At 40.5% G+C, this 288,358-nt stretch overlaps 4 protein-coding genes across 6 annotated transcripts; 2 read left to right on the top strand and 2 right to left on the bottom strand.

Moving 5' to 3' along the window:
* The first annotated feature begins 50,162 nt into the window (after positions 1–50,162).
* Positions 50,163–68,650, top strand: REST (RE1 silencing transcription factor). 3 transcript variants are annotated; one of them, XM_049886213.1, is made up of 5 exons: positions 50,615–51,304; positions 52,869–53,779; positions 57,249–57,332; positions 62,737–63,963; positions 64,000–68,650. In XM_049886213.1, exons 2-5 carry the CDS (start codon positions 52,882–52,884, stop codon positions 64,977–64,979), a joined length of 3,189 nt encoding a protein of 1,062 aa, XP_049742170.1. In that variant the 5' UTR covers positions 50,615–51,304; positions 52,869–52,881; the 3' UTR covers positions 64,980–68,650. The 3 variants fall into 3 exon arrangements, with proteins under 3 accessions (XP_049742171.1, XP_049742170.1, XP_049742169.1); XM_049886214.1 differs by lacking the exon at positions 50,615–51,304 and adding an exon at positions 50,163–50,486 and having other exon boundaries at positions 62,737–68,650; XM_049886212.1 differs by having other exon boundaries at positions 50,616–51,304; positions 62,737–68,650.
* A 22,087-nt stretch (positions 68,651–90,737) lies between these two features.
* NOA1 (nitric oxide associated 1) lies at positions 90,738–102,483 on the bottom strand. Its single transcript, XM_049886215.1, has 7 exons — positions 101,246–102,483; positions 99,305–99,469; positions 97,609–97,817; positions 94,983–95,114; positions 93,877–93,993; positions 92,322–92,442; positions 90,738–92,074 (listed from the first exon to the last, which is right to left on the bottom strand). Exons 1-7 carry the CDS (start codon positions 102,393–102,395, stop codon positions 91,866–91,868), a joined length of 2,103 nt encoding a protein of 700 aa, XP_049742172.1. The 5' UTR covers positions 102,396–102,483; the 3' UTR covers positions 90,738–91,865.
* A 604-nt stretch (positions 102,484–103,087) lies between these two features.
* Positions 103,088–154,989, top strand: POLR2B (RNA polymerase II subunit B). Its single transcript, XM_049886211.1, has 25 exons — positions 103,088–103,208; positions 110,372–110,444; positions 115,477–115,627; positions 118,082–118,194; positions 118,340–118,559; positions 118,932–119,090; positions 126,303–126,467; positions 129,323–129,519; positions 129,698–129,817; positions 130,634–130,820; positions 133,532–133,675; positions 133,880–134,019; positions 134,139–134,250; positions 137,854–138,008; positions 138,732–138,930; positions 139,251–139,419; positions 145,051–145,147; positions 146,117–146,211; positions 148,558–148,808; positions 148,890–148,979; positions 149,227–149,334; positions 150,062–150,175; positions 150,538–150,698; positions 153,812–154,007; positions 154,806–154,989. Exons 1-25 carry the CDS (start codon positions 103,190–103,192, stop codon positions 154,893–154,895), a joined length of 3,525 nt encoding a protein of 1,174 aa, XP_049742168.1. The 5' UTR covers positions 103,088–103,189; the 3' UTR covers positions 154,896–154,989.
* Positions 154,990–155,051: 62 nt separating this feature from the next.
* On the bottom strand, positions 155,052–239,312 carry IGFBP7 (insulin like growth factor binding protein 7). The gene is made up of 5 exons (XM_049886217.1): positions 238,766–239,312; positions 164,359–164,468; positions 157,194–157,310; positions 156,498–156,624; positions 155,052–155,259 (listed from the first exon to the last, which is right to left on the bottom strand). Exons 1-5 carry the CDS (start codon positions 239,238–239,240, stop codon positions 155,240–155,242), a joined length of 849 nt encoding a protein of 282 aa, XP_049742174.1. The 5' UTR covers positions 239,241–239,312; the 3' UTR covers positions 155,052–155,239.
* Between the last annotated feature and the right edge of the window lie 49,046 nt (positions 239,313–288,358).

Here is a 288,358-nt window from a genome sequence, read left to right as displayed (position 1 = left end):
ATCAGACTGCTCTGCCTTCTTGGACCACCTCCTTGTTATCAGTATCTTTATAAATCCAATCTCTGTCTCTGGGGTTTTGAAACATACATAAATATTAAAAAAAAAAACTTGAATCATAAAAATTTACTCCAATGATGAAGAAGAGTTGGACAACTTTGGCATTTTGTCAGTTGTGGTAATAACTCCATTTGTGGAAAGTTCTGGATCATCCCTGGGAATGGGAATGGTGTTTCTAGTCAGAAAATTAGTAAGAGTGTCTATATGGGCCTTTTTTTTTTTAGTTTGTATGTTTCTTGGTAACATCTCACTGCTTTCTGAGTCTATTTCTCAACAGTAACAAATGATCAGTGTTTAGGTCCATGTTTTCAAGCAACTGAACCCCCTGATTTAATTTAGAAAGAATTCCAGCCAATCCTTTTACTAATGAGCCCTGGTGGAGCAGTGGTTAAGTGCTCGGCAGCTAGCCAAAAGGTGGGCGGTTTGAACCCACCGGCCACTCTGCCGGCGAAAAATATGGCAATCTGCTTCTGTAAAGGTTTATAGCCTTGGAAACCCTAGGGGACAGTTCTACTCTGTCATGTAGAATCTGTATAAGTTGGAATTGACTAGACAGCAAAAGATTTTTTGTTTTTAATCCTTTCACTGTAAAATTTTTTGACAACTTCTCTCCATCCTCTTCCTCATTATTTCTTCTCCGAAAGCCATTAAGTTCTGATCTGTCGATTCCCTTTCTTCGTGATCTATGAGCTGTTCCACATCAACAATGTCAAGCTGTAAATTCAGCATTCTTACCATATGAACAACTTTTCCACTGATCTCTTCCATCATTTATCCCGATCAGATGCTTGGAGTGTGTGCACGTAACTCAGCAGTTTTTTCCATATCCTTTGCATGCATTTTCCTATAATTCCCTCCCAGGAAGATGTACAGAAAAAAAGAAAGAAAGAAAGAAAAAAAACTGGACAATTGTAAGTGCGGTTTATAACTTAAATACATTAATAAGTTGGGGACTACCTATATCCTTAATCTGACTTTAGAAGCGCCTGGGTGGCGCAATCAGTTAAGGGCTACCTAAAGATTGGAAGTTTGAGTCCAGCCAGAGACACCTCAGAAGAAAGGCCTAGCAATCTGCTTCCAAAAGATCAACCGCTGAAAACTCTATGGAGCACAGTTCTACTCTGCCACACATGGGGTCGCCATGAGTCAGAGTCAACTCACGGAGGCAACTGCTTTAACCTGACTTTACCCTTGGCCAGGAATCATTAGCATCACTGAGAAGCACTTCCTTCCATTTTTGGCTGATTTATTCATACTTTTCATTCCCTCACATTAAAGCTTATCCATTTATTAAGGCGGTACTATATGTCAAGCTCTATGCCCAGACATTTATCAAACACTATCTAAATGAAACTACCTGTGGAAACTTCATTTGGTTGGTTATTTAATCTCTCCAATCCTTAAGTTTCTCACCTCTAAAATGGGGACAGTCACAGCAACTCAGTTACTTCATAGGTTTATTCTGTTGATCAGATGAGATTGTGCCTGTAAAAATGTCAGTACATAATAAATGCTCAAGAAACACTGCTATTTTTATTAAGGTTAAATTAACCTATTGCACTCCATTTACAGTCCAAGTCTCTGAAATACCTGAATCCATGTTCTTTTTTTTAGTACATATAATTTATTTTATTTTCGTTGTTGTTGAGAATATATACAGCAAAACATACACCAATTCAGCACTTTCTACATGTACAATTTAGTAACATTGATTACATTCTTTGAGTTTTGCAAACATTCTCACCCTCATTTTGTGAGTTGTTCCTCCTCTATTAACATAAAAGCTCACTGTCTCCTAAGATTTCTGTCTAATCTTCGGAGTTGCTGGTTTCAATTTGATCCACATAGATAGATCTGAAAAGAGCATAATCCCTAAGGCATGAGTCCATGTTAGCAACCAAGATACTTCTGGTCTCTTTTGGGACAAACTCCAGTTCTGACTGGAAGGAAAAAGTATAGTCCTCCTAATAGGCCAGTGTATTTATGGCTTTTTAGGTAGGGCAGAGAGGAGCCATGGTGGCGCAACTGATAAGCACTTGGCTGCTAACTGAAAGGTTGGCAGTTTGAAACCACCCAGCAGCTCCATGGGAGAAAGACCTAGCAATCTGCTTTCATGAAGATTGCAGACTAGAAAACCCTATGGGGCAGTTCTTCTCTGTCACGTGGGGTCGCTATCAGTTGAATATTGACTCCATGACACCTAACAACAACAATAGATGGGACAGGGAACCAGCTGGCTCTGGAATGCAGAAGGCTTTGTATTAGGGATGCTTATTCAGGAGCAGCTGACCTGAGATACTGATCCGGTTGTCTGAGACATGTTCCCCACTGGGTGGCTGAACTGCAAACTCCAGAGGGCACCATTCACATAGAACTCTGGGTTGTCATCTATTTGTGGGGTGGGAAATCAATGCGTGGATCACGGCTAGCGTCTTTTAAAACTTTTATTGACATGTAACGAAGAAGCAGAAAAGTGTACACATCGAAAGCATACAACCCAATTAATTTTTATGGAACGAACACAACCAGCCTGATGTGAATAAACAGAACGTTGTTAGCATCTCAGAAATCCCCCTTGTTACTTACCTTCCTCCAAAACTAACCACTGTCCTGATTCCTAGCACTAACGTTATGTTTTGTCTTTTTAGAGCTTCATATAAATAAAATTACATGTCAGGTGTCGCCGTGGTACAGAAAGCAAGTCTGTTTAAGATAAAATTACAGAGGTTTATTCCAAGCAAAGATTACAGTTAGAACTGTGAACAGTACTGCTCACTGAGACGAGACAGTAGTGTCTGAAGAGGGGGTCTGAATCCGGGATAATTATATTGCTACAGCAGGCATCAGCCACAGGTTATTCTTGATGGGTGCATCTCCGATTAGGGAAGTGGGCGGTAGAATCTTGCGAAGCAGGGGAAAGGTACCTTATTGGTTCAGATACTATAGCTGCAAAACACTGATTGGTTACTGATTACTGATAGCTGTAATCAAAGATTATGGATAGTTTGACAGGATGCTTAGATAGCGATGCTTACATGTATTGTCTTTGTCTATCTTGCAAAAATACCTTGCTGGCAACAGCAACCAGACAACACTCTTCCTGAGTATGTGTATTTTGAGGGGTGCAGATGGTCTTTTGGTCGAGACCCCTTAGGGCATATGGTTTCACATCCTGGTTTTGACCACTGAGAAAAAACATGTTTTTCTGAAAAACATAGCTGTTAGACTAGAAGTCCTCATTAAAATTAGACAGCATGATCAGCTTATGATGCCATTATGCGTCTGTCTTACTGACAGCACTGCAAGTTTGTTTTTTTTTTTTCTCTCTCTCTCTGAGACACATGTATTCTTTTGTATTTGGCTTCTTTTGCTCAGCATTATATTTGTGAAATTCATCCGTGTAGTGATACTTCTCATTGCCATAGATTACTCCATTCGTAATGGAGTATATGAATATACAGCAACTTATCTATTCTATTTTTTAGTGGACACTTAGGTTGTTTCCAGTTTTTGGCCACCACAGATGGTGGTATAAAAGAACAACCTTTTTCTCCTGTTCACGGATTCTGAGTCAGGAATTCGGAAAGGAAACAGTGGAGATGGCTTATTTCTGCTGTAAGCATGTCTGAGCCCCAGCTGAAAAGACATGAAGGCTGGTGGTGTCTTGAGGGAGTACGGGGCAACCATGTTGGGCACCTGGGCTAGGAGGACTCAAGACTAAGGACTGTAATTTAGAGCACCTACATATGGCCACTCCAGGTAGCTGGGCTTCCTCACGTTATGGTGCCCTTACGACAGTTGCACTTCTCACATGGTGGCTCAGAGTTCCAAGCCTGAGTGACTCCAGGAACAAGGCAGCTTTGAAAATCAGTCAGCACCATTTCCACAGAATTTTACTGGCTACAGATGAGTCACAAGCCTGCATAGTTTTAAAGGGAGGGGCAGAGACCCGTCTCTCCTAGTAAGGAATATCAAAGTTACATTCTAGAAAAACATATGAGCCGGGAGAGATTGTTACAGTCCCCAATGAAAAATACAATCTGCCACAGCTGCTTTGACATTTTTAGTGTACATATGTATATTTCTTTTGGGTATGTGCCCAGGACTACAATTGCCAGGTCAAAGGGTATGTGTATGCTAAGATTTAGTAAATAACACCAAATGGTTTTTAAAGTACTTGTACCAATTGATACTCCCCTAAGTAATGTATGAGAGTTCGATTGCTTCATATCCTTGCCAACAATGGTTTTTTTTTTTTTTTTTTTAGCCATTCCGATGGGTGTGTAGTGGCATTGCATCGTGGCTTAACTTGCCTTTCCATGATGGCTAATGAAGTTGAGAACTTTTCATATGTTTACTGCTCATTTGAATATTTTTCTGAAGTGACCATTCAGGTGGGCAACTTTTTTTAATGTAAAAAATAGAAAATATCAGAGGCCATCATGTATAGCAAGAGGTAGTTTTATGTATTGCAATAGATGCTATGTTGTACTATCCAGATTCCCTTCTTCAGGATGAAGGCACAAAGTCCCCAGCTTCTGGTAATCTTGCTTTCTGACTGAGTTCCTTCTCAGGAAATGCCCTTAGTTTAAGGGAGCTGAATCACCGGGTTAAGGCCCTTTCCCAAGAAAAGCCCACATCCAGTTTGGTGGGAAGGTTCAAAGGCATAGCCCTCCTATGATAACTAACTCTTCCTAGTTTGTCGGGGTTGCAAGTGCATCACAGCTCAACTTCTCCCTCTGCTCAGTCCTGCTCTCCTTACTTCCTTACAAGTGTTGTTCCTAGAATGCTCCCCAAAAAACAAACTAAAAAGTTCCTGTCAATTAGATTCTGACTCGTGGATACCCATGTGTGTCAGAATAGAACTTCATTCCATAAGGTTTTCAGTGGCTGATATTTCAGAAATAGGTTGCCAGGTCTTTCTTTCGAGGTGCCTCTGGGTGGATTCAAACATCCAGCCTTTCAGTTAGCAGCCAAGCATGTTAACCATTTGCAACACCCAGAGACTCTCCTTAATAAACAAGCTGCATGCAATTCTTCATTTCAGAATCTGTACCCCAGGGAACTCAGTCTACTATGTATAGTAAGTCCTGGTGATAAAATGCATTTTTCATGTTCCGTTACATACATATTGACCACAATTTTTTTTCTTTTTTTAATTTCTATTGTGCTGTAAGTGAAAGTTTACAAATCAAGTCAGTCCCTCACACAAAAGCTTATATACACGTTGCTACATACTCCTAATTGCCCTCCCCCTAATGAGACAGACTGCTCCCCTCTCCGCTCTCTGTTTTCATGTCCATTTCTCCAGCTTCTAGCCCCCTCTACTCTCTCATCTCCCCTCTGGGCAGAAGATGCCAGCATAGTCTCAATTGTCCACCTGATCCAAGAAGCTCACTCCTCACCAGCATCCCTCTCTAACCCATTGTCCAGTCCAATCCCTGTATATTGGCCACGATTTTTTAAAAATACATTTCTTCCTGGATATCAAGCTCAAAAAGATTTGAAAGTCACTAGTATGGTAGACATTGCCATTTTGTCCACCTTTCTCTTCCACCAATGACAGTATCCTGTTTCTTATATGAAAGGAATAGTCCCCTGACTCCAATCAGAGGTTCTTGTGGGGGCCTCCAATTTAAGTGCCCCATCCCTGATCCTCAACCACCATCACAGGAGTGGGCCTGTGTCTCAATCCAGACATTTCAGAATCTTTTCCTATAATTTTTTATTTGGAATTAAAGAAAAAGAGTTCTTTCCTCTCAGATGTGCCAGGAAGGGTGAGCCTGGGGCCATCCAGAGACTATGGAGCCCATGCTGAGTCAGAGGAGCAGGGGAAAGATGGAGAAAATGATGGGACAGACATGAGATTCACTTGCACCTCCACCCTTGCCTGGTTCTCCTGGTTGGGCTTCTGCCATATGCATCCCAAAGGATCCTGGCTAGTGCTGAAGACTTTTAAGAAAAGTAGATTATGGGTGGTCATGGCCCCCAGAAATTCTGTTGGCCCAGGACAGGAACCATTCCCAAAGCCAACTCTTCAGACGTGGATTGGACTGGACAATGTGTTGGAAAGGGAGGCTGGTGAGGAGTGAGCTTCTTGGATCAGGTGGACACTTGAGACTATGTTGGCATCTCCTGCCTAGAAGGGAGATGAGAGGGTGGAGGGCATTAGAAGCTGGCGAAATGGACACGAAAAGAGAGAGTGGAGGGAGAGAGCAGTCTGTTTCATTAGGGGGAGAGCAATTGGGAGTATGTAGCAAGGTGTATACGGGTTTTTGTGTGAGAGACTGACTTGATTTGTAAACTTTCACCTAAAGCACAGTAAAAACTATATTAAAAAAAAAAGTAGATTATAAATCAAAAGATTTTAGATGGGAAACTTAGGGGGCAATGAGTTTATGTTAGTGGGGGAGGAACAACTTGGAAAAGGAGGGTGAGAATGGTTACACAACTTGAAGAATGTAATCAATGTCACTGAATTGCACATGTAGAAATTGGTGAATTGGAGTATGTTCTGTTCTCAAAAACAAAAATAAAATAAATTATATATATAACAAAAAAGAAAAAAACAGATTATGATAATTTATCAGGAAAACAATCCACAGATGTACTGCTGCCTTTCTAATGCTTTTTCTTTTTCTTTCCTCTTTTTATCCTTTGCCTTCTTTTCCCTGCATAATCAAGTCTACCCCTCCTTCAAGACCTATTCAAATGCCCCCTGCTCAGGGAAGGCTAGCTTTCCTGACACTCCCAGTCAGATAACATTTATGCAGTCAACAGACATTTATTGAGTGCTCAGTACCATTATGCTTGTGGCTGCTGCTGTGCTAGCACCGAAGATCCCAAATTGAACAGTGCACCAAAGACCAAGCCTCTAGGTGCTTTAATATCTTAGTGGGAGAGGCCAGCACATAAACAGATGATTTATAAATTCAGTGATAGAGATATTAGGGAGCCCCTAAACCAAAACCAAACCCATTGCTGTCAAGTTGATTCCGACTCATAGTGACCCTGTCAGACAGAGTAGAACTGCCCCATAGGATTTCCAAGGAGTGGCTGGTGGATTCGAACTACCAACCTTTTGGTTAGCAGCCGAAGGCTTAACCACTGTGCTACCAGGGCTCCAGAGAGGGCAAGTCATCCAAGAAGCTGGACTATATGAAGAAGCACACAGCATCAGGATTGGAGGAAGACTCATTAACAACCTGAGATATGCAGATGACACAACCTTGCCTGCTGAAAGTGAAGAGGACCAAAAGCACTTACTAATGAAACACAAAGACCACAGCCTTCAGTATGGATTACACCTCAACATAAAGAAAACAAAAGTCTTCACAACTGGACCAATAAGCAACGTCATGATGAACGGAGAAAAGATTGAAGTTGTCAGGGATTTCATTTTACTTGGATGCTATGAGTCGGAACCGACTTGACAGCACCTAACAACAACAAGAGGAGGGGACACGTGTGGCAGCCAACTTCCAAGATGCCCCCCAATGAGCCCCACCTCCTAGTATTCCTCCCTTTGTGTAGTTCCCTCCCGCATTGTATCAAGGTTCCTCTATGTGACTTATAGAATACCACAGAAGTAATGGTGTATGATTTTCAAGGTTGGCTTAGGGGCTGGCAAGCTTTTTTTCTGTGAAAGTCCAGATGGTAAATATATTAAGCTTTGCACACTGTCTTAGTTATCTAATTCTGCTATAACAGAAATACCACAAGTGGATGGTGTTAACGAGGAGAAATTTATTCTCTCATGGTCTAGTAGGTTGCAAGTCCAAATTCAGGGTACTGGCTCCAGGGGAAGACTTTCTCTTTCTGTTGGCTGTGGAGGAAGATCCTTGTCATCAGTCTTCCCTTGGTCTGGGAGCATCTCAGAGCAGGAAGCTCAGGTCCAAAGGACACTTTCTGCTCCTGGCACTGCTTTCTTGATGGTATTAGTTTCCCCTGTCTCTCCGCTTGCTTCACTTTTATATCTCAAAAGAGATTGGTTTAAAACACTACCTTATCTTGCAGATCTCATCAATATAAATGACAATGATCCATCTTATTACATCACGTTGTTGGTTGTTGTTAGGTGCCATTGAGTCGGTTCCAACTCATAGAGACCCCTATGCACAACAGAATGGAACACTGCCTGGTCCTGAGCCGTCCTTACGATCGTTGTTATGCTTGAGCTCATTGTTGTAGCCACTGTGTCAATCCACCTCGTTGCTGACCCTGTACTCTGCCAAGCATGATGTCCTTCTCCAGGGACTGATCCCTCCTGACAACATGTCCAAAGTATGTAAGAAGCAGTTTTGCCATCCTTGCCTTTAAGGAGCATTCTGGCTGTCCCTCTTCTAAGACAGATTTCTTTGTTCTTTTGGCAGTCCATGATATATTCAATCTTCTTCCCCAACACCACAATTCAAAGGTGTCAATTCTTCTTCAGTCTTCCTTATTCACTGTCCAGCTTTCACATGGGTGTGATGTGATTGAAAATACCATGGGTTGAGTTAGGCGCAGTTTAGTCTTCAAGGTGACATCTTTGCTCTTCAACAGTTTGAAGAGGCCCTTTGCAGCAGATTTACCCAATGCAATCCATCTTTTGATTTCTTGACTGGGCTTCCATGGCTGTCGATTGTGGATCCAAGTAAAATGAAATCCTGGACAACTTCAATCTTTTCTCCCTTTATCATGATGTTGCTCACTGGTCCACTTGTGAGGATTTTGTTTTCTTTATGTTGAGGTGCAATCCATACTGAAAGCTGTGGTCTTTGATCTTCATTAGTAAGGGCTTCAATTCCTCTTCACTTTCAGCAAGCAAGGTTGTGTCATCTGCGTAACACAGGCTGGTAATGAGTCTTCCTCCAATCCTGATGCCCCATTCTTCTTCATATAGTCCAGCTTCTTGAATTATTTGCTCAGCATACAGATTGAATAGGTATGGTGAAAGAATACAACTCTGACGCACACCTTTCCTGGCTTTAAACCAATCAGTATCCCCTTGTTCTGTCTGAGCAACTGCCTCTTGATCTATGTAAAGGTTCCTCATGAGCACAATTAAGTGTTCTGGAATTCTCATTCTTCCCAATGTTATCCACAGTTTGTTAAGATCCACACAATCGGATGCCTTTGCATAGTCAATAAAACACAGGTAAACATCCTTCTGGTATTCTCTGCTTTCAGCCAGGATCCATCTGACATCAGCAATGATATCCCTGGTTCCACGTCCTCTTCTGAAACTGGCCTGAATTTCTGGCAGTTCCCTGTCGATATACTGCTGCAGCCGTTTTTGAATGATCTTCAGCAAAATTTTTCTTGCATGTGATATTAATGATATTGTTCTATAATTTCCACATTTGGTTGGATCACCATTCTTGGGAATAGGCATAAATATGGATCTCTTCCAGTCAGTTGGCCAGGAAGCTGTCTTCCATATTTCTTGGCATAGACGAGTGAGCACCTCCAGTGCTGCATCTGTTTGTTGAAACATCTCAATTGATATCCTATCATTTCCTGGAGCCTTGTTTTTCGTCAATGCCTTCAGTGCAGCTTAGACTTCTTCCCTCAGTACCATCAGTTCCTGATCATATGCCACCCCTTGAAATGGTTGAACAACGACTAATTCTTTTTGGTATAATGACTCTGTGTATTTCTTCCATCTTCTTTTGATGCTTCCTGCATCGTTTAATATTTTCCCCATGGCATCCTTCACTATTGCAACTCAAGGCTTGAATTTTTTTCTTCAGTTCTTTCAGCTTGAGAAACACCAAGCATGTTTTTCCCTTTTGGTTTTCCATTTCAAGCTCTTTGCACATGTCATTACAATACTTTTTCTTCTTGAGAAGCCCTTTGAAATCTTCTGTTTAGTTCTTTTACTTCATCAATTCTTCCTTTTGCTTTAGCTGGTCGATGCTCAAGAACAAGTTTCAGAGTCTCCTCTGACATCCATCTTGGTCTTTTCTTTCTTTTCAGTGACGTCTTGCTTTCTTCATGTATGATGTCCTTCATGTCATTCCACAACTCATCTGGTCTGTGGTCACTAGTGTTCAATGCATCAAATCTATTCTTCAGATGATCTTTAAATTCAGGTGGGATATTCTCAAGGTCATATTTTGGCTGTCATGGACTTGCTCTGATTTTCTTCAGTTTCAGCTTGAACTTGCATAGGAGCAATTGATAGTCTGTTCCATAGTTGGTCCCTGGCCTTGTTCTGACTGAAGATAATGAGCTTTTCCATCGTCTCTTTCCTTTTTTTTTTTTTTTTTTCTTTCCACGATGTAGTCAATTTGATTTCTGTGTGTTCCATCTGGCGAGGTCCAAGTGTATAGTCACTGTTTATGTTGGTGAAAGAAGGTATTTGCAATAAAGAAGTCATTGGTCTTGCAAAATTCTATCATTCGATCTCTGGCATTGTTTCTATCACCAAGGCCACATTTTCCAACTACTGATCCTTCTTCTTTTTTTCCAACTTTCACATTCCAATTGCCAGTAATTATCAATGCATCTTGACTGCATGTTCAATCAATTTCAGACTGCAGTGGCTGATAAAAATCTTCTATTTCTTCATCTTTGGCCTTAGTGGTTGGTGCATAAATTTGAATAGTAGTCATATTAACTGGTCTTCCTTGTAGGTTTTGTATGGATATTATCCTATCACTGACAGCGTTGTACTTCAGTATACATCTTGAAACGTTCTTTTTGACGATGAATGCAACACCATTCCTCTTCAAGTTGTCATTCCCAGCATAGTAGACTATATGATTGTCTGATTCAAAATGGCAAATACCAGTCCATTTCAGCTCACTAACGCCTAGGATATTGATGTTTATGCATTCCATTTCATTTTTGATGATTTCCAATTTTCCTAGATTCATACTTCATACATTCCAGGTTCCGATTATTAATGGATGTTTGCAGCTGTTTCTTCTCATTTCAAGTCATGCCACATCAGCAAATGAAGGTCCCGAAAGCTTTACTCCATCCATGTCATTAAGGTTGACTCTACTTTGAGGAGGCAGCTCTTCCCTAGTCATCTTTTGAGTGCCTTCCAACTTGGGGGGCTCATCTTCCAGCACTATATCAGACAGTGTTCTGCTGCTATTCATAAGGTTTTCACTGGCTAATGCTTTTCGGAAGTAGACTGCTGGGTCCTTCTTCCTAGCCTGTCTTAGTCTGGAAGCTCAGCTGAAACCTGTTTGCCATGGGTGACCCTGCTGGTATCTGCATGCCGGGGGCATAGCTTCCAGCATCAGAGCAACATGCAAGCCCCCACAGTACGACAAACTGACAGACATGTGGGGGTATTACATCATAATGATAGGATTTACAACATGTAGGAACATCAAGTCAGATGATAAAATGGTAGACAATCATACAAAACTGGGAATCATGACCTAGCCAAGTTGACAGATATTTTGGGGGGGACACAATTCAATCCATGACACACACTCTACAGGAGTGCCTGAGTAGTGCAAACAATTACTATGCTCAGCTGCTAATGAAAATGTTGGAGGTTTGAGTCTACCCAAAAAATACGCCACTGAAAAGCCTATGGAGCACAGCTCTACTCTGACACACAGGGGGTCGCCATGAGTCGGAGTGGATGGCAACTGGTTTTTGGCATACTATACAGTGTCTGGCACAACTACTGAACTCTGCTGTTGTAGCACAAAAACAGCCAATAAGGAGACTAATGAGCTTGGCTATGTTCCAATAAAACTTTATTTTTACAAAAACAAGTAGCAGAAATGTCGCCAAACTGTGCTTGTAAAAAGCATTCAACTGGCATATGTTTTGTTACATATATTTTTACCACAGTAAAAGAGTTTTTTTTTTTTTTTAAAGGTGGTGGACTGGCATTGGCTGCTGGCTATAGTTTGTCAATCTCTGCTCTATGTCATAAGAGACATCACAGTTTTTTTTATGATTTTTATTGTGCTTTAAGTGAAAGTTTACAAATCAGGTCAGTCTCTCACACAAAAACCCATATACACCTTGCTACACACTCCCAATTACTCTCTCCCTCCACGCTCTCTTTTTGTGTCCATTTTGCCAGCTTCTAACTCCCTCCACCCTCCTATCTCCCCTCCAGGCAAGAGATGCCAACATAGTCTCAAGTGTCCACCTGATCCAAGAAGCTCACTCCTCACCAGCCTCCCTCTCCAACCCATTGTCCAGTCCAATCCATGTCTGAAGAGTTGGCTTTGGGAATGGCTCCTGTCCTGGGGCAACAGAAGGTCTGGGGGCCATGACCACTGAGGTCCTTCTAGTCTCAGTCAGACCATTAAGTCTGGTCTTATGAGAATTTGGGGTCTATATCCCATTGCTCTCCTGCTCCCTCAGGGGTTCTCTGTTGTGTTCTCTGTCAGGGCAGTCATAGGTTGTAGCCGGACACCATCTAGTTCTTCTGGCTCAGCATGATGTAGCCTCTGGTTCATGTGGCCCTTTCTGTCTTTTGGGCTCGTAATCGCCTTGTGTCCTTGGTGTTCTTCATTCTCCTTTGATCCAGATAGTTCGAGACCAATTAATGCATCTTAGATGGCTGCTTGTTAGCATTTAAGACCCCAGAAGCCACTGTTCAAAGTGGGATGCAGAATGTTTTGTTAATAGATTTTATTACGCCAGTTGACTTAGAAGACATCACAGTTTTTAACTTGCTCTTTTGGGTCACTTACTCTGGGGGAAGTCAACCTCCCAGTTATAAGGACACTCAAGGAATCCTACAGAGAGGTGCACACGGGAAGGAACGAAGGCCTCTGCCAACAGCCAGCGCTAACTTGACAGCCATGTGACTGAGCCATCTTGTAAATGGATCATCTAGCCCTAGCCAAGCTTTCAGACGAGACTGCAGCCCAACTGACATCTTGATTGCCACCTTATGAGAGACCCACGGCCAGAAGCACCCAGATAAGCTGTTCCCAAATTCCTGACCCACAGAAATCTTGTGAATCAATACATGTTTTTTGGTCTTATAAGTCACTAAATGTTAAAGCGTGTGTTTTATGCAGAAATAGATAAGTAATACAGAAGGTTTGACTTCCTCCTGACGCCTGAGATAAGAATTAAAGGAGTAGTAGACTCTAGCGTTGGTTCTTTGGTGAGTTATTTGCTTGAATTACAAATACATACAGACTCATTGCAAATATGTAAACACTACAGAAGCATAGAGAGCAAACAAGAAAATTCCCCTGTAGCTACACTTCGCCAGCCCTCTCAGTCCCACTTCCGCTGCTCTTGCATGAGGTAATCACTATTAACATTTTTGTGTATAATCTTGTAGTCCCTTTTCCATAGCCAAACCAAACTAGCTGCTGTTGCCCCTACATGTGTCAGAATGGAACTCTGCTCCATAGAGTTTTCAATGGCTGTGATGGCTTAGAAGCAGATCTCCAGGCCTTTCTTCAGAGCTGCCTCTGGGTTGATTTGAGCCCCCAACCTTTCAATTAGTGGCCGACCATTTAACCATTTGTGTCACCCTAGCATAGGTGACTAATTGCTTTTCCCTTTGTTAATTTCCTCAGCACTTTCTGTTTTTCTCTAACATCTATTTCATTCTATTTTGTCTTAATGGTGGTTTTCATCAGGGCCAGCTTCACAGATGTACAACCTGTGCAGTTCCAGGGGGCCCCATACTTAGAAAGGCCCTGTGCTTGGTAATGCTCTATAATCACTGTCTTGAAATTCTTTTTTAAAAAAATTTAACTAAGGACCTTGCATTTTCATTTTGCCCTGGGCCTCGTTTTCATATTTATCCTCCCAAAATTTAAATGCTGGAATCCAAGGCATGGATCCTGTTAGGGGCATCTTTGAATTCTCCGCAGCACCTTGGGAATGCCCTCAGTAAAGACTCGTTTTTATGAGGGAAACACTTATCCCTGAAGCCTTTTGTTGCTGTTGTTTGTTTTGTTTTTGTTTTGATTTATGAAGTCATATACAGGTATCTTTAATGATGATCGACTAACACTCACAGAAGAATCCAGAATTATTATTATGGTTGAGTCCCATTTCCCTCAGATCTTTGCATGTTACTCTGAGCTTCATGTGTTCCATATATGGGACAAAGGAAGAATGCTGTTCTCTGTTTGTCGTTTAGAGAAATCTATAAACACATTCTCAAGAAGCAACAACTTCAGCCCCTTGCAGCCTCTGAGCTCCATTTTTCAATAATATCTGCATTCAAAGAGGGATTGTGAGCCATGCACAAAGAAGCTCATGTTTTCAGGCAAGCGGTTGGAGTAAGTGAATATATAATGGAGCATATGACTATGAGATGTAAATATTCTCTTCTATCCATACTTCAATCATTCTTTTGGGTATTTTCAGGTGTTCAAAATTCCTTGAATTTCAGTCATAGAAAGATTTATCATGATTTCTTGGAAAGAATATTTAGATTTCAGATCATTCTGAATATTTTTTTTTTAGAACAACTTTTCAAAAATGAAACTGTCTGCTTTTCCAAATTTATACTTGGAAACAGTTCAGGCCTTTTTTTCAGCCATATCCCCAAAATGTTAAAAGAACTTTTTCTGAAGCTTTATATTACTTCCTAAAGTTTCTTTTTCTTTTCTATTTTTTTTTTTTTTTTGCTTTCTAAAGTTTTAAACACTTTTAAGTCTATACTATACCAAACCAAAAAAAACCCTGTTGCTGTCCAGTCTATTGCAACTCATAGTGACCCTATAGGACATAGTAGAATTGTCCCACAGGGTTTCCAAAGAGCAGCTGGTGGATTAGAACTACTGACCTTTTGGCTAGCACCTGAGCTTTTAACCTCTAAGCCATCAGGGTTCCTTTAAGTCTATAAAAAAAGAAAAGAAAAGAAAAGAAACCTGTTGCTATAGTCTATGGTAAATTTAAAAGGTATAGACCGATTTAAAATGGTTCAGAAAAGTCAAACAGTAAAAATTTAATAAAATGGTAGTTATATGTTAACATCAAAAGTAAAAATTTTTTGCCACTCATTAGATCATTCATTATACCTTAACATAAAAAAAAAAAAACCTCACAGCTGGACCAATAAGCAACACCATGATAAACAGAAAATACTGAAGTTGTCAAAGATTTCATTTTACTTAGATCAACAATCAATGCCCATGGAAGCAGCAGTCAAGAAATCAAATGACATGTTACATTGGGAAAATCTGCCTCAAAAGACTGCTTTAAGATATTAAAAAACAACGATGTCACTTTGATAACTAAGGTGCATCTGACCCAAATTATGGTATTTTCAGTGACTTCGTATATGTATGAAAGCTGCACAATAAAAAAGAATGAAGAAGAATAGATGTACTTGAATTACGTGTTGGCAAAGATTATTGAATATACCATGGCCTTCCAGAAGAATGAACAAATCTATCTTGGAGGAAGCACAGCCAGAATGCTCCTTAGAAGTGAGGATGTCTTGCTTACTTCAGGCATGTTATTAGGAGGGACCAGTCCTTGGAGAAGGACATCATGAGTGGTATAGCTCTAGAAAACTAAAACCAAACCCACTGATGTCAAGTCAATTCCAACTCATAGCGACCCCCATAGAACAGAGTAGAATTGCCGCATATGGTTTCCAAGGAGCAACTGGTAGATTTGAACTGCCAATCATTTTGGTTAGCAGCCATAGCTCTTAACTACCACACCAACAGGGCTCCAGAAAAGGGGAAGGCCCTCAGTGAAATGAATTGACACCGTGGCTGCATCAATGGGCTCAAACATACCTACAATTGTAAGGATGGCGCAGGACTGAGCGATGTTTCCTTTGGTTACACACAGGGTTGCTATGAATTGGAACTGGCTTGAAAGCACCTAACAAAATAAGTGAAGCTCCCACTATGTGCCAGACACTGTTGCAGACACAGGAAACACAGCAGATGAAGTCTCTGCATTCTGGAACTTGCATTATGGTGGGAGAACCCGACAATAAACACATGTGAAGACAGGACAGTTAAGTAATATAAAGCTTATTTTCAGCTAGCAATATGCAGCATGGAAAAAAAAGCACAAATTTGGGTATTTATGGACGTTTTAAAGATCTTTAGAGTGTGTTGTAAATGAAATTGCAAAATAATGAGGTATACTGATTTCATTTTTATGAATATATATGAATATTACAGGAAAAAGTTGAGAACTATATACACTAAAATGCTAAAAAAAAAAATAAGACTGTTCAAACTTGGAATCTATTTCCCAAAATTAAGAGTGAGAAAAATAGGGGAAGCTTAATTCTCTGGGGCTGCCAAAACTTTGGTTCTATTTGATTTTATGACCAGCTGGAGAGGAATTTTTCCTAATGGCCTGGAGCCAATACTGACAAAAATAATTTACAGGGTGATAATGAAAGCAAGAACGCTGGCTTGCGTTCGTGTACTTCCTCTGCCCACCTCTACGGTCAAATTTTCATATTGTCTGACACAGTGCTTTGCACGTAGTAGGTGCTGCATAACTGTTTACTGAAAGCTGGCAGGAAGGATTGTATGAACATTCTGTGGAACGGAAAACATGCGTGACCACTTCGGAAATGTAATCAAACAGTCTTTGCGGTACTAGTCAGGAGCGTATTTACAAACCAGGAAATACCCAACCTCAGGAAGCAGATGCTGGTATGCTTTTGGTGAAAACATCTTTTTCATAGAAAGCTCTAGCGTCGTTTACTTGATAATAATGCATTAATATGGGTTCATTAAATGTAACAAATATACCTTACTAATGTAAGGTGTTAATAATGGGGGGAAGTATATGTATCCGTGGTGTGGGGTAATATGGGAGCTCTGTACTGCAAACTCAATTCTTCTCTAAATCTAAAATTATTCTAGAAAATAAACTGTAGTAAAAAAAAAATAAATGCTTTCACTGGTGGGAGAGAGAGGAAGAAGTGTCAAGAAAAGACTCCTGAAGAGATAACATATGAGCTGACACTTGAAGTTTAAAAAAGGAGTTGGCCAAGAAAAGAGAAGTCAAGGTCCTTCTAGGCAGAGGTCACAGGGCATTCTAACTAAATCTGAGAACTTTAAGAGCAAATTTGAGGTGGCTACAGCAAGATCCCTAGAGGAAAATGATAAGATAAGGCTGTGACCTTCCCATGGTAGGCCTTGGATACCAAGTTAAGAACTTCTGAATTTGTCCCAAAGAACCCAAAGAACCATTCATTCAACAACCAATGTTATCAGCAGTATCAGGTGAACTAGTCCTAACTACTGGCCTCCGGCAATGAACAAAACAGTAACACCCCTGCTCTCTTTGGGCTGGGTTGGGCTGGGCTGGGCTGGGTAGGAGGAGATAAGAGAGAGAGAGACACTACACGAGGGACTTTGATTTTCATCTGAGATGAGAGGTTTTGAGCAGAGGAATGACCTAACCTTTATGCATTTTTAAAACCTCACTCAGGTTGCTGATCTCCACTATAATCCATCCCTCCACAGCAGCTAAATTGACCTTGGTGACCAGGACATAATTAGACCTAGTTGTTCCCCTGCTTTAAAAACTCTCGTATTGCTTCTCCTGGCATGGAGACTAAAATTCAAACTCCTCACTGTGACCTCAAGGGCCTAACATGCTCTGGCCCTAGCTTACTTCTTGATCTCTTTTCTGGCTTTTCTTCCTCCTTTTCTGCTTGAGAGCTCTTTTCCAGCCATGCCAATCCACTTCCCATCCTCTGAATAAACCCGTTGATGTTGAGTCAATTCCAACTCATAGCGACCATACAGGACAGAGAAGAACTCCCCATAGGGTTTTCAAGGCTGTAATCTTTTTTTTTTTTTAATAATTTTTATTGTGCTTTAAGTGAAAGTTTACAAATCAAGTCAGTCTCTCACACAAAAACCCATATACACCTTGCTACACACTCTCAATTACTCTCCCCCTGATGAGACAGCCTGCTCTCTCCCTCTACTCTCTTTTTTCATGTCCTTTTCACCAGCTTCTAACCCCCCCACACTCTCATCTCGCCTCCAGGCTGTAGATGCCAACATAGTCTCAAGTGTCCACCTGATCCAAGAAGCTCACTCCTCACCAGCATCCCTCTCCAACCCATTGTCTAGTCCAATCCATGTCTGAAGAGTTGGCTTTGGGAATGGTTCCTGTCCTGGGGCAACAGAAGGTCTGGGGGCCATGACCACCGGGGTCCTTCCAGTCTCAGTCAGACCATTAAGTCTGGTCTCATGAGAATTTGGGGTCTTCATCCCATTGCTGTCCTGCTCCCTCAGGGGTTCTCTGTTGTGTTCCTGTTAGGGCAGTCATCGGTTGTAGCCGGACATCATCTAGTTCTTCTGGCTCAGCATGATGTAGTCTCTGGTTCATGTGGCCCTTTCTGTCTTTTGGGCTCGTAATCGCCTTGTGTCCTTGGTGTTCTTCATTCTCCTTTGATCCAGGTGGGTTGAGACCAGTTGATGCATCTTAGATGGCTCCTTGCTAGCATTTAAGACCCCAGATGCCACTGTTCAAAGTGGGATGCAGAATGTTTTGTTAATAGATTTTATTATGCCAACTGACTTAGGTGTCCCCTGAAACCATGGTCCCCAGACCCCCGCCCCTGCTATGCTGGCCTTCGAAGCATTCAGTTTATTCAGGAAACTTCTTTGCTTTTGGTTTAGTCCAATTGTGCTGACCTCCCCTGTATTGTGTGCTGTCTTTCCCTTCACCTAAAGTAGCTGTTATCTACTATCTAATTAGTGAATACCCCTCTCCTACCCTCCTTCCCTCCCACCTCTCGTAACCACAAAAGGATGTTTTCTTCTCAGTTTAAACTATTTCCCAAGGGCTTATAATAGTGGTCTTATACAATATCTGTCCTTTTGCAACTGACTAATTTCACTCAGCATAATGCCTTCCAGGTTCCTCCATGTTATGAAATGTTTCACAGATTCCTCACTGTTCTTTAGCAATGCATAGTATTCCATTGTTTGAATATACCACAATTTATTTACCCATTCATCTGTTGATGGGCACCTTGGTTGCTTCCATGTTTTTGCTATTGTTAACAGTGCTGCAATAAACATGGGTGTGCATGTATCTGTTCATGTAAAGGCTCTTATTTCTCTAGGATATATTTCAAGGAGTGGGATTACTGGATCTTATGGTAGTTCTATTTCTAACTTTTTAAGTAAGCGCCAAATTGATTTCCAAAGTGATTGTATCATTTGACATTCTCACCAGCAGTGTAGAAGTGTTCCAATCTTTCCACAGCCTCTCCAACATTTATTATTTTGTGTTTTTTGGATTAATGCCGGCCTTGTTGGAGTGAGATGAAATCTCATTGTAGTTTTGCTCTGCATTTCTCTAATGGCTAGTGATCGTGAACATTTCCTCATATATCTGTTAGCTACCTTAATGTCTCCTTTAGTGAAGTGTCTATTCATATCTTTTGCCCATTTTTTAATTGGGTTATTTGTCTTTTTGCAGTTGAGTTTTTGCAGTATCATGTAGATTTTAGAGACCGGGTGCTGATCAGAAATGTCATAACTAAAAACTTTTTCCCAGTCTGTAGGTTCCAGGCCGTAATCTTGATGGAAATGGACTGCCACATCTTTCTGGGTTCGAATTGCTGACCTTTCGGTTAGCAGCTGCAAGCTTAACCATTGAACCACCAGGGCTCCCTGTCCTCTGAATAGGCCAAGCTCATTCCTGCTCTAGGACCCCCAGGCCTCTGCACAGCTGCCTCCTTCTAGCTATTTAGACTGATATTCAAATGTCACCTCTCCAATGAGGTCTTCCCTGATTACCCATTCTTAACTATCCCAGGGCCCCCATCAGACTATTACCTTTTCTTCATAGACTGAGTCATCATTCTAGCATAATTGCATACTGTATTGCTGGTGTGCTACATTAGAAAACAGGCTCCAAGGGAACAGGACCTTGTCTTTTTCACTGCTGTGGGAAGCAATGGAGAATTCCAGGCAGAGAAGACTAGGGCTTAATTAAGGTTGAGCATTGAGAAAAACCCAAAACCTACTGCCGTGGAGTTGATTCTGGCTCATAATGACCCTATAAGAGAGTAGAACTGCCGCATAGGGTTTCCAAGGAGCAGCTGGTAGATTCAAGCTTGCTGACCTTTTGGTTAGCAGCCGAGCTCTTAACCAAGAACTGACAGAAGAAGATAAATGTCTAGAGGTAGAGGTATTTAGAGGGTAGAATTTACAGGATTTGGCCATTAATTAGATATTGGAGTCCTTGGGTGGGGCAAATGGCTTTGCTGCTAATCAAAAGTTTGGTGGCTCCAATCCACGCAGAAGTACCTCAGAAGAAAGGCCTGGCAATCTACTTTCAAAAAATCAGCCATTGAAAACCTTGTGAAGCACAGTTTTACTCTGATACACATGGAGTCCCATGAGTTGGAATAGACTGGATGGCAGCTGACCCTTGGATCCCAAAGATCTGATCCACAACAAATCACAGGGATGATGCAGGACAGGAGAGTGTTTTGTTCCATTGTGCATGGGGGTCACCATAAGTTGATGGCCATTGCCATAGAGTTCATTCTGAATCATAACCACCCTGTAAGACAGAGTAGAACTGCCCCATAGAAATTCCAAAGCTGTAAATCTGCAAATCATTGTCGACAATTTCATTTCACTTGGATCCACAATTAACGCCCATGGAAGCAGCAGTAAAGAAATCAAAGGGTGTATTGCATTGGAAAATCTGTGGCAAAAGATCTCTTTAAAGTGTTAAAAAGCAGAGATGTCACTTTGAAGACTAAGGTGCCCTTACCCAAGCCACGGTCTTTTCAACTGCATCACCTGCATGCGAAAGCTGGACAATGAATATGGAAGACTGAAGACGAATCTACATTATGGTGTTGGTGAAGAACCTTGGATATACCATGGACTGCCAGAAGAGCAAACAAGTGCTCCTTAGAAGCAAAGAGGGCGAGACTTCGTCTCAAGTACTTTAGACATGTTATTAGGTGCGACCAGTCCCTCGAGAAGGACACCATGCTTGGTAAAATAGAGGGTTGGTGAAAAAGAGGAAGACTCTTAAGGAGATGGACTGAAACAGTGGCCACAACAATGGGTTCGAACATCGCAGCGATTGTGAGGACGGCACAGGAACAGGGAGTGTTTTATTCTGTTGTGTATAGGGCCACTATGAGTCAGAACCAACTTGATGACGCCTAACAACAACAACAACAAATCTTTATAGAAGCAGACAGCCACATATTTCTCTCATGGAACAGCTGGTAGCTTTGAAACACTGACCTTTCAGTTAGCAAGGGAACGCTTAACCACTGCACCACCAGGACTCCCTTCCATAAAGATTACAGCCTAGAAAACCCTGTGGAGCAGTTCTACTCCTTTGCATGGAGTCACTATGAGTCAAAATCAACAACAGCACTAATTAGTTGCTCCCGCAGGGAACTTGGGCTTGCCCGACTTCGGGGCCCATGATTTTTCCTCTACATGCCACGTCATTTTTACAGTAAGATATATAACACTTTTTTATGTTTACGGACACTAATAAAAAAGAAGGAAATTATAATACTATCCAAAAAATAATGATAGCAGTGAATGGACTAATGAACACATAAACTCTGAGTGTGAATGGCCCATTTTATTTGGATTTTCAGTTCAAGATGACCTTATATTTGCTGACAAATTTTCCATGACTTTTCTCCAGTCAAAAACAAGTTACGTTGCTATTTTGTAGCTTAATTCCATTAGGGATAAGCTTGCTTCCTTGATTATAGTTCCCATTCCCTTCTTTAAAAAAAAAAAAAAAAACCTACCCAGTTCTTACCAACCCAACCCAACACTGACCAATAGTTGCTTTGCTCACAGTCCACTGTATAAGTAGGGAAGGATGTGTGGTGCTTGACTACAGGCCAAATATGCCTAGGTGAGAATCGATAGGAAATCTCACCATCAGCATTCCAAAAGGTCTCCAGAAGTACTTCTCCTCAACCCACCCCTCCTCAAATACAACTCTGTCTGATGCTTGTTGAACGGATTTTCTCTGGTTAAATGAGTCCCTGCCTCCTCTAGCCTATCCTGACCAAGACTGGGTTGTTGTTGTCTTTCCCACTAATAGTGACCTTAGGTATAATAGAAGGAAAACTTTGCTAGGTCCTGTGCCATCCTCACAATAGTAGGTATGTTTGAACCTATTGTTGCAACCATTGTGTCAATCCATTTTGTTGAGGGTCTTCCTCTTTTTCTCTGATCCTCTACTTTACCAAGCAAGGAGCCCTCATGGCTCAGTGGTTAAGAGCTTGGTTACTCACCAAAAGGTTGTCAGCTCGAATCCACCAGCCACTCCTCGGAAACCCTACCGGGCAGTTCTACTGGAAACCCTGGTGGTGTAGTAGTTAAGTGCTACAGCAGCTAACCAAAAGGTCAGCAGTTCAAATCCACCAGACACTCCTTGGAAACTCTATGGGGCAGTTCTACTCTGTCCTCTAGGTTCACTATGAGTCAGAATCGACTCAACGGCAATGAGTTTTTTTGGTTTTGGGTGCCCTTCTCCAGGGATTGATTCCTCCTAGGGGCAGATTAACCAATAAGCAAGGTACACAGGGCTTAATTGTGTTTATTCACTAATACATAGTGCAGAGTTTCACATAGGTTTCATCATATCTTTGATGTGGTGAAATTTGGACTGTAGATTAACAAGTACGCACAAATTAAGCCTGTGTGTACCTTGCTTATTGGGTAATCCACCCCTGAGTCCCATCTGACAACAAGTACAAAGTAAGCAAGCCAAAATCTTGCCATCCTTGCTTCTAAAGAGTGTTCTGGCTATACAACACTTCCAAGGCGGATTCATTTGTTTTCCTGGCAGTCCTGGTATATTCAGTAATCTTCGCCAACATCATAATTCAAATGCATCAATTCTTTTATCTTCCTTTTTCATTATGCAGCTTTAGCATGCATATGAGGCAATTGGAAAGACCATGGTCTGGGTCAGGCACACACTTTAGTCATCGAAGTGACAGATTCAGATGTCTTTTTTTTTTTTTTAAATTGTGTTTTAAGTGAAAGTTTACAAATTGAGTCAGTCTCTCATACAAAAATTTATATACACCTTGCTATATACTCCTAATTGTTCTCCCTCTAATAAGACAGCACACTCCTTCCCTCCACTCTCTATTTTCGTGTCCATTCAGCCAGCTTCTGACCCCCTCTACCCTCTCACCTCCCCTCCAGATGGGAGATGCCTGCATCGTCTCATGTGTCTACTTGATCCAGGAAGCTTACTCTTCACCAGTATCATTTTCTATCTCATGGTCCAGTCCAAGCCCTGTCTGAAGAGTTGGCTTTGGGAATGGCTCCTGTCTTGGGCTAACAAGGCTGAGGCCAAGTCAGGTAGCTCATAGGTTTTATTAAGAAGCTTAAAAACAGAAAACCAAACCAGTTGCTGTTGAGTTGACTCATGGCAATTCCATGTGTTTGAAAAGTAGAACTGTGCTCCATAGGGTTTTCAAGGCTGTGACCTTTGGGAAGTAGATAATTAGGCCTTTCTTCTGAGGTGTTTCTGGGTGGGTTTGAACCACCAGCCTTTAGGCTAGAAGTCAAGCGCTTATTCGTGCCACCCAGGGAGTCCAAGCAGCTTGAACATCTCCCTTAAAGAAAAGGCAGTAGGGGATTTCAATAGAGGAATGATGTGATCAGATGATCAGATTTGCACTTTTAAAAGTTAGCTTTTATAAGCTGGTGGATGAAGAATGGAATGAAAAGGAGCAGGAATGGGAGACTAGCTAAGGCAAGACTGGTGGCTTAACGAGTGTGCAGTGAATGACTGAACCTTAAAATCAAAGAAGTACAGGAGTACTGGAAAAAAAAAAACAAAAACAGAAAACCATCCAGGTTTTATACCTCAGTTAACGAGGAAACTGAATTCCAGAGTAGTAGCACCATGAATTATTCAATGCTACACAGCTTATTCAAAGCCAAGCTGGGACTACAAACCAGTTGTGTGTTTTGTTTCTTTCCATCTTTTTTTCATGGACCTTCTTTGCTCACGTGATTCGGCAAGGTTTCGAATTAAAAAAAAAGGTGGTGTTTTACTAGGTGATAGGCATATGAGGTTGATGACACAATTCTTGCTACTTTGATATGTTCGAAAATTCTGATAATAAGGAATTTTAGAAGAAGCAAAATTTTAAAACTGTTGTAGCATAAGTACAAAGTTAAGCCTGCTGAAACAGTTTGGCTTCCTTACACTCCCAACTTCTATGATACGCTCTGATTCCCACCCTAATAGACTCTTTGACAGCTGGAACGTATTTGGACTGATTGCCATAGTCACAGACAATGCCAGGCTGCTGGACTTCATGGTGCTTGCCCAGGGCAAGATGCATTACCTCTTTTAGGCTCTTCTGGAAAATGGGAGTCAACACCTATTACAAGAGGAGGCCTGGTGGCTCAGTTTTTAAGCATTCTGAAAGGTCCATGGTTCGAAAACCACCAGCTGCTACGAAGGAGAAAGATGTGGCAATCTGCTTCTGTAAAGATTACAGCCTTGGAAGCTGTGGGGCAGTTCTACTCTGTCCTATAGGGTCCTATGAGTGGGAATAAATTCAACGGCAATGGGTTTGCTTTTGGTTTGGCTACCTATTAAAGGAGCCCTGGTGGCACAATGGTTAAGCACTTGGCTGCTGACCAAAAAGTCGGCAGTTCGAACTCACCAAACACTCTGAGGGAAAAAGATGTTGCGGTCTGCTTCCACAAAGATTTATAGCCTCAGGAACTCTGTGGGGCAGTTCTACTTTGTCCTATAGTGTCACTATGAGTCAGGATTGACTCAACAGCAATAGGTATACCTATTACACTGGAGGTGTTGTGAGACGATTCATGGACCTCACTCCCAGATCCGTGAATGTTTGTTTTTCACTTTCTCTTGAAACTGAGTAATCAGTCTTACCACAGGTGTCTGCATAAACCACCAAGAGTGACCAACCAGTTGTCCATTTATGGTTTATGTCAGGGGTAGATTAACCAGTAAGCGAGGTATGCAAGGGTTTACAGTAAGCAAGGTATGTCCGAGTTTAATTGTGTTTACTTACTAATCTGTAGTGCCCAATTTCACATGGGTTTCACAGCGCTGATGCAGTGAAAAACAGGTGAAATTGTGCACCACAGATTAGTAAATAAGCACAAGTAAGCCCATTCGAATCTTGCTTATTAGGTAATCTGCCCCTGTTATGTCATACGTTAAGATAAACTTGAAGAGGGTCTGGGTCCTTCTTGTTTCATTTAGGCCGTGGATCGTTACTCATTTAATAGACTTATCATAATGAAATCAAAATAACAGTTTATATTCACTGAAACAATGATATAGAAGGCAGGCGAGTGGTGGGGTATTTGCTTTCAATCTGAAATTGATGGGTCTCGGAGTGTGGTGGTTGACAGTTAAAAGAATTAACTTTAGTTATCAGTACCCACCCCACCCCGCTCCATGGCTGGTGTGATGGGTCTTCCTTAGAAGGTGTACTCAATGAACTCTTCAAATAGCATTCTCCATTTTCTTTTCTTCCTAATAGATTGAATGTTACACCTTTTACACCTAATAGACTGAACATTAACCTAAAAGTTGATGTTTCAAATGCACTCAGGGGCTCCACTGAATGAAGTCCTGGTAAACTGCTTCCATAAAGATTACAGCCAAGAAAACACTGTGGAACAGTTCTTCTCTGTAACACATGGGGTTACCATGAGTTGGAGGCTGACTTGAGGACAGGTAACAACAATAGACTCTTAGAAATAATTAGTCATTTCCCCAATTCCCTCCTCTTCTTAAAATTTTCTTTCCTTTCCTCAGTCATACATTGGTGAGGGCATATTCAAAGGGGCAAACAGAACTACTTGGTACATTCTACTACCCACTTAATATTGAGTGAACGAAGCAATTAATGAACAAAAGGATGAGTGGATGAAGCAATGAATGAACAAAAGGTTGTATAAGCAAATTTGAGCACTGTAATTTAAATATAACACTATAGGAAGCCATATGGTATAAAGTCCAAGTACTTCTGTAACTTCATTCCCCAAAATAACCCTGGCCAACATTTTGATCACCTGCTTGCCTAAAACAAACATTGGAATGAATATTCTTATATGACCTCTATATGTTATAGGAGGTTACGTGGGCCAAAAGGGGGGCGTGCGTATGTATGTTTTTATTTTGACTGCACCAAATTGTTCTCCAAAAAAGTTCTGATAATTTTACTCCCTCAACCACAGTATTGTGAGATGGCCCATGATTCTTTTTATTTTGCTTTAAAAATTCTTACTTTCTAAATTATAAAAGTAATACACTCTTTTATTGAAATCCATTGCCTTCAAGTTGATTCCAACACGTAGGATCCTACAGGACAGAGTAGAACTGCCCACACGTTTTGCAAGGCTGTAATCTTTATGGAAGCAGGCTGCCTCATCTTTCTTCCTAGGAGCGGCTGGTGGATTTGAACCACCGGCCTTTCAATTAGCAGGTTAGCAGCTGAGCACTGAACCACTGCGCCACTAGAGCTCTTTTTTTATCGAAAAGAGTTGGAATAATTTGGAAGCAAAGTAGAAAATTAAATGTTCTTCCTACCCTCGATCCAATTTTTGGGATTATTTTCAGAACTATGAGAAAATAATTGTCGATATAGTAAACTCCCAAAATCAGTTTTACTTCATTTTTTCTTCTCCCTCCATCTGCCCCCCAGCATAGGTAACCAACCTGTATCACTGCTAGGAAATTCTGGGAGAGAGTTGCTTAGGATGAGTTGTAAGATTCTTCTAGGCCTCAGTCATTTCTACCTACAAGGCTCTACCTTAACATCCCACCCTCTACAAATGTACCCACATTAAATAAATATGTAGTGGATAAAAGGTAATAATTTAATTTTTTCCCCTTAAAAAAAAATTTGGTTATTAGTAAGTTACTTAATTTCCCAGCTGTGATTTCCCAATAATGGTTCTGCATACTCAGAATTTCTTAGGAAGTAAGAAAATCAATCATGGAAGTTTTTTTTTTTTTTTTTAATGTAACAACATTTTTATAAATACTAAATGTATGAATTAAGTAAGTTGACCTACTGTATTTTATAGGGACTGAATTAAACCTTTATCAATTTTTGTCTTACAATTTTCTTTTCAAAGTTTGGAACCAGTAAAATAAGCATTCTTCAGGTCTCAACATTTTCATAAACTCTTGTAAACTGGTAGATGTGCAGGTAAGAGATGATCATACCAGAGCAAAAGGTCATGTTGATATTTTCTTTGAAAAACTGTCAGAAGATTCTTTCAGAAAAATATGATGGAGTTCAGTCAGATCAGTCCCAGTGAAGGAATTTTCTGGAAAATACCATTGATTGCTTGGTGTCAGACAGGGCAAGCAATAGAAAGGGAAAACAATTTGGAGTTGCTTTTTACTGGCCAGCAATCTGCCTATCGTCCATACCTATTTCATAGTGAAGAGATTGACAAAGAAGTGGAGCTTCTGTACAAAAATTAAGCCTCTGAAAAGGCAAAGCACTGAAACGGTGTAACATCTAGGCCAGTGTCAGGTAGGGTTGCCATATTTAGCAAATAAAATACAGGATGGAACATACAAAAAATAAAAGTACAGGATGGGACACACTTATGCTAAAAAAAATTATTTGTTGTTTATCTGAAACCCAAATTGAATTGGTATCAGGTATCTTATCTGGCAACCCGACACCCAGGCCACAGTAGTCAATGTCTGGAGAGAGTTTTGGTTGTTACAACTTAGGGAGGGGAACGTGCTACTGGCTTCTAGTGGGTAGTGGCCAGGATGCTGCTAAATATCCTACAATGCACAGGATAGTCTCCCACTACAAAGAATTACAGAGTCCAAAACATCAGCGCAGAGGTTGAGAAATTCTGACCTAGGTTAACTGAAGTGTAAGGTGTTTGCTGGATTGAATGTGTGTTTCAGGTTATAGAATAATACCCATTAAAATAAAAATTCAAGCACTGAGGAAAAGTATTATTTGAGAGCAGAAGTCTACTGTCACCCTACTTCCCAAATCACAATAAACAGTTTGAAATGCTATTCCAGATATTTTTTTCATACCAATGTATATCCTGTTTGTTTATTTTTAAAAATAAAGACAGGCTTATATGATATGTTCTGTTCTGAAACCTGCATTTTTAAATTTAACAATGCTCCTTAGATGTCTTCTAATACCAAGACACACAGTTCTATTTTGTGTCTTTTAGAAGCTATATAATATCTCATTGAATGACTAGGCCCCAAACCAATTCCCTATTGACGTTTTCCAATTTTTTTTTTTTTTAAAAAATGAGATTCTTGGTTCCAGCCATGCTTATTTTATGTCTAATTAAAAAAGAAAAGAACCGAAAATGTTACTGGTCGTCCAGGTCTCGCTCGGTGCAACGCTGAGACACGAGTCGGGTGAAAGCGCGATAAAAGAAAACCTTATTTGGTTGGCCAAGCAAAGGAGCATACCAGGATGTGTGTCACCAAGATGACTCCCCAATCTGCACAGGGGTTTATATGGGGTGGGGGGTAAACAGAGTAGGGGCTCTTCTTCAGGGCATGTTCAGGAATGTGATCCAACAAGATTGGTAGACAACCTCTATGATGATGTCATTGCCATTGGGTCAATGCAGTCCCATTGGGGTTCAGGATTCACAAGATGGCAGTGGCGATGGGCAAATGGTGACTTATCTCCTCCCAGCACCCCCTCCCCACAATCGACACCTCTGTGATATGTCACCAAGAGGACAAGTGGAGATTCTCTGCTCTTGCTTGCATTGTTCTGTGCCTGGACGGGTACCTCAGACTGATTCTGTCCAGCACTCACCCCAGTCCTTATTTTTCACTCTTGAGGTTTTATCTTAACCTTACCTGGCCACTGTCTAGCTGTTGGCCATTTTGGCTGCCCATCTCACTCCCTCCTTTTCTTTTCAGAATTTGGATCCCACATAAGGTCCAAATTGTGGGCCAGATGGGGACATGGGCCGGAGGTCATTCTTCTGTAAATATTTCATTCAGACTAAGGGTGCTGGTGTAGAACTGGTCTCTGGCTGTAACCAGTTTGGGGGAGATGGGGCAATATCCTTGTTTTAACATCACCTGCAGATGGAACTTCTGGAGCCTAGAAGACACAAACTTTACTAAAAGGTTAAACAGACAAGGCCTGAATACAAGCAGCAGGATGACAGCAATCAAGGATCCTAGAAGGGGAAGAAACCATGTTAAGCTCGGGATTGCAGCCTTTACTGCATTCCAGATAGCCTGTGAAGTTGGACCTTGGTTGAACTTGTGTAGCCGTTTGGCTTTTTCATAAATCTTTTTCACACTTATTTCCACCTCTCCTGAGGTGTTGAAGTAAGTGCAGCAAGAGGTGTTGGCTACTTCACAAATGCCTCCTTGTTCAGCTAGCAAGTAGTCCAGAGTGATACGATCATCTAAGACCACCCTCACCACAGTCAAGGCTCTTTTGTTGAGCTTCAATGGTTCAAGCAGCAGATTGTGTAATATTTTCTGTGGACAAAGTCAGATTATGGAGGGTGGCTTCATGATAGGCAAATCCTCCCTAAGGGACCAGGAGCCCTATTACTGCACTTGCCCCAGCCAGAATTAAATCTAGTGCTCTCTGTTGTCTATAACTTGAGCTTTGGTTGGAGGCCTGGTCTATTTGGACACTGGTGCCTCATAGGAACAAAAATTCTAGGGAGAATTCACCTGTGGTAGTGACAGGGTCAATGTAAGGATTTGCCCATCCATAGCTTGGATAGTGATAAACTGGGCTGCGGCTATTTGGGTATGAGCTAGATCCACATATCCAGACATATCCACTGGGGGCACACAAAGATTCAGTGATGGTGCAGTTATTGAGGGCGGTGAGTCAAGTGTTGCTCTGCAAGCTCAGCCATAAAGTTCAGGTTGGTATACTTGACATGCAGGGCTTTGGTATTCTCTCCTGTGGTATTGTAAATATGCTTTGGAGGTGATGAAGTGTGCTTAGGGCTGTAGGCCCCATGCGGTAGGGCAAGCAATAGTTAGAGAGCAAATAAAAAGTTCTTGGGAAATTCCTGGATATCTTCCCTCAGATGGTGCCCCTGTGCAGCAGATTTGGTTGGTCAGGTTAGTTTGGATACAAATTCTCTCATTCAGATTGTCCAGGGTTTTAGCATTGGAGTCAGCAAGACTTCGGATAGTCTGTTGGACAAAGTCCTTATTGTAATTAGAGGAATTAAACTCTTGGTCAATGAGTTGTGAACAGATGGAGTAGTTTCGGTTCTCAACCCAGGAAATGTTACTCCCGTATGTGGGAGTGAATGAAAGATGGGCCCAGAAGGAGACCCAAAGCATGGAGAATCTGACGGTGTTTTTAGTAGGTGGGGGTATTTGGGTGTAATTGATGACTGGGACTACTTCAACTACTTCTACATTGTCTTTAGTTCTGGTCCGGGGGAGGAGGTGAAGCAGATCCAGCACCTGGGCCAAATGGAGAGCATTTGAGGTACGTATGAGATAGTTATCTTGCCATTCTGGGGTTCTTGCCTCTCACCTAGAGAGACATAAGAGATAAACAAACAGGATGTCTAAGAGGTGAGGGAATAGGGTGGAAATTATATAAGGCCGCATGTGTGTAGCAGAGCACTTAGGAGGGCAAGAGCCCAAAGTGTGAACAGAGTTATGAACAGAGCTAGTTGACAGTCAGTCATTGAGCCCAGCAGGAAGCAACCACCAGGTGGTACAAAAACAGAAAATAACTACCAATAAGGCTAAAACAACATACACAGCCACCAGGGATGACAATCAAGTAGAACAACTGCCTATGTTGCCTGTTTCCTCTTAAACAACCACTTTAAACCCCTCTAAAGGCTGACTCTCCAAATCATCACTGTCTTGCCAGTTCTAACTGTTTTGCAGGGTTTGCCAGTTGATATCAGGAGTGGGAGCCAGTTTGATGCAAGAGTGGTGGATCCACTCTCCTCTTCCAGCAATCTTTAGGGCAGTGGGGATTGACATCAGCACTTCTAAAGGTCCCTTCCATTGTTCTGCCAGGTCTGCAGCATTCCAGGTCTTGACATATACCCAGGTATCAGGCTTCGAAATGTGGAGAGGAATTTTGGGTTGTGGAAGAATCTGCCACATCGCACACCTATGAAAAGAGTCAAGTGTCCCTGCCACAAAACACAAATACTGTTCAATAGCAAGCTGGCATTGCTCACGCATGTTTTCAAGATCCAAAGTATTTAAGCCTTCCGAAAAGTTACAGAGGAGAGGACACCCATACATAAGCTCAAAGGGGCTTACCTTAAATTTGGTTTGAGGTGCAACTCTAATCCTGGACAGAGCCAAGGGAAGGGCCTTAATCCAAGTAAATTTGGTCTCCTGGCAAAGTTTGGCCAAATGGGTTTTAACAGTCCAGTTCATTCTTTCTATTTTTCTGCTGGATTGGGGTTGCCACACACTGTGAAGATGCCACTTAGTCCCTAGCTGCCAGGCTGCAAGTTGTGCGACCTGAGCTGTAAAGTGTGTTCAGTTGTCACTCCTGATGGTCTGGGGGAGGCCAAACCTGGGGATGATGTCTTCCAGCAGTCTTTTGGCAACTTCTGTGGGCTTTTCAGTGCTGCAGGAGAATACTTCAACCCAATTGGAAAAGGTGTCTATAAACACTAGCAGATACCTGTAATTACCTGGAGGCTGGGGCACCTCAGTGAAGTCTATCTGCCAGTCTTCTCCTGGAACATATCCTTGGTACTGGGTCCCCTCTGGCACTGCCGAGAAGGTCTCGGGGTTGTTTTGCTGACAGGTGACATATTATCTAGTAACGTCTCTGATAATAGCCTACAAATTCTGGCTGACAAAATGTCTCTTTACCCAATCATACTTGGCTTTCGCCCATAGTGTGTGGTCTCGTGTAGATGCTTTAGGATGCAAGGAACCCTGTGTTGTAGAATGAATAGCCTCCCATTCCTTGTGCAGAACTACTGATCCTTTTTCTGGAGCTACCACTTATCAGCCACATAAAGGTTTTTTCAGTATGACAAGGTCTTCTGTGGCTGGTAGCAAGCTAGGTTGTGGAAAGAAGGCAGCAACTACCACTGGGGCCGTTGTTCTTGCCACCCGCTTCGGCTCTAAGCCAGCCCTTCGGTTGCCCTGGGCCACTGCTGTATCTCCCTGCTAATGTCCTTTGCAGTATACCACAGCCAGAGTGGCAGGGAGTAGTACCACCTCAAGGAGTAGTAAAATCTGTTGGCTGTGTTTGATTTCTTTACTGCCTGAATTCAAAAGCCCCCTCTGCTTCCACAAAGCCTCGTGCACATGCAAAACTGAAAATACATACCTCGAGTCCGTGTAAATTGTCACTCACTTGGACTTGGCCACCTGCAAAGCCTGGATCATTGCAACCAGCTTGGCCTTTTGAGCTGAGGTTCCATTGGGGAGAGCGTTTGCTTCAAGGACCTCGGTGAGGCTGACAATTGCATAGCCAGCCCCCCTGTTGGTCACCCTCTATGAAGCTACTCTCATCTCTAAGTCGGTGTCTGCTAGAGGATGCTCTTGTAGGTATGGGTGGCTGGCATAGACCAGGTCCACCATCTGGGCACAGTCACAGTGGATGGGGTCTCCTGGAGCAGAGTGGGGATAAGGGTGGCTGGATTTAGAGTAACAGCAGATTGGACCAACATGTTGGAATTGTCAACCAGAGAGGCCTGGTATTCAGTTATTTGACTCTGGGATAGCCAGTGACTTCCCCTTTGTTCCAGTATAGTGAGTAGCAAATAAGGAGCATGAACTTGAATAGTTTGGCCCAAGGTTAGCTTTTTAGCTGCCTTCAGGATCTATACAGTGGCTGCTACTGTTTTAAGGCACGCTGGCTACCCAGGGGTCCATAGTCTTGGAGAAGTAAGCTACCAGTCGCCTATAGGAGCCCAGATTTTCACTGAAGGACCCCTGCAACTAAGCCCTGATGCTCATGCACAAAAAGGTCAGAAGGTTTATGCAAATCCGGGAGTCCTAACACTGGGGCCTCTAGTAGGGCCCTTTTGACCCGTTCGAATGCTGTCTGTTCTTGTTGGCCCAAAGAAATAGGTCTGTCTATTTTTCTTCTAGGGGGGCATAGAGGGGCTTGGTAAGTAGCCCAAAATTAGGGATCCATATCCTGCAGAAGCCTGCCGTCCCCAGGAACCCTCAGAGCTATTTGCAGTTCTCTGGGGACACTAGTCTATGCATAGCTCCTTTCTTGTCTGGATGGAGCTCCCTCTTTCCCTCACTGATGATAAACTCCAAATACGTGACTTTCTGATGGACCATTTGGGCCTTTTCTTTTGACGCCCGATAACCAGCCTCTGCCAAAAAGTTTAGCACAGTCACAGTGTTCTCTGCACAGCTGAACTTGTCAGAGCTGGCAATCAATAAGTCATCTACATACTGCAACCAGGTGCCATCAATCAGTGTCAGCCTTCAGAGCTCTTGGCCCAGGGTGGTTCCAAACAGAGTAGGACTGTTTTTAAAGCCCTGAGGTAGAACCTGCCAGTAATATTTTATTATTGTTTGTTGAACCATTTGAAAGTACATTGCAGATATGACACTTTACTCCTAATATTCTAACATGAATCTTCTAGAAGCAAGGAAAATTCTTCCATATAACTACAATACCATTTTCACACTAAAACAATTTAACATTGGTGTAATATTATTACAATTTCCCCAACTTATTCCAATAATGTCGTTTATACATTAAAAAAAAAAAACAAAAAACCTGGGACCCAATCAGGATCACACCTTGAATTTAGTTGTCTTATTTCTTAGCCTCCTTTAGTTTAGGACAGCCCCCGCCCCCGACCCTTTTTTGTCTTTCATGATATTGACATTGTCTAAGAATCCAGAGGAGTTGTTTCTCAGAATGCCCCTCAATTTGGATTTGTCTAATCATTTCCTCTGTTTCCTCCTGATTAGATACAGGTTAAATGTTTTTGACAAAACACCACATAGGTAATGTCTGGAGGAGACTGACCCAGAGAAAAACCACTTTTTTTTTTTACCTACTTCCTTCCTCTTTCCTTTTTTTAACCATCGAGGACTAAGGTGATCTGAGAAGCTTAGAGGAGAAAGGAAAGAACTGACACTTACTAAGCATTCAATATGTGCTAGATACTCTGCTAGTATTCTCCATTTGTTGCTAGTATTCTCCATTTGTGATCTCATTTGGTCCTTACATTAGCCTTGTCAAGTTGGCATTACTAATTTGATTCTCCAAATGAAAAACCTGTGGTTGAGAGAAGTAGCCTAAGTGGCAAAGCCAGAACTCCACCCAGATCTGTCTGACTGTAAGCTTGTACTTTCCTTCCTATTTCGCTTTACTTCCCAGACTTATATTGTTTTTATTGCTATTGTAGAAGGTGAGGCTGAGATTTCAGGGCAGGAGGCTTCTCAGCTTCTTATATAGAACCACACAGGAAAAAATAATATTCTAGAGCTTTACTGACCAAATAGAAATATAATACAAGCCATATATGTAATTTTTAATTTTCTAGTTGTTGTTAGCCCCTGTTGAGTTGGCTCTAATTCATAAGAATCCGTGCATAATGGAAAGAAATGCTGCCTAGTCCTGCGCCATCCCCTTGATTCATTGCATTTGGAACTGTTGTGATCCATAGGGTTTTCAGATTTTTGGAATTAGATTCCCAAGCCTTTCTTCCAGGTCGATCTTAGTCTGGAAGCTCTGCTGAAACCTGTTCAATGACATAGCAACACTCAAGCCCCCGTTGACAGAACGGGTCGGCTGTGCATGGCTTGCATTGACTAGGAATTGAACCAGGGTCTCCCACATGGAAGATGAGAATTCTACCATAGAACCACCAATACCATAAATTTTCTATTACCTACATTGAAAATGATAAAAAGAAACAAGATAAATTAATAATTTAAACACTTAATTTAAAAATTATTATAGATTCACAGGAATTTGCAAATATAGCCCTGTGTACCTTTCTCTACTTTCCCCCAGCAGCTAACATCTTACATAATTACAGTATGTCAACAAGCAGAAAACTCAGACTCTGTTTGAAGAGGTTTATTATGGGAGAAAACAATTACCAAATTGGGAAACAGGATCAGAAGCTCTCAACTCAGTGTTTCCCCAGTTAGACGGCATCCAGGGCTCAAATATTAAAATGCAGGAACTAACAGTAAAAAATATTCTGATTGGCTAGCTAAAGTAAGTTCTTCTGATTGGCTATTTTCAGTAAATCATTAAAGACATGCCCAGGCAATTTCTTTATGTATAAAGTACATTTTCAGGGAAGTTCCATAGTTCTTTGTGTAAGAAGGACATACCTAGGCAAGTTCTTTGTAGAAGCATCTTTCTGCACACTAATTAATCTGCTTTCAACCACATTCTTCCTGAGGGCAAGCTCCCCTTCCTGAGCTTGCCAGACTTTATCTAAGCACAGCCTGGACTTGCCCAGATTTATGTAAGCATAGCCACATCGTTTAATGGTCAGTAAGCATTAGGGAAATAACTTAAAGAACTTAAAATGGAGACTGAACTTAAGTCAAGACTCGAAATGGAGTTCAGGCTCCAGCTGTAGACTGCAGCTTTCCACAAACCAAGTGTTTTAAATTTTAGGCTGTCATCCATTCTCTCTTCCTCTTGATCATGGATTTTATTTAAAATCCTTTGATCACACTTAGTTGGTGTGCTTTCTTCTGCATGGACTGGTTGATGGCTCCTTTAGATGGCTGCTTGTTTTAGGACAAGTTTTTAAGACCTCAGACACTATCCTTTTTTTTTTTTTTATTTTACTTTAGATGAAGGTGTACAGAACAAACTAGTTTCTCATTAAACAGTTAGTATACATATTGTTTTATGACATTGATTAACAACCCCACAACATGTCAATACTCTCTCTTTTCAATCTTGGGCTCTCTATTACCAGCTTTCCTGTCCCCTCCTGCCTTCTAGTCCTTCCCCCTGGGCTGCTGTGCCCCTTCAGTCTCATTTTGTTTTATGGGCCTGTCCAATCTTTGGCTGAAGAGTGAACCTCAGGGGTGACTTCCTTACTGAAAGGGTGTCCAGGGGCCATATCCTCAGGGTTTCTGCAGTCTCGTCAGGCCAGCAAGTTTGGTCTTTCTTTTTGAGTTAGAATTTTGTTCTACATTTTTCTCCAGCTCTGTCTGGGGCCATCTATTGTGATCCCTGTCAGAGCAGTCAGTGGTGGTAGCTGGGCACCATCTTGTTGTACTGGACTCAGTCTGGTGGAGGTCTATTACTCCTTTGGACTAATCTTTCCCTTATATCTTTAGTTTTCTTCATTCTTCCTTTCTCCCAAAGGGTGGGACCAGTGGAGTATCCTAGATGGCCACTCATGGGCTTTTAAAACCCCAGACACTACTCACCAAAGTAGCATGTAGAACTTTTTCTCTATAAACTATGTTATGCCAATTGAGCTAGATGTTCTCCGAGACCATGGACATCACAGCACTCAGCCCAGCAATTCAGTCTTTTAGGGTGTTTGGATGTGTTTATGGAGCTACCATGACCTTGCCTTGTGCAAGATGTGCTGGCTTCCCCAGTATTGTGTACTGTCTTACCCTTCACCAAAGTTACAACTTATCTATAGACTCTATCCTTTTTGGTAGCTGGGTACCATCTAATTTTTTTACTGTGCTTTATTGTTTTTTTTTTATTGTAGCACCCAGTCTTCAGTGTTTGTCCCCTTGAGGGTAAGTATGAAGCAGGGTCACAATGGAAGAACTACTTGGCCTTAAAGCAGGAGCTCGAGCACATCTGTGGAATATATACATGATTCCCTTCATAGGCAACATAATTAGCTTTCTGAGGAATCATGTTAGAAGTAACCTTCATACAACATTGGATAATTCCAATAACAATGAAAGTTACAATGAGCATCATTAATCCAATCAATAGTATAGATCTAAACCAAGAGCCTATTCCTTTTAGCAACTGGCTAAAGATATTAAGGAAGGGGTAGTCAGCTTGGGGAGGTATGTGGAGCCATGTAGCCATTTGACAAATTTGCTTAGTGTCTTGTTCCACTATACCAGAGGTGTTAATCCAAGTGCAACGAGAAGTATTAGCAATGGCACCAAGTCCACCTTGTTGAGCTAAAAGAAAATCTAAGACCATTTGATAGTCCAATATAACCTTGGTGAGGGAATTCAAAGATTTTACTTCATTTGATGTAGCATCTGTAACTTTTAATTGCCATACCTTCCACAGTGCAAGACAGGTTGCAGATAGCATGTTCTAAGTCTATAACTCCATATCAAGGCAGAAATGCTCAGAGGAGAGTATCTTAAGCCACAATTGGTATTCAAAGAGTTCATTGTTTCTTATTCATCTCTGGTGGACCTTTTTGTTTTCTTTTCACATAATTTTAAGTGACTGGTCCAATGTATACTTTCATTGTAGGAGTAAAGTACTAAAGGAATTGCCAAATGAACTAGAGTACATTCTGTAGTCATACTCCATCCATCTAGATAAGATAAAGCCCAAGCGAAAGGCTGGGGATAGGCCTGCAATATTCTCACACAAACCTTATACTAAGAACATACACATGAGAACATATATCCAGGTGGTGAGCATAATATTCCTGCTTCAGACTGATTATCTGGGGCAGGAATAGTCTTATTTGCATGTATAAGTCATTTTTCAATAAGGGAGTTATACAAAGCAATAAGACAAGTTCTAGGAAGGGTTTCATACCGAAGAAACACAATCTAAAAATAATACAGTAAAGCAAATAGCATAAACAAACCAGTTACTTTGTTGTTGTGGTTAGGTGCCGTTGAACCGGTTCCGACTCATAGCGACCCTATGCACAACAGAACGAAACACTGCCCGGTCCTGTGCCATCCTTACACTCGTTCTCATGCTTGAGCTCATTGTTGCAGCCACTGTGTCAATCTACCTCGTTGAGGATCTTTCTCTTTTCCGCTGACCCTGTACTCTGCCAAGCATGACGTCCTTCTCCAGGGACTGATCCATCCTGACAACATGTCCAAAGTATATAAGGCGCAGTCTTGCCATCCTTGGTTCTAAGGAGCATTCTGGTTGTACTTCTTCTAAGACAGATTTGTTCGTTCTTTTGGCAGTCCATGATATATTCAATACTCTTCAATTTAGGTAGCATTAAAAACAAAACAAAACAGGGGTCTAGGCTTATAAAAGAAATATGAAATATTAAAACAAGGAATGATACCACCAGTCTGCAATAGGCTATTATAAAAATACCAATCACCAGAAATCAAAGTCCAAAAAGTAAAAAAGAAAAAAAAAAAAATGCAGTAGGTTGCATGAGGTCTTTCTGATGGTTTGGGGATTAGCTTCTACTCAAGAAGTCATCTGCTTCTGGCCACAAGAGTGGTGGTGGGTAAGCTTTAAGTCTCTAGAGGGTTAATGGGTCCAGAACTGATGTTCTTTCCAGTTAATATTTTTCAGGCAAATTTTGGAATTTAAATTTTCAATCATCAAAGGCTTCTCTAATCTTGAAAATATTTTTTTAAAGCAAAATTAAGTGTAGATAGAGCATTTGAGGAAACTTTGGTGGCATAGTGGGTAAGTGCTACAGCTGGTAATCAAAAGGTCGGTAGTTTGAATCCACCAGGCACTCCTTGGAAACCCTACGGAGCAGTTCTACTCTGTCCTATAGGGTTGCTATCAGTTGGAATCGACTCAAAGGCAATGGGTTTAACAGGTAGAGCATTTTATAGTAATAGATGTAAGGATGTCTGGGGTACTCAGTTTTGAAGAACTCATTTCTGGGAGTCTATGGGTGAACTAATTTAGAACATTCTGAATATATTATCTTCTAATCTACAGGAGATTCTGCAGCCAACATAATGTGATTAGTTATTGAAATAGATGATCCTTACAAAAAGAGAAAAAGAAAAAAATGTTTCTTTTATATATATATAAAAAATAGAGCATTGAACATTAGCAATATTCTCACATAAACCTTATACTAAAATCCTTTTACTTTACCTGATTCTGTGTAATTTGGTTTCATGTAATTCTGGAAAATATCCATATTTGAAATATTATAGTCCTCTGATTGGTCTGATATATAGTCCAATTTTGTTGAAATATTTTGATAAGTAGTAAAGTAAAAAAAAAAAAAACAACAAAAAAACCTGATGGCCTTGTGGTTAACAGCTCAGCTGCTAAACAAAAGGTCTGAGGTTTGAATTCACCAGCTGATTTGGAAACCCTATGGGGCAGTTCTACTCTGACCTATAGGGTCGGTATGAGTCAGAATTGACTTGACAGCAACGGGTTTGGTTTTTTTGGTTTAGCGAAGTAAAATTTATCTGTAGAAAACAACTTAAAATGTTCATGTCAACTTATAACAATATTTCTCAAAAGTGAAAACTATATTCAAAAGAAGTAAAGTCAAGACCAAATTAGCAATTAAAAAATAATAAAATTATGATTTTTTTTATGATATAATGTGTCTGTTGTCTAATACCAGGCAAGACCTCACTGACACATAATTTTCAAAGTTGTCAAGAGCTTATTTTACGTCACTGAGAAACAATACTTAAGTTATTTAGCCAAAGAGTTTAAAGATAAAATTCTTAGCTTCCTTCAAAGCCATGTGGCCTGGTCCTCAACTCAGGAATTTTACTTTAATGAGAGGCTGAACCCTTGCCTTTTAGGGAGAGTACAGGAAGAATAAATTAACTCTTCAACCTAATAATTAAAGAAAATTTTCTTATTCTAACATCAAGAAATCTCTTCGTGAAGGGAGCGGGCTGGCTCATTAGGGCGAGAGTAAATGGGAGTATATAGTAAGGTGTATAAAAACTTCATATAAGCTTATATGTGACAGACTGACTTGATTTGTAAACTTTCACTTAAAGCACAATAAAAATTATTTTAAAAAAACAAATAAACAAACAAAAGAGCATAAAAAAAGAAATCTCTTCATTTCATATGCATATTAACATTAAAGCTCTTAAAATCTCATAAAGTAACCCAGCAAACAGATAGTTAAAAAAATACTTGGACCATATCAAATAAATTCCCTTTCTAATAAAGCTTTTAAACTTTGTCTTTGTTGCATATCTCTTATAGTTCATCCCTAAATGACAAAAATGAACACACTCATTCACAGACTCATATATATATATATACACATATATATGTATATGTATATTCCTTCTCTGTTGCATAAGAAGTAAAAGTATATAGAGTTAAATTATGAAGAATATCTAGCAACTCAATTTAATATCACTAAACCAAAAAGAAAAACCAAACCCACTGGTGTCAAGTCAATTCCAACTTAAAGCGACTCTATAGGACAGAGTAGAGTTGCCCCATAGGGTTTCCAAGGCTGTAAATATTCTACGGAAGCAGACTGCCACATCCTTCTCCCACAGAGCAGATGGTGAGTCCGAACTGCTGACTTTTTGGTTGGCAGCCAGGTGCTTTAACCACTGCATCACCAGGGCTCCCCCCCTAATATCAATAAGGTACTTAAACACCTTGGAAGTTATTTTAAACCTGTGTCCTGTAAAACATAATTACTGTTGAAATAAAGTTTGTTTAAATATTCGAAGTTTTCATTCAAACTTTTACCTGGGGGTGGAAAGGGAAATGAGGAGAGTGCTGACATATTGCGAGGATTACAATCAATGTCACAAAACAATTTGTGTATAAATTTTTGAATGAGAAACTAATTTGCACTGTAAGCTTTCACCAAAAACGCAGTTAAAAAAAAAAAAAAAGACACAGAACTCTTCTATCACCATAAAGATCTGCCTTGTGTTACCCTTTTATAGTCCCAAGCACCCACCCACCCAGCCCCATTCTTAAAACCTGGAATCTCTAATGTGTGCTCTATCTCTAACTTTTTAAAAATTAATTCTTTTTTTATCTTCTTTCTTTTCTCTCACTAATTTTCACCTCCTTTCCATTTTTAAATGAAATGAAGCCACTGTCTGTTTGACCTTAGGCAAGGGCCCTTGCGAAGCAAGCTGACTTTAATTTTTTTTCCCCCAAATTTTGGACTATTGTTTTTTTTTGTTTTTATTTTTTAAATTGTACTTTAGATGAAGGTTTACAGAGCAAACTAGCTTCTCATTAAACAGTTACTACACGTATTATTTTGTGACATTGGTTGCCAACACTCTTCCCTTCTCCACCTTGGGATCCCCATTACCAACTTTCCTGTCCTCTCCTGCCTTCTCGTCCTTGTCCCTGGGCTGGTGTGCTTATTTAGTCTCACTTTGTTTTATAGGCCTGCCTAATATTTGGCTGAGCCTCAGGAGTGATTTTATTACTGAGCTATAAGGGTCTCCAGAGGCCATACTCTTGGGGTTTCTCCAGTCTCTCTCAGGCCAGTAAGTCTGGTCTCCTCTGTATCTGCTTCACCTCTGTGTGTCTTATATGAATGCTTGTCATTGGATTTAGGGCCCACCAGGAGAATCCAGGATGATCTCCTCATTTCAAGATCCTTGACTTAGCTATCTCTGCAAAGATCCTTTTTTTTCCAAATCTAACATTTGGAGGTTCCATTTGACTCACTACATGCAGTATGCGAGTTTTTTAAAATAGTAGTTATATATGTATATCAAAACATTCACTAATTCAACAATTTTAACATGCAGTGTGTGACCTTTGGAGACCCTGATGGCGTAGTGGTTAAGTGCTACGGCTGCTAACCAAAGGGTTGGCAGTTCAAATCCACCAGGCGCTCCTTGGAAACTCTATGGGGCAGTTCTACTCTGTCCTATAGGGTTGCTACGAGTCGGATCGACTCGACAGCAGTGGGTTTGGTTTTTTTTTTTGGATGTGACCTTTTGAGATTCGTTTTTTTCTCAGCATCTAATGCCCTTCAGATCCTTCCAGGTTGTTGTACTCCCTTTTTGTTGCTGAATAATATTGCATGGTATGGTGAAAATAATTTTAATAATTATATATATTTTTTGTATTTACATATTTTGCATTCTTTGGTTGATACTAACTTTTTGGAATCCAGTGTGTATTTTACACCTACAGCACATCTTACTTTGGACAAAGCACATTTTAAGTGCTCAGTAGTCACCCATGGCTAGTGTCCACCACATCAGACAGCACAGCTCTAGAGTCTGAGCTTCAGCTTTATAAGATGCCTACAATTTGGTCCAGATAGACTGATCCATACTAGACAAACTCACCTGGATTGGTTCATCCATTCAAGAAAAAATTCAGTGAATATCTAGTCAGTTCCAGGGCTCAGGGGATAATCAGGAAACAAAACAGACATAATCCTTGCCTTCCTGGGCCACAGTGGTGTTGTAGAGGAAACTAACAATAAACAAAATAAATAAATAAGGTACCATATAGTATATTAGATGGTGATGAGCATTATGGAGAAAGAGAAAAGCAGAGAAGGGAGATAAGTAGAGGCAGGCTGTTGTTGTTGTTGTTGTTAGGTGCTGTCGAGTCAGTTCCGACTCATAGTGACCCTATGTGCAACAGAACGAAACGGTGCCCAGTCCCACACCATCCTTACAATAGTTGTTATGCTTGAGCCCATTGTTGTAGCCACTGTGTCAATCCATCTCACTGAGGGTCTCCCTCTTTTCTACTGACCCTGTGCTTTTTCAAGCATGGCTGTCCTTCTCCAGGGGCTGACCCCTCCCGCAGGAGCTGCAACTTAAAGTAGGGTTGCCAGGAAGGATTCATTGAGAAGACATTTGAGCAAAGCCCTGAGGTGAGAGAGGGAACCTTAAGGATAGCTGGGGAAAGAATGCAAGCAGAGCAGACAAGAAGTACAAAGGCCCTGAGGAAGAAATAAGCCTGGAAGGTGCAGCTATAGCTGAGTGAGTGAAGGCAAGAAAAGGAGTGATTTAGTAGGAGGCTTGATGGGGAAGAACCGTAGAGGATATGCATAAATTAAGATACCAATTGATAAATGACTTAAATGTGGCTTGAAATCAAAATGGGGAGGAGGGTTGGCTGGTGAGTATGGATGTGAAGTCAGGAGAGATAAATAATCTGGACTGTCAGATTACTGATTCTAGACCCTGGAACTACCTGTCCTAAACCTCCATTGTCTGCCAGATTCTGTTCTTAATCCCTTCTGGTCAGTGTAGGTGAACAGTGTCATTTTTTCTCTTTCATTTTCCTACTTTCTAGATTACATGCAGACTACCTTCTTATGGAAATACAGTCTTTCTTCTGAGCACAATACAAGTATTTAGATTTCATCCCCTTTCAAATAAATATACTTGATTAGGCTACGGTTTGATTGTGTAACAACCACAATTATAGCTGGATTGTAGTGCTATGATTATGCTTCTCCAAGAAACTTCTGTTTTCCTAATTCATTTAAGACCTCATTGCAACCCAGTCCAAACACAGAAGGAGTGCCCTTTACCTAGACTAATTTCGTACATGTCATTCTCAGTCCTGTTTTCTCCAGCATAGCTGGTTTGTCATCATGGTTTACCTGACTTGTCTGCAATCCCTTCTCTTTATTTTCGGACGTCAAGTCCTCCCCCACCCCCATCTTAGAATTTCACGGTAGGAATGACCTTAAGGTAACTGATCGCTGAACTTTGGACTGTCTTCATATAAACCGCTTCCATGAGCTGCTTAGTTCCAGCAATCAGACTCCATCTCCTACTTGAAGCTTGCTCATTGTCTGCCTTGTTGTTAGTTGCTTTTGGAATCAATTTTCATGGTGACCCCATGTGTGCAGAGTATCTCAATTGGTATCTTAATTTATGCATATCCTCTACGGTTCTTCCCCATCAAGCCTCCTACTAAATCACTCCTTTTCTTGCCTTCACTCACTCAGCTATATAGCTGCACCTTCGAGGTTTATTTCTTCCTCAGGGCCTTTGTACTTCTTGTCTGCTCTGCTTGCATTCTTTCCCCAGCTATCCTTAAGGTTCCCTCTCTTACCTCAGGGCTTTGCTACATAGCTGGAAGCAATTTCTCCTTCAAGTTCTGAAAGCTCTTACTGCCTGTACTTTAAAGCACAGTATGTTTTATTTCCCCAACTAGGTTGTAAACTGTTGAAGGTCAAAGCCCATATTTTATACTTCTTTATTTGCCTCCCACCCCACCCCACTCTTGTGCAGACAAAGGTACACAATAAATGCATGCTGAATAAAACAGCTTTAAGGATAGAAAATGACGTTCTTGGTAATAAATTGGCAGAGACTATATATTTTTTTTATATAAGGAGGAAAATATCATTCTCAAATATAACATTTTGTGAAAGGATTTTGAACGCTTGACCAAATAACCCAAACAACCATGTAAAGAAGAACTAGTTTCCATTGTTTACAATTAGAATTTTTTTAAGTCAGGCTTATTGAGGTTGTTATTGTGGGCTGTCTAATTTGGAAGTCAGACAAGAGCTCTGAAGACAAGCGAAAATGAACAAAGTTACATGGGCAAAGTGGTGTAAGAACAAGGAAGTAACACTGGGCAAAAGTGATTGGTTAGTTCTAAGTTATATTCCTCATATGGCATATTGGGAACTTTTGTAGCCAAACCGTGAACCACAGCTCAGGCAGCAAGCACAAATTGGTTGACTTATGTTTAGGCTCCTGGGAAGGTCAGGCATTATAGGAAATAGGAACTAAGCTAAGTTTTGATTTCCTGAAGTGGGGCTTAGCATAAGTGACTTCATCTTGGGTCTACTATTTTTTTTTTTTTACTACTGTAGTCAGGTTGACAAGGTAAAATTTGCATATAGTGAAATTCACCCTTTGAGTTGCTCAGTTCTACAAAATTTGACAAATGCACTCAATCATGTGACCACAGCAGAAATATAGATTATTTACATCAATCCTAAAAATTCCCTTCTGCCCTTTTGTAGGCAATCCCCTTCCTCAGCTCTAGCCCCTGGCAACCACTGATCTATGTCCCTGTAGCTTGCCTTTCCTAGAATACTATGTAAAGAAATCATACAGCATATGTCCTTTGTATCTGGCTTCTTTCAGTTGGCATAATACTTTCGCAGTTGATCCATGTACAGTAGTTGCATATATCAGTAGTTAGTCCTTTTATTGTTTATTATTATTCTATTGTATGGATGCATTAAAATATATATTCACCAGTTTGACATATAGATTGTTCCCAGTCATCACGCACTTCCCTACAGGTATTTGTGTTACTGGGTGGAAACCCCAGGGTACTTGAAGAAATTGTCTCCTGAGCCAAGTCCTCTTTCCCCAAAATTGGTAAGCTCAAAAGAGCTACACATGGGCAAAGGGCTGGAGGCTTTCGTTAAAATGTCAATACTGTGTCTTAAATATTTTAAATACAATGAAAGATCGTCAGGACTTCCCTAGTCGGAAGGTAGTTAATATGAAAATAGGCGTAAGAGTGAAGGAAATGTGGATCTGAGGAGTCCCTTTACCTCAAATACACACTGACTGTGGAGTCATTGAACAAAGCAGCCTTTCAAGCCCAGGAGAGTAAAAGATATTTTGGGGAAGGTGAACTGGTAGGGCCAGGAAAGAGCAGAGGGAAGATGGGAGAAAGAGCTTGAGAGACTTGGAAGGAGTACTAGACTGGTTAGAAATCTGAGCTCCTGGATCTTAATTCCATCTGTGCCCTAACAAAAACAAACCAAAAGCTCAGAGGCCAGTCTTCTCTCATCTGTAAAACAAGGACCAGGACTTCTAAGATCTTTTTTAGTTGCGCCATTTTGTGGTCAGTATAGTCGCTATGAGTCAGAATCGACTCTAGGGCAGCGGGTTTTGGTTTATAGCACATGGATCCGCCAGGTGGGTACTGAATTGCGGTACCTATGTGGGTAAGGAGGGTCCCCACTTTGAGAGATTGGGATACCAAGCTAGGATCCTATTAAACACGTTGCCATCAAGTGAATGCCAACTCATAGTGACCCTCTAGGACGGAGTAGAACTGCCCCATAGGGTTTCCAAGCAGTGGCTGGTGGATTCAAACTGCCGACATTTTGGTTAACAGCCATAGCTCTTCACCACTGTGCATCCAAGGCTCCAGGATCTTGTTACTATTAATTTAACAAATACTGTTGGGCAACTACCATGTTCTAGGCATTGGGGATAAAGTTGAATTTCTCTGCCCTTCTGGAGTTTGGAGCATAGTGGTTAAGAGTGGCACAGTGGTGAAGAGCTATGGCTGCTAACCAAAATGTTGAATCCACCAGCCTCTCCTTGGAAACCCTATGGGGCAGTTCTCTTCCGTCCTGTAGGGTCACTATGAGTTGGAATCGACTTGATAGCAACATTTTTTTTTTTTTTCCTGGAATTTAGGGTCTAGTGAGGGGAGATAATAAATAGGTTAAATAAATAAAATGCATGGAATGATAGTGATAAATATTAAAGAGAAAAAGCAGGGAAGGGGAATAGGATTAAGACAAAGAGAAGGGGGGGTTAATTTTAAACAGTGTGGCCACTGAGAGGGTGGTATTTGAATCACGGAGGGGAGGAAATGAGCTGCTTGGGCAGAGGGATATTTATTGTACAGACTTTCAGAAGAGGAACAGCAAGGGACCTGAGTTGGGTGAGTAGCCAGTGTTCAATGGGGCTGGTGTGGCTGAAGGGAAGGGAACCAGGGGGATTGTAGCTCAAAATGTGATCTGGGTTCCCAGAAGGTTAGAAGGAGCCCAGCTCATTCTCATGTTCCTTTCTTGCCTGCTTTCCTTCTCTCAGCATTTACAGAACACCTCTATAGCTCAGGCTGCAGACACTGTAGTGGATAAGACAGTGTGTTAAGCAGTCCTCAGAACCAGGTCAAAAGGTCAGGGTCCAACTGGCAGCAAGGATGAATGCTGCTGCATCAGACAGGACTAGACCAGAGCTTCTCACTTCCTTCTGCCTTTGGGAAGGATGACTCTTGAAGGTAGTGTGGCTACAGGCCTACAAGTGGGCCTTGAAGAGGGCAACAGAGAGCTACAGAGAGGAAACAAGGGGGGCCTCATATACTGAACTTAAAAAATATGTAATTGTGCTAGGAAATACATGTACATGATTCAAAATTTGAAACAGAGTAAAAAGCACCAGAAGTTGCTGAGAATTTTAAGTACCACTAGTTCAATCTCTTCATTTTACAGAGAAAACTCCAGAGAAGGGATTCTTAAAGGGTCAGATGAGAAATGGGTCTCTTGTGTCCCTGGCCAGTGTGCTTTCTATTATATTCCAATCTTTCTTACACCCCACCAGGACTTTCAAAATAAACTTATAAAGGAAACAAAGCAACATTTTAAATGGTGCTTTCAGTTCACTTTTAGTTAAATGCGTAATAGAAATTGTGCTGACTCAGATGTAAGAATGTAAGAGCCAGGTCAGTTACACCTGGAGGAGATTTCTGTGGGGGCAAAGAGGGTGCTGGGTACTGCTGGAAATGAAGGGAGGATGGAAGAAAGGCCCCAAATTTTGTTCCTTGACAGACCAATGTCTTCACTCTGACTTTTACAGCAGAAAGTGGAACTGAAACCTTTCAACATCAGGATACAGATGTTGCACCCAATTTTTAATCAACCCAAACCTTGAGTCAGATGTAACATTTAAAGCAGATTGTTGAACTTCAGTGTAACATTAATGTGGGTTCAGTCAAATTACACTCTTTTCTAAAGAAAACATTGAGACATGGTTAGGAATAAAAAGCACATGGAAGCTGAAAAACAATATTTTACCAAACTTTTGAAATAAATCTCAAGAGAAAATATTAAGAACATATGACAATTAAAGTTAAAAAAAAAAACTGCTGAATTAAATATGCAGGAAAGAACCCATATTCTCAAAATAACAAAACCAGAACTCATTCACATTTCAGTCTTTATCTTGCAAAAGATCTTAAAATTTGGATGCAACAAAGTAAAATACTGCCTCTTGAAAAACAATGAAGAATTTAACTTCATAGTACCAGCTTCCCCCAAGGTAATTTTCTATTGATTTATAATTTGGCCTTGAATTTGACCTGCGGCCTTCATGTCTTGATAATTTGGGTCATTCTGAATATGTCATCCCTTGAACAAGGGCCTTTGCTAATTTTAAGTGAATGCAGCTGCCCCATTTGCAATTCTTCTATTTGCATCACAATATGTGGGAATAAATTCACAATTAATAAAACATTTCCATTAAGCAGTCAGACCAAGGAAATGAAGAACATTCATCTAGTAGGTTTAAAAAGAGATTTCTCATTTTTTCCTTTTTGGACCTAAAAAGGGGCCCTGGTGGACAAAAAAAAGGGTAAGAAAATAGTTCATGTCTTTGACAACTTTCATAGAGGACAGAATTGGTCTCTGGGGTACAGCATTTAGAATAGCCATGTAACCTCAAATTAGATTTTAGTTTAAAAAGAAGGGGGGAAAAAAAGAATAAACATAGAAAAATTTTGTACCAAGCCTAAACATCTAGAAAAGTTGGCCTTGTTCCTTAGTTCTCTTTCTCTAAATGAAAATGAATACTTATCAAGTTTGATTCTTGGTGATGGTTGGGGTGGGGGGGGGGGGTTGTGTTTTAAATGAAGTCGCTGAAACTTTTAGCCGTCTTTAGGCTCTTCATTCTATCCCGCATCTAAAAAACAAACAAACTAACCAGTAGCCACGGAGTGGAATAGGACTTCTAGCAATCCTATAGGACAGAGTAGAACTGCCCTACAGGGTTTCCAAGGAGTCCCTGGTGGATTCAAACTGCGGGACTTTTTGATTAGCAGCCAAACGCTGCATTAATTAGTAATATGTTGTCTAGATATAGGAAAATAAGAGTCTTACTGAGGAGTGTACTAGAAAGCGTCAAGTCTGGAAGTCCTGCCTGAAGAGAAAGGAGTGAAGGAACTGAGGGAGCCAGAGGAAGAGCTAGGGGTATCTTAGGCGGCTTTGGGCTTTTGAACTGGTTTTTACAGTTTAAATGGTCCTTCACCCAGGGCTAAAGAGAATTCTACTTGTTGAATTCTCATTCTCCAAGGTCAGATTGAATGTTATCTATTGTGAGAAGTTTCTAGATCCTCCTAGTTAGGATTCAGCTCCCTATTTTGAATCCCCGTAGCCCTTGCTGCCATCTTTATTATGATGCTAGTGACAGGCCGACTAACCTAGATCAGGTTAGGCAGGGCCTTGAATGCCACACTAAAGAATTTAAGCTTTTAGTTTGTAGGCCATTGGGAGCTATTAAGTTTCTAAGGACAGGCCTGACACAAGACTCATGTTTTAAGAAGGTATCAAAGGCACTTCGGGTGGAAACAGAAGGTAAGGAGTGCATGAAACTACTTTTTAAGCATATTATCATATGCCAGGCATTTTGTGTAGTTATTCCAATTTACAGACAAAAAAAAAAAAAAAAACCAAAAACCTGTTCCGACTCATAGCGTCCCCATAGGACACACAACTGCACCACAGAGTTTCCAAGGAGCGCCTGGTGGATTCGAACTGCTAAACTTTTTGGTTAGCAGCCATAGCACCTTATCACTCAACCACCAGGGTTTGCATTTATAGACGCGGAAGCCAAATTTAACAACACGTGGACGCCGGCAGCTTCACCACCTCTTCAGTTCTTTACCCTCAGTAATGTGGTTTCTATTCTTCCACTGGAATCGCGTTTTCAAGGCTCAGCAATGAGCTGTTTACCTGACACGTCTAGGGAGTTGTCCGCTCAATCTTATTTTTACTAACTGTTCTGAGGCTTTTAACACCGCTGTTCATAACGTCCTTCCCCGAACATTTTCTTTTCACAACAAACACACTAATTACATTTTCCTCGCTTACTGTTTGAAATTTGGATTGCATTTTTACCAAAAAAGTTTAAAACGCAGTTTAATTAGTTACGGGTGGGGATGGGTGGAGACTTGAAGAGATTTTGAAAAGTACTTTCTAGCGCTTCAGATTTAAGAGCCCAGTGACAATAGTGCTAAACAGAACGGTCAAAGCCTGCAGACTTTTCTTTTAACAGCTCTATTCTGACGCATGCACGACAGGGTTGGGGATAACTTTTCTGTTGTTTGCTTTTAAGAGAACTAAAGGAGCGGGGCCCGCCTCTTTTTTGACCTAAGAGCAAGAGTGAGGGACCGCGCGGATTTAGGTACGGCCCCCTCTAGGCGCGACCCCAGTCCAGCGAGGGTGTGTAACTACCCCCTTCGCCGAGGGGCGGGGCGCGCCCAGCGGCCACGCGCGCGGGCGGTGGAGGGGGCGTGTCTCGCGAGGGCGCGCAGGCGGCGGAGGGGGCGTGTCTCGCGGGCGGCGGCGGCGGCGGCGGCGGCGGCGGCGCGGGCCGGATGCGCGGCGCAGCCTCCTGTGTTGGAATGTGCGGCTCCCGCGAGCTCACGGCGCAGCGGCAGAGCGAGCGCCGCCGAGGCCCCGGGCCCCAAACCCGGGCGGCGGCGGCAGCCAGGACGACAGGGCGAGGGCCAGCGGCCTGAGCACCCACAGCAGCCCTACTCCTGGACCTTCGCGGGCCTCGACGGCCCAATCGCCCAACTTTTCTACCCTGCACCTCCCCTCCCCCGAAACTCCAGCAACAAAGAAAAGTAGTCAGAGAAGGAGCGGCGACGCCGGGTCGCCAGCTCCTCGTCTCCTGGTTAGGTGGGTAAGCCGGGCGCGGGGCGGGGGGCTCGGTCGGCGTGGGGGAGGGCCGGCCCGGTAGTGGCCGGGCGGCGGGAGGGGGAGGGCGCGGAAGGACGCGGAGCGAGGCGCTGTCCAGGGCTGATTTGCAGATACTGTGGCTCCGCGGCGGCGGCCGTACCGGGCGGGGGCGGGCGGCCGAGCGGGATCGGGTTACACCGCCGCGGCCCGGGGGCTGGGCCGGGGGCGTCCTTGGGGAGCGGCGCGTCGTCGGGACCCCCTCCACGGGCGAGGCGGGGTCGTCCCCTCGGCGCGGGCCCGGCGCCCCTCGAATTCCGGTCCTGAGGCCGCGAAGCGGAGCTGCTCGGGGCCCCAGTCCTGAAACTTCCTCCTCCTCCTCCCATTCCCAGGTCCCGCCGCCCGCAGCAGCCCCGCGCCGGCCCGAGGCCCTCCCCTCCACCCTTCCCATCCCGGCCTCTCCCTTTTGCCGAAGGCGCCGTTGAGTGCGGCCGGGCGGGTTGAGTCAACCCCGTGGCCCGGGCGGGTCCGCCAATGGGGCTGGACAGCGATTTCTGCGCTCGGGCCGCCCCGGCGCCTCAGCCCTCCGCGCGCGGCCGCCGGCTTGTCCGACCTGGCGGACCCGGGGAGAGCGTCCTGCCGGGCGCCGTGGGGGAGTGAAGTTCGCAAACTTCCGGGGCGCGGGGGTGGCGGCCGGCGCGCGTGGGGGCCCCCTGCCTGCTCTGGGCCGACTCCTCCTGAGGGCGCCAGCGGAGGCTCTCCGGTCCTTGGCGGAGGGAGAGCCCCGGGGCGATCAGGAGAGCCGGGGCGCCGGAATTACGGTAACTTTCCTCTTTCCTCCCAGACCCGGGCCCGCGGGCCGGGAAAGGGACTGCCTGGACGTGGGAATGACTTGGTGTGGCCCCATGAGCCCCAAGTACCCATCCCCCTCGTTTTTAGTGTTGGGGGACACAGGAAAAACCTCGGGACGGTTGTTGGGGCAACTCGCGCGAGTTGGTGTGTAGATGTGTGCAGCGTGTAGGCCCGAGAGGAAGCGAGAGCGCCCGAGTTTGCAAAGAGCTGCTTTGTGTTTGGTATTTTGAGAAAATGGCCGAATGCCTATTTCAGTCAGGAATGCCGCCGCCGAGGCAGGCGCTGGTGGCAGCAGCACATAGGAATTTGTGCAACTCGTAGGGCTGTGCTTCGTCGGTCTTCCTCACAAATGTTAAAATTCCTTTAGGGATAGTAGGTAGTAGGATTTTGGAGGGATTAGAAAAGTTGATGTTTGGGTAAATACCGAGTAGTCTGTGCTGTTAGGCACTGGGAAACCTTTTACGGTTAGTTTGTTTTCTCTGTTGGTGTTTTGATTCCAACTTTTTCTTGGTACCTATTACTAAACCGGCTTGTGTTCATAAACTTGATTGAAATGATCTCCTTTTTGTATTTTAGGTTTAACTGTACTTTTTAGTGTAACTTGTCGCATATTTTGGCTTTTCTAATTTGGAAGAGAACAGCTAAAGTATTTGAAAAGCAACGTGATGGTCAAGACCATTTAAAAAGCCAACATGTTTTCAAGAAGGTGATCTTGTAATGGCTTCCATTAGGGCAAGTAGGCCAAGTCAAGCACAATGCACAAAAAGTTACTGGTTGTGGAATGTAGAGTTGTAGGTTTTTTTCATTAGAGGGGTTGAAAGATTAATTCTTAATCTTCGTTTGTGAAGTTTGGAGTAAGCTAAACTTCCCTTTTTCACAGGAAGAGGGTCCATGATTATTTTCCCCTTTGAAACCAGTGGAGTCATCAAAAAATTTAGACTGAGTGGTACTTTTTCCACAATAGCTTATTCTTCTGAAGTTAGTTGGGTTGATATGGAATTTAATTAGGTTGACCAATTATTACAGCCTTCCACTTTCCAGACGTGCTTGTGAATATAAGGCACAACAGTATGATTTTGGGGTTTTTCAGCTCAGATTTAGACCAGTGAATTGTTGGGAGAATAGGAGAACAACAATATGCTAATCATGTATTGAATTTTAAAATAATTTTAATTGATGTTGAAAATGAAGATTACTTGTTCTTTACCCACCAGAAAAATGAAGTTCTTGAGGGAAGACCTGCTAATCAAATATAAAATTAATCACCTAGTTGACCTAGTCGGTGCGTGAGTTATGTCAGTACTGTTGATAAAAATTTTTTAGGCGTAATAAAAGTTTTTCTGTTGACTGAAAAAAAGAAAATTGGTGATTACAAGAATATTTTGAAGGTTTGTTTTTAGTGGTTTATTAAGCTTCTGGAGTTTTAAAGATTATATTGGAAAAAATGTTTTTTTAGTTAGGAAGAATTACATTGATGCTTTCATTTCAGACTATTAAAAGTTGTGTTTTATTTTTTGTTTATTTTAACTTCAGACAGAATACAGTTATGGCCACCCAGGTAATGGGGCAGTCCTCTGGAGGAGGAGGAGGGCTGTTTACCAGCAGTGCCAACATTGGAATGGCCTTGTCTAACGACATGTATGACTTGCATGACCTCTCTAAAGCTGAACTGGCCGCACCGCAGCTTATTATGTTGGCAAATGTGGCTTTGACTGGGGAAGTAAATGGTAGCTGCTGTGATTACTTGGTTGGTGAAGAAAGACAGATGGCAGAATTGATGCCTGTTGGGGATAATAACTTTTCAGATAGTGATGCAGAAGTACTTGAAGAGTCTCCTGAAATAAAAGGTGAACCTAATGGACTGGAAAACATGGAACTGGAAAGTTTGGAACTCAGTGTTGTAGAACCTCAGCCTGTATTTGAGGTATCTGCTGCCCCAGAAATTTATAACACAAATAAAGATCTTCCTACCAAAACACCAGGAACAGAGGACAAGTGCAAGAACTTGAAGACCAAACCATTTCGCTGTAAGCCATGCCAGTATGAAGCAGAATCTGAAGAACAGTTTGTGCATCACATCAGAGTTCACAGTGCTAAGAAAGTTTTTGTGGAAGAAAGTGCAGAGAAGCAAGCAAAAGCCAGAGAATATGGCTCTTCTGCTGCTGAAGAGGGAGATTTCTCCAAGGGCCCCATTCGCTGTGACCGCTGTGGCTACAATACCAACCGATATGATCACTATACTGCGCATCTGAAACACCACACCAGAGCTGGGGATAACGAGCGAGTCTATAAGTGCATCATTTGCACGTATACCACAGTAAGCGAATATCACTGGAGGAAACACTTGAGAAACCATTTTCCTAGGAAAGTATACACATGTGGAAAGTGCAACTATTTTTCAGACAGAAAAAACAATTATGTTCAGCATGTTCGAACTCATACAGGTAAGGGCCTCTATCTAGTCCGTAAGTTCAGCTCTGTCAAAAAATTTAAATTTTCTTTATATGAATAATTTCAAACACCTCAGAAGTACTATAATACCACCATGATCCAGCTTATACCCATGGCCTGTACTTAACAGTTGCCAGTATTTTGTGACATTTGGTGTATTAACAATGGTTTTCTGGGTAATTGTTTCATAAATTTAATTTTTAAAAAGAACATTATCTAGATTTTTTCACATACCATGCAGTTCATCTATTTAAAGTATGTAATTTAATAATTTTTACTATTTCATGTATTCAGAGTTGTGCAGCCATCTCTACAATCAATCTTAGAACATTTTCATCACCCTGGAGAGAAACCTGTATCCATTAGCAGTCACTCCCCATTTCTCACCAGCATCCCTTACTTACTTTTAAAATTGTCTTTTAAACTTTTGTTAATTAAGGGATATCATTTTTCAAAGAAATATTTGTAACTGTTAGTAGTTAATATTCACATTTTTCATTTTCCTGGTGAGAATTGAGGCTGGATTACTGCCTGAACAAAATGGATAGTAAACTAGTGTACTGTACTCTTTGGATCACTAGTGAAAGGGGGCTGTAGAAGCTGTTTTGTTATCAGGTCCCCTTTCCAGGAGGTGGCACTCTGCAGGATTGAACCCTACAGGTAAAGTGGGACCCAGTGAAGGGGGGAGAGGGATTGATAATGCTTTGCTTATTAGGTAGATTTAAACAGTAAAACTTACAGGTGAAATTCCATTACAGGAAAGATTTGCAGCAAGATTTCTAGGCCCTGTGGTTGCAGATATCTCATTTCATGTTTTCGTGTTAAACTCGTGCTAAGCGTTTTCGTGTTAAACTTAATGCTTTGTTAAAAGATTTTTTTCCCTTGTTTTACCTGATTAATGTGATTTTTTTTTTTTAATTTTAAAAACAAAGTTTATGAAGGATAACATTTAAATGTAAATTTTAAGAGTATCTCTAGTGCTAAATGCATAGTTCTGAAAATTGAATTTCTGGAGAAATAAACTGATTTGGTGCTATAGAGCAGAGAACAGAAATGGTAGGGGTAGGAATCACTTGTTTCTCTTTTGCACTGTTAGTTTTCAGATTCATTTCATGGATTTATTTGTTCCTCATTAAGTACCTGGTGTTAGATGCTTTCTTCTGTTCTATGCTAATCTTCAGAAAAATCCATTGAGGAAAAACAGGGCAAATTACAGCAGTCTGTATTTCCAGAGAAGAAAACTAGATTTGAAAGCGTGAAGTGATGTGCCCATCATTCCCTAATGATACATACCACTGGGATTCAAAGTTCAGAATCTCTTTCTATAGGTAATTGTCATGGGAGGGGGGTGGAGCTAGAGATTACTTCTGAGTCAGCCTCTTTAATCAGAAGACTCAATTTTGTAGTTTTGATATATAACCTGTTCACAAATTCTTCTTAAAAAGATCGTTTTTGTCCATATGTGTGACTTCAAAATCACCACCTAACTAAACTTTCTAGAATAGGCCTATTTTGTGGAGTTTTACAGATAAGAGCAATTTATTTTGTTATAAAGAATTTAAGAGTAGACCTCAAATGACCTTTCATGCTAATCTAGAATAGTGTTTAATTTTTCTCCATTAACATTTTTATCAAATTAAATAAATATGTAACAAAACGTTTGCTGTTTTAGTATTTTTTTATATGTAAAATTCAAGGGCATTAATCGCTTTTATTATGTTGTTCAACCACGACCATTATCCATTTCCGAATTTTCCTGTCACCTTTAATAGAAGCTCAATGTCCCCTAAGCAATGACTCCTCTTTACTCCCTTCCCTATTCCAGATATACTTCCTATAAGTAGGGTCTTATAATATTTGTTCTTTTGTGACTGACTTATTTCAGTTAGCATGTCTTCAAGGGTCTTCAATTTCGTTAACGTTTTTTATAATTGCTTTAACCAAACCTAACCCGTTGCCGTGGAGACGACCCTGACTCAGAGCAACTATAGGACAGAGTAGAACTGCCCCATAGAGTTTCCAAGGAGTGCCTGGTAGATTCAAACTGCCAACCTTTTGGTTAGCAGATGCAACTCTTAACCATTATGCCACTACGGTTTATTGAGATATAATTCACCTAGCGTACAATTCACCCACTTAAAAATCTGTACAATTCAGTGGCTGGTAGTATATTCATAGAGTTGTGCGACCATTGCCATACATCTTTTTTTAGAAAATTTTCATCACCCCAGAATCCCATACCCATTAGTATTCACAACCCCATTTCCCCACAACTTCCCCAGTCCAGGAACCGCCAGTTTGTTTCCTGTCTCTGGATTGGCATGTGTTCTGGACATTTCGTATCTGCCAGGCGCTCCTTGGAAACTCTGTGGGGCAGTTCTACTCTGTCCTATAGGGTCGCTATGAGTCGGAATCGACTCGATGGCACTGGGTTGGTGTTTTGGGTCTCCAGTCCAGGAACCACCAATCTGTTTTCTGTCTCTGGATTGGCATGTGTTCTGGACATTTCATGTAAATGGACTCTCACAATTTGTGGTCCTTTGTGATTGGCTTTCACTTAGCATGTTTCGTTGTTTTTATATGTAGAGTTCTTATTTTTATTATTTGTTTTGCTGAATAATACTCCATTTTATAAGTAGAATTTTGTTCATCCATTTTTCAGGTGGACATTTGGTTTGTTTCCGCTTCTTGACTGTCATGAATAATGGTCCATAAATTCTTGGGTACAAGTTTTTGTGTGGACATACGTTTTCATTTTTCTTGGGTACATACATCTAGGAGTAGACTTGCTGGATCATAAAGTAACTCTAACATTTTGAGGAACTGCCAGACTGGTTTCCAAAGTGGCTGCACCATTTTACATCTCCACCAGATATATGAGGGTTCCAATTCCTTCACATCCTTGGCTAACACTTGGTATTATCTGATTACAACTATTCTGTTAGTTTCTGTCAGTCAATTCCAACTCGTGACAGCCCCATGTTTGCAGAGTAGAAATGCCCCCATAGGGTTTTCTTGTAGAAGCAGATCATCAGGCCTCTCTTCAGAGGCATCTCTGGGTGGGTTCACCAACCTTTCAGTTCACCCACAGCTTATTTAGTAGCGTTTATCCATCAGTTATTTTTTAATTATTAGTTACAATAGAAAGTTATTCCAATTGCACTTATACAGGAACCATACAGGTGGAAAGAAGAGCTAAGAAGTTAAATACTTCAATAATAACCTGCAGCATCATTTTGAAAATAAAAAGGGCTATGAGAATTCACAAAGCCAACCTGAATAATGTTATGGAAATTCTGAATTGAATTATGTACATTTCTATATAAATTGGTCATTTTGCTAGAAATAGGAAACATACCTTTTTAAAAAGAAAAATGCTCCGTGCCAAATATTGTGTATGTTAGTGAGATTTATATTTGGCTTATTTTGTTATATTTAAACACTATTACTGTATTTTTGCAGGAGAACGCCCGTATAAATGTGAACTTTGTCCTTACTCAAGTTCTCAGAAGACTCATCTAACTAGACACATGCGTACTCATTCAGGTTGGTATGAAATGGGAACTTTTTAAAGTCATTTTTAGTGAACTACCGTTAAGTTCTTCTAGATTTGGAACTGAGTATGATTTATTAACAAAGTATTTTAAACGGCTTGTTGGCAAAATTTAGAAATTAGAGCTAAAAATCAGTGCTGTGTTAGTGTGCAGAGGGAGATCCTTAGCCTGGAATTTAGATGAACTCCTGAAAACTGAGTGTAAATGTGAGTGTGTGCACGCTTTCTGGGAGGAAGGTCCTTAACTTAAATCAGATCTTCAAAGACAGAGAGCTCCATAACTACAATAAAATTTGATCAGCTATCATAGACCAAGGCTTTTTGAACAATCTCCACTTTCTCACAGTTCCCTAGGCATGTCATTATGTACACAGTATAATGTTGAATTTCTTAGTATGTGATTACGGTTACCAGGTTCTCGAGATTTCATCCTCAGGTCCTGAAATTTGGATTTGTTATTTTGAGTTGACAGGGGTTTTAAGAGCTGATTCACAAAAACTAAACACAAAAGAAAATGATAGATAATCCAGGGTACCAATTTGTTAACCTATAAAGTATAAGACTCTAGCAAGTGGAAAGTTAATCCGTTCCAGTGACTGAAATCATCATGATCACTGCATGGATTTGGTTCTCATTTTCAAGGTATGTAGATGGCAAGGTAAAAAAAAAAAAAAGAAAAAGAAATCTAACATAGGTGGTTATGAAAGGTAATTATTTCATTTGGCCATGAGGGCATGAGGGACCCTTAGTGAACTACTACTTCTGATCAGATTACTCTCCTTCCAGATTTGATGGGGAAAATATGCTAAAATCTTGCTATTTAGGAAAGTGTAGATTCATTTTCTTTAAATTAACAATTAGATCTGGCCTATGAAGAGGTCATATAGTATGCTAGCCTTGCTTGACCTCACATGCTTGTCATGTTAATGTACATTGAGTGTTCCTTCTAAATCTCTGAAGTTACTGAGTTGGGTTACTTACCTAGAAACTTTGGGAATAACTTGGCACAATCTCAGGCTTTGTTGAGGACAGGGCAGAGTCTTGTTGATAGATGTGCGCCAGGCCCTAAATAAAAACATTTAAGAGCCTTGCATGAGTTAACTTACTCGTTATAACTCCCTTATGACTTATTAAGTTCTATTGTTATCCTCATCTTTCAGATGGGGTAACTAAGGCATTGGAGAAATATGGCTATTTTTTCCTGTACAATGTCCCCCCTTCTGATTTGTCTACTTGCTTTTTTATGGTGCCATTTAGCTTTTTCCTGTGTCTTGTATTTCCTGTAAAGACTTGATATTTACTTTCTGATATGTGTCACTTGAATTGCATACTGATCAGTGATGCTTGGTCACTGGGTTAGGATGATTAATTCTTGTTTCATTGAACTGATACAACTTTGTCTATGGTGTTTTACAGTAGTTGATAATCTTCTGTGAAGCACTTTTATTTGGATTTGTCATACCTTGCCTTGGGTTTCATTTACTTTAAAGATGGTTTTCTATACTTGTTACAGTACAGGAAGTATTTTAAAAGTGTTAATAATGAGTAGTAGCTTTATATGAATATGTAAAACTTGTACAAATGTTAACTCTTTTGAATTGGACTTAAATTAATTTGGAAGACAGAAAAGGTGCCTAATCCCAGTTTATAGCTGAGGACACCGACTCAGAGGATAATAGTCATTTCTTGAAAGTAGAAGAGCTAGGATTTGGTCTCAGACCCCCTCCACTACTCTCCAACTTCTATCAACATAGTTAAAAAGAACATTATGGCTTAGAAAGTGGCTCAAGTAAAGAATTTACAGCATGTTGAAATTTGAACCACACTGTATTGAGAGAGCAGAACCATTGTCTTTTACTGGATGCCAACAGCTTGTGAGTCAAAAACTGGAAACAAAAATAGTCTGTTTCATGTTTGAGTGTGCTGAATTATTTTCAGCAGAGCCTATATTTTAATACTTTGAATGGAAATTGCTGATAGCACATAAAATGAGGCTAAGTCAGGTCAAATTGGATGGTCTTTTGCATGGAGTGAATATCTTGGTGGCTCTGTGGTCTCATTTTTATAGGTCACCTTGGGCATTTTGGTTCCTTGTTCATCTCAATGTCTTTAGAGGAGCAGTTTGTACTCTGACTTATTTCTGGGCGAGATTAGGCTTTGTTGAGTTAGTACATTTTAGCCAACCTGACAGTGGTTTATAAAGCAAAACCATATTGGTTGTTTACTTGGAGCACTTCTAACCAGGGTCTAATTTGATCTTAGGTCAAATTAGAGATCAGAATGTTAGTTTGGTGAAAAAGAAAATTGGATATTGGTGCAAATACAGCCACACTGAATTAATCTGGTGGTGGTGTGGGCTTCATTTTATTGGTGTTCCTACCTGATAAACCATTTGTGATCAAGTTGATTCTGACTCATAGTGACCCCATGTATGTCAGAGTAGTCCTGTGTGCTCCATAGGGTTTCATTGGTGGCAGAAGTAGATGGCCAGGCCCTCTTTCCAAAGTGCCTCTGGGTAGACTTGAACCATCAACCTTTGGGTTAGTAGCTAAGCATGTTAGCCTTTTGCATCACCCAGGGACTCCTACCTAATAGTATAATAGTATTCGGATAGCCTCTCCTGGGTAGGCCAAGAGACACTGATGTTTTCCTCAGCTCTCCCTTTCCTGCCCTCAGTGGAGGCCACTGGCCTGTTTATAATTGCCGTTATATTTTTTGTGCTCTTTATATTTACCTGTAATTATACTTCATGTATCACACTGACTAGTTATCCCATTCTGCTAGTATTGGACTTAATTTTGTCTATTTTCTTATTACGTGGGTATGGATGTTTGTTAAAGATAACAGAAAAGTAGCTTGCCAAATTCCACCGCCATTTATTACTTTTTTAAATTCACTGGTAAATTTATTTTCTTTTCAACAACTATTTGGTTATTATTATTATGTTGTTACTTGCGATTGAGCTGGTTGCTACTCATAGCAACCCCATGTATAACAGAACAGAAATTGCCCAGTTCTGTGCCATCTTCATGATCCATTGGTGTAATTATTTAATACCCTGGCTTATTTTAAAGACATTTTGGTTTGAGAGTCTTCATGAATTTTAGAGTGATTTTTTTAAGTAATAATTCTTTGTAGTATGGTTTATTTACATTAAATTGCACACATCTTAAGTATTCTTAGAGGGTACCTCAGTGGCTTTCTGGATCTTTTCACCTTTTTGACTACTGCCCAGATCAAGGCATAAAACTTTTCTGTCACCCTCAGAAAAGTTGCCTCCTGTCCCTTTCCCCATCAGTACCCTTCTGTCGATATTCTGACTTTTTATCAAAGAACAGTTTTGCCTTTTAAAAGTCATGTAAATGAATTAGACAGTATAGAATTCTTTCATCTAGTTTCTTTCACTTAGCTTAGTGTTTTGGAGGTTCATCCCCTTTTGTTGAATTATCAGAACTTCGTTTATATTGTTGAATGGTTGTAATCCATTGTATGTCCCTATTAAAATTTTTCTTAGCTGTTCTTTCTGAATTATTCTTTATATGAATGTGTAAATCTTGTACAAATCTTTCCTTTTTTGAATTTACCTTATACTTAAAATAGACAAAACTGGCACATTTATATGAAATGTGATGAAAAACATGGGTAAATAGCAGATTTGGAAAAGAGAGTAAAGTTAAAACTTGGTCCAGGGCAAAAAGACTTATTCAAATTAGGTACTTGTACATTAGAAAATCTTGATGAATATTCTTAATACAAGCCAGCTTTAATGTCATCAACAACAACTGGGAGAGAAAAATTAATCCAGCAGGTTAATTATGCCACCAAATTTTAAACATAAAATTCCTACATTACCACTTCCCTGGCCAGGCGGAGGCTAGGTGGGGGTGTACACCTCAGTACTTGCTGTTCAGATCGGGTACTAAATGGTGATATTTTAGTTACCATTCCCTTATTAGAGCAAATATTTTCATAAACAGATAAATTTCAATTGTTAGCTTTTTATTTACTCATAACCAAAAATTACCAGTTGATTCCAAAAGTGATTGGTTATAGATAATGCGTATTTAGTGCTTTGTCAGCCTTGAGCTAAGTGCTTTATGTGGATTAGATTATTTATATCTCACAAGGTTTAGAGAGTATTTTACAGGTGAGGAAATTGTACGTTGCCCAGGGCCTCACAGTAAGCAAGTAGCAGAGTCCATATTTGATCCCCTAGACTTTTAACTCTAGAACTTGAATTCTTAACCATTATGCCACCTGTCTTTCCCCAATTTATGTCTACATACGGTAAGCAGATATATTCTCCATTTAAGTCTTAGATTTGAAAGGACAAGAAAGGGGCAAATGGACAGTAATGAATCCATTAGTGGACCAGTGTGGAAAGTTGTTGTTCAGTTAGCTGCATATCCAATCTGACATACCTGGATAAGTTTTTATTTTGTGATATAGTATTTAAAGTTATCATCAGACATTTTCTAATCATGTAAAGCTTAGTGTCTAAATGGTTTTGCTTTTAATGTCTGAGTAGTTTTACATTATGAAAATTTAAAATAAGATATTACATGAATTTGATGTTTGAGAGATGAATTTTCATAAATGTCAATTTCCATTTTTTTACTATGCATTCCATTGGACCAGTGGGGTATGGATACCATTTGGTAATATTACTAGAATGTGATCTAGATGGGTATGTATTCAGGTAGAATGTGTTACTCTTATCCCTTTAATTTGGGGGTGGGAGTGGTTTTTCTGGTTTTGTATGTATCTGTGATTATGATGTTGTTGGCATATTTTATATACCATATCTATTTGTATGCCTCTTCTCACCTAACTTCCTTGGCCATTTTATAGAAGAAAGTGGAGGCGGGGATCAAGAAAAGTTTTCTGAATAACTACCTTGACTGTATTTTTGCTTTAAAATAGCAACTCTGGCATTTGTAAAGTTTGCTGAGCAAAACTTAGCACTTTCCACAATGGACAAAAGGGTTAAATTTGAAGAAAAAAGCCTTTTCTCCCTGAGCCTAGAGCAATGTTTACATAGTTTTCCCCTTGGGTCAGGGAGTATAGAGTATAAGAGATTTCTTCGAAGTTTTTAAGATTTATCTTAAAATTATATAGGAATTTTAGATTTTCTTTAATTAGTAGTGCTTGAGAGCCTCTTGATGAACTTTTCTGAAGATGATGGTAGACTGAGATAATTATTCCTCTCCTTGGTTTTAAATCAATATCAAGGGATAGAGAAAAGTTAAACAAATAAATATGGTAAACATAAGGTGCATGATACGATCTGTTAAATAGTCTGTGGTTTTTACACATATACTATTCTTTATATTTTAGCAGGTCTTGAATTCATTGCTTAATCTATGTCTTCTCTAAACATCTCTTATTTACCTTCAGGTGAGAAGCCATTTAAATGTGATCAGTGCAGTTATGTGGCCTCTAATCAACATGAAGTAACCCGCCATGCAAGACAAGTTCACAATGGGCCTAAACCTCTTAACTGCCCATACTGTGACTACAAAACAGCAGATAGAAGTAACTTCAAAAAACATGTAGAGCTACATGTTAATCCGCGGCAGTTCAATTGCCCTGTATGCGACTATGCAGCTTCCAAGAAATGTAATCTGCAATATCATTTCAAATCTAAGCATCCTACTTGTCCTAATAAAACAATGGATGTTTCAAAAGTGAAACTAAAAAAAACCAAAAAGAGGGAGGCTGACTTGCCTGATAACAATATAACTAATGAAAAAACAGAAACAGAGAAGACAAAAATAAAGGGAGATGTGGCTGGAAGGAAACATGAGAAGCCTGTAAAGGTAGAGAGAAAAGATAATGTTTCAAAAGAGAAAAAGTCATGTAATGCCTCAGTGGCCCAAGTGACTACCAGAACTCGCAAATCAGCAATGGAGACTAAAGAGATGGATGTGCCTGCAGGAAATAATTCAGAAAAATCCTGTAAAACCAAGAAAAGCAAAAGGAAGATGGGAGCTGAAGCCCATTCCTTAAATGATCCTGTGAATGATGAAGAACCTATGACAAAAAAGAAAAAAAAAGTAGAAAGCAAATCCAGAATCAGTCAGGAAGTGTCAAAGGATGACAGCAAAGTGGAGGAGAATAAAAAGCAAAACACATACACAAAAAAAAGTACAAAGAAGAAAACTCTGAAAAATAATAAATCAAGTAAAAAAAGCAGCAAGCCTCCTCAGGTCGAGTCTGCTCAGAAGGGGCCTTGCCAGAAGAAGCCTGCTCAGGTAGAGCCTCCTCAGACAGGAACAGCTCAGAAGCAGCCAGCTCAGGTGGGGCCTTCTCCCATTGATCCACTTCCTCCCACAGGCCCTCCTTCTGTGGATCCTCCTCCTCCCATGGAATCTCCTCACATGGAACTGCCTCCTTCCGTAGTGTCTCCTCCTCGGATGGAGCCTCTTCCTCAGACGGAGCTGCAGCCTCAGACGGAGCCGCCACCTCAGACAGAGCCGCCACCTCAGATGGAGCCTCCTCCTCAGACAGAGCCTCCTTCTCAGATGGAGCCTTCTCCCCTGATGGAGCCGCCTCCTCTGATGCAGCCCCCTCCTCTGACGGATCCCCCTTCTCAGACGGAGCCGCCTTCTCAGACGGAGCCGCCTTCTCAGACGGAGCCGCCTTCTCAGACGGAGCCGCTTCCTCAGACGGAGCCGCCTTCTCAGACGGAGCCGCTTCCTCAGACGGAGCCGCTTCTTCGGATGGAGCCTCCTCAGGTGGAGCCGCCTCAGATGGAGTCTCTTCAGATGGAGCTGATTCCCAAAAAGTCTCCTCCCCCAAAAGATGATAATAAGGAAATGTGTGACACACAGAGTGAAATGGCACGGAAGGAGCAAGTCCTTATTGAAGTTGGCTTAGTGCCTGTTAACAGAGATAGCCAGGCTCTAAAGGAAAGTACAAGCACACAGGAACTCCTACCATCACCACTGCCACCAAAGGAAGACTTAAAGGAAGAGGAATCAAAAGACCAAAAATCATTCTCTGAAGAGGAAGGAATTAAAGAAGCCTCTCTTCAGAAAGTAGGAGCAGAAGACGCAGACAAGAGTCTAGCTGGTCTTACTGCTACTACCGAGGAATCTACCAGTATTTCATCTTGTGAAAAAAACTTGAAAATGCCAGAGGGTGATATTTTAGATGATAAACATCAGGCTGACACTATGCTTTGTAAAATGGAAACGGATACTGATCAAAACACAACAGAGAGTCTCTCTGGTAAAGACTCAGTTAAACCAATTTTACCACTGCTTCTTCCCCCACCGATAGAAAAACGTGAAACAGTGTCCAAAACTGCTGTGACATCACCTCCTGTTACCACGGCAGTAAATGAGTCTCAGGAAATTGATGAAGACGAAGGCATTCACAGTCATGATGGAAGTGACCTAAGTGACAACATGTCTGAGGGTAGCGATGATTCTGGATTGAATGGAGCTCGGCTGGTTCCACAAGAAACTAGTAGAAAAAATGTAAAGGAAGCTTTGTCAGTCAAAGTGGCTGAGGGAGATTTTGTTTGCATTTTTTGTGATCGCTCTTTCAGAAAGGAGAAAGATTACAGCAAACACCTCAATCGCCATTTGGTTAACGTATACTTCCTTGAGAAAGCAGCTAAAGGGCAGGAGTAATTAACTTTGGACAAAGTTACAGGTCTATCATATTTTATAGTCATTTATAGTAGTAGGCAACCTTTTATTTTTAAGATTGCTTTAATTAGTGTCCAGTGTTGATTTTAAGTGACACTTATCCTTAAGACTTTTTTTATACTGATTGATATATAAATTGGCAAATCCAAGGGAGTTAGTACTAAATCAGCAGAAACCTAAATCTGTTAGCTTATGCATTTAATTGAAATGAGAAAGCCAAGACGATATAGAATTCTGTTGCTTTGTCCAGGTACAACGTGTCGGTTTTTTTCCATTTCACTGTATTCATAGTTTGTTATTTAGCTCTATAAAAATTGGCATACTCAACAGCAAATTACTTGAAGAATTTGCCTGCTTTATATAAAGTTAGCACTTTAAAATTTTTTTTAGAGATGAGAAAAGATACTTAAATTGAAGAAAAACTCTCCCAACAATGGACAGTGTATTGGTCCAGGTATTTACTTTCTGAGTTTTGATCATTGTTTCTTATTTGTGTATGTTACTGGTCATGAAAACAGTGATTTTGGTGTGCTTTGTGTGTGTGTGTGTGTGTGTGTGTGTGTAGGGGGGGTGCTTTAATGGCTTAAGATGTTGCACATTTTTTTTTTGTTTTTTTACCTATGCAGTTAATTTTTTAAAAAATAGCATTTGTGTTGAACAGGAACACTTTATACATATATATGCATGTTTATTTTGGCCTCTTTGGAGGGATGCTTTTAGGCTTGTTTGCAAAAGGACAGTTTTCTTTTTCTTTGCTGCGATTGTCTTTTTTGCAGAATATTAGCGTGCAAGTTTGTGAGCAAATGAAACATGCAGGCTCAATCTTTTTTTTTTTAAATTTCATATCTTTATATCTATGCTGTATTTCATGTAGGTTATTTATTTTGAATGGATGTAGTAAATTTGTAACTCTCAGCTTTGATTTTTGCAATAAACCACTAGGCGCTATTGAATGGATTTTTACATCAAATTACCAACCATCGGTAATTATATTTTGCCTGTTTTGGTACAGCTATGTCCTGACTGTACAGTGTTAAATAGTATGTTTGAGATAAACCTTCTTCCATAGGTGGCTGGCATCCATATGGCTACTCAACTGAGTAAAGAAGTGATATTTGAAAACTGCACATCTTGATTTAGGAGACAGACATATGTTCAAGTTATACTGAATATTGCTTGTGAGATTCCAAAGCCATAACTATTACAGCAAGCCTAGGGTAAGACAGCAGTAGTGTGAGTACTGGTAGACCAGCTGGAACTTCCTATGACTACAGTATAAAAGGCTGGTGAAATTTGAGTACAGTCCAGATTTTAAAATCACACTTTCTCAGGGTTTTCCACAAACTAGTGGGTGTCCTGGCTGTCCCTGTAACAGCCTCTTTCTATAGATGGGGCCTAAAATGAATTGCAACTGTCTTGTGTTCCAGTGGGGCACTTTGTATGAAAAAGGAAGTGTACTCTCAAACATTTTTGTAGGTTCTTTGGATAGTTGCCAAAGAATATGAAAGAATCCAACATAGGATTTTTGGCAGTTCTTGCTTACAACAATTATTCATTCAGTAAAATAAAATATCCCATTAGGGGATCCTGAACAATTCTGGCCTCCCATGACTTATTCTGAAATAATCAGCTTAATACTTCATTTATTTTTTTTTATCTGGTGATCTCTTTGAGGCAAGTTTCAGATTTTGGCAGTATAACTTAAAAGATTGGGGAAAAAAACATTGATAAAGTGTGGGTGGAAAACTGTTAAAAATCTTGAGTGAAGTTAAAAAATGTTTGGACTTGGAATTGACTGAGAGGCCAAAGATTTAAGGAAGCAGAAGATTCTCAAGACACGGAGTAAATTGCATGATGTGTGTTGTGTTTTGTGTGTGTGAATGGGAATTACTAAATGATGTTGAATTCTAGGCTCTGACAATCATTGTCAACAGAAGATCAAGTTACAAATATTTATGTTTTAAATTTAAATTATAAAGCTAGTAAAATCTTTCTAACAACTAGTTTTAATGCTCATGGGTACATTTTGCGTAAGTTACCTTTTGCAGTATGTATAGAAAGATTCACCTTGAGCGTAAATGGAAGATAGGGAATCACAGATTTTTGTGGATTCTTTCATACTTCTGGGGAATGCCGAAGAATTCAACTAATTTCTAATCTAGTTTTTAGGCTAGAATGCTAAAAAAGACAAAAATATGCAGGAAACTAATTGGTCTATAAGAACATTATTACTGGAAATTGAGTGGGAGTTTTGAGGCCTTTCTTCCAGAAAACAAGGACTTTTGATGGTCAGGCCTATATTAGGTTCTGAACCTTAATGCCATGTATTCGTACTTATTAAAAATTGTATCAATGGAAAGTATATTAGTAATATGAACTTCTAGTTCAGTTGGGAGTTCTTCCATTTAAAAATGTGATATTTGCATGAAACTGTTTGACTCTTTGTTTTCTCAGCCCTTACCCTCCTCCCACTGAATAGAGTTGAAACTACAATTTTCCCTTCTTGATAAAGGAACAAAAAATGAACATGTATTTGTAAATCGATGCTTAGTAACTAGTGATAAACTTGAAATACTAGAACACATTATAAGCCTAATCCTAGATAGTCTTATGAAAATGTATCTCTTTTAACTATCTTTTGAACCTATATTCACATTGGTTTTGAAGATATTTTAAATTATATTTTTTCCTCTTTTTTTTTCCAGAGCTGCTTCTTCCTTGGGGAGCTACATGTATTCTTTTTTTTTTTTTCTCTAATTGAGGTGAAATTCACAAGGAGCTAAGTGTTCTTGATAAGGCTTCTTATAACTGGGTGGATGTACTGCTCTAGTCTTCCAGGAAAGGGGCCCTTTTATTTTTTAGAGTCACTTCCAAAGTCACATGGTCTTTGAACTTTGGGGGCTATTTTGCTTATAGGTGCTGATAAAAGTCTCAACCCAAGTAGACCCCGTGGCATGTCGCCCTGTGAATGTTAATGATGGAAAGAATACCTTGCCTGTAGTACCTTATCAGTTCTGGACTGAAAAGTTGGGGGTGAAACTTAGTTTGTTTTTTTTTTTGGTCTTTATTATATAAATCAGAAAAACTTTACAGCCAGTGTACTGAATTTCGCTGTTGACCTCAGCAGGTGAACTGAGCTGATAGTGTTAATTCACAGTCCAGGAATTACCTGAATCTTGGTTTGTGTAGATTTACAATCTACATGCAATATTAACAAAACCAGGTAGCTTTTACAGTTTCGTGTGTGTATAGGTTCCTCTCAAATTACTCCCCCTCCCCCACATACACACTCAGTAGTTATTGAACTTTGTAAGCTGGCATTGAAACTATAACGAAATTGTATCATTTTTTAACTTTTACAGTGCAATACGTGTGTTTTTCTGAAGCAAACCAAAGGTAAATTTCTCATGGTTCTTGCTGCCTGCTTTAGCAGCATTTGAGGGAGGATCTTTTATACATTTGTATTTGTAATAGATGAAAAACCAGGTGTAAATCCTCTTTTTTTTTTTTTTTTTGAAATCTTAAACCACACACCAAGGTTTTGGTCCAAATTGTGTAGGATAAGTTGAACTTCAATTGAATTCTGTTAACCATTATGAGTGTATTTCTGTAAACATAGTTATGTTGAAATAAAGTTGGGAAAAAAAATACAATGATGGCTTTGTTTATTATTGGTACAGAAGTATCAAGGAAGTCAACTTAACTTTGTTGGTATTGCAAGTGTATCAGTGATTCCCAAAGTTATTTTCTTACATATCCTATAATAGGTGGAAAGGTTTTGGGTAATAATCCAGTGGGTGGTGCTCCAAAGCATCCTGATAATGAAAGATAAAACGCTTTCTTCAAGACAAAGGGTCTGGGGGAGAAACTGGACAATTCATTAAGGTTTTACATAGTAATTCCCTCTTAACCACAGATCCCTTTAAAAGTAGTAATAATAGGCCCTTTTCAATAGTAGAACTGAGATTAGGATTTAGATTTGTAATTAGAAATAAAAAGGGTCAAAGGGAAGATAGGTTGAAGTTCTTGCAATAGTTTTTAAATTGAGTGTTCACTGAGTGCCAGGGCACTATTTTTTATAGAGAACCAAATTCTTTATTCATGTGTTGCATTTGAAATATTGTTAGTTGACATCCTTGGCCTGTGATTCTTTTCCATAGTCCTTAACCAGACAACTGCAGCCAACAACTTTTCTACCTTTCCCAGAGATTTACCCATTTCCATAGTAGTCATCAACCTTATTTAGGTTGATTTAGTGTTTAGCACGGAGAGCCTCTGCCAACTTGGCATGTTCCTCACAGTTGCAAGCATGCAGAGATGAGTTTGTTACTTGTCTTTGTCAGCTTGGCAAATTGCACATGCTAGACCATCATGAATGAGGATAGTCTTAATTCATATAGAGCTGTATTAACTATAATGTCCTAGCCATGACAGTTGGTTATGGGTGAAGCCCCATTTTGAATGCCCCTGAAAGAGCTAGGGCACAAGTATGATCTTAAGGGTTTTATAGAGAAGTAAATGAAACCCAGGGGAAAGAGAAACCAGAATCTTAGGCTTTGCTTCCTCTGTTAATGGAAAGGAATAGGTTTCTATATTGTGGAGTTTAGAGTAAGTGGAGAAGGGGTTGGAGAAACCTCCCCAACTGTGTAAAGTGTCAAAGTAAATGGATGGTATTCAACTGTTCAGATGTAGCATGTGACCTGGAAGATAACCAGTTGCAAACCGGAAGGAATATTTGTGATTTTACCTGCCTCTCCCCCCGCCCCCAAGGCTTCTCATCAGCAACAAGGCGAATTAAATTTCTAAGCATTTCTGTGGCGTGGTAGAGTCATTGACAAGAGTTCATTGAAATTTTTACCTGACTGGGGTGTATGGAATTTAAATAAGATGTTATTGATAGTCTTATTTGGTATGCTATCTTTAATGAATGAAATAATTGTTACAAGTATCTTTCTCTAGTATATTCCTACCTCCTTCCCAAAAAATCCCTTATGATTTTTACATGTATCAAACATTTATACTTGACCTCCTTCCTCCACTCTTTTTTTCCCACTTGAAGGTTTCGTAGATTAATCCTAGTTTATAGGTAGAATTAACAGTATCATTATATGAGCTTCCTTCTAGGGTACTTTGCAGCTCTTATCCTCAGCTCTAAGACGGGTAAGTGAAAGTGCAAAAAATTTGCTAATGTTAATTAGGGAAAATTCAATGTTAAGGCTTTTCAAAAGATGTTGATGTTGACGCATGCTACATCAAGTGCTATATATAGGTCCTGGGGTCGGACCTGGGTTTGCACTGGACTTGTCTCGCTTACTGAGTACAGTTGGGAGATCATTCTAACTTTACTCAGCCTCTTTACTCATCTATCAAATGGGGATAAATAGTACTTCCACAGAATGGTTTTGACTATATTGCATGGTTAAGTGCCTAGATGTTAGTATTAAGACCTTTTGCACTGGGTCCAAGCCCAGTAAATATCCTTAAATATATAATGTGCCTCTCTATTTGGGAATGGTTAAGTTGTATAACTCCTGCTTGTGCAAGTTAGCATTTTAGTGCTGAAGTAGTATGAGCTTTCGTATCAGGCTAGATTGTAATTTTCATGAGAGGAAGAATGCTTTTATGTTTGCTATTGAAGCACCTGAAACAGTATCTGGCCCTTAGTAGGACAAATAATTGTTAATTGGCTAGCCCAAGAGTATGTGTGTCGGGATGGGGGGGGGGAGATTCCCCTTGGCTTCTAATGTAGTTCTACTGTAATTTTTTAATTCTGATAATCCAGAAATCTCTAAGTTTCTAGACAAACTGGGGTGTTTTTCTCTTGGATGATGTGAGGAGAATCAAGTAGCAGGAAATAGGAAGCCTTGAAAAACAATCTGTAAATGAGTATATTACACTAGAAGGTATATGTCAGTTTATCTCATTACCGATTATGTTAACTTTTATCATTTGGTTAAGATGTCCTTCAGGTATTTCCCTGTGAAGTTATTTTTTTCCTTTTATAAATTGTGTGTGGGGCAGGGGAAGGATACTTTGAGACTAAATATCCTGTTCTCAACATTCACCCAGTGATTTTAGCATCTGTTGATTCTTGCTGGAATCAATTATTACTATTACACCTCCACTTAAACTAGCTGGTATTCTGTCAAGAAGAGTTTTTCCTTCTCATGTCCTAATTTGTAACTCGATATTGGTGTGGATTCATGGTTTTTTGTTTCATTCGTGTGCCCCAATTCAGCGCCCTTTCCAGCTGACTAAATGAGAGTTAGTCTGCTAATATACTTATTGTGTTTGCCATGTTGTTTCCTATTCATGGCGACCCTATGTGTGCAGAATAGAACTGCTCCATGAGATTCTCAAGGCTGTGAACTTTTGGAAGTAGATCGCCAGACTTATCTTCTGAAGTGCCTCTGGGTAGGTTCGAACTGCTAACCTTCCAACCAGTAGTCAAGTGCTTAATCATTTGTGCTATCCTGTGACCCCTGCTAATATACTTTTGGGCTCCTAATTATGACCAAATACTTTGAAAAGTCAGATATATCAAATTTCTGCTTAAGTCATTAACAGTACTATAAAATTTATGAAAGCTTGATGGAATATGTTAAGGGATAAATTGTAAACGAAAGTTTGCAAGTAATCAAGATTGTATCACCAGAAGAGGCAATCTTTGAGAACAATAACCTAATTCCTTCTGAATGTCAGACTGCTGGTGTGCTTTTTATTGATTTTAGAGTATTACAACTTTCTTTTTCTGTGTACTCTAATTAGATCATCATTCTAAAAGATCATATAACATACACAACTGCATTCTCACAGAAATTTAAACAAGCGAAAATCTCTTTTGACAAACTTTGACCTTCATTTGTTTCTTTAGAGTTAACTACTGTTAACTGACTACTTCCATCTGTGTATGCACATTGAAATGTATAATTTGTGTATTTTACATAAATGAGATTGTTGATACTGTTCTGCACCTTGCAGAAGAAGTCTTTAATTTGAGGTCTCGGTCAGTAGTTAGAGACCTACCTCGTTCTTTTTAACTAAGGCATAGAGTGTTCTGTAGTATGGATGTGTCATGGTTTAGTTACCTTGTTGTTAGGTGCTGTCCAGTTGGTTCCAACTCATAGCAACACTACCTGCTCCTGCACTATCCTCAGAGTCGTTGATATGTTTGAGCCCGTTGTTGCAGCCACTGTGTCATTCCATCTCGTTGAGGGCCTTCCTCTTTTTTGATGACCCTTTACCAAGCATGGTGTCCTTCAGAAACAGCCCCTTTCTGATAACATTTCCAAAATACATGAGACAAGGTTTTGCCATCCTCCCTTCCAAGGAGCATTCTGGCTGTACTTTTTCCAAGATAGATTTGCTCATTCTGGTAGTCTATGATATATTCTGTATTCTTCGATAACACTGTAATTCAAATGTTGTTGTTGTTAGGTGCCATGGAGTTGGTTCCGACTCATAGTGACCCTGTGTACGACAGAACGGAACAGTGCCTGGTCCTGTGCCATCTTCACAATTGTTTTTATGCTTAAGCCCATTATTGCAGCCGCTGTGTCAATCCATCTTACTGAGAGTCTTCCTTTTTTCCACTGACCCTCTACTTTACCAAGCATGATGTCCTTCTCCAGGGACAGATCCCTTCTGATAACATGTCCAAAGTATGTGAGACGTAGTCTTGCCGTCCTTGCTTCTGGGGAACATTCTGGTTGTACTTCTTCCAAGACAGATTTGGTCATTCTTTTGGCATTGAGTATGCATTCAAATGCATATGCTTTAATATCTGTTATTTACCTGATACTCTTCCTGCCAAAACTGGTTGACAATTGAAGTGTTTTGAGAGTGAAGCCATGTGAAGTGAGTGGTTGAAAGTTCCTATACTTTTTCCAGTCTTATAAGTTATGTTTGTTTATGCTTGTGTGCTTGAAAATAGAGCTTGTTTCATATTTTTTCAATGATAACCAAGCCTTACAGTCTATGTTGAAGTTTTTTGACTTGAAAGATTTCTGTATATGGAATGTTCAATTTAGTGTGTTCCTGAAAACAACAAAAAATTATGAAAAATAGATGTCCAACATCAGTGTGCTAGGGGATAGTACCTAGGCACTCAGCTAACATTACCAGGGCGAATGATTGAATTATTCATATAATGGTATATTAAACATTTACAGTTTAATGAGGCAGGGTCCTTATTTGAGCATAAGCTACAACAGTAACTCGAATTCAGCCGTGTCTGGTGGATCGTTGTAGGGAGAACAGCAAGGAGTCTTATTTGCATCTTTCTGATGGAGATACAGTTCATCCTAAAGAATAAGCAGGCATGTTTCCCCAGTGGCAAGCATGGGTTCCTGGTATTAGTGGAGGTGACTAGGATGATGGCAGTACCCAGGGATCAGAAAGAGGCAAGGTCAGGAATCAGTGCCACCAGCAGAACTGGAAGCACTGAGATAGCCTCTCTGGTAGGGATATCAATGAACATGATTAGTCCCGTGGTGATTAGTGACAGCAGTGGAGTGGTAAGATACCTGCATGTGGCCTCCCTGTAAGCAGAGATGGGGAATTTCATCAAAGGGAGCTGATCCTGAAGAGGAAGAGAATGGTTGATTCTGTGTAAGCGGAGTTGTTAGCTGCCAGCTACCATGGAGTCAGACCCCAACCCATGGCGACCCCACGCACATGATGCAAAACACTGGTCCCGTGCCATCTCCATGATCAGCTGTGGTTTGGACTGTTGGGATCCATAGGGTTTTCTTTTTCCTTTTTAAACTGTTTTTTTATTGTTGCAGAGAATATACCCAGTAAAACATAACAATTCAACAGTTTCTACATGTACAGTTCAGTGACACTGATTACATTCTTTAAGTTTTACAACCATTTTCACCCTCGTTTTCTGAGTTTTTCCTCGTTAACATAAACTCACTGCCCCAAGCTTCTAGTTGATCTTTAGAGTTGCTTTTGTCTGTTTGATCCCATATAGATAGATCTTAGTTAAGCTAAACCATTGTTTGGTTTTAAGAAGACTTCAGGAGATATTTTTGGTTTAAAGTTTAAAGATTATTTCAGGGCAATAGTTTTGGGGATTCATTTAGCTTCCCATGACTCCAGAAAGTCTGATTTCCATGAGAATTTGAAATTCTGTTCTGCATTTTCCCCCTTTTGTGATCTGTAGGGTTTTCATTGGCTGATTTTTGGAAGTAGGTCAGCAGGCCTTTCTGCCTAGTATGTCTTAGTCTGGAAGCTCTGCTGAAACCTGTTCAGCATCATAGCAACACGCAAGCCCCCACTGACAAGAGAGGGTGGTGTCTGTGCATGAGGTATGTAGGCCAGGAATTGAACTCAGGCCTCTTGTATAGAAGGCATGTAAGAGTAGAGTAGGAAGGCCGTATTCATGATCCTATGTGAGCCTTCTCCAGGGACACTCAGAAATAATTGGGGGACATTTTGCATGGGACTAGACATCCTGTATTAAAACCCCAAAAAAGGACTAGACATCCTGCATTAGCAGCTAGTAATCCTTTTTAGGTGTCAAGCTAAGCACAAGACATTAACTCATTGAGCTGCTCTCAATATCCCTGAGAAGTAGGTTGTTATTTTCACCTACTTTCCTCAGAACTTAACTTGCCTGAGGTCACACAGGTAGTAAGTGGCAGGTGTGTGTTACCCTGCCTTTTCTGATTAAGTGAAGGATATTAAATCATGTGGGGAAATGGATGCTATAATATATAAAAGGAGGAAATAGGAGTGGTGGTCAAATCTACTAAATGTTCTAAGCCTAATCTGAGTGTTCTAAATTTACAAGAATATTAATGTGTTCTTTAATTATATTAACATGGTAAAGAGAGGACACTTATTTTAATGGGCCGTACGGGCTTCCCTCTATCATGGCAACCCTACGTATGCAGAGTAGAACTGTTCCATAGGGTTTTCAAAGCTGTGAGTTTTGGAAGCAGATTGCCAGGCCTACCTTCTGAGGTGACTCTGGGTGGGTTCGAACCCTTTTGGCTAGTAGTCAAGCACTTAACCATTTGTGCCATGCAGAGACCCTTATCATAATGTCAAACCAGTTTATGGTTACCAAAGACCACGAGAAGTTTACCAACAGTGGTCAGATTAATTCACCTGGAGAAAAAAAGTAGGGTAAAACAGATCTGGGACAGCATAAGCTGGCTGCCCCCCCCACCCCCATTTTGGGCCAAAAGATTCTCATCAAGAGAAAGATGGAACTTTGAATAAAAAAGTTTTAAATTTTGGTGCAAATATATACAACAAAACATTGATTAATTCAACAGTTTACAGGCACCATTCAATGGTATTGATTACACTCTCCATGTGCATAAGCCTTATCCTATCTTTTTCCAAATCTACTGCTATTATAAACTCAATGCCTCCCCCCAGGCAAAATTTTCCTCTCCCTCTCACGCAACTTGGCATTTTTAGATAAACCATTTCTAATTAAAATAAGTTCTGGATTTATTTGAATAAGTCCTTGGTTCTTGGGCCTTGGTGAACCTGCTGTATGGTAAGTCTTGACATTTGTCCCATCTGATCCACTTACTAGAATATCACTTCAGCTACAGTTTCAGTTGCATGCATCCCAGAATTAATAGGGAGTGATGAAAATGGACTATAACAGGTTATCCACTCTGGACAGCTGCCAGGAGATAGGCAGTGGAGAGAACAACAAATATCCCCAAAATGGGTTCTCATCTACTTGCTTGCTGTTCACTGGACACCATGTGATTATATTTTGCTTAATTGAAAAAAATTTTTTTTAATGTATTTTTTTATAGCTTTAATGTATGTCTGTGCTGTCTTCCCACAGGTTTCATTTCTCCTTGACTAACCATGGCAGCAATAGCACTGATAGCAGTAATAGTAATGGCAATAATAAGCATTTTCTTTCTTCCTGTACCTTTTTGATGTATCCCCACTCCCAGCACCACTCATATATGTGTACACACACCTCTAAACCTTGTATTGATAATGGGTAAAGTTCTGTCTCTGGTTAGCAGATGGCTCACTGGCAGGCAGCCCCAAGGTCAGCCCACCCCACGCAGATAAAGTCAGAGGGTGTAGAGTTATTTCAGGGCCTTGTCCTCTCAAGACAGTGAATCCAGAGGAAAGCGCCCTTCTGGAGATCCCCTGGGCTGTGCTTATATACATGGGTGTGTTGACCAATTCACATCAATTGTCAATTTTGTTCTCCTGTTCCATTTTTGTTCTGACGTCAGCTGCATATACACTTTTTCCTCTGACCCTAACCACACAGAGCTAGGTCAGACCTTACTGTTAAAGGTCACGGTCCTCCAGATTGCCAAGTCTACCCAAGACTTTGGACACCAGCCATAAGCTTGTAAGTCCCCATGACACCCTCATTTCTGACCTGTTGGCTACAAATTCAGGATTTTTCCACTACGCCTTCAGGATGACACCTGTGAGCTCGGGGACCCCCGAGTGCTCCCTTCACTTCTGACCTGGTGGCTGTGAATTTGGGGGTTCCTTCTAACCTCTCAGGATGCCAGCATAAGCTTGAGCCCTGCAAGCACTCCCCCTCACTTCTGACCTGCTGACTTCCACTACTCCCTTGGATTGAGTAGAATGACTCACAGAACTCATGGAAAGTGCTACATTTATGTTAGTTTTACTATAGCAGAAGTAATACAAATGAGTTTCCTTGGGGGTGTGGCTTGCATCCAATATATATGGATGTTTTGGCAAAGCTCATTCTCTTTCTTGATCTGACTCGTCATCCTCTGACCTTGGTTCTTGGGATGTAAGCCATCTGACCTACTGATTTTGGTTTGTCAGCCCCTGTAAACATATGAGTCAGGAGAAGGCTCCACCTGACGCTTGACCCACAGATTTGGGACTTGCCAGTCTCCACAACTGCATGAGCCATTTCCTTGAAATAAATCTATATATTTACATGAATATATTTCACTGGTTTTGCTTCTCTAGAGAACCCAGCCTAAGACAGGCATGATTGACTCATCACCCCCCACCCCCCAATATCATGAAGTGGGCCTTTCCAGCCTGGCCAACCCTGACCTGAGTCACTTTATTAGCATAACCTGTTAGGTAAGATGTGGTCTCGAGCCCTCATCAAAGACACTTCAATCACCAGGGAAATTCCAAGATTTTAGAGGTTATTGCCCAGGAACCAAGGATAAAGAACAAATTTGTTAGGTAAAGTTAACCCCACACTCAGAAATGTGCTTTACAGTAGAGTCTGGATATGCCCTGAGACCTTTGTAGTTCCCTGATCCCAAATCTTAGCAGATCATCTGATCACTTTCATTGTTAGTTGCCCTCTTAAAAAAACAACAAAAAAACCCCATTGCTGTCGAGTCTATTCCTACTCATAGGGGCCCTATAGGGGACAGTAGAACTGCCCCATATGGTTTCCAAGGAGCCATATAGGTGCTCCAAATCATGTACAGGTTATCCAGTCTAGACAGCTGTCTTCTATGTGACGTTATGTATAACAGAACAAAATATTGCCTGGTTGTCTTAGTCGTCTAGTGCTGCTATAACAGAAATACCACAAGTGGATGGCTTTAAAATACAAATTTATTTTCTCACAGTTTAGGAGGCTATAAGTCCAAATTCAGAGCGCCGGCTCTTGGGGAATGCTTTCTCTCTCTGTTGCCTCTGGAGGAAGGTCCTTGTCTATTTAGCTCCCTCTCCCTGGTTGCTTGGAAATTCCCATGTGTCGTGGCATCTATCTTACCCCATCTCTTTCAACTCGTATTTTACTATAAGTAGCAAGGAAAAACCACAAGCCCCCTTTAAGATCTTGCTTAGAAATCTCATCCACCATATATCCAAGTTGATCACTTACAAGTTCTACCTTCTACCAAACATTTGAACATAATTCAAACAAGTTTTCTGCCACTGCATAAAAAGCATTGCCCTTCCTTTGTTGTCCAGTCACAGGTTCATCATTTTGTTTCAAAGCCTCACCAGGAAGAAGCACATTTAATGTCTACATTTCTAGCCACATTCCCTTGCTGGCGCCGCATGTATTCTCTAAGACAATAGAGTCGCTATAGCTCCTCACTTCATTCTGAGCCCTCACCAGAATTGCCTTTGACGACCATGATTCTACCAACCGGCTCTTCAAGGCTTTTACTATTAGGTACCTTAAAAGTTTTTTAGCCTCTACCCATTACCCAATTCGAAAACTACTTCCACATTTTAGGTATCTGTTATAGCAGCACCCCCACTTCTTGGTGCCAAATTCTGTCTTAGATGTCTAGTGCTGCTATAATAGAAATACCACAAGTGGATGGCTTTAACAAACGGAAATTTAAATTTTAGGAGGCTAGAAGTTCAAATTCATAGTGGCTGCTCTAGGGGAAGGCTTTCTGTCTATGTTGGCTCCAGAGGAAGGTCCTTGTCTCTTTATCTTTTGCCTCATGGTTCCTTGGAGATCTCCATGTGTTTTGGCATCTATCTTACCCCATCTCTGCTTCTTTGGCTTGCTTGTTTAATCTCTTTTATATCTCAAAAGAGATTGACTTAAGACCCACTCTACACTAATCCTGTCTCAATAACCTTATAAAGACAGCCCATTCCCAAATGGGGTTATAACCACAGGCATAGAGGTTAGTATTTACAATGCATAATTTTGGGGGACACAATTCAATCTGTAACACTGGTCATGTGCTGTCTTCATGATTGTTGGTATTTTTGAGTCGTTTCAGTCAGTACATCAATCCATCTCACCAAGGGCTTCCCTTGCCTTTGCCCAATTCTCCACTTTACCAACCATGATGTCCTTTTCTAGAAATTAGTCTTTCTTGATGATGTGTCCAAAGTAAATGACCCAAAGTTTTGCCATCCTCACTTCTAAGGAGAATTTTGGTTGTATTTCTTCTAAGAATGAGTTCATTCTTTTGGCAGTCTACTGTATGTTTAGTATTCTTCACCAACATTACAGTTTGAATGCATCAGTTCTTCTGCTTTCCTTTTTCATTGTCCAACTTTCACATGCATATGTGGTGATAGAAAAGACCACGGCTTGAGTCAGATGCACCTTAGTCATCAAGTGACATCTTTGCTTTTTAAAACTTTGAAGAGGTCTTGAATCAGATTTGCCCAATATAATGTGTTATTTGATTTCTTGACTGCTGCTTCCATGGACATAGTTGCTCCAAATAGAATGAAATCACTGACAACTTTAATTTCTTCACTATTTATCATAATGTTGTTTATGGGCCTAGTCGTGAGGATTTTTGTTTTTTTCACACTCAGGTATAGTCCATACTGAAGGCTGTAGTCTTTGACTTTAATCACCACGTGCTTCATGTCATCTTCATTTTTGGCAAGCAAGGTTGTGTGATCTGCACACCGTGGGTTGTTAATGAGTGTTCCTCCAATCCTGATGCCACGCTCTTTTTCATATAGTTCAGCTTCTTGGATTATTGGTTCAATATACAGATTGAAAAGTATGCAACCCTGCTGCATACCTTTTTCAATTCAGAAACACGCATTTTCCCCTTGCTCTTTTTGAATGACTGTCTCTTGGTTCATGTACAGGTTCTACATGAGCACGGTTAAACTTTCTGGAATTCCCATCCCTTCCTAATGTTGTCCATAATTTGCTATGATCCACTCAGTCAAATGCCTTCATATACTTGATAAAACACAGGAAAACATCTTCCTGGCGTTCTCTGCTTTCAGCCTCAGCCAAGATCCATCTGACATCAGTGATATCTCTCATTTTATGTCCTCTTTTGAATCTGGCTTCAACTTCTGGCAATTCCCTGTTGATGTATAGCTACAGTCATTTTTGAATTATGTTCAGCAAAATTTTGCTAGCGTGTGATTTTAATGATATTGTTCTATAATTTCTGCAGTGCGTTTGATCACATTTTTTTTGAAATGGACACAGATACGGATCTCTTCCAGTCAGCTGACCAGGTAGCTGTTTTCTAAATTTCTTGATGCTTCCAGTGTTGTATTCGTTTGTTGAAGCATCTCAATTGGTATTCTGTGAATTCCTGGAGCCTTGTTATTTCACCAGTGCTTCCAATGCAGCTTGAACTTATTCCTTCAGTACCAGTGGTTCTTGATCATATGCTACCTCATGAAACGGTTGAATGCCTACCAGTTCTTTTAAGTACAGTGAATCGGTATATCCCATCTTCTTTTGATGCTTCCTGTGTCATTCAATTTATTCTTCATAGAATCCTGCAGTAATTCAACTGAAGGCTTGAATTTTCTATTCAGTTCTTTTAGCTTGGGAAATGCTGATCACTTTCTTCCCTTTTGGTTTCCTAACTCCAGCTCTTTGTGCATTTCATCATAATACTTTACCTTGTCTTCTTGAGCTGCCATTTACAATCTCATCTTCAGCTCTTTTACTTCACTTCTTCTGTTTACTTTAGCTACACTGTGCTCAAGAGGAAGTTTCATTGTCTCTTCTGACATTCATTTTGGTTTTTTCCTTCTTGCTTGTATTTTTAATGGCCTATCACTTTCTTTTTTTAAAATAATTTATTTTTGTTGAGAATATACACAACAGAACATATGCCAATTCGGCAGTTTCTATATGTAGAATTCAGGGATATTGATTACATTCTTTGAGTTGTGCAACTATTCTCTCCCTCGTTTTCTGAGTTTTTCCTCCCTCATTAACATAAACTTACTGCTCCCTAAGTTTCCTATCTAATCTTTCAAGTTGCTGTTTTCATTTTGATTCCATATACATAAATCTTAAAGGAGCTTAATGCTCAAGGCAGACATTCTTTACTAAGTTAAGCTAAACTATTGTTTGGTTTTGAGAAGGCTTCAGGGGATATTTTTGGTTTAAGGATTAAAGATTATCTCAGGGCAACAGTTTCAGGGGTTACCTAGCATCCATGGCTCTAAATGGTCTGGAGTCCATGAGAATTTGTAATTCTGCTCTGTAGTTTTCCCCTTTTGATCAGGATTCTTCTATAGAATCTTTGATCAAAACATTCAGTAATGGTAGCTGGGCACCATCCAGTTCTTCTGGTCTCGTGGCAGAGGGGACAGTTATTCATGGAGTCACGTAGCCTTACATTCCATTTCCTTCTCCTATTCCTGACTCTCCTTCTTTCTCTTGTCCAGGCAAATAGAGACCAATTATTGTATCTTGAATGACCACTTGTAAGCTTTTAAGACCCCAAGCACTATACAATGAACTAGAAGGTGGAAGAAAAATACTAAACAAGATATTAGGCCAGTTAACTGGGATGTCCCATGAAACCATGACTCTAAACCTCCCAACCAAGGAACCAAATCCTAAGAGGTGTTTGGTTGTATATAAGGAGCCTCAGCAGCCACTCTGTGTGTGTGTGTATCAGTGTGTGTGATTGTTGTAAATATGTCTGTCACACAACTTTTGTTGATTCAAATTTTTACAAGTGTACAACTTCCTTTCATTTTCTTCATGTATGATATGATATTCTTGATGTCTTCCCATAACTCTTCTTGTCTTTGTCATTAGTATTTAGCACATCAAATCTATTCTTGAGATCTTTAAATTCAGTTGCAATTTTCAAGGTTATACTTTGGCACTTGTGTACTTGCTTTCATTAGCTGTGTTAATCAAATGGCTTCTTCAAACTGTTAACAATTCTGTAAGTATACGGTGAAACTAATTCATAAAGCTTTTACATATCTTTAGGTTTCTGTCTTTTTACCTAATTCTTTTTTCCTTTATGATTTCCCTTTTGCACTAAGTGGTGGGAACAGTTGTTCAAATTCTTTTTTTTTTGTTGTTTCAACCATTTTAACCTGTGCCCTCTTTTGATGAACATAATCCCATTGTACTCCCACCACCCTCCAAGTTTGTGACACATTAGGTGGTAGGCCTCCCTCTCCCGTTAAGACTATTGAATAGGAGTTAAAGATGATTTTTAAAAAATATTTTGTTTTAGGTGAAAGCTTACACAGCAAACTAGGTTCTTATTTAACAATTTTTATACACCTTTACATGCATGTACATGTACTTTCGTATGCTTTCCTATATACATATTATTTACCTATGTAACCACAGACATATTTTTTGGTTGTTATCGTTGTTGCAAAATTGTATATGTGTAGCATTTACTGAAATTGTCCCTTTTTCTTGTGTACTTCTTAGTGTCTTTATTTACCCTTGGTGAAGGTGTGTAAGAATTCATCCGTATTTAGTATTGCCTTTCCCATGGCCAACAATAACAAGTGTCTACTATGTAGAAAATAATGCCCCCTCCCTCACCTCCCATGCCTGGTAATTTCAAAGAACATTGCTTTGTGTATATCTATTCTTGACTTTTTAAATAGTGAGACCATACAATATTTGGTTTTTTTGTGATTGACTTATTTCATTCTGCATAATGTCATTAAGATTCATCCATGTTGTTTCTTTATAGTTGTGTAATATTCCATTGTATGTAGGTACCACAGTTTGTTTATCCATTCATCCATTGATGGACACTTAGGTCGTTTCCACCTTTTTGCTATTGTGAATAATGCCTCAATGAACATAGGTGTGCATATGTCTATTTGTTTCACTGCTCTTATATCTCTTGGATATATTCCTAGGAGTGGGACTGTTGGATCATAAGGTATTTCTATTTCTAGCTTTTTGAGGAAGCACTGTACTGTTTTCCATGGTGATCTTACCATTATACAATCCCACCAGCAGTAAGAGTATGTATAAAATTGAAGTTGGTATTTAAATATCCCAAGCATTAGTGAAAAAGGTTCCTGGGTGGCACAACGCAGTTTGTGATCAGCTGCTAACCTAAAAGTTGGTTGTTCAAACCCACCCAGTATACCATGGAAGAAAGACCTGGTGATCTGCTTCTGTAAAGATTATAGCAAAGAAAACTCAATGGAGCAGTTCTACCCTATTACACGTGGCGTCCCCAGGAGTCAGAATTGACTCAACAGCAATGCACTTGGTTTTTGTTCTTTTTGGTTGTTGAGTGTTAGTGGCTTAAAATTGAAAGATTTTATTATTCTTTGATGGGATTTAAGGGACCTAGGAATGCCCAAATTTTGCCCTGCCAATAACAGTAACTCATGGGTTCCTGTGGGGAGCTATAGCAGGCTAGAAAATTAAATTTATCCTTTATCAAATCTCTAGAAACACCAGCATGAAATTCTAGTAAAACACTGAGTTGAAGACTGGATTACGAGTAAGTAAAAAACCAAACCTGTTGCTGTTCAGTCAATTCTGACTCAGTGACCCTAGAGGACAGAGTAGAACTGCCATCCAAAGAGTGGCTGGCGGATTTGAACTGCTGAGCTTTTGGTTAGCAGCCAAGCTCTTAACCACTGAGCCAGTAGGTCCCCCTATATGATTTACCCCTTTCCTGCCCTCTTAAGTCAGCCTGGGCTCAGTGTGCTCTGGCATGACTGGGAGTGGGTGGGGGAAGGCAAGGAAAGAGATTGAGAAATACTGGTAGATGGCCAATGCTAAAAGAAGGGCTCTGAAATCACTTCCAACCCCACGTCACCTCATCCTTCTCCCTGATTGTGGAGCCAGGAGGAGAAAGGAAGAGCTCATAGGGCTCTAGGGCCCTCAGCTTGGATTCTACCTCAAGCCTCCATCCTTTCTTTCTTCTTGGAGACTAATAGAATACTGGTAGTCCCCAACTTATGACGGGGTCCTGTTCTGATATAAGCCGGCTCTGATGTAAATCAAATACCTCATTTTTTCCCCATTATTATTGACTTTTAGTATCAGTATCTTTATAAATTTGATCTTTGTCTTTGGGGGTAAAACATTACATATAAACTTACAGATATGTTTTAACATTTTATGGAGGACATATTACTAATGAAAGATGTACCAAAAAAAAGGTATGGTTCATCATAACTCGAATATGTGCTAGGTTGGGGACTACCTGTACTATTTTGAGATATGAAGTTCCCTCATTTCTGTGTTCTTATTACCTTCCCTGTGATAGAGACTTCCAAGATAGCTGACTTCCTGAGAGAGCTTTCTGTTACTGTAGGTGCTGCCTCATGGAGGACAGGGTTGGGGTAGTGAAAACTTAGATTTGAATCTGAATGGAATTAATTTTTTTTTTCAATTCAGCAAAGGAATACATGCACACACTTAAAAACAGAAAATATTCCTGAAGGATTTATGATGAAATTGACAGTCAATAACCCCCATCCTCCCTTTTTCCAGTCAGATAGCTGCTTTATGTATCGGACTCCTGAGGTAAATTTAAATTAGAATCAAATTTCTTATTTGGTAGGTTTACATTGGATTTACTTTATATAGATCATTGGAATGGACTTGACGGCAATTAACAACAACAAAGGTTGTTGGAAGAGATAGCATGTTATGCTGCATTTTCCTCAAGGTGATCAAAGCAATGAAGCCTTGTAGTGAATTTAAATGGCCACAAATTATTTGCAGTCCTTCGTGTCAAGAGTTGCTGTCTATCTCTTTACCCCATGAATCTATGTTGCCATTGTGACTTGCTTTGACCAGCAGAATGCTAGAGACGTGACATGGTTTGACTCCTGAGTCTCGGCCCCCAGGGGCATTGCAGCTTCCAGCTTTGTGCTATATTTTTCAGAATACTTTTATGAATAAACCTGAATTGAGGATAATACCCTAGGTGGAGAGAGCAATCACATGGAGAGAGGCCCAGCTTTCCCAGCCCTTATAACCATCCCAACTGAGGCTCCTGACATGGAGTGAAGTTGGTCTGCCTGTCAACTGTCCGCACAAGCACGCACCCATAGAACAGAAGAACTACTGAGCAGAGCCCAGACTAAATTGCCAGTCCCAAGAATTGCGAGCAAATTAATGCTTGCTTAAAGTCACTAAGTTTTGGGGTTGTTACTCTGCAACAGATTCACAAATCAAATCATGTCCTCAAATTTAATCAATAAAAAATAAGCATTTCCAATTAACAAATGAGCAATTGTACCTAGGAGAGACACCCATGATGAATGGGGCAGGTTGGTGGGTAAATGAGACCGTTTATGCATTGTTCTCCTTTGTTGAACAGTCTCTTGTCCATGTTCCCATGTTGAAAAATTTCAACACATTTCTCAGAATTAGATTTGCATAATAGCATATTTATCCAGTGGAAAAAGACATTTTCTTTAGCTAGTGTTTCAATAAAATGCCTTTTTATCTGACATTTAAATAAAAGCAGTCCGCATTTCTCTGATTTGCCTTCCTTTTGAGTATTTAACCATAGAGATTAAAGTCAAAGACAAGAAAAAAATAACTTTTGTTAAGCCAGATGTTAAATGCTGAGAAAGAATGATGATAATAGAAAGCTCTTAATTGGTGAGGCTAATTGCCACTGTGAACAAGTGCCTCCTTTGCCATGAGTTAAGAAGAACTGCATGGTGCCCAGATACCATTTCTGAATATTTTGATCAAAGATTCTACAAACCCTGATTAAAAGGAGGAAAATGCTGAACAGATTTTCAAATTCTCATGAACTGTAGACTTTCTGGAGCCATGGGGGCTGGATGAACCCCTCCCTGAAACTATTGCCCTGAGATAGTCTTTAAAACTTAAACCAAAAATATCCCCTGATATTAAAACCATAGTTTAGCTTAACCTTTGGGAACAGCAAGTTTATGTTAATGAGGGGGGAATAAGCTAGAAAAGGAGGGTGAGAATGGTTGCACAACTCAAAGAATGTAATCAATGTTACCAAATTATATTTGTAGAAACGGCTAAATTGGTGTATGTTTTGCTGTGTATATTCTCAACAACAGCAAAATAAAATTAAAAAAAGAAAAAGCTTTTAGACAACCTAAAACCCCTTTTTTTGGAAAGTCAAGATGTAACAAGGAACAGGAAATAGTATGAGTGCTACACAAATAGAAAAGGCAGGTCCATTTAAACAAGTTCAGGATCAAAATAAAAATTTGGTCTTTGAAGCTATTTGATTTGTGAATAAAAATAGTGACCACTAATTATTGTAATTCTCACTAGTAGGGCTAGAATTAATAATTACAACCTCTTTTTTCATGATGGTTTAGTGGTGTAATTCTTTGGATGTTTGCATTCCAAATTTCTTGTGTATTTAATTTACTATTTTCTTAATCAGAATTGTGGGTCAGGATCTCCACGCATGCTGTGATCTGTCCGTGGTACTTGGCAAGCTCACTAACGATATGAAGTTTCCCAGCCGGCCCTGAAAGTACAGTCAATTTAAAGTTATCTGAGGTGGTAAAACGGCATGGAGATCACACTCGTACCTGTTTAGATCTGCACAGCACATCAGATATTTATAGACTGAAAAATACTTATGGTTTAACTGTATATGGTAAGATTCAAAGAAAGCCAAAAAGAATTAAGGGACAGTTATAGAGTTTCCAAGGAAATTGTGTGTCATTATCTTTTTTTTTTCTTATTTTGTTGTTGAGAATATACATAGCAAAGCATACACCAACTCAACCATTTCTACATACACAATTCAGTGACATAGATTACATTCTTTGAGTTGTGCAACCATTCTCACCCTCCCTTTTCCAGTTGTTCCACCTCCATTAACATAAATTCACTGCCCCCTAAGGTTCCTATCTAATCTTTTGAGCTGCAGTTGTCACTTTGATCCCATATAAATAATTCTTAAAAGAGCACAAAACTCAAGGCAATGGGTCATTACCTTTGAAGGCCTTCAACGTTTCCTTTCTTCTCTGAGATGGTTAACTTCCTTTCTAAGGTTGAATAGTTCTTGTCTTTAGACTTGTGATGAGTTCTTGTATATAAAGCAGTATGATGTAGTGATTAAAAACACAAATATTGATGGAACCATTCTATATCCTGATTATGGTGATGGTTAAATGAAATTATTCATGTATTAAAATCCATAGAAATCCCTCCCTCCTTCCCCACCCCCCAAAAAACTAAACCTAACTCACTACCATTGAGTCAATTTCGACTCATAGCGACCCATGACTCAGGGACAGAATAGGGTTTCCAAAGCTGTAAATCTTTATGGAAGTCAACTGCCATAACTTTGTCCCACAGAGTGGCTGGTAGGTTCAAACCACCAGCCTTTTGGTTAGCAGCCCAGCTCTTTAACCACTGTGCCATCTGAGCTCCTTCCATAGAACTGTACATCAAGAGGAAAAAAAAAATCAATTTAACTGTATAATTAAAAAAAAGTCATAGTGTGGAGCTAGATTGGTTGTGTTTGAATCACAGCTCACTTAATTGTGTGACCCTGGGTAAGTTAGTTTTACCTCAGTTTTCTTATCTAGGAAACACTAAATAAATTACACCCAATGTAGGGGGTAATAGCACCTACAGCATGAGGTTGTTATAAGGATTGAGTTAATATATATAAAGCACTTAAAACAGTGCCTGGACCATGTGCTACATAAGGGGTAGCTACTATGATTATTATAAGAATTATATAAGAATATAAAAGAATAAAAAGAAGGTATATGGGCTATGTTATGATTATAGTAACTATAAGTAGTCTGAAATACAACTTCCTGAATGCAAAGTGCTGTCTTTATGCAGGGAAGGAAGAAACTCTAGAATAAGTGTAAATGCTACTACACAGAATTTAAGTCTCCTCTTTTCCTATTTTCCAGGGAAGGCAAAAACCAGCTAGCCACACAGACAAAAACCCCTCACTCTCCTAATTCATTCATGCATTAAATGCCTACTATTTTCCAATGACTTAATGAAAAGTCAGGAAGAATCTTGGCAATCTTTTGCTTTCAAAGTCACCTGACACGTGATTCACTTATTTTTTTTTTTTTGTGGTCTTATTTTTCTCAGATTTACTGACAATGTCTGTGATTAAGTATCTACCTATTACTCCATCTTCCAGTGAGAATATCAATACCAAATAAACTCTTCTTCTAGCTGGACTATCCAGAAGGGAAATTCTGAGAATTACTTGGGAAGTAAAACGCTGCTTTTGGAAAACAGGAACCTGGAGATCTAAGCAGTGGGTGTTTTGAGGATGATGTAGATATACTTTGGAGTATTCAGGTCATGAAACCCGGGGAGCTATTCTCTACATGAGAGAATAAAGATGCCCTTTGACATGAAGGGAGAAGGTGAGGCATCATTCCGACATGGTGTTAAAATAGTAATCCTGAACCATTCCCCACCCCCACAGGGCATTACACCATGGAGAGACATTAAGAGTGGACAGAGGTACTATTTATTGGATTCACATGAATTTGAAGCCTTGCTTTTCATGTTTAAACATTACTCTTTGACAGTTGAGAGAAAACAATCCCCCTGGGAGGAGGAAAGCAGCCAAGAGAAAATGGAACAGTCGGAGAAAGAGTGGAAATGATTCTATTGCTCCACGACGCAGAGCCAAGTGGGAGGGAGGCCAGGGTAAATGATCAGAGGCTGTCTCCGAAACAGCCTGCCGCAGCTTGAGCACTGGGGGCCTGCTCGGTGAAGCAGTACACAGCTCTGCTGTGGCTGCCACAGCTGGGGCTCCAAGTTAGTCATCTGCAGAAACGAGGCTTGATCTCCATTTTGCAGGAAGTGTCCTAATGACCAAGAAACACAAGCACACAGGACGGCATCTGCCTTCCACTTCTCCTCGGTTGTCACGGGAAGTGAGTGTCGCAAGTAACATACACGAAGTTAAACACTGGGAAACTACCAGTAAAGCCCTGGAGATTCGTAGGGCTTGGCATTTATGGTGCTTAAAAATACAAAGTACATTACAACTTCAGTCTGTTTCAGTAACTTTGAAGAGGATGCTGTTACTCTAGCTTTATCAGAGGTAGGAAAGCAGAGATTACTTCTAAGTGCAAATTTTTAAAAACACAACTTTCAGCCTGTTGTATCATAGCAGTCATAAAGCCTTTGATGGCACGTTTCACTTCCTTTGACTGTCTTTAATACTAGAGAGGTGTGACATGCTTAACACCGCAAAGGCTGCAGAGCTTGGTAAACAATCTAGTATAAACTTGCTCAGTTGCTTTCAAAACAACCTCTATTCCGTGGAAGTGAGGGGGATGTCCTGACATTTTGCCATTAAAGGGCCCACTACCTCCAGAACCTCACCATAGTGTAAATGATTACTGATTCCAGGGAGGTCTCCATACTCAGATTAATGGATTAAGAGGTATCAACAAACTGGCTAATGCTCAAAAACCAAAACTGTTGTTAACAGAATTTTCTTAAAATCCACGGTGGAGCACAGAATAGTCCAGCAGTAACCCTGGGCTATATTAGTTTGGAAGAACATGGAGTAAGTTAATACCAGGTCATAGCAAAGGCCCTCAACTAAGTCTAGGCACAGGGTGTCTTTTCTGAGTTATTGTAACCACCCTTCCCTGGCTTGCTTTCCTGCCTGTTTTTAGTCAGAATTATAAACGAATAGAACTGGGAACCCTTCAACGTGAACTAGTTTCATAGGTGAGAAAATTAAGACCCAAAGAGATTAATATAACTAAAGAAACTTAAACTTAGCAAATTGAACTATTCAAAACTCCTAGAAAGGTACCTTGGAACATTTTTAGGTAGAGTCCAACTTTATGAAACAAAACTGTTGAATTTTAGAGGTAAACGAGACCTAAGAATATGATCTATGGACATTTAAAAATAGAATCTTTGCTAGTCAAGAGGCCTAAAAGCCTGGAGAGAAGAAGGAATGTTCTGCTTTCTAAGATACCCAAGTTGTCAGGGTAATAACCATGTTAGTTTTGAGGTTCTGTATTTCTCTAAAAATGCCAAATATACCATATTTTCTTCATTCTATGTATAGATTCAGGTATTAGCTCTAAATTAGGAACTCTTGTTCTCAACAGAAGATAGAAATATAATGGCCATACAAATGAGTGGTATTTTGTTCTCTACAAAATGAAACAAGCAAAATAACTAGAAATCAACTTCCAATCAGGTTTCTCAATTTGGGAAGCCACCATCCTCTAGAAGTACACTGGGAAATATTGAGGGTTCTTTTTGGGTGTCACAATGACTGGTGGGGGGGAGGGGAGAGGCAGTTGCTACAGGAAATCAGTGTCTGGGGACCTGGGATGCCAGGCACAAAGTTTTGCAGACAAAAAAAAATATTCTCTTTCCCAAGAAACCCAAAGTGCCCATTTTGAAAGACTATGAAAATGAGATATACAAAGTTATTACAGGTTGCATCTCAAAATTTTTTCCTTTATCTTTATTCTAAGAGGAGTTATTGAGAATAGCGGTAGAAGGAAAGGCAGGAAAGTGTGAAATATGTAGGGGCTCCCACACAACAACCCACAGACTGGCAGAAAATACGTATCTCTATTACCTTTATGTCAAACCTCAGAGTCTTCAAGAAGTTCATGCATCTGACTGCATTTCAGCCCAGCTTATTCATCTAGCATTTATTTCAACATTAGGATCTAGGACTTGACTTGCCAATTATTTGTTGTGAACAGCTGTAGTACTACTTACTCACCTAGGGATAACAAAAGGTTGACTTCCGATTGATGTATTTCTTAGGTTTAACTATAGTAAATGTTACCCAAGGTTTAACAGGTTAAATATAACACAGGCAAATGTAAACACAATGGTTCAAGTGCTCTTACAGTTGCAGAAAAGATATAGCTTGAATTCTTTTACCTAAGCTGTTAAGGCATTTTTAAATTGTATAAGGTGGCCTTCTAATTGTTGTCCAGAATCCACTCTCCCCTTCTTTCCTTAATAAAAACCTGAAATGATTCCTTTTTCCCAGTTTCCCTGTGGGTAAGTGTGGCCATGTGACTGTTGACCAACGAGCTGTGTGAGCTGAAGTGATATTTGCAACTTTTTTTTTTTTCTTTTTTCTCCTTCTTTTAAATAGGGAAGTTGCTTGCCTTCCATTCTGTCCCCATCTTCCCACTTCTTGGGAAATGATGACAATTTGAATGACCACCTTATACTTGGGGATGGAAGCCATGCAGTGTTCTACCAACGGAATCCTTGGATGACTATACGGAGCAGAGCCACGTACGCACTATTTCAGCCAATGTATTTAGAGAAACTGGTTTTCTGCCATTTTTTCATATGCCAACTGCTAAACTGTCAACTGTAGACTCCAAATAGGAAGAAATCACAACTGGTGTCAATTAAAAAAAAAAATGGTGGGAGAAACTTGAATGTAGCAGGTCTCTTTTTTTTTTTTTAAATAATTTTTATTGTGCTTTAAGTTTACAAATCAAGTCAGTCTCTCACATATAAGCTTATGTACACCTTACTGCATACTCCCATTTACTCTCCCCCTAATGAGTCAGCCCGCTCCCTCCTTCCAGTCTCTCCTTTCGTGACCATTTTGTCAGTTTCTAACCCTCTCTACGCTCCCATCTCCCCTCGACAGGAGATGCCAATAGTCTCAAGTGTCCACCTGATACAAGTAGCTCACTCTTCATCAGCATCTCTCTCCAACCCACTGTCCAGTCCCTTCCATGTCTGATGAGTTGTCTTCGGGAATGGTTCCTGCCCTGGGCCAACAGAAGGTTTGGGGACAATGACTGCCGGGATTCTTCTAGTCTCGGTCAGACCATTAAGTCTGGTCTTTTTATGAGATTATGGGGTCTGCATCCCACTGTTCTCCATCTCCCTCAGGGGTTCTCTGTTGTGATCCCTGTCAGGACGGTCACTGGTTGTAGCCGGGCACCATCTAGTTCTTCTGGTCTCAGGATGATATAAGTCTCTAGTTCATGTGGCCCTTTACAGGTCTCCTTTTTAAGGCGTATTTGGGTCACTGATACATACACAGCTTACAAAAAATCACATGTATTTATAAGCTCATTATATTACAGACAGGCACAGTCTAAGTAGTTTAAAAGGCCATCTGTTAAGATCTCTAAAGTTGGGAGGAGGGGGGCTTTATTATAAAAATAGTTGTATTTAATATAATCCAATGTACAGTTATGTTCGGTAAATATTCATTGTGAACAAGGTCAGCCTCATACACTTAACTGTTTTTTCTTCCGCAGGTTGTACACAAGGGAAGGAGGCTTCTTGGTTTTATAGGCCACACTTTTCTTGATGCGTTTTCCTTTGATGTTCACAATATATGGCAAGAGAGGGGGCCGGACCGTCAGAACCGTTCCTTGAGGTGTATAGCCTCGGAGATGCAGTCTGTCTTTAAATTGAGGTGTTACTGTAACCCAACCTATGCAGGCATGCAACAGAACACAAAATGGGGTTAGCAATCATTTATTGAAAACACCAAACCAAAGCTCAAAACGGAGCACAAAAGGAGGCTGTGCTCTTTCACTTTCTTTTTAAAACTTCTTATGTAGTCCTTAAAATACTCAGCTTATGCAAGATACACGTTTCTATAAAATTACACTATTGTACTATGTTAAGTCATAAGGTTACTTCATGTAACTTTTAAAACATGCTTGGTATAAACTTACCTGCGGAGGAAAACTTGATGTCAGCCACTGCTTCAGATTCCCCAAGTCCTTCTTCTAATGTGATGTCTTCAGCAACAAGAGGAGGAAATTCTGCCATTCGCTCTTCTCCACCCATTGGAACCTTTCATTGAAATAAAATGAAAATGCTTCGAAGTTCAAATAAAATCCCCTATAACTCTGATATTAAGTAAATCGCTAGTAAGATGATCTCTACAGGGATCAAGAAGAAAATCCTTTTAAGCATTCAACTGTTGAAAAAACTCCAAATCACTTCCAAGGTCAATTGAAAAGCATGGGAGCTCTGTGTCTATGATGAAAAGCATAAATTCCAGTGCCAAGGGCCACATGTTAGGCAGGCATATGGTGGTAACCTCTTGAGGGTAGAATTGGGTTTTATTAGTTTACTGTTTTCATAGCCCTCTATAGGACTTTATTACATAGAGTAGTGTTGGGCAATTAAGGCAATGTCCTTCCAAATACCTCGACTGTTACAGTCCTGGCCATGAAGATTAATTTCTGCCTCATGACTAGCCAATGGTACATGTATAACGGAGATGTTTCCATGAATTGGAAGGAACCTGATAATTATTTATCCATCCACTCATTAATAAATGAATGCTTATCATGAACACCTACTACGTCCCATGTTAGGCATGAGGGGCACAAAGGCAGATGTTCCAATATGGTCCCTGCCCTCAATATCAGATGGGGGAAATGATTTATAAACAAATACACGGTGAGAATGTGATATGAGAGACATATATAAAGTGCTATGGTTGTGGCAAGAGGTGTAGTTAATGTGTTTTGGGTCAAGGACATTAGTGAAGAAGTAATATGTGGGCAGTATTTTGAGGAATGAGTTGAAGTTACTCAGTAGAAAGGTATTCCGGGAAGAAGGATAAGCACACGTACAGATACAAAAAACTGGAAAAGGGTTGATGAGCTCAGGGATTTACAGTTTAGGCTTCTCTAAGTAATGTGGAACTACCAAAGAATTAAAAGTCGGAGAGAACAAAGATCAAAAAGGAATAATGCGACCTGGTTTGTATCGCTATTTTGGGCCAAATAATTCTTTGTTGTGAGGGGCTGTCCTGTGCATTGTAGGATGCTTAGCAGCATCTCTGGCCTCTACTCACTAGACCTGGGTAGTACCCCAAATTCCCACAATTGTGACAAAATCCATAATGTTCCCTCCTGTTATGAGCAGCATTGTCAAATGGAACTTTCTGCAGTGATGTGACTACTGGGCACTTGAAATGTGGTTAATATTTAAATTTAAACTAATTTTTAAAAATTTAAATAGCCACATGTGGCTAATGGCTACCGTACTGGGCAGTGCAGTCTAGAGAAGGCACAGCTCTGTAGCTATTCTAGGAGTAGGCCAAATCAACTCCTTTTTTCTTATGCAGTCCTTTCACTTTATAGGTGAGGGAGGAGCTGGCTAACAGTATAGCAAAGACTGCTCTATCCAATAAAGGTTTCTTTGCAGGGCTATGGGACTATCATGCTATATGTTCATATAACTATATGCAATCATCGAAGTGTGTCACCTTACCTTCAGTAAGGTATGACCTGCATGCTTCTGATACACAGCATCTGCCCTGTCCAAGGAAGTAATGTGTACAGGAAGGATGTTGGAAGCCACAACTGTAAACCAAGCTGAATGATTGCCCTTGAGAAAGGAAGAAAGAAGTTACTTTATACAATAAAATCTTGCAAAACCAGCACATTACACGGTAAAATCAATTACCAAAAAAAAAAAAAAAAAATCAAGCTCCTTCTATGAGTATTACTCTGATAGGGCAGCTGTAATCAAACGATAATGCCTAAAAAGATGGCACAATATGGAAACAGTGCCTTTTAGCAATCCATTGGAAAACTATGCTTCCACAGCTTTGTTTATATCATTTAAAAACAAACTACTATTATTAAAATCAAAGAGGAAATACTGTTCCCTTTAACTGTCTCTATGTAAAAACTGATATTCTGTGGATCTTAATGAGGTATATAAGGATTCTAAATGTGTAATGCTATACTTTCAATAAGTTATGACTATAAAACCCAAGAAACTTATTACTGCAATGTCCTGTAAATTTCATTTGGTATTGTTGAAGACACTCATATTTCATTTTCCTTTCCCCCCTTACTTTGGTAAAACAGGGAACAATTCTACAGACCTCCTAGATCCCCTAAATGATGGTATGCAGATTAATGCCAAACAAAAACATACATATAAAAGCATACATGCCATGATATAAAAAAAGCCTAGAATTTATTTAATGCATACCTACCCTGTACCTAAAGGTCTGACCTACGATTTCTACATGAAACACCACCATAGGAAAAGAACAGTACTATCTTGTCTAAACGCAAGCTGTATGGGACATTCAACATCCCATTGAAGATACAGTTTTTAAGGCCTAGTCCCTTTGTTTAGAGTGGGAAAGGCATTTTTTTTTTCCCCTTAAGTTTTTATTATGGGAATTTTCTAACATACAAAAAATAGTAAATCAAACCCCCACATACTCATCACCTACTTATCAACATTTTGCTGGTCTTATTCATATGACTGATTTCTTAGCCCCTTCCCCCATTTTTTCCTGGAATACTTAAGCCCCAACACTTAGTTTTTTTTTTTTAAATGGTACAGACTTTCCTTACCTGCAGGAAATCTATGCGGCCTATAGCACCCAGAAATAGAACCATTCCTGGTTTAAGCACAAAAGTTCTTGGAACAATAGAGTGTGTTGGCAAAACAACATTTACTTCTTTTTCTGTTAGAAGATTTAAAATCTGTGAAGCAAATAGCAGATTTTTAGAGAATTACTTTTACTGAAAATAAAATATGACTTACCTGGAAGGTAAAAAATAATGAAAAGTTACCATTCCAGACTATCCAATAAACCGTCAGAATTTGCTACACATAAATTTTATGTATTTTTTTCCTGTCTAAATTAATCTCAATTTACTGATGGTTCTATTCTTAGTACTTTCACAACTCAAACCTGAGGGAGGGCAAAATAATTTTTCAAGAGTATGGGACTTTCCAATGCTACCAGCAAATCCCTCCCCTCCCCTCAATGTCAAAATCAGTGTGAGCCTGAAAACACTGCTGATTTAATTGCAAATTGAATAGTATGCTCTCCCCTTCAAAGCTTCTAAGGAGCAGTGGTTTTCAGCTGAAGGTAACAGAATATGCTACCTTGCATCCCAGTGGTAACCATGTACGCATTAAATACAAAATGGTCATCAACTCAAGGAGCAGGTAGAGAGCCTGAAAAATCTCTAGATTCTGATTCTCAATTTCCTTCAAATATTCAGCAAAAAAAAAGAGAAGGTAATGAATCCTGTTGCTTCTAAGGATGAAGAGTTTCTAAACAGACTAGAAAAAATAGAAAAGGAAAACCAGGAAGTACAAAATTCTGTTAAGATGTAAAGAATCAAAATCTGGTTAAAAAAAATGAATAGAGAAGGTAAAAAAATGGATAAAGAAACCTTTTAGCCCTTTTAAGCTGAGGGCCTAATACTTCCACTTTACAATGGAGTTCCTTGGTTAGTTTGGGAAACTTTGGCTCACAGCCTCAAATGAGCGTAATGGCACAGAAGCAAACTACTAGTGCTGGGAGACTCTTCTAATAACCTGAGGGTCTCATTCTGCTGGCAAAAATATCCTGCAAATTCTTGCCTTTCTGATCTACTTCACAAGAGTGACTAAAAGTAACTGCTATCCCAGACCTAACTGGGTCTGAAAGGGAAGAATTAGTTGATGAAGTTAAGGTGAGAGGCCATAATTAGAAAGCAGTCCATTTACACTGAAGTTACAGATTGCTAAGAAAGGAAAGCCTGTGCACAAATAATTGTTCTTTTTGTTGTTGTTGCTGTTGAGTTGATTCCAACTCATGGCGACCCCATGTGTACAGAGCAGAACTGCTCCATAGGGTTTTCGAGGCTGTGACCTTTTGGGAGCAGATCCACAGGCCTATTTTCCAAGGTGGTGCATTTGGGTGGGGTTTGAACCACCAAAATTTGGCTAGTAGTGACTAGCTGTTGAGCGCTTATAACTGTTCGCTCCACCCAGACTACCTAACAATTACTCTAGGGAGACAAAGGAGTTAAAGATCTACATGATCCTATGACTTGGGCACCAGCTAGAATATAATTCTGAGAATGGAATAGTAAGCGATCCAGATGAGGCAAAGGAAGGAAAAGTACCTAAGAAACCACTGATTTCCTCCCCCCCCGCCCACCAGAGATACTTAGGTGACTCAGAAACTCCATAACCAGATTCAAAGGATGCTGGCTAATGGATGTTTCTTGCAAGGCTGTATCCTCGACACATACCGAAATCAATCAATGACTGGATGAAGATTAAAACTGCAAATGAATAAAAAGTTGTGAGATTTAATGAGTATATAACAGAGTAGGGTACAGACTGAATTTAACAAGATAAAATCAAAGTTGCCCATGATTCTGCAACTGGATTCCAAAGGCTTATGAGGGCAAGACAGGTGGAGTTAATCCTATCCTAAAGTATGCTCGTCTGAGGGCACTTATACAGGAAATTCAGTACTCAGTGTCATACTTTAAGAACAAAAACAAATAGAAAACATTCTGAAAAGAGGCTTGGGATGATGAACAGCCTGGATCCCGTCTCTTAGAGAGAACAGCTGTAGGACATGAAGACAAATAATCTGGATTATGAGTCAGCACAGTGTTTAGCTGGATAAACAAACGAAAGGGTAGCAACAGAGTGAGGAAGAGATAGGACAGTACATTCTAAAATATTTCAAGGTCTGGCAAAGGAAGTAGTCATTACATTGGTTCCGTATGGCTTTGACAAACAAACAGGTACAGGTTAAAGGGAGACTGTTCACCTCAACACAGAGAGGCCAAAGATCAAATGCGTCATGTTGGGAGGTAATGTGATACTGCTTCAGCTGATGGAGAGTCACTCCTTATTTCAAGTAGGATGACCTCTTGATGGATATTTTAAAGAGGTAACTCAAGCACGGAGTAAGGGGTAAAACTGCAGTGATATTTAATGTTTCTTTCAACCTCAAATCTAGGCTTCTATAAATATCTCCCTTTAAGGTGACACCCATAATGATAATACAAGAAGGCTGTCTGCAGTGATGGCTACCAAATGGAATATAGAATGTGATTCATCCCTGAACTGCCTTTGCACATGAATCATAACTGAGTCTAAAATGAAAATATACCTTCTGCCAATTAAGAAAGTACTTTTGCAACTGTCTGTCAATGTTTCTGAAAGAAACCAAATACATACACAGTTCTCTTTTGTAATTCCAGGGGTGTCATGAAACCAGTGGGCATCCTTCACATCTTGTGGTGTCAATTCTACTCCTTTGGTGGGTTTGTCTTCAACCACAATGGGGGGTTCATTTTCCATGTCAAAGGCAAGTGAATCAGCATCAAACGTAAAGGTAGCTTCACCTTTCTGTTTTTTTGAATACAGGAATGTTCTTCCAACTCTTCCTAAAACAAGTTATAGGGACATTATTATCGCTGCTTTAAAGATTTTGACTCCAGACAGGTAAAAAAAAATTTTTTTAATGGCTAAATTAGTTTTATTTTTATTTTACTCTGCTTTAGGTTAAAGTTTACAGCTTTAGTTTCTCACACAAAAATTTATACACACATTATGTGACCGTAGCTGCTATCCCTGTAATGTGACAGCACACCCCCCTTTCTACCCCAGATTTCTCATGTCCATTTAACTAGCTCCTATCCCTTTCTGCCCTCTCATCTCACCTCCAGACAGTAGCTACCCATTTAGTCTTGTGAACTAAGAAGCACACTTTTCACGAGTATCATTTTATGTCTCATAGTCCACTCTTTGTCTGAAGAGTTGGCTTCAGGAATGGTTTTAGTTCTGGGTTAACAGAGTCTGGGGGCCATGTCTTCTGGGGTTTCTCCAGTCTCAGTCAGACCATTAAGTCTGGTCTTTTTACAAGAATTTGAGTTCTGCACCCCACTTTTCTCCTACTCCATCAGGGACTCTGTGTTCCCTGTCAGGGTGGTCAGTGGCAGTAGGCAGGCACCATCTAGTTCTTCTCGTCTCAGGCTGATGGAGTCTCTGGTTTATGTGGCCCTTTCTGTCCCTTGGGCTAATATTTTCCATGTGCCTTTGGTGTTCTTCATTTGCTTTTGCTCCAGTTGGGTTGGGACCAATTGATACATCTTAGACGGCCACTTGCTAGCTTTTAAGACCCCAGATGCCACTCACCAAAGTGGGATGCAGAACATTTTCTTAATAAACTTTTTTAGGCCAAGTGACCTAGATGTCCCCCGAAATCATGGTCCCCAGACCCCTGCCCCTGCTATTCTGTCCCTTGAAGTATTTGGTTGTGTTCGGGAAACTTCTTAGCTTTTGGTTTAGTCCAGTTGTGCTGACTTCCCCTACACTGTGTGTCAGATAGGTAAATTTTATGTTTGCCTTAAAAAAGTTACTAATGTTAACTACAATCTATGGAAATAAGACCACGATACCAACTTTGCTTTTTTCCCCAAAGGCAGTGGGAGTCAGACTGTTGCAATGATCAAGTGTACAACTGGCTGTGTAGTGTTGGGGGTAGTGTGGTGTTGGAAATCAAACTGTTTTTATTAATGAAAGGCTGGAAACAGATACCAAGAAAAGGAGGACAGATTAATTTAAAGCTGCTGCAGGGAATCACCTTCACTACCTGTAATGGTCTGCATTGAATAGGGTGCCTCCTGAGGAAATGTTTCTACTGCTGACAATGGCTAGGGCAGCAGCTATTGCATGGTTTCTTTTCTGGACTCCTCCAAGTAACTATGGTCCCAGCGTACTAACCTCTGGGTTTCCAAAGAGAAGCTTTGCATCTGAAGGGCTTCTATTTTCTCCACAAAAACTAGCTAGCCCACGACAGCTGTATTTCAGGTGGCACTCCGAAGAATTTTAGCACAGAACCAACAACAGCTTTCCTACGGAAGATGCTTACCTACTACATAACCATGCTTTTTCAAGAGATTAAGTTGATTTTGTTCTTGCTCTGTAAGATCTTCTTCAGCTTTTCTTGCATCTTTTTTAAGCCTCTTTTGCCTTTCAAACATTCTATAAGGCGTTGGGTTGCAAATAGGAAACTTCAGAAGGTTTAATGTAGTACCTAAAATACCAAAGAATAAGTGGGCTTTTATAAATGCTGTACCAAAAAAAAAAAAAAGAAACGCGCGGGGCGGGGAACGACTAACATTTTTGAAGAGTTACACTGTGTTGGATACCGTGATTTATCTCACTTAAGCTTTGTGATAACCCTCTATAAAATTATTCCCATTTTACAGATGAAAAAACAGGCTCAGATTGGCTCAGGATTTGAATCCAAAATTTGCAGATCTGATTTCTTTCCATATTCACCATGCATAGAAGCACTTTCCTGTATAATTCAACCAAAGTTCAAAGCAGAAAGAAAACCAAAGACACAAAGAAAATATTAGCCCAAAAGATCAATGGACCAAATGAACCACACACAGCCTCCACTAGCCTGAGCTCAGAACTAGATGGTGCCGGGTTACCACCACCAGCCACTCTGACAGAGATCACAATAGCGTCCTGGACAGAGCAAGAGAAAAATGTAGGACAAAATTCAAGTTCACACAAAAAAGACCAGACTTACTGGTCTCACAGAGACTGGAGGAGCCCCCGAGACTATGGCCCCCAGAAACCCTGCTAACTCAGAACTGAAGCCACTTCCGAACTCCAACTTCCAGACAAAGATTAGACAGGCCTAAATAACAATTTTTTTTTTGTTCAATCAAGTATACCAGACCAAATGGGCAACTAGTGCCCAAAAGCAAGATGAGAAGGCAGAAAAGGATGGGAAAACTGGACAAATGGACACAGGGAACCCGGGGTGGAAAGGGGGAGTATGCTGTCACATTGTGGGGACTACAACCAACATTACAAAATGATTTGTGTATAAATTTTTGAATGAGAAATTAATTTGTGCTGTAAACCCTCACCTAAAGCACAATACAACAAAACAAAACCAAAACAATAAAGTTCAAGGCCGAGAAAGAAAAAAGCTTGCCAAAGCTCAATTCTAGTTTCAAAGGAAAAACTGGGACAGTTAGTACCCACAAAAGATTAAACCAAAAAAACAAACAAAAAAACTCCACCAAACCTGTTGCCTTTTCAGTCGATTCTGACTCATAGTGACCCTATTGCCAACTGTTAAATACTAACAGGGTCACGTTGTTGTTACGTGCCTTCAAGTAGGTTCCGACTCATAGCGACCCCACAGGAGAACTGCCCCATAGGGTTTCCAAGGAGCGGCTGGTAGATTTGAACTGCCAACCCTTCGACTAGTGGCCTAGCTCTTATCCATTGCGCCACGAGGCCTCCAACAGGCTCATAGAATGACCCATTTTTCGATTACAGAAACTTCTTAAAGCCACAAAATCGACATTTCTTCTAGACAGAGCCACACATCATATTGCTTCACTGAATTTTTCAAAATGTGAAATGTGTGTATAGCACACTTCACATTTGTATGAATAAACTCAAGATATGAGAAGTAGGACTGAAGGGTGTAAGTTCAGAGCATAAAAGGAAACATAACGTTTCAGAGAAACACACAAAGAAGTTACAAGGGAAACCTCCAAGACAGCAGGAACTTTGTATCTCCAGTGCCTAGAACAGTGACCGGCACATAGAAACGCTCCATAAATAGTTCTATTACAAAATTACTACAATGCATACAGATTGTCCAAGCACTAAGATGACTCAGAAAAGAGACCTGTGACCAAAGTTGGGAAAGAATTTCTAAAGGGAAAACTGTAAGCACCTCCTGGTGGACATTACAAATGCTGTACTAGACGCCTGGGGTCACGACCAGAAGTCCAACTTCTCAAAAACCGAAAGGGGCGAGCCTCGTACGGCTCACCTGGCCAGGTGGAGATGGTGGCCCTGTCGATGGCCTCGGCGCCCTTGGCGATGCAGTAGTCGGATTCTAGGAGTGTGTTGAAGAGAGTGGACTTGCCGGCGTTGGTGGCGCCCACCAGGTAGACGTCACCACGGTAGCGCCAGGAGCGCTGAAGCGCGGAGATCAACTCTTCGACCCCGTAACCGGTTTTGGCGCTTATCAGCCGCACGTCCCTGAGTACCGTGCGGGGCTTGGCCGACGGATTCGGATTTTCCTCCGGGTCCCCAGGGCCGTCTCCGCCGGGGCCCTGTGGCCCTCGGTACCTACGAGGCGGCAGGAGGCCGGCGCGGGCACAGTCGTTCCACAGCCGCTCCCGGAGCCGGCGCCGGTAGCCGGGGGCGTCCTGGGGCAGCAGGTCCACCTTGTTCCCCAGCACGATCAGTTGTTTGGGGCCCACCAGCGCCGGCAGGTCGGGCAGCAGGGCGTCGGGCAGGTCGAGCAGGTCCACCATGTAGAGCACCAGTGCGGGACCCGGCCGTCGGAGCGCGGAGCTCACGAGCTCCCGGTACTGCTCGCGGCTCACCTGCACGCGCAGAGCGCGCCGGTGGTGCACCAGCAGCCAGCAGCGCTGGCACACGGTCCGCGCCAGCCCGCCGTCGGCCTGCGCCGCGGCGCTGAGGAACTTCTCGCTGGGCAGGTAGCCGGGCACGTCGGGGTTCTGGCAGTGCAGCTCCGCCCCGCAGCCTGAGCAGTTCACGCCGCTGGGCGGCACCGCCGCGTCTGGGTGCCCTACGATCGGGTGCACCCGGCGGCTGACCCGTAGCTTCTGCTGGCGTCGCTCCTCCCGCCGCTGCTGCTTCTCTCGCTCCTCCTCCTCCTGCCGCTGCAGCTGCTGCTGCAGCTCCTCTTCGGGGGTCGGCGCGGGCTCCGGCTCCGCGACGTACTCAGGGAACAGAAATTGCTCCTCCATGTCAGTCCTTCCTCCGTAGCCCCCAGTCGCCGTCGGGCCATAAGAAAGCCCACGTCCCAGGCCGGAGGGGTGCTGGAAGGAGTAGGCGGCCGCGTATCCTCTCTCGAGCAGCGGCTCCCGGAGGCCATGGCGCACTACCACAGGAGCTGAGGCCCGCAACAACGAGAGGAACAACTCACGGGTTAGGCGTGCGGGCAGCATGAGAAACGCGGCACCTGGGCAAAAGGGCGGAGCCACCTCCGCACATGCGCACTCGGGACCGAGGCGCGAGGCAAACGCGAGTCGAAAACCCCGGGGTGTCTGGGAGCTATCATTCTGGCTCCTCCTCCCGTTTTGAATTCCGTGAGTTCTCGCGATTGGAAGGCTTTGAGGCCACGAATCTGGGACCTAAATACTCACTTAGCTGCCACAAGAGGATAGTGCATGCTTTGAACTATTCAGATTCCTTCAACGCTCCACCGCTAGCATACCCTGCTCTTAATAAATTACATTTTAAAAGCTTGCGTGTTTTTTGGTCTTCAGAAGTGCAGAAAATAAAACGAGTGTCGCAGAAGCAGGGCCGCAACGAAAGCCTTTTATTAATAACACTTTTTAAATTAATACACCTTGGCTAAAAAAAAAAATCATTATTTGCGCAACAACACTCAGAGTGTGCACACAATAAAAAAAAACCTGCACTGGCCGAATACCCTCAAACAGTACGAGGAGTTCTAGCGAACAGCCACTAGAGGCGTCGTGTCAGAATTTGCGCGTGCGTAAAGCCAACCCTAGCCAACATGCTCTATCATTTGCGCAAGCGCAGTTCTAATATTTGCTTCTTTGTGGGTGGCTTTTTTTGGTGTTTTTTTTTTTTTTTTTGGTGTAAGACGCACAGTATTCTGGGAACGCCGGAGACGGAAATTACTTCGACGCGCTCTCCGGGAGCTGGCGGCTGCTTCGCTCTTTTCTGTCTCTCTAGATTTCAAGAGCTAGGCGCTCCGGTACCTTTTGCCAATATGTATGACGCGGACGAGGGTAGGTGACCACTCAAATCTCACTCCGCGGCGACCCAGTTAGGGTGGGGAATTTGGGTAACTGGACGGATTGAGGATTTGTGGCCGACCCCCGCCAGCCGCACAAGTGTCCCCGGTTGTGGTCCTCGCATACTACAGGCCGAGAACGAAGCCAGGTTGCGAGAGGTGGAGGGTGCAGGGAACGTGACGTTGAAGTTCCTAGTCAAATGACTGTTATTCTCTTCTCCCTCTCTATTCTCTATCCTGTTAATTGTGCTATTTACCTGCGGTATTGCAAAAACGTACAGAACCGTAAGACAAATATGGTTGTTTTGACTTGATCTGAAGCAAAGTGCTCTTTTCTTGATTTCCCTTAGGGCCACAGTTAGTGGTTTTATCGACTAGTTCAATTAATGAGCGTCACCCTTGTGCCAGGCATTGTGCTGTTGTTGTCATTAGGTGCCGTGAGGGTCTTCCTCTTTTTTGCTGACCCTCTACCAAGCATGATGTACTTCAGGGACTGGTCCCTTGTTTTAACATGTCCAAGGTACATGAGGCGAAGTCTCACCATCCTCGTTTCTAAGGAGCATTCCGGCTGTACTTACTCCGAGTCAGATTTGTTCCAACTTCTGGCAGTCCGTGGTATATTCAGTATTCTTCGCCAATACCGTAGTTCAAAGGCATCAGTTCTTCTTGGGTCTTCATTCATTGTCGAGCTTTCACATGCATACTTGATGGAAAATACCGTGGCTTGGATCAGCCGCATCTTAGTCCTCAAGGTGACAGCTTTGCTTTTAAATACTTTAAAGAGGTCTTTTGCAGCAGATTAGTACAGTACGTCGTTTGATTTCTTGACTGCTGCTTCCATGTGCATTGATTCTGGATCCATGTAAAATGAACTCCGTGACTTCAGTATTTTTTCTGTTTATCATGATGTTGTTTATTGGTACAGTTGTGAGGATTTTTGTTTTCTTTGTATCGAGGTGTAATCTATACTGAAGGCTGTGGTCTTTGACCTTCACCAGTAAAGTGCTTCAAATCCTCTTCACTTTCAGAAAGCAAGGTTGTGTCATCCGCATATCGCAGCTTGTTAGTGAGTCTTCCACCAATCCTGATGCCACTTTCCTCTTCATATAATCCAGCGTTTCAGATTGTTTGCTCAGCATACATATTGAATGAGTATGATGAAAGGATACAACCCTGACGCACACCTTTCTTGACTTTAAACCACCCAGTATCCCCTTGTTCTGTTCTAACGACTGCCTCTTGGTCTAAGTACAGGTTCCTCATGAGCACAATAAAGCGTCCTGGAATTCCCATTCTTCACGGTGTTATCCATAATTTGTTATGATGCACACAGTCGAATACCTTTGCACAGTTAATAAAACACAGGTAAACATATTTCTGGTATTGTTTCTGTCAACCAAAATTCCTTTGACTTCAGCAATGGTATTCCTTGTTCCATGTCCTCTTCTGAATCTGGCTTGAATTTCTGACATCGTGCTAGGCCCTGGAAATACACTGGAGAAGGGGTTGATCTAGTTTGGCATTCCTCATGCTGTCTTAAGTCTAAGCAAATTGTCTTAAAAGATGGCTTTTAAACTTACTCTTCCCACAAGGAATTGTAGTAATTGTTCTTGCTTGATAATACGTTTTACTGAACAGGTGGAACGTATCCTTTTTCTTTTTGTATAAAGAATTTTTAATCATGTCTAGTGTATTTTCATGTTGTGTTTTTAAAGCTCCCTCTTCGATTGCCTACAGTTACTATTTCAAACTTCATTCTCCTCCAGCTCCTTATCCTATGGTCACTGCTTGCTTTTCTTGTCATTCTGTTAGCTACTTCACGGAGAAAATAGAAACGGAAAGTTAAAACTCTGCTGTAATGATTCTGTCTGATTCATATCTTTTGTCTAGAAGTTCATCAGCATCTTTACATTTCTTTTTCTTCTTAACTTTATCTCAGAAGAAAATTTTAAAGTTTTAAGTTTTTGAGTAGGTACTGTATTCTCATGGCTCACCAGCTAGAAATTACAAACACTTTAAAGTGCCTGTTCTCATTCTTGTTTACCATCTGTCTACTTTAATCCCTTCCACAAATGAGTAATCACTCTTTTTAGATTCTTACTTATTACTCCAGAATTTCTTTTATGCATATTTAAGCAAATACAAATGAGATTCTGTGGGGCAGCTTTGTTCAGTCCTGTAGGGTTGCAATGAGTCAGAATTGACTCAACATAACAGGTTTTTATTTTTCCCCCTTTTACAAATAGAAGCTAATATTCACACTTCTCTGCACTTTTATTTTTTGCTTAATAAATTTAGGAGATTTTCTATTAGTATATAGAAAGCCTCGTTTTTCTACCATAGTTAACCTAGTTTGTATGGATATCTGTAACTTAATTAGGTAGTGTCTTGTTGATGGACATTGGTTATTTCCAGTCTTTTTCTAGTTCAAACAGTGGTTCATAATCTTGTACATATGTTTTTTTTCCCACGTACAAGTATGTCTCGAATAAATTCCTGGGTATAGAATTGTTGGTTCAAATGTTAGACACATTTAACATTTTGATAGATGGTGCTAAGTGACCGCCAAGGTAATTGTACAATTTTACATTCTTATTAGCGATGTATAATAATAATGCCTGTGGAAAAAGAGTTAAAGTTATCATGTTCATGAATGCTCTAGGATTGAGTACATTCCATTCACGTCTGTGCCCTTTGAAATCTGTTAGACACCATCTTATCAGTTTTCAGACACTACTTTTCATCTGGTTTCTGTGTAAAATATTAGATGTCATTCACAGGATACACCATTCACAGTTAAACCCTCTTTTCACTGTTTTCTTTTTTTTTCTCCCGGTATTTTTGTCTTCCTCTTTCCATTCATAGCCACGCTTACTAAAAGGAACAGGCTCTGCATGTTTCCAATTCCTGTCTTTCAGTTTTTCCTCAACCCATTACAGTCTGATTCTGCTCACACCACTGCATTAAAACAGCTCTTACTAAGACTGTTGGTGACTTTTCAGTTAATAAATTAGATAGACATTCTTTAAACTTTGTCTTGAACCTTCTGTTATTTGACATCGTTGATGACTTCCTCCTGGAAGCTTACTCCACCTTTCTGCCATTTCACTTTTCACTTGATTCTTTTTACCTCTTCACTTTCTCTCGCATTTTCTCCCACTGATATTCTCATTGGATTATCTTATTCTTTCTTTATGACTACAGTCATCATTTATATATAGGTACTTCTGATTATGTATTTCCAGCCCAGATGTCTTGTTGCATATCTACCTACCAGTAGACAACTTCACTTGGATGTCTCCCAGGCCCCTCAAACTCATCACTGCCCAAACTCAGCTTACCATTTTCTTCTACCTAGGCCCCTTCCAAAGCTGCTTCCTCCTGTGTTCTCCATCTCGGTGGATGGTACCATCCTCCTCTGTTGTTCAAGCCTGAAGCCTGAGCATCGTTCTTGATTCCCCTCTTTGGCCCCTGATTGGTGGTTCTGTCTCCTAAATATGTCAAATTTGGTCACTTCTCTCTCTCTCCTCTGCCACAGTTCTAGTTCATGCCACCACCATCTCTTGCCTACATTCCTTCTCCAGGCTTGTAACTGATTTCCCCGCTTCCAGTCTTCCTGCCCCTACAGACCACTCTCCAGAGTGTACCATAATGATCTTTCTAAATGAAAATTTGAGCTAGGTACACCCATGCTAAAATCTTAGAATGGTTTTGTAAAATGCTTTTGGTAAAAAGTTGAAAACTCTTCTTACCACTTCCAGCTTCATACTCCTTGAGTCAGTTACATTGTCCTTATATTCTCTGAATATGCTTTACTATCTTTCATCATGGAGTCTTTGAACAAGTTGTTTTTTTCTGGTTGGAATACTCCTTTCTCAACTCCTCCCATTTTCACCCTCTCCTTTTGCCTGATTTGCCGTTGTTCATGCATCAAGTTGCAGCTCAGCTTTTGGGAAGTCTTTCCTGACCTCCACAGGCCCTGGTTAAGAGTGTCCGTATCACTTTGTCCTTCCCCTTAATTGACTTAGTCTTTTCTGTGTCTCTGAAACAGGTATAATCTCCCCGCTGGTGGTATCTCCAATGCCTGGGACATAGTAGACACTCACACTCAATAAATATTTTCTGAAAGCATGAATCAATAAATGAGTCTCCTTTTTCATGGCTTCATTTTCCTTCACATGACTCTCAAACAGCAGTGATATTTATTTCTTGTCTTTTGTCTTATTTCTTTACATAAACTCTTTTTATTCTTTTACCCATTTGTTAATGATTCCTAAATCTTTGTAATTTAGACTCCCTCATTTGAGCTTCATATTCAGTTGCATACTGGAAGTATTTAAAAGGGTAAGTATAAATTTACACACATGCCTAAAGTTGGCCTCATCATTTCATCTTCCCTAGTGCTGCAGTGGTGAAAGAACTTGACTGCTAACCCAAAAAGGTTGGCAGTTTGAACCCACCAGCCACTCTGTGGGAGACAGATGTGGCATTCTGCTCCCATAAAGGTTTACAGCCTTGGAAACCCTGTGGGCAGTTCTCCTCTGTCCTATAGGATTGCTATGAGTCAATTCAATGGGAGTGGGTTTCTCACCTTCCTACCTATTTTTCTATACCTATTGCCATCAAGTCGATTCTGACTCATAGTGACCCTGTAGGACAGGGTAGAACTGCCCTAGACGGTTTCCAAGGCTGAAAATGTTTACAGAAAGAGACTGCCACATCTTTCTCCTACAGAGGGGCTGGTAGGTTCAAACCACCAACCTTTCTGTTAGCAGCTGAGTTCTTAACCACTGTACCATCAGGCCTCCTTTGCCCACCAAAACAAAAAACCAAACCTGTTGCCATCGAGTCAATTCCAACTCATAATGACCTTATATGATAGAGTAGAACTGTCCCATAGAGTTGACAAGAAGCACCTGGTGGATTTGAACTGCCAGCATTTTGGTTAGCAGCCGTAGTTCTTAACCACTATGCTACCAGGCTTCCCGCTTTTCTTACAGGGCAGTGTTATAACCTCTAATCTGTCATCAAAGCTAGAAACCTCTGAGCTAGCTATCTTAGATACCTTAGTCTTTCCCCCTCTTCCTGCATATGCAGAGATTAGTAACTCCAGTTCATTTGAGAAGCATTTCTTAAAATTTGGCTATGTTTCACATATTGAATGGAAAGCCTTAAATTTTACAGACTACAGTTCAGAATATAAAACAAGTGAAAATACAGCACACAATCTTTCACATGAGAAGATAGAATAATTACTAGAGGGCCAGTGCACAGTGATTTTACAAATGCCGTACTCCGGTTACTACAGCTGCATGTTGTGTGCCATCAAGTGACCCCATGTGACAGTACAACTGCCCCGTAGGGTTTTCTTGACTATAATCCTTACGGAAGCAGAATGGTAGGTCTTTCTCCTGCAGAGTGGCTTGTGGGTTTGAACCGCCAAACTTTCAGTTAGCAGCCAAGCGAGTACTTAACCACTTGTGCCTCCAGGGCTCCTTCATAGCTGCACAACAACCCCAAAATTATCTGCTTAAAAAAATCATTTTGTTATGCTCATGGATTCTTCTATGAGTGTGGAATTTGGACAGGGCGTAGTAGGAATGGCTTGTCTATTATCCAATGTCTGAGGTTCAACTGCGAATACTGGATGTTGACTTGACAACTGGGCCTGGATGATCTGGAGTGTTTACTCACACCTGTTACCTAGTGTAGGAGGACTGAAGGATGGGGATTGCTGACTGGAGTGGCTTCTCCGAGTGGTTTGAGTTTCCTCACAGTGTAGCAGCCTCAGAGTAGTAGGACTTGTTACATAGCAGTTCAAAGCCAAAAAGCCAAACCCGTTGCTGTCGCGTCAATTCCGACTCATAGCGACTTTACAGGGCAGTGTAGAACTGCCCCATGGGGTTTCCAAGGAATGGCTGGTGGATTCAAGCTGCTGACCTTTTGGTTAGCAGCCGAGCTCTTAACCACTGCACTACCAGGGCTCCAGTTTAGGCTTCCAGAAGTAAGTGTTTCATTGAACGAGGTGGGTACATAGCTTTTTTTTTTTTTTTGACCTAGCGTCTGGGGTCATGCAGCGTCACTTCTGTTGCATTCTCTTACTGGGCGAGTCATCAAAAGCCGACCCCAACTCAAGGGAAGAGCATCTCTTGATGGTTTGGTAGGAGTGTCTAGGTCACATTATAGAAGAGCATATGGCTATGATTGTGGCCATCTGTCTTAGTTTCCTGGGGCTGCCATAACAATAGCTCAAAGTGGATGACTTTCAAGAACAGAAATTTATTCACAGTTCTGGAGGCCACAAGTCCAGATCAGGGTATGGGCCATACCAGTTCTTTCTGAGAACTTAGAGAGAACTGTTCCTGCCTCTCCTAGCTTCTGGTGCTAAGCCTTGGTGTTTGTTTGCTGCTTTCCTTTGCCACTTGTAGATATATCTTCACATGATGTCTTTGCCCTGTGTGTCGGTCCTTATCTCTGTGTTTGTTCTCTCATTTTATAAAACACCACTCAGAAGGGATAAGGATCAGGAGTATACCACCCTACTCTGGTATACTTTAACTGATAGTATCTTCAAAGAAAGATCCTATTTCCCCAAACACGATAACATTCACAGGTACAGGGTTTAGGACTTCTGCGTATCTTTTGGTGGACACAATTCTGTTCATAACACCATCTTTGGAAAATACAATCTGCCACACCTGTACGTGTTGGAAATGTTGCTGTGATAGCCCTCCCCACCTTTGGGTATTGCCCAGCTGTTGGAATTGTTTTTTAGCTTACCTCTATACCTTTACCTCTGGCTCAGGTCTCTGAGGAGCTTATTGATCAGAGGATTTTGAGCTTGCTCCCAATTATTATGGTCAGCTCTACATGAGAATTACATGGATTTGGACTTTCTGGACAAGCTGAGAAGTTTACCAATCCACACAGTTTATATTGAACCTTTGTAATAAAACTTCTTTGTAAATCAGAAGAATATCTATATGATATAGACATACACTGTTTCCTTAATATAATTGAAATTTCAGAAGTGTAGTAAAAGGATTGCTTTTTATTTAGATAGATGGGTAATTGCCATTGCAGAGAGTAAATATGTAAATCTCATCACTTAACTAGTGGTATTTTATTGCAGATGAAAACAAAATTTTGTTTTTGCAGATATGCAATATGATGAGGATGATGATGAAATCACCCCGGATTTGTGGCAAGAAGCATGCTGGATTGTAATCAGGTAACTTTTTAGACCAAACAAAAGGCGCTGTAACAAGTAAGGATTTCCTGATAATTCTCTCCTGGGAAAATCAGGTGTTTTACATGAATAAGCTACATGGGAGCCTGTTTTTCAACTTATTTGTATATTTCAACTTTTATTTTTAAAATGTTTCAGATTTATAGAAAGTTACACTGGAATTCCCTGAACATTCCCTGAATGTTTACCTTTTATCACATTTTCTTTCTTTTTCTCTGTGTTCGTATTATTTTTTTCCTGAAACATTTGAGAGAATGTTGCAGGTCTGTGCCTTTACCTCTAAATAGTTCAGTATGTAGTTCCTAAAAATAAGGACATTCTATTGAGTAATCACATTACAGTGATCAAGATGAGGAAATTAATACTGATGCAATACTGTTATTTAATCTACAGACCTTACCTGACTTTGCCAATTATGCCACTAATGTCATTTATAGCAAGAGAAAAAGAAGTTTTTTTTTTTCCTGATCCTGGATCCAATCTTGGTTCACATATTGCATTTACTTATCATGACTAATTTTTTAGACTTCATTAATCTGGAATAATTTCTCAGGTTTTTTTTTCTTTCTTTCATGACATTGACATTTTTGTAGAATGCCCCTCAGTTTGGGTTTGTCTGATGTTTTCTCATAAGTAGATTCACTTTTGGCAAAAGTGGTAGCCTATTCTGAGCACATTATATCAGGAGGGAAACGATGTCTATTTATCCTGTTACTGATGATGTTAATTTGATCCCTTGGTTTTCTCTTTATTTTTATTTTATTTTTTGGGTGGGAATATACACAGCAAAAACATACACTAATTCAATAGTTTCTGTATGTACCATTTAGTGACACTGAGTTGTGCAAACATTCTCATCCTCCTTTTCTGAGTTGTTCTCCTCCATTAACTAAATTCACTGCCCTCTAAGGTTCCTATCTAATCTTTCTAGTTGGCTGTTGTCAGTTTGGTCCCATACATCTAGATCTGAAGAGAGCATAATGCTCAAGGCAGATGTTCTTTACTAGTTAAGCTAAGTTTTCTCATTATTTTAAATGGATAAAGTTATTTGGTTGTATTTCAACCCAAATCCCCATCCAATTCTAAGTGTAACTCAGTAAAACTCAATAAGAAGCTTTATGTATAGGTAAGAAAAGTAACTTAAGTAACGAAGTAACATCCTGTTAAGCTAGAATATAAAATGCCAACAACTCTGCTCTCCGATCACCAAACTGAAAGTTACTTTAATTGCAGTAACATTCCAAGATACACATCCTTTGGTTTGACATCCTCTCCCCTTTTCAAAGAACACATGCTCCTGACATTCTGCCAGTTGTACTTGGAGTATAATTGAATTCTTTCTTGGACAGTGTTACGTTAAAAATGTATTGAGTTTTTGAGATGTGTATCCCCTTGGTGGGCTGTAATCACCCTGTCACATAGTCCCGCCTAGTCATTTGGGTGGAAGTTATAAGAGCATGGCTAGAAAGGCCACACAAAAGCAATCCATCACACTGCAGGATGTTAAGTATATGTTTTTCTTATTAAAAGACTAGAAAAACTTTGTATTGAGACACAAGTATGTTCTATGATGTTTGGGTGTTAAAAACCAAGAGACGTTTTACTAGGAAACAGCAACAGAGTAGATGTTCTGTGGGCTATGCCCGTATTCTATAGCTTCTAGGTAGAAAAGACATTTTTATTTTAGGCAAAAAAGAGTAGTTTTTAACATAAAAACTACTCTTGTTCAGGAATAATATACTCTATTGTGAGCAGTTACAACATTTATCTTTTGTTGAAAAGTAAATGTTTGATTTTTAAAAATTAACTCTTGGTGGGTACCTTAACTATTGTGAGGTGAAATTCTATTTTTTCATTTTTTAATGTCACATGATCATTACTGAGTAACATGAATGTGATATTATTTTATGTCATGAATAACACCAGTAAGTTGACCTCTGGCAAAATAATCATACTAGTAGATAACATAAATATGAAATAGTTGTGTGGTTTAGGAATTTGAAGGTTAGCATTCTACTGAAACATTGTTCTAATGGTTTTGGGGGAAGTAGCTTATGGCTCATTTTCTTTGTGTGATGATACTTGTCTAGAGTTTGAGAAGATTTTTTTGTTTTAAATTGCCCATAAAAGCCATTGCTATTTATGTTACAGACAGTATCTTCTATATGTTTCTGACATAGCAGTGGCTGAACCAGGTGGTTATATGAAATTTCTTTCCTGTTAGCCCACAACCTCTACTGAAGGAAATTGCCTGGCCACTCTTCAGGCTATACCTTCTGGATGGATGGTTGTGTGCTGTGTTCTCTATCGCAGAGCCTAACTTCTGGTACTGGTGGTCATGGTTGATTGGATCATGCAGGGGCCTTGACCAAACGCAATCTGTAGGCCTACCAGTGACCTTGAGATGACCTGATGATGCCAAAATAGGAGGCTGGTGATTAGCTGGGCTATGCATATTGTCTCAGAATATTGAAGTGAGCATGGAGGAGTCAGTAGTTACTGGGGTGAGGGGAACAGAAGCTAAGGCAGTCTCACGGATACAAGATGCAGTGGGTCACGAGGTGAAGGAGTTCAGACATGGGGTGGTGGTGGTGGGGCAATTCCTACTGCTGAGGGGTGATGATATAATCCACTCAGTACGGTTTTGTTAGATGTCAGAGCTCTTCTGGTCTCTATGAAACCCAGCTATAATACAGTTGTTCCTGGGTGGGGGTGGAGAATGATTTGTTGAGATTCCTCTTGCGCTTATGTCTACTTGTGTCTTTAGTATGTATCCTTTCCCCATCCCTCATCTGTGCGAGCATTCCTTGTAAACAATAAAGTCTGTGCTTTTAGATTGTCTGCCTTCTCTCACTCATGCTCCATTTTTTATCTGTATTTACTTGCTGAGTATTTTCACTTATGTGACTTGCTCTCATTTCACCCTCAATAAGTTCAAATAGAACTAATGATCTTTAAAAATTGATATTCTAATATATTTTCAACTTTAGTCATTGTTATAACCATTCTCCCTTTTGTTCAGATTATTGTTATTAGGTGCTGTCAAGTTGGCTCTGACTCATAATGACCTCTCTTAGTTATCTAGACCCCAAGTGGATGGCTTCAACAAACAGAAGTTTATTTTCTCACAGTTGAGGAGACTAGAAGTCAAAATTCAGAGTGTCAGCTCCAGGGGAAGGCATTCTGTCTCTGTTGGCTTTGGGGGAAGGTCCTTGTCATCAGTCTTCCCCTGGTCTAGCAGCTTCCCAGTGTAGGGACCTCAGATCCAAAGGATGCATTCTGCTCCTTGCTCTTCTTGCTTAGTGGTAATGAGGTCCCTCTACTCTATTCTCTTTTTTATCTCAAAAGAGATTGACTCAAGATAAAACCTAATACTTTATACTGAGTCCTGACTCATTAACATAACTGCCTCTAATCCTGCCACATGGAGGCTAGGATTTACAACACATGGATAATCATATCAGATCATAAAATAGTGGACAACTGCACAGTACTGAAAATCATGGCCTTGCCAAGTTGACACACATTTTTAGGAGGTAAAAATCAGTTCATAACATGACCCTGTGTACAACAGGACAATACACTGCCCGTTCCTCTGCCATCCTTATGGTGGTTGCCATGCCCGAGCCCATTGTTGCAGTCATTGTGTCAGTCTAGCTTGTTGAAGGTCTTCCTCTCTTTTGCTGACCCTCTGCTAAGCATGGTGTCCTTCACCAGGGACTGGTCCCTCCTAATAACATGTCCAAATAAGTGAGATGAAGTCTGATCATCCTTGCTTCTAAGGAACCTTCTGGCTTTACTTCTTCCAAGACAGATTTGTTCATTCTTCTGGCAGTCCATGGTATATTCAACACTCTTCCCCAACACTGTAATGCAGACGCATCAATTAATTCTTCGATCTTCCTTCTTCCTTGTCCAGCTTTTGGGTGCATATGAGGTGATTGAAACTGGCATGGCTTGGGTTAGGTTCACCTTAGTCCTCAAAGAGACATCTTTTCTTTTTAATACTTTAAAGAGGTCTTTTGCAGTAGATTTGCCCAGTGCTGTGCATCATCTGATTTCCTGACTGCTGCTGCCATGGGTGTTGATTGTGGATACAAATAAAATGAAATCCTTGACATCGTCAGTCATTTCACTTTTTATCATGATGTCGTTTATTGGTTCAGTTGTGAGAACTTTTGTTTTCTTTGTGTTTAGGTGTTGTCCATAGTGAAGGCTGTAGTCTTTGGTCTTCACCAGTAAGTTCTTCAAGTCCTCTTCACTTTTAGCCAGCAAGGGTTTGTTAATCTGCATATCGCAGGTCGTTAATGAGCCTTCCTTCAGTCATAATATTCATTCTTCACACAGTTTAGCTTCTTGGCTTATTTGCTCAGCATACAGATTGAATAAGTATGGTGAAAGGATACAACCCCGACACAAACCTTTTCTTATTTTTAAACCATGCCGTATCCCCTTGTTCTGTTCAAATAACTGCCTCTTGGTCCATGTAGAGGTTCTGCATGAACACAACTAAGTGTTCTGGCATTCCCATTCTTTGCAATGTTATCCAAAATTTGTTATGATCCACACAGTTGAATGCCTTTGCATAGTCAATAAAACACAGGTCAACATCTTGTATTCTGCTTTCAGCTATGATCTCTGACATCAGCAGTGATTTCCCTCCTTCTACACCCTCTTCTGAATCTGACTTGAATTAGAGTCTTTGTTTTCATTTTTGTCCATTTTCTTTAGTTTCCTTTCTTGACACTTTGAAGAAATGTTTCAAAGGAGTTAGATGAAATTTGTGAGTAAAAGACATTATTTTATCTATATAGGCCTTGTTTCCCAAACTTAAAATAAGTTATACAAAGAAAATGCCCCTGGTCTTACCCCTTTTCTGGATACCTCATAGCATCTTGTGCAGTGATTGGCATACAGTTGGTATTTAATGAGTATTTGTTGAATTTAAAAATGGGGAAATGAATAGAAAACATCACTGAGTTGTAAATGATTATAAACTCAAATATTTTCACAGTTCCTATTTTGATGAGAAAGGCTTGGTCAGACAACAGCTGGATTCTTTTGATGAGTTTATTCAGATGTCCGTTCAAAGAATTGTGGAAGATGCTCCACCGATAGACCTACAGGCTGAAGCTCAGCATGCGAGTGGAGAAGTTGAAGAACCGGTAAGATGTTTGTTTTAATAAAGCAGCATAAGTAAAAGAAGAGTAGTGGTTTGAAATTTCAGCCTTTCCCCTTTCTCCAGACAGAAAGGTAAAAAAAAAAAAAGCCAGTAGGTGATTTTAACAATATATTTATATAGCATTTTCAGTTAGCTCCTGATTTGTTTATTTATGCTAATAGAGAGATGCATTTTTGCAAGTAATCTAAAGTCCTAATTCTTATTCAGATAAAAAAGAAAAACGAAAAGCAAAAAATCACTTGCTGATTTATCGATTGTGACTCATGGCTGACCCCATGTGTTTCAAATTAGAACTGCACTCTAGGGTTTTCAGTGGCTGTGATCTTTCAGAAGTAGATTGCAAGGCCTTTCTTCTGAGGTGCCTCTGGGTCGTTTCAAACCACCAACCTTCCCATTAATAGCCAAGTGCTTAACCATTTGCGCCATCCAGTAGGTATTTAATAGTTGAGAAGAGGGAACTTAGAAATGTGGTGAGTAACTAAGAGAAACCAACCAGAAATAGTACTATTGCTTTAGATAACTACTTTTTCCTTCACAGTGAAGGAATTATAAAAGAAAAAGCATTTGAGGCACTTTTCCTCTCAATTTTTACTTATTTCCTGAAGTACATTATAACATTATGAGAGAGAGTGAAAGAAAATCAACCTACCAGCTATTTTAATTTTTCTCAGTTCTTAATAGTTTTTGTTCACACATATTCATATCTTTAACATCATTGAAATCATTGCAATGGTATAGTTTTATAATCTGATCTTTACCTGAGTGATTGTAAAGAAGTAAGTAGTCGAACATAATGATATTACTCAATTTTGGAGAGGTGGAGAGGCAGCTGTGGGAGCGTGTTGGGCTTTGAGAGCCAGAGAAAACTGGAAAACAGAGTGCGAAATAGAGTAAGCGATAGGGAGAGGTTGTTATTTCTCACCAGTCCAGCACCTCTTCTCTGTGGCTAAGTCCCTAAGGGCTGGTCACTTACTCTCATTCTAGTGGGAGATGCTACACAGAATTCTACTGTTAAAAGTAATTGGCTTTTCTGGCACTGTGCTGGAAATAGTGGCATGAAAGGCCTTTTTTTATCTTCAGGTTATTTTTCTTCTTGGTCTTTGCATAATAAGTGAGATACAATACAACAGAGCACATTCAAAGTGCCAGAACTGTAAGTACTGCAGGAGGAACAGATCTCTACAGCTTGGGTATCAGAGCTTTATTGAAAAGATGGCAGGAACTTAAGCTGACCTGGAAGGGCGGGTAGGACTTAGTAGAGAAATGATGCTTAGCCATTTCAACAAGAAAGTACTTGGTATATTTGGCTTGGGGTTAGGGTGGTACCACACAATCCATATATGATTTTTAGTTTGATCTGTTTTTGATAGATGTTAGTGGAACCAGGTTATAGAAGGTGGAACCAGATTGTAGAAGGTTTGGATAACATAGGGAGTTGTTGAAAGATTGTTGAAGAATATGTATAAAGCATTATTTTAGGACGGTTGCTTTGGAAATGTTATTTACTTGGAATAGGAAAAGGATGAAAGCAGATTAAAATCTTAGCATAACGTAGGTTTAGGATAAGGAGGTGCTGGACTGGAGTAATGGGGGTGGAAATAAGGAGTGAAGAGATGGCTTCTCTTGGGTTCCTTAGCACCACCAGTTCTCTTTGTCCTTTACCTACTTCAGCTCGAGGAACGTGGGTGTCTGTCATTTACCTATAGGTCTGCTTAGTCCCATCTTCTTCTTTGAGATTTGATTTAGAGAGAAATCTGTTTATCTCTAAAACTTTGTTGTCATGGATCTTGGCTTATTGGGCAGCAAATAGATAATTTAATTGAAAGCTTTTTTTGTGGGGGTGGGGGGGTGAGTGCTGTAGGCTAAGTAGTAGTAAACCAGGGTTGGCAGTTCTCAGTCCTTTGTGTAGGTTCATTAGGATTTTATGTATATTCATTTGAAGAGTCAATTTTTTGTTTTCCTGACACTACTGTTTGATATAGACTCCAAGCATATGGAATGTACAGTCTTTATTTACTTGGGGTATATTAATATCTTTTTCCTTTCTTCCTTAAAAAAAAAAACAAAAAAAAAAAAACCTGTTGCTGTTGAGTCGATTCTGACTCATAGCGACCCTGTAGGACAGAGTAGAACTGCCCCATAGGGTTTCCAAGGGGTGGCTGGTGGATTTGAACTTCCATCCTTTTGGTTAGCAGCTGAGCTCTTAACCACTGTGCCACCAGGGCTCTGTCTTCTGCCTTAAAGAAGCAATTAAGTATAAAACTTGTCATCTATGGAATGTGGATGTTGACTTTGGAGAGTCACCATATCAGTAAAATGGATTAATTTTGCCATTTCATAGAACTTCTATTTAAAATGTTAATATTGGTTAAAATAAAATTATTAAAACTTTTATGAGGAAAATTTATCCTTTTTTTTTTTTTTTTTTTAATTTCAGCCAAGATATTTGCTGAAGTTTGAACAAATTTACCTCTCCAAGCCTACCCATTGGGAAAGAGATGGTGCCCCTTCACCAATGATGCCAAATGAAGCTAGATTAAGAAATCTCACGTAAGAAATAGTTTTTCCTGTCAGCAGCTGAAAAATAATAGTGAAATAGAATTTGAGATGTCATTTTTTTTTTAACCAATTGAGGGTTTATGCTTTAGCAAACATACTGCTGTTACCTAACTGTGAACTATTTTTATTTTCAAAGGTATTCTGCTCCACTTTATGTTGATATAACAAAGACAGTCATTAAAGAAGGTGAAGAACAACTTCAGACTCAGCATCAGAAAACCTTTATAGGAAAAATTCCAATTATGTTGCGTTCAACTTACTGCCTGTTGAATGGCTTAACAGATCGTGATCTTTGTGAGTTAAATGAATGCCCCTTGGATCCTGGTGGCTATTTCATTATTAATGGATCTGAAAAGGTATAGTAGCATTATTTAAAAAAAAAAAAAATATATAAAATAATATTTAAAGATTATTCAAATTGAAATTAAAAAGTAAACTTTTATACAGAATAACCTGGAAGTGGCGGTTGAATTTAAGGGTTCACAACTGAATTTATTTAGTGGTATGTAAAATATATCAGATACTTATTTCTATGAAGCATTTGTACAAAATGGAGTTTGTAAAGTTCAAGAATAATGTTTCAGTGATGTTTTGGATGAATTTAGAGGAAAGATAACTGAGATTATACGTATCCTTATATGTGATCAGTTTAAGATGCAAACTGTACTCTTCTTTATACTTCAAGTGCCTTTTGGGTTTTATGACTAACTTTCTTATTGCCCATATAGGTGCTGATTGCTCAAGAGAAAATGGCGACGAACACAGTTTATGTGTTTGCCAAAAAGGATTCTAAATATGCCTACACAGGAGAGTGTAGATCATGTCTGGAGAATTCTTCCCGGCCCACCAGTACTATATGGGTTAGCATGCTGGCGAGAGGAGGACAGGTATGGACTGGGATAATATTGTTTGAGTTTATTCCTTTGCGCCTAGTTTTGTTACTTACCAGACTGCACTCTCAGTCTGAAAAGCTTTTCTGGAACATAATATTATTGGTGTTACGTATTAGAGACTGTATGATTTACCCATTGCTCTGCAACAAATTGGGGTCCCTGGATGGTGCAAATGGTTAAAGCACTTGGCTGCTGACCGAAAGGTTAGAGTTTGAGTCCATGAAGAGGTGCCTTAGAAGAAGGGTCTGGCAGTCTGCTTCAGAAAAATCAGCCATTGAAAACCTTATGGAGTACAGTTCAATCTGATACACATGGGGTCACTGTGAGTCAGAATCGACTCGATGGCAACTGGTTTGGTGCAGCAAATTACCCAACACTTAGTGGTTTAAAGAGCAACATTTATGATCTCACAGTTTCTGTGAGTCAGGAATCTGGATGCAGCTAACTGGCCCAGGTCTCTCTCTCACAAGGCTGCAATCATGGTGTTTGCCCGGCAGCAGTCACCTCAGTGCTCGTTCTTGTTGTCGGCAGGATTGAATTTTCATGGGCTGTTGGACTGAGGTCTCAGTTTCTCTCTGGTTGTTAGCTGGAACCTCTCTTAGTTTCTTGCCACCTGGGCCCCTCCGTATAGCAGCTGACAGCACGGTGGCTTGCTTCATCAGAGTAAGGAAGCATAAAGAGCCGCAGAGAGTGTGAAAAGATTGAAACTACAGTTTTTTGTAACTTAATCTTGGAAGTGACACCCATCATTTTTGCCTGTTCTTTTTGTTAGAAGCAAGTTAGTAAGTCCAACCCACACTCAAGAAAAGGGAAATACACAAAGGCAGTGATAGTAGGAAGCAGGAATCATTGGGAGTCGGCTTATAAGCTACGTAGCTTAGGCATGTTGCTTATAAAAATGAAATTGAAGAATAGCTACCATTTGAGCTATGTGCCAGTTATACTACTCAGATAGTTGATTTAATCTTTACAACTATCCTACAAAGTAGTTGTAATTGTCTCTATTTCATTCATTATTAACTTATTAATGTATTAACTTTTTGAAAAAGCCATACATGCATGTTAAAAAAAACAAAACCAAACCCATTGCTGTTGAGTTGATTCTGACTCATAGCGACCCGATAGGACAGAGTAGAACTGCCCCATAGTTTCCAAGAACGCCTGGTGGATTAGAACTGCTGACCTTTTGGTTAGCATCCGTAGCACTTAACCACTGTTCTACCAGGGTTTCCATGCACATTAGTCTTTAAAAAATACAAAAATGTGTGTACAATGAAAAGTAGTCTCCCTTTCATCCCCAGGTCCCTTCCTCAGGGGTAGCTGTTTTTGGTAATTTCTCATGAATCTGTCCAGAAAGAGTCTTAATGCAAAAAATACAAATGGGAGCATATCATATATACTGTTTGAATTTTGCTGAGATCCTTTAAAAACAAGTATTGTGGAGATCCTTTTATATTGGCACTTCATCATTCTTTTTGAGATGTGACATTCAAGACCTGGCAATCTGCTTCCGTAAAGATTACAGCATAGGAAACCCTGTGGGGCAGCTCTCCTCTGTCATAGGGGTCACTATGAGTTGGAATTGGCTTGGTGGTACACAGCAACAACAACATTCTGTATGCAGATGTAGCATAGTTTATTTAGCCACTTCTTTTTTTTTTTTTTTATTAACTTTTATTGAGCTTCAAGTGAACGTTTACAAATCAAGTCAGTCTGTCACATATAAGTTTATATACATCTTGCTCCGTACTCCCACTTGCTCTCCCCCTAATGAGTCAGCCCTTCAGTCTCTCCTTTTGTGACAATTTTGCCAGCTTCCAACTCTCTCTATCCTCCCATCCCCCCTCCAGACAGGAGATGCCAACACAGTCTCAAGTGTCCACCTGATATAATTAGCTCACTCTTCATCAGCATCTCTCTCCTACCCACTGTCCAGTCCCTTTCATGTCTGATGAGTTGTCTTCAGGGATGGTTCCTGTCCTGTGCCAACAGAAGGTTTGGGGACCATGACCGCCGGGGTTCCTCTAGTCTCAGTCAGACCATTAAGTCTGGTCTTTTTGTGAGAATTTGGGGTCTGCATCCCACTGATCTCCTGCTCCCTCAGGGGTTCTCTGTTGCGCTCCCTGTCAGGGCAGTTGTCGATTGTGGCCGGGCACCAACTAGTTCTTCTGGTCTCAGGATGATGTAGGTCTCTGATTCATGTGGCCATTTCTGTCTCTTGGGCTCTTAGTTGTCATGTAACCTTGGTGTTCTTCATTTGCCTTTGCTTCAGGTGGGTTGAGACCAATTGATGCATCTTAGATGGCTGCTTGTTAGCATTTAAGACCCCAGACGCCACATTTCAAAGTGGGATGCAGAATGTTTTCGTAATGGAATTATTTTGCCAATTGACTTAGAAGTCCCCTTAAACCATGGTTCCCAAACCCCAGCCTTTGCTCCGCTGACCTTTGAAGCATTCATTTTTGTCCCGGAAACTTCTTTGCTTTTGGTCCAGTCCAATTGAGCTGACCTTCCATGTATTGAGTGTTGTCCTTCCCTTCACCTAAAGCAGTTCTTATCTACTAATTAATCAGTAAAAAACCCTCTCCCTCCCTCCCCCCCTCGTAACCACAAAAGTATGTGTTCTTCTCAGTTTATACTATTTCTCAAGATCTTATAATAGTGGTCTTATACAATATTTGTCCTTTTGCCTCAGACTAATTTCACTCAGCATAATGCCTTCCAGGTTCCTCCATGTTATGAAATGTTTGACAGATTCGTCACTGTTCTTTATCGATGCGTAGTATTCCATTGTGTGAATATACCACAATTTATTTACCCATTCATCCGTTGATGGACACCTTGGTTGCTTCCAGCTTTTTGCTATTGTAAACAGAGCTGCAATAAACATGGGTGTGCATATATCTGTTTGTGTGAACGCTCTTATTTCTCTAGGGTATATTCCGAGGAGTGGGATTTCTGGGTTGTATGGTAGTTCTATTTCTAACTGTTTAAGATAACGCCAGATAGATTTCCAAAGTGGTTGTACCATTTTACATTCCCACCAGCAGTGTATAAGAGTTCCAATCTCTCCGCAACCTCTCCAACATTTATTATTTTGTGTTTTTTGGATTAATGCCAGCCTTGTTGGAGTGAGATGGAATCTCATCGTAGTTTTAATTTGCATTTCTCTAATGGCTAATGATCGAGAGCATTTTCTCATGTATCTGTTAGCTGCCTGAATATCTTCTTTAGTGAAGTGTGTGTTCATATCCTTTGCCCACTTCTTGATTGGGTTGTTTGTCTTTTTGTGGTTGAGTTTTAACAGAATCATATAGATTTTAGAGATCAGGCACTGGTCGGAGATGTCACAGCTGAAAATTCTTTCGCAGTCTGTAGGTGGTCTTTTTACTCTTTTGGTGAAGTCTTCAGATGAGCATAGGTGTTTGATTTTTAGGAGCTCCCAATTATCTGGTTTCTCTTCATCATTTTTGGTAATGTTTTGTATTCTGTTTACGCCTTGTATTAGGGCTCCTAAGGTTGTCCCTATTTTTTCTTCCATGATCTTTATCGTTTTAGTCTTTATGTTTAGGTCTTTGATCCACTTGGAGTTAGTTTTTGTGCTTGGTGTGAGGTATGGGTCCTGTTTCATTTTTTTGCAAATGGATATCCAGTTATGCCAGCACAATTTGTTAAAAAGACTATCTTTTCCCCAATTAACTGACACTGGGCCTTTGTCAAATATCAGCTGCTCATATGTGGATGGATTTATATCTGGGTTCTCAATTCTGTTCCACTGGTCTATGTGCCTGTTGTTGTACCAATACCAGGCTGTTTTGACTACTGTGGCTGTATAATAGGTTCTGAAATCAGGTAGAGTGAGGCCTCCCACTTTCTTCTTTTTCAGTAATGCTTTGCTTATCCGAGGCTTCTTTCCCTTCCATATGAAGATGGTGATTTGTTTCTCCATCACCTTAAAAAATGACATTGGAATTTGGATCGGAAGTGCATTGTATGTATAGATGGCTTTTGGTAGAATAGACATTTTTACTATGTTAAGTCTTCCTATCCATGAGCAAGGTATGTTTTTCCACTTAAGTATGTCCTTTTTAATTTCTTGTAGTAGAGCTTTGTAGTTTTCTTTGTATAGGTCTTTTACACCCTTGGTAAGATTTATTCCTAAGTATTTTATCTTCTTGGGTAGCCACTTCTTTTGACGGACATTAGATTTCCAGTCTTGTGCTTTTACAAACAGTTCTGCCGCAGAATCCAACATCGTCTTTATAATATGCCTTATAAAGATGAGGAACCTACAGATTGGACAGTTTTAATTTGCTTAAAGTTATATACAGATGTAGAGTAGGTATATTAAAGAGTTAAAATAGTTTTTAATTTATAAATGGGAATGACTGTTTCTTGGTAATTAGTGTTTCCATTGGTTTTTCATAGTAATACTTGTAAGATAAAAGTTCCTCCATGTGTAAAACATTGGTGAGTATTATGAGAGGTAATTAAAATGCACAGTCCTTATGAAGAAGCTAATGCTTTTATTGGGAATACAGAGTTTAGCCATAAAATGATAGTAACATAGTGCAGAGGCCAAATGACACCTAGTATATAAAATAAAAACCCAAAAAAGCCACTGCTGTTGAGTCTATTCCAACTCATAGTGACCCTGTGGGACAGAGTAGAACTGCCTCATAGCATTTCTAAGACTGTAAATATTTATAGAAGCAGACTGTCACATCTTTCTCCAGACTATACAAAATAGTTCTATAGAAACCTGGGGGAGATGAGATTACTAGAATGGTGTGGTCTAGAATGGCTTAACAGAGAAGCGGGGACTTGACTTATACCTTAAAAGACAGTGTGCATTTATGTAAGCAGAGAGAAACTGGAAGAACTTTTTTTAAGGTATACAGTTTGGTGTTAGCAATTAATCATGTTAAGTAACCACCACCTATATTCATTGCTAAATTTCCTATCACCATAAACAGAAACTCACTGCTTCCTAAACCATGGCTTCTCCTTTCCCTCTTGGAAGGACATTCTTGATGGAGGAGAGTAGGGTGAATAGTATGTGTTTGACGAATCAGCAGAAGATTGCTTTGACTGGGCTAGGCGAGTGTGTTGAATAGTGGGTGATAGGTAGATGATCAGGATCGGTCTGGATTAATGGTTCCTAACTACAGGTTTACCTCAGTTACAGTATACAAGGTAGGCCCCCTTTTCAAATCTGCTATGTCAAATGAGGGCTAGGGGTGAGGCCTGGGTACAGGTATTTGGAAAAGATCTGCAGGTGCTTGTGATGTACATTCTTTGTTGAGAAGCATTGGTCTGGATTGTGGAGGACAAAGATAGGAACACAGTATATTAGGGAGATTATCATGGCAGCTATGAGCAAATAAATTCATAGAGGCAAAGCAAGGAAAGTCTTCTGGATTTGGTGATAGGTTTGATTTGAGATGAAGATGAGTAAAGATTCCATAGTTTCTGTCCTGAGGCTCTGGGACAATGGGAATAAAATAGAGAACTTACAAGAACTGATTTTTGGAGAGAATGTAGTGAACTGTTTTAGACAAGATTTTAGGGAGGGTCTCTTAGTCATCTAGTGCTTCTGTAACAGAAATACCACAAGTGGATGGCTTTAACAAAGAGAAATTTATTTTCTCACAGTTTAGTAGGTTACAAGGCCAAATTCAGGGTATCAGCTCCAGGGGATGGCTTTTCCTGTCTGCTGGCCTTGGAGGAAGGCCTTTGTCCTCCATCTTCCCCTGGTCGAGGAACTTCTTAGGCACAGGGACCCCCTGTCCACAGGACATGCTGTGCTCGTGGTGCTGCTTTCTTGGTGGTATGAGGTCGCCAACTCTCTGCTTGCTTCCCTTTCCTTTGATCTCTTGAGAGAGAAAAGGTGGTACAGGTCGCACTCCAGGGAAATTCCCTTTTGGATCAGGGGGGTGACCTGAGTAATCCTTTTAGCCACAGGCAAAGATTATGATTTATAACACATGGGGAAAATCACAAAATGGAGGACAAATACACATGGCCTAACCAAGTCGACACATATTTTTGGGGGCCGCAATTCAATCCGTTACAGAGGGTGCATGATGTAGGCATTATTTTTTAATGTTCTATTGGTCCTGGAAAAAGATCTATGATGAAATAAATAATATACTGAATGGAAAAATTGATGTCCAATTAGAAACAACCAAATGGCAGTTGGAGATGTGGCTGAGGGTGCAGAAAAAAGATTAGGACGACGATTTGGATGTCATTTATGAAAAGTTGCTGAATGAACCTGTAAGTGGGATAAGGTTTCTAAGGAAGAAGACCTGAAGTGGGAGGAGGAAGAAGACAGAAGTTCTTATTAGAAGGGTCATTATAATGTAGGGTTGTCAGGCCAAGAAAGGATAGAGAGTGAATTTGATATTGAAGGGAAGAAATAGGGTTAAACCTGAGAAACCAGGTGCCATTGGTATAACTTCTATTTTGTTCTGTATGTGTGTATAGTTAAAGACAGAGAGACTGGAAAAAAAGAAGCTTGTGTGAAAAAGCTTTTCGTTGATTTTAAAACATTCAAACAGGGAGATACCTTAAAGAACAGAGCTGAGATACTTAGTTTTCATTCTGTGCTTAGCTTTTTTCGACATTTTACCTATGCATATTCTCTTTTTTACTCATCTGTTTTCTTCTAGAAGTTTTTTTTTTTTTTTTTGAGTAGGGTTTTGAGTGGGGCAGGGAGATGGTGAGGCGATAATGTTCACATTCTTTTGAAGTCAGAGGTCATTTCCAAATACCAAAAAAAAAACCCAAACCCACTGCTGTCTAGTCGATTCAGACTCATAGCAACTCTGTAGGACAGAGTAGAACTGCCCCATAGAGTTTCCAAGGAGCGCCTGGTGGGTCTGAATGGCTGACCTCTTGGTTAGCAGCTGCAGCACTTAACCACTACGCCACCAGCGTTTCCAAATATAGTATTGGGTAATTCTGGAGAATCTTGGCAGGTGGATAGTAGAGAATGGAAGTTCGCTCAGATCTAAATGATTTGTCTATGCATAAAAATAGTAAACCTGTTCAGTGGTTTTGAAAAGCAGGCATAGGAGTTCCTTTTGAGTATGGGAAGCATGGTCTTTTGAAATATATACAATGAACATACATAGTAAATGTTTCTAATAATGTTTCTACATGACTGAGCTCTGTGTATTTATGTTCTGATTTTTTTTTTAGGGTGCAAAAAAGAGTGCAATTGGTCAACGCATTGTGGCAACTCTACCGTATATCAAACAAGAAGTTCCCATCATTATTGTATTCAGAGCATTAGGTTTTGTGTCTGACAGAGATATTTTAGAGCATATTATTTATGATTTTGAAGATCCAGAGATGATGGAAATGGTAATGTGAAAGCAGAATTCATAGTGTTATACAAAATGTTTAAAGTTACTGAATGTTTCTTACCTTGAAACAGTTGAAAGGTACTCTGAAGAGTAATTTAGCTGTCGAAAATCTCATGCCATTTACTGTGTAGTGAAAGCATTCAGCCCTGCATGGTCTCAGTTCTGTGTAATATAGACATGAAAACTATTGGCAGCCAGAGGTCACTGACAGCAGCAAGCAGTAGCGAGGAAAGTCATAAAAACCATCAGTCTGGTGCAATTAGTAAAAAGGGAAAATGAGTACAGGTAGTCCCCAACTTACGACAGGATTCTGTTCTGACTACTCTGTTGTAAGTCAGTTCTGACATAAGTCGAATACCTCTTTTTTTCTTTTAGTTTTCATTATTATTGCCTTTTATTATCAGTGTCTTCATAAATCTGATCTTTATTTGTTGGTGAGTGAACATCTGAGAATGATAGCATCGGCACATTGGGTGTTGCAACACTAGATGTTATACATTTCACTAACGATAAGATGTAAAAAAAAAAATGGTCATAAGTGCAGTTTGTTGTAACTTGAATATGTGATAAGTTGGAGACTACCTGTAGTTGGTATCTTTTTTTTTTTTTTTAACTTTGTTTTGAAATAATTTTAAATTTACAGAAAAGTTACAAGAATAGTACGAAGAACTCTTCTTTGCTCTTCATTTTGATTCACTGTCGTTACCTTTGGCACATTTGCTTTATCCTTCTATCTGTAAATATGTGTTTTTTTCTGAACCATTAAGAGAGTTAGAGACATCATATCCCATTATTCCTAAATACTTCAGTGTATATTTCATAAGAACCAGCGCATTCACTTATGTAATTAGAGTACAGTAATCAAAATCAGGAAACTTAATCTAGATATAAAACTATTAATCTACAGATTTTATTCAAATTTTGCCAGTTGTTCCAGTGATGTCCTTAATAGCCATTTTTTTCTTGTTCAGGTTGTGATCCAGGATCATGCATTGCATTGTTTTTGTATGTCTCTCAAGTCTCTCTTAATCTTGTCTCAGCCTTTGTCCTTCATAACATTGACATTTTTGAAGAGGACAGGCTGTTTATTTTGTAGAATTTCCCTCAACTTAGGTTTTTTTTATTTTTCTTTATAATTAGATTCAGTGTATGCATTTTGGCAGGGAAAATACACAAGTGATATTGTGTGCTTCTCAGGGCGCCATATCAGGATTCACAGATGTCACTTTGTCCCATTATTGGCATTGTTAAATTTGATCATTTTATAGTGGTATCCCCTAAGTTCCTCCACTGTAGAGTTACTGTTTTTGTGAGAAGGTTCTTTGAATCTAGATGGATATCCAGTTCCATTGATGATGCTTGTCTGAATAGTACTTAATATTCTTAAAGATGTCCTGAATTACCCAGAGTAGGTACATTTATGCTTAGTGAGTTTTTAAGACTACAGATAAACAAGGTAAAATACAGGGTAAATGTTTTTCACAAGTCAGAAAGTGGAGTACATTTTAGTTACTAGAGTTTTCATTGGTGTTAATGAGAAAAATGGGTTCCGTTTAGATTTTACTTTGGGCTTTTACTAGTAGTCTTATGTCTTTTTATTTTTTTAATGCTTAAAAACTTGATTCCATTTATAGAAGAAAAGATAATATATGTTATCTTTGCTCTGAGGGCATCCCAAATGATTGACTTTTACTGAGTTCAGATCTAATTCAGACTGGAGTTTTCTTAGTGAAGTGGAAGACCTGATTTGTATATGTGTGTTATTTTCTGAAAATTACTGTTTGGTCCTTCAGCTCTCATGAAGCTTAGGGAAATTTTTACAAGTCTCTGGGTTAGCCATTCATCGTGCAAAAGTGCTTTAATTTTTTCTTCTAAAAGTGCATTATTATTTTTATTCCTTTTTCCCAATCCGTATTAACTTCAGCAAAACCGTTTCATAGTAACAATGACAATTTTCTTTAAAAAGATGACTATCATTTACTATGCTATCTGTGGTCTCACTTCGATTGGTTTCCGTGTGTGCCCTTTTTCTGAACTTTGATTCCATGATTGGAATGTGAATGTTTAAACTTGTGGATCAGTGACAAGTAGACGTAGTATAGGAAGCCAAAAGGCAGGGAGGACATTTCATTGTATGTGATAGAATTAGAGTGTGCTTACAGGGGCCAAAGTTAATGAATGCTGCCCTCTTTTCTTATGGTCATTACTGTGCAGAACTGGAATTTTAGAATGTTAGAACTAGTAGAATTTAGAGATGATTTTGTGTAACCGTTTTTAAATGTGGAAACTGATTTAACACGACTGCTCAGAAGTGACAGCTAGTTAGTGGCCATAACATAGGTCTCTGTAACAGTGTACTTTTAAAATATTCTCCTTTACAAGGTATTGAGTGGTTTTACTTATATGTTAAAAACTTAATATCAGTACTGAAAATGACTTGGCACATTTTTTCGTTTGTAGCTCAGTAATTTTTAATTTGAGTATTAAATTTCTCTAAATTGATGTTTTGCCATTGGTCATTAAAAGGTAAACGACATAAAAAGAAATACACTCAGCTCTTTTTATAGTGGAATTATTTGCATTTTTTTAGAAAGTACAACTGCCTGTACTGATGAATAGACTCTTTCAGAGATCTCTAGATCTCTGTCAATAGCACCATGTTGTCTCCTCCTCTAGATCTCTAAGGTCTCCTCTAGTTTTAACGTTCTGTGATTCTTTGATACTTATAGAAATATTTGCATCTTTGATTAGGTTCACAGAGATATTTAGCATGTTATACAGTAAATGACAGTTAACTAAATTTAAGGTGAAAATATGAATTTGAAAATAACTTTTATTTAAATTATCTGATAGGTTAAACCTTCTCTTGACGAAGCTTTTGTCATCCAAGAACAGAATGTTGCCCTAAATTTCATTGGCTCAAGAGGGGCAAAGCCAGGTGTTACTAAAGAGAAAAGAATTAAATATGCAAAAGAGGTCTTACAAAAGGAAATGCTCCCCCACGTTGGCGTCAGTGACTTTTGTGAGACCAAAAAAGCCTATTTCTTGGGGTAGGTTAAATTTCCTTGTTTCAGGTTCTTTGCTAAGATACAGTTGAGATAGCTTTTCTCTTAAGGCTAAAAATATCAAAAATTATATTTCTAATATGTAAACCAAGGTGGGGCGGGGGGACAGCCAAAAATTGTGTGTTTTCTTTTTTATGTCTTTTTTTTTTTTTTTTTTTTTAAGGTATATGGTTCATAGGTTACTTCTGGCAGCCTTGGGTAGAAGAGAACTGGATGACAGAGATCACTATGGAAACAAAAGATTGGATCTTGCTGGGCCACTACTTGCTTTCTTATTTAGAGGGTAAGGTATTACAGAATAAAATCATTAACGTAAGGAGATCTCATTTTAGATGGGGCATTGCGCAGGGAGGGACTGAGCTGTTTTGACACGCGTATTGGATGCATATGAAGTTAGCTACATTCTCTTTGCCATCTGCTTAGATTTTTTTTTAGATTTAGTTCTGGTTCGTGTCTTGAAATGTCATGTTTGTGAGGACACGTTATTACCCGTTTATATGTTCTTTATTGCTTTGGTAGCCTTAAAAGTGTTTGAGAAAGCGGAATTATTGATTTTTAATAATGATTGAATTATTGAATTATTAGAAAACCCTAATATTCTAAGTGGTGATATTGGAATTTTTATTAATGCTGTTTTTGCATTTAATGAAAACATACAAAAGCTGGAAGGAAATAAAAATATTAGCAGTGATTGTCTCACAGTATTGGGGTTATTTGGGGTTTTTATTTTACTCTTGACACGTTTTAACCTTTTCCGTATTTTCTATAATGAGTTTATAATACTTTTATAATTAGAATGTTATTTATAAAAACAAAATATGTTGACAACTTAATATGAAAAAGCTTGTATTAATATTAGAGTGTTTTGCACATGTTCTGTTAGTGTGTTGTAGAATAGTGATTTTAATTTTTTTTATTATCAACCCACTAAGGCACCTTATTGGACATTTTCCCCTAATCTTTCCCCATGCATGTTTATGTACTGTATGTATATCTGCATTATATGTAAAAATAGTAATAGTCTCCCCTCTCCCTCTCCTGTTGAGAATGCATGTTGTAGAGCCTTAAATGTTTAAAACAACACCATTTTATTCTGCAGTATGTTTAAGAATTTGCTTAAAGAAGTGCGGATCTATGCACAGAAGTTTATTGATCGAGGGAAGGATTTTAACTTGGAATTGGCAATTAAAACAAGGATTATATCTGATGGCCTAAAATACTCTTTAGCTACTGGAAACTGGGGTGATCAAAAGAAAGCTCACCAAGCCAGAGCTGGAGTATCTCAGGTAAGGGTATCAATTGTAATTCCAAGTTTGATAGGAAAGATGTTATAGGACTAGCAGATTCTTTCGTTCATTGAATATAAATTGTTTTGCTTTTTTTCTTGGTCAGATGTAAAAACAAAACAAAACATTGAGGGCTTTTGAATTATGAAAATGAAATTTTTCTTAAATTAGCAATCATTAGCTTTACTTAGACTTAAGTTGTAATTTGCAGAATAGAAACTCAGGACTGTTAATAAATTAAGAGTAGAAGTTTAGGAGATAAGACAGCCCATGTTAGTGAAATTTTTATGTCTTAAAAGCCTTTTTTGGAAGCCAACCCAGAGAAAAAATGGGCATCCTTTGTTGCAAAATATGGTACTCCTAACGCTGATGTTTCTGTTCTGGCCTGTTGCACAAGCAGTAACTCTAACACCTGCTTTTCAGAGGGAGTAATGGGGAAAAGCTTTAAAAAAAAGTTTCACTGGCCTTTTGGTTTTTTTTGTATGACCTTTTAATATAAGACTGAAAACCTATAATGTACTTGTCTAGCTTTATGGAATTTTTTTAGGATTCCCCCCCTTTTTTTAAGTGGTCTATTTTTATACTGGTATTACCTGATTGATTTGGATTCAGACACCACCTTCAGGCACCTGATCCCTAGAAACCCAGGTGCTGTAAGAAAGACTACTGATAGCAAAGTTACATTATTAGCCCCTTTTAATTCCATAAAGATTTATTAGGTATACTCTGTGTTTGTGATGCTGGATTCTCAGCATGAATGAGGTACCATTTCAGCTCTCAAGGAGCTTACCATTTAGCAGATTCATCCATGTATAGCTCACTATGTCTTATTATGATAAATGGCACGCTGCCACTTCAGTTCAGTGAAGTGCCTGGCAGTGTGCCACACATTTCCCTTAATGATACGAAGGTGAATAAAACATGATCCCTGACCTTCAATAATTTATAGTCTATACTAGGATAATTACAGCGTGGTAGAGTAAGTATTTTAATAAGAGATATGCACAGCTGCTCTGTGGGAATGCTGAGAGAGGCATATAGCCCAGGCTGGGAGGGTGAAAAGGAGTCTTGTCTTAGGATATAACACCTGAGCTAGATCTTGAAGGCTATTGGAAAACAGCCCAAATTGGGGAGGAGGAGGGTAGAGCCAGCAGCACACAGGAAACTGGAGCAAACTTGAATAGTCTGAACAAAGGGACGGAGGCAAGAAAGAATGAGTTTGTGTGTGTGTGTGTGTATGTGTGTGTGTAGGGGCAGGAGACTAGAGCAGTTCAGGATTTTCAAATCAGAGTGGGAGATGGGGTTGGAAAGGGGAGCTGGGAATAGCTCAGAGAGAATGGCATGGTCAGTTTTTAGTTTTTTAAAGACAGCTTTAGAGTAGTTGGCAGTGTAGAGAGAAGATTTGAGAAGAACAAGGCTGGTGTCAGGAAGATTGTTGCAACAGCCTGGGTGAGAAAAAATTAGGGCTTGAACTAGAGCGGTTTAGTAGAGACAGAGAGTGGAATGAAATTTGAGAAATGTTTAGGAAGTAGGTTTTGTAGGACTTTATAACTAATTAGTTGAATGGTGGAAAACTCCCTAGAGTACAGAAAAGGCAACAGTTCTTCCCAGAGGTAGATCAGATGGCTTTTATAGAGGCGGTAACATTTCAGCAGGCAGAGCCAAGTGGAAACGTACATTCCATCCTGTGGCAATAGCATGGTCAAAGATGTGGGGGTGAGAGAGTGTATGTTGGGAGTGTCAGGAGACTGGTAGGGGAAGGGCATGGGGCTTCATTAAAAAGGGCTTTAATGTCATGGTCTTCTGTATTTGATGGGGTCGTGTTTATTTTTTAAATGGGAAAATGATGTGAATATATGTATGTTCTAATGATTTTGGTAACTATGGAGGGTAGGTTGGAGGGGACAAGATAGGGATTAAGAGGCAGTGGCAATAGTATAGGTGAGAGGTAAGGGGCTGGTCCATTGCCGTGACATTGGGAATAGAGGGGTTGGATTTTTAAGAAAATTTTTTGAAAATAAGATTGACAAAATGTGTTTATTAATGTATGGAAGGAAGAAGTCAGAGACACCAGTGATTTCAAAATTGGAAAATTAAGGGACAGCTGATGCTGTTAACCATGACTAGAGGAAACTCAGGAAGAGGAAGGAGGTTTGGGCTAGAGGAAGATGGTGAATTTGTTACTGGGGTTATTGAGTTTGAGCTGCCTGCTGTATTACCTTAGTTATGGATGTGCGATCTCTGTGTTGAGGATTCAGAGATCTTAGTCTGCAAAAAGTACTGGGATGGATTAGTGGATGTCTGCTGTGATCAAAGGAGTGTGAGTTGGTAGCATTTAATTTAACTTTTATTGAGTGTCAGATAATGTTCTAGGTGTTAGGAATACAGCAGAGCACATAACAGCAAAAAAATTTCTGCTGTCATGGAACTAATACCCAGTGTTCAGAGACAGACCATGAAGAAAACATTTGTGTGGTATGTTAGCACTGTACATCATGTGTTCGTCATTCTCCTGTAAAGCATTGCTAAGTCATGGGGGTGAACAAAATTATCCAGGGAGAGGGTAGAGAAAAGAGGGGTAGTAGGGACAGTTTGACACTCAATGCGTTGTATGTAAAAATATGACTTTGCTCATTTTAGTATTTGCCAGAAATATGATAGTGTGAATCACAGGAATGCCCGAACTTTAAAGATTTGTTATCTTTTTCTAGGTATTGAACCGCCTGACTTTTGCATCTACTCTTTCTCACCTGCGTCGTTTAAATTCTCCTATTGGTAGAGACGGCAAGCTAGCAAAACCAAGACAGTTGCATAATACTTTGTGGGGAATGGTGTGTCCTGCTGAGACCCCAGAGGTAATGCATTAGAATTTATGTGTAGGATACTAAGTCAGCTAGTAATTATGTAGGACATAGTTACTTTTAGAGTTAGGTTTGTATTTTACAGGGTGGTTTAGAGAACTGGTCTTGGAAAATTAGCATACTAAATCTTAAATTAAAGGAAAAAGAATTTTGATAGGCATGTTAAATCAGTTAAGTAATATTTTGTTTATTCCTTAGGGCCATGCTGTAGGACTTGTGAAAAATTTAGCTCTGATGGCTTATATTTCAGTTGGATCTCAACCATCTCCAATTCTGGAATTTTTAGAAGAATGGAGTATGGAAAATTTAGAAGAAATTTCTCCTGCAGCTATTGCTGAGTATGTATAGATGTTTTCTTCTTCTTCTTTTTTTTTTTTTTTAAATACTGTTATTAGTCTTTGGTTATAGTTTAGTATAGAATTGTTAAGTACAAAATGTCTTTGGTTTTGCGTTTTAGTGCAACCAAGATTTTCGTTAATGGCTGCTGGGTTGGAATACATAAAGATCCTGAACAGCTTATGAACACCCTAAGGAAATTGCGGCGTCAGATGGACATTATTGTCTCTGAAGTAAGTCTTGAACTAGTTAAGAGGGCATGACCTGTACGCAAGGCACAAGACTAGTAAATGTTATCTTTTCATTAACGTCTGTTCTTTGCACTGGTTTCCCTTGAATTGTAAAGTGTATTGTCAAAGGCTTCTAAGTGACATTTTTAGCTTAATTTATTTATAAGATGATTACTATAATGTTTTAGATATGCTCCTGAATTTTTTGACATGTAATTTAAGTTTTAGAACTTAAAATATATTTAAGGGAAAAGAAATTCCTTTGTGAATCTTTTTGTAAATGGAGAATCTCTGATTTCTTTTTTGTCTGAATCCAGACATTTTCATTTATAAAATGTGATACACCTATTAATAGATTCTCTTCTATTTGCTTGGATATTGAAGTGCTTTGGGATTAGGATTTTTTTAACTATTAAAATGTAGTATCAGCTTTATTACTCCTCAGAATAGATCTTTTGCTTTTGGTGTATTGTGTTGAGAGATATAGCTGAAGCTTTTGATTCCCCTACGTCCGTACCTTGGGGCCTGCCTAGGTGAAGTAGTTTTGGAGAGAAACTGTAACACATTTAACCGGTAGCTGGTGCCTTTACACCTAATGAAGAGCTTGGCCGCTCAGGGCCTCCCTTGAGCTGGCAGGCCCTGGTTTTTGACCCAGGTGTTTTTATAGCCTGAGGGCAGGCACAGCATGCCTCACTGGAGAGCAGACAGAGGAAGAGAAAGCTCAGGAACCAAATTGGTTGTATTTTTTATGGGGAGAAATTTGTTAATGTTTATTGTTAGGCGTGCTTTTCTGCTGAGAGCCTTCTTTAGCTTTTCTGTGTTTTCTAGGGTAAAGTTAAATTCTTCACGCTATTTTAGTCCTCTAGGCTTTTTCATGGGTCCAGTCCCTCAACCTGGAATGCTTGTAACCCCTCTCTTTTATTCCCCCCCCCCAAAAACGGGGGATGGGGAGGAGAAGGAAGTATATTACTTTTTTCAGGTAAATCTCACTTATTATGCAAAACTTGTATTAACTGTCATCTCCTCCAGGACATCTTGCATGACCCCCTAGTTTGTTTTTGATCAGGGGTTGGCAGACTTTTTCTATAAAGGATCAGATGCTCAGTATTTTATGCTTTGTTGCAACTACTCAACTCTGCTGTTTTGACGAAAATGGCCATAACCAAAAACCACACCCACTGCTGTCGAGACGAGTCCGACTCATAGCGACCCCATAGGACAGAGTAGAAGTGCCCCACAGAGTTTTCAAGGAGCACCTGGTGGATTTGAACTGCCAGCCTCTTGGTTAGTAGCCATAGCACTTAACCACTACGCCACCAGGGTTTCCAAAAACAGGCATAGACAGTATGTAAACCAATAAAATTTTATTTATAAAAACAGGTGGTGAGTGGGGCCAGATTTGGCAGGCAGTTTGCCAACTCCTGATTTAGTTCTCCATGGCTATAACATCTTTTGCTTAAATACCTCTTGGAAAATACGTGCAGCCCTGGTGGTACAGTGGTTGTATTTGACTGCTCACCAAAAGTTCGGATCCACCAGCCAGCTGCTCCTTGAAAACTCTTTGGGGTAGTTCTACCCCGTCCGATAGGGTCATTATAAGTCGGAATTGACTCGATGGCAATGAGTTTGGTTTTGTATAATACTTATACCTTATAGTAACTATTGATTTATCTCCCTGCATCACCCACTACACTGTTAGCACCTTAGGGGCAGGGGCCATGTCTGGAAACCCTGGTGGTGTAGTGGTTAAGTGCTACAGCTGCTAACCAAAGGGTCGGTAGTTCGAATCCACCAGGCGCTCCTCAGAAACTGTATGGGGCAGTTCTCCTCTGTCCTGTAGGGTCGCTATGAGTCGGAATCGACTTGACAGCACTGGGTTTGGTATGATTTATTAAGACAAAAGAATTATATTAGGAATGTTTGTTCTCTTAAGAATTCAAGGAAAAGCATTTGAACCCACTATCTTTTCTGGGACTTTAGAACACCACTCATGGCATTTTGTTTCATGGGCAGTGTTCTTCGCAGGTTGCTTTCTAAGGAAAGGAAGTGGACCAGGAACTTTGAACATTTTCTTTTTCTTGGCTTTTCACTCTTTAGTTTTAGAGACCCTTGTGTTTTTATCAGGCTTTGATAGTTTACCGTTGTTTTTAAACCAGGTAACCCAAATCCCCTCCTTTCTTAAGTAATCCCAATCCTTTTTTTAAATAAAAGGACTCAGGTAATGATTTCAAACCATTTCTCACTTTTTTAAAATGCTCTTTTGGGGAAGTACCAATCTGTCTTTCAGTTTCCCAAGTCATTGACAGTTCATTTCTTGGTTGACTTATAAGATCACATATTGGATCAAAACAACCAGAACACAGTTAAAGAGAATGTTGACACATTGTGAAAAATGTAACTAATGTCACTGAAAAATTTGTCCAGAAATTGTCAAATGGGAACCTAATTTGCTGTGTAAACTTTCACGGAAAACGTAATAAAATATTGTGTAAAAGAAAAAATCATATATTTGATCAAGATAATTTCTTGTAAATTCTTATTTCCTTTTTGACTTCTTTACATATAGGTACTCAAAATTTTGCAGTTTGCTTTAAATAATTCTCATGTTCTTTATTGCAAATTTTCCCAAAATATGTTTGATAATACTTTCTAGGAATATTACATTTTTAGACCAGCACTGCCCAATAGAAATATAATGTGAACCGCATATGCGATTTTAAATTTTATAGTAGCCATATTAAAGAAGTGAAAAAGAAATAGGTGAAATAAGCCTAATGTATTTGACCTGATACAATGCAAAATGTTATAATTTTTTTATAGTCAGTATAAAGATATTAATGAACTAGTTTACTTTTTTGCCCTGTCTTTGAAATCTGGTTTATATTTTATGCTTACAGCATGTCTCAATCAGACTGGCCACATTTTAAGTGCTTGATAGTCACAAGCGGCTGGCTAAAAATGGCTGTTGGAGAGCTAGATTATAAGCCATTGGTCTGATGGGTGGTTGTGAGGAGTCAGGCTTTAGAAATGGGAAAGTATGGTCAAGGCGAAGCTATATAAACCAAAAACTAAACCTGTTGCTGTCAAAGCCAGTTCTGACTCATGGTGACCCTATAGGACAGAGTAGAGCTGCCCCATGGGGTTTCCAAGGAGTGACTGGTGAATTTGATCTGCTAACCCTTTTTGTTAGAAGCCAAGGTCTTAACCACTATGCCACCAGGGCTCCCAAAGGCTTGGTTATTGAAGGATAACAAGGTGAAGTATATGTAATTAACAAAGAACCAAAACAAGAAATTCTCATAAACTAGTATTTCTGGTACCAAAAAAAAAAAAAAGTTTCCTTTATTTCACATTCGCTTGTATGACATTATTACCAGATGCTGTTGTTCAGCCCTATAATCCAAGGTTAGAACTTTTCTTCTACAAAATTTTAAATTATACCTAAGTTTCTAGTATGTTGAACAATGATAAACTAAGATTCACCCATTTTACTTGATAATTGGTTGCTCTAGAAATTTATTAGTAATTTTATTGTATTTCTGCCTAAGCCTTAATGGTATGGAGAAAATAAAAGTTTATGAGACTGTTTTGTCTTTTTATATATAGGTTTCTATGATCAGAGATATTCGAGAGAGGGAGATTCGTATCTATACAGATGCAGGCCGTATTTGTAGACCACTTCTGATAGTGGAAAAACAAAAGCTCCTTTTGAAGAAGAGACATATTGACCAGTTGAAAGAGAGAGAATATAACAACTACAGGTAAGAACATGCAGTGAGAAAATTGTGCATTAAAAATTGAAATATAATTTACATACCATAAAATTCACTCCTTTAAAGTGTACAGCCCAGTGGCTTTTAGCATACTAATAAGGATGTGCTACTGTCACCACTATCTAATTCCAGAACACTTCATCACCCCAAAAAGAAACTCTGTACCCATTAGCAGTCACATTTGTTTTCCTTGATTTTTGTTATCAAGCAAGGGATTTGTAGGGTTTTGTTAAGAATGAAAGTCCTTGTGGCCTGTTAAAACCTAATAAGAAATTTAATAAAAAAAAAAAGAACCTGCTTAAAAAATTTGTTCTTAGTAATACATGAATGTATACATTCTTACTGTAAAAAAATTCAAACAATATGTATAGTCACATAAAAGCCACCAATTCATACTCCCCTCTTCAAAAGTAAGCGTTATTAACAATTTGGTGTATATTCCTCCAGACTTTATATACTTACATACTCACCCCTCACATGCAGCTTACAGTTGCTTTAAAATAAAGCAAAACAAACTAATAATAGTAGTTATGAGATTATACTTTGTATGTATTGTTCAGCAACTTACTTTCTCCACTGTTAACAATAATATGTTTATTTTGGAACCCTTTCCATATTGGTGCATATAGGTGGAAGAATACTCTTTATTAATTAGGAGGCCAAGGTAGTTAATCAGGAGATGAAGAAATTGAGTGAATTCTTCTTTTCCAGCTGGCAGGATCTTGTGGCCAGTGGGGTAGTAGAATATATCGATACCCTCGAAGAAGAAACAGTGATGCTCGCAATGACTCCAGATGATTTACAGGAGAAGGAAGTAGCTTATTGTTCCACATACACACATTGTGAGATTCATCCTTCAATGATCCTTGGTGTCTGTGCATCTATTATTCCCTTTCCTGATCATAACCAGGTTGGTCGCACTTTTTATCTTCTCATCTGTGAGGAACCGAAGGAAGTAGAATAGAAATCAGAGGTTAATCAGTATTTCTTTCCAGAAGAAAAGGCTTTTAATGAAAAGGCTATGTATTCCTACAGATCAGTGTTTGACATGTATAGTGCCTTGTTTCATTCTTAATTGCCATAGTTATTTCACATGATTATCACTTATCTTTCTGGGGAAAAAAAGAAGAACTTTAGTTACCATATTTCTTATTAATGTAGTACCCTGTAGAGTCTTTTCCTTGAGGTAATTAAGTTTTCATTGATTCTGCTTTTCATTTCTGCCTTTAGTCCCCTAGAAACACATACCAGTCTGCTATGGGTAAGCAGGCTATGGGAGTTTATATTACCAATTTTCATGTTCGTATGGACACATTGGCCCACGTTCTCTATTATCCTCAAAAACCACTTGTGACCACCAGGTCTATGGAATATCTGCGATTCAGAGAGCTCCCGGCAGGTATGTTCAGTTTTGTGCAGCAGTTTTTAAGGTTTTGCCATGCATGGGGTATTTTTCTGGGCACTTGGGAGAGTTAAAAATGCATAAGATACAGCCCCTGTTCTTAAGGAATTTGTAGTGTGAGAAACCTGAACACAATTAAATAAAAAGATAGGTCAGTGAAAAGTATTCTGGAGGTATAAAGTGATTGAGAAGCAAGAGCTAAGGAAAGTGATTGATTCCTGTGGGAAGTCTAGAGGCATTTTCATTCAGGAGGTGGCATTTTAAACTGGAGTAAAGTCAGGGGGAAGGGTATTTGCATTTGAGAGATGGCTTGAGCAGGGTCTAGAGGCGTAAAGGCATGAGATGCTATTTTTGGAACAGTCAGTAGTCATGTCGGTTTAGCATGACTGCAGTGTGAGCATATAGGAGTGAAAATTGGTATCATAGTACGGAGAGAGCCTGAAGATTGAATTTTATTTGGAGAATGAGGACCCATCTAGACTTTTAGAGTAGGGAAGTAGTATAATTAGAAATTTTTTTTAGGAATATCATTCTGTTAGCGGTGTAAGGGGTACATTGTTGTTAGATGCTGTCGAGCTGTCTTGGACTTATAGTGACCCTATCTATGTACAGCAGAATGAAGCACTTCCTGGTCCTGTGCCATCCTCGCAGTCATTGCTATGTTTGAGCCCGTTTTTGCAGCCACTGTGTCAATCCATCTTGTTGAGGGTCTTCCTCTTTTTTCCTGACCCTCTACTAAGTATGATGGCCTTCTTCAGGGACCGATCCCTCCTGATAACATGTTCAAAGTACATGAGATAAGTCTCGCCATCCATGCTTCTAAGGCGCATTCTGGCTGGGCTGTACTTCTTCCAAGACAGATTTGTTTGTTTTCTTGGCAGTCCATGGTATATTTAGTATTCTTCACCAACACCATAATTCAAAGACATCAATCTTTCTTTGGTCCAGTTTTTGCATGCATATGAGGCGACTGAAAATATCATGGCTTGGGTCAGGCGCACCTTAGTCCTCAAAGTAACATCTTTGCTTTTTAACACTTTAAAAGAGGTCTTGTGCAGCACATTTGCCCAGTGCAATATGTTGTTTGATTTCTTTATGGCTGCTTCTATGAGTGTCGATTGTGGATTCAAGTAAAATGAAATCCTTGACAACTTCAGTCTTTTCTCCATGTATCATGGTGTTGCTTATTGGTCCAGTTGTGAGGATTTTTGGTTTCTTTATGTTGACGTGTAATCCATACTGAAGGCTGTGGTCTTTGATCGTCATCAGTAAGTGCTTTAAGTCCTCTTCACTTTCAGGAAGTATTGTGTCATCTGCATATCATAGGTTGTTAACGAATATTCCTCCAATCCTGATGCTGTTTTCTTCAGGGGCAGATTAGAGGGAGGTAATTTAGAGGCTTTTTTTTTTTTTTTTGTAATAGTCTAAGTGAGGAAAGGTGAGGTCCTATAGAAATGAAAAAGAATGATGGTTGAGATATCTTTTGGAATACACTTGATAGAACTTGATGACTGTTTGGATATGCAATGATCAAGAGAGGAAAGAGAGGAATTGAAAGTGTTGCTGGTGTTTTTGGCTTGAGTGTTTGAGGAGAGGTGTGATATTAGTAAGATTGGGAGCATATTAGAAGAAGGTAGAGGTTTTAGAAGTAAGATAATAAATTCAGTTTGGGATATACTGATTTTGAGTTGCTGCCAGGACATCTAAGAAGTGATCTTCCAGCTGTGAGTTGCAAATGTGGTTTGAAAGAAGGTTGGGTGTAGAATTGTGAAGTTTTTGTTATATTAATGATAGATACTATTATGAAATTGCTTAGGGAGAATTGAGTGTGAGGAAAGGGCCAGAGACAGAACTTAATGCACTATTGTTAAGGGCGTGCAGTAAAAGAAATCAGGTGAGGAGTTGTGACAAGTAGCTGATAAAGAGGAGAGTCAGGAGTTTTGCAGGAGGGTATTTCAAGAAAACTGGACAGTAGGTAAACTGGTGCAGAGAAGGTGGAAGGTAGGAAAATGTTGACTATTAAAGGACACAGTATAGTTTGTTGACAGTATTGTGAGCAGAATTTTGGCTTTCAATTTAGGTAACATTTTGCCTTGTAAGCAATGGCTCTTAGTTTTTAACTATAATAGGGGTTCTAACATTTTGATTGCAAATTCTCATAGGTTAGAATTATTTATTTTCAGAGTCCTCCACAAGAGGTTACTCTTGGGAAAAACAAAATCTGTTAGGTTATCTACATTATGCTTATATCTTTGAGCTATGCTTGCAGTGCTGGGTTTTCTTCAACATTTAGATAACATAGTTTATTAGGGCTAAAAGAGGAAAGGAATACAGGTGAAGGATTGAATTTGAAATCAAATGTTTCTTCCTTTGGTACTGATAAGACATGGTGAGGGCATGGCAGGTCGGGACTGCATGCCTTTTGGCGCCGTTCTGTCTTTGTATCTTGAACATGTTACCTTTTTAAAAAACTTTATTATTTTGAGATAATTTCAAAGTTAGAGAAAGTTCTAAGACTAGTACAAAGAACTCCTATAAGCCATTCATCTAGATTTTCTAGTTGTTAACAATTTACCATATTTGCCTTATTCATTCTCTCCCCTTTCCTTCTCTTTCTCTTTCTTAACCATTTGAGAGTAAGGTGCAGACGTGAAGCCACATTACTGTTTAGTTGTTCAGTATGTGTTTCCTAAAAACAAGAATGTTCTTCACAGTACAACCATCAAATTCAGGAGGTTAACCTTGTTACCTATCTAGTCCATAGTTCCTAATTCAGATTTTGCCAGTTAGCTCAGTAATGTCCTTTATGGGTCTGCAGTCTAATCCAGGATCATGCATTGCATTTAGTCGCATGTCTCTTTAGTCTGTTTCAGTCTTGAACAATTTCTTAGTCTTTCCTTGTTTTTCATGACCTTGACATTTTTGAAGAGTTCAGGCCGGTAACTTTGTACACTGTCTCTCAATTTTAGTTTGACTGTTGTTTCCTCATGATTGATTGTATGAATTTCTGGCAGGACTGGCACGGAAGTGTTGTTCTGTTCTCAGTGCGTCCTATCAGGAGGCACATGCTGTCAGTTTTCCAGTTATGAGTTATTTGAACTTTTACCACGTGATTAAGATGGTGTCTGCCAGGTTTCTGCATTTTTTGTTAATTATAAGTATTTTGTACTTGTTATTAGTTACCGTTGAGTGGGTCCCAACTCATGGTGATCCCATGTGTTACAGGGTACAACTGCTCCATAGGGTTTCCTTGGTTGTAATCTTAATGGAAGCGGGTTGCCAGGCCTTTTCTCCTGTAGAGCTGCTGGGCGGGTTTGAACCTTTAGGTTAGAAGTCGAGCACAAACCGTTTGTACCACTTACGTGGACCTTCAGTACTTATTAGGAAGTAATTAATAAATCTTTTTCTGAGGAGATACTTTGAGGTGATGTGAATATCCCCTTCCCTATCAGACTTTTAGCCCTTAGTTTTACTATTGGTAATCGTTTTCTGATTCCACCATTCCTTCCGATTTGATGCTCAAATTGTCCCAGATTTGACCAGTGGGAGCACTTTCAGTATGACTCCTGATAAGTCCTCATTATTCTTTAAGTACTTCCTTACGTTTTTTCTCGTCCTGTACTTTCTGTGCCCTAAACTTTGACTCAGCCATTCTCCTTTTAGTGGAGGATAGTTGAAAATCAACCAGTAAAAACCCTATGATCACAATAATTTGATCCGCAGCCCATCATGGGGATGGCACACGACCAGGCAGCATTTTGTTTCATTGAGCATGGGTTTGCCATGAGTAGGGGGTCCACTTGACAGCAGCAAAGAGCAATAGTATTTAGAAACCAAAATCTGGGTGCTAGGTATGTTCGTTGTTATTAGAATGTTACCGTTTCTGGGTCCTTTCAGCTAATAGAGCTAGGAAATACATGTATGCCTGCACGTAAATACATATACACATCTGTATCTATTTTTATATCTCTATATTATATTTAATTATCAGGAGTTCAGACCAGTACCACTCGTCCCTGTCCAACATCGTGGAGTTTATTCTAGAACTCTATTCTCCAACAGAGAGAAACCTGGCTTCCATTGCCTTCCATATTTACCTGTTTGCTCAATCTGCTGATGTAACCAGTCTCCTGATCATTCCGGTTGAATTCTTGGTCCTGGCCCTGCCAGACATATCAGCATGTCAAATTCAAAGCTTGACCTGGGGAAAGGGCCAATCATGTTATCCCAAGGAGTGCCTTTTTGATTGGTATAAATCCTATTTCTGTAGTGGAGTATGATACCTTGGTCAGCAAGTCCTCTGGGAGTAATGAGCCTTGTGGTAAAAGTTAGCCTGAAAGTGGGTCAGGGGACTTTAGAGCCTCCTCAGTGCTGAGCTGTGGCCTCTAAGTGGGTGAGGAGAAAGCGACAGAAAGAAATTCCCATAGGTATGCCTGAACCTGGCTGACAGGTGGGTTGTAATCCTATGTTTCATATGTATATTATAGTCCTTGAGTCCACAAATAGGTATTTTTAACAAAGTTACTGTTACTTATTATTGAGCGTTCAACTGTGTGAAACAGCATCCAAAGTGCTTTACGTATGTTATCTCTAAGAATCATGAGAATTTTATGATGTTTCTTCACCTCCCAAATGAGAACAATAATAGTACCTACTTCATGAAGCTTTTATGATGATTAAATGGTTAAAAACTCATGGCTCAATACCTGTTATTTAGTAAGGGAGGAATAGATGTAAACTGATGTAGTAATAGTGATAGTTTATCACCTCCATTTTACAAATGTGGAAACAATAGGAAAGGTGAAGTCATTTGCCCAAGGTTACACAACTGAAATATGTGGAGCCAGAATTTAAACTCTGATCTAATTCCAGGGCTTATGCTCTTAAGGTTTTTCCTTTTGGCCAGAAGTAGGCTTTTCTCCTCCCATCTTTTCTTTCTGGTATTCTTTCCTCTTCACTGTATTGCTTCTTGAGTTTGGACTTCTAAGCTAAGAAAAAACTATTAGAAACATCATTTGGAAGTTTTCTCTTTTAAGCTAAACTTAGCTGAGGTCCCAGACTTGCCCAGATACTTTAGAATAAGGTTATGGGGTGAAGGGACTTACCTCCTGGGAGCACAGCATACCCGGGAGAAGGAAGAGGGTAGTTCCAGGCTCAAACCTAAAGCCAGGAATCAGGAGACAAGGAGCTTGGGATTGATCCCTTCACTTATTAGCCTTGGGTTCACTTATTAGCCTTGGGATCATGGACAGATTATTTAGTTGGTTCTTTGTGATTTATGAGAATAGTTACGCTTACCATGTTTATGGCACAGGGTTGCTCTGAGGGTCATAAAACATGGTTTGGGGAGACACTTCATAAATGTGAAGTGACTTGCATATATAATCACTGATTATAAGAATAGATACACTGAGAATGACTGGTCTTAGGATTCCCTTTTGTTAAACATTAAATTGCAGAGTGATTGCCTCACAAATTTCCATTCCTAGAGGAGTAGACCATTTACTATGACAAAAACATCCAAGTATCTATGCACGTATGATTAAATCAAATTGATTTAAAAGAAAGGGTCAGTTTTTCTTTGTTTCCCAGATGATATGTTAATGAGTGTTCTTAAATGCACTTCAGGTATCAACTCAATTGTGGCCATTGCATCATACACTGGTTATAATCAAGAAGACTCTGTTATCATGAACCGTTCAGCTGTAGACCGAGGCTTTTTCAGGTTTGCTTTTTATAAAATTTGTTAAAACATGGATACAGTGGAAATAGAAATTTTTGTAATCAAAAAAAGTTCTTTAAAAATAAGATTGACTTGTATGTATCCAGACTTATTAGTGCTTCTGAAGGTCAGACTGAAAGACATTTTGATCTAACAGCAGATAGAAATTTTCCTGTTAAGATATTTACTCTTTTCATCTCCATTCATGAAGCTTTGTAGATGACCATGCTGTTGTGTGGATGCCTGTATATAGAGTGTAGTGTGAGGAAATCAAGCCCCCCTGCAGAAAGCGGAAGGCCTAGTGGATGGCAACAAACACCTGAAGACACTTTTTCTCCTATCTCAGGATTTTTCAGATGCTAATATTTTGAGCCATTTTTTTTTTTAATAAGCAAATACATGTTTGCATTTAGATAGTATAGAAACATCTAAAGAAGAATTAAAAATAAATCTGTGATCTTGGGACCCATATATAACTATTTTTAAAGTTATGCTGTGTTTTCCTTTCATTCTTTTTTCTATTATGCTTCAATTTTAGTGTCATATTGACAGACAGATTGATCTCAAATCCATGGCATATGAAGATTGGTTAAAAAAACTGGGAATTTAGAAGAGGGAATGGATTTTTTTTCTTTTCCTGTGTTGTTTCAGAGACCAGCACTAGGAGCGGGGGTAGACATTATAGCTTAATGTCAAAAACTTACCAGTGGACAATTCAAGCAGATCCTGGGGTGGTTATAAAAGTGATTAGGGTAATTCCAGTTCTGTCAGGGTTATGGGTCAAACGCTGCTTGTGTGGCTGATGTGATAGCGTTTAGGATTTTACTTTTATTCTCAATATAGTTACTGTTGTCTCAGATTCATGGTTTCAATTATCTCATCTCCCAAATATCAATGAAGTGAAAATTATTAATTATTAAGCTCTTTTATTAAAGAAAAACAGAAATTACCTTGAGAACCATGTGTTTTTAGGTCTGTTTTCTACCGGTCTTACAAAGAACAGGAGTCTAAAAAAGGATTTGATCAAGAAGAAGTTTTTGAGAAGCCTACACGTGAAACGTGCCAGGGTAAGTGATACATTTAAATTTTAGAAATCAAGGATAATTGTGTACGGCTTTCTTAATTCATTTCGTGGGTTTTTTTTTTTTTTTTTTTGGTACTCATAGTTTTTATTTATTAAATAAGTACTAGTCATGATCTGCTAATTGATTTCATGACACTCTAATGGGTTATTACACAAAATTTGGGAAACAGTGGCGTAAGCAGTATGAGAGGAGTCACAGGAAAAATTCCTGAATGGAACTTGTAGTCTACTTGGGGAGAGAGAACAAACTTAACAAACAACCACAGCGTATTTTAAGATTATGATAAATTATTTGCTAAATTGTATGATGCAGTGTAAGAATGACGGAAGTTCAGCTTTTAGCGATTTTTCCGTGTTGAAGTAAACAGATCTAAGATTAAGAAGACAACTTAAAAAACACAGTTATATTGTATTTCATGTTTCTAAGGCAACTTTTTCATGTTGTTACATCTTTAAATTGAGATATATCTTAAAACTGATGATATTTTACAATTAGTATTTTCAGGCAGCTGTCATGAGTCAGTTGTCATTGCTTGTGTGTGATCAATCTTGGTTGTCATTGCTGGTGGTGACATGACTGGACAATAAAACCTTTTGCCATTTCGGTCTGTATACCATTTGAAGAAGGAATATTTATCTTTTACTGATAAGAAATTCAGTCTCTTCTGGTAAGATCAATAAGTATCAGCATCAGAACTTCAAGAATATTGTCAGTAGTTTGGAAAAAAATCCCAGAAGCAACAATGGCACACACTTAAAAAAAAAAAAAAAAGCTACATATACAGTATATTGTTGGTACAGAAGACGATATTATGTAGAAAACTCTCACATCTGTAACTCTGAGCCAAAATATGATTTAGGATAGTTGGACTTTAAATTCGAAGAAGTTTTGCTTGTATATTCCTTTTTTCCTCCTAAATTTTATTTTGTTGTTGTTGACACTATACACAATAAAACAGGTACTAATTTAACAATTTTTTCGTGTACAAAGATTACATTCTTTAAATTGTGCAGCCATTCTCACTCTCCTTTTCTGAGTTGTTCCTCCCTGATTTGTTGGGTTATGTTACCTTTTTTTTTGCCATGTGGTGGTGTGTTTTCATGTCATTCTTAACCAGAAAAACCCATTGGCATCAAGCCGATTCTGACTCCTAGTGACCCAGTTCGACGGAGTAGAACTTCCCCATAGTGTTTCCAAGGCTGTAAATCTTTATGGAAACAGACTGCCACATCTTTTTCCTGTGGAGTGGCTGGTGGGTTTGAATCATCAACCTTCTGGTTAGCCGCTGAGTGCTTAACCACTGGGCCACCAGTGCTCCTTTGTCATTCTTAAGAGCTCATATTTAAGAAAATATATATATTTGCCAATAGTATTTGCATCTAGGAGTGGGCTTGCTATAGACCTTTCCTCCTGAGCTGGTCCTGCACTGAGTAGGATATTCAGGAAATCAGAGAGGTTGCATCATTTCATGGAACGCATCTCAGAGCCTCATTCTCACTTGTACTGTGTCCCTCAGCTTGTACATTTGCATGGGACCTACCCACCCCCACCCCAACTAGATTCTTAGTATGTGGTATGACTGTAATATTTGTTCACACACAGTGTTTGTAAGAATTCAAAAATAAACAGTGAGAGGATATTTAGCGTTTGTTACTTCTTTTGGAAAAAACACTCTTGTTTTATTTTCTAGTTGTTATTTATTTTCACAGACATTTAAAAACTGTATATTATTTTTTATTTTATACTTCTTTTGGAAAAAACACTCTTGTTTTATTTTCTAGTTGTTATTTATTTTCACAGACATTTAAAAACTGTATATACAGTGTAAAGGATAGGATGTCCCAGAGAAGTGGGGTATCCCTGCTACAAATTTCACTCCTTGTAGCATTGCATGAAGTAAAATGTATTCTTTCTCCTTAGGCATTTTCCTGTTACTCCATTTCTAGTGAGTGGTTTTGTGTATAAGATGAAATACAAAATATCTGTGTGAGGATGTGTGTAGAGGACATAGATACTCTTTTTCATGTAATGTAGGGATCAGAAACTGGTTGCACACTTATCCAAAGTCACCTAGCAAATGTCTGTCATAGGAGAACCCAGATACCTAAGACTCAACCCAGTGTTTTTTCTTTATAGACTTTGGTATTACAGAGTTCAGAGTAGTTTATAATATTTAGAATAAGGGAATTCTGTTATTACTAAACACTGTTTATGGTGTTAGAGATTCCTGTGACTTCTCTCTGACTTGGAACTGATTCATGAGTGTGGTTTTTAATCTTTTCCTATGGTAATACCATTTCAGAAACTTCCATGTCTGTTTCCTTGCAGGCATGAGGCACGCCATTTATGACAAGCTCGATGATGATGGTCTGATAGCTCCTGGGGTTCGTGTATCAGGAGATGATGTTATCATAGGCAAAACAGTCACCTTGCCAGAAAACGAAGATGAATTGGAGAGCACTAATAGACGCTATACCAAGAGAGACTGTAGCACTTTCCTCAGAACTAGTGAGACGGGTATTGTGGATCAGGTGATGGTAACTCTCAACCAGGAAGGATATAAATTTTGTAAAATAAGGGTGAGTAGAGCTTGGTTCATGTAGCTATTTATAGAAAGTAAACCACACAGACTGAACTAACCTATTTTTATATACCTTCAGGTGCGCTCTGTTAGAATTCCACAAATTGGAGACAAATTTGCTAGTCGACATGGTCAGAAGGGTACTTGTGGTATTCAGTATAGGCAAGAGGTAGGTGTCTTTCTCACCTCTACCCCAGAGTTTTGTTGAATATTTTATTGAATTAAAATTTGTTTGACTGAAGACCCCGAAAGTGGTAAAGACTTTTTAATTGTAGTGTTTAATAAGTATACAAGCATACCATGTTGTGCGAATTCAGAATATATAGAAGTTCAGTTTCAGATTAGTTCTAGTTTTTTGTTCCATAGCTAAGAGATTTGAGTGTCCTTAAGTCTCTTTTTTACAATTTTCCTTATAGGACATGCCCTTCACCTGTGAAGGTATCACCCCTGATATCATCATAAATCCCCATGCCATCCCCTCTCGTATGACTATCGGTCACTTGATTGAATGTCTTCAAGGGAAGGTAAGAGATTTTCTTTAAAAATATAGGTTCCAAACTGATTTTTCTTAAAAAAATGATGATAGGTGATTTCACTTATTTTTGAGCTAGAGTACTTTGGAAAAAGTTTGATATTTATTTATTTTCCTGTTTTCAGATTTGTTACGATTATGCCTATTTTATTTTAGAAGTTTGCAAAGCTATGGCTAAGTCACAATTCTTGTGAAATTTATTACATCTAACCCCTACATACATACACAGTTATCCCTTTTGACTGGTTCTTTTCTATAGATGAAGAGTTATTTCATTGGTAGCTAGTTCACTGTGAACTTTATTATTTTGTAGTTATATTATTAGCTATGAGGACATCTTTCAGTGGAGGTTTTCTATTTTTAAGTGTCCTGTTAAGATAGAATGGCTACAGCCTAAAACATGAATGGCTTGGCTCTAGGGTATTAAAATGTAATTTTCCTTAAGCTGTCGGAAGTATTTGGGAGTTTCATTCTTTTTGTGCCTGGTTCCATGGACAGCTTCCTATTTGAAGGCTTATTATAATTGTTTTTCTTTTTAGGTAAATTAGCTTATTTATAAATACTTTGTGTATGATATTAATAAAATGAACTTTAAGCTATCACAGCTTTCCCTACATGGATTTTAAGTTCAAAACCCTCTCTTTTATAGAAAGGATTTTTTTCATTGAATGTATTTTTAAAGGAAAGCAACCTTCTAACGACAATTTTGTTTTTTAAAGGTATCAGCCAACAAGGGTGAAATTGGTGATGCCACTCCCTTTAATGATGCTGTCAACGTGCAGAAGATTTCTAACCTTTTATCTGAATATGGCTACCATCTCAGGGGAAATGAGGTATCTTTGCACTGACATTAGTAATTTGTTACTTGGATTCTTTTTTGTATGCCTGTGGTTTCATTAAAAAAAAAAAAATTAAACCTTTTGTTGAAGTGTAACACATACTTATGAGACTAGCATCCAGCTCAAGGAAAAAAAAAAAAAAAATGACCAGAACTCTCTAGGCCTGGAAGCCGTGTAGTGTCCCCTTTTCTGGTCATTACCTTCTTCTTCAGAGTAACCACTGCCGAGATTCTAACACTGTAGGTTCGTTTTGTCTGTTTGATTTTATAAATGGAATGATACAGTATCTGTGTATATACTCTTCGAACTTGTTTAATATTTTTAAGTCTGCGCTTTAAAATCCGTGTCTGTTTTAGGTCCTGTACAATGGGTTTACTGGTCGAAAAATCACATCGCAAATTTTTATTGGCCCCACTTATTACCAGCGTTTGAAGCATATGGTGGATGATAAGATTCACTCTCGTGCTAGAGGACCTATTCAGATCCTTAATAGACAGCCCATGGAAGGTAGATCTCGGTAAGAGTTGCATCATCGTCATCATTTAGCCCTTTATTATGGAAAATGTCAACAACTGTCAACTCATGACCAGTCATGTTTTACCCATCTCCCCCACCCAACAACCCCAGATTGTTTTTAATTGTTTAAATGTTTAATTGGTTTACTTAAATGTTAAGCAAAACCCAGATAGAGTTCCTCCTATAAATATTTCAGTATGTATCTATAAAAGAGTGGTTCTTAAATTTTTTGATCCCAGGACCCCAAAGAGCTTTTGTTTATGTGAGTTATATCTATTGATATTTTATCATATTAGAAATTAAAACTGAGAAACTTTTGAATATTAATTTATTAAAAATAACACTAATAAACCTATTATATGTTAACATAAATAACATCTTAAATGAAAAATGTATTTTCCAAATAAAAAATTTAACAAGAAGAGTGACCTTGGATTACATACTTGTGAATCCCCTAAATGAGCTGGCTTACTAAAATATAGCTGGATTCTTGTATGTGCTTCTATATTCATTCCATTTATAATATATTATTTTGGTTGACGTATATGAGGAAAATCTGACCTTACACAGATGAGCCATTGAATAAGAGAGGTATATTTTAATAACCTTTTCAGATAATTGTGGATATTCTTTGATGCTACACCAAAACTAGACAAGTGTTAGCTTTCTAAAGGTTAATTACAATATGGTGTATTTTTGTACTTACATTAAATTTTTTTTTGAACTTCTTGTACTTAATATACTGAAATCCACTGTCCTGTCTTGCACTTTGAATGGATCTTTTACCAGTGCATAATTTTATAATATCATAATTGATCCTTTGGAAAATATTGGTTCATGTAATTGAGTTATGCGGATTTTCAAATGTTAACATATTTCATTATACAAAAAAAAAAAAAAAAAAAATCACATTTGTTAATGCTACCACTCTCATTAGAAAAGTCTAAGCATTGGGAAGCTCTCAAGCCCATGGTGGTGGATATACCAAACCCAAACCAAACCCAGTGCTGTTGAGTCAATTCCGACTCATAGCGACCCTATAGGACAGAGTAGAACTGCCCCATAGAGTTTCCAAGGAGCGCCTGGCGGATTCGAATTGCTGGCCCTTTGGTTAGCAGCCGTAGCACTTAACCACTACACCACCAGAGTTTCCCGGTGGTGGATATAGGTATTCCAAAATCCTAATTTTCACTTGAAAGCTCAAATTTTATAATTATCAAGAAGTGCTTTAAAATTGTTTTTCTTGAATGGCTTACTTTGTTCATTTTCAAGAAAATAGCAGCCAAATACCTAAGTCTCAATTACCACAGTTGATCTTTCAGTTGTTTTTTCAAGTAAAAAAGATGTTCTATGAAAAAGTGACTAGTTCCGAATTATGGAAGGGGCTTTCTTTGAGACAGCCAGCTAGCTAACTTCTGTATATGGTAGAAGTGCTTTATGAGAACATCCAACTTTGTCGTAGAATGTTAAAGAGGTATGTACTCAAGGGTCAGCATTTAATAAAACTATAATTTTTTTTTCCTACTATTTCTTCAAGGACATTCTTAAGTGAAATTGGCTTTCCTTGTCCTTCACTGCAAGTATATGACAGTGCAGACTATCACACTAGTGAAGCCTGGTTCTGCTGCCTCGATTTGTGCTCAGGTGCCAGCAGTCTTTTCAGTTACTTTCGTACCATCAGGGCACGTGCCAACACAGTGAAAGAGGCAAATAATAAGGTTGTATTGTTATAAAAATAGTTTTGACCCTTGGGAGGTCCACAGACCACACTATGAGAACTGCTACTCTAAAAGATTAGGATTAAAAAAAACAAAACAAAACAAAACTGTATTCTCATTATGTCATTAAATATCTTGTGTTCAGAGTTTCCTGATTCTCAAGTAAATTTGTAACAGTTGATTTTAATCAGGATACAAATCGGTCTGTGCCTCACAATTGATTGATAGGTGTCTCTTTAAGTTCCCTCTTTTTTTAATCTATAGATTTCCCTTTAACTATTTTTTTTTTCTTATAATTTACTTTTTGAAGAAACTGGATTGTTTGAGCTGGAGGGTTTAATCATAGTCTGGACTTTGTTGATTGCATCCTGTGCTATGTACAACACCTTTCTCTGTCCCGTTTTCCTTGTAAATGGCTCCGTAGATCTAGAGGCTTGATAAGATTTAGAGTTTGAATTTTTTGGTGGTAATACTTCGTAGGTAGTATTGTGTTCTTCCCGTATCTGGTTGTTCTCTTTTTAAAATTTAGCAGCGGTAATGATTATTGCCTAAGGCCTTTAATTAAATAGGGACTGCAAACTGGTGAGAGTCTAATTTTATCATTCCTTCTTCATTTACTAGCTAGAGTACTTCTATAAAACCCAAAAAACCCAGGGTACGTCTATAGACAAAACCATCTCCTCAGCTGTTTGATTACTTGCTGACACAGTTTATATAGTGAGGGAAGGATAAGTGTTTGGCTCTTCCCCTTTATTTACCAGCCTTCAAAATAATGAGTTGGTTCTCTAGCATCCTCCAGACGTGACCAGTGCTTTTTTTTTGTTTTTTTTTTGTAAAATCATTATGAACTCAGTGATTTAAGCTTATTTGATATATTTTGTATAGTAAGTCCGTCAAGGAAGCCATCACCATCCACTTTCCTGGCTGTCTGAACAATGCATTTCACGTCTGTGTTGGGGAAACCTGTAATCATTCACCTGCTCTTCCCATTATTTAACACGCATTGATCATTTTAGGTTAGTTTGCCTGGGAGACTCATTTGTTGAGAAGCTGCTCTATTTAGATTGGTTCTTTTATTACTCATTTTTGAGCATAAAGTTGAATTCTAATAAGCTAAATGCTAGCGTGAGACTCTACTGCACTTCATTGTATTTTATGAGGAAAATTATATGCTGTACTTGAGATTCTAATGCTTTACTGCATTTGAGGGTCTTCTCAGGCACATCAAATAATTGTTAAACTTTTCGCCCTACCAGGTAGAGAGAATGCTAGGGTGTGAGAATTACAGCCTAGTTCTTCTCCTTGACTAGTAACAATCTTGACCTTTGCCCATAGCCAAGGTGATGTTTATAATAGAAAATAAGCACAAAGTAATCTGTTGTTTTTTCCTTAACAGTGACGGTGGCCTGCGTTTTGGAGAAATGGAACGAGATTGTCAGATTGCCCATGGAGCAGCCCAGTTTTTAAGAGAACGGTTGTTTGAGGCATCAGATCCATATCAAGTTCACGTTTGCAATCTCTGTGGAATAATGGCCATTGCTAACACCAGGACCCATACGTATGAGTGCAGGGGCTGCCGCAATAAAACCCAGGTATGTATAGCCTTTGCCGGCGGTTGATATTTGTTTAGGATATAACCATCTAGGCAGATTCAGTGTGCTGAAACAGATAAGCATTTTCACAATGTTGAGAGCACACCTCTGAAAGATTCATAGTTTTAAATGAGGGAAAAGATAAAAAATAACTTCATTTTTTGAAAAACTAGTTTTAGTGTGGTAATTTCTCTAAGCTCTTCATCTTTTACCCATTGCCGTTGAGTTGATTCAGACTCATAGCGACTCTAGAGGACAGATTAGAGCTGCCCCATTGGGTTTTAAGGCTGTAATCTTTACGGAAGCAGACTGCCACGTGGTGCAGTGGTTATGCGCTTGGCTGCTAACCGAGAGGTCAGCAGTTTGAATCCACCAGTGGCTCTCTAGGAGAAGGATGTGGCAGTATGCTTCTGTAAAGATTATAGCCCTGGAAACCCAACAGGGCAGTTCTGCTGTTCTAGAGGATTGCTATGACCTGGAATTGACTTGATGGCAATGGCTTTTTTTTTTTTTTGGTCTTCGTCTTTGGAAACAATAAGGCCTGTTCAAGAAATTTTTAAACAGCAAGTTTTTCTTAAACCTTTTAATTGAGGCAGATGAATATAATTTATGCCTAGCAGAAAGGGTGAAGTACCAAAGGCTGTTAGGAGAAAGATTAGCCAAGGTAGCAGGATGAGTGTTACCAGCCAACTCCTTTATTCATCATCTGCAGAACTGATTCTTAACCATTTTCTGGGGTGGAGAAGTCAGGGCACTTCAGTACAGCTCTGCTAATTACTATCTGCTTTTTCTTTTCAGATTTCTTTGGTGCGAATGCCTTACGCGTGCAAACTGTTGTTTCAGGAACTTATGTCTATGAGTATTGCACCTCGAATGATGAGTGTTTAGATCTTTGAAAAAATTCTCAACAAGATACTTGTAAATATCTTTTGTATCTTGTTTCTATGATACCTTGTTTTAAAAAAACAAATATGTACCGCATTGCCCAAAAAAGCATTTTATTTGTCTTAATGATAATGCATGCTTTTCTTTCTTTGTTCTGTAAATAAACAATAAATTTTTGTAGATAGTCTTGATGTGTTATCTTTATTTTGTAATTTTTTGTGTAAAACCAGTGAATATAATTAAAGCATTAGTGGACTGGATTAAAAGAAACTGGTTATTAGACAAGAACAGGGGTTGTGGTTATCCATGACTACTTAAAGCGATGCAGCCTGATACATCCTGCAGGCTTACTGCTCAGCACTTTCACCTGTTTAAAACAAGAAAAAGATAAAAATTAGTTACTTACATGAACATGGTTGGCTTCTTAATTTTCAGGTAATTTTGTTTTTCTAACAAATGAAGATGTTAAAGTGTGGGTATAAAGGGATATATGAGTAATTGTAGAAATGATGTGCCGGAGTGGTCTGTGCACTTTGGGCTTTATGATTTTAGATGTGGAAGACCATCTTGCTGTGCTGACCTGTTGTAAGAGATGGACCTCATCATGCAGTGAAACCTGGGAGAGCCAGAACTCCATGGGACAGCCTTGTTTTCCCAGGCCTCGTGAGTCTTCTGCCTTGGATAGGGTGCACAATCTTACCACTTTTGTTTCGCTCTCTGTTAGTGGAAAATATTTGAGTTTTCCTTCTCTGACAGGATTCTGCCTTACACACGTTCTGGCTTTCAAAGGTTTTACTGTAGAAAACTGGAAGAGCACTTTTATAAACGAGTATGTTGAGGTCTGGAGAGGCTAAGTAACTTTCCAGTGTCATCCAGCGCTCATTCAAGATGAGACATGACACGGCTCTTAGCTGCTGCTCTAACTGGCTTGTATCATCTCCTAGCTTTACACATCTTGGCTGAAAAGAATCTGACAAACACATCTTGACTTGATATTTCGTTTTATACCACAGCTAAGTGATCCTCACGATGGGATGGTTTGACAAATGCTTATTTCTGGGATAAGTGAAAGCCAACCCAGACATCAGTCTATTAGAACTATATGAATGTAAAGTAGTGTTGCTAGGACACTGTCATGATGTGTGCTTAAGAGGAAGCCTTTTGGCAGTGAAGTGGAGGCAGAACAGAGTTGGGTTCTTGACAGTATACTGTCTTTTCTGGCTTTTTCTCATAAAGCACAGAGTGAAGGACCAGGATTGCCCACAATCATTTCCTTTTAGATGGGAATTTAGTATAGTAGTCACAGCATAAAGGAAAAATGCCATGTAGATAGAAAGTTATGGGAAATACAAGTCATTCCAGTAGAGTTTTAGGGTAAGAGAAGGTGAAGGCATCTAAGTCATAGTAAAGACATTGCATCATCCATCCAAATGTTCTTTTGGAGCCATGTGCTGTACGTTTTGATGGCATACTTCATGCTGTTGTGGATTGTTACCCTTACAGAAATTAATTAATAGCCATGTCTGGTACTTTCAGACTTGGTTCTGTTCTTTACTAAGCAAAACCACTAGTCATTTTTAAATGATGGTGGGATTTATTACTGACCTTTTTTCACTGGTATTTCATGTAAGGCATCAACCACTGTGATTTTTGCTGATGCCGAAGCCTGTCCTTGGGAATTGGAAGCATGGCACTCATATTCTCCAGCATCTTCTTTACTTAGAGGAGATACCTATGAAAGAGAAAGAATGATGGTCTTCTCTGGTATTTTTCCAGTATCTTCAATTAGGTCATCATTTCATAAGTTTTTTAAGATGTGGTAAAGTCATAGTGCAAATCTTTGTGCTAAGAGACTTAGATACAGGTATCATATTTGGTCTGTCCAGACAATTCGTACTCTGAGAAAATGTCAAAGTTTTGATCAAACTGCATAGGTGAAAAACTGGATAGGTACACATATCAGTTTGAGGGAGACCTTGGTAGGACACAAACTCTAAGTACTATCCATGAGTATCCATGAGTGTCAAAGGTCAAGTAAAATCATTATTAATCAACAATTGATAAAGATAATTAATTTAGTTCCCTGTGAGAATTTGCTTTGAAATCTCAGGGGAAAAAAATTTATTCCTGTTTATACATCCAAAAACCTCAGCTCTTCCTTCAGTTCCCTCTGGAAGAGAAGCTTCAGTCCTGTGGAAGGGCTGTTCCCAAGGGATGGAAGATTAACTCCCAGGATGGCAGCACACTGGGCACCTTTGTGTAATCCTCACAATCAAGTCCTTAGCAGCTCTTGGAACTCACCAGCACCCAGCCAGTTACTTCATGCTTCTCTGGGCCTCCCCGAGTCTGAATGGCCAGGTTGTCCCGGTCACCAGGCAAGAGTTCTGTCCTTTGAACTCCATAGTGACCCCTTTTAACCTGCAAAAACAAAAGGAAGTAGTCTCAGTTCTCTGCACTGAATCGTCAATCTAGAAGTGGCCACACTTCCTAGAATTGCACAGGGTGTACATCAGATTGTAAACCAGCATCTACTCACGTACTACCCTTTCCTGAATACTTGTCAAATACAGATCCTTTGTATTTCTTCCTTCCAGTTTCCCTCTAAGCTTATATATTTTAAGTTCATAGATTTTTCTGCATGTTTGGGGACTACACATGGCCATACTTTCCTGCCCCTGGCTATCATCATTCCTTGTACCCTTGTAAATTCTGCTTCTAGGACCAGGCCTTTTCTTGCCAGCCCTGCTTGTTTAACTGACAAACTGTGTCACCAGTGCTAGGCTTGATGCTTGGAACCTCATGTGGGAGACCAAGTCCAGGGGACTGACTCTTCCTACGGCAGCCTTATCAGTGGGAAGAGTAGGTGGAACCCAAAGCCAATACTATGACTTCGTTTTTGAGGACTAAAGATTAATCAAATAATTTACTAAAGCCTTAAGAGCAAAAATGCCTGCCACATGTGCTGATGTCATTATTCCCTGGTGACAAAACTTGGTGCCTTCCCTTTGCATCATGATGAGATTCAAAAGAATGGGTTAAGAAGAAATTCAGTTTCCTTGGTTCAAGGCCAATAATAGTGAATATTGTCCTAATTATCCCCCTCATTTAAAAATGCAAACTATGTTCTTTATATAAACTTTGGAAAATATATACAAATATATAGAAAAATAAAATTTACCTATAACCTCTTCATGCATATACATGTAGCATAAATATCTAGAAGTGGAATTGCTGAGTCACAGGGTACAAATATTTAAGCCCCACCCCAGCCCCGTTGTTGTGGAGTTGATTCCAACGCATGGCACTGCATGTCAAAGTAGAACGGCGCTCCATAAAGCTTTTTTAAATAATTTATTTCATTTTTTGTTTTTGCGCATACACACTGTAGAACATACATAAGTATGTTTTCAGTGGCTGATTTTTGGGAAGCCAATCACCAGGCCTTTCTCCTGAGGCACCTCTGGATGGACTAAACCACCAGCCTTTTGGTTAGCAGCTGAGCGAGTTAACCGTTTGCACCATCCAGGTACTCCTGCTTTTGGTAATGGTGGCTTTTTTACAAAAAAATTCAGAGGATACATGAAGTTTATCCCATCCCAGCCCAGGCCTCCTTCAAGAGGCAAGGTCATGTTGGTTTGAAATTAGGAAAAAGGGTTTACAGTCTCCAAAAGGTAGTTTCCTTTTCATTTCCTTCTATAATAAAGCAAATCTTGTTAACGATGACTAGATCATAGTATGTGTTTTTTGTACAGTCTGTATCAGTGTCATTTCTCCAGTGTGTGATCTAGGCCCACTCCTACCCTGTGCTGTTATTTAGCTGCTGTCGCTCAGCTTCAAACCTGTCCTTCTATCTTCTCTGCTTTATGATGCCAGGGCTGGGGCTCTGCAACCATGTGTGATCGAGGCCAACTCCCACTTCTGGAAAAAAGCGAGTATTACTGATTTAGAATGCCTCTTATTTTTTCCCCTCCTTGGGATTATCCTATATTGCTGCTACTAGAGAAAACCAGGCAATTTAGTGTTTTTCTCATGTGAATGCCATGAACACAAACATAATTACTCAACAGGCATCTTTCTCCTTCAGTTTCCCAAGGAGCTGACAGAAACAGTTTATGTCAGAGCAAATTTTGAAAGTTATTTGTTACAGTTCTTGATAATACTTTAAGAATAATATTAGCCAAGCTAATATTTATTTACTGAGATTCAGAACCCTTTAAGGGTTTTATGTAAGTGTGACCAAAGCAGAAAGATCAGAAACCTACAGCATAGAAATATTGAACCTTAGCTAATGAGCTGTTGATCCTTAGATCCTACGCCTCGTAATAAAGAGCATTTTATGCTAATTAGCCTGATACACTATTTACAGTGTTCCTGTCAAGTATTTGATTAGAAAATGAGTACTTAACAGGTGTCATGATATATTTTAATTGCTATATTATAAAAAGTTATACACCACGTAGAATACATATAGAAAAAGGTGTCAATTTTTATATGGCCTGTGTAAGGGGAGATTTAAGTGTTGATAAACATGTGATTTCCAGTTAAAAAAAAAAGTGCAGGCTGAGAAAAGTGGCTTCCAAGATAATTTTACAGATGTGCAGTGCGCTGGAAGTGCCTCCAAGTCTGAACCTTAGAAATCCCTAGGCTGGAAAAATTGCCAGATGGTTGCTGCGCATTGTGACGGTAGGGGGAGAGTCACAGGGGGCCCAGGAAGTTCTCAGCGTGCTCTGGTTGTATTTTATTTGATTTTGGCCCTTTCTTCTTTTTGTATGTGTGCATCTATTGATACAAATTGACCTCTGAGCACTGCTTTTGCTGTGTCCCAAAGGTTCTGATAGGAAGTGTTTTCATTCTCATTGGATTCTATGAATTTCTTTATTCCCTCCTTAATGTCTTCTATAACCCAGTCTTTTTTGAGCAGGGTATTGTTCAGTTTCCAAGTATTTGATTTCTTTTCCCTGGTTTTTCTGTTACTGATTTCTCCTTTTATGGCCTTGTGGTCTGAGAAGATGCTTTGTAATATTCTGATGTTTTGGATTCTGCTAAGGCTTGCTTTATGACCTAATATGTGGTCTATTCTAGAGAACGTTCCATGTGCACTAGAAAAGAAGGTATACTTGGCTGCTGTTAGTGTTCTATATATGTCTATGAGGTCAAGTTGGTTGATTGTGGCATTTAGATCTTCTGTGTCTTTATTGAGCTTCTTACGGGATGTCCTGTCCTTCTCTGGTTGTATTTTAGTTGCAACAAAACCTTTCTGAAACCTGCTATCGCTAACTTAGGGAAGAAGGGGTAATGATTACAGGAACACGATGGATCTGTCTGATTCCTACAGGTTAATACATTTCTAGGGGGTCAGTGAATTTCAGGGAAACTTCAAAAGACATTTATGCAGCGTAGAATATATATGCTATGTCTTTTTGGTGAATTTTTAGAAGAGTTTTACAGCCACTGTAAATAAGTAAAAGACAAAATGATTGTCTAGGAGAAAATATAACACAGGATAAAGGGTCCAAATCTCTAACGTAAAAGAAGATACAGTCTGATAATAACAGGAAATAATCCAATGGGAAAGCAGGTAAAGGATATGAGCAGGTAATTCACAGAAGAACCCAAATGAGAAAAGATTCTCAATGTCGCTAGTAGTTAGGGAGGGAGACCTGGTGGCACAAACGGTTTGTGAGTAGCTGCTAACCCAAAGGTTGACATTCCAAATTCACCCCAGTAGATCCGCAGAAGCAGCCTGGTGAAATGCTTCCATAAAGATCATTGTCGTCAGGTGCCGTCGAGTCGATTACGGCTTACACTGACCCCCGTGACGGAGGGGAACTGCCCTATCATGTTTTCTTGGCTGTAAACTTCACGGAAGCAGACCACCAGGTCTTTCTCCTGTGGAGCTGCTGGGTGAATTCAAACCACCAAGGGAAGTGTGGGGACTTTTTAACTCTTTATATATCTTTGAGTGGTTTCTCTTTGTTATCATTATACTATTTCTAATTAAAAAAATAAGAATAGTCTTAAAGGTCATGAAAGCCCTAATATGAACAAACGTTCAGGCCGGAGAAGACAGAATTGAACAGAAAGGCTGTCAGTCTCGGAAACATCCGAGTGCTTAGAAGGAATTCTTGGTGTTTTGCCCTCCCTGCAAGCATCATTTCTGCCTCACCAGGGCTAAGTTTAATGTGGCTATTTCAGTTTATTTTCCCATCTCAAAATGTTGCCCTTGGAATCTTTATAGGTTAGAGGTTTGCTGAAAAAGTATGGGATTTGCTGAAAAGGTTTGGGATTTGTTGGCATCAGCAAGATAATAGCTACTGGTAAGAAAGTACAGAGCACTCACCAGGCTGTGCCAACCACAAGAATTACTGCTTTATCCTGAGTATCTCAGAGAGGGGGCTCTGAAGTAGCAGAAAGGCTTACCTTATTCGTTCTGCTGTTGCTAAGAACTCTAGAGGAAGAAAGCCATGCTACCTTCTTTGGATCTCAGTTTCCCTGTTTAACAAGTTGGGATTCTAATATTCATTTATATCCAAAAAATAGTTCCATGCTTAAATTTGAGACAACACGTGATCTTAAATATAAGTGTATATTCTTAAATTTCATCACAAAGAGAACGAGGATAAAACAAACAGCCCGCTGAATTATTTAGTTCAGTGACTTTCAAAGGTTTTTGACAAGGTATTTTACACTGCTATCTGGAATATATCAAACTAAAGTTCTGTGAAATGACACTCTTATAAATGTGATGCCTTAAGATATTTTCTAGTCTATTCTCTTTTTTTATTGTGGCAAATACATATGTAGTAAAACACGTGCCATTTCAACATTGTTCACATGTACAATTCAATGACATTACTTACGTTCCCCATGTTCAACTATCACCATCAGGTGTTCCCCAATTTTCCCATCACCCGGAACAGAAGGTCCATGTCTCCTAAGCATTGAGTCCTTCTCCCTCTTGCCCCATTTTGTTCTTTTTCTTTAGCAGAAAATACTGGTTGTGATCCCTACACGGATTTCAGGGCTCACTTATTGGTCATGGTCTGCAGTTTGAAAAACACTGCTTTGGCTCATGCACGAGGCAAATCACATCGGGAAGGCAGAGGTAAATTAGCTGAGCATAGCAGTTGGGTTTTTGCTTGTTTCTGGCAAGTGTGTAGAAAGTTATTTTCTTCTTCCTGGTCTCTGCTCCCAACTGAAGCCTCAGAGTTGACAGTAAGTAATCGTGGTGCTTTTGGACAGCCCTGAGAACAAATGCTCAGGGAAGCCCATGGGATCTGCCCCATTCAGTCCCAAAAGCTTATAGGCAAATATTCCCAAGGCTGATTTAGCCCTTTGGTATGTGTGTACTTCAGCTGGGGTGGGGCAGAGCAAGGACTGAAGAAGTTATTCTCTGCCAAGATTTGTCAGTAAGGTCACATGTGTCAGGACACTTCAGTCCCCCTGGCTTCTCATTGTGTAAGTATCTCTAGGGAATTGCAGCAGTCTTTTACGGGTATTCCTTGGAAAAGTTCCTCCACCTCCCTCTGCCCCGCCTCCCTCCCCCCCCCCAACGAGCAAACCGCCCGCTCCCCGCTGCCATCGAGTCGATTCCCACTCATACGAGCAAACCAGTAGCCTCCAAATAAGCAATGAGGAACATCAGCAGCTTTCTGGCCCACGGGCTGCATTTTGGCTCTTCATTGCTCCCATTAACAGAGGTTTCAGCTGGAGAGGATAGTTGTAATATAGCGGGGGTTGTCTCTGCCCGCTGCCCACCCGGACTTCACTCCAACCAGGTTGTTCCCACGGGGGTGCCAATCTCAGTGGCTGCACCCCTCTGGCCGCATGGGGGCGCCAGAGGCTGGCAGGTGACCCACCCTGGGTCAGAGCCCTTCAGTGGGCTCTGTACAGTGCAACGGAGAGGGGAAGCCCTTTATTTCCTCTGGAGTCTTCAAGCTGTAATGATAATGTGAGCTTGGAGCTGCTAGTAACAATATGGTCCACTGTGTGGAGGAAGATTTCTGAAGTAGAAGAAGTTGAAACCAATACACTGAAAGCAGAGTCAAGAGTCCCGAAGACATTGTTTGTGTTCCTGGATGCAGTTGTCCTTGAGGCTGGGTCAACCTGTTTTTGTTTTTTTCCCCTAAGCCCGTTTGAAGTGAGTTTCTACAACTTGCAAGAGAAAGAAATTTCTGACTACAGGAGCCCAAAAACCCCGGAGTTCCAGAAGTTGCTCCTCTGGTCAGACATCAAGCAAACAAATTAATCAAGAGACCATTATCCATCTTAGAGCTCCCTGGAGGAGTAAACCAGCTCAAATGTGGTGTCTGTTTACACCACATGACATAAACTAGACTTCCTCTGTTTTTGAAAACAGAAGATTAGGTTCCTTTGGAATTCAAGAATTTGTGCTTTATTCTTGCTGTGTAACTTTGGTACATAAATTCTTTGCAGATTTCCTCTTTGATAGAATTAGTTTGATAATTTTTACTTCATAGGATTTTTGGGAGGCTTAAATGAGTCAAACTGTAGAAAAAAGGACAAAAATCTAAAACAATATATTATACAATTGTGAGGTATTATTTGATCTGGCAAATGAGTGTTTTCTTTTCCCTTCTACAGTCATGCTTAGAATGTTGTCCTTCAAATGTGAAGATAATGTTACTAGATAATGCTACTCAAAGGGAAAATTTCCAGGATCAGTAGCTAATATCTACTGAGTGCTAACTATGCATTTGGCAATGAGTCAAGTGGTTTTAACGGCCTTGTCTTACTTAATCTTTACAATAATTATCTGCTACTTTTATTGTACAGAGGAGAAAACAGGCTTAGAGCAGTGAATCTCAGCTGCGGATAATTTTCACCTAGGAAACATTTGACAATGTCAGGCGATGTTTTTTGATTATCACAACAGTGGGGGTGGGATGGGTGCTACTGGCACCTAGTGGGTAAAGGTCAGGGATGCGGCTAAACATCCTACATTGTACAGAACAGCCCCCCACGAAGAAGAATTATCTGGCCCCAAATGTCAATAGTGCCAAGGTTGAGAAACCTTGGCTTAGAAACCAGCTAACCTGTCTAAGGGATTCACACTCTTAGCCGCTATGTTACACTGTCTGCACTGGGGACACACACACACATGCACATGCACCCTCACATATGCATACACACACTTACACATGTGCACTCACCCACACACATACACTCACTCACAAGCTGGGTTTGGGTGTTCAGCATTTTAGTTCTTCCAGTTCCTAAGGTTCCCTGCTAGGGCACTGCTAACAGAAAGTAACAGAAGCAGGGACTATTTTCCAGGTAGGGAAAAAGGTTCCATGGATTCAAGGAGGTGTCTCTAAGATTGCCATAATGCTTTGCCTTTGAGGAACAGCAGGCAATGGACCAGGGGAAGAATTTTAGGCTATTATCATTATTATATTAAAAGCTTGTCAGCCTAGGATGCCTTCCTGAAATCTGTGCCACCAACCTTGTTCCAGATGAGGACAGGAGTCGGGATTCCGATGACCTCACAGCTCAAGTACACCTGGGCACCAGTCACATTCCAGATGTCCTTGGGGGGGGTCACAATGGAAGGACCTACGAGAGAGGGCACAAAGCCATCTTTGAAACAGTCTTAACATTAGTCAGCATCCTAGGAAGTCAATGTTTGATTATGTTATGAGGTCATCCCCTCTGGATTGTTTGAAGCGGATTTCAAAGACCAGACTGACTTCTCCCTGCCACTGGCATGATTTTAAAATATGCTTTGGGGATGCATCAATCTAAATACACAAAAACAATTAGGAAGAAACATTTGTTGTTTATAAAATTTTCTTCTCCCCCAAACCACGCTCAAATGAGTTTTAGTTTATCAGCTGTTTGGCATTACCTGGGATTTTTCCATTAATATTGTAAAATTTTAGTTTCAAAATGTTTAGTGGTTTTTTTTTTTTTTTTTTACACCAGTATTTCTATTTTGGGGTGGGCAACCAAAAACAATTACTTAGGTAATTAAAGAAAAAAAAATTAAGAGAGAGTTTACTCCCTTTATAGGGAGTAGATTCTGGGTGGTTGGTACCCAGAAAAGTCAGAAGTCCCTGCCTCAGAAGCATAGAAGCTAAGACTGACAAGCTGATGAGGATAAGGCAGAGGTGGTAACTTCCATCAAGCGGGAAAAAGTAGAGTGCCCTGTGCCCTGGGGACCGAAGAGGGCACCTTGGACAGAAGTGTCCTGGGCATCAAAGAAGATGGTGGAAGGGTCCTTCCAGCTGGAGGAGGCAGTGAATAAAAGAGAAGCAGTGGAGGCTCGAGCTTACCCAGAGGCACCTGGGAAGAAAGGCCTGGCAATCTACTTCTGAAAGATCACAGCCATTGAAACCCCTATGAACACAGTTCTGCTCTGACACATATGGGGTCCCCATGTGTTGGAACTGACTCGACAGCAACTGGTTTAATCCTGGGTTTGGCAAATTACAGCCCGTGGACCAAATCTGTCCTGCCACCTGTTTTTGTACGGTCCGTGAACTAAGAATAGCTATATGTTTTTAAATGGTTGAAACAAAAAAATAAAAGAACATGTAAAAATTATATGAAATTAAAATTTTAACGTTCATAAATTAAAGTTTTATTGGAACATAGCCTCACACTCATTACATATTGTCTGTGGCTGCTTTTGTGCCACAACAACAGAGTTGAGGAGTTGCGACTGAGACTGTATGGCCTAAAACAGTGCCTATCTGGTCCTTTACAGAAAAGGCTTGCTGATCATTGCTCTGATCAACTGAAGGGTCACAAATGGCCAAATAAGATATTAACGGAAAGCACGAGGACTTCAGTCCTTTACGCGTTACCTGCAATTGATGCAAATAAAACACTGGATGATTTAGGGCTCAGCTCTGAAACACACCATGTTAGCAGCCAACAGATACTGAAAGAGCATGTGTTTGCTTACTGTGCGTTTCGGTGAGAGGCCAGCTCCCCAACGTCTATGCTAGAAGAGATCTGCGCACCTACTCTTTGTTGTTGTTAGTTGCTGTCGAGTCAGATCTGACTCACGGTGACCCTGTGTGTAACAGAATGAAACACCGCCCAGTCCTGAGCCATCTTCATGACTATTGGTGCGTTTGAGTCCGTTATTGTGGTGACTGTCTCAATCCATCTCGTTAAGGGTTTCCCTCATCTTTGCTGACCCTCCACTTTACCAAACATCATGTCCTTCTCCAGTGATCAGGCCCTCCAGATGTGTCCAAAGTAAGCGAGTCAAAGTCTCTAACAGTATCCTAATTTTTGACAATAGACCACCAGGCCTTTCTTCCTAGTCTGTTTTAGTCTAGAAGCTCTGCTGAAGCCCATCCACCATGGGTGACCCTCTGATATTTGAAATACCAGTGCCATTGCTTCCATCATCATAGCAAAACACAAAATGACAAAATGACCGATGGGTGGTGGGCCTACTTCTTAGTGAGTAATTAGGATTTTGAGGGCTCTGGTTGGTGGTACAGTGGCTAAGTGCTTAGCTGCTAACTGGAAGATCGATGGTTCAAACCTATCAGCTGCTCTACAGAAGAAAGATGTGGCAGTCTGCTTCCATAAAGATTTACAGCCTTGGAAACCTTACAGGGCAGTTCTATTCCTAAAGGGTCGCTATGAGTTGGAATTGAGTCAACAGCAATGGACTTGGTTTAATTAGTATTTCATTTCTGCTAATTCTGAATGCCAGGGGCCTTCAGAGAGACTTGGAACAGTCCATAAAGGAGTGGAAGTAGAGCTGGGAGCTTGGGTCCCATGGATGCCTCAGCAGACAACTCCAGAACCCAACTTTGCCCTTACTCTATACTCAACAACTATTTCTTGAACGAAGAAGTTAATTATTCCTTCTGAATTTCAGATCTCTGCTGTCTTGGATCTCCGAGCCTAGTAAAACATCTCCTGCAGGGTCATCTTGCATCAGAGCCCTGGGAAAGGACAATATCCCCTTTTGGCCTGGAAAATTTTCTGGCATAATCAGCATTCCAAGGACACAAAGTCCCCCTTTTTGCAACAGACTATTTCCAGCGCACGATTAATTTCTTGAAACAGAAAGGAAATGACCCCAGCGTCCAAGATTTTCCCACTCATCTAAAATATCAGACGCTGATTTTTTTCTTTTTTTAATCCTTCGGGGTATTTTTATTTTTTCCCTTTGTAAGAATGTACAAAACAATCGAAGATTTGAAATCTTTAAATATATTTCATGCTTCCTTCTCTCCAAACCACAGGTCCAAATAAAAAGCATATATCTTGGCCAGGGGTCTTGGCTTTTCTGTCACAAACGTGGGTGTGTGAGCACAGCAGTGCTGTATTTATGTCTGTTTCTGGCTCTGTCTCAGACATTTCCTGGCGTGGATGTACCAATACAGGACCCAGCAAAGGGCTAGGCTGGCCTCACTCCATCCCGGGCTTCCTCAAGGGTCGTGTGACCCCAAGGACTTGGATACCACATAACTGGATCTGTCTGTTCATTGAACTACTTTTGCCCACCTCTTGGAGGGCCCCCATGCTGCTCTGTCCTCCTTCCCACACATGAACTTGGCAGGATGACCTCAAAGCTCAGGGGATGTCTAGAAATTGTTCTGAGAAGAATATACCAGTGTTCAGAGATTTGGAGAGGCTTGGGAACAAAGCTGCTTCTCAAAATCCAAACCACACAAGGAATGCAAGATGTTTTCACGGTGAGGATGTGAGTCTTGCAAAAGACCATTTATTTTAACCTGCTGTCATCTCTGTCTAGTCAGTGCAGGTAGCAAGTCATCAGCCTGTTTCCAGGAAGTAGCTTCCGAGTGCATGTGGATAAATTCCAGCCTGACTTTCTGTCAGATATCTTGAAGACATGTTATGAATTCTTCCCATTTCATAATTTTTAAATATATGTTTTTAATCTTAACATGGAGGGGCAGTGGTAGAATTCTCGCCTTGCATGCAGGAAACACGTGTTTGAGTCCTGGCCAACGCACCTCATGTGCAGCTACCACCCAACCATCAGTGGAGGCTTGCATGCTGTTATATGCTGAACAGGCTTCAGCAGAGCTTCCAGACCAAGACAGCCTAAAAACAAGGCCTGGTGATTGACTTCTGAATCAGCCAATGAAAACTGTGCAACACGAGGGTCTGATTCCATTGTGCACGGTGTTGCCATGAGTCAGGGGCGACTTGACAGCAGCTAACAACAATGATTTTAATACAGTCCAGTTCATCAAACCTTTCTTTTTTGGTTAGTGCTTTTTTGTGAAATTTTTTAAGAAATTTTTGCCCAGCCTATAGGGATCGCCTATATTTTCTTCTATAATCTTTATGGTTTTACCTTTTACATTGAAGTTTGTGATCCATCTTGAATTAATTTTTATGGATGCTGCTAGGTAGAGATCAAGGTTAATTTTTTTCCCCAAAAGGACATCTAATAGCTTCAACACAGTGTGTTGAAAAGACCATTCTTTTCTTACTGAATTATAATGGCATCTTTGTGGTAAATCCATTGACCATATATGTGTGGGTCTACTTCTGGACTCTCTGTTCTGTTCCATTGGTCTATGTGTCCATTCTTGCACCAATAACCATGGTATAATTTAAAAATTAACTGTTAAAATTGAAGTGCTGAATGGAGGGCAGATCCACTCTATCTCTCCAAGTCCAATCTCCTTCTTATTCCAAGAAGCAGAACATTCCAGGAGGTGGAAGAATTCTTTAAAAACATTTGTATGCAGGAATGTTTTGAATTCAAATAATTGCCAGGAGCTTCGGATAAAGACAAATCATGCTGTGGGTTCCTCTTTCTTTCTCCCAACCCTGGAAATGCATATAAAACCTTAGGTAAATGGGCTGGGTCAACATTTGGGCCATTCTAAGAACAAATTATTTTGTCAACCCTGCTACCAGGGTAACCTTGAGTCATACAAGATTTCTATATCACAAGAATCTGCATCACTTGCTGATTCTTGTTGGGGTGATGGGGTGAAACGACAGAGGAGGAGCCCTCAGGACCATTTGGTTGCACAACATTTAAAAAACCTTCGGCCATTTCAAATGTCTTCAAACAAATGTTGGATTCAATGACACAATGAAAAGTGTAATAAACAATATCTAAACTGGAAAATGATAACGTATAGAATGGTCTTTAAGTTTTAAAGCATAGTATCTTGCAAAGGAAAACATGATCAATAAATGATTAGACTGATATTCAAGTGGCCGACCAAACTCCTAGTGTAGATGGAGGTAGGTGGTCTTCAGCCTGACTTCCTGTGTTGGAAGAATCCATTGGGGTTCTACATTCTTCCCACTCACTTTGTTCAGTGCTGAGACCTACTAGCTCATCTACTTACTAAGCACTACCTTTTCTTTGCCACACACCTGGTCTGAAAATTTTCTAAGAATACACAAAGAGGGAATGGAGAAACTCTTGAAAAGGGCAGAGCAAAGTACTATTATAAAAAGATGAGTGATGATACATGGTGAGAAAGAGTAAGGGAGTAGGTAACTTAATGGCAACCCACAGAGATATCAAGTGGACCAGTTTTGTATGAAGAGATGTTGAAAATGGCTTGGGCTGATTAGGATGGCAAACACAACAACACCGCCTTCTCTCTCCCCACGTTGAAGAGCCATCATCCTACATATTTCATTTATAAGAAATTTCACCCACCAAAAATAATCTCTAATTCCACATCGATTACATAATTCAATTCCTGAAAGTTCTATTCTACCATTTTTTACAGAAAAAATTCAGGAAGGGGACTTGGCTAAATGACTCTTCACCAAATAACTTCTAATTCTTTTTTCTCTGCCTTTCTTCCATGGCTAAGCAGATGCAGAACTTATTTCTGTTTTTAGGGATAAAGTAAATAATCCGAGAAGCTGGACTATATGAAGAAGAACGGAGCATGAGGATTGGAGGAAGACTCATTAACAACCTGTGTTACGCAGACGACACAACCTTGCTTGCTGAAAGTGAGGAGGACTTGAACCTCTTACTGATGAAGATCGAAGACCACAGCCTTCAGTACGGATACACCTCAACACAAAGAAAACAAAAATCCTCATAACTAGACCAATAAGCAACATCATGATAAACAGAGAAAAGATCGAAGTTGTCAAGAATTTCATTTTACTTGAATCTGCAATCAACACTCATGGAAGCAGCAGTCAGGAAATCAAAAGACACATTGCATTGGGCAAATCTGCTGCAAAAGACCTCTTTAAAGCGTTGAAAAGCAAAGATGTCACCCTGAAGACTAAGGTGCGCCTGACCCAAGCCATAGTGTTTTCAATTGCCTCATATGCATGCAAAAGCTGGATGATGAATAAGGAAGACAAGAATTGACACCTTTGAATTGTGGTGTTGGAGAAGAAAATTGAAAATACCATAGACTGTGAAAAGAACAAACAAATCTGTCTTGGAAGAAGTACAACCAGGATGCTCCTTAGAAGCAAGGGTGGCGAAAGTATGTCTCACATATTTTGGACATGTTGTCAGGAGGGATCAACCCCTGGAGAATGACATCCTGGTTGGTAAAGTAGAGGGTCGGCGAAAAAGAAGAAGACCCTCAACAAGATGGACTGATACAGTGGCTGCAACAATGGGTTTAAGCATAATAACAATTGTGAGGATGGTGCAGGATTGGGCAGTGGGTCGCCAGGAGTGAGAACAGACTTGACGGCACCTAAAAACAGTAACAACGTGAGCTAGCTATTAGGCAAAAACCCAAAATCAGTCCCAAGGCCAAATGGATCTAAATAATTCCATTTAGATTCTGCTTCAAACAAGTCATAGCATATTTAAATATATAGAGGTAACCATCAGGATAGGTTTATTTATTTATTTATTCTCGCCTTTGTTCCAGGAAGGACCTCAGGCTGCTTAAACACACCCGTCTAACAAACATCCTGTACATAGAATGACTGACTTCTTACTGTCTCCTCTTCCCTTTGCCCACCCTGGGCAACTCCCGACAGCGACCAAGCAACCAGTGCTGCCTAGTGGCTGAGGTGAGGAAGAGTCCACCACAACAAAACCACCCATATATTTTTCTGTCTCAGATGGCTGTCCCCAAATGAGGCTATCCCATTTCCTTTCTTACCTTTCACAACTCAGTTAATTTTTGTTCAATCTCTCTCTTTAAAAAAAAAAAAAAATCTTGTTCTTGTTGAAAATATACACAGCAAAATGTATACCAATTCAACCGTTTCTACGTGTGCGATCCAGTGACACTGATTACATTCTTCATGTTGTGCCACCATTCTCACCCTCCTTTTCTGAGTTGTTCCTCCCCCATTAACATAAACTCACTGCCCCCTAAGGTTCCTATGTAATCTTTCTATTGTCACTTTGATCCCATATACCCAAAAAAGATACTTCTAAAAAGAGCATAATGCTCAAGGCTGACATGTTTTACTAGTTAAGCTAAACTATTGTTTGGTTTTAAGAAGACTTCAGGGGATATTTTTGGTTTAAGGTTTAAAGATCATCTTAGGGTCATTTAATCTCTTTTAACTTTTCCAACCCCCTAAGTTCATTTTTTTCCTCCTTGACCGGTGACCTCAGGTAGTCTTCTTTTAAATTCCTCTTGAGGGGAAAGAGGAAGAAGAAAAAGGAGGAAAGGGAGAAGATGAAGGAGAAGGAGAAGAAAGAAAAAATGAAGGAAAGATAGATGGTAAACGAAGTTTCAAGAATTGTGGATGGATAGATTTAAATTTGGAATATTATGACTTGGTTCTGAAAAGGCTCAGCTCTCAAAAAACACACTATGTCATGAGAAGGAAGAGACCTTGAAATGGAATTAGTTTTGAATATTATCTGCAGCTTATTCAAACTGATAATTCATAAAGCTCTAGTAAAGAGGACAGAGTTGAAACAAGTTATTCTATAAAAATCAAGTAAAATTTTGCTGAAGATAATTTAAAAGTGGTTGCAGCAGTACATCAACATGGAACTGCCAGAAATTCAAGCTGGATTCAGAATAGGATGTGGAAAGAGGGATATTCTTGCTGATAGACAGATGAATCTTGGCCGAAAGCAGAGAATACTGGAAAGATGTTTACCTGTGTTTTATTGACTATGCAAAGGCATTCAACTGTGTGGATAATGACAAATTAAAGATAACATTGCAAAGAATGGGAATTCCAGAACACTTAACCTGTGCGTAGACCAAGAGGCAGTCATGAGAACCGAACAAGGGGATACTGTGTGGTTTAAAATCAGGAAATATGTGTGCCAGGGTTGTATCCTCTCACCATATTTATTTAATCTGTATGCAAATAATCTGAGAAGCTAGACTATAGGAAGAACGTAGTATCCGGATTGGAGGAAGACTCATTAGCAACCTGCAATATGCAGATGACACAACCTCGCTTGCAGAAAGCAAAGAGGACTTGAAGCACTTGCTGATAAAGATCAAAGACTTCAGCCTTAAGTATAGATTATACCTCAACATAAAGTAAACAAAATTCTCACAACTGGACCAACAAGCAACATCATGATAAATGGAGAAACGATTGAAGTTGTCAAGGATTTCATTTTATTTGGAACCACAATCAACGGCCATGGAAGCAGCAGTCAAGAAATCAAACAACATATTGGATTGGGGAAATCTTCTGCAAAACACCTCTTTAAAGTGTTAAAAAGTAAAGATGTCACCTTGAGGACTAAGTTGTGCCTAACCCAAGCCATGGTATTTTCAATCACCTTATATGTATGTGAAAGCTGGACAAGGAATAAGGAAGACCAAAGAAGAATTCATACCTTTGAATTGTGGTGTTGGTGAATAATACTGAATATACCATGGACTGCCAGAAGAACGAACAAGTCTGTCTTGGAAGAAATACAGTCAGAGTGCTCTTTGGAAAGGAGGATGGCACGACCTTGTCTCATGGACTTTGGACATGTTATTAGGAGGGAGCAATCCCTGGAGAAGGACTCTGTGCTTGGTAAAGTAGACGGTCAGCAAAACAGAGTAACTCTCAATAAGATTGAGCGACACAGTGGCTGCAATGATGGGCTCAAACGGCAACCATTGTGAGGATGCCGCAAGACCAGGCAGTGTTTCATTCTGTTGTACATGGGGTCGCTATGAGTTGGAACAGACTCAATGGCACCTAACAACAACACAAAAAGCACAGGGATAATGTAAAAGAAAAATGTGAATAATTTCCTAATTTCTTACAGAGCACAAAGCAGTCCGTAGACATGATTTGAAATGTCCTTACTATTACTATTAAAAAATAAGACAAATAATGGACTCTTGGGGACAGAACACTTGGCTCCAGATCCTCGTTTACCACTTACAGCCAAGAGACCTTGGACAAGCCATTTAACCATTTTTATAGTAGAAGAAACCTGGACAGGTCTGAGACTCTTCTCTTTGGGCTGGGATGAGAGTATATCATGAATGTGTCCTATAGCACAGACATATGCATCTTCAACATCCATGAAGTCCTGAAGTTCCATTGCCTGGCTCTGGAGTTCCTTTCCCATAAATCAGTCCACTACAGCTCCTCACTACATAAATGCAATATGTGTGATTCATAACAAAGCTCATTCATCTGGAGATTGAAGAAAAGAGGGATTTATAAAAGTGTCTTAGTTATCTAATGCTGCTATAACAGATACCACAAGTGGGTGGCCTTAACAAACAGAAATTTATTTTCTCACAGTTTAGGAGGTCAGAAGTTTGAATTCAGGGTGACAACTCTAGGGGAAGGTCATTATTCATTGGCTCCTTGGCGATCTTCATGTGGCATGGCATCTATATTCCCACATCTCTGGTTGCTTGCTTGTTTAATCTCTTTTATATTTCAAAAGAGATTGATTCAAAACACATCCTACACTAATCCTGCCTCTTTAACATAACAAAGGCAACTCATTCCCAAGTGGAATTATAACCATATGCATAGAGGTTAGGATTTGCAACACATATTTTTTGAGGACACAATTCAATCCATAACAAAAGGTTATCAGCCAAGACCTCTTCAGCCAATTTTTTATCTAGAAGAGTTGCATAGAAGATGTTTGGAGAGAGAATACTTGGAAGCCAAATATATTCTATGGAGCTGAAGAAATGGTCAAAAGTCATATTCTCCCCATCTGTCAATTTCTGTCCTCCAATATCACATTCAACTATATATTCTTTGCTTTGTTGCCTTCTTCATTTCCCCTGTCATCTCTTCCATGTTTACCCTACCAATCCACTCTTCTCTCTCACTTCTACCCAAACTGATTCACTGTTCCTGGCAGTCAGGTGTCCTCACCCACCATTATGTGCTTACTACCACTTCCAGAACTTTTGCCTAAGCTGATACGCTTGCCTACTTGGAATGTCCTCTCTCTTCTTGTTTCTTATATTTACCCTACCTTTTATTTGATACTCGCAGACTGAATTTCCATCTCCCTTTTGACATTTCGGACAGCTCCAGTTCTTACTCATTTCTTCTCTGAAATTTTGTTGGTGTCAGAGTTAGTGCCACATAGCTTAGTGCATCATTGTTCTCTAATGCTTTCTCCAGCTTGGCTTATTGAGAATGCCAGTGTCCTGATGAATCTGAACTGAAAAAAGGATTCTAGAATCAGATGCTCTTCACAGTCATGGAAGAAAGGAGAGCCCAGTGGATGAAGGGCAGCAGCAAATTCAGTACAATATAACGTGATGAACCAAAGAGAACTGAGAAGATAGCAGCTATTGTCTTGAAAATTTGCCATTGTACGTGCTGCTAAACTACCTAACCAAAGTGGCGTTATAGTCTCCTCTTATCTATAAGTTGGTGGATTATTCATCATGATTTTCTTTAATTCTCTACTTGACTTTCTCTTGCCTTAGGCAATGTTTCTTAGTTACTCCTCACTCATCAACCAATTACAACATGATCCAAACCAAAAAACAAACCCATTGCCCATTGAGTTGATTCCGACCCATACTGACCCTATAGGACAGAGTAGAACTGCTCCATAGGGTTTTCAAGGAGTGACTTGTGGATTCGAACTGCTGACCTTTTGGTTAGCAGTCAAACTCCTAACCACTATGCCACCAGGGCTCCACAACATGACCAGGAAATGAAAATTTATTTGAACATGTATCGGTCAATGCAAATCCCAATGAGAAGGACATGTCTGTTGAGGGGGGGAAACCATCAACAATTCTCACACCAAAAACAACGAGTTTTGGTGTCATACTGGGTTATATTTATTTGCATCATGGCTCTCACTGAGTACTTATTAGGCAGTTAAGACAGCTGAGTCTAAGGACTTCTACCAATTATGGTAGGTTTGCTAGCCACACTCATCTTGTAGGGACAGTTCTCTGATTTTGGCTCTTTCTTCTTTTTGTATGTGTGCATTTATCGATATAAATTGACCTCTGAGCACTGCTTTTGGTGTGTCCCAGAGGTTTTGATAGGAAGTATTTTCATTCTCGTTGCATTCTATGAATTTCTTTATTCCCTCCTTAACGTCTTCTATAACCCAATCTTTTTTCAGCAGGGTATTGTTCAGTTTCCAAGTATTTGATTTCTTTTCCCTGATTTTTCTGTTATTGATTTCCACTTTTATGGCCTTGTGGTCTGAGAAGATGCTTTGTAATATTTTGATGTTTTGGATTCTGCAAAGGTTTGTTTTATGACCTAATATATGGTCTATTCTAGAGAATGTTCCATGTGCGCTAGAAAAAAAGTATACTTTGCAGCAAATTGGGTGGAGTGTTCTGTATACGTCAGTGAGGTCAAGTTGGTTGATTGTAGCAATTAGGTCTTCCGTGTCTCTATTGAGCTTCTTACTGGATGTCCTGTCCTTCTCCGAAAGTGGTGTGTTGAAGTCTCCTACTATAATTGTGGAGGTGTCTATCTCACTTTTCAGTTCTGTTAAAGTTTGTTTTATGTATCTTGCAGCCCTGTCATTGGGTGCATAAATATTTAATGTGGTTATATCTTCCTGGTCAATTGTCCCTTTAATCATTATGTAGTGTCCTTCTTTATCCTTTGTGGTGGATTTAACTTTAAAGTCTATTTTGTCAGAAATTAATATTGCTACTCCTGCTCTTTTTTGCTTATTGTTTGCTTGATATATTTTTTTCCATCCTATGAGTTTTAGTTTGTGTCTCTAAGTCTAAGGCGTATCTCTTATAGGCAGCATATAGACGGATCGTATTTCTTTATCCAGTCTGAGACTCTCTGTTTCTTTATTGGTAGCCACATTCATCTTGAATCTTAATGATACTGGGGTCCCAGAATAGCTCATACAGAGTATGTGCATTCATACCAAATAAGGGGAGGGGGGAGGGAGTTAAAGAAAGAGCTGAGATACCACATATGGAGATAAAGAATTCAGATACCTTGGCAAGAATTTCAGATTGAGATTTGATTCTGATAACACATTGAAGGGAAAAGCACCAAACAAAAGTACAAACTGGGAAAAGAATAGTAGGAAGGCACTATGGCCAAGAGGGGGAAGGGGGATAAAACAAGCGGAAACTTCCTGATATTAAATAAGAGGAAGTAGTAACTGTACAGCTAATTAAAGAGCAGAGCCATCTGCCAATGCAGGTCATTTCGGGAACTCTCAGAGGTGGGGTGATTTAGCAGCTGAATCTCGATATGGGAAATTAGGGCACAGTCTCAGGAGTATCATGGAGGACAACAACGGGAGGAGAAGGCAGTAGTAAATCTTGAACTGCATAAGCTAGATTTAATTTCAAAGTTTTAGTTCAAGACAAATTTAGTTGGTTATGGTAGCCACAGTTAGTCATATACTTTAGTTTGAATGAAGAACCAATAGTTTATAATGATAGGGCCCTACCGAACACTGCAGGAGACAAAGATGTTTAAGAACTGCTTCATCTTCTCCAGATATCATAACTTGGGGGTAGGTAGGTGGGTGTGTGTGTAACACATTTAGGCGTGAACAAAGGGCTGGGAGGTAGTAGACTCTAGTGAGTTTGGAGCATGAACTTTGGAGTCAGGATTCTGCTCTGCCACTTCTGAGTCATGTGACATTGCACAAGTTCTTTAACTTCTCTCAGTTTGTTCCTCTTTGAAATGAGGATATAATATCTATGTCCTGACTATCAGAAACATCAAACCAGATGCAGCAATTAGGACATAGCTGACACGGAGTAAACACTCAATAAGCATTAGCTACTGTTGAATATACCATGGACTGCCAAAAGAATGAACAATCTGTCTTGGAGGGAGCAATGCTCCTTGGAAACAAGGACGGTGGGACTATGTCTCACATTTTTTGGACATGTTATCAGGAGGGATCAGTCCCTGGAGAAGTACATCATGCTTGGTAAAGTACAGGGTCCGAGAAAAAGAGGAAGGCTCTCAACAAGGTGGATTGACACAGTGGCTGTGACAATGGGCTCAAGCATAGCAATGATTGTGAGAACGGCACAGGCCTGGGCGATGTTTCATTCTGTTGTATACAGGGTGGCTGTGAAACAAAACCAACTTGACGGCACCTAACAACAACAACAACTCTTTTTATTGAAAAGCAGCATGTAATAAATTCCTTATGACTGGAACTGATATACGTTGCTTACTCAGGTAACAGAGACATCATATCAGTTGGAGCTCGGGTAGTTAAGGAAAGGAGATGGCATCTGAAGTCCAGAAGTAGGGCTTCCATCAAGGCGACTGCTCACCTGTGTGTGTAGAAGTGTGGTGGCTGGAAAATGCTAGTGGAACAGTAAGCATGTCACTCTGGCCACAGGGAGAGGGTTGTATACAAGGAGAGGAGCTGAAATTCAGGTGGGGCACAGAGGAGGCTGAGGAGGGGCTGCTGTATGGTCTAATGCATCTCTGAATGTTGGAATGACATGATTACAGTAGCATTTCAGGAGATCATTTTGGAGGCCTTTACAACAAGGATTGGGACAGGGCAGGAATGAAGGACCTACATCAAGGTTGTAGCAACGGGAATAGAGAGGAAAGGGGCAGATTTGAGAGACTGCGTAGGAAGAACTAACACCATCCATTGTCTGGGTGTGGGGATGAGGGGAATGGGTCAAAGCCTGTAAGCCTGGGTAGCAAGAAGCTGGAGGCACCATGGACAGAATCAGGAATGCCAGTCTGAGGAAGGTGCTCAATTGAAGAAGAGGGAAAGGATGGATTTGGACTTAGACTTGCTGAATTTGAGGCACCATCTGGGCAATGAGGAGGCACTGAATCCCAAGGAGAAAGGGTACTGCGGAGACCAATGGTGTGAAGGCACACAGTGTCTAGTTTACATGTTAGCCCTGGGATGGCAACAGAGGTGCGATGGAAGGAAGAGAGTTCTGGTTCTTCCTCCCGCCATGGGCAGCTTTTCTGGAGGGAATTCCATCAGCTCACTAAGGTATTGCTTAGCCACCAGCTATTCAATTGCAGGACCAGTCCATCTGAGAGACAGCAGAATGTCTAATATTACACAACTCTGGTGACATAATATACAGATCCTATGAATAACACATCTTGGCATCATGTTTGGAAAAGTAGAGGGTCAGTGCAAACGAGGGGAACCCTCAATGAGATAGATTGACACAATAGCCACAACAATGGGCTCAAACATATCAAAGATCATGAAGGTGGCACGGGGCTGGCAACATTTCGTTCTGTTATACATAAGGTCTCCGTGAGTTGCGCCCAACTCAATGGCAGCTAACAACCACCACCTCTGGCTTAACAATTCACCTCATTTTGGTTTTAATCTTTGATGCTGAAAATCTTCCTAGAGTGTATTAGTCTATTTTTTCTGAAATAGACTTCATAGTATTCGGACAGCTTTCTGTGAGGATTGTGAATCTTACAATGTCTCGTAATTATCACCATAAATTTGAACTGACCTTAGAACATAAACAGAAAGTTTTGTTGTGATATATTGCTTGCAAACAAATCTCTTATTTAATGAAGTTTTCTTACTATTTTTCCCTTCCTCGTACAAGAAAAAATGGGGTACCGATCAAGGGTCTGACTCCCGGGCATGGTTCCTGCACTACAGTAATTCTGATTCACGTGGTCTGCTCTCACCCTTGTAGGAACCTGCATCAGGTAAAGAAAATCCATGACAGATTTACATCTATGGTCAGATCACTCTGGTCAGCAACATTGCCAAAGGATGAGCTAATGTATCCAGGTGAGTTCCCACAGAAGTTGGGGGACCTAAACTACCATCACAATACCTGGCTGGCTGATGTTCGCATGAGTTAAATTAGCTAGCTAGATCTTTAATAAGTTTGAGCCCATGGAAGTACTGACTTTATATAGAGTGGATTTCTCCATACAAAGGGAACCCCCCTAGTTATGTGGGCATATCTTGTTCATGTTAATGTAGCCTTAGAAATACCTTTTTCCATATCTCATGGAAAGGACTGGACTATGACTCACCTTAAATCCAACGTATTAAAATTTTGGTTCACTTTTTCCTATTCTACAGACACAGAATTGGGTGGGAAGTTTCCACAGGAAGGCACTTATTGCTAAGCCATGTGCATGATCACACCTGATTCTGGGATCCCTAGAAGCCTGGCCAGTGAATTCCCCATGCATGCTTCATCTTTGAGTCCCTGCCAACTTCCCTTCCCTACATACACTGGGCAGGGCATCCCCAGGACCAGGAAGTGCCTCCTGAATCGAGACGTAAGGAAGGTCTTACTGAGCCTGGAGGAACCCCACCCTTGGCACTTGGTCTCAGACCATAGGCCCTGCGGTGACTAACAAGGAATTACACCCTGTCAGTCCGAAAGAAATAGATAGATGTCTTCGAACTCTACCCCTGGAGCAGGCGGAGGATTTGAGCGACTCCCAAGTGCCCCTTCAACCTCAGGAGGGCTGCACTTACTAAACCAAGCATCTAAAGCATTTTGGAAAGCTGAAGGAGGCTGGGGTCTGAACTGCCTGCAGGCTCTGGGAGGATGCTATAATGGGCTAACTCTGCCGTGGCTCGTCCACTCAGTCAACCTCAGTACCAGGGAACTAACCTTCTGAGTAGGAGAAACTTGGCTGACATCCAGTTCTTCAGCTCTCTGAGAACAAGATAAGCCCTTAGCACCACTCTTTGTCCAAAAGAGATTTAGACTGTGGGAATCTCAGCAAATTCTTCTGGCCAGGCTGACGGTTCTGGAAGCAGCCTGCAGGATTTGGCTGTACAATGTAGAATCATCCTCAGACTAGGATTGATCAAGTAGAGATTTGCTCAGACTCTGGAAGGTTACACGGACTGGCAAAGATGAGTCAGGGAGGACCCTGCTAAGAGGCTCTGCAGAAATAATAGGCTGCTAGACACAAAGAGCAAAGCTCCAGGCACCTGAATGCTCCAGGCATCTGCCTCCAAGAAGCATTCTGTTCTCAGGATCTCATCCGGTGCTGCCAACCCTGGCTGCACATTCGGCTCACTTAGGAGCATCTTAAAACGTACCCATGACTGGGAGCAAGGAAGAATGAAGACAACTAAAGATACAAGATTAGTCCAAGGACTAATGGACCACATCTACCACGGCCTCTGGCCTCTGCCAGACTGAGTCCAGTACAACTAGATGGTGCCCAGCTACCACCACTGACTGCTCTGACAGGGGTCACAATAGAGGGTCCTGGACAGAGCTGGAGAAAAATGTAGAACAAAATTCTAACTCATAAAGAAAGATCAGACTTGTTGGCCTGACAGAGACTTTAGAAACCCTGACAGTATAGCCCCCGGACACGCTTTCAGCTCAGTAATCAAGTCACTCCTGAGGTTCACCCTTCAGCCAAAGATTGGACAGGCCCGTAAAACAAAATGAGACTAAAGGGGCACACCAGCCCTGGGGCAAGGACTTGAAGGCAGGAGGGGACAGGAAAGCTGGTAGAAGGGAACCCAAGGTTAAGAAGGGAGAGTGTTGACATTTCGTGGGGTTATTAACTAATGTCATACAACAATATGTATACTAACTGTTTAATGAGAAACTAGTTTGTTCTGTAAACTAAAGTACAATAATAAAAAAAAAGTACCCATGCCTAGGGCCACGCCCAGAGTTTCTCATTGGTCTGGGGCGAGGGCCTGGCACTGGTATTGGAGAAAAAAAAAAAAAGCTCCATATGTAGAACCAAAGTCCCTGGGTGGTGCAAACAGCTAACATGCTGGGCTGCGAATCAGAATGTTGGAGGGCGAGTACCCAGAGGTATCTCAGAAGAAAGCCCTGGCAACCTTTTCTCTGAAAAATCAGCCATGGAAAACCTTATAGAGCACAGTCTACTCTGACACACATGGGGTTACCATGAAGTTGGAGTCCACTGGACAACAACTGGTATTTTAGACAGAGCCACTCAATTAAAATGTGGCTTCAGGGCAGGAGAGACTCAGATGATGAGGAAGGCAGCCAGTAAGGGAGGAGGGGAAGAAGACAGATTGGAAGAACTAATGTTCCTGGGCCTTTTAAGAGAGTGACAGGCCAAATACTGCTTGAAGCCGGCAAGTATTCCAGGAGAAGAGAGAAAACTCCAGGCAGCAGGCTCTGGGTAAAGTGAATAAACATCTGATACTTGTTTTTTTTTTTGTTCCCATTAACAGCAGTAGCCACAGCACTAAACTGTTGTCATTATCATAACTTTAACCATATGTGGGGACGGGAGGCAATGTCTTATTTCCCCTTCTTTGTCAGAAGCTTGGGGTTCCCTGTTCTCAGTCTTAGCTGTTCTCCTTCTGTACTGTTTTCAGTTTTCATAAAATAAAGTAGTTGGTTCCCTGCCCTGTTCCTCTCTCGCTCTCATAACTCTTACCCTTAACTGTATTGTACAGAGATGGCGTTCAGCGACCTGAGTTTGTCGGTCACGGTAAAAGTCCCACTCAACTGTGACCCTTTCTCTGCTCATTTCTTGTCAGGTCTTCCCTCTGTTAAGACACATTTTATTTGGTTTTAAGGGTGCAAGTAGGATGAAATAAAAGGGATCTATGTGTGATAAAATAGGCCTCTTCAGACTTCGGTGGAATGGGGCGAAGAGTGTGCTGGGTGGCTCAGCCTACGTCTGGAGTCTGTACTTGGTGAAGTTTTGCCCTTCAGGCTTCGTTTTCATTTAGAACGTTCATGGTTCCAGCTGCTGCCTTGGCAGACTGTCCCAGACATTAATCAGACGCACATAACTGAGCTTCCCCTGTTCTTTCTCAGTGTTTTTCCCTTTTCCAGCTTGTGCCCTCTGGTTATTTTCTAGACTCTTTTGTGATGTCCACAGACTCAATGAAAGCTCTCAGTTATTTACCCCAAGTCACATCCTTTGTTTATCTACTCTTTGCTGAGTGTTCTCAAATTTTCTCCCAGCCTTTAGTAGGATTTGACATTTCTTCTGCCAAGGCTTAAATTGGAACAGAATACTCCTCTTCCCTTATGGGCTAACACTTCTTCTATGTGTGTCTTAAGAGTCCCTAGGTGGTACCAACAGTTAACGAGCTCAGCTGCTTACCAAACAGTTGGAGGTTTGAGTCTACCCAGAGGTGCCTTGGAAGAAAGGCCTGGCAGTCTACTTCTGAAAAACCAGCCACTGAAAAGCCTATGGAGTACATTTTACTCTGACACATAGGGGGTCGCCATGAATTGGAATTGGCTCAACGGCAGCTAGTACTTGTATATGTGTCTTGGGTACTTATTATATGTCTGTCTTAGTTATCTAGCAGCTGTTATAACAGAAATACCACAAGTGTATGGCTTTAACAAAAAGAAATTTATTCGCTCAGTCTAGGCTAGAAGTCTGAATGCAGGGTGCCAGCTCCAGGGGAAGGCTTTCTCTCTCTGTTAGCTCCGGGGGAAGGCCCTTGTCATCAATCTTTCCAGATTGAGAAACTTCTTAGTGCAGGGACTCTGAGTCCAAAGGACATGCTATTCTCCTGGCTTTTTTTTCTTGGTGGTATGAGGTCCCCATGTCTCTCTGCTTGCTTCTCTCTTTTATATCTCAAAAGAGATTGATTTAAAACTCGACCTAATCTTGTAGATTGAGTCCTGTCCCATTAACATAACTGCCACTAATCTGGCCTCATTAACATCATAGAGACAGGATTTACAACACAGGATAATCACATCAGGTGACAAAATGGTGGACAATCATACAAAAATGGGTATCATGGCTTAGCCAAGTTGACATATTTTTTGGGGATGCAATTCAATCCATGACAGTGTGCTACTGTGTACTTAGTTTGTGTAGCACTGTGAACTTACTACGTGTTCCAATACAACTATAAGGCATTTTTTCTGAGTGCTCAGAAGAAATTCACATCACAGAACGTGTTAGATGTGGGTGCAGTGAACAATCTGGGCTTGGAAAAGCTAGATGGCTCAGTGAGGCTCAGAAGTGCCAATTGTCACTGCACTGAAAATCAGGGACATATAGGTATGTCCCTGAGTACATAATGAGCCCTGGTGGCACAACGATTAAGTACTAGGCTGCTAACCGAAATGTTGGCGGTTTGAACCAACCCAGCTGCTCTTTGGCAGAAAGACCTGGCAATCTGCTTCTGTAAAGATTATAGTCAAGAAAAACCTATGGGGCAGTTCTACTCTTTCACATGGTGCCGCTATGAGTTAGAATTGACTTGACACGTCTAACAACAACTTTGACCACATGTTAGGAATATTTATCTAGTGAGGGCTGAGGGGGATTTGAATAAGGATTTTTGTATTTATCGTTTTAGTGAGGCAAATCATTTTTGCACTATTGGGCTGGAGGACAACCTAGAGCCCAACTTGTTGGGTGTGAGTTATAAGAAATGGGAACCAGGTAAAGTAAAGCTATGCCAACACACACAGGGCATAGTTACCCTAGAAGGATTCTTGGGGCACAAAAACATTCTTTGTTGCTTTTACTGGTATTTATAGAACCAGAAATCTTTGCTTTGGCGCTTTGACTATTTTTAGGTAGTGGTCATGTTTCTGTAATTAATGGTGCTTTCTTTCTTTGACGAGTCTTGGTGGTGCAGCCGTTAAGAGCTTGGCTGCTAACCAAAAGGTCAGCAGGTTGAAGTCACCAGCTACTCTCTGGAAACCCTATGGGGCAGTTCTACTCTGTCCTACAGGTTCTTTATGAGTTGGAATCGACTGGATGGATATGGGTTTGGTTTTTTGAGTTTTCTTTCTTTGGAGTTTTTTTTTGTGTGTGTGCGTCCCTCGAGTTGTTAATTCCTTTTACAATGTAAGAAGAAACAAGGGAAGGGATTTTTGTAGTTTCAACAGTAGATTGGGTTTTAAAGTTTCTTTAAAAGAACCGGAAGCAACTACAGGAAACCTGTGAGAGCTAGAACTTGATGGGACTGCCTTGTTTTTCTGGGTCTTGCAAGTTTTCTGCCTTTGACAGGGTGCAGTCTTACTACTTTTCTACCACTCTCTATTAGTGAAAGATACTTCAGTTTTCCTACTCTGACATGTTTCTGCCTTGCGCAGGTTCTGGCTTTCACAGGTAATATTGTATATGCAAGATGTCCTAAGGGTGAGGTGAGCATCCAGGGAGAGAGAGACAGGGGCCCCTCGTAGAACCATCTTTTTCCTCTGGAGGTTGTCCTTCTAGAGCAGCCATCAGCTTCAGCCATGGAGATTTTATTCTTTTGTTTTACTAAAGGAGAATAATTTCCTCACAAACAAAGCAGCTGGGATTTCAGATTTGGCACCTCTTCAGAGCAACCATACATAAAACTAGGAAACTGATTTTTTGTAGACGTGGGGAAGAAAATGTCCTTGATATTCCTGAAACTGGCCTTGAAGCTGCAGTCCTTGCTTTTTGGGTACATTTTCAGGGAATCTCTTTAGCAAAATGTGTGGCCCCTTCAGGAAGCTGGGAGCTTCAAAGATGACAGTCAGATCTCTGAACTCAGCTAAGCCAGCAGACCTCAAGAATCAAACTAATGCTTCCTCATGAGCATTAGCTGCTCGTGAACAAGGGGGAAAAGACGGAAAAGTCGTCCAGGCTTATCTATTCCATGGGAAAGGCTTATGGTCTCTGAGCTAATATATCAGTTGAGCTGATACTTGAAGAGAAAAAAACTCAAACTCAAATAGAGAAAGTAAGAACAAGTATGGGGCGACTATGTGTTGGCTAACCATACAACCCATCTCCAGCCAAATTTCCACCCATGTATCCATGGAATTATGTCCATTAATTCATTTGATTTTCTCTGTGAAGACCACAGGGTCATGATTCCTGGAGCTGAGAGAGAAGATTGATTCGATTCACAGATGTTTCTTGAGCAATTTTTTTTTTTCAACGATAAAGCAGCATTTTAACCCACACAATAATAATGAGGAATAACAATTGCATAAATATTTTATCGTGTCAGCACTGGATCCCTTTCCCCAATGTCATATAACACACTCAGAAGATGATTAAAATAAGAACTGATGTTTTTGCAACACACTGATCAACAGATGTAAAACTGGGCTAGCCAGGGGTTCAATTCCTAATAGTTAATTTGGAGACAGCAAAAGAAAAATGTCCTCTAATCACCATCGACTTTAATATCCATCCCTATAATTAGAGTGCCAACTTCTACTATTGCCTAGTTGAATTTATTCATGGAGGTAAAGTTTCCTTGGAAAATGGTATTTAAGTTAAAAAAAAAGTCCACAATAATACTAACTAAAATACAGATAGCCGCTGACTTAAGATGGAGTTCTGTTCTGATGACTCCATCATAAGTCAGTTCTGACATAAGTTGAATATCTCATTTTTTTTTCATTATCATTGCCTTTTATTATCTGTATCTTTATAATTCCAATCTTTGTCTTTGAGGGTTGGAAACATTACATACAAACTTAATTTTTAACCTGTATGTTGTACATATTACTAACAATAAGATGTATAAATTAACAACAACAGATGGTCATAAGCACAGTTCCTTGTAACTAGAATACATCGTAATTCAGGAACTATCTGTAAATTTCCGCATTGTACAGCATTAGACAGTTAAAAGCATGGAGTGGATTAATTTATCCAGGTCCACTATGAACTAAGTGCTGTGCTAGGTGACATGAGGGATATAAACGTGATGGGGTTAGACCGTTGCCCAATATCAGTTTAAAATCCAGGAGGTGTAGACAGACAAGCATACAAGCAATTATTATATGGGCAGAGTATAACTTGTCCTATGACAAACCACAAACCAAACCTGTTGCTGTTGAGTCCATTGTGACTCATAGCAACCACATACGTTACTGAGTAGAACTCCTCCATAGGGTTTTCTTGGCTGTAATCTTTACAAAAGCAGATTGCCAGGCCTTTCTTCCATGACACCACTGGGTGGGTTCGAAGCACCAACCTTTATGTCAGTAGTTAAAGTGCAAACTGCTTGTGCCACCCAGGGAGGTCTTATGATAGAAATATAGATATAAAAAAATATCCATACTGAGCAGGTCAGAACTCAATTTGTGGAAGAAGGAAAGGGCTTTCAAAGGCTAAAGATGGTGGGTGGGGACAGGTGAGGACATTCCAGGCAAGGGGATCAACATGCTCAAAGATGCGGGAAAGCTTGGGGCATTGACTGGTAGAAAAAATAACAATATTTTTAATATTGATATCAGGTTTTTTAACTCTACCAAGTGTTTTTACATCCATTAATTCATTTTGATTTTCCCAACAATTTTGTAAACTAAAAACTACTCATTTTACAGATAAAGAAATTGAGGTCCATTGAGGTTAAGTATCTGCTGCAAGGTCATACAGATGGGAGTGGTGTGGCCAGGACTTGAATGTAGGTCTTCCGAGTCCAAATCCAGAGCTTTCCTCATGCTGTCACAGTGCTTCTCACGTAATCCAATATGGCTGAGGTGTTCTGTCTTGCTTTGTTTTGTTGGGAGATGAGGTGTTTGGGGAGAAGGAAACAGAATATTGAGGACTAAAGACTAGACTAGAATGCTTAGGTTTATCAATGCCAAGCCAAGGAGGTCAGTTAGTTATGTCTAAAAGTTATTAAGACAGAAAGAAAGACAAAACAATAAAAACGTTAATATATTTTGGGGAAAGGGTCACACAATTGCTAGAATCTTAGTAGGTGTCATGGTTTACTATTCATACCCTGGCCTGAAATATTGCAGAGGCATTGTCTGACTGGTTCTGGCTAAATAGTTTGGACTTGCAATCCCAATAGGTGAGAGTCATCCTCCTTATACTGAATGGTAGGGGGAGGTTATCTACTGTGGCCATATGGCTAGAGCCCTACCCACTTACTTAGAATAAAACAATCTGGGTGTTCCAGCCATTTTTATAGGATTTTAATGTTTCAACTAATGTTTAACGTGAAAATCGGCACTTGAAAATATGTTTCCAAATCATTAAGATGCCAGATTTTTAGAAATTACCTTATATGGCAGGAGTCCTACGAAAACTTTAAAGTTAATATTAACACTTAGTAAACATTCCTGGGCAGAGCCAAGAAATGTTTATATTAGTGAAAATGTTTTCTATCTGGAATTAAATATCTTTTAGACTTATATCTTCATCTTGAGAAAACCTTGTAACTGCTAGAAAGGGGCTAAGAGTTCTGAATAAATGTATTTACTAAACTATAAAATCTAGATTGAAAAAGATCTGGGCCTAGGTATCTTCTCAGCCTCATCTCTTGCCACTTCGCTCCTGCATTTTGTGCTCCAGCCACAGTGTAATTCCTCAAATATGTCCTGCTTTCCCTGGCTCCTAGCCTCTAGACATGCCATTCCTGTTTCCTAGAGCATTGTCCCCATTTCTTACCCCTCCTCACCTGCAGTGCTGGGTTGAATAGTGTCCTCCCCTCCCCCAAATTCATGCCCACCTGGAATCTCTGAATGTGATCTTATTTAGAAATAGGATCTTTGCAGATGTAATTAACTTATGATAAGGTCATACTAGATTAGGGTGGGCCCTACGCACTAGTTTTTTTTTTTTTCTACATCTAATGACTAGTATCCTTATAAGAAAGCCATGAGAGACACAGAGACACAGAGGAGACACAAGGAAGAATCCCATGTGAAGACAGGCAGGGATTGGAGTTATGATACCATAAACCCCACCCCCAAAAAAACAAAAAAACAAACCCATTGGCGTGGAGCAGATTTTGACTCATAGCGACCCTATAGGACAAAGCAGAACTGCCCCATAGAGTTTCCAAGGAGTGCCTGGTGGATTCAAATTGCCGACCTGTTGGTTAGCAGCTGTAGCTCTTAACTACTATGCCATCAGGGTAGGAACACCAAAGATTGCCAGCAACTACCAGAAGCTAGAAAAGGCAAAGAAGATTCTTCCCTGGAGTCTTTGGATGGAGCATGGCTATGCCAACATCTTGCTTTTGAACTTCTAGCCTTTAGAATGGTGACAGAATGTATTTCTTTTTTCATTTTTTTAAAAATTGCGATTTAGGTGAAAGCTTACAGAGCAAATTAATTTCTCATTAAAAGCTACCTTGTTTGTGGTAACTCTTTGGAGTAGAATGAGGTTGGCTGCTAACCGAAAGGTTGAAGGGTCAAGTCTACTCAGAGGCACCTTGGAAGAAAGGTCTGACAAATCTCCTGAAAAATCAGCCACTGAAAACCTAATGGAATACAGTTCTACTCTGACATACATGGGGTTGCCATGAGTTGGAATTGACTCAATGGCAGCTGCTACTGATACTGGTAGTTTGTGCTAAGTTGTTGCAGCACCCTAGGAAATTAACATGCCACATCTGCCTGGTTGACTCCCAGACACCCATTAGTTCTCATCTTAGTTATCTTTCTATCTAACAAATCTTCTTTGACCATTCTCCACCACTCTCCACCCTTTATCACCACCCTCTCCTCCACTTAGAAAGGCGGCCTCTTTCCGGGTTCTTGTATGCTTTCTATAGTTACCATTATTATAGCATTTCCCCAATGCATTGTAATGGCATGCATACCTCATTAGACTGTGGGCTCAACGCTGGTAAGGACCAGCCAATTTATACTCTAGTTCGTCTTTGTCCTGATGCCTAGCATTGAACAGGTGACCAGTAAACTGCTGAGACGTTGAGTAAATCAATGCCACTATCAAAATGGCTACCAAGACTTAGTATTTCTATTAAAAAAGAAAACCGACTCATAGCAACCCTATAAGACAGAGTAGAACTGCCCGATAGAGTTTCCAAGGAACACCTGGCAGATTCAAACTGCCGACCTCTTGGTCAGCAGCTGTAGCACTTAACGACTATGCCACCAGGGTTTCCAGTATTTCTATGAAGGTTTAAATAGCAAGAGTTTAGGAACCATCCCAAGAAACTGGCTTTCTTTGATTCTGACTATTTATTACAAAGACTTGGGGGGCTATCTAGTTAGGACTACTTTTATTCCAGGGTTAGTACTAGGGCATGTTTTATCAATTGGGAAGGGTTAAAGTGCAGAGATTTTGATTAGCTCTGGCCCATTTAAAAATTAGTTCTCAGCTGTTCTTGAGTACAAATAGGTCAATGTTTAGGTATGCCCTTCTCAAGTTCCTGACTCAGCTACTCGACCCAGGCAGTAAAATAGCCAGAGTTGCTGATTCCATATTTTTACACTTATACTAACAGAGATCATATGTTTAAAATCTATAAAAAGTAGCAATTGCATTTAAAAGTTTGGATAAAACCCAGCGAGACAAAAGATAAAGAACGACCCTACAGCAAAAACGTTCCCTTATTTGTCAATTTATAAGATTTAAAAATGAGAGGTTAGACTTTTGGTGGGAGGAAACGGAGTGAAGTTTGGGGTAACTATTTAAAAGTACAAAAATGCAAATCTGTGTTGACAAGCAATAAAATTATATTGGAAAAGATGCATTTTAAAGGAACAACGAGCAAAGCGTAAACCCCAGCTATACAAAGACATTAAAAATATTTATACGAGGTCATGTGAAAACCGTAACTTAAAATCTTGTTTTCCAAGAAGATTTGTTGATTCCACAATGCAGAGGGAAAGTACCGCTAAGGGTCAGGCCTTTCCTGGAGGGATGGGTAACAGGACAAACTACAGAGATTCTCCTCTTGTGTGGTAAATAAATTCTTCCCTATTAAGCCTTTCCTATTCTTCTTTTTTTTTCTTTAACCATCTTATCCACCACCACCAGCTGCCATCGAGTAACTCCAACCCATGGCGACTCCATGTGTATCAGAGTAGAACTGCACTCTGCAGGGTTTTCAATGGCTAATTTTCTGGAAGTAGACTGTTAGGCCTTTCTTCTGAGGGGCCTCTGGGTGGACTGCAACCTCCAGCCATTCTGGTTAGCAGCTGAGCTCGTTAACCTTTTGTACCACCCAGGGACTCCAAGTGATCATACAGCCAATGCAATCTAGATTTAGAAGGTTCCTCAGGCCCTTGTTGCCCAGATTCTTGTTTTCATAGATGTGGGGTAGAGGGTAAATATATGCCTGAGCTCATTCTGGAGCCCTGGTGGAACAGTGGTTAAGAGCTCAGCTGCTAACCAAAAGGTTGGCAGTTCGAATCCATCAGCCACTCCCTGGAAACCCTTTGAGACAGTCCTACTCTGTACTGTAAGTTATGAGTCAGAATCCACTTGACGGCAACAGGTTTGGTTTTCTTTAGTTTAAGCTCATTCTAGATGATGGCAGAAAAGGAACTAGAAATACATAAATTCATTCTTATCTGATCTCCTTGCACTTTATTAATAAGATAACAAAGAGCATTATCTTTTTTCAACCAGTTGCCTACTATTTAAAGTGCAAAGCTGGGAGATTAGAAAGGCAGTGAGAAAAGCCATCAAACACCCACAGCTACATTTCCTAGGCAGGTGGTCAGCTGACAGTTTAGTTGTGGGAATATTTCCAATTTGCATGGATGGAACATGCACAAATAAGATAAGACTGGCTCCAGGAAAGCAATTTCCCCAATTCGCCTGAGCCTTGGATTTGGAAAACTGCAGCCTGCTCTGGAATTCTGGAACGTCACAAATGGTACGGGGTAGAACTCCGTATATGACCTCAGCCCACGCACAGAGGCTTGTCAAAGACCCAGGTGCTGATTCGCCCACGGGCTTTGGTTCAGACAGAAAAACAAAGAAAAAGAATTCTCCCAACACACACACATAAGCAAAAAGGATCTTCCTGTGTGCTCTGCCAAGAGAGCTGAGGCAAAAAAGATGAGTTTGGGCCTCTGATTCATCCATCAAGACAAATAAACTGTCTATAGAGGTTAGGAGGGCAATTTACGAAATAAAAGTTCAGTTTTGAGAAAGGGCGTCTGGAGAAAATGCAGATGCTATCCCTCAAATGTGACTCCACAGTGAGGAGAGAAAAGGGTTCACTCTTCAGGTGTGGAGTTCTGAAAATGCCACCAGAACAAGTCCAAAGAGGCAACTTCAGAGGCAAACAGCGCCAGGATGTCAGCCCTCCTCCCATTCCATGGAGGGCAGGAATGTGGAGTTTGGGTTTTGAGCCTGCTCCCCACTGAGCTAAAGGAGAGTCCTTAGTGGTGAAGAGAGCTCACTGGTGCTGCTCAGTTTTAGCAACAGCAAATGAAGGTCTGGCTGGTAAAAGTTTGGACTTACTTCTCCAGGAGTACCAAGCTCCTGGCTGGCCTGGACCATCCACCCTTGGTCCCTGGTCAAAGCCACTGCCCACTCGTATCTGTATCGCCTCTCTGGCGTCCCCCTGGCATCAGTCTCAGAAAATCTAACACATCTTTCATCGACTTGCTCCCTTCCTGTTTTCTCTCTGTCTATAGTCTTGGCTCGCGGGTTTGGCTAGCCAGCTGTTTCCCTGGATGTGATTTTTTGTCCCCACTCTCTTTGATCCCAGCATCACTAGATTTTCTGGCCCAGGTCTTACCATCCCTTCTGCTGGATGGGCTTCCTATCCCCTTATCAAATCCTCTCTTTTTAGGTGGAGCCTCATTCTACTTCCCTTGAGTGTGAACTGGACTTGATGAGTCGCTTCTAATGAATAGAATGTAGTGAAAGTAATGATGTGTGACTTCTGAGGCTAGGTCATGCAAGGCATTGCAGTTTCTTTCTGGTTTCTCTTGGATCATTCACTATGGGGAATGCCAGCTGTCATGTTAGGATGTCCAAGCAGTGCAATGGTCAGAGAAGTTCATGTGATGAGAAACTGAGTCCTCATAATAACAGCCATGTGCGGAGTCAACTAGAAAGCAGATCCTAGTCAAGCCTTCAGATGACTGCAGTGCCTGACAACATCTTGACCAAAATCTCATGAGAGACGTTGAGCCAGGACTATGCAGTTTAAGCTGCTACCAAATTCCTGACACATAGAAACTGTGTGATATAATAAATATATATTTTTGCTCTATGTTGTCAAGTTTTGGAATAATTTATTATGTAGTAATAAATAACTGGAGCCTTGGTGGCACAGTGGTTCAGAGCTCAGCTGCTAACCAAAAGGTCAGCAGTTTGAATTTACCAACTGCTCCTTGGAAACCCTATGGGGCAGTCCTTCTCGGTCCTGCAGGGTCGCTATGAGTCGGAGTCTACTCTACAGCAATGAGTGAGAATAACTACTAATACAACATCTTTGCTCTTTCCCTACTACCAGCTAGAACTGTCCTTTAATTAATAATCATAATCTCTTTTTGGAGGATTTTTTTTGATTCAGTCTTTCTCCAAGGGTTAGAGTAAAAAAAACACATTTATGTAGGGTTCTCATGGATGAACATTTATTGACTTGGAGCCACTACGGAAGGTCTTAATCCATGGCTCAACCCCAAGGAGATAACTGCAGTGATGATCATATATTTATAAGAATCATTCTTAACAGTTCTTTGTACTTGTCATTTTAGAATCTTTATATTATCTTCCTCATTATATAAAAAAGAAAGAGGACTTAATATCTCTCCAGCCTCCCATAAACCCAAGTCTTAAACTGTGAATATCTGTAACCTGAAAAAGCCCATATAAAATATGAGGCTTTTTTTTTTCTTGAGAGTCTTGAATTTACAATTTAAGAAATAGTAAGTGACCTTAAAATGACCTTAATCCAAGCTTCAAAACAGTGACTTTTTTTTTCTACAACACCTCAGTACTTTTCCAATAGACCACTGAGTGTCATACAGTATCAAAACCCCTCAAAACTCAAAAGATTTTTACTTGTTTTTATATAAAAAACAAACATGTTGCTCACTTCTTCCTGGAGGACTGGCAGGTTGAGGAAGGAGATAGCACGGCACACAAAACAAACTTATAAAGACAGCATGCTGCAATTCCAGGAAGTATGAGAATCACTGACTAGAGAGATGTTGAGGTTTCAAAAAGTGGACTTAAAAAAAAAAAAAAAAAAAACTGAGAACACAACAGAGAATCCCTGATGGAGCAGGAGAACAGTGGGATGCAGACCTCAAGTTCTTGTAAAAAGACCAGACTTAATGGTCTGACTGAGACTAGAAGGTCCCCAGACCTTCTTTTAGCCCCAGATAGGAACCATTCCCAAAGCCAACTCTTCAGACAGGGGTTGGACTGGACAATGGGAAAGAAAACGATACTGGTGAGGAGGGGGCTTCTTGGCTGAAGCAGACACATGAGACTATGTGGCCAGCTCCTGTCTGGAGGGGAGATGAGAGTGCAGATGGGGGTCAGAAGCTGGCTGAATGGACACAGGGAATACCGGGTGGAGAGGAGGAGTGTGCTGTCTCATCGGGGGAGAGCAACTAGGAGTACATAGCAAGGTGTATACAAATTTTTGTATGAGAGACTGACTTGATTTGTAAGCTTTCACTTAAAGCACAATTTAAAAAAAGGAAAAAAAATAGGAGAAATTGTGTTCAGGGAGGACGGGGTATATGAGAGCTCTCTGTACTTTCTGCACCATTCTTTTGTAAAACCAAAGCTGCCCTAAAAATAAAGTCTGTTACAAAACATACCTGAGCATTTGACAAGATAAACTCCAATCAAAGGACTGACATCACCAGCTTATTGCTTAATTTACCCTACAGCAAAGACGTGTAGACACAATACGCAGGGAAACAGGACAAAACAGAAGCCAGGGATGACTCAAGGAAAGAGTGAGCTAATGCACAGATTAGAGGAGCCTAGAGATAACATGGGTATTGGCAGAGAGAAGTCATGAAGACAGAAATACTTTGTATTCGGTAGCACATCACTGGAGTAAGAGATAAAGCCTATATAGACAGCAAGATTCTGTTATGTCATTTTCCAAAGAAAGAAGGTAAGAAAAAGTATCAAAAGAGGAGAAATGGCACATGAAGGATGGAATTTTCATAGTGTATATACATAATTGGAAACCCTGGTGGCATAGTGGTTAAATGCTATGGCTGCTAACTAAAGGGTCAGCAGTTTCAATCTGCCAGGCGCTCCTTAGAAACTCTATGGGGCAGTTCTACTCTGTCCTATAGGGTCGCTATGAGTTGGAATCGACTCCACGGCACTGGGTTTGGTTTGGTTGATATACATAATTATCACTGTAGGTGGCAAATCAGGAATGGAATTCGGTGAAGGCATGGAGGGTAGGGGAAGGACAGTTGGATACGATAAAGACAAAGAGAAAGGCACAAATTGCATTTAAGAGCAGGAGCTAATGTTCTCAAAGTTGACTGATAGCTGGACCATCTTTCTCTTCAGTCATTCCTCAAATTATTAGTTTTTTACCCCAAAAGCTAATTCTGTGAAGCTTTTCAATTACCACTCTAGGGTGTGGGCCCCTTCTGAAGGGCATGAGAGAAAAGCCAAAGCTATAAAGGAAGTATTTCGGGCCAAGACGGAAGAAATTTTCCATCCATCTAGAGATTAGGAAGTGGCCCCTTGGTGGGTGACTGAACTACTGGGCTCCCACCAGCCCTACCACGCCCAGGCCTTCCTCTAGACCATTGCTAGGAGTTAAGATAAAGGTGACAATTACATCCTCCCCTTCTATTGTTTCAAGGCAGAATATCACCATAAATAGTTCACTCTGACTTGCCCAGTAAGGAAATTCAAATTGGAGGGAAAGCTTGAGTGCTCACCTGGGTCTCTTGGACCTTGTGTGGAGGCAGCAGGAGAAAAGAATAAAGACAGAAAATAAACAGAAAATTTGGGCAGGAGCTACACTTTAGACCGCAGTGGGAGCTTCCAGTTATGGAGATTTCCATCTGTTATGGACTGAATTGTGTCTCCCTCCCCACCCATCCCACCTAATATATTGAAGTCCTAATCCCTGTACCTGTGAATGCAACTTTATTTCGGTAAATTACTATTATTTTCATTTTTTTTTCTTTTTCGGTAACAAGCTGGGTCAAACCTGAGTAGAGTGTGCCCTAGTCCTAATGTCTTCTTGGCTGTGTCTTCTAAAAGGGAGTGACACACAAGGTGGCGACAGACGCCAAGTGACGATGGAGGCAGATGTATCTATAAGCAGCAAAACAAAACAAAACAAAACCCAGGAAGGACTGCTGGCAGTCACCAGAAACTAGGAGAGAGGTCCACAGAAGGAACTGACATGGCTGAGATCCTGATTTGGAATTTTAGCCTCCAGAACTGCGAGACAATACATTTCCGGTTTTTAAAGCTACCACTTTGTGATATTTTGTCACAGCAGCCCTAGGAAACTAAGACACCATCTTTCTAGGTTGTTGAAGGTCCCTCACCACAAACCAGAAATAGGGGGTTCTGCTGCAGGAGCCCCTCGGCATCCTCAGTTCTCCTGAGACTTCCTATGGGGATCTCATGTGATGGTTTCATTCTTTCTTCTAGAAGTCTTCCCAGAATCAGCCACTTTCCCCTCAAAATGTTGACCAGACCCACTGTATAATGTTGGTTTATTAAGAAATTAATTTTACAAACGGGAGGCTGGTTGAAATAAAAAGGAATACCAAAGAAATACTCCTTTCATATTTGACATGGCTTTTTCTATCTTTCAAGTTTTCTCTACCCTGCTCCCTCATCTCTCCCCCTACCACAAAAAAGAAAAAAATTCTTTTTGTCTGATTATATTAAGAGATTCTGTTTATCTCTGCATTTCCACTATAGCTAACAAACCCGGAAAGAAAAATACACTCCTGCTGAAAATAACATTTAACAAATCCCTTTTGGGTCAGAAAAAAGTGCAAACTATTTAAAAAGATTAGTTTGTGGGAGGAAGAAGTAAGTTTGGAATCACTCCTCTGCATCGGCCTCTAGGTAAATGAGGTGGACGCCCCAGGTCACATTTATAACTGCGGAAGGTACTCAGTCTCTCACTGCAGGTCTGAACCTCTCCGAAACCACAATTGCTTTCAAATCTAAACATGCAAAATGTAAAACCAAAAGCTTAAATAAAACCTTTGTTTCCTTTTTGAATACCTAAGAGAACACAGCCAGCTCACAAATTGGGGGGATGGGATGATAATCTTTGAACACAATGGATTCTCAGTGCATAGTTCTATTTGATTAAGAAAGATTAATCCAAAAAAAAAAAATATTAATCCTGAAAGTCTGTCAGTTTGTCAAACTGTGGTGGGTTGTGTGTTGCTGAAAGCTATACCACTGGTATTTCAAATACCAGCAGGTCACCCATGATGGACAGGCTTCAGCAGAGCTTTCAGACAAAAAAGAGTTGAAAAAAAAGCCTGGTGATATACTTCCAAAAAAAATCCCTATGAGCACAGTTCTACTCTGACACACATGAAGTCGCCATAAGTTGAAATTGACTTCACAGCAACTTTTTTTTTTTTTTGCACAGAGGTGAGGAAATGGGGGCAGGAGGATTTAGTAACATGCCTAAGACCAGGAGCTCACACAGTGGCTGTCCTGGTGTGAACCCCAGGTCTCCAAACCGCCTGCCTCTGCTCTGCTCTTGGGAAAATGCATCTCTAATCTAGAACAAAACCATCTTGTTGCTTCTGCCTCTCCTTTCCTTCCTCTCATCTGCCTGCCTACCTGCCTGCCTGCCTGCCTCTGAAGATGTTATAAAGCAAAATGAAGCCATAACCAACACACAGGTTCTGCTTTTCATTCAAGCAAGTTTGAAAGTTCTACACACTTCATTCATTTCTCTCACTCTATAGATGTTTGAGTTTACTCCCAGCCTTATTTCAGGCGATTACCATATTTTACCCATATTGTTTGTTTTTGCCAACCTTGTAACCCCTCTCGCTATTTTCATAAGTAAGCTATGCCTCCTTATGTTAGGGTACTCTGGAAGCTGAAGACACTGAAGACATCTAATTAATCAGTACTCCACCAGGTATCAGGCACTCCTGGTCACTTCCCTACATGTCACTTACTTCCTCTAAGTTGTTTTTCAGGCCCTCTGGAAAGCCCTGGAAGAGTCCAGGTCTAACCGGCTCAGAGTAGCCCGACAAGGGTAGAACAGACTACAATGAACACGACAAACAACCCTGGGCTGTGACACATGCTCAATGATGCAAGAGAACTTATGTCAAGGAACCAAAAGACTCATGCCAAGGAACCAATATCACTGGATATGCATCATGGACAATAGTCGAGCCTATTTCAAAAGCATTTGGTCCGTCGGCCACTGTCGTGCTGACTCTTAGCCCCGACTTATAATAAATAATCAGTAGAAACTACAAATAGGTAAAACCTTATGATCCTGCCTACCTTCACCCCTAATGAATATGTATAAGTATAAATTGTACATCGCTCGCGCAGATGGGGAACTCAATTTAAGGTCGATTCCTCTGAGTTCCTGCTTGCTAGCCTGCGAAATAAACTCTTTCTTCCTCTCAAAGACAGCGTCTGAGGGTTTGGCTTCTTGCACACTGGGCATGGACCCTTTGGTTCGGTTTCAGTTATATGCATGGGCGCGTTATTTGCGAAAAATATGGTATTTCACCCTTGTTGGCCAAAACTCTCTCCTTCCCTTTCTTCCATCTCTTAAAGTTGGAAGAGGTCTCCTGTTTTATAGTTGTTGCTGTCCTGTTTTATAGTTGTTGCTGTCCTGTTTTATAGTTGTTGCTGTTAGCTGCCGTGTCAGCTCCCACTCACAGTGACATTTTGTATAACAGAAGGAAATTTTGCCCAATCCCGTGCCCATCTTCATGATTGTTGTTGGTATGTTTGGGCCTTCTGCCATGTTTTTGGGAAACCCTGGTGGCACAGAGGTTAAGAGCTACAGCTGCTAACTAAGAGGTTGGCAGTTCGAATCCACCAGGTGCTCCTTAGAAACCCTATGGGGCAGTTCTACTCTGTACCTTACGGTCGCTATGAATCGGAATCGATGGCGACGGGTCTGGTCTGGGCCATGTTTTTGAGTCCCTTGCCTTCTTTACATTTTTTTCCTAGTTATATTTTTCTAATAACTGAGCCCTCTTTTTGGCATCTTTTCGTACAGTTTTCTTCTTTTTAAGTTTTTCAATTAAAAGAAAAAAGATACAGCTCCCAAATGATAAAAAAAAAAGTCACCAGCACCCAAGTACTGTCATGCTTCAGGAACTTAATTGTACTTCATTTGGCAAAATCTGTTAATACAGTATTATCTCCTTTGAATGCACTAGAAGCCCCTCAGGGCAGATTCATGTTTTGTATGAGATGGTAAATCTAGTTGGAAATCAACAAGAAATAGTGTCATGTGAGGAAATCCCTGCCTACTGTGCTCTTGACTGATCACATTTGAAAGCCCAGTGCTTTGCTAAAGGGTATTTTACTTCAAAAATAAGCAATCCTGTTACTCAGAGCCTTTTCTGCACACCATAGCTTTGAAGGAATTTGAAAGTTTGCAAATTGTAAAGTTGAAAATTAAAAACCGAAGAATAAGACCTTGAATCCATTTATTCATGGTAAAATGAATATAGCTTTGAAAAGTCCATCCTCATTAGGATCATTTCAATGTAATCTGTAACCTGGGGTAAGGCTGCTTAATTAACCTTTGCCCATTTAAGGAGAACTTTTTTTTTTTAATATGAACTTTCTCTTCACAGGACTCCTGAGATACCATATAATAATATTAGCTGAAGTGCATTTCTTTTTCAAGAATGTTTCATTGTTTTCTTAATCAGTATTATTTTTATTTTGCCAGGTTTAAGGGACCTTCTCCCCACAAATGCATTAAAATTAATCCCAGCCCCTGCAGGAGTGATCAAAGCCTCCATAGTCACAGAGGCATGTCCATTCCTCCAAGCTTGGGGAGGTCTCTTAACTAATGAACTAGAACACTGTCAGAAGTCTGGTTGCCAAGTAATATATTAAAGAGCTTTTCTAATGAGATTTCTGCAAGGTAACCATAAGATCATAAAAAGTACACTAAACTTCAGTGAAGCAGAAACACTAAAAAAATAACCAAATGCCTTTAACGGAGAGAAGAGTTCAATATGGTAGCTAAAAAGCTAAAAAACATTTGACAAGTAGAAACATAAAGTCCAAATAATTTCCACTTCAGAAAAAAATGGTGGACACAAAGCAGCGTATATAGTACTTAGGGTGTTGAATATCTGATGCTAGCCTTTCCACTTATCCTTGTCTATTTGTAACATGGATCTGTTAGATACATAGTTATAAATATACCCTAGAGGTTGGCATTTTGAATCTGTTCAGTGGTGCAGTGGAAGAAAGAACTGGCGATCTGCTTCTGTAAAGATTACAGCCAAGGCAACCCTACGGAACAGTTCTACTCTGTAACACTTGGGGTTGCCATGGAATCAGAATTGACTCGATAGCAATGGGTTTGTTTTTGGTCTAAAAAAAAAAAAATTTTTTTTTTTTTTTTACTTTACCATGGAAAGAAGGAAAATATATTCATTTTTAGAACTTGTATCTCAGAACTTAGGAATATTATATAAATATCTTAAATACCAAGGACCTTTTTGGTTAGAGCTAATAAAATGAGGAATTCTCATTCTAAACACAAAATAGCAACAGCATGAATCTTTTACTATGGACCACTACTATTTGGAAGTTCTTCCATTGACTCCCACTAACCACTGTCTTCATCATTTAGCCGTGGAGCCCACCATGACACCAGTGAAGCTAAGAGGCCAGCCATCTTAGTCAGCATTAGTGTTTGCATAATGCTCCAGTGTGTTCTGTACTGAGCCAAGCAACCCTGCTGTACTGTGTCCAGTTCTAAAGTCTGAGTGCAACTGACACATTAGAGGATGGTGTGGGATCTGAAAACCAACACTGAAGGTGACGTGGATGTTTAGCTTAAAGAAGAGACACCCCGGTGTGGGAAGGAATCTGTTAAATATCTTCTAAAACCTGAAAGGATGCCACATCAGGTAATGAGAAGCCTTGCTTTTAGTTACTCCAGAGGAAAACTCTAAGGTCAAAGAATCACCATTATATATTTAAAGTCAAAGTAACAAAATCTTTGTCAGCCGTTAAAGATGCTCAACAATAAGCAAAATTTTAAAAAACACATAGTGTTTTATGCACATATATTCATATATATAATAAAGCACATGGGGGCACAGTAACAGATAAACCTTAGACATAACCAAACATTTCTCGGGATTAATTGTCTGGGTTTGAAGGCTTAGGATCATAGTCTCGTGGGACAACTCAGTCAACTGGCATAATACAGTTCATTAAGTTTATTCTACATCTTAGTTTGCTAACTAGTGTCTGGGGTTTTAAAAGCTTGCAAGCGGCCATCTAAGATACAACTGTTGGTTTCTACTTGTCTGGAGCAAAAGAGAAAAAAGGAAACCAAAGACTCAAAGAAGAAATTAGTCTACAGGCACTAATAAGTCTGTACGAACCATGGCTTTGTTACCGGAGAATGGCCTCGGTTCCTATCTTCAGTGTAGGAAAGAAGTCAAACACTAAGACAAATAGTGTCAAGCGAGCAGAGGTTTATTAGCTAGCAGAGGGTGAGTAGGGAAAGTACACTTGACTAGGGAGCGTCAAGCAGGCTACTCAGGTAGAGAAAGAATCTGAGTGCCCCAAGAGTCATTTTCTTAGGGTTTTATACCCTTCTTGTCTCTTATCTTTCCCTGTTAACGTTTAACAGCCAAGACAGGGACTCCTATAGAGACTACTTCCTTGGCATAAGGATTAATTACCAAGTTAGGGACCTTATCAAGTTAGGGACTTTATCAAGTTAGGGACCCCATAGGAATCATTTCCTTGGCTTAAAGTTTAACTATGTAGGGACCATCTTGTTGAGGAATGTCACCACCCTGTCACCACCCTGTCTCTTCCTCTGTAGGGACTATCTTATTTAGGAATGTCACCACCCCTTTTCTCTTTCTCTTCCCGAGTGCAAGCTCTCCCCCTCCCCCTTACAGCTTCATCTATCCTGAGACCAGGAAAAACTAGGTATCGCTACTGTTCTAATCAGGGCCACAATAGTTGGACCCTGAAAGAATGTGAGAAAAATGTGGAACAGACATTAAAAAATCCAGACTTACTGGACCGGTTGAGACTGGAGGACTCCCCAAGACCATTAACCTGAGATACTCTTTACACCTTGAAGTGAAACTAGCTAAATAACAGATCGACTCAAAAAATAAAGAATATCACCTGTGAGTACTTCCTTTAAAGAATCATCGATATGAGGCCAAATGGTCAACAATTACCTTAAAACAAAGATGAGAAGGTAAGGGGACAGAAACTAGATTCATGGAAAAGGGACAACCAGAATGGAAATAACAAGAACGTGCATGCATTGTGAAGATTGTAATCAATGTAACTGAACAATTTATGCAGAAATTGTTGAATGGGAACCTAAAATGCTGTGTAGACTTTTACCAAAACCACAATGAAGAATTATTAAAAAAAAAAAAAGCAAAAAACCCCAAAAACATTGTACAGTAGAGGGCACACAAGCAATAGCTGAGAGTTGCCAAGGATTTATTCTTCATCTTATTCATAATTCCTACCAAATCAAATGATGGACTGATTCCAATGGGAAATTTTTATTGCCTAACATTATCATTTCTTTTAATTAGCTAACCTCACTAGTATTAGAAAACGACTTAAAAAAAAATTAGTCAATATCAATAGAATTAAAATAGTTTTCAAAATATGGTGCCCCAGATTTATAAAGAAGAAACAAAGCAGAATGAGACATGTGTTCATAGGTAATAAATATTCATTTCCATGAGAACATACCTATACTGTCTGTTGTTGACATAATCTCTGGATTTAAACAGATCTGGGTTCAAATCTGAGTGACCTCGGGTAAATTTTTTAACCTATAAATGGGGGTAATAACATGACCTAGACCTTGTGGTATTGCAGCGTATGCACAGGGCTTCCCACGCTGTCTGGCACATAGTGAACACTCAACAAATGACCACTGTTACTATTTCAAAATAATAACTTTACAATGCCATAGGATTTGTTAAGGGGAAAGTTGGTAGATGGCTCTCATGGTTCCTACAACCACCATATTCTATTACCCTATTTATTTTTTTCCCTCAACTCACTCCTGCCCCTGGAGTGGCCATATAACAATAACAACAGCAATGCCTATTCACTGATGGCTCATTATGGGCCGTTCACACGTGTAACTAATTTAACCCTCTTAACAACTCTGTGAGGTAAGTTCTGCCTTCCATCTTACAGAGTAGAAAACTGAGGCACAGAAAGGTTGAATAACTTGCCCAAAGCCATAAGGCTCATAAATGGTAGAGTTGGCATTCAAGAGAAGGCAATTTGGTTTTAGAACCCCAAGGTCTAAACCACTACCCATATTACCTCATATGGAATCTAAAATTCTACCTCAGTGAACCGACTAGTGAACAACTCATTGCAGAGGATGAAAAAGTGGTCAAAGTCCCAGTGTTTGCTTTCAATCTCCCCTTTCCAGTCTTTAACACATTCTTCTAGCTCTAAATTTTAGCAGCTTCATTCCTTTTATGGATTCCTCTACCTCCCCTCCCATATAACACCCTTACCATTGATGTGCCAGTGATATAAACATGCATTTCCCATTCATTTGTGGGTTTAGGGTTTTTAAACTTGGCTCTATCATGCTCCTCCATGCTCCTCAGGTCCCTGGGTGTATGAAGAATTTGCACTCAGCTGCTAATTGAAAGGTTGGCAGTTCAAATCTACCCAGTGGTGCCATGGAAGAAAGGCCTGGCAATCTGCTTACAGAAGATTACAGCATTTAAAAACTCTGTGGGGTGCAGTTCTACTCTGACACACATGGGGCTGCCATGAGTCAGGATCAGCTTGACTGTATCGGGTACCATGCTTCTCAGATTTTTGCTCTTAAAGAAGACCAGGTCCATGGTAAGTTGGCTAACCCAGAGCCTGCGGAGCTCTGAGCACAGTCAGGTATTTATTTCAGAAATGCATTTGGATGACAAAGAAGTTTCTCCAATGATGGAAAGTTCCCATCAAACTGTTAGGGCTCAAGAAGATCAGCTTTACCTCCCATTCCCAATGACCTAGAAGATGCCTCCTGGATAGAGCTGGTCCCACCTGTGGGACCTCCAATCCTCTTACTCAATGCCTCCTGCTGCAGTTGCTTGTTTCTTCTTGTCCTGAATGTCGCTTTCCAACAGTGATGATTAATGCCTTTTATTTCAGGTGAGAAAAATGACCTTACTGTCCACGCAAATGGGGATCGTTCATTCCATCTACAATAAAGGCAGCACACACCTACTGGGCTCAACTCAGAGTATTCCTCTTTGCTGTCTCCTTGCTAAATGCCATCATTTCTTCAAGCAAGGTATTACTTTCTTTCGTTTTTTTTTTTTTTTAATAAATTGCAGGTGATTCATTGCATTTTGTTTTGCTAAAATTCACATCCCACTGTACTTCATTAGCAAAATCCCGTTCTCCTCCACCTTTCAACACTGCTCGATGAGATGCAAATGGAATCATTTCAGTTTTCCAGTTGAACAGCCATAAAAAAAAAAGAGAAGCACCTTGCTTATCTCCACGTTACACATTAACACAGTCCTCCCTTTGCAGAGGTTCTTCAAGGTAAGAGCACTTTAAAAAGTCAAATAACTGACAGAACAATTACCCCGGGCCTCCAAGTCCAATGCAAACACTAGGATGTCACCTTCTGTTGAATTCTTTACCGGACCTTCAGTCTTTGGGAATGTAATAGAGAATGAAATGCAAAGAGAATGAAATTTTCCCATTTCTTCACTAAGATGTGATTAAAAAAAGAAATAATAGAAGAGCTCAAAGGAAAGAAAGTTAGAGAGGTCAAGTTTATATGAGATCTTCCCAAATATCTCCTGTCCAGCAATCTCTCCTCTGCTGACATCCAACAGCGCTTTGTCCTACCATTGCTAATGCTACTTGGCTTATTAATAATAATACTTGTTATAATGAAAATCACCATTACTCTTACCACCACACTAATTCTGCCTCGACCACCATTTATTGAGCTTACCATATGCCAGGCAAGGTGCCCTGATAATGAGAGGGTTAAGCAATCGGGTGCTAACCGCAAGATTGATGGTTGGAACCCACCCAGCAATTCCCTGGGAGAAAGAACTAGTGATCTACTCCTGTACTTATTACAACCTAAAAACCTACGGGGGTAATTCTAATCTGTCACACGGGGTTGCTAAGAGTTGAAATCAACTGGATGGCACCTTACAACAACATATGCCAAGTACTGTGCAGGCTTGTTATGAACTGAATTGTGTCTCCCAAAAATATGTGTCAACTTGGCTAGGCCATGATTCCCAGTATTGTCCTCCATTGTGTGATCTGATGTAATTTTCCTGTATGTTGTAAATCCTTATCATTATGATGTTAATGAGGCAGGATTAGAAGCAGTTGTGTTAATGAGGCAGGACACAATCTATAGGATTAGGTTGGTTTTTGAGTCAATCTCTTTTGAGATATAGAAGAGAGAAGCTAGCAGAGAGGAGAGGGACCTCATTACCATCAAGCAAGAAGAGCCAGGAGTAGAGCGTGTCCTTTGGACCCAGGGCCCCTACACTGAGAAGCTCCTAGATCAGGGGTGATGACAAAGACCTTCCCCTGGAGCAGACAGAGAAAGGCTTCCCCTGGAGCTGGCACCCCGAATTTGGACTTCTAGCCTCCTAAACTATGAGAGAATAAAGAACCCAATGAGGTATCTATGCTTGTTAGGCCCATTTTACAGATGAGGAGTCAGAGGCTCCGAGAGCTTGTCAGTGTAATGGACCATGATTCGAGGGTAGGTTTGACTGCAGAGCTTTCCACTTAACCACGTGCTTCCCATAATTTTTAGAGTAAAACATTTCCTTCTCTGTCCTGTTAGATTATAAGTTAGTCAATAATGTGGCCCTTCCCATCCCCACAGAGCCTACAATAGGGCGTGGTGGGCATTTGAATGAATGAATTCCCACATGAATGAATGAACCAACACACAAGTGAATGTGCTTTCTGAAGATAAAGTTTTCAAAATAAAAGATTTGATCTCAGTTAGAAAAATAAAAAATGTCTAAAACTGAGTATGGGAGTACCTGTTATCTCAAAATAAGATCATTTCTCCACCCACTTAAAATTCAAGGGGGTTGGGTGGGATTGACATTACTGTTGAGTTAATGGGCACACCTGAAGCTGACACATTCAAAAAGATCTTGACTTCAGACACAGGAGGATTTTACTAAAGTGAACATCAAAATCTTTTCTTCCAGTACTGGATCCTACCTTCCCCCCCACCCCCCTCCCCTGCATTTATAGTGAGCTTTCTGAATGACATTTACTTTTCTCAATTTTTGTTTGAAAGCAACCAGAGAGAATTCCAGTCTTACCCTCCCCCACTTTCTCCAACCTCTCCTCAACATATCCTAGCTCAGGAAATGTGAAGAGACAAACCAATACAGCCAATGGGGAGGAAAGGGCTAAACAGCATTAGGTAGATCAGCAACTATGAATGTAAGTGCTCTGGTTCATAAAAAATGTCTGTTGCTTTCCTTTCCGCTGCCAAGCAGGCGTGCACGTTGGCTCTCTGTTACTCAATTCCCCCCTCTCTGTCAGTGTTCCTGGAGTTCCTCGGGTGAGTGGGGGATGCTGAGAGATGCCAGGTGGTCCATCTCACCTTTCCTCTCCCCAGAGCCAAAGTATGTTTCCTCTACAGAGCTTCCCCCTTTTGTCAACACAGGAAGACAGAGTCCCAACCAGGGTAAGTTTAAGTGGGCTGTGAGTGGCGACCTTTTGGGTCATTCCTGGCCTCCGAGTGGGACTCAGGGGAACTGCCTCGTCGTACATGTAGCTTATTTTTACACTTACTCTGTAATCACTTTAGAAATGTCAGTTCTTCACAGATCCTATCTATCTTGTCTTTGGCCCACGTCCAGCAATGAGCTCTAAGTATGAAAAGTCTGTCAGGGCATTAAAATGCTTACTGCTAAGATGCATAAGAATTATGAAAGGAGGAAGCTGATGTTTAGATGTATTCTCCTCTACCCCCTCCCACTCACACTAGAGACTGCATATTTTCACCTCAGAAAGGAAAACATTCCTGACCTGTGTTTATCAGAAGTTGTCCAGACTTGCAGAGCCTCTGAAGTCACACTCCTTATTAGTCACATCCTTCTTGGTGTGTGGTGTGACCCTCTAATCAGCCCAGAAGGAATGCTTGGACATCTTGCAGAAACGATTTGGTGCTGGAAGCACCAGTCGCCACCCAGGGATTTTCACTCAGCCCCAACAGTAGCAGAAACTGAGCAAAAAAAATTGAACTTTCCAATGGCTGCATAGCTTCAGTGTTGACTATGTATGAAAAGTCCTCTTAGTTCCTAATCCTGTGGGGCCTTGATGTTAAAACAAAGCCCCCAGCAGGGAGCCTGAAACCAGAGGGGAAAATGGAGATTCCAGGTCCTCAACACAAAATGAGGGACCATTTGGAGTTTAATTGAGGCACTGAGGACTGCTCTGCTTTGGGCTGAAATCAAATCACTTTGCCTTCCTGGGCCTTTGACACTGATAAATTAGTTTATACTTCAGGTTTTATATAAATAACATGCATCCAACAGACCTTGGGTTAATGAGTGAAAAGCAATGTGGAACCATCTAGGTGATGCTGGTATGTGTTGGGAAGAAGGGAATGCAGTCTATGGGCACAAGAAGCCCTGGTGGCAAAGTGGTTAAGAGCTCAGCTGCTAATTGAAAGGTTGGTGGTTTGAACCCAGCAGCCACTCTGAAGAGAGAAAGATGCTGCAGTCAACTTCTGTAAAGACTGAAAAAAAAAAAAAAAAACCCATTGCCGTCGAGTCCGACTCATGGCAACCCTATAGGACAGAGTAGAACTGCCCCATAGAATTTCCAAGGAGCACCTGGTGGACTCAAACTGCCAGCCTTTTGGTTAGCAGGCATTGCACTTAACCACTACACCACCAGGGTTTCCCGTAAAGATTTATAGCCTTGGAAACCCTATGCAGCAGTTCTACTCTGTCCTATAGGGTCACTGTCATGGATTGAATTATGTCCTTCCAAAAATGTGGGTATCAGTTGAGCTGGGCCCTAAGTTCCAGGATTGTGTGATTTTCCTATATGTTGTAAACCCTGCCTCTATGATGTTAATGAGGGAGGATGGGCAGCAGCCATGTTAGTGAGGCAGGACTCAACCTACAAGGTTGGATTTGTTTTGAGGCAATCTCTTGAGATATAAAAGAGAGAAGCGAGCAGAGAGACAGAAGGAACTTCATACCATCAAGAAAGCAATGCCAGGAGAAGACTGCATCCTTTGGACCCGGGGTTCCTATGCAGAGAAGCTCCTAGTCTGGGGTAAGTTTGATGAGAAGGCCAACAGAGAGAGAAAGCCTTGCCCTGGAGCTGACACCCTGAATTTGGACTTTTAACCTACTTTACTGTGAGAAAATAAACTTCTGTTTGTTAAAGCCATCCACTTGTGGTATTTCTGTTACAGCAGCACTAGATACCTAAGAATTTGGTACTAAGAGAGTAGGGTGTTGCTATAACAGACACCTAAAATGTGGAAGCGGTTTTGAAACTGAATGAATAGAGTTGCGACGGTGGCAGAGGACCAGTGCAGCAGAGAACCAGCAGCGGCAGAACCAGGAGACAAGCACAAAACGGTGATGAAGCTGGCTGACAGAGTGAGAGAGCTGAGTGCCTGTGCGCAGGAGGCTTCAGAGCTTTGGAACACTTGCCCCAGCAGGACAGTTGTGGGTGTGAGGCCCGAGGAGCTCAGAGGCCAAGAAACCAGGAAACAGAAGCTGAAGAGACAAGAAACACAAGAAGCTGAGCTGCCTCAGTCTCAAAAGGCATGGCCACGACCTCAGGGGTTTCAAAGGATGGAGCCATGGCCTCTGGTGCTTCTAACAGTGGAGGTGCCACTCAGACGGACTAGGAGAATGGTGCGCCTAAAGTTGAGGGAGCAGAGTTGCTGTCCCAGTGGTCCTGGAAGGCAGAGCTGAAGCCCAGGGCCGAGGGCCTCCACTCAGAATCTGGAGAATGTGGCTAATACCTAGAGGCTGGAGGGCAGAGTTATTGTATAAATGGTCTCAGAGAACAAAGGATTATTTTCAAAGCTTTGAGAGCTAATGTAATATATTCTGCTGACTTGCTTGGTGCCTGTTATCCCTCCTTTTCCTACAGTTTCTCCCATTTGTAATGGAGATGTCTAGCTTGTGCCTGTTCTGCAATCGTACCTTTGGAAGGAGATAGCTTGTATTCTAGATTTCACAGATGAAGAGGAATTTTTAGATTTTGGACTTGGAGTTAATTAAGACTTTTGTTATGATATGATGGGATATGTTTTACATGTTGCAAGAATGTGATTTTTTCGGGGGCCAGAGGGTAGAATGTCATGGATTGAACTATGTCCCCCCAAAAATATGTGTATCAATTGGGCTGGGCCATGATTCCCAGTATTGTGTGATTTTCCTATATGTTGTAAACCCTGCCTCTGTGATGTTAATAAGGGAGGATAGGCAGTTGTATTAGTGAGGCAGGACTCAATCTACACGACTGGATTGTGTTCTGAGGCAATCTCTTAAGATATAAAAGAAAGAAGAGAGCAGAGAGACATGGGGGACCTCATAACACCAAGAAAGCAGTGCCAGGAGCAGAGCGCATCCTTTGGACCTGGCGTTCCTGCACAGAGAAGCTCCTAGTCCAGGGGAAGATTGATGAGAAGGCCGACAGAGAGAGAAAGTCACTATGAGTCAGAATTGACTTGAGGGCAGTGGGTTTAGTTTGAGTTTGGTTCATTGCTCTGGCTAAAGCTTTTTAAATTAAAAATTACATAAAAATTCCCTGTATGGACTTCTAAGTCAATTGGCAAAATAATTCTATTATGAAAACATTCTGCATCCCACTTTGAAATGTGGCGTCTGGGGTCTTAAATGCTAACAAGCGGCCATCTAAGATGCATCAATTGGTCTCAACCCACCTGGAGCAAAGGAGAATGAAGAACACCAAGGTCACACGATAACTAAGAGCCCAAGAGACAGAAATCGCCACATGAACCAGAGACCTACATCATCCTGAGACCAGAAGAACTAGTTGGTGCCCGGCCACAATCGATGACTGCCCTGACAGGGAGCACAACAGAGAACCCCTGAGGGAGCAGGAGATCAGTGGGATGCAGACCCCAAATTCTCATAAAAAAAGACCATATTTAATGGTCTGCCTGAGACTAGAGGAATCCCGGCGGTCATGGTCCCCAAACCTTCTGTTGGCACAGGACAGGAACCATTCCCGAAGACAACTCATCAGACATGAAAGGGACTGGACAGTGGGTAGGAGAGAGATGCTGATGAAGAGTGAGCTAATTATATCAGGTGGACACTTGAGACTGTGTTGGCATCTCCTGTCTGGAGGGGGTATGGGAGGATAGAGAGAGTTGGAAGCTGGCAAAATTGTCACGAAAGGAGAGACTGGAAGGGCTGACTCATTAGGGGGAGAGCAAGTGGGAGTACGGAGTAAGGTGTATATAAATTTATATGTGTCAGTCTGACTTGATTTGTAAACGTTCACTTGAAGCTCAATAAAAGTTAATAAAAAAAAAAAATTCCCAGTATGGTCCTTCATGAAACAATAATCTCCTATATTAGTTAGGATAGTACTGGTTGCTGTAATAAATAGTCCTCCTAGGGCATACTGGCTCAAATAAATGTCAGATGCAATATTAGTTTATTTCTTGCTCACGAAACAGTCCAAGGCGGATGCCTCTGATCAGTGGCAGTCATTGAGGGACTGGGTCTTCTGTGTTTCTGCCATCTTCAATGTGTAGAACACCTTAAAATAAATTCTCAGAGAGTTTTCATTTTATGTAATGCTTTTCATAAAAGGTAGTGGCCAAGGTTTAGGGTCAGTTTGCCCCTAATCACACCAATGCAAAAAGAAAGAAAAAAAAAAAGTCAAGATGGATTAGGACCCCAAATGGGAAAAGAAAATAAAAACTTTTAATAAAAAACAAATTCAAGATGGATTAAAGAATTAATGGGGGGGGGGTGTTGAGGAAACAAAAATACCTAGTAAAATATAAGTATTCTGATAATCCAGAAACCATGAGGGAAAAGGCTGACAGACTATATAAAAATTTTAAACTCATATATTCATTGATTCTTTAAATAACCGTTTTACTGAGAACATACTAGTCATCATTCTCATAGACTTTACATGCAGTATGGCAACCAGTACCATAAACAAAACTGAAAGATAAATGATAGCCTTGAGAAATTATTTGCAAAACATATGATAAACAAAGAGTAAGCATCTGTAAGAAATAAGAGCTCATACGAATTAACAAATAGCCCAGTAGGAAAATGAGCAAAAGTTATAAACAGTTAAAAAAAGAACTGTAAATAACCAACAAACATGAAACACAACCTTACAAGTAAGGCAGGAAAACGCAATTACAACAATGACACACAGCTTTTCTCCCTTGAGCCTGTCTAATTTTTTAAAAAATTCCTAACTCCCACTGCTGGGAAATGTGTACAGAAATGAGCACCCTCATCCGCTATTGCCAAGAGCAAGAATTCCTAACGACCTTTTTGGAAGTAATCTAGGAGTATCTATTAAAATTAAACATTCTCCTATCCTTTGATTTAGCAATCCCGTTTCTGAGAAGCTATCCTTCCAGTGGTGAAGTGGCTAAGAGCTCAGCTGCTAACTAAAAGGTTGACAGTTTTCAAATCCACCAGCCGTTCCTTGGAAACCCTACGGGGCAGTTCTACTCTGACCTGTAGGGTCGCTATAAGTCACAATGATGGCACCGGGTATCCTACAAAAACAAAAGCATGAATACTTATGGACATGTGTACAAGAATATTTATTGCATCATAGTTGGTATAGAAAAACAAACATCCTGAATGTACATAAAGACACACACTCATATGACAGAACATTTTGCAGCTGTTAATAAGAATAGTAAATTTGATCTTTGTGTATTGAGCTAATAAGAACCATACTGGTATGTTAATTGTTCACTAAAAAAGACAACTTGTGGGGTAATAGTTATGAAGCTTTTAACTAAAAAAAGGAAAATGAAAAAACTATGTATAAATTGTTGATATAGATTATTGGGAGGCATACTGAAGATAAATCACATGTTTGTGCATTATAATTCTACAGTATGCTGGCAGTTAAAAAATTTCCAAGATTTCTTTAAGGTGCAAACACTTCTTGATGAAGCCTTCGTGGTTGAGAATGATGGCCTTATCCTCTGGGCCTGTGCAGTGGTTCTTGTTCATGCACTGCACATGTGGCATTGCTCACAAAATGGCTTGGAAGTAAACCTAAATTGCCTCCATTATTCATTGGATACTCTGTTTTCTTCTGGTATAAAGAGCTGCTGTCAAAAGGTCTGATGATAATTTAATTTTTTTTTCTTACAAATCACTTTCTCTTTTTACTCAAATGTCTACAGGATTTTTTTTTTTTCTTTTAAAGTCTAGTAATTTTACTAGAATAGGACTTGATATCTCTCATTCTACGTTGATATCCTTAGGTATGTGGTCTGCTCTTTCAAAATATAGCTATAAATGTTTTTTGCATTTTAGGAAAATTTTCTAGAATTATAGTTTTTAGTATTTTTGTTCTCTTGCTTTACTTCCCTTCTTAAGCTACTCCAGTTATCCACATGTTAGATCTGGTTTGTGTATTTTCAACACTTGTTTCTTTTTACATCTTTTTTCATTTGTTTTTAATTTTTAAAAACTCCCTCCTTTTGATCTTCTAATTTTTTAAGGCATTATCTGTTGTGTTTAATTGCTACTAAGTTTCTTATAATTTTGCCTTCATTTCTGAAACAATTTTGTCTTTTATTTCTAATTCTTCCAAGTTTCTTCACCTCATTTTTCAGTCCTTCTAATTTGGATTTATGTTATTTCATATATTATTTTCTTAATGTCTTTTAGTTAATTTTGATCAGTCGATTATTGTTTTCATCTGTTTTGTGGGCATGATTTTTTTTCTTTTTTTCAGGCATGCTTTCATTGTCTGTCTTTCATATTCTAGCATGGCATTTGACCTTCATCTTTTTCTGTGCTAATTTTTAAAAATTTATTTTGTTGTGAATATACACAGAAAGACATACACCAATCCAGTGTTACCTACATGAACAATTCAATGACATTGATTACATTCTTTGAGTTGTGCAGACATTCTCACACTTCTTTTCTGAGTTGTTCCTCCCCCATTAATATAAACTCACTGTCCCCAAAAGTTCCTATATTTCAAGTTGCTATTGTCACTTTGATCCCATATGGGGAGTTCTTAAAAGAGCATAATGTTTAAGGCAGTTATTTTTTACTAGTTAAGATAGGCTATTGTTTGTTTTTAAGAAGACTTCAGGGGATATTTTTGGTTTAAGGTTATCTCAGGACAATAGTTTCAGGGGTTCATCAACTCTCCATGGCTCCAGAAAGTCTGGAGTCCATAAGAATTTGAAATTCTGTTCTGCATTTTTCCCCTTTTGATCAGGATTCTCCTATAGAATCTTTGATCAAAATGTTCAGTAATGGTAGCTGGGCACCATTCAGTTCTTCTGGTCTCATGTCAAAGGAGGCAGTTGTTCATGGAGGCAATTAGTCACACATTCCATATCCTCCTCCTATTCCTGACTCTCCTTCTTCCTCTGTTGCTTCAGGCGAATAGAGACTAATTGCCACGACTTGAGTGGCCGTGTGCAAGCTTCTAAGACCCCAGGCACTAGGCAACAAACTAGGAGATAGAACAGAAGCACTAAACATATTATTAGGCCAATTAACTGGGATATCACATGAAATCATGACCCTAAACCTCCAAACCAAGGAACCAAATTCCATGAGGTTGTTGGTTATACATAAGTAGCTTCAGTAGCTACTCTTCTTTTTTGTTGTTGTAAATATATCACAAAATTTGCTAATTCAACTTTTTATAGGTATACAACTTATTGTTCTGTGCTCATTTTTGTATAAAACCAGTTTTCCTGAACTTTAGAGGGAGGAATTTTTCTAACTCTTCAGAGCTCCCTTTTGTGTTGTTTTCATTTAGTGTTAAAAATATGATGACTTGCTTTCTGAGATTTCCTGGTTCTGTTTCCCTCCCCAATTTTATCTGGCCTTCTCTTTCCTTCATCTCTCTTGTTCCTCTCCTGCTCAATTTGATTCTACTCCCAGCAGTTTCTCATTGGTGAGTGTCATGGATTGAACTGTGTCTGCCCAGAATATGTGTCAACTTGATTAGGCCATGATTCCCAGAATTCCCAGTGTGATTGTCTTCCATTTTGTAATTATAATTTCATGTTAAAGAGGATTAGGGTGGGATTGTAACACCCTGACTAAGGTCACATTCTTGATCCAATGTAAAGGGAGTTTCCCTGGAATATGACCTGTACTACCTTCTAACAAGTGATAAAAGGAAAGGGAAGCAAGCAGAGAGGGGGGAACAGAGCATGTCCTTTGGACCTGGGGTCTCTGTGCCTGAGAAGCTCCTTGACCAGAGGAAGATTGATGATAAGGACCTTCATCCAGAGCTGACAGAGAAAGCCTTCCCCTGGAGCTGATGGCCTGAATTTGGATTTGTAGCCTACTAGACTGAGAGAATAGATTTCTCTTTGTTAAAGCCATCCACTTAAGGTATTTCTGTTGTAACAGCACTAGGTGACTAAGACAGTGAGGGACCCTGTCATGGCAGAGAGCCCTGGCTGGTCAGTTTCGAGAGTTCACGGGCTCAGACTGTTCCAGCCCCAGAGGCCCTTTTGCGGGTGACCAACTAATGGATTTTGTTCACCATACTTTCCAGTGAGTACCTGACCCGTTGGCTACACTTGGATTTTCCTATGATGACGATTTCTCATTACTTCCCTCTGATCCCTTCCACATAGCTGCTGACATCATGTAGGTCTTGTGGTCATGGTGCTTTGTCCCAATCTACTTATATTTTGGAGTTTTCAGGGATACCTTTTCACCTATTTTCTGGCTAATGTTGCCCATGGGGTTTTGGATTTACTATCTAAGGGCTCTATCTGTTTTTATGATGGAATTCAATCCAGACAGGCTAAAAACCTCTGCTGCTGCCATGGCCCATTATTAAACTAACTCCCAGAGATTGAAGTCTGTGTTCTGTGCCCCACAGTACAAGTATGGCACCCGACACATAGAAAACACCCACATATTCAACCATTGAACAAGTCATTCTTAATTCCTTTTTTTTGGCATGGTGATAGGATGCTCTCCTGTACTAATTAAAGTAATTGATGGGTAACATAAAAGCTGTCATCATTACCTGGTCAATATGCAACATGAGGTTTTAGTTTGGAGAACACTGCCAACTCTTGGTTACCAACTAATCAAGGGCAGGAGAGGAAGACTATCTCAAATGAATGCTGATTTTAAAGTACTCTATATTTTGCCTCGAATGAATTTGTTGTAGCAGATTTTCTCACTAATTGGTTCAGGCTAACGTGTAACATAAGCAGTCCCTGGGTACTACTTGCTGGTAGTGATTGAAGGGAAAGGGGTGGCCCAGATGTAAATAGGCTGACCTAGTTAAGAGTAAACATTTGACACAGATACACTGAAGGTAGTTAACTAATTGGGCATATTTGAGAGTTGTTGCTGCAATAATCAGTGAAGTCAAAGGGAATAAAATCTTGCATTTGTATACAGCTTTACAATTACAAAGGGCTTTCAAATCCATTACCTCATTTATTTCCCATAATCCTAACCCTTTATGACAGGCCTTGCTAGTTCCATTTTTATAGGTGCTTAAACACAGGGACCAAGAGATTAAGTAATGTGCCCATGATCATACATTTGGTTAACATATAGTCAGGACTCAGACTCTTCTAAGTTTAGTGGATTTTCTTTACTACACCATCACGATACCTGAAGAATGTGGTCATATAAACTGCCTCAAATTCCATGCTGGAAGAAGGCAGAGTGCAAATTATAGGTATATAAAAGCAAAGAGGTTCTGGACTAGTTTGGGCAAGAACAGCCCTCACTTTCTCTGTACCATCCCCAAACCAGTCCTATCACAATCAGTTTCTGCCTCCACATCACTATGCATCCCTGCAGGAAAAAAGGGAACAATGAAGGTAAGAGTACCATGGGGTGAACTTTCGAGGCTATTTCAGAAGCATTAACCAGTTGCCACTGAGGCAGCTCCAACTCATGGCAACACCATGTGTGTCAGAGTAGAACTGTGCTCCACAGGGTTTTCAACGGCTGATTTTTTGGAAGTAGACTGCCAAGCCTTTCTTCTAACTTCCAACCTTTGGGTTAGCAGCTGAGTGTGAACCATTTGCACACCCAGGAACTCCCCAGAAGCATCAACACTACTACTATTAATGATGAAGGCAATGACCAGATTGTGAACTTCTACTGTGCGCAGGCATCATGCTTGAAGTCTCATATAGTTAGTACTAACAACCCTGCAAGACAGGCAATATTGTCCCCACTCTACAGATGACAAAACTGAGGTTCTGGTAAGATAAGTAGCTTAGCCAAGAGCATGCTGTTAGTAAGTGGGGAAGTGGGGATTCATTCAAACCCCATGTTCTCCTAAGCACTAATCTCTATGATATGTATGATTTATAGAGCCATAAAAACATTTCAACAGTTAGAAATTCACCATAATTAGACCTAAGGCTGAAATGAAGCTAATGTTTGTACTATTTATGAAAAGCAGAGTATGCTTGTTTTCTAAGCATTTTTACAGCACTTATCTGCATACGAGGAGCCCTCATATGCAGTGGTTAAAGCAATGGACTGCTAACCGAAAGGTCAGCAGTTCGAAACCACCAGCGGCTCCATGGCAGAAAGATGGGGCAGTCTGCTTCTGTAGAGATTTACAGCCTTGGAAACTATGGGGTAACTATGAGTCGGAATCTACTTGACGGCAGTGGGTTTGGTGGTTATCTGCATATAAACAATAATTTTTTTTTTAATTAATTTCAAATCAGCCCTTTCCATATATTAAAGCTAATCAGGTAAGAACCCTCAACTCTGTTGGTCATCATTTCTGTTAAGGAGTGAAATGTCATTTCTTCAAAAATGGTCTCTATGAAAACCTATGACAATATTCAGATACGACTTCTTTCCAAGGAATTTTGGGAATGGCATATTTTGCTATAAAACTTGTCATTTTTTTTTCCCCCAGTCACGACCTATTTTATCATCTGGTTTTCAAAAGTGAATATAGTTCAGTAAAGTCTGATGGGCTTGGCAGACTCCGAAACCCCAAACTTCCAGTCATTTTTAAAATTTGCTTTGAGCAACTGTGTCTGAAATGTACAGCTAAAAAAGGACACTTCTGGTACACCCTGCTAAAGCAGACACTGAAGGTAGAATGGAGTTCCTGGTGGTGCATATGGTTAACATGCTTGGCTGCTAACCAAAAGGCTGGTGGTTTGAGTCCATCCAGAGGTACCTCCAAAGAAAGGCCTGGAGATCCACTTCTGAAAAATCAGTCACTGAAAACCCTATGGAGAACAGTTCTACTCTGATACCTGTGGGGTTGCCATGAGTTGGAATTGACTTGATGGCATCTGTTTGGTTTTGGTAGGTAGATTAACTCAGCACCAATCTCCAACCCCCTTCTTCTCAGGCCCTCTTGCTGCCAGAGGTGGCCAAGTGATCCGGTTCTGGCTGAGATTAGGTATAAATTTGATGACAGGAGGTGTACTGTGCTGAATGGTTCCTCAAAAAGATATATTTAAGGCCTAATCGCCAGAACCTGTGAATATGACCTTATTTGGAAATAGGGTCTTTACAGATGTAATCAAGATGAGAACATACTGGATTAGGGCAAGTCCTGAGTCCAATGATGGTGTCCCTAGAAGAAGACAGTGTAAAGACACAGGGACATAGACCTACAGGGAGAATGCCATGTGATGATGGAGGCAGAGAATGGAAGAAACAATAAGAAGGGAGACAGAGGCAGAGATTGGAGGGATGCATCTACAAGTCAAGGAGTGTCAATGATTTTCGGCAGCCACCAGAAGGTAGAAGAGGACAGAAGGGATTCTTCCCTAGTTTTCTTAGAAAGCGTGACTCTGCAGACACCTTGACTTCAGACGCCTGCCCTACAGCACTGTGAGAAAATATATTTCTGTTGTTTTAAGACACCCAGTTTGTGGTATTTTTTTTTTACAGGAGCCCTGGGAAATTAAAACAGGAGGGCTTCAGGGAAACTATTGCTCACCTGATAAAATGGGGCATATGGTTGTCACTGCCCTTTTCCCTGTTTCTCCTAACTGCCTTGAATTAGGACTTGAGGATGGGAGATGTAGCAGCCTTCTTGCAACCATTAAACATGAAGACAGAAGCCAACATGCGAAGGATGACAGAGCAGAAAAAACCTGGGTCCTTAATGGCTTCAGTGAGTAGTTAAACCCACAGCAGCAGCGGTCTGCACCTGGACTCCTTATTCTGCAAGCAAATTTTGAGCAAGCCACTCGGCCGTGTTATCTGTTACTTGCAGCCAAACACATTCCTTACCAATAGATCAGCTATTGCCCTTTTTGGTCCTTCTCTTGCTGTTAGCTGCCATTAAGTCACCTTCAACTCATGGTGACCCCAGGTACAAGAGAACGAAATGTTGCCTGGTCCTGCACCATCTTCATGATCACTGGTATGTTTAAGTCCAGTGTTGTGGCTATTATGTGTTTTGAGTGGCCTCCAACCTAGGAGCCCTGGTGGCACAGTGGTTAAGAGCTTGGTTGCTAACCAAGAGGTTGGCAGTTTGAATTCACTAGCTGCTTCTTGTAAACCCTACGAGGCAATTCTACTCTGTCTTACAGAGTCACTACGTGTTAGAATTGACTCAATGGCAACGGGTTTGGTTTTGTTTTTTCCAACTTAGGGGGCTCATCTTCTAGCATTTTATTGGACAACATTCTGTTGTAATCCAAAGAGTTTTCATTGGATAATTTTTGGAAGTAGATTGCCAGGCTTTCCTTCCTAGTCTATCTTAGTCTGGAATTCTGATAAAACCTTTCCACCACGTGTGACCCTTCTGGTACTTAAACTACTGGTGGCATAGCTTCTAGCATCACAGCAACACATGAGCCACCACAGTATGACAAACTGACAAACAGGTGGTGGCCTCCTTTTACACCTCCCTAAATCCAACCATCGATTTATATGTCGAGGGAAATGGCACAGAAAAGCACCTTCACCTTAGGTACAGACCTATAAGTATTTACAAACTAGAATACCGTAATTAATACAACTGATTCAGAAAACAGCTGAGAAATCCTCCTTCACCTCTGTGTTTGCCTAGGAATCTCTTGAGTCTGAGGTAATTGTCATGTTGTCATGAGAAATCTCCTATTTCCAGTTTCTTTAGTAATGTCCAAAGTTAGGCCTTCCAGTTCTTATGACACTCCCTGTTGGTCTTAAGGACTTTCAGTGGGTCATGTTCTTGTTCCACAGAAACACACGCACACTGCAACAATGAAACCTCTCAGAGCTCAATTCTATTCAACTTACTGAAAATTTAATTCAGTCTTCACCAAGTTCTTATGCTCTTCAGTGATATAGGTTTTATTTTAGATAACATGTAAAAACATGTAATTTATTTGGCTACATTTTTCTAATTTATTTTGCATTTTCCTCAGAAAATTGAATGATACCTTGGTTATTTTATCCAGCAAAGCTAACACATCCAGGTATGTACTCTTTGGAAGTGGGACCACCTGTAATTAAACAAATTAATCGTGGATACTTGGGGATTAATTTTATCATGCTACATTAGACAACAACTGCCACTGCCAAAACCAGGAATTTATTTTAATTTACTAAAAGAAACTTGGATTCTGTGGATATTCCCTTCAAAAACACACACAGGGTTTTTGAAAACCAGCACGAGCATATGCATTGCCACATGATGGCAGTAACCAGAGTAACTGGAGATTTTGGAAATACAGAATATTGACAATATAGGAAATTTAATGAAGGAAATGCTGAAGCTGAAATCCACTTACGTTCAACAGGTTCAGAGAGTCAATTCTAGCCTCCTTTGGATTTAGATGAAGTCCCTGGGTGGTGCAAACAGTTAACATGCTCAGCTGCTTAACCGAAAGGTCAAGTCCACCCAGAGATGCTTGGGAAGAAAAGTCTGGAGATCTACTTCAGAAAAACCAGCCACTGAAAACCCTAAGGTGCACAGTTCTACTCTGACACACAAGCGGTCACCATGAGCCAGAGTTGACTCACCAGCAACCGGCTGGATTTAGATGTGGGCACTCGTGTGTGTGCACCTGCGTATGCATCAGCTCACCTGAATTCCTGGCTCAGCTTCACTCAATTCCCTTTAGGGCTCTGCTTGGACACTGAAACTCACTGAATCTTGGTTGCTTAATTTACAACATGGAGGTAATACATAATGACACAGGATTCTTGTAAGGATTAAAAAGGTGATATACATATGTACACATGTGAAAACTCCGATGGACTGTACTGTGCTATGTTGATTTAAGGCATTGTTATATTCCTAGCTCCCAGTTAAGCACAGGAAAAATTCTTTACTACTGATTGACTGCATTTGTCAGAACAACCACGCATAGCTTCTCCATTTTGTAAATATCTCCTTGGCACTGTTTAGTTACTGTATTAAGGAGAATAACTGCCTTACAAAAGACTCTTGCTGCTGAATGTGCTGGAGATTAAAGGATTTGAGAAAAAGAAACTAGGCTTTGATCTCTTCAAGGACCCAAGGTGAGCCCCAAGGGCACACGCAGTAAAAAAACGTTGTAGGGAGACCCTTTTTTAGTTTTAGCCAGTGGAGCAGGCCACAGGCTCTCCCAGAGAGGTGGAGAACAACAGGACTTCCCATGAACTGAGATGAAAGAAGCAGTCAAGCCATGCACAGGACCTGTGCTGAAAGAGATTTGGGGAATCGACTGGATAGACACCATCATCTGTAGGCAAATGGGAGCATAAAAACCTTTTTTTTTTCCTTCTGTGAAAAAATACTAAAAACAAAATCTCCAAATTTCGCAGTTTTTACTGCTTACATTTTTGTAGGTGGCCTCCATTAAAAACAAAACAAACAAAAAACCCATTGCCATTGAGTCGATTCCGACTGATAGTGAAACATTTTTAAGTTACTCCAGCAGGGATACAGATGCTTTTCATGAACCACAATTTAATTATGCACAAAGGAATGTTCTTTCCATCACTCTATTATTTTGAAATATTTAGTTGATGAACTTGGGCTTCAACAAAAGAAAAGTTACAGCAAATGTGTATTTTTTCTTTCTCCTCTTGCTATAAGAATTCCAGTTGATCTGAACCAGAAACTCTCTATGCCTGGCAATCCTGGATGCAAACTGGATAATTGAAATGGCCTCTGGTTTCCTCGCCAGTAATTTAAAAACTTATGAACTAAGATGCAGGTACAACTCTCAATGGTCTCTACAGTGTTGAAGAAGGGTATTAGCAAGTATAGTCCAAACCTGAAGATAACCGAAAAAGTAATTTCTGCTGGGTATTGGAGTGCTTTGCTTTTGTTTGCAGGGGAAAATATATCTACTTGTAGATATTGCTATCTGCCACTGAGTGGGCCCCTGGACTCATGGTGATCCCATGCACAACTGGGTTGGACCATTGTGATCCTTTGGGTTTTCAGTGCCTAATTTTCAGAAGCAGGTCACCAGGCCTTTCTTTCTAGTTTTTCTTAGTCTAGAAGCTCCACTGAAACCTGTGCAATAACATTTGCTGGGAATCGAATCCAGGTCTCCCACAGGGAAGGCGAGAATTCTATCACTGAACCACTAATGCTCACCCATATAATTATTTAGAAGAGCCTAATTTTCAAACTGGAATCACCAATGTCAATATGTTTAAAAACATTTTTTAAATGTCCATGCCTATGAATTCTTAATTCCAATTTAGGATCTATTTTAAAGAAAGAATAAGGAAGAAAGAAGATATTTATGTACAAAGAAAAACTGGAATAAATTATGGTTTATTCAAGTGATTATGCAGCATCATAAATGATAGTTATGAAATGTTTCAAACACACAGAAAGTATTAGTTATAAAAAAGAACAAAATGCATAAATTTATATAGCATGATCAAAATAATTATGTAATACATGCCCAGGAAAAGACTAGACTAGAATAAAATATTAAATAAAATATTAATAATTATTATCTATGACTTTAATGAATTCTATAAATTTTCCATGTTTTTCTTTAATATTGAAAAAACTTTATTAAAATGAAATGAATTTTCTCATATTCCCAGAACACACAGAAACTGCATAGCAACTGAAATTAAATTAATTAGCAGGGATATGTAAGTCTAGAATTTAAAATCCATTGTGGTTTGTCCAAAACGCTAAACACCTGACAGTGGATCATTGGAAACTCCCCTCATAGTCTCAATAGGTCATTAAAAAAACACCTATTTAAAGTTTTGCTTTTGCACATTTGCCAGGGAACTAGGTAGAAACTAAAAAACTCGTTGGTGTTGAGTTGATTCTGACTCATAGTGACCACATAGGGACAGCTGGTGGATTCGAATGGCCAATCTTTTGGTTAGCAGTCAAATGCTTAACCACTATACCACCAGGGCTCCAAACTAAGTACAGTGAAGTGAATTTACAGCATATTTTTTTTCTGTGTTTACCAAAATATTTAAAAACAATCTCTAAGATTACTGCTGATCAATATTCTCTCCTTAGCTCAATTTTGAGCAAATAAAAATAAGATTCACTTATCTCCATCCCGGTGCTAAAACTAATTTATTTATATACTATACATTTAGCCATAGTTACATTATTTATAAGGTCACACAGTCTGTAATTAAATTATAATGTATTCATAGGCCATAAATGTGAAGGCCTTTGTTCCTTTCCAGCAGAAACGGCACAGAAAATATGCTTTCAAAGATTAAAAAGAAAAAGGCAGAGGGGTGGCTTCAGGTGCTCGTGTATGATTGCTCCTATGCCTTTCTATCGACTTGACTTAGAGAGGCATATTTTTTCTGAGTCTGACTCTTCCGCCTTCCCACACTTCACAAACTATCAAAAGGAGCCACAGGTTTGCAGGCTCCTTAGAGAAGGGGCGTTGTCTTTCTCACTATAAACATCCTTTGGGCACCTAGCACAGCACATGATACAAGCGAGGGGGAATTAGTACAATTTTCCACTTCCAATGACAGTGAGGGTCCAGGTAACCTTTGTTTCCTGAGATGAGTGATGGGTGAACCTGAGGAGCCAGGAGAGAGCTAACTGCTCCATATAAGCCTAGAGAGAGATGAGGCCTGGTTGTAGGGAAGTTCACGTGAAGGAGGGAGCTGGTGAGGCTGGCTCTCTGTGAAGGCAACGCAGTGGACTCTCCCGCTAGCGGGAAGACTAGAGAGAGGGACAGAAGCGGGGAGCCCTCCATAAAACCTTCCTGCTGCCGCTGTGAAAACTTAGTAACATCTACACTTCTCACTAATGCTTTGTGGAATGGGTTTTCTTTAGGGCATATGAAGTGCAGAGTTCTGCTTGAAGGTAGGGGCAAGGTCATGTCAAGGGGAAAACCAACACAAGGATTGCACATGTGTTTGTTAAATTGGATCAAGAGTCCAACAATTGTCGCATACCAGAAAGAGGGTGAAAGGCAAATGTTGTGTTATGTTTTACAACAATAACAACCAAAAAAGAAAAAGAGGATACAGCTGCTGAGACTATTTAGGTATAACCAAACAATTTATGGGATTAGCTCTCTTGGTTTGAAGGCTTAGGGTCATGTCTTCATGGGACTGTCCAACTAATTGGCCTAACAATGTTTTTTAGAGTTTCTGTTCTATCCCCCCAGTTTGGCGAGTAGTGCTTAGGGTCTTAAAAGCTTGCCAGCAGCCATCCAAAATACAACAATTGGTCTCTATTCACCTGGAGCAGCAGAGGAAGGAGACCCAGGAATTGAAGAAGGAACTGGACTGTAGGTCTAGTTGCCTCCATGAATTATTGCCTCCTTGCCATGAGACGGACACCCTGGTGGCATAGTGGTTAAGAGCTACAGCTGCTAACCAAAAAGTTGGCAGTTTGAATCTACCAGGTGCTCCTTGGAAGCTCTATGGAGCAGTTCTACCCTGTCCTATAGGGTCGCTATAAGTCAGAATCAACTCGATGGCAGTGGGTTTGGTTTGGTTTTGCCAAGAGACCAGAACTGGATGGTGCTCCACTACCGTTACTGAATGTTTTGATCAAGGCCTCAAATAATGAGTTCTGATCACGGGGCAGGGGCTGGGGTGGGGGGGGGGGGTAGTGGAACAGAATTGAAAATTTTTAATAGAATCTAGACTTACCAGACCCATTGAGGCTGGAGGAATTCTCAAGTATGTTGCCCTGAGACAATTTTTGAACCTTGAAGTGAAACGCCCCTGAAGTCATCTTCATACTAAATAACAGTTTAGTTGACTTAGAAAAGAATGTTTGCCCTGAGCATTGCAATCTTTTGAAGAATTACCTATATTGGATCAAACTGACAATAGTAACACTAAAGCACAGATGAGTAGTTTACGGGGCAGTGAGTCTAAATCAATAGTGATGAAACAGTATGGGAAGAGATAGTGAGAATGGCAAAATAACGTTTGTTGTTTTGAATGTACTCAGTGTCATTGAATTGTTCATGCAGAAATTGCAGAATGGGTGTATGATCTGCTGTGTATATTTTTACCAAAAATAAGTATTAAAAAAAAATAAGACTCCAATAATAATTTACTAAAATCTACTCTGTGCCTAGAACTATGCTAAATGCTTTGGGGGCATACAAATGCAACATTACCCACGCATGGGTTCTGCCCTCAAAAACTTTGGTAGTTCCTGAATGCTTGTCACTGATTTCCTGACCATTTCCAAATATTTGGACCATCCTCTGTTGCTGTTTAACTGGAGGGAAAGGTAGACTAAAATTAAGTTTTATTAAGGGCCTGTTGTGAGCCCAACACTGTGCTAAGCATTTAAAATACACTAACTTATGTAACTCCACAACTACATTGTGAGGTAGGTAGTGTCTTCATTTCATAGATGAGAAGGCTCATGCACAGACAGGTTAAGTAGCTGTGGCAGGGTACCATTCCTATTGTCTGGGAAATGAGTAGGGGGAAATAATAAAATTGAACCGAACGCTTGTTTTCAGTCTCAGAGTTGTTGTGATCGTAGTAAGTAAGTACAAAGGGCAATTTGAGAAGATGCCAATTGGGAAAGTCTCAGTCAAGCCACAAGGGATTCTCCCTCTAGGCTAGGGTACCCATAAGCTGAATAGGGTACCCATAAGCTGAATAGGGTCCCCTCTCCCTATCAGAGATTCCAGAGGGGGGTGATAGAGAGAGGTGGGCTTCCACCAGTGTGAAAGTTCCCTCTTTCCAACAGGACACGTTATTTAAAAAAAAAAACGAACCAAACCTGTTGCTGTTGAGTCAATTCCAACTCATGGCGACCCATGTGTTACAGAGTAGAACTACTCCATAGGGTTTTCTTGGCTGTAATCTTAACAGAAGCAGATTGCCAAGCCTTTTTTTCTGCAGTACTGCTGGGTGGGTTTGAACCGCCAATCTTCAGGTTAGTAGTTGAGTGCAGACCATTTGTGTCAACCACTCTTAATTATTCATGCATATACTCAGTGCGCATGTACTGAACACTTGCTGCATCTCACGGGCTGTTCTAGCCACTGGGGATTTAACAGATAAAAGCACGGGGCTAAGAGGACTTCCGTTCCAGTGAAATGACTGACAGGCTGGATGGTGTGGCCTTAGGGAATACGTAAAGTATTGTGATACCCAAACTTACTGTCATAGCCATAACAATACTGACAGATGTAGGCCTATTTCCATTCTGTCTGATCAGGACTCTAGCACTGAAATAACCAAGAGACAAGAAGCAGCCAGACCAATGTGTTGCCTGTGTTATGTTGAGGGATCATGTTTTCCAGGACTTCCACGTCCTATATAACATGGTGTACTAGATATTCTCAAAAGTCTTCCTGCTGCAAAACACTAGATGCTGCATAAGCTGAGCAAAAACTGGCACATCATTATTATAATTATCCCAAGGAAAGGAGGTACCCAAAAAGTCACCTGAAGTCTTTTTAGGACAATAGCTCTCAACCTGGGCTCCACATTGAATCATCTGGGGAGCTTTTAAAAGTTCTGCTGCCCAAGTCACGCTCCAAAATAATTAGATTCTCTGGGAGTGGTACTCAGGCTCTGGAATTTTGTAAAGCTCACCAAGTGATTCTGAGGCACAGCCAAGGCCGAGAACCACTGTTTTCTGTGTTTTTTTTTTTTTTTTTTTAATAACATGTGACAGTGCATAGCACACAGGCAGTCGGTAGTCCCAATGTTCTGCCAATTTCACGCTAACTTGCTGATGCTAGTAGACCTGGAAAGTTCTCCAGCTTCTTAAACCTTTTCTCCATGCTCTCATTCCTTCTGCTGTCCACTCCATGCTGGGAGGCAGACATTATCACCTCTCAGATGAGTGCAAACAACCAGCCTAAGTGGGGGCCTTCCTGAGTCAAAATATGCCTCACTTACAGGTAAACATTTTGATTTTTTAAAATGAGTTTCTGCTAAGTTGAGGCTACATGTATAAGCAAAAGAAGAGACACATGAATTGCAACAAAGGGCTGTATTATTTCTACCAAAAATAATCTAAAAGCCAAGGATAATATTCAGTGTGTACCTAGTGGCACTAAGTATACTCTTTCTCTGCCAATCGCTGAGATTTTGGTTCACATACCTCTTTGGAGCCAAAACCTCAAACTTTTTTTTTTTTTTAAATGAACTGACCAACAAAAATTATTGAGCATTTCCAATGTATAAAATACTGGTAGAATATGTAGGAAAAAATAGGCCAAGAATTACTGAATTTGAGTGTCCCCTTAATTCAAAGTGATCCTAAAGCCTAAAAGGCACTACTAGAAAGTAATGTGTGTGACGCAGCACTTAAAGATAGAAATATTCTGTGTGGCAAAACAAAACTCTGCCCAGCATCATGGATAGTTGCCATTCCACTGTCTGCATTTGGACTCTGAGAACTCCCAGAGTTGGGATGGCAGCAGGGTAAGAACAACAGCAAAATGGAAATTTCCAGGGATTTGTTTATAATTTTATTTGTATAGATCCAAACACAGGTTTCAGATCTGAATTGGAGAAGCATGAAGCATCCACTGTGTTTGGATTGGTCAAAGTAAGACATCAACACATCACAGTCAAGGCACTTAAAAACTCAGAACCAAATTTTATAATGCTAATAACAATTGAAATGAAACAGTATTTAATGAGATCTTAGTATGTAACAGGTACCAATGCTTTTCAGGAATTATCTCACTTATCCTCTCAACAACCCTATGTAGGGACATTATCATTAGACCTATTTTGCAGATTAGGAAACTATGACTCAAGGTCAGGATCACACAACTAGTTAAGTGGCAGAGTGGGGATTTGACCAAGGTGGTCCAACTCCAAAGCTCACCTGCGTAACCACTGTTATACTTCCCCACATATACCAGCTAAGTCTTGGCTGCTGGATGTCCCTGGAGAGTCACACAGTTGAAGGCAATTGGTAGGGCCAGACCCAGGGTAAATGGAGACCAGTCAAGCCCATGGTCACCATGGGGCTGTGGCTATCTTCCCCTAGCTTCTTGGCAGACAACTCTGGGCTTGTCCTGAGAGAGGTGGTAAATTCTGGGCTGATGCACGGAGTGGATTAGGATTCTAAGGCATCTGAAAAATCTTTATCCGAATGGAGTGCCAAGGAAGGAAGGGATGATGTGGAACTGGGCTGCCTGCCTTTCAGAGGTGGGACGCAGAGCCTTTGCTCATTCCCTCTTGGGAGGCAATGCCAGACATGGCTCCTGAGTCTGGGATGGAGTGAGGTGAGGGGTTGGAGCAGAGCTCACCATGTACAAAGCTGCTGGCCAAGCCAAGCTCTGTAACTGAGAGGAAGGGCTGGAAGTGACCAAAGAAAACCACACTTCTTTGAGCTCAGTCAGACAGGAAAAAGGAGTACCATGCAACGATAGGCCAGGCAGAGCAAGTAAAAAGGCAGACCTTGGATAAGAGGACATCATGGGGGAGGAAAGACGGAGGAGGTGCTAACTTTTCTGCATCACCACTGGGTCTGGAACAGGCCTGCCCCTGCCCCGATAGTTACTATCTGTGAAGCAAAGGCTCTGCGGTGCAGAAAGATCCAGTCCGCATTAGCTTCTCCCTCCTGCTCCGAGGCTCTGATGTGAGGCACACCTGAGCAGAGGGGCTTCTGGCTCCGAAGCTCTGGCTTGTCAGAAACGGGGCAGCATTTTGATCTCTGGCCCCTGCCTGCCCTCTGCAGCTGGGCTGAGTATCTCTAACAAGCTTCACGCTGCATGGGTCCCCTCGCCTCGCCTCTGTGTACGCATTTTATTCTCCATCAAATGCTCTAAAGCTTCCTGAGGGGGCCCTTTAGAAGCCAGGGTTACAGTGTAATTGCTGCAGCTGCTGTTGAAACTCACTTTTGGATGCCTGTTCACTGAGCAGGAGAAAGTTCTGAAGGCTCCCATGGAGAAGGAGCCGGCTACCCTGACAAACTCTTGAAGCCTCATTTCTGTGTGGTCTCTTTCAAAACCTTCTGAATGTTCCAGGAGATGGATTTCTTGATAGATTTTTCTCCCTTGCTTGGGGTCAGGCCAGAAGAGAGCGGAGCAGATGTCAGATCTAAAGCTTTCCCAACACACCGCGATCGTCTCTTAATCAACCACTTGACCCCGACCGGCTAATCTGTGGTGATGTAAATGCAATGCCTCTGAGCCTTCCTCACTCAGGGAGAAAGACAGGCCTCTGAAGAAGCTGGAGACATGCCATCTTCAAGAAAAACAACATGAAAGAATAGGGTGATTGGAGTCAGCTGTATTTCTGACTGTTAGAATATTAAAGCACTCTTTTTTTTCCCTTCTAGAAAGTCAAAATGGATTATGCTTTATTGAGTTTTCAAACCCCTACATGAATTTTCCTTCTGCAAGGTGTCACCTGGGTGACAAAAAAAATACACTTCAACCCCTAACCTTTTGCTCCTTTAGACGCAAATTCTCTCAAGAGAGTACGCCGCAGTGAACTGCAGCTTAGATGCGGAGTGGATATTATTATCCACGCAGGAAAAATTGACGGTAGAGCAGTGCTGGGTCAGGGGTCAGGGTCAGCGCTCAGGATTAAAACCTCAGGTGAAAACAGGACACTTGAGCTTGTTGACAGTTATCTTAGTGATTTTTCTCCTCCTCTACCCTCCTCTTGGAGCTATGAGAAAGGGCTGGCAAATGACCAAAGCACACACACAAACATTTTGCTCTAAGAGGTCTTGCTTGGGCAAACATTCATGCTAGCCGCCCCCCAGCATACTGGCCCTTCAAGAGCCTCTCAACTCTCATTGAAGAGATGAGCTCTAAGACTTCTAATTGGCTCCTGAAGGACTGGGGCTAGACTGGTATCAGGGATCTGTACAGAGAAAATCATGCCACCTCAAGCCCCCTCAGAGGCATTCACTCATTTAAGAAATCCCATTTTTCACTGAACGTACTATGCCATGTATTGTAAGGTGCACTACTATTTTATGTACCATAAAAAGCGAATTAAACTATGATATAAACTTGGTTATCACACTAAGTTTTTATTTTATCCTAATTGAAAAAGCTCTTTTAGACCTATTTAGACACGGACTTAGGGTTCCGGGTAACACAAATGGTTATATGCTCGGCTGTTAACTGAAAGGTTGGCGGTTTGAATCTACCAGAGGGGCCTCAAAAGAAAGGCCTGGTGATCTACTTCTGAAAAATCAGCCACTGAGAACCTCACGGAGCACAGTTTCACTCTGACACACACGGGGTCACCATGTGTCAGAATCAACCTGATGGCAAACAGACAAGGGTTTATCATATTTCTCCTTGTTAATTCGTCAAAAAGAAAATATAAGCAAAAAGTAAGTTTGCTAAAGTATTCCTAAAACTTGTTCACCTTCAAGAATTTGACTCTTCTGAATCCCTTTTGTTTTACACTTTTAATTTTGCAATAATTTAGATTTACCGAAGAGCTGCAAAGGTAGTTCAGTGAGTCGATGCCATCGGTCTGTTCACCGTGATTTGACAGCAGGACTGTGGTAGAATACCTAGATTTAAGCATCAGAACTGCTATTTACTGGCTGTGTGACATCTAAACTTCAGTTTCCTTCTTTCTAAATCGGGATAATAATTTCTCTTATCTTCCAGAGTTGGGAGTCCCAAATGAGGAAACCATCTACAGAAGCGCTTACTCTGCTGCCATCGAGTCCATTCCCACTGATGGTGACCCCATGTGCTTCAGAGTAGAACTGTGCTCCATAGGGTTTTCCTGGTTGTAATCTTACAGAAGTAGATTGTCAGGTCTTTCTTCTGTAGCACTAATGGGTGAGTTCAAACTGCCAACTTTACTAGCCAAGTGCAAATCGTTTGTGTCACCCAGGGACCTAGAGAAGCCTTTAGTAAACTGTAAAATACTGTAAAGTTCTACATAAACATCAGTTTTATTACCACCTATAAGGCACTATGTTGATTCAGTCCTTGCCCTCTAGCTGATAATAATTCTTTACTTTTTTTTTTTTTAATAGTTTTTGGTGCTACATAGTTTATAAAGTATTTTCATAGCTGTTATATAATTTGATCGTTGCTATAATCCCGTAAAGCAGGTAGACTAAATTGAATCTTCATTTATTATATATGTTATCCTGAGGTTGTGAGGGTATTGCTTTTTAATAGTGGTAAACTCTCCTTTGAACATGTTGCCTTGTCCTTGGCCTTGTCAACACTCTTACAGTTAGTATGGTGCTTTATACCATATGAATAGGCCTTTGCCCACACTGGGTCACCAGGTCTGTTTTACGTGATTTGAACTTTTCTTAATTTTCAGACACAAAGCTTCTGTGCAACTGGCCTGCTTTTGGGAACAGTTGCCCCTCCCTGGATTTCTTGGAACTCTTCTCTCCGTGGTAACCCTTTGCCTTGTAGAAGCATTGCCAGTGGGGTGAGAGGGGGAGTGTAATGTTAGCTACAGGTGTTTGTAATTGACTTCACCTTTCTTTCCTCTGTAGAATGGTGAGTCAGTTCAACCAGGACTTTGAACCAGTTCGTTTCGGTTTGAACCCCTGCTGAGAATTTGCACTTCCACCCCAGATATACTGAGTCAGAATCAACATTTTAACAAGATCCCCAGATGATTCTTAGGTATAACTTCCTGGGAATTTGTTAGAAATGTAAATTCTCAGCAGTGAACTTGTTAGAAATGCAAATTCTTAGCAGGGGTTCAAACTGGAACTCACTGGTTTGAAGCCCTGCATTCAATAAATCAGCTTTTTCAAGAAGCCAGACCATTTTGCCATTTATCCAAACTTAGGATGTAACAGAGGTCAACTATTTAACACATCAATCTGGAGATAAAAATAAACAGATTTTTCCCCTATATTATCGAAAAAAAAAAAAGGTTTTTTTTTTATTATCAGCTCCTGTTTTCTTCTTCTGATCTCCCCACTTTCTCCAGTTAGATGTCGGGGAGGTGTGGGGTGGGGGTGGGAGTGTTTTGTTTGGCTTGGGAAATCTCCATAGAACAGGCTGGGGAAGATTTCCTTGGATATTTTTAGTGCCACCCCACTCTCCCCCACACTCAAAGAGTAAAGGATTATTGGCAAATCTTTAAAAGTGACTAAAATAAGTGTACTTATTATTTATATGAGTCCCTGGGTGGTGCAAACATTTAACCCAGGGTTTAGAACCAGTTAGTTCTAGTTTGAACCTCTGTCGAGAATTTGCATTCTAATAAGTTCCCTACTGAAAATTTGCATTTCCACTCTAGATATACTGAATCAGAATCTACATTTTAACACCCCCCCCCCCAAGTACGTAACTTCCTGGGATCTTGTTTCAGCAGGATTTGGAATGAGAACATACCGGTTTGAAGCCCTGGTTTAACACACTCAACTGCTAACTGACAGGCTGGATGTTCAAGTCCACTCAGAGGTACCTTAGAAGCAAGGCTTGACGGTGTGGTTCTGAAAACCCTACGGAGCACAGTTCTACTCTGACTTATACGGGGTTGTCATGATACAGAACCAACTTGACAGAAGCTGTTTTATTTAAAGTCTTCTCCCATCTCCAAGCTTTCTCCTCATCTAAATCACATACACACACACACACACACACACACACACACACACAAATACACTCATATATTTCCTGTCTTAAAAGTTCTTATGACAAAAATTCAGGGTTTCTTTTTGAACAGTTACTAAAAACAAGATGTTATTTGTCTTTCAATTAAAAACACAGATGAGGTCAGATCATTTGCAGGGTAGCCTGAGGTAAAAAAGTACTAAGCACCATAATTTTATCTACTGTGGAGAGGAATTTAGCATAAGGCTGGCTGGCCTTGGACTCTCCCCAAGGGTGCTTTGTTACTAAAGAGGGCCTTATAAGGCAGTTTCATCTAGAAGGCAGGTCTACAGCGGACCCTGACGGCAGGCTCTTGGGATAGGATGGAAATCATATTTAGGGCTCTCAATCAATGTCTATTCAGCTTAGTCATTCTATTTCGGAGCTCTACAGCATAAAAGATCTTGCAATTTAGGAAATCCTCTCCCAGGCTCTTTCCTTCCTCCTTTAGGTTACCTCTCAGCTCTCCAAAAGAGATTCTCAGAAACAGAGGTTCCTCTGATTCCCAATTGAGCATGTCACAGTATTCAGCAGTTTTTACTGGCATGGTCTCCCTGGTGTGTGATCTAAATTATGTGATGTGCGGACACTTAATCCCAGGCCTTTTAATTCCTTCTCCTGAAGAACTGTAGAAGAATCGGTCAGACACCTTTCATTTAAAAATTAATTCCCAAGCTATGAAGAAACACTATCTCATTCTTTGGATGACTTTCCTCTAAAAGAATCTCAAATCCTTTAAGCCCCTTCTTCAAGGTTGCCTATTTGCTTTTCTAAAACACCTTTAGCTTTTCATATCTCTCCTTAACCACAGTGATTAAAACCAGCTGAAGTGATAATAAAGAACCAGTGATCCACCCACCTTTCCAGAAGTTTCTAATGCTTTAAAGAAGGGCAACTGAGGGCAGGAAAAAAAAAATAAAATAAAGAATTTCCTTTGGGCTGGGGCAGACTCTCAGAGACATGACTTTTTCCGTTTCTGATCCAGAAGAGGAGAAAGTAATGGGGGTGGCGGAGGAAGATGGGTGACAGGCTCCTGAAATGGGCAAGTGATTGTAATTCGGTAGCATAGGACTGGCTAACAAGCAAGTGATGTGAGGACACTTGGTGAGGAGCCACTCAGTAGCAGGAAGCCCAGAAGAAGCTTTTCACACCCAAGTTGGTTAGGAACCCAGATTTGACAACAATGCCTCTAAGCTCTGAGAGAGACACTAAAGGTCTTGTGCAGAAAGGGTCTAGACACCTCTCACCAGGATTACTGTAATAGTTTCCTAACGGGAGTCCCTGACCGCAGTTCTTGCCTCCTTCCAATCCATTCTCCTAAGGGCATCCATAGAGATTTTTTTTTTTAAGAGCACAAATCTGATTATATCACTCCCTTGATTAAAACCCTCAATGGCTCCCCTTAACTCCCCTGGTTGCCAGTTAAAGAGTTTACCATCTAAACTCCTTAACTGGCCACTAGGTCCTCCAACACTGGGCTCTGCTTCGTGTCCGGCTGCCATCTCCGCTCTCCCTCTCCTCAAGGAGGCCCCACGGAACCCCTGCTATTCCTTCTACACAGAGCACCGTCTCATCTCCTTTCTAACACCCTGCAACCCATGCCAGTGCCTCTTCCAGGCAATTTCTTCTCGTCCCTCAAACTCAGTTAGGACATCACGCTTCCAGGGAGTCACTCCTGGAGCGTCCCCCCAGGCTTCCTGACATCTTTGAGGCATGACCATGTGTAAGAGTACTGCACTGACTTACATTCCCCTGAGACAAACCACCCATTAACAATTTCATTTAATTGTGGAATCCCTGTTCCAAGTTTCACGAAATTTCAGAAATCCATTGAGGAATAATACAAGAATACCTGCTGCTGTCAAGTCAAATCTGACTCATGGCAACCCCATGTATCACAAAGTAGAACTGTTCTGTAGGGTTTTCTTGGCTGCACTCTTAATGGAAGCAGATCACCAGGCCTTTCTTCCATGGTACCACTGGGTGTGTTCAAACCACCAACCTTTAGGTTAGTAGTTGAAAGCAAGCCATTTGTGCCACCCAGGGACCTTTTAATACAATAATACAGGCATCTAAAGGATACGTTATCAATATAAAAATAAGCTTCTTAATGAACAAATATTTAAAATCCATTAACTGAAATGAGTTTTTGAAAACCGAATATTTACTACAGCCTTTTCCACTTATGAAGCAGTCTCCATTTTTCTGGACCTAATTCTAACCAAGAAGGGGAAGTGGAAATGGTGGGGCTTAGGGAGAAAAGTGACTGTCCAGTGTTAGCATTCAGGATAGCCAAGGAGGGGCAGAAGAGTCATCGTCAGACATATTCCTGGGCCAAGACTTCAGCAAGGCAGGAGATGTAAGAAGAAAAAGAGAGGAGACAGGCCAGAGAGCCTACTCCTGCGTTTCCAAAGGGGAAGGCACTTTCCTAAGAGAATCCCTCAGTTTAATATTTACAAAGTGCCCAACTATTTGTCAGCCACCATGTTCGTAAAGAATTATAAAAGGGAGTCTCTCTTTTAAGATGTTCACAGCCTAGTAGAGAAGATGGACATTTAATGAGCTGCCCTTTGCTTATTCTCCCACAGTGGTTAAGCTCAGCTGATAACCAAAAGGTTGGCAGTTAGGATCCACCAGCCGCTCCTTGGAAACCCTATAGGGGCAGCTCTACTCTGTCCTATAGGGTCATTATGAGTTGGAATTGACTTGATGGCATTGGGTTTGTTTTGCTCTTTCTCCACTCATGGCTCGTTCACTTGCCCAGAACACAACTCTTGGCTGAAATCTTCGCATGGGTTTTTCGCATAACTTTGCCCACCTCACTTATTATACTGCTCATCTATCCCTAAGGAGCCCTGGTGGTGAAGTGGTTAAGAGCTACAGCTGCTAGCCAAAGGGATGGCGGTTCAAATCCACCAGCCACTCCTTGGAAACCCTATGGGGCAGTTCTACTCTGTCCTATAGGGTCGCTATGAGTCAGAATTGACTTGATGGCTGTGGATACCCACCCCTAGTCAGTACTGAATTTTTCTGATTTTCTTTCTTCACAGTATTAACTATTATGTGAAAATATGTTTACTTGTTTCTGTCTAATGCTTACACTAAGCTCCATGAGAAAGTGGCCTCCTCTGCCGTATTTAAGGCTGTTTACCCTGAAACTGTAGTTCCTGGGTGGCACAGATGGTTAACATACTTGGCTGATAACTGAAAGGTTGGAAGTTTGAGTCTACCCAAAGGTGCCTTGGAAGAAAGGCCTGGCAATCTACTTCTGAAAAATCAGCCACTGAAAACCCTACGGAGTACAGTTTTATTCTGACACACATGGAGTTGCCACGGTCAGAGCTGACTTGATGACAACTGTTTTTTTTACCCAGAAACTAGAAGAGTGCCTGGCAGAGTCATCCATGCATTCAACATGTTTAAAGCATCTATTACATGCCAGGCACTGATCTAGGCCCTTGGGGATATATTAGAGAACAAAAATTCCCTTCACTCATGGAGCTTACTTTCGAGTTGAATAATGACAATAATACCAATTAATATTCATCGAATGCTTTCTATGGATAATCTTTATGACGTTTAATCTTCACAACAACCCTATGAGATAGGTATGATTATGATCCCCATTTTACAGGTGAGGAAATCCAGGCACAGAGAGGTGAAGTAACTTGGTCAAGGTTATAGCCAGTAAGTCGAAGAGCTGAGATTCGCACTCATGGAGTCTGGTTCTGGGGCCCATCATCCTAGCTACTCTGCTATAATGCCTATATGCTGATGTATAGATTTATGTATATATCTATACATACACACACTACATGTGCAATAAATGCTTAGTAAAAAATGGCTAGAAGCATTCAAAAGCCAAACCTATGTGGCAGAGTCGATTGTGAGTCATGGTGACACCATGTGTTACAGAGTCATACTGCTCCATAGTGTTTCCTTGGTTGTAATCTTTATGGAACCAGATTGCCAGGCCTTTCTTCTGTGGTGCCATTGGGTGGTTTCAAACTGCCAAACTTTAGGTTAGTAGTCGAGTGCAAACTGTTTGTGTCACCCAGGGACCTCCAGAAGCATTCAAAGAGCCCCAGGAAAACAAAGGATATCATGGAGGCTGGGAGTGTCACATAGCCTCACAGAGAAAGTGACGTGGGCTGACTCTTAAAGGCTAAGCAGGAGTTCAGAGGGTGGGAAGATAAGTGAGGGCGGTGTGTGTGTGTTGGGGTATGGGGGGGCGAGAGGCACTCCAGGCAGACGGTAAGCATGTACAAAGGCATAGAGGCATGAAGAAATATGGTATGTTGAAATGTGAATGGCAAACAGTTACTAAGGCTGGAGTATAAGGTGTGTGGAGGGGGTTGGAGAGGAGGCTTAAATATTAAAAGGAAGTTGTATTGTGAAGGTTCAGTTGCCTTCCACGCAGGAGACCTAGGTTTGATTCCCATTTAATGTACCTCAAGTGCAGCCACCACCCATCTGTTAGTGGAAGCTTGTGTGTTTCTATGATGCTGAACAGGTTTCAGTGGAACTTCTAGGCTAAGATGGACTAGGAAGAAAGGCCGGTCAATCTACTTCTGAAAATTAGCCAGTGGGGGGAAAAAAAAAAAACCTATGGATCACAATGGTCCAATCCGCAAGTGATCATGGGGATGGTGCAGAACTGGGCAGCGTTTCATTCCATTGTGCATGGGATCCCCATGAGGTGGGGCTGACTGGATGGTAGCTAACAACAACATATTGTAAAGAGCCTTGTATGTACTGCTAGGTAGTTTGGGCTTGGTCCTAAAGGTACTAAGAAGGGAGATCCTTAAAGAATGAGATTCTGATTCCATGAGTACAAATAATTCTGAGGGAGGAGTGGGGATGGTACCCAAAAGGACCAAAGCAGCTGAAATGGGATTGCAAAGGAGATCAGATATAGGAACATGAGAAAAACTTGTAACCAAGAATTGGAATGAATAAAGCAGCACCATGTTCTCTTCCATCTGTCAGATTTTATTATACATCTCCACTTCTCTATTTTGGCTTCTTTTTATTAAAGTGACTCACCAAATTCCCCTGTCTGGTTACCCATGACTTCAGGAACCTCAATAAGATCTAATGGCACTAAATTCGTAAGCCAGTTCCAAGACTTGGGATTATTAACTCATTACCTTTAGAACAGATTTTCAGGTAGGATGGCTTTGTCTCCCATCACAGAGGTACGGAAAACAAGTAGACCAAGATCCCTGCCTGGAAGATGGGTAAGTGTGATCTCAGAATAGAAGGGCAAGACTGGGAGTGTCTCCAGGCCTCCGGGGAGGGTGCTCTGGGAGGTGAGTTTGCAACTTGTAAGGACACTTTCTTAATTAGCAAGACCAGATCTGTTTTGTTCACCCTTGGATATCTAGCACCATGCACCGTGCTGACACAAGGTACATCTCAATAAATGTACGAGCTAATAAATGTACGAGACCAAGAGAACAAAACACAGATTGAACCACACCATCATGGCTGAGTCCTACAGCGCCCCCTTGCTCTCAACACTTGAGGAAGCATAAACTCATTTCTTCTAAGGATAGAAGTGGCTGGAGGAACCTAGAAAGTGAGTTTCCTATTCTTTGCAAAGCCCCAGTATTAAATGGTACAGAAGTAAACAGCACTCTGTACAGTTTGCTCAATGTCAAACACACCCCGGAGTCGAGAAGTATGTTAAGAGACCTGTTTTAGCCCCACTTGTCGCTGCAGTGGAAAAGTATTCAGGTGGATTTCACATTCTTTTCCGCTTTTTCGGGCATGGTCTCTGGTCTCATATCTCTAAATTTAGGTTGGGAGGGAAAGACTAGTTTATGGCAAGACTTCCAGTTCTAGATGCTATTTCTCCCAGGATATTTCAGAACATAAAGATAAGCCAGGTTCCTACCCTCAAGGGCTTTGCAGGCTGAAGGGGTCCTGAGGAGCTGGGTGTACATAGTGTAACTAGAAGTTAATGAGACTAGTTCTATATGCCTATCTGTCTCAACATGTTTAGAGATGTAAGTGGGAGAAGACAGAAGAAGATAAAACTAGCTACACAACATGACCTCGACACCGAATAATCACGAGGCTAACCTCAGCTCAGATAAGGCAAGTACCAGTGACTTTGAAAGACTGTGGAGAAAAATTCCTGTTGGAATGTTTATAAGAAAAATCTCAATATGTGAAACAAAGTCAAAGTATGCACACTTCTCTCTTCATGACATGACTGACAAACTGGAGCTAAAGGAACAAATGACTGTTGCTGTTGGAAAAACAGGTGGATTATTTTGGATTGTGATTTTCTAAGTTTAAGGTGATGATAATAGAAGCAGCTAACATTGAAATGGGTGTTTGCAGGTGATCAATACTGAACTCTGAAACTGGTGACCTATTTCCATATGGAGTTATGGGAAAAACTCTACAGAAAGAATTACTATTTGGAAAGTTTGAACAAAGTCTGAGCTGTGTTAAAGAATCAACAGCTTCTGTCATCTCCATAGAACTGCCCCCCCTTCCTTTTCTACCATGGCTGGGGCCAGGAGAAGAGCTGCCAGGCTGGATTTCTAACTTTCCTTTGGAACTACTGTCTATGGAAAATATTATTTCAGGCATTAGAGTTAAAATGTCTGTTTTTTCTTGCAAGTCCGGACTTTATTTATGTTCCCATTTCATTTATGGCAAGCTTAGGCTTGTTTGGAATAAAGTAAACTATTAAAAATAATCTCAAAGGCATTCCTGCGGAACAGTGCATCCTGGGGACAAATTACTCAAAAAAAAAAAAAGAAAAACAAAATGGTCAGAAAGTTTCCAACATAAACTTCATCATAAAAACGCTTCAAAGAGTTTGTATTTTATTGTTGCCCACAAGTAATTAGCCAGGTTACTGTTTGAAAATCTGTTTTTTTTTTTTCCCACTAAGTGAATTATCTTCCTTAAGTTATTGTGAAGTCCTGTTTTTAAATTCCTACAATAGATCCAATTAAACGTGGCTAACAACTAACAACTTTTCTCTAAGTCCTCACTTTGTATTTCAAACTCCTTTCCACTTTCTCTTTCCCAGTCTCTTGACTTCACATCTACACACTCAAGCCAAGAAAGAATGACGAGAAAATGACATCTCTGAGTACCCTAAATGAGTAGGGGCACTTCTTCCGAATCGACTTCCCAGCTGTTAGCATGAGCTCAGGTGAGCTTTCGGGATGGGGGAGTTTGAGGTATTGGAAAATTTTTTCTGTATATACACCCCACTCTGCGAGTGCTCACTTTCTTGGCCCACATACCAAACTCTCAACATAAAACCATCAAAAAAGAGAAGAGGGAGGCGTGGTCGTTTCTCCACGCATCCCGGCGGCTGCCAGCTCCTTCCCTCCCTTCTACTCCTGGATTCCGTGAGAAGAGTCGCGGGTACCCGCGCGGGACTCGCCAGCCGCGGACGCCCCACCCGGCCCGAACCACCAGGGGGAGCCCGGCTCTCCTGCCCGCGCGGGCCCAGTAGAGCTGGGCTGGTGAGGAAAGCGCTGGTGCCCACCTTGCTCGCAGGTGCCCTTGCTGACCTGGGTGATGGCCTTCTCCCCGCGGCTCTCGGCCCTGAGGCTAGCGGCGCGCAGCTGGCACCCGCTGGGGTAGGTGGTGCCGTCGCTGCCGCACACCGGGTAGCGGCTCTTGCACACGCACACGCCGCTCACCGCGAGGCCGCCGGCTGCTGCCCCGGCTTTACCCTTCCGCCTCTTGCGGCTCTTCACGCACTCCATGCCCGGCGCGCAGTGCCCCCTGCCTGCGCCGCTACCCCCGCACGGCTCGCCCTCGCCGCGGGCGCACACCGGGCAGCAGCCGCACGCGTCCCGGGTCTCGCCCAGCGGGCAGCCCCGCGGGGGCAGGGGCGGGCAGGCGGCAGGCTCGCAGGGCCCGCAGGCGTCCGAAGAGGAGGAAGAGGAGAGGGGCAGGAGCAGGAGCAGCAGTCCGGCGGCGCCGAGCAGCAGGGCGCGCAGCGGTGGCCGCTCCATGGCGGGGGACAGTGGCGACGGCGGGAGCTCGACTGAGCGGGGGCCGACCGGCCTGCGCCTTAAACCCGCCGCCCCGCCCGGCCGGGCCGCGGGGACCACACCCCGGGGCGGTGAGAGCGCGGCCGCCCCGCCTGCCCGCCTGCTGGGCCGCCCCTCCTGGGATCGCAGGGCCGGAGCGCGCTCCTGCAGGCCGGGTGAGGCGGGGCGGGGCGGGGGAGGGTGGCGGACCCAGCGAGCCCTTGGGCGTCCGCGCTGGAGGAGAGGCGCTCGCTGTCACGCCTGCTTGGCTCGGCTTTTGGGCGGATAGCACCTCGCCGGCTCCTGCTCAGCCCCATGCCCACGCGGGCAGCTTCAGCCCTTCACAAGTCTCACCGCAGTGAGATTGGCACCCTCACCCTCTCCTTCCTCACCCTTTCCAGACCAAACATTTATACTTCCTAACAACTGGCAGCAACTGGCAGCATAGTGGTTAAGAGCCTGGCTGCTCTTAAGGTCGTAGTTCGAATCCACCAGCCGCTCGTTGGAAACCCTATGGGGGCAGTTCCACTGTGTCCTATAGGGTCGCTATAAGTGGGACTCCGCTTGGCGGCAATGGGTTTGGTTTTGTTTTAACAACAACAACGACTTTGAGATGACCAAGTGTTAAATTCTCCAACGGCCTAGCAGATCTGAGTACTGGATTACTTTGTGGGTTGGGAAACTCTTTTAAGGACATGGGGATTTTGTGTTCCCTGTTGGCCACAGGCCGATGTGGTTTTCGGTGCCAGGCTAAAAGGACAAATCCTTGCCAACCACTCCTCTTTTTAGAACCTCATAACCGCATCCTCCCCCGTGGTACGAATAAACAGAATCATGAGCTTTCTTAATCCAGTTTTAAGCGTGAGTACTCTATTCCACCTGAGAGCTGTGGCATTGACTAAACTCTCACACTAAATTGTGCTGAACATGCATCAGACCTCTTGGAGAACAGAAGCATAGCCGGGGTAGCAGAGGCGCCCCGGGACACGTAAAACACCCCCGATCTTCATAAGGATTCCTAAGAATTTTTTTAAATAGACTGTTTTTTAGAACAATTTTAGGATTACAAAACAATTGTACAGAAAGTATAGAGACTTCAGATATACCCCCTTGCTGCTCTGCACAGTTTCTCCTAGTAACTAACATCTTACAATAATGTGGTACGTTTGTTACAATTGATGAATCAATAGCGACACGTTATTTAACAGAAGCTCATATGTTACCTTAGGGTTCACAGTGTTGTACAGTTCTATGCATTTTGAAATGCATAACGTCAAGTATCTGCCACTGCATCCAGAATATTTTCACTGTCCTTAAAATGTTCTGTGCTCCACCCATTCATCACTCCTCTCCCTGTGAACCCCTGGCAACCACTGATCCTGTGAAGTTTTTGTTATAAACCATTGACAATTTCTCAACATTTTTTTGTAAAATTCTCTGCAAACTAAACTTCAAAGACTCTTTTTCTAAAATGTTGGCCCTTCAAAGCCCTCCTATCCAGAAAACCTGGCACTGCTTTTTGGTCTCATGTTAGCATATTTTAGGAGAATGACACTTTTTTCAGAGGTTATATGTTGACGTGACAATCGATAAGAATTCGATGCAAAGTCTTCAGAGCAGAGTTTTGCCATTTTTGCTTTTGTCTCCCCACAGTAAGACATACATTTTGCATGACCCAGTACACACTCCTAGATTAAAAAAAAAAAATACAGGGAGTATGCTCTGTTATTTCGTATTCTATTCTATTTGAATTTTATTAATTTGCTGGTCAAGACCTACTAAATTGGTTTCACTATCTACTTGCCATAGTTTTGGTTTTCCCAAAAACAGACTCTGAAACAGAATTCCAGTGTCAGTAGTTGACTTGACAGGTGATGTTGAGACACACAGGTGGGGAAATGGGAAGGGAGTAGGAAAGGAGGACAGCCATCAAAGGTGCTGCTCCAGCCATCTCCCTGAAGGGTGGACTGCCTGAAGCCAGAAGAAGCCCTCAGATTCTACAGTTTTTTTGTGTGGGAGGGGCAGCTGGAGGCCACTGACAGCATTGCACCACAGGGGCAATGCCCTATGGTGTTTTAAAACCCCATATCAGAGCCTGAGGGCCCCTGGGTGCCACAAATGGTTTGTGCTTGACTACTAACCTAACGGTTGGTGGTTCAAACCCACCTGGCAGTGCTGTGGAAGAAAGGCCTGGCAATCTGCTTCTGTAAAGATCACAGCCAAGAAAACCCGATGGAGCAGTTCTATTCTGTAACACATGGGGCTTCCATGAATTGGAATTGACTTGATGGCAACGGGTTTGGTTTTTCATTTACCAGCCAGCAGCAAGAAGGGACAGTGGAGAGGATGGTCACAAGATAGTGCTTTTGTGGGGGAGGAGGGACTCGCTGCTTAGCAAGCAAAAGAGCAAGCAGGGCTCCTCCTTGCTGAAGGGGGAACCTGGCCTGTGCAACAGCGCTAGTCATTTTGGAGGACTTGAAAATAGCAAGAGATACAGCGATTCAGAGAAAGAAGAAAAGGCAGGAAAACGGAGCTTTTAATGAGAAATGTAACAACTTCTTCCTTCCAAGAAAGAAAATATTGTCACTGTCTTAGTTAGCTAGTGCTGCTTTAACAAACAAACACCCACAAGTGGGTGAATTTAAATAACAGAAAATTATTTTTTTACAAATCTGGAGGCTAAAAGTCTAAATCAGGGTCTCGGTTGTATCAATTCCTTCCAAGGATCCCTAGTTTCTTAAGGTGGGAAATGCTATTTCAAGACCACAAACTGGCCAGTGGGGATGTTGTTGCTACTGGGTTGTTCATTGTTTCTAAGGAAAGCCCTGTTTTTGAGGGTACACTAAAAAGTCATATGCAAAATAATCGGTAGCAATGTCCTTGAACACAATGGACAAAGATATATAGACTTGCATTTTGTTTTTGTAAAATCCAATATATTAAGAGTTGAATTTGAACAAAGAAATAAATCAGTGTCAGACTGTTGCAGGCTATAATGCCTAAAACCCTCCAATAGGCTTCTCATCTCACTCAAGAGCAAAGGGCAATATCTTATTGTGGTTTACAAGATTCTCTATATCCTTCCCCCCTTCACCTTTCTGATCTCTGCTCCTACCATTTGATGGCTAAGTATCCTCATTTTGGGATTCAGTATTAACCAGTCCACTTGGCCAGGAGGCCTAAAGCCACATCCTCCAACTTGGCCTCTATCAGTATAAAAGGAGATATTTTGATCTCCCATCTGCTTCCAAAAGATGATGATAGTATCCATTTTTGAAAAACTATTACAAGAGCAGTTTTGAATTGAATATACCATGGACTGCCAGAAGAACGAACAAATCTGTTGTGAATGAAGTACAGCCAGAACACTCCTTAGAAGGGAGGATGGTAAAACTTCGTCTTAAGTACTTTGGACATGTTATCAGGAGGGATCAGTCCTTGGAGAAGGACATCATGCTTGGTAAAGTAGAGTGTGGGTGAAAAAGAAGAAGACCTTCAATGAGATGGATTGACACAGTGGCTGCAACAATGGGATCAAACAGCAACGATTGTGAGGGTGGCACAGGACCAGGCAGTATTTCATTCTGTTGTACATAGGGTCGCTATGAGTCAGAGCCAACTTCATGGCACCTAACAACATTATAAGAACCATCTTTTAGGATTCACCCTTTGTGAATAAAGGAACTTCTATGTATTTAAGTCATAGGGAAAGTATTATTTTATTTACAAAACTTTAAAAATGCTGTATTTTCCAGGAAACACAATTTTTAATGCCAGGTATTGTGCTGGGAGTAAATAAATAAACCGACGTCGTCCCTGACATCAAGGAGCACACAGTGCAGTGGAGGAGGCAGAATAAATAAAGCAGTAATTGCAAGGAAGTCTGATAAGTCTTAGGGAAGGCAACGGAGGGCCAGCTCAGTTGGGGGGTGGGGTCTGAGAGGCCTCCTGGAAGACCGTGTGTGTTTTGGGGCAGAGGTGTCCTTGGTCTTAAAGGACAATGGAGGGCAGTGGCTGAGCAATCCAGCTCTAAAGTCAGACGGCCCTGGGTCTGAGTTCTAGTTAGCCCCTGTGATCATGTGTTTATACCTTGGATCCAGTGAAGATTAATAATATTCCAGAGAAGTCGCATTTATTTACTTGGAGTTAGATTCTAAGTCTGCCAGTAAGGTGCAAATTTTATATACTCAAAATTATTCTTGAAAAGCCACTAAATCGTCATGACCCTTGGAAGCTTAAAATCCAAGAATTAACTATTCCCCCTCCTCTTTCTTCATCTTTTTCTTCTTTGTTTTTTGCTTTTTGGCTGTAGCCCCTCTTTTCCTTGGGCAGTGGAGTCTGAGGCCACGTTAGAATTAAAGAAGGGAAAAGGGATTAACATACATAGGAATTTCTCTCTTCCTTTCTCTGAATTTTTTTCTCTCTCGATCTCTCTTTGCCTTGGTCATTCTGTGTTTTGTTGCAGAATAAGTAAAGTTTATGTAAGTTGAACTCACATTTTATGCAACTCCTCTGTACCTCCTCATATTGCTGGGGAGGGTTAACTGAGTTACAGTAATACGTGTGTCAGAGAATACTGGTTGCCCACAGGAGCCATACTCTTCTTCTTCCATAGCAATAGGATTGAAGTGAGGTCCATGGCTGCCTAGCTAAGCTGCATTTCCCAGCCTCTCTTGCAGTCAAATATGGCCATGTGACTAAGTTCTCTCCAATGGAAGATGAGAGGAGGAAATGTGTGCCGTTTCTAACCTAGCATCTTAAGAGAGCAGGGATGCCCCCCCCCCTTGCTGACTTTCTCCTTCCATCAGATGGACTGGGATAAAGACCACCCAGTTTGATGATATGAATAAACACAGCCTCTCAGGACAAGGCAAAAAACAAGATGGAAGGAATGGGGGCTCTTGAATGATCTCATGGAGTAGAAGAGCCCCCTGAACTCAAGACCTTTCCCAGGATGATATGTGAGAAGCTTCCGTGTTATTTGCTCCATTGCAGTTTAGGTCTCTTTGCTACAATAATTTAATCTTCAGTGCCTCAGTATGTACATGTTCAGTAAATGGTAGTGAAAGTAGTTTATTGAGTAGTCTCAGTTAATGGGTGTGGTGGTTAATGTTGTGTGTCACTTGGCTGGTCCATGGTTCTCAGTGGTTTGGCAGATACTATGTAACCATCTTCCATTTTATAATCTGATAAGAGAAGTCAATTAGTTGAAAGGGGAGTTTCCTTGGGGATGTAAACTTTATCCAGTATATATGGATGTTCCAGTAAAGTGTGCTCTCTTGATCCAGCATCCAACTTTTTATCCTCTGACCTCTGGTTCTTGGGACATGACCTGAAGATTTTGGGATTCACCAGCTTTTGCAACCTCATGACCCAGCAGTCTGTCGCTTGACTTGCAATTTTGGGTTTGTCACCCCTGCAACCGTGTGAGTCAGGAGAAGCCTCCAACCTGATGCCTGATCCATGGATTTGGGACTTGCTTGCCTCCAGAACTGCTTGAGCCATTTCCTTGAAATCAATCTCTCTCTGTATTTATATATATGCTTAACTGGTTTTGCTTCTGTAGAGAACCCAGACTGAGACAATGGGGTTAAACCTAAACTGGTTTAATTTGCCTATAATCATTGCTTTCGAATGTATTTTGTTGAATCTCCCTTTCTCAACCTTTATTGATATTAGGGCTGATTGCATAACTTTCCAGTTGTATTCAGTGATAAAATCCTATCCAGTTTATAACTCTATTCTAGTATCTGATTTAAAGTTTTACTTATCCCATCATCTGTTGGTACAGTGGCCCTAGGATGCTGAAAAGGGGTGGGGGCATAGTCCTGTCTTTACCCTCTCTCTCTTACTTCCTCCCTACTCTTCTTCCCTCATCTACTATCAAGTTTAGGACTGAGGACTGGGAGAAGGCAGGGGGGAGAGAAGGAGTTGCCATATCTCTTTACAAATTTAGCTACTTACAGTCCTTTTGTTGGTTGTTGCTGCTTTTCTAGTTAATTCTGACTAGTCATGGATAATCAGAGTGAGGCAGGCATCCCCAGATTGGTTCTTGTGTGGAATTATTTGAAGGGTAGTGTGTGAGGTAGAAGTTGATTTTTGTGGTAGTGCTAAGGAACATTCTTGATGTTCCCTTTTAGAATGTGAAGACACCTAGCACCTATATTTTGGGTTGTGGGTCTCCATGCCAATTCCAAGGCAAGGGCAAAGTTGTCTTATTTAACAATCTGTTACAATGGCTATTTATCATCTTTATCATCATTTCATTTTCTTCCCCTTCTCCTTCTTCACCATCAGTAAGAAGGAGATGGTCAGATGAAGGATGGGTGGGGTAGGGGTAGGGTATAGATGATTGTCAAAGCCAAAATAAACAGCACATGAGAAGGGGCAAAGCCAAGGGAAGTCATTTTGGCACATTCCAGTAACCAGAATGCATAGCTCAAAAAAGTACGTATGTGGAAAAATGGGGAGAAATAAGTCCAGAGAGAGGACGGATGCCAGATGATGAAGGGCCTTGCACACTTTGGCCAGGACTTTGGACTTGATCTTAGAGATGATAGAGAGCTGTCCAAAGATTCAGGGGGTAGGCAGGATTAGGTTTGTGATGTGTGAAGGTCATTACAGAAGTAAGAGGAGGAATGGATTAGAGTAGAGGCAGAGTAGAGTAGGCATAAAGTAGGACTGTCCTGGACAACAGGGACACACAGTCACTCTAAATGGAGACAAAGGAGTGGATGAGATATTAAAGAGGTCAAATATACAGGCCTTGGGAAGTACCTGAGTGTAAGAGGAAGTCGAGAGAAACCTCGAAGTTTCTTGCGTGGATGAAAAGTGTTGCCAAAGCAGGTTTGTGTTGGAGGCAGAGATGATAAGCTTGATTTTGAACAGATTGATTTTTTTTTTTTTTTTTTTTTTTTTTTTTATTTTAACAGAAGGTCTGGAGAGCATGGCCGCCGGGATTCCTCCAGTCCCAGTCAGACCATTAAGTTTGGTCTTCTTATGAGAATTTGGGGTCTGCATCCCACTGCTCTCCTGCTCCCTCAGGGGTCCTCTGCTGAGCTCCCTGTCAGGGCAGTCATCGATTGTGGCCGGGCACCAACTAGTTCTTCTGGTCTCAGGATGATGTAGGTCTCTTGTTCATGTGGCCCTTTCTGTCTCTTGGGCTCTTAGTTGTCATGTGGGCTTGGTGTTCTTCATTTTCCTTTGCTCCAGGTGGGTTGAGACCAATTGCTGCATCTTAGATGGCTGCTTGTTAGCATTTAAGACCCCAGACGCCACATTTCAAAGTGGGATGCAGAATGATTTCATAATAGAATTATTTTGCCAATTGACTTAGAAGTCCCCGCAAACCATGTTCCCCAGACCCCCGCGCTTGCTCCGCTGAGCTTTGAAGCATTCATTTTATCCCGGAAACTTCTTTGCTTTTGGTCCAGTCCAATTGAGCTGACCTTCCATGTATTGAGTGTTGTCTTTCCCTTCACCTAAAGCAGTTCTTATCTACTGATTAATCAATAAAAAAACCCTCTCCCATCCTCCCTCCCTCCCCCCCTCGTAACCACAAAAGTATGTGTTCTTCTCAGGTTTACTATTTCTCAAGATCTTATAATAGTGGTCTTATACAGTATTTGTCCTTTTGCCTCTGACTCATTTTGCTCAGCATAATGCCTTCCAGGTTCCTCCATGTTATGAAATGTTTCAGAGATTCGTCACTGTTCTTTATCGATGCGTAGTATTCCATTGTGTGAATATACCACAATTTATTTACCCATTCATCCGTTGATGGACACCTTGGTTGCTTCCAACTTTTTGCTATTGTAAACAGAGCTGCAATAAACATGGGTGTGCATATATCTGTTTGTATGAAGGCTCTTGTATCTCTAGGGTATATTCCGAGGAGTGGGATTTCTGGGTTGTATGGTAGTTCTATTTCTAACTGTTTAAGATAACGCCAGATAGATTTCCAAAGTGGTTGTACCATTTTACATTCCCACCAGCAGTGTATGAGAGTTCCAATCTCTCCGCAGCCTCTCCAACATTTATTATTTTGTGTTTTTTGGATTAATGCCAGCCTTGCTGGTGTGAGATGGAATCTCATCGTAGTTTTAATTTGCATTTCTCTAATGGCTAATGATCGAGAGCATTTTCTCATGTATCTGTTGGCTGCCTGAATATCTTCTTTAGAGAAATGTGTGTTCATATCCTTTGCCCACTTCTTGATTGGGTTGTTTGTCTTTTTGTGGTTGAGTTTTGACAGAATCATGTAGATTTTAGAGATCAGGCGCTGGTCGGAGATGTCATAGCTGAAAATTCTTTCCCAATCTGTAGGTGGTCTTTTTACTCTTTTGGTGAAGTCTTTAGATGAGCATAGGTGTTTGATTTTTAGGAGCTCCCAGTTATCGGGTTTCTCTTCATCATTTTTGGTAATGTTTTGTATTCTGTTTATACCTTGTATTAGGGCTCCTAGGGTTGTCCCAATTTTTTCTTCCATGATCTTTATCGTTTTAGTCTTTATGTTTAGGTCTTTGATCCACTTGGAGTTAGTTTTTGTGCATGGTGTGAGGTATGGGTCCTGTTTCAGTTTTTTGCAAATGGATATCCAGTTATGCCAGCACCATTTGTTAAAAAGGCTGTCTTTTCCCCAGTTAATTGACACTGGTCCTTTGTCAAATATCAGCTGCTCATACGTGGATGGATCTATGTCTGGGTTCTCAATTCTGTTCCATTGGTCTATGTGTCTGTTGTTGTACCAATACCAGGCTGTTTTGACTACTGTGGCTGTATAATAGGTTCTGAAGTCAGGTAAGGTGAGGCCTCCCACTTTCTTCTTCTTTTTCAGTAGTGCTTTGCTTATCCGGGGCTTCTTTCCCTTCCATATGAAATTGGTGATTTGTTTCTCTATCCCCTTAAAATATGACATTGGAATTTGGATCGGAAGTGCGTTAAATGTATAGATGGCTTTTGGTAGAATAGACATTTTTACTATGTTAAGTCTTCCTATCCATGAGCAAGGTATGTTTTTCCACTTAAGTATGTCCTTTTGAATTTCTTGTAGTAGAGCTTTGTAGTTTTCTTTGTATAGGTCTTTTACATCCTTGGTAAGATTTATTCCTAAGTATCTTATCTTCTTGGGGGCTACCGTGAATGGTATTGATTTGGTTATTTCCTCTTCGGTGTTCTTTTTGTTGATGTAGAGGAATCCAAGTGATTTTTGTATGTTTATTTTATAACCTGAGACTCTGCCAAACTCTTCTATTAGTTTCAGTAGTTTTCTGGAGGATTCCTTAGGGTTTTCTGTGTATATAATCATGTCATCTGCAAATAGTGATAACTTTACTTCTTCCTTGCCAATCCGGATACCTTTTATTTCTTTGTCTAGCCTGATTGCCCTGGCTAAGACTTCCAACACGATGTTGAATAAGAGCGGTGATAAAGGGCATCCTTGTCTGGTTCCCGTTCTCAAGGGAAATGCTTTCAGGTTCTCTCCATTTAGAGTGATATTGGCTGTTGGCTTTGCATAGATGCCCTTTATTATGTTGAGGAATTTTCCTTCAATTCCTATTTTGGTAAGAGTTTTTATCATAAATGGGTGTTGGACTTTGTCAAATGCCTTTTCTGCATCAATTGATAAGATCATGTGGTTTTTGTCTTTTGTTTTATTTATGTGATGGATTACATTAATGGTTTTTCTGATATTAAACCAGCCTTGCATACCTGGTATAAATCCCACTTGATCAGGGTGAATTATTTTTTTGATGTGTTGTTGGATTCTATTGGCTAGAATTTTGTTGAGGATTTTTGCATCAATGTTCATGAGGGATATAGGTCTATAATTTTCTTTTTTTGTAATGTCTTTACCTGGTTTTGGTATCAGGGAGATGGTGGCTTCATAGAATGAGTTGGGTAGTATTCCGTCATTTTCTATGCTTTGGAATACCTTTAGTAGTAGTGGTGTTAACTCTTCTCTGAAAATTTGGTAGAACTCTGCAGTGAAGCCGTCCGGGCCAGGACTTTTTTTTGTTGGGAGTTTTTTGATTACCGTTTCAATCTCTTTTTTTGTTATGGGTCTATTTAGTTGTTCTGCTTCTGAATGTGTTAGTTTAGGTAGGTAGTGTTTTTCAAGGAATTCATCCATTTCTTCTAGGTTTTCAAATTTGTTAGAGTACAATTTTTCATAATAATCTGAAATGATTCTTTTAATTTCATTTGGTTCTGTTGTGATGTGGTCCTTCTCATTTCTTATTCGGGTTATTTGTTTCCTTTCCTGTATTTCTTTAGTCAGTCTAGCCAATGGTTTATCAATTTTGTTAATTTTTTCAAAGAACCAGCTTTTGGCTTTGTTAATTCTTTCAATTGTTTTTCTGTTCTCTAATTCATTTAGTTCAGCTCTAATTTTGATTATTTGTTTTCTTCTGGTGCCTGATGGATTCTTTTGTTGCTCACTTTCTATTTGTTCAAGTTGTAGGGACAGTTCTCTGATTTTGGCTCTTTCTTCTTTTTGTATGTGTGCATTTATTGATATAAATTGGCCTCTGAGCACTGCTTTTGCTGTGTCCCAGAGGTTTTGATAGGAAGTATTTTCATTCTCGTTGCTTTCTATGAATTTCCTTATTCCCTCCTTGATGTCTTCTATAACCCAGTCTTTTTTCAGGAGGGTATTGTTCATTTTCCAAGTATTTGATTTCTTTTCCCTCATTCTTCTGTTATTGATCTCTAGTTTTATTGCCTTGTGGTCTGAGAAGATGCTTTGTAATATTTCGATGTTTTGGACTCTGCAAAGGTTTGTTTTATGACCTAATATGTGGTCTATTCTAGAGAATGTTCCATGTGCGCTAGAAAAAAAAGTATATTTTGCAGCAGTTGGGTGGAGAGTTCTGTATAAGTCAATGAGGTCAAGTTGGTTGATTGTTGTAATTAGATCTTCCGTGTCTCTGTTGAGCTTCTTACTGGATGTCCTGTCCTTCTCCGAAAGGGGTGTGTTGAAGTCTCCTACTATAATTGTGGAGGTATCTATCTCGCTTTTCAGTTCTGTTAAAATTTGATTTATATATCTTGCAGCCCTGTCATTGGGTGCGTAAATATTTAATATGGTTATGTCTTCCTGATCAATTGTCCCTTTTATCATTATATAGTGTCCTTCTTTATCCTTTGTGGTGGATTTAAGTCTAAAGTCTATTTTGTCAGAAATTAATATTGCTACTCCTCTTCTTTTTTGCTTATTGTTTGCTTGATATACTTTTTTCCATCCTTTGAGTTTTAGTTTGTTTGTGTCTCTAAGTCTAAGGTGTGTCTCTTGTAGGCAGCATATAGATGGATCGTGTTTCTTTATCCAGTCTGTGACTCTCTGTCTCTTTATTGGTGCATTTAGTCCATTTACATTCAGGGTAATTATAGATAAATAAGTTTTTAGTGCTGTCATTTTGATGCCTTTTTATGTGTGTTGTTGACAATTTCATTTTTCCACATACTTTTTTGTGCTGAGGCGTTTTTCTTAGTAAATTGTGAGATCCTCACTTTCATAGTGTTTGACTTTATGTTAGTTGAGTCGTTACGTTTTTCTTGGTTTTTGTCTTGAGTTATAGAGTTGTTATACCTTTTTGTGGTTACCTCATTATATACCCCTATTTTTCTAAGTAAAAACCTAACTTGTATTGTTCTATATCGCCTTGTATCACTCTCCATATGGCAGTTCAATGCCTCCTGTATTTAGTCCCTCTTTTTGATTATTGTGATCTTTTACCTATTGACTTCCATGATTCCCTGTTATGTGTATTTTTTTTTTAATTAATCTTAATTTGTTTGTTTTTGTGATTTCCCTATTTGAGTTGATATCAGGACGTTCTGTTTTGTGACCTTGTGTTGTGCTGATATCTGATATTATTGGTTCTCTGACCAAACAATATCCTTTAGTATTTCTTGTAGCTTTGGTTTGGTTTTTGCAAATTCTCTAAACTTGTGTTTGTCTGTAAATATCTTAATTTCGCCTTCATATTTCAGAGAGAGTTTTGCTGGATATATGATCCTTGGTTGGCAGTTCTTCTCCTTCAGTGTTCTGTATATGTCGTCCCATTCCCTTCTTGCCTGCATGGTTTCTGCTGAGTAGTCAGAACATATTCTTATTGATTCTCCCTTGAAGGAAACCTTTCTTTTCTCCCTGGCTGCTTTTAAAATTTTCTGTTTATCTTTGGTTTTGGTGAGTTTGATGATAATATGTCTTGGTGTTTTTCTTTTTGGATCAATCTTAAATGGGGTTCGATGAGCATCTTGGATAGATATCCTTTCGTCTTTCATGATGTCAGGGAAGTTTTCTGTCAGAAGTTCTTCAACTATTTTCTCTGTGTTTTCTGTCCCCCCTCCCTGTTCTGGGACTCCAATCACCCGCAGGTTATCCTTCTTGATAGAGTCCCACATAATTCTTAGGGTTTCTTCATTTTTTTTAATTCTTTTATCTGATTTTTTTTCAGCTATGTTGGTGTTGATTCCCTGGTCCTCCAGATGTCCCAGTCTGCATTCTAATTGCTCGAGTCTGCTCCTCTGACTTCCTAGTGTGTTGTCTAATTCTGTTATTTTATTGTTAATCTTTTGGATTTCTACATGTTGTCTCTCTATGGATTCTTGCAACTTATTAATTTTTCCAGTATGTTCTTGAATAATCTTTTTGAGTTCTTCAACAGTTTTATCAGTGTGTTCCTTGGCTTTTTCTGCAGATATCCTAATTTCATTTGTGATATCATTAAGCATTCTGTAAATTAGTTTTTTATATTCTGTATCTGATAATTCCAAAATTGTATCTTCATTTGGGAAAGATTTTGATTCTTTTGTTTGGGGAGTTGGAGAAGCTGTCACGGTCTGCTTCTTTAAGTGGTTTGATATGGATTGTTGTCTCCGAGCCATCACTGGGAAACTAGTTTTTCCAGAAAATCCGCTAAAAAAAAACTGCAGTCAGATCCCTATCAGAGTTCTCCCTCTGGCTCAGGCTATTCAGATGTTAATGAAGCCGCCTGGGGAGGGTGGGGGAGGGAACAGAGAGATAGGAGAGTAGCACCTCAGAATATAGCCAGAGTTGCTTGTCTTGCTTGGAATGACTCTTATATCTGAGATTCCCGCGGGCGCGTCGCCTATGTGTGCTGTCTGTGTGGAGATTGCCCCCGGGGGGTCTGGCCCGCTGGAGTCACGGTCAGATCCTCCGCTTCCAGCCCCACGCCCAGCGTCAAGGCTCCCCTACTGGGACGGTGCACTCTCGACTCCAAAATCAGTCGCTGCCTCCCGGGGACTTCTCGTCCCTCCAGCCGCGTGGCCGTGCCGCCCCCGTGAACCAGGTGGGCCCCCTCCCGGGGTTAGTTCAGATGGGTGGAGTAGCTCCCCGTGCTTGTGCCGCGACCGAGTGTCCCGGCTGGAACGCTGTTCTCCCCGCTCCAATACCAGTCGCTGCCTCCCGGGGACTTCTCCTACCGGCTGCGTCCCACGCCGCCCGCGCGACCCGGATGGTCACCTTCCCGGGGTTAGTTCAGGGGGTGGAGCAACTCTCCGTGTTTATGGCGTACCTGCGTGCAGTCCAAATCCCTGTGGGACGGTTCCCCGGCTCGGATGCTACTCTTTCTGCTCCAAGATCAGTCACTGCCTCCCGGGGACTTCTCCTAACGGCTGCGTCCCACGCCGCCCGTGGAACCGGCTAGTCCCCCTCCCGGGGTTAGTTCAGGGGGGTGGAGCAGGTCTCTGTGCTTGTGCCGTACCTGACTGGTATGCTGGCTCCAGGCTCTGGAAACAATAGCTGCTTCCCCGTATTAGTTCGTTCTCCGTCTCTAAATCTGTGTTTGTTGTTCAGGGTTCGTAGATTGTTATGTATGTGATCGATTCACTTGTTTTTCCGTGTCTTTGTTGTAAGAGGGATCCGAGGTAGCGTCTGCCTAGTCCGCCATCTTGGCTCCGCCTCCCAAGACTCCAGATTGATTTTTTAAAAAATAATTTTTATTATGCTTCAAGTGAAAGTTTACAAATCAAGTCAGTCTCTCACATAAAAACTTATATACACCTTGATAAAAAAAAAAAAACCTTGATACATACTCCCAATTACTTTCTCCCTAATGAGACAGCCCGCTCTCTCCCTCCACTCTCTCTTTTTGTGTCCATTTCACCAGCTTCTAACCACCCCCCCACCCCGATCCTCACATCTCCCCTCCAGGCAGGAGATGCCAGCATAGTCTCAAGTGTCCACCGGATGCAAGAAGCTCACTCCTCACCAGCATCCCTCTCCAACATTGTCCAGTCCAATCCATGTCTGAAGAGTTGGCGTCAGGAATGGTTCCTGCCCTGGGCCAACAGAAGGTCTGGGGGGCCATGACCACCGGGGTCCTTCCAATCTCAGTCAGACCATTAAGTCTGGTCTTTTTATGAGAATTTGGGTGTTGGGAGTTTTTAAATTACCTTTTCAATCTCTTGTTTAATTTAATTAGTTGTTCTACCTCTGTTTGTGTTAGTTTAGGTAGGTAGTGTGTTTCTAGAAATTTATCCATTTCCTCCAGGTTTTCAAATTTGTTAAGAGTACAATTTTTCATAGTATTCTGTTATGATTCCTTTAATTTTAGTTGGGTCTGTTGTGATATCACCCATCTCGTTTTCTTTTTCTTTTTTTTTTTTTAATAATTTTTATTGTGCTCTAAGTGAAAGTTTACAAATCAAGTCAGTCTCTCACACGAAAACACATATACACCTTGCTACACACTCCCAATTACTCTCCCCCTAATGAGACAGCCCACTCTCTCCCTCTACTCTCTCTTTTCATGTCCATTTCGCCAGCTTCTAACCCCCTCCACCCTCTTATTTCCCCTCCAGTCAGGAGATGCCAACATAGTCTCAAGTGTCCACCTGATCCAAGAAGCTCACTCCTCACTAGCATCCCTTTCCAATCCATTGTCCAGTCCAATCCATGTCTGAAGAGTTGGCTTCGGGAGTGGTTCCTGTCCTGGGGCAACAGAAGGTCTGGGGACCATGACCACTGGGGTCCATCTAGTCTCAGTCAGACCATTAAGTCTGGTCTTATGAGAACTTAGGGTCTGCATCCCACTGCTCTCCTGCTCCCTCAGGGGTTCTCTGTCAGGGCAGTCATCAGTTGTAGCCGGGCACCATCTAGTTCTTCTGGTCTCAGGATGATGTAGTCTCTGGTTCATGTGGCCCTTTCTGTCTCTTGGGCTCATGGTCGCCTTGTGTCCTTGGTGTTCTTCATTCTCCTTTGATCCAGGTGGGTTGAGACCAACTGATGCATCTTAGATGGCTGCTTGCTAGTGTTTAAGACCCCAGATGCCACTCTTCAAAGTGGAATGCAGAATGTTTTCTTAATAGATTTTATTATGCCAATTGATTTAGATGTCCCCTGAAACCATGGTCCCCAGACCCCTGCCCCTGCTATGCTGGCCTTCGAAGCATTCAGTTTATTCAGGAAACTTCTTTGCTTTTGGTTTAGTCCAATTGTGCTGACCTTCCCCCCTATATTGTGTGCTGTCTTTCCCTTCACCTAAAGTAGTACTTATCTACTATCTAATAAGTGAATGCCCCTCTCCCACCCTCCCTTCCTCCCCCATCCCGTAGCCACGAAAGAATGTTTTCTTCTCAGTTTAAACTATTTCTCAAGTTCTTATAATAGTGGTCTTATACAGTATTTGTCCTTTTGCAACTGACTAATTTCACTCAGCATAATGCCTTCCAGGTTCCTCCACGTTATGAAATGTTTCACAGGTTCCTCACTGTTCTTTATCAATGTGTAATATTCCATTGTGTGAATATACCATAATTTATCCATTCATCCGTTGATGGGCACCTTGGTTGCTTCCAACTTTTTGCTGTTGTAAACAGTGCTGCAATAAACATGGGTGAATCCATTCTGCCACTCTCTGTCTCTTTATTGGTGCATTTAGTCCATTTACATTCAGGGTTTTTATGGGTAGGTATGAATTTAGTGCTATCATTTTAATGTCTTTTTTTGCGCATTGACAGTTTCTTTTTTCCACTTGATTTTATGTGCTGATTAGATTTTCTTTATCTATTGTCCTTTCCTCATATTTGTTGTTGTTGATTTTGTTTCTGCTGAGTCTGTATTTTTCCCTTGTATTTTATTTTGATAAGTAGGATAGTTTGTCTCCTTTGTGGTTACCTTATTATTTACCCCTATTTTTCTAAATTTAAAGCTAACATTTATTTCTTTGTATTGCCAAATCTTCCTCTCCATATGGAAGGTGTATGATTATATTTCTTAGTCCCTCTTTATTATTTTAATGTTGTCTTCTTTTACATAATAACATCGCCGTTACCCTGTGTTGGGCTTTTTTTTTTTTTTTTAAATCTTGTTTTGTTTTTTTTGGATTACCCTGTCTGGGTTGACTTCTGGTTGCTCTGCCCAGTGTTCTAGTCTTGGGTCGATACCTGATATTATTGATTTTCTAACCAAAGAACTCCCTTTAGTATTTCTTGTAGTTTTAGTTTGGTTTTTACAAATTCCCACAACTTTTGTTTATCTGGAAATGTCTTAATTTCACCTTCGTATTTAAGAGACAGTTTTGATGGATATATGATTCTTGGCAGGCAATTTTTTCCTTCAATTTTTTAAATATGCCATCCCATTGCCTTCTTGCCTGCGTGGTTTCTGCCGAGTAGTCTGAGCTTATTCTTATTAGCGCTCCTTTGTAGGTGGCTTTTCTTTTATCCCTTGCTGCTCTTATAATTGTCTCCTTATCTTTGGTTTTGGCAAGCTTGCTTATAATATGTCTTGGTGACTTTCTTTTAAGATCTACTTTATGTGGAATTCGATGAGCATCTTGAATAGATATCTTCTCATCTTTCACAATATCAGGGAAGTTTTCTGCCAACAAATCTTCAACAATTTTCTGTGTATTTTCTATTATCCCTCCCTGTTCTAGTACCCCAATCGCTCGTAGGTTATTTCTCTTGACAGAGTCCCACATGATTCTTAAGGTTTCTTCATTTTTTAAAATTCTTTTGTCTGATTTTTTCTTCAAATATATTAGTGCCAAGTGATTTATCTTCGAGTTCAGAAATTCTAGCTTCTACTTGCTCAATTCTGCTCCTCTGACTTTCTATTGAGTGATCTAATTCTGTACTTTTATTGCTAATCTTCTAGATTTCTGATTGCTGTCTGTCTATGGATTTTTCCAGCTTTTTAAACTTTTCATTATGTTCCTGAATAATCTTTCTAATTTTTCAGTTGCTTTATCTGTGTGTTCCTTGGCTTGTTCTGCATATTGCCTCATTTCCTTCCTGATATCTTGAAGGGTCCTTTATATTAAACTTTTGTGTTCTGCATCTGGTAATTCCAGGAATGCACTTTCATCTAGAAGATCCCTGGATTCTTTGTTTTGAGACCCTGTTGAGGTGATCATGGTCTGTTTTTTTATGTGACTTTATATTGACTGTTGTCTCCGAGACATCTATAAGTTATCGTATTAGTTTATGCTTGCTTACTGTGTTGTAGCTGCTTGCTTTGTTTTGTTTTGGTATACCCCTATGGGCTGCTTGAGTGAGCTAGCTTGATTAACTTCACCTTTGGAGCTCTGGTGTCCTGTCCCCAGCTGGCTAGAGCTATTATCAGGTTTATCAGTCTAGGAGTCCATTCAGTTTTCTTGTATGAATTCAGCTCAGGTTTCCAGGTAGCTGATATCAAGTGTGTGGTACAGGCTCTGTCCTACAGTCTTAGAGGGGCAGGGGTGATTGGAGTATATACCAGTATCTGATTGCAGCAGGGGGGTCACGCTCTGAACAAGGCGGGGGGCTGAGAACCGACCCCAGATTGTCTCTGAGGAAAACACGTCTCTGTTCTCTAAAGCATGCTGGTGGGTGGGTTCTGCAGATGGACCATGGGCACCTAAAGTTTTTGGTTGTAAGGACTGGGAGGTACCAGTTATCTTTGGACCCCTGTCACGGGTGGCTGGGTGACCTGAGTGGAGCTACCAGTCCTTAGGTCCCTGATGTTGGTAGGTGAGGACCTTGTTTAATAGGCAAAACAATGTCAAACGTCAAACACCCACCTCTCCACCACATGGCTGAAATGGTTGGAGTTTGCCAACAAGGGCCTATTCTCCTGAAATAGGCCCACACAGGTCCATGCAGAAGGGAAAGGTGCTCAAGGTCCACGGACGGTTTATGCCTGGACAGGAGCTGCTTCTGTCCCGAGCTCCCTCGGTTAATGGAGCTAGCAAATTATCTTTTCTCCCCAGTTGCAAATTTTTTCCTAACCCAAGGCCAGGAGGATGACTTTAGGTGCTCACCAGGGTCTATCTCAGGCCCAGGGATTCATCCGCTGAAGCCGGCTTGGGGGTGGGGATGGGGGTGGGGGGGTGCGGTAAAATATACACAAGTACTTAGCTTTTGCCGGGAGCGCTGTCCTCCTCAGGTTCTGGAGGTGTGAGTAGGCAGTGTGGCTGGCTGCTTCTCCCTGAGGAAACTGCGGCCCAATGCTAGGACCAGCCTGCCACTGCCACCATTCCAGGAATGGTGCTTGAGGGCTCCCCGTGATTCAGGTCCGTAGCTCCTCTCCACTTCTGAATGGTCTCTTCCTCCCCCGCCCCTCGGTTCGTTGTCTAAGCTTACCTTTGATGCTCAGGGCTCCCAGCCTGTCACAAATATGCTCATTTCACTTGTTTTTTTCGGGTCTTTGTTGTAAAGAGGGCTCGATGGAAGCGTCTGTTTATTCCGCCATCTTGGCTCCACCTCCCCAGATTGATTCTTTTTTAAAAAATTTTTTTACGGTGGTAAAAATACACTAAACATGCACCGAGGAGTCCTGGTGGTGCAGTGGTTAAGCATTGGGCTGCTAACTGAAAGGTCGGTGATTCACACCCACCAACCTCTCCACAGAAGAAAGATGTGGCAGTATGTTTCCATAAAGATTACGGCCTTGGAAACCCTATGGAGCAGCTCTACTCTGTTCTATAGGGTCGCTATAAGTCAGAATCAATTCATCAGCAATGAATTTGTAAACATACACCAATTCAACTATTTCTACATGTACAATTCAGTGACACTGATTACACTCTTCACATTGTGCAACCACTCTCCCTATCCTTTTCCAAATTATTCCACCACCATTTACATCAACTCAATGGATGCACTGATTCTTTATAAAATCATGCCTATCCTTTTTTGGACCATTCTGGAGAGAGAAAGGGGCCTCCCTAGTGATCATACTACTCCGTCTTAGAAACATATTGGAGCGCATTTGACTCAGAGTCCTTAATGTTTGTTCTCTCCCTATATGTAAAGTCCCTCAGTAATAAAATCTCTTTGTTTAATAAAGAAACTGATTTTAATAAAGAAACTGATTTTAATAAAGAAACTGATTTCTTATCAGCATTCTGTACCTGATCTCTTAAAAGAGCTACTGCTATAAAGGGAAATAGCTAATAATGTAATTGAAAAGGCATTAATAGCCTATAAAATTCAATCTTAGAGTCACAGAATGGAAGGACTCTCTAGGGGTCATTTAAAGCTAGGTGACACTTGAACGTGTCGTTAGCCCTGATCCTGTCATGAGGGGCATGGAAGTACATGTAGAACTGTCAAAGATCATCAAGGAAGATGAGTTTTGTAATCTCCCTGGTATTCTCTTGTGTTATTTGTTAGCCTTTCACATTGAGAAAGACTTCAGAAGGTCCCTGAATAATAGCCAGCTTTCAAACATGCTCACTTGCAAAGGAAATTTAGATTTTAAATTCTAACCCTCACTCTACAATGTATAGCATACCAGGCTGTTAAACTTGTAAGAGCTTCATTTCCTGGCTTAAGATTCATGATTTTACACTTTAACTTTGAATTAACACAGAATTGGATGTTTAATATAGGCTTGCCTATAAAATAAACCAGAGAGCATTTCTTTGCATGACAACAAGTAGAAAAATCTCTTTGGGTTATTCCATAATTATGCTCCATTCTTCTTTTGTTGTGGGGGAAATGATATGATCATTTAGTAGTAAATGATGCAGTAGCCCCATATTAATCTTGCAGTAGCCTGGTTCCATAATTCACCTTGGCAAAGTAGAAAAATAAAAAATGTCTCCTTATCATCGTAAAGACCTGTGAGAACATCGAACCGAGGCCGAATAAAATGTTTTCAGGGAATAAATGGTTCAGTGACAAACTTAACTGTGGGTGAAACTTTGTGCCCAGGAAGAAGTAACTTGGGTATCTTTAAAGGTGTGTGGAGATGTTTATCCTAAAAACATGGATTCTTTTCCTTCTGGACAGATGATCAGCTAAGATGCTAAGATATTGAGCAACGAAATTCCTTTCACCGATGCTAAGTTCTATTGTTTTTGAAAGCTTGTTAAGGTGTTAGAATAAGAACATTTCTTTCACTGATTTTAAAGATTCACTTTTTACAAAGCTGATAAGCAATTGACAAGAATGTGGTTTTATCTACTCCTGCAGCATAGCTACCTGACTAGGTGTCAGCCTCTTCAGTGAACAACAAGGGACTTCCAGCCTTGTGACAGCCTACGGCTGTCAAGTTTCAAATCCAAATCCTTTAATACCAAACCACCTCCCTCATTAATGCCTTCTCGTGCATTAATGTTGAATAAAAGTATTGGTTTTAAAGAGAAATGTTGATGTGTTAGGATAGGGGGAATACTGGGAAACTTCGCATCCCTTTTTGATTCTTGTCGGGTGGAATTTTCTCAGGTTATTTGAGTATATTCCTATGCTGTTGAAAAATAATGATTTTAGACTGTACCCAAGGTTCAAAGGTGAAATTTTTGTCCTCATGCTATTTAGCCTTGGGTCCTGGGAGCCCACATGATACATCAGTAGACAAAGTTGGTTTGAAAGTCAAGACCTTCAAGGGGGTGGGGGGTGGTTCCCAGTGACTCTCTTATTGCAGAAAAAGTTTGGGGAGTGAGAGGTCCAGGAGAGAGGAGAGAAGAAACAACTTTAAGATAAAGAAGCTAGTGGCTAGGCTTGAACAGCCTCCAAGAGTGGGAAGTAGACCCTTCCTTCTTTTCTTGGGGGCTTTTAGGGTAGGAGGAAAAATAAATTCAATTACTGAACTCATTTGAAATTTGGCTGTGAGACTTCTGTTCTTCTGCTCTTTTTAATCTATTTTAGAAAGTGTTCAGGATTAATGGGAGGTAAAAGCCCTTCCCAAGGGGGCTAAGGCAATCTGATCTGACTGCTAAAGCATCCTGGCTCATCTGTCAGGTCTCCTGACAGGAGCATTCTCTAAGATCAGGTCTGGTGAGGGGCCTGTCCTCAGTGCAGTCTCTAGCTTTACTGTACTGTATCTGACCACTAGACTGCGATCTCGAGGATAATAACTTAAAAAACAAAACAAAACAAACAAACGAACAAAAGAAAAACGGGTTTATCCTACTGCATCTGTAGTACTCAGCCCAGTGGGCAGTGGTGATGCAGTAGCAGGATTCTCTCCTTCCTTGTGGGAGACTCGGTTCGATTCCAGGCCAGTGTACCTCATGCACAGCCAACACTCACTTGTCAGAGGAGGCTTGTATGTTGCTATAATGCTGAACAGGTTTCAGTGGAGCTTCCAGGCTAAGCCTAAGAGACATACTAAGAGATGAGGAAGAAAGGCCTGATAACCTACTTCCAAAAAAAATTAGCCAATGCAAACCCTGTGGATCACAACAGTCCCATCCGTTTATGCATGGGGTCACCATGAGTTGGGGGCTTGATGACAGCTAACAACAACGACAAACACTTAGCCCAGTAGGTGCATGAACGAATGAAAGTCAGAGGCCAGTCATAGTTTTATCTATTGCCGTTTAATTCTCTGTCCCAAAGCACAGTAAATGACATTAAATACCCCTCGCTCTGGTTTCAGCCCCCTGCTGGTGAGATACATTTTTTCCAGGAGGCTAAGCAGAGAGTTCTCAAGGTTTTTGGGCAGAGAGATGTCTGTCTCCCAGGATTCTCACAAGCATTACCTGTGCTCCCTGTTGCAATATTTGTCTTTCTGGAAAAGGTGCTGCAGATCTCAGTATAATTTGCTTAATACCTATAGATTCTTAATTCAAACTTTTCTTTCAAAGAGAGGGAGCGTTATTAATTTCACAGTGAGTGTCAGGGGAGCTCAGGAATTTGATCAGCATCTCTGGAAATTACAGAGCTGTGATAAGAAAAGCCAATAGTTGCTTTGGAAACGCCCAGACATTCTGGTCTTAATACTGAAGGGAGTGATCATTGTATTAGTTTTCTATTGCTGCTTAGCAAATGATGACAAATTTAGCATCTAACAGGCTTGGCTGGGCTCTCTGCTTAGGCTGAAATCAAGGTGTCAGCTGGACTGGGGGCTCTTACCTGGAGGCTCTGGAGAAGAATCTGCTTCCAGGCTCATTCAGGTAGCTTGCAGAATTGGGTTGCTTGTGGTTGTAGGGCTGAGGCCCCTGTTTCCTCGTTGGCTGTTATCAATAGTGTTCTCCGGTCCTTGCACATGGTCCCTCCATCTTCAAAGCTATCAACACCAAATTCTTTGAGTGCTTCAAGTCTCTCTGGCTTCCTCTTTTATTACCAACCCAAGAAAACTCCCTACTTTCACAGGGCGCATGGGATTAGGGCTAGCTGAATTAACTCAAAGTTAATTGATTATTAATGTAATTATATATGCAAAATATTTTTGCCATGGAATGTAACATATCACTGGCATGATAGCTCATCACATTCACAATCCAGGGATTAGGATGGGAATTGTTCTTTTTTTTTTTAATTGTGGTAAAAGCACATAAAACAAAACACTTCCCATTTCAATATTTTTTACATGTACAATTCAGTGTCATTAATTATGTTCATCATGTTGTATAACCATTACTACTATCCATTGCCTTGTTTTTCCACCACCTTTACCAGAAACTCAGTGCCCCGGAACAATGGCTTCATCTTTCCCTCTCCCTCCCGCCCCTGGTAACCACTAGTGAACTTTGGTCTCTATACATTTGCCTATTCTAGATATTTCTTATAAGCAGAACATACAATATCTGTCCTTTTGTGGCTAACTTATTTCGCTCAGCATAATGTTTTCAAGGTTCATCCGCGTTGTAGTATGCATCAGGAAGGGTGGAGTCATTTTGGAATTCTGCCCACCAGGATTGTCAAGTATTTTTTCACACTGAAGCCAAGCTCTTTAGCTGTTCTCTGAAGCCAAGCTCCACGATTTCTCATTCTTGCCTCTGTGTGTCTGTGGGCCTTGAAGTTTGTGGTCCATGACCCATATCTTATCAACAGAGTTTTTCTATGGTTCAAAGAGACTGTCTGTCTCTCAGGGCATGCTGATCCGTGGGGCTCATCTGCTGGTTTGGGGTTTTGGTTGGACCACACCATACAAACAAAGATATGGGAAGCAGACAGCAGTCAACAGACCCCAGGCAGCCTCCAAACCTGTGCGTTTTAGTGTTACAAGTGAATAAGAAATTACTGCTGTATTCATGGACCAACAATTATCTCATTAAATAACCTCTCAGACCTTGATTTAGCCATTATGAAAGATGTTTTCATAAAGAACATCTGGTGTTGTTTTCAATTAAATATCGTACTGCTGAACTTTGATTAAAAATGGACTTAAAATTTTAATAGCTCCTTCTTTAGAAGATGGCTAAATGCAAAAAAGAGAAATGTCACTTATTTAAAATTTTTTTTTCTCTTTTCTTGCTCTGGTTTAACTGGATTCCCATTAATGACTGTTTAAAACCCATACAATTTTAGATGCAGTAAATCTAGATGCATAAATAAGATTACCATACCAATACTGCTGTTTCCACTCTTTTACTATTGATACCTCATTTTATTTTTATGCTGTAATTAAATTGAGTATATTTTATGTTTGAGTTTGCTTTAAAACAACTGCAGTGCATGTAATGGACACTATTTCATTGCTGTTAGAGAGTGCTGAGTTGAATTAAACACACCAATTCCATTTCCTTTTACGTTTAATCTGCGGAAAAACTAAGACAGAAATAATATGAACTGTATGTCTTTTCCAAGTTGCCCTGATAGGTGAAAATAACTAACCACTGAGTAATAACTAATAAAGACCGCAATGAAATCTTTATTGCTAACGTAACTCTTACCTATGTAAAAATAGATATTTAGTGGTATAAGTTAATTTTACTATGTAATTTTTCCCAAATGGTGTGTAATGCATAATAAACACAATGTTGCTATGCTGTATAAAGCATACATTTTCAAACACATATTTTAATATGTTTTTACCCAAGCTATCATGTTTAGCCTAAGTATTTTTGGTAGGGAAAAGATCTTATACTATGTTTCTCTAGATCAGTGCCTGGCAAACTTGTTCTGTGAAGGGCCAAAGAGAAAACACTTTTAATGTTGTGGACCGTATGATCTCACAACTACACAACTCTGCTATTGTAATGCAAAGCAGCCATAGACGATATTTAAACAAATGAGCCTGACGGTGTTCCAGTAAAACTTTATTTATCAAAATGGGCAGTGGATTGTTTTTTTTTTTTTTTTTTCTTTTTCTTTTTAACTATGGAGGGTAGAGTCTCTGGATGGTGCACATGTTTAAACGTGCTGTCTGATAACCAAAAGTTTGGTGGTTCGAGTCTACCCAGAAGCACCGTGGAAGAAAGGCCTGGTAACCTACTTCTGAAAAATCAGCCATTGAATACCTTATGGAGCACAGTTCTACTCCGACACACGTGGGGTTGCCGTGAGCTGGAGTTGACTTGACAGCAACTGGTTTTACTGTGGAGAATGAAGATGTAGCACCAGCTGATGTTCACAGCTGAGAAAAACCAATAGGCCAATTCGTGAATTAAGGACCTGAATATACGTTTATTCCTATAGATATTTTTTTGTTTGTCTCTCAAAAGCTTGCTTAATTTTAATCTGTTAATTCCCATGCTGGCATATCTACCCATTATTTCAATTCTAAAGTAGGGGCCCTGGCTTATCAACATTTCCACATGACCAAATAAAACTAACAAATGATTATCCTGATTCAAATTTCCCTTTGCTAGTGGTTCAGACTCTGCCTGCAACGTGTCTGTCTTACACACAAATTTGGCTTAAATCAGGCCAGGCTTTGCAAGCTCTCAGCTTTATATTAGATTTAGTTCCAATTTTGGGTGGGAAGAGGGCCAAGTACGATGAAAAAGCCAGGAAGCATTTCTTAATTGGAATTTGGGAACTGGATACTATTATTTTGCTGGTAAAACACAGGAAAGCTATTTCTCCTTATCTTTTGCCCATGGTGATATTTGTTTCCCTCAAATACAAATGTGTATGCAAATGCGGTACATGCCTGGCCCACATTCATATGATGCTCCTGTAGGGCCTTTGCCAACCATGGCTTCTGTAGCCATGGCATTCTTGTTCAAAAGCAGTTACTGACTTCTACGTCAATTGCTTGGTGGCAGAATAGCACTTTTCTGGCCTGTAGTTACTAACATCAGTGTTAGTTATTAAGAGACCATTGATTCAATGAAAAGTCAGAGACTAGATGATTTGAATTTTCAGAGTGTTTCACCTGGTTTTGCCAGAAAAGGACGTCATGTTTGGTATAGGGTCAGCGAAAATGAGGAAACCCTCAATGAGATGAATTGGCAAAATAGCCTCAATGATGGTCTCAAATGTATTAAAGACCAGGGAGATGGCACAGGACCGGACAACCTCTTGTTCTGTTATGCATAATGTCACTATGAGTTGGATCCAACTTGATGGCAGCTAACAACAGCACACCTGGCTTGTCAAGCAACTTTTCTATATGAGTGGGCTGAGGTGGCCTGTAGAAAAGCAAAGCAATGCCCTTAAAGTGCTGGTTTCTTTATCAGGTAGGCGAAATTGCCTTATGTGTTTCAACTACAGTGTTAAACATTACTCCGCAACAGGTGTGTGGATGGCACTAATTACGCTAACACACCATTTCATCGAGGGTCTGTTTGTACTAGGACTGTTGAACATGTGTTCTCTAACCCCTACAATAATGATATGAGGTAGGGATTATTGGCACCATTTTACTGGTGTGGAAATGGAGGCTCAGAGATTTTGAGTGATTCGTGGAAGATGGCGCAGTTGGTAAGTAGTGGAGTGGGGATTTATGCTCTGGCCACTTTGAAGCCAAAGCCTATGTCTTCCTCTATGACATGTATTTTCATCTATCTTCAGACAAGTGGTCCTCAGTCCCCAGGCCCACTGCAGAGCAATTAAATCACAATCTCTGGGGTGGAGTCTGGACATGGTTATTTTTCAAAGACACCTCCTCCAAAATCCAAAAACCAAACCAGATGCTGTCAAGTAGACTTTGACTCATGGTGATGCCATGTGTGTATGAGTAGAACTGTGCTCCATAGGATTTTCTTTCTATCTTTTTTTTAAATTTATTTATTGTGCTTTAGGTGAAAGTTTACACATCAAGTCAGTCTCTCATACAAAAAGCCATACACATCCCACCGTGCATTCTCAGGTGCTCTCTCCGTAACAAGACAGCACATTCCTCCTCTCCACCCTGTATTCCCTGTGTCCATTCAACCAGCTCCTGTCGCCCTCTTCCTTCTCAACTCGCCACCAGCCAGGAGTCACTCACGTAGTCTCATGTGTCCACTGGAGCCACGAAGTTCAGTCCTTACTAGCATCATTGTCTATCTTATAATCCAGGCCAATCCTGTCTGTAGAGTTGGTTTCGAGAATGGTTCCAATCTTGGGCTATCAAAGGGTCAGGGGACCATGACCGTCAGGGTCCCTCCAGTCTCAGTCAGACCAGTAAGACTGGTCTTTTTACAAGAATTTAAATCTGCATCCTGCTGATCTCCTACTCCATCAGGGATTCGCTGTTGTGTTTCCTGTCAAGGTAGTGATTGTGGTAGCAAGGTACCATCTAGTTCTAGTCTCAAGCTGATGTAGTCTCTGGTTTATGTGGCCCTTTCTGTCTCCTAGGCTTATATTTACCTTGTGCCTTTGGTGTTCTTCATTCTCCTTTGCTCCAGGTGGGTTGAGACCAATTGATGAATTTTAGATGGCCGTTTGCTAGCGTTTAAGACGCCGGGCGCCTCTCACCAAAGTGGAATGCAGAACATTTTCTTAATACATTTTCTTATGCCAAATGACCTAGATGCCCCTGAAACCATGGTTCCCAGACCCCCCATCCCTGCTACTCTGGCCTTCTAAGTGTTTGGTCGTATACAGGAGACTTCTTTGCTTTTGGTTTAGTTCAGTTGTACCGACCATCCCTGTGGTATGTGTTGCCCTTCCCTTCACCTAAAAAAAATTTTGTCCACTATCTGGTTAGTGAATATCCCTCTCCCTCCCTCCCCACCCTTGCAAGCATCAAAGAATATTTTCTTCTGTGTTTAAACTTTATCATCTAGAGTTCTCATAATAGTGGTCTCATACAATATTTGTGCTTTTGCAACTAATTTCACTCAGCATAATGCCTTCCAGATTCCTCCATGTTATGAAATGTTTCACAGATTCGTCGTTCTTAATCATCGCATAGTATCCCATTGTGTGAATATACCATAATTTATTTATCCATTCATCCATTGATGGGCATGTTGGTTGCTTCCATCTTTTTGCTATTGTAAACAGTGCTGCAATGAACATGGGTGTGCATACATCTGTTCGTGTGAAGGCTTTTATTTCTTTAGGGTATATTCTAAGGAGTGGAATTGCTGGATCGTATAGTAGTTCTATTTCTAGCTTTTTAAGGAAGTGCCAAATTGATTTCCAAAGTGGTTGTACCATTTTGCATTCCCACCAGCAGTGTATAAGTGTTCCAGCTCTCCACAACCTCTCCAACATTTATTATTTTGTGTTTTTTGGATTAATGCCAGCCTTTTTTTTTCTGTTGGGGTGAGATGGAATTTCATTGTAGTTTTGATTTGCATTTTTTTTTTTTTTAATGGCTAATGATTGTGAGCATTTCCTCATGTATCTGTTAGCTGCCTGAATGTCTTCTTTGGTGAAGTGCCTGTTCATATCCTTTGCCTTTTTTTTTAATTGTTTTTTTTGTCTTTTTGTTTTTGAGCTTTTGCAGTATCATGTAGATTTTAGAGATCAGGCACTGATCGGAAATGTCATAGCTAAAAACTTTTTCCCAAGCTGTAGGTAATCTTTTTACTCCTTTGGTGAAGTCTTTGAATGAGCAAAGGTGTTTGACTTTTAGGAGCTCCCAGTTATCTAATTTATCTTCTGGTGTTTGTACATTTTTAGTAATGTTTTGTATACTGTTTATGCCATGTATTAGGGCTCCTAGCATTGTACCTATTTTTTCTTCCTTGACCTTTATTGTTTCAGATTTTATATTTAGGTCTTTGATCCATTTTGAGTTGGTTTTTATGCATGGTGTGAAGTATGGGTCTTGTTTCATTTTTTTGCAGATGGATATCCAGTTATGCCAGCACTATTTGTTAAAGAGACTGTTCTTTCCCCGTTTAACAGATTTTGGGCCTTTGTCAAATATCAGCACCTCATATGTGGATGGATTTATGTCTGGATTCCCAATTCTGTTCCATTGGTCTATGTATCTGTTGTTGTACCAGTACCAGGCTGTTTTGACTACTGTGGTGGTATAATAAGTTCTAAAATCAGGTAGTGTGAGGCCTCCCACTCTATTCTTCTTTTCCATTAATGCTTTACTTATCTGGAGCCTCTTTCCCTTTCATATGAAGTTGGTGATTTGTTTCTCCATCTCATTAAAAAATGTCTCTGGTATTTGGATTGGGATTGCATTGTATCTATAGATTGCTTTGGGCAGAATAGATATTTTTACAATGTTGAGTCTTCCTATCCATGAGCAAGGTATGTTTTTCTACTTATGTAGGTCTCTTTTTCACTGGCTAATGCTAATGCCAAGAAATAGGGAAGACAGCTTCCTGGCCAACTGACTGGAAGAGATCCATATTTATGCCTATTTCCAAGAAAGGTGATCCAACCGAATGCAGAAATTATAGAACAATATCATTAATATCACATGCAAGTGAAATTTTGCTGGAGATCATTCAAAAACGGCTATAGCAGTATATCGACAGGGAATTGCCAGAAATTCAAGCTCGTTTCAGAAGAGGACATGGAACCAGGGATATCATTGCTGATATCGGATGGATCCTGGCTGAAAGCAGAGAATACCAGGATGTTTACCTGTGTTTTATTGACTATGCGAAGGCATTTGACTGTGTGGATCATAAGAAATTTTGGATTACATTGTGAAGAATGGGAATTCCAGAACACTTAATTGTGCTCTTGAGGAACCTTTGCATAGATCAAGAGGCAGTTGTTTGGACAGAACAAGGGGATACTGATTGGTTCAAAGTCAGGAAAGAAGTGTGCCAGAGTTGTATCCTTTCACCATACCCATTCAATCTGTATGACCAGCAAATAGTTTGAGAAGCTGGACTGTATGAAGAAGAATGGGGCACCAGAATTGGAGGAAGACTTATTAACAACCTGCATTATGCAGATGACACAACCTTGCTTGCTGAAAGTGAAGAGGACTTGAAGCACTTACTAATGAAGATCAAAGACCACAGCCTTCAATATGGATTGCACCTCAACATAAAGAAAACAAAAATCCTCACGACTGGACCAATGAGCAACATCATGATAAACAGAGAAAAGATTGAAGTTGTAGAGGATTTCATTTTACTTGGATCCACAATCAACAGCCATGGAAGCAGCAGCCAAGAAATCAAATGATGCATTGCATTGGGTAAATCTGCTGCAAAAGACCTCTTTAAAGTGTTGAAAAGCAAAGATGTCACCTTGAAGACTAAGGTATGCTTGACCCAAGCCATGGTATTTTCAATTACCTCATATGCATGTGAAATTCGGACAGTGAATAAGAAAGAAGGAAGAAGAACTGACGCCTTTGAATTGTGCTGTTGTCGAATATACCATGGACTGCCAAAACAATGAACAAATCTGTCTTGGATGAAGTACAATCAGAATGCTCCTTGGAAGCAAGGATGGCCAGACTACATCTTACATACTTTGGACATGTTATCAGAAGGGATCAGTCCCTGGAGAAGGACATCATCCTTGGCAAAGTACAAGGTCAGTGGAAATGAGGAAGACCCTCAACGAGGTAGATTGACACAGTGGCTGCAACAATGAGCTCAAGCATAACAATGATTGTAAGGATAGCACAGGACCTGGCAGTGTTTCCTTCTGTTGTGCATCAGGCCACTATGAGTTGGAACCAACTCAACGGCACCTAACAACAAATACAACGACAGGTCCCTTTTGGTTTCTTGCAGTAGTGTCTTATAGTTTTCTTTGTATAGGTCTTTTACGTCTCTGCTTAGATTTATTCCTAAGTATTTTATCTTCTTTGGGGCTATCGTAAATGGTATTGATTTGGTGATTTCCTCTTTGATGTTCTCTTTGTTGGTGTAGAGGAATCCAACTGATTTATGTATGTTTATCTTGTATCCTGATATTCTGCTAAATTCTTCTATTAGTTTCAGTAGGTTTCTTGAGGAGTCTTTAGGTTTTCCTGTGTATAAGATCATGTCATCTGCAAAGAGAGATACTTTTACTTCTTCTTTGCCAATCTGGATGCCGTTTATTTCTTTATCTAGCCTAATAGCTCTGGCTAGGACCTTCTGCACAATGTTGACTACGAGTGGTGATAAAGGGCATCTTTGCATCCAGTTCTCAAGGGGAATGCTTTCAATCTCTCTCTGTTTAGGATGATGTTGGCTTTTGGCTTTGTATAAATGCCCTTTATAATGTTTTGGAATTTTTCTTCTATTTCTATTTTGCTGAGAGTTTTTATCATGAATGAGTGTTGGACTTTGTCAAATGCCTTTTCTGCATCAATTGATAAGATCATATGGTTCTTGTCTTTTATTTATGTGATGGATTACGTTGATTGTTTTTCTAATGTTGAACCCTTCCTGCATACCTGATATGAATCCCACTTGGTCGTGGTGAATTATTTTTTTGATATGTAGTTGAATTCCATAGGCTAGAATTTTGTTGAGGATTTTTGAGTCTAAGTTCATGAGGGATATTGGTCTATAATTTTCTTTTTTTGTGGAGTCTTTACCTGGTTTTGGTATCAGGGTTATGCTGGCTTAATAGAATGAGTATGGGAGTATTCCATCCGTTTCTATGCTCTGAAATACCTTTAGTAGTAGTGGTAACTCTTCTCTGAAAGTTTGGTAGAATTCTCCAGTGAAGCTGTCAGGGCCAGGGCTTCTCTTTGTTGGGAGTTTTTTGATTACTTTTTCAATCTCTTCTTTTGTTATGAGTTTATTTAGTTGTTCTGCCTCTGTTTCTGTTAGTTTAGGTAGGTGGTGTGTTTCTGGAAATTTGTCCACTTCCTCTAGGTTTCCAAATTTGTTAGAGTACAATTTTTCATAGTACTCTGTTATGATTATTTTAATTTCAGTTGGATCTGTTGTGATATCCCTCATCTCATTTCTTATTCGGATTATTTGCTTCATCTCCTCTTTTTCTTTTGTCAATCTGGTCAATGGTTTATTGATTTTGTAATCTTTTCAAAGAACCAGGTTTTGGTCTTGTTAACTATTTCAATTGTTTTTCTGTTCTCTATTTCATTTAATTCTGCTCTAATTTTCATTATTTGCTTTCTTCTTGTGGCTGAGGGTTTCTTTTGTTGCTCACTTTCTATTTGTTCAAGTTTTGGGGACAATTCTTTGATTTGGGCCCTTTCGTCTTTTTGTATGTGCATTTATTTATATAAATTGACCTCTAAGCACTGCTTTTGCTGTGTCCCAAAGGTTCTGATAGGAAGTGTTTTCATTCTCATTGGATTCTGTGAATTTCTTTATTCCATCCTTAATTTCTTCTATAATCCAATCATTTTTGAGCAAAGTGTTGTTAGTTTCCACGTGTTTGATTTCTTTTCCCTGATTTTTCTGTTATTGACTTCTAATTTTATGGCCTTATGGTCAGAGAATATGCTTTGTAATATTTCGATGTTTAGGATTCTGCTAAGGCTTGCTTTTTGGCCTAAAGTGTGGTCTATTCTTGAGAATTTTCCACGTGCGTTGGAAAAGAACGTACAGTTGGCTGCTGTTGGGTGGAGTGTTCTGTACATGTCTATGAGGGCAAGTTAGTTAATTGTGACATTTAGATCTTCTCTGTCTTTATTGAGCTTCTTTCTGGATGTTCTGTCCTTCACCAAAAGTGGTGTGTTGAAGTCTCCTACTTTAATTGTGTAGCTGTCTGTCTCACTTTTCAGTGTTGTTAGAGTTTGTTTTATGTACCTTGAAGCCCTGTCACTGGGTGCATAAATATTTAATATGGTGATATCCTCTTGGTCTATTGTCCCTTTAATCATTATATACTGTCCTTCCTTATCCTTTGCGGTAGATTTAAGTTTGAAGTCTGTTTTGTCAGAAATTAGTATAGCCACTCCTGCTCTTTTTTGATTGTTGTTTGCTTGATGTATTTTTTTCCATCCTTTGAGTTTTAGTTTGTTTGTGTCTTTAAGTCTAAGGCGTGTCTCTTGTAGGCAGCATATAGATGGATCTTGTTTTTTTATCCATTCTGCAACTCTGTCTCTTTATCGGTGCATTTAGTCCATTTACATTCAGTGTTATTATACATAGGTATGAGTTTAGTGCTGTCATTTTGATGTCTTCATTTGCGTGTTGTTAACAGTTTCATTTTTCCATTTTTTTTGTGCTGAGTAGTTTTTCTTTGTAAATTGTGTATTCCTCTTTTTCATTGTTGTTGATTTTGTTTTTTGCCGAGTATGCTTTTCTTGTATTTTGTGTTGATGTGTAGGACTGTTAGTCTCCTTTGTGTTTACCTTAATATATACCCCTATTTTTCCAAGTTTAACCTGACTTGTACCTCCCTATATTGCCTTGATTTTCTCTCCATATGGACGATCTATGGCTGCTTTATTTAAAAAAAATTTTTTTTTTCCCTCTTTATTGATTTAATGCCATCTTTTACATAATGACATCGCTGTTCCCCTGTTTAGAGCATTTTTTTAATCTTGATTTTTTTTCTTTTTTGAGATTTCGCTATCTGGGTTAATATCTGGTTGCTCTGTCCTATGTTCTAGTGTTGGGTTGATATCTGATATTATTGATTTTCTAACCAGAGTATTCTCTTTAGTATTTCTGGTAGTTTTGGTTCAGTTTTTGCAAATTCCGTAAGCTACTCTTTATCTGGAAATGTCCTAATTTCGCCTTCATAGTTGAGAGACAGTTTTGCTGGATATATGAGTCATGGCTGGCAATTTTTCTCCTTCAATGCTTTATATATGTCATCCCATTGCCTTCTTGCCTGCATGGTTTCTGCTGAGTAGTCTGAACTTGTTCCTATCGATTCTCCTTTGTAGGTGACTTTTTGCTTATCCCTGGTTGTTCTTAAAATTTTCTCTTTATCTTTGGTTTTGGCAAGCTTGATGAAAATATGTCTTGGTGACTTTCTTTTGGGATCTACCTTGTATGGGGTTTGATGAGCAGCTTGGATAGATATCCTTTCATCTTTCATGATATCAGGGAAGTTTTCTGCCAACAAATCTTCAACAATTCTCTCTGTTGTCTGTTATCCCTCCCTGTTCTGGTACTCCAATCACTTGCAAGTTATTCTTCTTGATAGAGTCCCACATGACTCTAAGGGTTTCTTCATTTTTAAAAATTCTTTCATCTGCTTTTTCTTTGACTATATTGTTGCCAAGTCTTTTATCTTCAATCTTGCTAATTCTGAGTTCTGTTTCCTTGATTTCTGCTCTGCTGACTTTCTACTGAGTTGTCTAATTCTGAAATTTTCTTGTTACTCTTCTCAATTTCTGATTGCTGTCTCTCTAGGGATTCTTTCAGGCTATTAAATTTTTCATTATGTTCTTGAATAATCTTCTTAATTTCCTTGACTGCTTTATCTGTGTGCACCTTGGCTTGTTCTGCATTTTGCCTGATCTTCTTCCTGATGTCTTGAAGAGTTCTGTATATAAACCTTTTGTGTTCTACATCTGGTAATTCCAGGAATACATCTTCATCTGGAAGAGTCCTGGATTCTTTGTTTTGGGAGTTTGTTGAAGCAATCCTGGTCTGCTTCTTTACATGATTTGATATTGACTCTTGTCTCCAAGCCATCTATAATTTATTGTATTAATTTATTTTGTTTGCTCACTGTGTCCTAGCTTTTTGCTTTGTTTTTCTTTGATATACCCAAATATGTACTAGAGTGAGCTAAATTGATTATTGGAGCCTTGAAGCACTAATGTCCTGTTACCAGATGACTAGAGCTATTAACAGGTATTTAAGCCTAGGAGTCCATTAGGTATTTTTGTATAGATTCAGTTCAGGTGTCCTGGTAGTTGGTCAAAGAGGAGTAGTGGTGAATGGTGTTTGCACAGGTTTCTGGTAGCAGCAGGGGGGTCAAGCTGTGAGGAAGGCTGGGAGCTGACACCCTTACCCTCAGTGTCAGAGAGGAAGGCATGTCCCTGTTCTCTAGAGTGCTCTGGTGGGTGGGCTCTGCAGCCATACCATAGATACCCAATGCTTTTAACTGTAAGGACTGTTAGGCACACCACTTGTCCTTGGACCCTGTCATGGATGGCTAGGTGGTGTGGTTGGAGCCTCCAGTCCTCAGGCTCCTGCCGTGGGTAGGTAAGGGCCCTGCTTGATAGGCAGAACGGTATCAAACATCAAAAACCTGCCTCTCCACTGCACAGCTTGAACATTTACAGTCAGACCTCAAACAGATTTGCCCTAGTAATATAACAACCAGATCCTATCTTCTGTAATGGAGCCACCTGGATCTATGCAGGGGTGAAGGACAAAGTCTGTGGACCACTTGTGCCTGGACTGGAGCAGCTTCTGCTCTGAGTTCCCAGATTAGGGGAGTTGGCAAAGTATTTTTCACCTGTTTGTTAATTTGTTCCTTCTCCAAGGCCAGGAGAATGGCTCAGGGAGTGCAGCAGAACATATCTCAGTCCCAGGGAAATCAACTGTTAAGGAAGCCAGATGGGGCAGAGGGAGGAGGGATCAGATAGATAGGAGAGAGGTCTTAGGAGCTATTAAATCCATGGGGTAAATTAGACAAAATCACTTATCTTGTGCCAAGAGCACTGTTTTATCTCAGATTCTGGAAGCATGTGTAGACTATGTGTGATGGCTGAGTCCCCACTGCAATTGCCCCAGGGGGTCGGGGCTGCACCACCTCACTTGCCTTCTTTCCCTGAAGCAGCCGTGTCCCCGAACATTACCCTCAGCCCTGCCGCAGTCACGCCAAGGAATCAGGGTTGAGGTGCTGTTGTGGACTTGGCAACTCCTCACTGCTTCTGCAACATCTCTACCTCTCCTGCTACTCAGTCCAATTTCTTAACTTTGCCTTTGATGCTCAGGGTTCCTAGCTTGTCATATATATAATCAATTCACTTGTTTTTTTTCAGGTTTTTGTTGTAAGAGGGACCACCGGAAGTGTCTGACTACTCCACCACCTTGGCTCCGCCTCCATAGGATTTTCAATGGACACCACCAGGCCTTTCTTCCACAGTGCCTCTGGGTGGACTTAAACCTCCAACCTTTTGGTTAAGAGTGCGTTAACCACCCAGGGAACTCCAGAGTCTCCCCAAGTGAGTTTAATTGAGGCCAAAATTGGGAGCCACTCATCTAACCAGTAAAATCTCAAGGCAGTCTGTACTTGGGTAAAGCTGGCAAAGTTTACCCGTATCACTCTTGTCATTTTGTGCTGCCACAGCACTCTCCAATCCCCTTCTTCAGAAACCCCGTGCTTTCTCTGTAAACTCGCTCCCATGATGTGATAGTGGTCTCTTACACCTGGCGTGGATATCATGTTTTTGTCCTGTCTCACTGTGAATCATTCTTTGGCTAGCACTGCCAGGGGTCTTTGTATAGTGTTTTATTATCTGTTTCTTACCTTTCTCTTGGCAAGAAGCCTGGAATAAATTCCTAATAGAGGATGAAACAAGGTAGTCTCTGAGTTTGGAGAACAAAGTGACAAATTAAGAAAGGCCAACTCTGAGAAGGACATGAAATCTGAGTTGAGTTCTGAAATAAGGCTATCACGTCCATAGACTGATAGTGGGGGCTGGGCTATTTGGAGTGAGCATTTCTGGCAGAGAAGGAGCAGTGTGAGGCAAGGTCTGGAAGCAGGGAATAAAATACAGGAGACCTATTCTGAGTGCCTCTTCTGAGCCAGGCATCTTGATGGAGAATGGTCTGCATGAATGGAGTAGAGAATGTGCTGCTCACACATACTTGTGTACATATGTGTGCAGAGAGAGCTAACTCTGCAAAGGCTGGTGCGTCCATCAGAGACATGTCTCAGTATTTTCTTCACCCCAGGTCCTTCTAGAGACCCAACCTTGTAACCTGCAACCCTTAGAAAGGGTAGCCTATGACCCCGTCCCCTTGACTAGGCTGACTGGACCAAGGATGGACACCAGAACTAAAGGCACAAGTCCACTTGCTGGCTAGAGAACCAATCAGATGATCTCTATTGGGAATTCGAACCCATGAGCACAGAAATTTCAGAGCAGAGCACACTGACTGTAAAAGACTATGCATGTATTAAGTGCTCACTATGTACTTCATGCTGCTATAGGGGCTGGGGCTAAGGTGATGCACAAGACCGAGTCCTACTTTCATGGAGCTTACTGAAAGTTGGGAAGTGAATAGGTAAATACATAAGAAAATTTTAGGAGGCAATAAAAGCAATGAAGTTACAGAGTATAGAGTATATAGAGGATAGAGTATAACTGGGAGAGACAGGTAACATCAAATAGGGGAACTCAGGGATTATTTTTCCAAGGTGACATTGCAAAAATTGGATAATACTTAAGAGCGGGTGACTCCATGAAGGAACTAGATGTGGGAGGAGCTATGGTGGCCTCTGGGAGATTTAGGGAGTGGTATTCTTGTTGAATTTCTGGTTCATTTGAGTCACAGAGTGATTTCCTCCCTTGCATTCTTTCAATAACACACACACACTCACACCCCTTAATTTAACCTATCTCACGTGGTTCTCTCAGTTTTGGAAGCCAAAGTGCTCTAACTAAAAACAGTGTTACATTGCAAAAGATTCCGAATGGTGGTCTGTGGTTTTGGACTTTGTTCTGTCTCAAAAAGGGTTTTTTGATAGGTGTAGGGTGTGTTTTCATGCTCTGATGCCAGGGAAAATACGTTCCTTTTTCAAGCATGGAAAGCTGCTGATTGTACTGAAGCATGCATTCCTGTGCCAACTGCTGGAAAACAACAACAAACACCCGAACTGCCAGCAATCTGGCCAGCCACCACCTGTTCTCCATGCCTGTGTGGGGTGTTGAGCTTAACTAGACAGCTCCAGCAGCACCTGGGATGCAAAAACATCCTGAATTTCTCCAAACACCGCAGTGGGGCTGTTTAAACAGCATGATATGCAGGAAATAGTCATTATCTCCACACCTACTGCATTCAGTGGGGATGGATTATTGGCTGAGCTTCAGAGGGCAGCCTCAGAGAGTGCCAAGTCCTACCGGTCCAGATCTCCCCTTCACCTCGATGCAATGCTGTTGAGCCCGTGGAGCCTGGCTTCTCCTCAGGTTGTTAGAGAGGAATTTGGGCTGGACTCTCACTGTCTGGAGTCCTCTCTGCACATGAAATGAACTATCTGCATCAGAACAAAGCACTGGTGCAGATTTGTGAGAGGGAGGGAAGAGACTGCTGTTGTGGCACATATTTTCCACAGGGAGCACTTTAGCTACTTATAAGAGTTGGTGAAGAGGAGAATGCTGGAGGGGGTGGGTGAGTCTCATCTCTCTTCACAGAGAGTTCACTGTCAGCCATCAAATGGTTTCTTCCTGCCCTTCATTTCCCCCTTTCCTTTCCAGGCCTGGCAGCAATCACTGCTGACCGTCAGAGGGGAAGCACCTGTTATCAGCTGGGCTAGATGAGGTTCTCATTGGGGAAGTCGAGGTTTATAGTCAGTAACTAAGGTCCATGGGTGCCACAAACAGTTTGTGCTCTACTACTAACCTAAAGGTTGGTGGTTTGAACTCACCCAGTCGCACCATGGAAGAAAGGACTGGTGATCTGCTTTCATAAAGATTACAACCAAGAAAACCTTATGGAGCACAGTTCTACTCTGTAACACATGGGGTTGCATGAGTTGGCATTGACTCGATGGTCACTAACAACAACAACGGTCAATAATGGGAGTCCCTGGGTGGTGCAGACGGTTAAAATGCTCAGCTGAATGAAAGGTTGGTTGTTCAATTTAACCAGAGGCACCTTGGAAAAAAGGCCAGATGATCTACTTGCAAAAAATCAGCTTGCGCGGAGCACAGTTCTACTCTGCCACCCATGGGGTTGCAACAAGTTGGAGTTGATGTGATGGCAACTGGTAGTCAATAATCATGTAAGACTTTGAAAATACTCTTTGTTTTACAACTGTGTTCTGTAGCCCTCTGGTGCACTCCGATAAGGATGCCTATTCTCCTGTGGTTTTTAAACTTTACGGAGAAGTAAAACCCTTTATTCCAGTGAATTTTGTAGATCTGGATTAAGAAGCATGTCAGCTGAGTTACTTCCTGGGGCAATAACTTATCAGAGTGCTGGGACAACTCAGGTTTGTATCTGTTGTTTATTCTCAAAAGCAGCAAAATGTATATTCCTCCTAATTCTAATGAAATAAAGGTCCTCATGTGGACATGGAAACAAAAGCAAACCACACTTTGATCTCCGTGGCTGACTTCTGTTGGACAGTCTTCACGGCTCCAGCATGGAAGAGGCTCAGCGGCCCCATCAACTGCAGCAGCCAGCTGAAGTGGCCTGAACTTGGCAGCTGAGTCGGCTGAACATCTGAAACCCAACAATGTGTCCCCTGGACAGCAAATGATTTATTTTACCGTCTCAAGTTTAAACATAAAAGGTGTCTGGTTTGGAAAATCTCGCACATCCTCTACAAGACCACAGGTTTCAGAAAAGAGAGAATGTTTTGTTAACAAGAAAGACAATGCAAAACACAACAACAGCACTTTGAAAAAGCCGTGTAAGCTGCTTCTATGCCTGGTGAGTCTGAGGGACTGGGTGTGAGTGAATAGTGCTTTGTGGTTAGGGATAATGGAAAATCAGCGAAATGCAAGACAATTGCAAAAAAGTTAAAATATTGTGTTAACGTAAGTATATGCAAGTTTATGTACCTCTTGTTCTGACCATAAAGAAGTATGTGATTTTTCTCAGTAGAAATCAGTTGGTTTTTCCCTATCAGTTACCAGTTCCTGTCAAGTTGATTGTTTTTATTTATTTATTTTATTGTGCTTGAGGTGAAAGTTTACAGCTCAAGTTAATGTCTCATATAAAAATTTATACACGTATTGTTTTGTGACATTAGTTGCAATCCCACAATATGACAGGATACTTCCTCTTTCCACCCCTGGTTCCGTTGAGTTGATTCTGCCTCATGGAGACCCCTTGTGTATCAGAGGAGAACTGTGCTCCATAGGGTTTTCAGTGGCTGATTTTTCAGAAATAGATCTCCAGGCCTTTCTTCTGAGGCACTTTTGGGTGGACCTGAACCTCCAACCTTTTGGTTAATGGCTGGTTGTATTAGCCGTTTGTATCACCCAGGGACTTCAGTTTCTCCCTACTTTCACTAGATACATAGTGAATTGATATTTAAAGATTTGGCTCAAACCATTAGCCAGCCCAGAGAACCCATGTGCCTTAGACTAGCTGATTAGATGGAACCCCAATATATGTTGAATAAGAGTAAGACCTCTCTGCTTGAAATGGGAGCTTGGAGATCCATAGGCTTGGACCTTCTTCTCACTCCTTGCAGCTGCCTCTGAGTAGATTCCATGGAGTGGCTTGAAAACCACTGCTTTACTGGATCATTCCACCACCTGTCTTGTCAGTTTGTCCTCCTGCTTGCGGGTCGGTATGATGCCATAAGCTATGTCACAAGTATTTCAAACACCAGCAGGGTCACCCATGATAGACAGGTTTCAGTAGAGCTTCCAGACTAAGACAGACTAGGAAGAAAGGCCTAACGATCTATTTCTGAAAATTAGCCAGTGAAAACCTTGTGGATCACAGAATATTGTCTGATATAGTGCTGGAAGATGAGCCACCTAGGTTGGAAGACACTACAAAATGGTGACAATAGACTCAAACATGAAGATGATTATGATGATGGTGCAGGACTGGGAAAAGTTTTGTTATGTTGTACATGGCATTGCCATGAGTTGTAGCTGACTGGACAGCAGCTAACTACAACACTGGGTCATTGTCTGATGACTCCTTATCTTTCTTTCTCTGGCATCACTGGCTTGTTTTTGTTGTTAGGTGCCGTTGAGTTGGTTCCAACTAAGCGTGGCCCTATGTACAAAGGAGCAAAACACTGCCTGTTCCTGCACCATCCTCACAATCATTGCCATGCTTTAGCCCATCGTTGCAGCCACTGTGTCAACCCATCTCATTGAGGGTCTCCTTCTTCTTTGCTGAACCTCCACCAAGCATGATGCCCTTCTCCAGGGACTGGTTCCTTCTGATAACATGTCCAAAGTACATGAGACAAAGTCTTGTCATCCTCAATTCTAAGGAGCATTCTGGCTATACTTCTTTAAGACAGGTTTGTTTGTTCTCTTGGCAGTTCACGGTCTATTCAATATTTTTGCCAACACCATAATTCAAAGGCATCAATTCTTCTCTGGCTTACCCTCACTCAATTCTTCTTTACAGCCTCTAAGGTATTAGGAGCCCTGGTGTTGTAGTGGTTAGGGGCTTGGCTGCTAACCAGAAGTTCAGTGGTTCAAACCCACCAGTCACTCCACTGGAGAAGGATGTGGCAGTCAGCTTCTGTAAAGATTTACTGTCTTGGAAACCCTGTGGGGCAGTTCTATTCAGTCCTATAGTGTCATATGAGTCCTGTAGGGTCATATGAGTCATAATGGACTCGACGGCAATGGGTTTGGTTTGGGTTTTTAAGGTGGTGGTTCCCAAATGCCAGTGCTCAGAGCAGCACTGGCCCCTGACAAAATTCACACTACTACATGGTGAGTGGGAGAAGAAAACATAAACACAGTTCAGTGAGCTCTTGCAATGCCAAATCGTTCTATTTAAAATATTTTCTCTTATTCTGAGATAATGTTTACCCTGCTTTTATTGTTGTTAAAATACTATTTCTTGTATGAAATGATGGGGATGGAAGATTAAAAACAATAACTCTTGGCAAAATATAAAATTATTAACCCTGTATTAGTCCTCAGGATTTTTATAAAAATTGTACTTGTTTGTAAAATTCTAAAATTTGGGCACCCCTTTTTTTTTTTTTTGAAATTTTTATTGTGCTTTAAGTGAAAGTTTACAAATCAAGTCGGTGTCTCATATAAAAATTCATATACGCTTGCTATATACTCCTAATTGCTCTCCCCCTAATAAGACAGCACACTCCTCCCTCCACTCTCTATTTTCGTGTCCACTCGGCCAGCCTCTGACCCCCTCTGCTCTCTCATCTCCTTTCCAGACAGGAGGTGCCAACATAGTCTCATGTGTCTACTTGATCCAAGAAGCTCATTCTTCACCAGTATTGTTTTCTATCCCACAGTCCAGTCCAATTCCTGTCTGAAGAATTGACTTTGGGAATGGCTTCTGTCTTGGGCTAACAGAAGGTCTGGGAGCCATGACCCCCGGGGTCCTTCTAGTCTCAGTCAGACTATTAAGTCTGGTCTCTTTACTAGAATTTGGGGTCTGCATCCCACTGCTCTCCTACTCCCTCAGGGGTTCTCCTTTGTGCTCCCTGTCAGGGCAGTCATCAGTTGTAGCAGGGTACCATCAAGCTCTTCTAGTTTCAGGCTGATGTAGTCTCTGGTTTATGTGGTCCTTTCTATCTCTTGGGCTAATAATTACCTTGTGTCTTTGGTGTTCTTCATTCTCCCTTGCTCCAGGTGGGTCGAGACCCACTGATGCATCTTAGATGGCTTGTTGGTAGCGTTTAAGAAGCCACTCTCCAAAGTGGGATGCAGAATGTTTTCTTAATAGACTTTACTATGCCAATTGACTTATTCTCTGCTTTCAGCCAGGATCCATCTGACATCAGCAATGATATCCCTGGTTCCACGTCCTCTTCTGAAACCAGCCTGAATGTCTGGCATTTCCCTCTCGATATACTGCTGCAGCCGTTTTTGAATGATCTTCAGCACAATTTTGCTTGTGTGTGATATTAATGATATTGTCCTATAATTTCGACATTTGGTTGGATCACCTTTCCTGGGAATAGGGATAAATGTGGATCTCCTCCAGTCAGCTGGCCAGGAAGTTGTTTTCCATATTTCTTGGCGTAGATGAGCGAGCACCTCCAGCGCCGCATCTGTTTGTTGAAACATCTCAATTGATATTCCATCAATTCCTGGAGCCTTGTTTTTTGCCAATGACTTCAGAGCAGCTTGGACTTCTTCCTTCAGTACCATTGGTTCCTGATCATATGCCACCTCTTGAAATGGTTGAACATTGACTAAATCTTTTTGGTATAGTGACTCTGTATATTCCTTCCATCTTCTTTTGATGCTTCCTGCGTCGTTTAATATTTTCCCTAAGGAATCCTTCACTTTTTGCTACTTGAGGCTTGAATTTTTTCTTCAGTTCTTTTAGCTTGAGAAACGCTGAGTGTGTTCTTCCCTCAACAAGGAAAGACCCTCAAAGAGGTGGATTGACACAGTGGCTGCAACAGTGAGCTTAAGCATAACAATGATTGTAAGGATGGCGCAGGACTGGGCAGTGTTTTGTTCTGTTGTGCATAGCGTTGCTATGAGTCGGAACTGACTTGAGGGCACCTAACAACAACAACAATTGGCTTAGATGTCCCCTGAAACCATGTGGGCACCACTGTTTTAAGCAACATTTTAAAGATGATTTATTGAAAAAGGAAATGTGGCAAATAATGGCTTTTTTTCTGATTACAAAGTTAAACATGTTCATTAAGGAAATTTAAAAAGCACAGATGTGATAGAATCTGTGACATAAAAAAGCTTTAATGTGTAAGTAATCACATCTTTCTCCACTGCCCTCCCTTTCTAAGGAGGAAGGATCTAGTGTTTTGTTGTGCTAATTGAGGTAAGGTGAGGCTGCAGAATTGGAAGGAAGGGAGAGACTAGGCTAATTTTTATTGGAAAGAGCCCAGTGCTATTGGAAGAACAGAATGGATCTCACAGCAGTGAGCTGGGGTGTGAGCAAGAGGAAGAAGGAGGGAGTTTTGCTTGGAGCTGCCAAAGCTGTGTTATGTGAGACTGTTATGGATTGAATTGTGTCCCCCCAAAATGTGTGTCAACTTGGCTGGTCCGTGATTCCCAGAATTTTGTGATTTTGTCATTTGATGTGTTTTTCCTATGGGTTGTAAATCCTACCTCTCTGATGTTAATGAGATGGGATTAGTGGCAGTTATGTTAATGAGGCAGGACTCAAGCTACAAGATTAGGTTATGTCTTAAATCATCCTCTTTTGAGATATAAAAGAAGCAAGCAGAGAAACATGGGGACCTCATACCACCAAGAAACCAGAACCAAGAGAATAGCACGTCTTTTGGACTCAGTGTCCCTGCACTGAGATGCTCCAAGACCACGAGAAGATTGATGACAAGGACCTTCTCCCAGAGCAGACAGAGAAAGCCTTCCCCTGGAGCTGGCACCCTGAATTTGGACTTCTAGCCTTCTAGACTGTGAGAGAATAAACTTCTGTTTGTTAAATCCATCCACTAGTAGTATTTCTGTTATAGCAGCAATAGATGACTAAGGCAGAGACTAAGGAGAAAGATCTTAAAAAAGTTTTCCCAAAGGCAAGTCATCTAAAACACCCTCCCATTCTTTTTCAGAAACAGTCTGTAAAGATTTAAATTGCTTTTCAGTATCTTCTTTTTCTCTTTTGGATTTTGCACTGCGGTTTCTTTTGAATGCAAAACAGTGTTGAGACTGACCATAAAATGCCCAGTTTTATCTGGGTTACAAAGAGAAAAACAAATAAAAAAATAGTAAAAATTAATAATTTCACCTTCAGAATCTATTAGGTTTTAAAGCATAGTTAAAATCGTATTTAACATTTACTGTCTTTTATTCCCCTAGGAGATCAAGCACACTAGAAAATAAGTCATGTTCTTTTCACGCCGGCAGAGACCTATTAGCCTCTGGCTTCCTCTCTTGATACTGTGACTCTAGTGTCATCAATAGCTTGGTCTCAAATATGATGCTTTTTTTATATAAAGATCTTCTGGCTGTTGGAACTGCCAATACTTTAGGCACAGTCTCAGAGGCCTTGAGATACAAAAACCTTTCTTTTCTCCTGTGATAAAGAATTCTCTTCCACATGGGGGATCAACCATCTTCAGCTTAAATGACTATGTGGAGCTTCAGCCCTTTACACACTTTCACCAGGTTAAATGATGAAAATTTTGGAGTATAAATGGCTACATGGTTTCAAAATATCAAAGGCTACTGTAGGTAAGGCTTCCAGAAGGCAGGCTCAACTGGATGGCAGCTGACAGCAACTTGTGCCTGATACTTTAGATACATTGTTTAAGGAATATAAAGTTTAGTCATTGAAGTAGTCTTTCCACTTTTTACATGGAGGGAGGATTGAGATGTTCTTTTAATTGAGGGAGTTAGGTGTGTAGTTAGAAAATGAAGGGAAGAAGGTATAGGAAAGGCAGAATTTTTGGTGAAGTGGTGGCTGGGGGGTAGAAATGTAACATTTCAAGGTCTAGCAGGAGGCAAAGTGGACAAGACAGCAGAAGGTGGAGGTGTTTTCCTTGGAAGGGAGAAGGTTATAGTATTTACCTGAGACAGGATTGCAGGAGAGAAGACGGATAAAGAGATACCTACATTCAAAGATCGCAAAGAGAATATGGAGGATTTACTCCCAGGCAGGTTTCTGCAGAGGCCATTGGTGAAGTTTACATTATGATGAAGGTTACATTGATTCCAGAAGGATTCCTCTGTTCTAAAATATGAGAGGTAAACTGTTTCACTTAGTAGTAGAATTGGAGAGAGTGAAAGGCATAGATACACATGGTGTAGGTAGGATGAAAGAGTGGACACGTTCAATAACACCTCTATAAACAACGGTCATATAAAACAAGCCAGAAAAGAAATTAATGAATATGGGAGCTGTGGGCAATCACAGGATCCATTCAGAGAAGAACTTCAGAGTTAGTAGAGACCTTCATGAAAAGAGATGATAAAGAGACCATGATTACATGCACAGTGTAAGTACCAGTTGAGCACAAGGAAACTGACTTGACCAACTTGAGGAAAGACGAAAGATGATTAAGTCATTAGTTAGACAAAGCAAGAGCTGACAAGAATGATGCACTGGTACATCCAAGAGAATCTTTTTTTTTTTTTTTGTCCTGCCCTAGTTGTAATACTTCACACATTTAAAAAGAAACTGAAGTCAACTGTTTTGTCTTGTTGAATATATAAAGTATTAGAAATCTTTTTAATGACACTTGATTATATTTCTCCTTTTCAAGTCTTCTGCACCCCAAGTGTGTCCACCTGCTGGTCTGTTTCCCTAATTCGGCACCTGGAAACAACCAACGAAGGGAAGTACAAGGGTGGAAAGGCATGGGAAACCTGTCTGGAACTTACTGAGATTCCAGAAATGTCATGTGGAATTTGTCACTGGTGGCACAGTAGTTAAGAGCTCGGGGGCTAATCAAAAGGTCGGCAGTCCAAAACCACTAGCTGCCCCTTGGAAATACTATGGGACAGTTCTACTCTGTCCAGTAGGGTCACTATGAGTTGGAATCGACTCAACGGCAATGGGTTTGAATTTGGTTTTGGATCCTCAGTACAATTGATTGATTTTTTCTGTATAACCTGCATTAGTAAGTACTTCAGCTGATTCTGGGGTGAGTTAGGAAGAAAGTATCTTTGGTGTCTTTCTGCATTTCCTTTCTGTGGCTTTTCCTTGTCCTTGTGTCTTCCCACAATCTGGATGTTTCATATTCTCATAAAGCCTCGCACTCAGTGCCTGTCACTCAGAAGGCATCTCTGCTAAGGTAGAGATAATATTTAGCCCTCTCAGTGACATGAGAACTTCTGTATGGGTCATTTAGAGACACCGATCTGATTGAGTGTAGGCAGTAGTGGTTCAATGGCAGAATTCTTGCCTTCATGCAGGAGACTTGAGTTCAAATCCTGGCAAAGGCGCCTCATGCACAGCTACCACCCATCTGTCAGTGGAGGCTTGCATGTTGCTATGATGCTGAACCGGTTTCAGCAGAGCTTCCAGACTAAGATGGACTAGAAAGAAAATCCTGACAATCTACTTCTAAAGATCAGCCTACCCCACGGCAACTAAGAACAACAACAATTTGAACTCTAATCCAATAAATTTTTAATGGTAAAACTTCAAGTATCATAAAAGTCTGCTGGGGAAGTGTTTGGGATTAAGGAATCGTTTTAGGAGCCCCTTGAATTCTATCCTGTGAGAAGCTTTGTGCTTGCAATCCCTGAGCTCACCAGACCCTGACATGTTGGTTGCTAAGAGCCATGAACATCAGCACAAAGCTGATGTTCAGACAGACTGTTCTCAGCCTCTGTCAATCAACAATACCAATACCAATTTCCAAGGAGTGGCTAGTGAATTCAAACTGCTGACCTTCTGGTTAGCAGCCAAATACTTAGCTACAGAGCCACCAGGGCTCCTAACCGACAATGATCAATTAAAATTCTGGTGGCCAAATTAGCTAGTAATGCTGAACGCTTCAAAGTTTTAGAAAGTAAAACAAACAAGCAGACAGCTATTGCTGTGTTTGAGCAGCTAGGATGAGTTTTGGTCTGGACCTGGGGAGATGACGACATTGGTATATGTACTGGTTTCCGTTTGGTCCTGTTCAGAGACAAGCAGAAAATACGTACAGCCTAGGCATCAGGGCATCAGAAATTCAAGTTATGTTAAACAGTGGCTAGGCCTCGGAGTATGGGGTAACTTTGGAGGAATTCAGTTCTGCAAAAGATTAAAGAATACCAAAGTATCTTCATCTTTGTCAGATGCAGGTGATCAACCTGTTCTTTGCACACAATAAACTGGTACCTTTGGCGTGCAGATCAAACAATCCAGAACGGAAAATTGGCTGGGAACATCCAGTCTGACCTGGATGTAGACATTTCTCCCGCCTTGTCTTCTCTCTTGCTACAAATCATCCTGCAAGGAACCGGCAACAGCAACTTCAGTTCACACACCTTTGAAAGATGGTGACTTCAGCGTTATCCATGGCGAAATTCACAGCCAACAATCAATATGTATTTTCAGGGAAAGAACCATCATTCATTTCTGTTATCGGACAATCTCAGGCAGAAATCATATCTTTTGTGACTTGAATGCACAGCATTGTCAAGTGCTTTATCGCTGTGGCTGAGAAGAGGGCTTACTTTGCTCTGGGTGGCGTTTAGATGCTGAAGTTATCTGAAGTTTTACATTGGGGTGTTCAGGGCAGGTGTGAGTTTTTGGGGAGGAAAGGTAAGGAAGAGTAAAAGGGAAAGAAAAGCTGTCTGCAGGGAAAGGGCTACATTTGTTACCTTTAGTTTAAAGCAGCTTACTTTGTTTTCATTGACACTGAGTGTAATGTTGATTTAACTTCTGCACTAGGGGTATTGACTTTACAATGAAAAGTCAGACACCAGCCATTGTCTAACAATAACCAGCACACTCAGAATTTCAGACCCAGCAGGGTAAAGAGAAGAAGGGCAGCCAGAAGACAAAGGATCTGTTCCATGAATTAGCTGTGTGACACTAACCAAGTCCCTTTACCTTGTTGGGCCTCCATTTTTGTATCTATAAAGAGAAACATGTGGAATTCTTGATGTAAGATCCCTTCTAGCTCTCAGGTCTTTGACTTTATGATTGGGGCTATATTTTAGTCTTTTTTAACATTATAAAGGCTTACAGTCACGCAGGTGTCTAAAAATCATGAATGCAAACAGACTTTAGTCCACTTATTGAAGTGCTAGCTGCGGCCCAATTTTTATTTTCAAAATCAGCTATGCAGTTGGCACTATGACAGCATCATTACCTAGAAATTAACCAGTTTCCTGAGTGCTCTTTAGATTGTGGTAATAATAATTACTAACTTCTGTATAGTGCCCTAAAGTTTGCAGAAGGGGTCACATGCACGTCTGATTGCCTCTTCCTTAATTCTTAGCCTTTGGAGTGCAGCTTCAGAGAAGAGAGGTGAAAACAAATTTTACCCCAAACTAAAAAAGAATTAAGCTAGTTTTGTCCAAAGAGTTAATTTATTAATTCAGCAAATGTCCATTAAACCACTATTATGAGGCAGGCCTTGTGCTAGGGATGAGATACAAGGATAGATGTGTCTAGTGGTGAAAGCATAATTGAACGAAGGATTCCATAACGAACTGAGAGAGTGGTATCATTTCATTACTTCACGGAAATTAGGTTCTACAAGACAGGTGATAGAACAGGGATACTGTAACTCCCCATTGCTGAGATAAATCCAGTGCCTCCTAGAATCCATGGTTCACTCTTTCTTCTCATAGGGTGTTTGGTGGTGTCTGAGACAAGGGGTGGTGGTTTCAGGGCAATTTTCAGAGGCTGTATCAGCCCAACACACATGATGCTCTTCCAATCAAAAACTTATTTGCCTGTTTCACAGAGTGTAAGCAAGGATTGTTTGTGGTGCCATCGTGGTTCAAGCTCATGCCAGCCATTGACTTACCCTGCAATCTCAGAACCACAAAGTTCTGGGCTTTCCTGGAGCTCATGCAGAACTGGTTTTCAAAGTAATTATATTTGTGGTAAAAATTTAACAATACAAAAATGCTTTATAAGTGAATGTTCCCTCATTCCACTCCACGGAGACAACCACCATTAACCATTTGATTCTTCCAGACCTTTTCTAAGCATATATTCATCCCTTCTACTTTAAATATAGTATTAAAAACTAATATTATTTTAAAACTTTTTTTTAAACTCACCAATATAAGTCTGACATTATTTTCCATGTCAGTATATTGATCTACCCCATTCGTTTTAATAGCATCGTAGTATCTTGTGGTACAGATGCACCGTAATTTTTTTGATCCATTCCTTTATTGAATGACATTAGGTTGTTTCCAACTCTTTGCTGTGACAAACAGTGCTTCAATAAACTTCTTTTTTTTTTTTTTGATTTGGCCAGACTCAGAA

This window comes from Elephas maximus, chromosome 5 (assembly GCF_024166365.1).
Source record: "Elephas maximus indicus isolate mEleMax1 chromosome 5, mEleMax1 primary haplotype, whole genome shotgun sequence".
NCBI classification, from domain to species: Eukaryota; Metazoa; Chordata; class Mammalia; order Proboscidea; family Elephantidae; genus Elephas; species Elephas maximus.
Note: the sequence above shows the minus strand (reverse complement) of the source record. Positions and strands in the feature narration are given on the sequence as shown.

Excerpts from the sequence above, each read along its gene's own strand:
- IGFBP7 (XM_049886217.1), bottom strand. The coding sequence starts at position 239,240 with ATGGAGCGGCCACCGCTGCGCGCCCTGCTGCTCGGCGCCGCCGGACTG. Across the intron at positions 156,625-157,193 it reads AAGTAACTGGCTGGGTGCTG|GTATCTCCTCTAAGTAAAGA; the intron begins GTGAGTTCCAAG and ends TCTCTTTCATAG. Across the intron at positions 155,260-156,497 it reads TGAAATACCAGTGAAAAAAG|GTGAAAGTGCTGAGCAGTAA; the intron begins GTCAGTAATAAA and ends TGTTTTAAACAG.
- REST (XM_049886214.1), top strand. The coding sequence starts at position 52,882 with ATGGCCACCCAGGTAATGGGGCAGTCCTCTGGAGGAGGAGGAGGGCTG. Across the intron at positions 53,780-57,248 it reads GCATGTTCGAACTCATACAG|GAGAACGCCCGTATAAATGT; the intron begins GTAAGGGCCTCT and ends GTATTTTTGCAG. Across the intron at positions 57,333-62,736 it reads ACACATGCGTACTCATTCAG|GTGAGAAGCCATTTAAATGT; the intron begins GTTGGTATGAAA and ends ATTTACCTTCAG.
- POLR2B (XM_049886211.1), top strand. Across the intron at positions 130,821-133,531 it reads CCAGAGCTGGAGTATCTCAG|GTATTGAACCGCCTGACTTT; the intron begins GTAAGGGTATCA and ends ATCTTTTTCTAG. Across the intron at positions 154,008-154,805 it reads GCTGCCGCAATAAAACCCAG|ATTTCTTTGGTGCGAATGCC; the intron begins GTATGTATAGCC and ends TTTTCTTTTCAG.
- NOA1 (XM_049886215.1), bottom strand. The coding sequence starts at position 102,395 with ATGCTGCCCGCACGCCTAACCCGTGAGTTGTTCCTCTCGTTGTTGCGG. Across the intron at positions 99,470-101,245 it reads CACCATCTCCACCTGGCCAG|GTACTACATTAAACCTTCTG; the intron begins GTGAGCCGTACG and ends TTGGTATTTTAG. Across the intron at positions 93,994-94,982 it reads GCCGCATAGATTTCCTGCAG|GGCAATCATTCAGCTTGGTT; the intron begins GTAAGGAAAGTC and ends TCCTTTCTCAAG.